General features: G+C 43.3%; 5 protein-coding genes across 10 annotated transcripts; 3 read left to right on the top strand and 2 right to left on the bottom strand.

Moving 5' to 3' along the window:
- Positions 1–10,212: 10,212 nt before the first annotated feature.
- On the bottom strand, positions 10,213–26,844 carry BAG3 (BAG cochaperone 3). The gene is made up of 4 exons (XM_014250293.2): positions 26,637–26,844; positions 15,172–15,528; positions 13,111–13,491; positions 10,213–11,516 (listed from the first exon to the last, which is right to left on the bottom strand). Exons 1-4 carry the CDS (start codon positions 26,805–26,807, stop codon positions 10,743–10,745), a joined length of 1,683 nt encoding a protein of 560 aa, XP_014105768.1. The 5' UTR covers positions 26,808–26,844; the 3' UTR covers positions 10,213–10,742.
- An 11,078-nt stretch (positions 26,845–37,922) lies between these two features.
- Positions 37,923–65,999, top strand: TIAL1 (TIA1 cytotoxic granule associated RNA binding protein like 1). Of its 4 annotated transcripts, XR_015773220.1 has the most exons (13): positions 37,923–38,162; positions 44,655–44,751; positions 47,976–48,125; positions 48,423–48,477; positions 48,788–48,875; positions 50,761–50,836; positions 52,771–52,879; positions 53,162–53,257; positions 53,342–53,426; positions 53,718–53,841; positions 54,313–54,452; positions 55,322–62,129; positions 64,739–65,999. XR_015773220.1 is itself a non-coding variant. In XM_005520794.3 (12 exons), exons 1-12 carry the CDS (start codon positions 38,134–38,136, stop codon positions 55,437–55,439), a joined length of 1,116 nt encoding a protein of 371 aa, XP_005520851.1. In that variant the 5' UTR covers positions 37,923–38,133; the 3' UTR covers positions 55,440–65,999. The 4 variants fall into 4 exon arrangements, 3 of the variants coding, with proteins under 3 accessions (XP_005520851.1, XP_005520849.1, XP_087915923.1); XM_005520794.3 differs by having other exon boundaries at positions 48,027–48,125; positions 55,322–65,999; XM_005520792.2 differs by having other exon boundaries at positions 55,322–65,999.
- Positions 66,000–66,728: 729 nt separating this feature from the next.
- On the top strand, positions 66,729–87,993 carry RGS10 (regulator of G protein signaling 10). Of its 2 annotated transcripts, XM_088059798.1 has the most exons (6): positions 66,766–66,825; positions 70,709–70,916; positions 72,547–72,665; positions 74,103–74,189; positions 81,127–81,270; positions 84,665–87,993. In XM_088059798.1, exons 2-6 carry the CDS (start codon positions 70,847–70,849, stop codon positions 84,809–84,811), a joined length of 567 nt encoding a protein of 188 aa, XP_087915924.1. In that variant the 5' UTR covers positions 66,766–66,825; positions 70,709–70,846; the 3' UTR covers positions 84,812–87,993. The 2 variants fall into 2 exon arrangements, with proteins under 2 accessions (XP_087915925.1, XP_087915924.1); XM_088059799.1 differs by lacking the exon at positions 70,709–70,916 and having other exon boundaries at positions 66,729–66,825.
- Positions 87,994–98,773: 10,780 nt separating this feature from the next.
- Positions 98,774–102,355, top strand: LOC148183806 (uncharacterized). Its single transcript, XM_088059868.1, has 2 exons — positions 98,774–99,183; positions 100,876–102,355. The coding sequence occupies exons 1-2, from the start codon at positions 98,968–98,970 to the stop codon at positions 101,389–101,391; spliced, it is 732 nt and encodes a 243-aa protein (XP_087915994.1). The 5' UTR covers positions 98,774–98,967; the 3' UTR covers positions 101,392–102,355.
- Positions 102,356–105,080: 2,725 nt separating this feature from the next.
- GRK5 (G protein-coupled receptor kinase 5) lies at positions 105,081–259,651 on the bottom strand. 2 transcript variants are annotated; one of them, XM_014250362.2, is made up of 16 exons: positions 259,476–259,651; positions 197,467–197,562; positions 164,199–164,311; positions 156,223–156,300; positions 138,120–138,220; positions 135,172–135,264; positions 132,940–133,003; positions 132,291–132,431; positions 131,048–131,238; positions 126,494–126,531; positions 125,594–125,683; positions 124,086–124,294; positions 116,058–116,195; positions 113,616–113,753; positions 112,695–112,826; positions 105,081–111,902 (listed from the first exon to the last, which is right to left on the bottom strand). In XM_014250362.2, exons 1-16 carry the CDS (start codon positions 259,525–259,527, stop codon positions 111,804–111,806), a joined length of 1,773 nt encoding a protein of 590 aa, XP_014105837.1. In that variant the 5' UTR covers positions 259,528–259,651; the 3' UTR covers positions 105,081–111,803. The 2 variants fall into 2 exon arrangements, with proteins under 2 accessions (XP_014105837.1, XP_014105838.1); XM_014250363.2 differs by lacking the exons at positions 197,467–197,562; positions 259,476–259,651 and having other exon boundaries at positions 135,172–135,268; positions 164,199–164,258.
- Between the last annotated feature and the right edge of the window lie 2,192 nt (positions 259,652–261,843).

Genomic DNA, 261,843 nt, shown 5'->3' with positions numbered 1-261,843 from the left:
AAATTGCAACATTCATCCTACTCAACCCTCTTTGCTTTCTGTGCCTTTTCCGGCTGGGTCTGAGCCTTCTGAGCAGTGCTCTGAATGTCATGTCCTGTGTGCAGCTCTTGTGAGGTCACTGCCTTGTTTTAAATATTGTGCAAATTTAACTTAGGCATCCAGTGCCACCTGAGAAGTGGCAGGATTGTCACATTTCAGGCCAGTGGATTCCAGCACTTCTCTAAGGCTGTAGATACTTCACCAGAAGGTTTGGGTCATGGCTTCTCAATTTATTGTTTTAATTAAGAAAAGAAAGCCTACTTCATAAGTGTTTTGTTTCTTTCTGTGACGTTTAGCAATGTTTGTTTTTTTTTTTCCTAAGTAGCTGTTGTAAGCTGTGGAAGGAAAAACAGGGGAAAAAAAGAGAAAAAGGCTGATATTCCATTTTCCCCCCCCTCAGACATATTTACCTCTTTACAGAAAAAGCAGCCCTGAATGTGCCAAAAAACCCACTCCAAAAAATGAGAAAGCAAACATGAGCAAGTCCCCAAATAACTTTCCTGCTCAACTAAACTAGCTTGAAATGAGGTTTCTGAGACCAGCTGGAGCATCACACAAGCAATTTTTCTGTTTGGCTGATTTGATTTGCCTCGAGCTGCAATGTTAATTACAATGAAAAAAATAAACACAAACTCTAGTTAAATTTGCTAACAATCTTAAAAATAGGAGCTCCTGCCCTACTGTTAATTCAACATAGCATCCAAAAGCAAACACAATTTAATACTAACCAAACTAACCGTGGTCATAAGTTTGATTCTCAGAGTATGCAATTTTAAGTATCAGTTATGTTTAATATATTTGATTCAGTTTAAGAGATAAAATGAAAAATTTATGTCCTGCCACAGTTTTATAATGCCTATGGGGAGAGGATTTGGGGAGCACTGGGAATCAACCCCACTGGGTGATATAACTGACACTGCAGATAATTCACTGTGCTACTTGTAAACTGGAATAATGGGCACATGACCTATGCCCATGGAGTGTTTCATGACTGGAAAGCACTTTGGAATCAGGTAATTAAAAGACTATATAAGTACACACAAGAGCATGCAAAGTTCCCTGAGATGGAAATTAGATGCAAAACAATCCCCAACACTTGTGATAAGAGGATTAATTGATGTGGACACTACTGCATCAAAGATCAATTTTTGCTCTGTGCTTTCCATATCCTCTTCTTACAGTCCAATTTGTTCAAGGGAAAGCTCTCTCAGCTATCAAATCATAAAGATTGGAGCAATCCTTAGACATTTGTGGCTCCTTTGTAGCTTTCATTGGTGACATAAGGCACTCTGAAGGGATATGCAATCACTTCCTCTCAGGGGAAAAGTGGCTTATATGAATTCTGACCCGGCCTGGCTTTGACCAAGAGCACCCTCAACAAAAGAAATATTTACTGAATACATTGATTGTTATTTTAATATCTCACCCTTTCAAAATGGGTTTTTCAGAAGCCAAACCAATGCTGGTCAGAAGGGACCTCTGGAGATTGTCAGTCTAACCTTTCACCTGAGGCAGCACTTTGATTAAAAGCAGAGCTAAAATTTCATATTTTGCTGCTCCTCACACATGTCTTCCCAGAAGTACATCTTCCCAGTCTGTATAAGGAAAAATAATTGACACGAAGCACTGGAACTACTTAAATCTCACTCTTATTTTGTAGTTTTGAGGTTTTGCAGGGTTCAGGCACCTCTAAGAGCAACACCTGAGGCAAAAAATGATGCGCACGTGCCATAAGGGTGATACAGGCCAGACGTGCGGAGCTCAGTGGCAGTCCCCGCCGCTTGTGCCGGTCTCAGGTGCGGTTCTCACGTCACGTCGCTGTTTTGCTGTAAAATTCTGTAAAAAGTCGATGTTTTGGCTGCCATCCGCGGGGCGCTGCTGCCCCCTGCCGGCCGCGCTGCCTCACGGGGCTGTGACGTCATCCCCGCGGTGCCGGGCCGCCATGGCGGGACTGGGCTGTGGGACAGCGCGGCCGCCTCAGGCCGCCCTCGGGAGGCTGAGCTGGTGCCGCTCTGCTGGGTGAAATGCTGAGGCTCTGATGCAGCGTTTTCATGGTGCATCTGTGTGGAGCCACAGAACCACGGAATTGTCAAGGTTGGAAGAGAACTTCAAGATCATCCTGTTGTCAATGCCTAAACCACAAACCACGTCACCCAGCCTCCAGGGATGGTGACTGCAACATCCCCATGGATAACCAATTCCTGATGCCTGAGAACCCAGAGAGTGAAAAAAATTTTCTTCTAATATCTAATGAGAATCTCCCCATCTCAAGATCTGTATGACAAATGCCAAGTTGCCCCTCACTGGCACTGTTAAGTTCTTCCACTGAGTGGATTTTGCCGTTATCAGAGCATCATGTAACAAAACATGTTTTTTAGAAACAAGTTCCTCAGCTCAAGCCCAAGGAACTTCAGGAGTTAAGATTTTAAATTTGGGGTTTTGTTTTGCCAAGATGCGGCTTCTGCACATGACCTGCTTGAATCACATTGGAAATGTCCATTTGAGCTAATACAAAAATGGAGTCTTTTCTTGCTTTGTCATTTCCATAAATATACACAGGCTCTGTTCCAACTTCTGGAAGCAAAGGAAGCTTTGGCTGTCCAGTCTTTGAGACAGAAAATCCACCAGGGAGGACAGGGGAAATTGTGAGCACAAAAAGCTCTTAAATCTTCTGCCTATGAGAGGAGAGTTACAGGAAAAGAAGCACCAGGAAGGGATTATTCTAATGGATCAGGCTTCATCAACAACTACTGGAGACTTATGCAGAGCACCCAATGGAAAACTGAGGGACAAAAAGTAAAAATATCACCATGTGACACAGACAGAATTTCACCCTTTTGGTGATGTAGCTTGGATGGTACAAAATGTGAATCAATTATGAAGATAAATGCTTTAAGCCTCTCTGTAAAAATCTGAGAACACATGTTTAATTTGAATGTAATTGAACAAGAAAGTATCACTTATGGTAAAGAAATAACTTTTATCATATTTATCAGAGGAAAGTAAAATACACACTCACAAATAATAAAGATATATCTCAATTCTACATTCCTCATTCAAATTCAAGTGAGTGACTAATATTTGCCAACTTTTTCTGGGTGAACATTGATACAGGGCCTGGTTTTGTAGCCAGTTGATTCATTGTCTCCTACAGAAAAACCAGGCCCATCACATCAACACTGATCTGCTCATTAATCACGAAAGTAGGTGACACTGAGAGCAATTTGAAACCACACCTTCCCCCAGTGTTTTTTCCACTTCAATTTACCATCCTTTCCCTCAGTTAGGTTGTGCTCAGTTTCAAGCCAGCAGGAACTTAAGAGCTGCTGCTTGTGCTCACTCCAGAAGAGCTGCTGGGAAAATTCTGGGTTTGTTCTTTCTGAATCTGAAGGCTTGTGTTTCTTTTGAGACTGATGGATTAGGATTGTTGGTAATTCTGAGATTTGGAATGAGGATTAGAGTTGTGGTTATGGAATAAAGAGGTGCAGAAATGAACCAATGGCTTTCTTTTGAGTTTATAAACTGTAATAAACTCTAATGCCTGTGTTGGGGATAATTATCTTCGTGTAGAGCCCAGACTGGAAATGTTTATTGGTTTTATGTGAAGATCCAGATCACGTGCAAGCAGAGTTCTACAAAACCCAGGTTGGAAGCCAAATCTGAAAGTATTCCTTGTTAAAATGCTGGATATGTCAATGTTATAACTGGAACTGCAGGAACGCAAGGCCTCCAATGCAAACCTGGCACCTTTTATAAGCTTTGAAAATAAATCATAGGAATGCGGGCATCCCCCAGAGCCTGCCCACACCGCTGGGGAGCATCTGCCAACACAGTGGGCACATGCAAGATGAGAAAGTTCTCCTCACTATTGCAGGAAACTGTTTCCCATCGCGGTCCTTCTGCTTCAGCAGCACGGCAGGAGGAACTTGTGGTGCTCGGAAGGCGCTGCGGAGAGACGGCGGTGCCGCGCCGTGAGCCCTTGTCGGGACACTCCAGTACAAGAGGTGAAAGAACCTCACAGACAGGTGACCGGCCCGCTTCTCTCGCCAAATGACATCCTGTAAGGTGCCTCAGGTTCCCTTGCTGCTGTGTGCCCGCTGTCCCAAAACAGGGATGTGCGCACAGAGAGGCCGCTGGGGTCACACCGTAAATCCGAGGCACTGGACGAGCCAGAACTCAGCCGTGAAGTTTCTCAGCTCTATCAAACCCACGTCCTCTAGTTTCACAACCATGTCTGTTTCTTAGTGTAGTCAAGCACAAACTATTTAAGGCAGGGATTCCCTACGCAGGTAATTGTATGTTATATAGTAAGAGTTATGTGTCTAATTGTTACTGAGGGGGGAAAAGGTGTAACAATAATAATTGCTATGATTCCTGCCTTCTCCAGTAGTGCCTATTTTCCTTGAAGTAATCAGGGACTTGTTGCTAGGTAGTTAATATTAAAAGTACCTTAAATATTTTAATGTGTCTATGCCTGCTGTTTCTAGGCAGCAATATTTGTTTATGATATTGTTATCCAACCCTACCTTATAGCCTTTATTCAGTGTAATCTAATATATCCATACAGCTAAACTTCAGTCCTGATACTTCTATTTGTCCCAGAGTAGCAAATTGAAGTAACTACTCTTTAGAATTAAAAGATACCTCTGATGTACAAGATTTAACCTTTGTCAGGGTGCTAGTTAACAATCGTAGGAACTAAATGAAACAAATAAGGCCATTTAAATTTGGTAGTTCTTCCGTGCACTTTCAGCACCAGCAGATGCTTACACCTGCCATATTGCAGATTTCCAAAGTTTTAAAGTAAATCACATGATCTCACTCTTTTGGGTGGAGAGAAGCCCAATTTGCATTGATTTAGCTACCTTGATCCTTGCATGTTCCATCTTAAGAGCTGGCTTTATACTGGGTATGCAGTCACGCAGAAACTTTGATAAACATTTGAGTTTATTGGCTCAGGGTCAAGATCACCTTTAATTGATGAGAAAGGCTTGAGTTGAACTCACAGCAATTTTTTTGACCAAACTCTAAAATTTTAAGAGAAATATTCAATGCAAATCTGCTCTATCTTGCTTTTTTTTCTAAGTGGTAATAGGCCAAGGGAAAGAAACATTTCATGGTTGTTGGAAAGGCAGCTGGGGAGAGCAGGAATGGAGATGAGGCAGGAGCTCATCATCAATTGTGACACCAGGGAAGGTCCTGGGGACCAAGTACTCACCAACACCTACTGAAATGCCCAGCTAGGGATGTGTGTTATCATTTCATCAGTCCTTTGGAAGTAAAAATTGCTGTATGTGTGGCTGCTGGGCAAAACTGCTTTAGGTTTTCCTGGCTTTCATCTCGATTTAAATAAAATAGGAAAACTTGCACTGGGTTAAACATTATGGCTCTTACTAACAGATTTTACAATCTGAGCTGTGCACTTGGAGTGGCAAGACAGAGTGCTGACAACTCCTATTTGCCACAGATCAGTATGGGCTGCAGAAAAAAAACACATTATCTGACTGCCAGCCCTGTGGGAAACGCGCAAGGCAATTATTCCAGACGCTGCTCATTTCTGCAAATGGAAGGAGCAGACCTTTCCTGACAAGACAGAAATGGATGAGAACTCAAAGTTCACAAAATGATGAAAAGCAATAAATCAGGGTTTCAAGTAACCCATGTGGATGATTTTGCCAGTCTCATCTGTTCACTGTCAGGGGCTGCAGAAACTGTAAAAAATAGGCTAAGTTCCATAACTCCTTTGTTGCTAAATTCAGTGTATTTCTTTTACTGTTTTAAAACTCATATAACCCTCCATTTTTAAAAATTATTTTATATTTGTGAAGTCAGGTGAACAGCAGACAGATCATCTATGCACTGCATAGATATAAGTAGTAATATTTCAAAGTTTGTTACATTTTCTTGCCTGCTCACCTCATTCCTAACATAGGCACCATATTTCATTAGGAGTTTATTATTTTCATCTCTGTTCCATCTCCAGCCTTTTTACCAAGACTTCCAACAACATTATCCTTTACTGCAAACCCTATCAGGGTTTGTTGTGGAACACATCAGAGAACATTGCACAATCCCTGAAGAGATGTCAACTATAAAGATCCAGGGATGAACAACTCCGGGTTGCATTTTTAATCCTGAAACATGAAGTTTCAGAAGAAATATGAAGTTACAGATCAATGTCCTTTGGAATTATTTTCTGAAATATGTGTGGCAAATGTGCTTTTCTTCCTACAATCTGAAATTTAACATAAGATCCCCCACTCCCGCTTGCCCAGCAATTTGCTGGTGCAGGGACATATGGAAGCTAAAGGCTGGCTGGACCTGTTCCTTTCATGCAGATTTCCAGCTTCTGGAGTGGAAATTCCAGCAGGAACAACTGAATTAGCCTCCTTATTCTTTTTAGGTTGCTTATTTATAGATCCTGGAAGGGTGTTTGACTGAGAATTGGTGTGTTCCCCTCCTTTGTAACCAGCCTCTTGCCCATCTTAAAATAACTCTTGCCCTGGATTACAGGGGCTGGCATTCAGTTACATTGGTCTCTAGTGTTACAGACCATCCACGGTCCCTCCATGGCTCCCGGGCACAGGGACTGATCCCATGCACAATCCCATGGATGGGTTCTTTGGGCAGAGCTCAGGAGCCCAGATTATCCAGTCTTAAAGGCTGTTTCTTTGTGCAGCCAGGCCAGTGTATCTCAGTGTCACCCATTTATCTTTAAGCAAATGGTTTATCTTAAGAAAAAAATAGTTTAAATACACTTGTTCATCTGGCTCTCCTGTACCATTGCACATAAATAGGTGAAAAGTGACAATAAAACAACTGTTTTCTAAATGCTAAAATTATTGTGTCCATATTTCATTAATGGCAGTACTGTATACCCAAAGAGGTTTGGCTCTGGAGTTTTAATATTTACACTAAGGCTCCAGGAAATGGCATTTTGTATGGTTAATTTCTGGCTTCAATCTGTATTCCACAGCAAGTGCTGAGTTCAGATTAGTTTTTCCTGAAAGCCTCCTTTACCCAAGTGGCCCAGAAGGGCTGGATTTGTTTCCGTCAGAAAAACTGTTTTATTGCTGCCTTTTGTAATAAACCCAAAATGTTACGATATTCAACTTTTACAGCACTAAGCTTTGTTTCTACAACATCTGCATTTTATTTCTTGGACACAACAGGACCGAAAGCAGAAAAAGAAATTATTGCCCATTACTATACCTTTAGTCTAAGCCAATTTTTCCCCATGTTTGTGTACATCTTTTAAGTCCATGATATAATGCCTTCTATTTGGTCACCTGAGTAATTAAAAAGATAAATACATGCACATTTAAAGGGGGAGACTGAAACGTAGCAAACTAAAACCTTCTCATAAGCATACCTTGACTGAGATCTGTCCTCTTCAGCAGCTGTGTGCCAGCCACCAGAAGCTATTTTTTTATTAACATTACTTTTAAAAGAGATACCTTCACTGAGGACACTGGATCAGGGATGCCCTTGGACTTGATTTCCTTGACGTACCTTGACCTGAGGTGCAGGGGCACAGCCTGCCTCTACAAACTGCTGTGCTGCTTTCCTGCCTCCTGGGTGGAGTGTGATTTGTACCCCTTTCCATTCCCACCTTGCCTGAAAACACAGCTGAGCCAACATAAAAGCTGAAAGTAAAACATATCCCAGATAAAGGCTTTGTCCCTCCCTCTGGAGAGGAATTGGACACCAGGCCTGTCCCACCTTGCTCCTGGGGTCAGTGTTACTGCTGCCCCTTCCTCGGGGTATAGCATGGTTTGGCAGCCTGCAAATAAATAGTCAAAATGCTATATTTACTGGAAACACAATGCCTTGCTGCTGTGAGGGTTTAAATATAGAGAACAGGCCACTACTGGCATTTAAAATAGCACTAGCTGGACAAGATAGTGCAATCAGAAAACAGCCTAAGCTTTTGCTGTGGTTCCGTGCACAGGCTTTTCCTATCCCTCCTGCTGCATTCAAAGGAGCTGAAGCAGTGCCTTTCACTGACAGGGGATCGTTTGCTCTTGAATAAACTGCGTTGCTTGACATTTATTCAGTTTTTTGAAATGGCTGCTGCAAATGCACTGTGTACTAGAAAACCTTGCATTCAACAGCACACCTGCTGTTTGTTGTACACAGCTGTATTTGAAAAGTAAGGTAACATAATTCTTATGGTTTTAAACCCCCAATTACTTTCTACCTGACTTTCAAAGCCAAATTTCCAGCTGCCACCCAGGGTCAAAGCACAGAGCAGGTACCACCATCCTGCAGAAAGGCAAGTGAAGGAGGAATTCCCTTCCTCTCCTCTGCCAGCTCCACATCACTGGTACCAACTCAAGGCAGCAAACAGCCTCTGCACAGAGGAAGTCAGGAGCTCTCAGGGAATGGGTGGGAATCTTCAGCTGCTTCCTCCTTGGCCACTCCCTCCTCCCAGCCCCTATGTAGGATTTGTAGCTATGCTGATGTGTTAAGACACATAAGCTGGACTGGGCACAGTTTAGACTTGAGCAAGAGAGGAAACAAAGAGAGATTATGACTCAGAGCACCAGTCTCCAGCTAGGCAGCTCCAGGGCAGCCAAAGGTACATTCCCTTATTAGGCCACATCATGAAACCTCACTTTGTTTTGAGTTGTACCTAATTCTGCAGTAGTAGCACCGACTTTAAGAATCAACTTCTAAAGCAGCACTTGGCATAGTGCAGCTCTACCTCCAGTTTTGCTTCTTAAAAGAACCTCATCAGTTGTAATTGAATTTGACTCCACCTACTCTGACAAACACTGAATAGTGTAACATGAATCAGGCCCCATTAGCAGCAGATGACAAGTATTAAAAATCTAGCACCTGTTTAACTTCCTGTAAACACTACATTTTTAAGACTATAATCCTAATTTCCACTGTGCCACCTCAGTTAATGAGGTGGTTTTGAGCTGGAATACTTTAGTGGTATACTAAGAGAAACCATTAGATAGGGCCTTATACCATCCACAGACTTTGCTTAGAGAGCTCAGTTCTAAAAATCCACAGCTGATTTTCCTCAATTTAAGTATTTTTGTTACATGATGTCAGATACGTGTCCTCAGCTGAAATGTAACCCTGCATGAGCAATGTGCCACTGAAGTGAGTTCATGCAGGAATTATGCAGGCAGCTGCACTTTCACACCTCTTCTAGAATGCCTCAAATGCTGCTCCCAAAGCTGGAGTAGCCAAAAGGTTACAAGGCATTGTGTATTCTCAGACAGTGCTGTTGACTATGAAAATGAAACTAAAAGAAGCATCAACCTTCCACCTACAAGTAAGCAGACAGTTCAAAGCCCAAATGCTACACATATTGCAATATAATTGCATGCTATATTGTTATTTTAAAATAAAAAGTGACAGTTCTCAATGACCACTCTTAACCTGCCTCTTAAAAAGAAGAAATTTTCAAATTTTGAATCCACTCTCAGGATTCTAAGTGTAGTTCAGTAAATGATCAATTGCCTCGAGCAATCATCTGTTGTGGTATTCATAAATTTGGGGTTCTATGCTGCAAACATGCTATCAGGTAAAAGAAAATTTGTGTTCATAAAATTAACAAGTCAAGTGTAACTTCTGGATTTTAGTTAGGACCCTTTCCTCCCCTGCACTCCTGCACTGACTCTGCTGCTTTCATTTCACATGGATGTAGCTGAAAGATGGTTCATCTCCCTTGCTCAAGTGCAAACTGCTTCAAACAAAGCATTGCTTAAAACTGTTCACAAAGTGAGAGGAATCCTACTGACTCTATGACTATAAAATGTGTTTCTAAATACAAAAAAAAAAGTGTACTTATGCATACAAAAATCCCTAATTGTGAATAAAAGAATAATGACTTTGCAGAAGAAGTTAAGATCTGGAAATTTCTGTAAGACAACCACAGATCTCAATGTTATACACATTTCTGTTAAATGGTGACTTCCAAGGTGAGGGGGCAAAAATGCTCATCCAAATTCCTTTTTCAATTCATAGATGTGACACAGCAACAACATCAGAAGGGAGGACATCAGTAGAGAAAGGCATGTTTTGGCCTTGATGAGAAAACAGCTGTCAGGCTTCAACTATAATGCTGCACTAATAAATATCAGTGTTCAGAAGAGCGTATTTAAAACCATTTACTGCCTCTACAGTTCCAGTTTATAAAATCACAAGACTAAATTAGGCTTCCATATTATTTTATTTCCCTCTTAAAATATAGCATTGAAGTCCTGCACACATATAAATATCCCTACAGTTTCTTACACACCTTCTATCCATCATTAAAGTGCCCAACTGTGAACATTAAAAGTAAAAACATTACTGTTAAGAGTGGCTATACTTGTAGGAGGACTGGTATTCTGACAATGCAGGCCACTGATTTTACAAAAATCACCTGCAAAAGAATACACCTTAAACAACACGCATCAATATTAACCCTGAAGTCATTTCTCTTTTCCATTCAGCTGATCTAAAAGCAATTAATGTACAGGGTTTATTTCTGAAACATGTCTTTTACATAGTGTAAGAATAAAGGATAAATGCATCACTTTCTTTCTAGCTCCCTCCTTTCCCTACAAAGTGTTTACGGTGTCCCAAGCTGCTATGTTAATTAAAACCAGTTGAAAAGAGCTCTGGAAATGCATGCAACTTAAAATTCACTTAAACACACTAAGTTATAAAGTCTGAGAGATCCTAATTTCAGCACGTGGCTATGGTTCAGTTGGGTTATTGGATGTGTTTGTTGTGGTGGCGAGATTGGTAAACACTTCTTCCTTAGTTTCAGGCTGATGTCTTTCTGTTTTGGTTTCCTCTTTAGAATTTTTATTACTGCTATCTCCCTTGCTCTTGACTACCACAGGTTCAATCTCCATGATCTCCTGCGGGGGCTTAGGCTCTGGCAAATTTGGCTGAAGTCCATCAACTTGAACAGGTTCTGGGACATCTTCTGCTTTCTGTTCAAGTTTTTCCAAAATGGTCTGGACCTTCCTTACACCATCTCTCCTGGCCTGGCGCACATCCGCACGACCCTCAGGGTCCACTGAGTCTAGGGCTAGCAACTCTTTGGTCAAATACTCTTCAATCATCAAGTACTTTTTGTCAGTTTTCTTGCCTTCAAAGGAGTTGACTGCCTGCTCAAGTGTTTGTACTCTCTCCAGAATTGCTTCCACTTTCAAAACACCAGGATGCTTTTGAGGTTCTTCTGTTTCCATCGTCTTTGGTGGCGCCACTTCTTCAGGAGGAGGCCTTTCCTGGGGGGGAGCAGCCTTAGCTGGGGAAGGAGCTTTTTTATCAGCTTTCTCTGCCATGGCTGGAGGCTTCTGGGGTGGTAGTTTAGGATCTGGTTCTTGGTGGGTGACCTGAATTGGGATATATGTGGAGGGCACCTCTGTTTCAGGCGGCGGGGCTGCTTTGTTGTCAGGTTTGATTTCAGGAGGAGGGGCTGGTCTTGGTGGCTCCTGAGCTGGGACTTGTTGCTGAGAAACCTGGTGAGCAAGGCAAGTTTTGTGTTCAGACACAATGCTCCTTATTTCCCTCTAAAGAACAAGTACACTAACATCTAATTTTCTGTACTCTTAGCAGGGCAATTTCACACACACAAGGTGATTAATCTTCCCTGAGCGTGGCTGAATTTTACTGTTTTAAACTGAAAAATGGCACTGTGATGAACAGCTATTATTGTTACAAATCAACTCTCTCAAACATTAAATTTCAACCCACCAAATCCTGCCTATGCTCAATAAAATCAGCCCCATAAGCAGGTTTAAAAGACGGGACCTTTGAGCAAAGCCTTCACCTAACTTCAGTCAATGAGATTTCTTGCAGCTGGACTGTAACACAGTCAAGACTCCATCCCCTTTTTCACTAATTAAGGGCTCATCTTTCTTGAAAAGCCTACAACTTCACTGACTTTTAATCACCTTTTGGGCTATTCTTATCCTATTCCAGTTTTCAGGATGTTCCTTTTTTTGTTAGAGTTTATTTTTAATCTTTAACCTATTTACATGCAAGAGGTTACTGTGTCAATCTTATTACACTAGCAATTATAGACTATCCTTGGGATTACTCCAGTTTTAAATCATCAAAACCTCTTGAAATTGAGATTAGTTTTGAAATCTTAGCAGAAAACTGAAATTTATGAGATCTGCATTTTCCTCTCCCTGATACCCCCTTTACTTACTTGGGCACATAAACAGTGATTTTGAAAGATATTAAATCCAGCTCTCATGGATTTAAATGGCTGGAGTAAAATACCTGTATTTTATTTAAAACAAGTATATAAATGGCCTGCACTGAAAATCTGTCACTGCTTTACCTGTTAAATATAAAATTTGACTAGGGAGTGCAAACTCTCACCCACAAAAATAAATTAGCACTGACCTAGAATATGCCATTAAATCTTGAGTCTTCCTTGTTTTGTCCTAGCCTGGGTTTTCAAAACTATTAACCTAATCCTGCTCCTGTCATTTTTAATGTGAAAACTCTCCAGAGAGGAAATCAAGGCTTGTTTCTGTACATAGCCCCTTCCACATGCTCACAGTTGCCTAATTCCCAGTAGCCTTTTAATTGTAGTTTTAGTAAGAATTCTAACATGGAAAAAATGTTCAATGAGCAGCAGGTTCTATGACCAAGAACATGCTTCAAGACAGAAGAAAAAAAAGCTCTAGATTTTGCTTATCCTCTTCATTCATAGCAAAAGTTACTTTGTGCAGCTGATGCTATCCCCTAAATGGTTCTGAGACACCAGTGAAGTATATTTACATAGATGTCACAAATCCCACGGACCTGGTTTTCTTCTCATAAACATAATGCAACATCAGTGACCTCAGTGTAATTACACCAAATTACACTCTGACAAGAGAAGATTAAATCGTGCATTAAATCATATTTCAGTGATACACCACAGTCCTGACAGGTGGAAAGGCAGCTTGCTGCTTATCTCAGGATCTCCCAGTCTGTTTAAATCCAGCAGTGGAGATTGCTTTATGTGCTTTCATGTATGTGTTGGTACAAGCTCACTTTTCAGCTCTAGCCACGCTCAGGTCCCTGGCAAGTGAATCACTTCCCCATTCTACATACCTGGGGTCTGTCTATTCCTGTCTGCACTCGGATGGGAGCTGGGGGCTGCATCTGGGCACTCACTCTGGCCGGGGAACTCTCCCGACTGGAGGAGCCTCTCTGAGCCACTCTGAATGGAGACTGCGCTCGCGCCGCCTTGGGCTCCCTCTCCTCTGGCTGGATTTTGTGGAACACCGGCTGGTGGGCTTGGAACTCGCTCTGCTGGGCAGGGTAGTGGGTCTTCTGTGCCTGGTGGTAGGCTTGTGCTGGCTGACGTGGCATGTTTTCGTGGATCACAGGGATTGGAATATAACCGCGAGGAAGCGGATGGCTCCCTGCGTTGGGTCTGCCAGAGGTCTGAGGGGAAACTGTTGGAGGGTCAGAGGCTCCAGGAGGCTGAGGCTGCCATGAAAACAAAAATGCATTATTAAGTGTTATAATCATCGTGTGCTCACAATACTTTTCACTTCCAAAAAGAAAAGGAGGCAGTCATCAGAGAAACTGAACTCGTGTTTCCGGCATGCAAGGACTCCATTTCCCTGGATTTTTGGCCAAGAGCCTCACTAGACAAACCACAAGTTGTGAGAGCATCATTATAACAAGCAGGAACCTGAGCTACAGCATTCCCAGCCCTGAAATGAGCAGGGAGTGGATGCTCAGTCAGAATGTTTTCTGCTTTTGCATGGCTGTTCCTGTCTAAACCTGTCAAATTTGAGGAAAACTAAAGCTAAGCAAACAAATTACATGCTGGAGACAAACCCAAACCCCTAAGAGCACACAATGCTGACTTCTGATCCTGGCCACACAAACAGATTTTGTATGTCTTGTTGGGATTTTTAGAGCATGTCATTAATTTGGTAATGCTGATATGGCTAATTCCCTTTTGCCCCTCTCCTGTGAAAGGCCAGACTATAGCTGCGAGAGGAGAGAGCAGGCAAGGCAGGAGAGAAGGGGAACAAGACCCCTCTTTTGGTGCTGATCAACTGCTTAGCTGCCCATGGAACAGCAGGAACCCTGAATAAATAAATGATGATTTGCATTATAGCACCCATCAGTGGCACTAGTGGTGGCACTGCTGATGTGCAGTGCAGGGTCCCCAATACAGGCTCTGGTCACTTGGTACCCACACTGCACTGCTGAGCACGCAACAGCAAGTTCTGAGGTCCTCCCTGCTTGTCTCCACGTAAGTGGCACAGAAGACATGTTCCTAAAGCCACTCTGCAGACAAGGCAAAGCTGTACAGAGTTGGGAAGAGGAAAAGCTGAGCTTCTTGTCTATGGACAGGCATGGCTAGTCAAGACAGCTGAGAAACCTGCCAAAAGGATTTTAATTACATTCTTCAGGCTCCAAATGGGTTTCAGAGAAGATGCCACCACTGCTGAATTACAGACCTGATATGTTTTCAGCCTGGTGAAGGCTGAATTTCCTGCTCATCTTACTTTGAATAAAAATGAGGTTTGTATTTCCATATATTACAAGAATACCAATTTGCTAATTCTCTACAGAGAGCAGGCCAAAAACCCCACCTTCTGAAAAACAAAACAAGCAGGGTGACTTTTTTTCAAAGAAGTTCATGGTCTGAAAATATTTTCACATGCCACCAAAGGACAAAAATACTTTACAATTCCCTTCTAAATCCGTGTATATGTAAATCCATTTCATACAAGTGAAATTTGCAATTAGGAAGCAAAGATCTTCTGAAGTGGCCTGGGTTGTTAGTTGACTGGACACTCCTCTCTCCCACTTTGTTCACCCAGTTTGACTCATGGTGCAGAACACAAGAGGCTTGTCTGCATCCTCCTCTTGTGGGGGAACCCGTACAAACGCTAAAACAACCCTCCCCTGCCACAGGGCCTGCTCAGCTCTGCATTTCTCTCTGCAGAATCATTCCAGAACACAAGTGGGTGATGCTAGAAAAAACCCATACATATTTATGCTGCCGTGACTGTGCACTTTCAGTACTCTGGAAGCATTGGGAAAACACAATCCTGTGGTGAGTTGGGCTAAGCTCCCCGTGTGACATTCAGGCCATAAATGCTGCAGAGCCCACTGCAAGCAGAGCCCAGCAATGCTGACGCTCACCTCAGGTCCGTGCGTGGCCGGCGCCGGGGCCGCCGCAGCTGCCGGTGTCTGTCCACATTGTTTATCGGCCGCCGCGGCCTCGGACGGGCCCCTCGCCGGCGACTCAGGGCCACCGGAGGCCCCCCTGAGGGGTGGCTGAGCCTGCCCCGGGCCAGGCACGGCCTCTGTCTTGTACCTCTGCAGCCCTGGCTGCGGGGAGGAGAAGCAGGGGTGCTGCTGCCGGCCGTCCAGGCCCTCGTGGATAACGGGAATGGGGATGTAGCCTGCCCGGAGCTTGGGGTAGCCCATGTGTCCTTCTCGGGCCGCTGGCTGCTTGGGGCTGTCTCGAGATGGGCCATTAGCTGAGGACTGGCCTTCCTGCAAGAGAAAAACAGTGCAGAGTACTTGTTGGTAGCTCAATAAACACAGTGAGAGAAAGTTGCCCTAAAGGTCTGTCCTAAAAGCAGCATCAGCTGTGTATGAGGAGCTCAGAGCCTCTCAGGCCTGTGCAGGGCAGCCAAGAGCAGGTGCCAACACTGCAGGCAAGGGGAGGAAGCTAAAAAATCTGCTTATGTGTGGAGCTTTCACCCTCACTTCTCATAAGCATTCACTTGTGTTCTGAAATACCTGTCTAATTCCACCTGGATTTCTTATTTATCATTCATCACCAGCACTTAGCCACCTGCCCACCCTCTTCAGAGGGAGCTCACCCAATTCAAACAAGTACCGATGGGACCAAAGACATTTCCTCAGCACCTCTCAGAACACATCTGTGCTACATCTGAAAAGACACTTGCAAGGAAGACAATCCCAACAGAAACACGAATTTTGTTGGTATCATTCTTCCCACTGGCTATTTAGAGAGATACTGACACTGTACACTGAAAATGTATTCACTTCCAGCTAAGGAGGATCTGGTTCAGTAAATAATGAGAGGGAAGGGGAAGACATGACAGCTTAACAAAGAGGAAAACGCTGAAAAGCAAGATTTAAAAATCCCTGTGTTGTCTGAATACACTCACTGGACAATGTCAAAGCTCTGGCAAGGGTGGAAGTGGTTTGTACTAAGAGCCCTCACAAGCCCTCTAGTAAGTTCTTCCTGCATCGGTCATTCTATTTTGAGACCCCCGCGAGGGCCAAGTTCCAGATGTATCTGTAAGTCAGATCATATAACAAGCACCTCTGTCATTCAGAGGGTAATGTCATTATTCAGTAAGAGGAGAATTTAATAAGGGGACATATGGTGCAAGTGTTGGAAACCCTATTTTTAAAGGGGTGTTTAAGCTGCAAAAATATTTCATGTTTTCCTCCTGTACACACTAACATACTAATTCATCAGGAATTCACTGTTTTGTCAACCAGATTATCAGTGTTCTTCCTACACAATAGTATCACCTGAAAAAGTGATTTCTGAGAATTACTCCTAGCAATAAAACTGCAGAGAACAGAGGCTGTTCTTTATGTAAACTAATGAGAACAAAAAACACAGAAAGGAACAAGTTCAAAGTCTGAATACCACTGTTCCATTTCCTTTTACCCATTATTAAAAAAAAAAAAAAATCCTTCACAAAGGAAGAATTCTAGAAGAGACATAGAGGAGAGCCAGGCCTAGAAAGTTCGCAGAGAGAAGAAATCTGAAGTTGGCTTTCCCAGCTGCAGAACAAGGATGATCTCATGCCAACGTCTGCACCAGGATCCACAGATGAGTCATTTTAAATTCACCCTACCAGGAAACCACATTCCTCTTCTCCATGCAGACTGTCCAGGGGCTTTCAGAACCCCACACACCAACAAACACTCACCCTTTCACCTCCCACCAGCACAACCCTGGCCCCACAGCTCTGCCGGGATCTGGAGGGATGCACCATCATGTCAGCAAATGGCATTTGCTGGAAAATAAATCTGAGGCGTGCTCAGCTGACAACAACGTGGCTGGGCCGGAGCAGAGCGTGTGTCGGAGCTTGTGCCGGGAGGGGAGCGCACGATTCCCAGCAGGAAGCAGCACCTTGGTGCTGCACTGAGTCCGGGCATGCTGCGAGCGCCAGCTGCTCGGCTGTGTCCCCACCGCAGAAACCCGAGCAGCCACGGCTCCCACCGCTATAAAAAGGAGATTCCCTCACTTCCAGCGGCTCTGAGGGAAGGGTCAGTGCTGGGAAGGGTTTAGGAGCTGGGTGGGCCAGCAGCTCCTACAGGTGCTCGGGCATGAGGAGGTTGTCACCCAAAGCTGCTCCGCTCCACCTGGGTACAGAACTGCCCAAAAGGAGAAAAGTTGTTTTGGGATCTGCATTGTCTTTAATGGCTCCATTTGGGAATAAGACCTCCAAGTTTTCTGGTCTAACATACAATGATAAATCATTCAACATGGTCAGTGTCCCACTCTCCCCACACTCCATGAACCCCCCACAAAGAACCCAACCATGCGTTTCCCTTTCCTTGTCTTCATGTTCAGACCTGTAAGGCTGCCCTTGTTTTGAACCTTCTCAGCCATCTGAGAAATCTGCCACTGCAACTTAAGCTCTGCTAGGAAATACAAAAGAGGCAGCCTAAACCCAAAGCAAAAAATCAGGCTGAACTGCTTTTTCAAAGCATCCAGTTTATAAATGAAGTAAAGCTTCTGTCAATACTTTGGGGGGTTTTGTTTTGTTGTTCTCTTTTTTTTTTAATAGACTACACTCTCATGATTTCTCACGTATTCTTACAGCTCCAGACAACTTGTGCTGCTCCTGTGGAAAGTTAATACTTCAAACTGGTTGTTTGTTACAGGCTTTTTTCCCTATAGTCAGATCTAACCACAGAGGCCTCAACTGTGCAGTCATACTGGAACAGCCCTTGGTAAAAGAACAAATGCAGTGTCCTTGTTTTTCCCACCATCAGTGGCTCCGAGGCACAGATCAGGTTTAGGAAAGGTGCTCTCATCACAATTGCACTTCCTCATATACATTGTCCCCTTCAACCCTTAATTAATCCTAGACTCTACAAACAGTTGCCACATTAGCCTGTTTGTATCACCATATCTTTAACATTCTTTCTTCCCTGTTTCTTTTCTTCCCACTGTGGTACAATCACAAACATGGACAATCCGGGTATTCTGAAATTCCCATCACTGGGGAATGACACCAGGAAGGAGGCCCCAGGTTCAGGGAGATGCTGCCAGTGGTTTGTGTCTGTATCTGGTGTGTGTGTGCAGATCCCAATGTCCCTGTCTCCAAACTTCTGGCCAAAGCAGCTCTGTTTTGCACAGGAAAGCCTGTGTTTCCAGCCTGGGCAAACAGGTTCTGGAAGACTTCAGAAGAAGCTCAGGTGTGCCTGGGAACACGGTGGCAATGGGGAAGAGTGGAATCAAGCTCTGAAAAACTCATCTTAACACTATGTTAAAGAAATTCACAGATTCCCTCCCAATGCTTTAATTCCACAGCACAGCCAGCACAACAAAAAGTAGCCATTTTTTACTTGTCTTCTATCACATACAGTTCTTGCTTGTTACATTAACAAACCTGTTACCTGGAAAAAGTCCAGAGTTCAAATTTAACTCCAACCTGCACAAAGAAAAATGACCAAGAAATGAATGGCAAGTCCTAGTCCATTATCCTTCCTGGTTTAAGTACAAAAAAATAGGAACCCAACTCAGGTTTCTGCATTATAACAAACAGAAGCGAATTTATCCTGCCCTCTTCTAAGGAAACAATTAGTGCCTTAAAATTCAGAGCAGCTACAAGCAGCAGAGTATCAACTAATTTTCAATAAGTATAGGATCAACTATCAGCAATCCCAGCTGTGATCACACAATTTACCTTGAAGAGAGAGTATCCCTCGAAAGGAGGGAGCACAAAAATGCAAAAACTGTCTTGAAAAGCTCAGAAATTTTCACAACAGTTCTAGTCGACATTTTGGGTAGCCTGAAATACCTGCAGGACCACAACACCCAAATCCAGGAGGTGCTGAGGTAAGTCATCACATCCAGGCAAGTGAGAGGCTTGGCCCAGCTGCAGGAGGGACAGTTCTTCAGGAAGCTGTGCCTGAAGATCTGCTCAGGAGCAGTGACAGCACTCACACCTCTCCGGACCAGGACGAGCGTTTCTGTTGTGAGGCCATCACCAGGATAAATAAAGGTGCAGCCAGCATGAGTTGTGCAACTGGAAAAAACACTTCATATCCCCACATCCTACTGCTGGCTTCCCATGGGAAGGGCACTGTCGGGACCGACACTAAAATCCTCCAGCTTGTTCCCATTTTAAGCGAGTTCTGAAGCCACGAGTCACTGGAATGAAAAAAGCAACAGCAAAAGCACAACCTTGCACCAGGATTCCCTGTACAGCTGCACTGTCTGGAGTGGATAATGGATAACTCCTAGTGTGCCCCAAGTCTGCTCAAGTGTTATTCCAGACTCAAACACAGAAACCTGCAAATTCAGTCACTGCTGATGCCAGCACACTGCCACTGCAGTTTTTCAGACATCTCTGCCGTTCAAATTAAATTTGTCAAAATATTCTGTATTCATGTTAAGTGACTTGAATAGTTTTATCAAGTTCAGAATCTCCCTTTTGAGACTCCTTACATAATACCTTTGTCATTCCTCAAATATTAAAATGGTCTACAGAATAAAGTCTAAAAGCCTCCTTTGCTGCCATTGCACTCTTGCATTTTTCTTAACCTGCACTGATGTTATTTGCAGTACAGTCAATCCAGTCTCTAAAGCACATGTTACTCAGAGAGGCAGCACCCCTATAGCTCTTGCAGAGCAGCAGTGCAAGTATTTAAATTGTACCTGCTTTGTAAATATTATCTAGCAAGGGGAAAACAAAATTTACCAACACTGCCAAGAGATTAAACAACTTTTCTGTATGCAAATAGATGGTCCACTAACTCCTGTCATTCTGAACTTGTAAACTGCTGCTATAGACTACCATGCAAACAATTATTCTGGTTGCTCTAATGACTGAGAAAATATCAGTACCTGACAAAATCTTACTTGAGAGCACACCTTTCACAACTTTAAGCCCAAATACTATATGTTTAGGAAGAAGGGAATAGCATGATTCTGTTCTTCCACAATCAAATACAGCAATATAACCTGAATGAGTGACATAACAACCAAGTTTTGTTCACACACTTGCTCAAACCTGTATTTTATCAGAAACTGCCATTAATAATCAAAAAAGCCAGTGGTACCCAGTATTCAAATTAAGAATGAAGTAACTATTCTATTTATTAAAGAAAATACCAATTTCTTTTTTTTTTGTCACAGAAAGGCAAATTTTAACCACTGGAATTAGATTCCACATCTACTTTACTATTGGCCAGATCTCCTTTTCTTCTCTGCTGCATAAACTACAAGTGCTACACTACCTTTGCTACCAATAGAAATCAACATATCCCAAGTATTTCTCCGAAGTTCCTCACCTGTGCTGTGTGTTTGAACACAGTAACAGCACAACATCAGCACGAGCTGGGTTTTACTAACACTTCCCAGAGAACTACACAAGTTGGAAAGTACGCAGTGATTTACTCTCAGTGCTGACTCTAAATTTCTTACAGCCCTGCCTCAGCTGCTGCAGACATTTGCATTCTCACCCTTCTGCTCACAATTTGTGCTTAAATATATAGACTGAGCACATAGACATTTGAGCAAGATATCATTAGCTAATGACTGAAGGAAAGCATGAATAAGCTTAGTTGCATGAGCTGTCTCAGTAGAACTTCGTGTCAGTCGCATCATGTAACCCAATTACAGGGCAAGCTGCTTTTGATGTTCTATTTGCTGAATGCTGAGTTTTATTTCCCAACATACACATACACAAGGCAAACAGGCCTTTTGTTCTCTCTTGTAATTATCAAATTGTATTATACAAGTATTTACATTAACATTCACTCTAACCAATGCCATTAGAAATAAATAAACACGATTAAAAACTGAAGGAGAAAACTAATCCTAAGCTTTTCAGAAAGGAAAAAAAAGGAGGAGCCTTATTGGAGCAAATATGTTTGCTATCTTGCAGATCAATCTTGTTCCAGGAACAAAACCTGTCCTCCTTTAATCATTAGGAGGATTCTTTCTTCAGCTAAAATGCCTTGGTACAGACATGACAACACCTGCCCTGTGTGGCCGTGAGTGGAAGTCGGCACGAAAAGCACCTGATGGGCCAAATTGAACATGTCTGAGAAAGAAACAATGACTGCTCCGAGGAGCAGAGTGCTCTTAGGAGAGCTGGGATCACCACCCACCCCACCAGCTTTAGTGGATGGAGTTAGAGAAAAGCCCTTTAGAGCACTAACAGAAATATCCTTGTCAAGGGTACTGAGAATGACACTTTATTCAGTTATTTCTGTTTGCTGCATCATTACCCAAGAAGCAGGTGGTCAAACTGTTGCTTTCCTATTAGTTATGACCCAGGAATCTGAAATACATCAGAAAGCACAAACCTCAAAAATTAGAAAAACAATTAAAATATTGATTTTATTGCCCCATTAAAATAAGGAGAACAAGCAGATAATGGTTGAAGAGTGGGCTGTGAATTTCAGTTTATAGTCAGGCTTCCTATTCTCATCTAAAATTTCATTTTATACACAGAAGTTTTTTGACTTCACTTCCTTAAAGAACATTTTTCCAACACTGTAAAAGCACTTGCTACCTAGCACCCCATTTATTAATTATAAGGCTTTGCCATCAGCCATAAAAAACACACTTTCGTGCTACCTGACCTACTGGGTGATGTCACACAAGTCTCTTCCTCACCCCATGCCTGACTTTCCTGTCTGTAAAATCAAGAAGGAAAAATAAAAATAATCAAACCAGCAGCTTCTACGACATATTTAAGATTTTCTCCTTTTGCCTGTAACTAAGTAATGTGATCTGTGTGAACGAGCCATTTCTTCTCATTTACATTTACCTTGACATGAAGGGAGACCACAGTTCACCTACAGAGTGACACTGTCTGCACACCCCAAAGCATATCGGATTGTTACCTGCCTTATCATGGCTCAAGTGGGAACAATTCTATTTTTGCCACATAGTCATGGAAAAGTTCTGCCTGTGCATACAAGTGTTAAAAATACAGTTCCTAGGTAAGAATGCTGCCACCTGGCACAGGTATTCTTCCTTTGTCCTTTAGATAAGAGGCACACCGTGCCAGGAGTTACACAGAGCCCTGCAACACCTTCTCAGCTTTTCCTCTTGCATTAACTCCTATCATTTCTTTGTGTTCCTGTCTCTTATTTCTGATTAGATTCACCCCTTATTTTCAGGTTAATTGATATGTCCATTAGTTAACTCCCTGCTCACCATGCTCTGTTGAGGGGGCTTTAAATAACTGCACGAAGCAGCTGCAGGGAGTCTGGGCAAGGCCAGGACACAACCCTCCAAAAAATCCCCTACTGACAATTTTACCACTCCTACCTATTAAGCCTTTTCTGTGCAGTGCTTTTTTAATCCAGTAACTAACTTATTAGCCTGACAGAATGCACATCAGCATTAGGAATGTAAAAACACTGCAGGTAGAAGAGACTTTAATTGTTACTAAGCTGACCTCACATTCCCTTCCCCTGAAGGGAACCACTTGGAGAGGTACAGCTTCAGAGAGGCTGTTCTGACCTCTCAGTGCAATTTCTAATTTGGTCTACACCAAGGATTTTTCAGTCAACTTGACCATGAGAAGTCAGTGCTCAAAAATAAGCCCACTGCTAAAGAGATGTGAATTGAGTGACTTCAGACTTATTTGGGGAAGCAGAGAGAAAAGAGATGCAACAGCCATGAAGGGAGAGGATGGAAAATTAGGTGGTCAGTTGTTCCTCAATGAAGCATCAGCAGCAGGCTGAGATGGCTTCTTCTTCCTTTGTTTAGGCCTGTGCAGTCATTGCTGCAGCCAATACTTATCATAGATCACTTTTATGGCTGCTCCCTGACTCGTGCCTGGCTGCTGCAGCTTTTATCTCAAACCCAAGGCACCAGTGAGCTATTGATCCCTTCAATATCTGTAGTGAAGCTCAGCAGAGTCAATTCCTTTGGTTTATTTTTAGCTGCATTATTTCCCAGGGGATTTACTGCATGTGGAAACAACACATAGAAGGGGCATCGATAAATACCTATACAAACCTTCTTTGTTTTCTTCTTTAAATGCAATCTATTTTTATTGACACTTTGGGGAACACCAAGTTAATAATTTAATGTTGTAAGACAATCCTGCAGGAAGTTTGCAGATCTGTGATACCCTAAGTTAGCACAGAAAGTAACTACAACAAACAAGCATAGGAAATGAGTAATTCTATTAAAAAAAAAGGAAGAGTGGCATTGCTAGTAAACACATTTTTACTAGATGTATATACATCTTCACAGTATTGATTATATCTTACTCCTTAAATGTCTTTACTGTTAACTAATCAGATCCTTGAAAGAAAATTATTAGGCTACTAAGAAGCTTCATTAATATATATTTTCTTGTAATTTGCAAAGTCATCCCTTACTTCTCACTGAAACAAAATGAGATTTTTTTTTCCTCTTTTTCAAGAAGGGCTCCCCAATCCATCCTTATGCTGCAGTGATTTCTTACACACAACAGAAGCAAACATGCAGTAGAAGAACACCCATTCTTCATGTGGGTAAAAATCAAAAAAGGCCAGATTGAATGAAGAAATAACAGAAAGCCATCAGAATTCATGAATGCACCTAAAATACAGAGTTAAATGCAAAATCAAGGTCTGGTTTCGTTGCTTTAAAATGGCTTTGTCATGGGTTAAAATTTCTGAAGAGCCACTTCAACTTTTACCTGATTATGCGTCTGGCACAGATTACTGCAGTCAGCATGGCTACTGATGTTAAGCCTAGAGTAAGTGAGAAGACCAAGATCAAGCACTTGGGAACAACAGGACTTTATTATGACACTGTCTCTACTATATTCTCACCTAGCTGGAAAAGCTCACTTAGCCCTAGATCTGTGCTCCAGTCATTGTCCACTTCCAGTGTAATTCCTCATTTCATTGCCTAATCTCTTCAGAAAAGGGAACACTCACAGACAGAATATTGGTGGATAGAGCGCAAGACCAACTCAAAGGCGGTAAAAAACCTGCTAATTTCATCATCAGATTTCAGTGAAAGTAATGCAGTAATGGAGTCATCTCAAATTTGATCTTTGTACAATCATCCTTGAAAAGGTGCATGAAGTCTGGCACATGCAGTCAGCTTTTGTGATTCTCAGATCACCTTTAAAAGCCCCAAGCTCTCATTTGAGTGAGACTGAGAATGAAGAAAATCAGAAAGCTCGCCCCATCCAATCTCTTCTTTTGCTTTTATCTGTGGTTATGCCCTTCCTACCCATTTAAGTATTAACAGAAGTCTGGTGTCTTCAAAAATCCTTGCTGAATTTGAAATTCAGTGTCCGTGGGTAATTTGCCTTCCTTGGCATTGCCTAGCTAAGGGAATTTAGGAAAAGACATATTTTCCTTGGGACTGATTCTTCTGCTAAATAATACCTGTCCTTGTGAAATACAGTGGTACTCAACAAGCTAATGATTTCAGCAGCTGTCCACAAATTCCAGCAGACACATTTAACTCGAGGCTCTGATAAATGGCTCTGTGAGAGCAGTTACACACAACTTCTACCACCATCATTTGGAGGACTTTTTTAGCTAAAACTCCCAAAAATCAACAGTTCATCTCTAGAGGCATTTCTTTGTCTCCCAGTGAACAAACCCAAAGCACAAATTCCTACTTACAGCCAGGAATAACAAATTTTCCTGTTTGTATCCCACAAAAGCTGTACAAAAGCAGATGCAGCTTTTCGTACCTGTGACAGCCCTTGCAATTGGCAGAAGAGGCACAGAGGCACTTTCCATCAGCACAGATTTCACACGAGATTGGGGTGAAAATTTGTTTTGTTTCAGGCACACACTCAAGCAGAGGGCTGATCCATCAGACAGCTTCCAACTCTCTTCACACAATTATTGAAAGCAGCTTGAATCTGACTGTTCTGTTAAATGGGTTAATCTCAAGTGGTATTCCTGGAACAAAAGCCTTCGAGTAAACAGCACACTTTTCTTCTCAAGTACATTCCATGGTTATAAAAACCACACTATTTTTATTTTTACTACCGTAACAGCCAGGGTTAGCAGGTGCCTCCAAAAAGGAGAGAAAACACTTTTTCCTCTGTAAGTCTCAATATTCTTATTATCAAACTACATTTTTCTAAGACTTCTGTGTGTTATTGCTAGAATTTATTTATAGCTCAAATGATCTAGCACTTAAAGAGCTGCAAACGGGGTTAATTTATGACGGAGAAGTACGTCCCTTCCTTTTCAAGGCCAGTTGCTCTCACACCGAGCTTTCAGTCGCGGTCTGCGCTCGCAAACCGGGCAATTACTATTTTAAGAAACGGTAAGTTCATAAAATAATTAAAGCTTCTTGAGCGCTTCGCTCCTCACGTTGTACGTAAGGCAAGGGGAGAAACACTTCCAACAGAGACCCGGTGCGGCCGCATCCCGCAACCAGCAGCTCCTTCCCCGCTGCTGCGAGACCTCGCAGCCCCGACCCTGCTGTCCCCCGGCTGGGCAGGGCTCCCCGGCTCCGTGTCCCGGCTCACCAGGGCTCCGTGCCTGCTGTCCCCCGGCTCGCCAGGGCTCCCCGGATCCGTGTCCCGGCTCACCAGGGCTCCGTGCCTGCTGTCCCCCGGCTCGCCAGGGCTCCCCCGGCTCCGCGCCCGCCGCTCCCCGGCGCGGCCCCTCCCCGGCGCCCGCCAGCCCCGGGCTCCAGTCCAGCCCCGCGGAGCCCCGTGCCCGGGCCCCCGGCCGGGAGGGCCACCCGGGGAGCGCGGGGCAGCCCGGCGTGCCTGGGGTTACGCGATGCTCCGCGCAGAGAAGCGCGCCGAGACCCCGGGGAATTGCTTTCCCACCGGGCAAATCCTACTTGGCTCAAGTTTCCAGCACTTTCTGCCCACAGCCGCCTCGCTGCGGGGTCAGAGGGCTGCACAGCCCCGAGGAACGGGCTGTATTCCCCAAAAGCCAGAGAGGCTGACCCGAAAGGGTCATTCCCCAGGGCCCCGGCAGAGCCCCGGCCGCTCTCCCCTCCTCGCCTCTCCTTCCATGGACATATTTGGACTGAGATGCGCCTTTTCCCCGAGCGCGCTTCCCAACAAAACCGGAGCGGCAGCTGCCGCCAGAGTTTGGGACCGTGAAAAAGAAAACGGGGAAAGAAAAAAGAAGTCGGAGTCCGGGCCGGATCTCTTCTTTTTTTAAAGTCATCCAACGTCCGGGCAGCTCTCGGCTGAAAAATAAATCAGCTTCGCCTCTCCCCTGGCAGGCCGGGCGGACTTAACCAACTTTAAATAAACATTACAGGGCCGAGGTATCAAATGATTGAATGCACAAAAAAGGGACTGCAGTGCGTCAGAGACAAAAGGCAGCTCCTGCCCTCACCGCATCGCCACGCGCGGGGGGAGCGCGGCCCCCAACCCCCCTCGCCCCGCCGGGACAGCCGGCCCGGGCACCCCCGCCCGCCCTACCTGCGGCGCTGCCCGCAGGCGCGGGTCGCTCCAGGTCGTGGTGCGGCTGTTGTGATCCACGAAGAAGGGCCAGCCGGTCTGTGGGTCGATCTTGATCTCCCAGCCGGGGGGCAGCGGCTCGGCGCTGCCGTCCATCTGCGGCGGCGGCGGGCTCTGCGCGGCGGCGCTCATGACGGGGCAGGGCCGGGGGGGCCGCGCCGGCCGCTTTATCCGCCGCGGGCCGGGGGGCGGGGGCGCGGGGCTGGAACTGTCTGGAAACGGCGGCGAGGGGGGCGGTGGCGGGGGAGGGACGAGGGGCGGGACGCCGAGGCGGAGGAGGGCGGGGGACGGCGAAGGAGCCGCGGGCTGGAAACTTCTGGCTGTGTCCAGCGCGGCTCGGCAGACCCCCGGGGTACCGGGAAGGGCTCGCTGGGAACGCCCCGGGAGCCGCGGGCGTCCCCGGGACGGCGTGCAGGGAGGGCGGGGCTGCTCGCCACGGGCACCGAGGCTGAATGTAGCAGCCCGAGCTGCCCTCCTGCCCCGGCCGGTCCCTGCCGCACCCCGAGCCCGTCCTTGCGGAGCCCGCAGCTCTCCGGCGTTCTCGCAAGGCGACTCCGACCCGCTGCCCCGTGCAGAGAACGATCAGAGCTCCTCCCCAAAAATCCCTGCTCTGTGACTGATAATTCGAGGTTAGGGTTGATAAACAGCAAAAATAATGCTTCTCAAGTGAGGGTGTGGACAGGCGTTGTTCTTCGGATTCAGCTGGCTTGAACTTTCTCGGCACTTTGCAAATGCGTGTCTCAGTCCTCAGTTTCACTTAGAAGTCCACCTGAAGGCAAAGAGGGTGTCTGTGAGGTTTACAACAGTGGCTTTCTCATGGATGCACTATCAGCACGTCCTGCACTCAGTGGGTTTGGTTTGAGGTAGCTGTGCTTCACAATTACACCACTTGTAGTCATCTGACAGTCACAGGAGCAGCCACAGATGCCTGTTGATAGTTACTCTGAGTGGAAGAGTGAATGCACAGTGTCCCTCAAACGCAGAAGTTACCTTCTGCAAAGCTATTTGCTTAGAGGAATTCAAAGCATGAATCCCTCAGAGGAAGATGCTTATTTACTGAAGTATCTCTTCTTTCAAAAAGACCTCTGCCTCTTCACACTCCTGAGCACAGCTAAGATCTCCTCCTAGCTCAAGGCAGGATCAAAGATCTCCTGATACTGCTTGACACTGATGGTCATTCATCTTTTGACAGGGGGTTTTGTTTGTCACACTGACAAACCAAATAATTGCTGACACTTGCTCCTTCATTCCTGCAGCTCTTCCATCCTGTGTGTCCCTTGCTGTCAGAACCACACTGCTCCATCACAGCCATTTTTCTGTCCCCTCTGTTGTGTGCTTTTGACTCCTAAATATTATAAATTAATCATTTTCCCACCCAGAGCATTTACTTGCAGATGTCTCTATTGCCATCACCATTTCTGACTCACTTGTTTTCTAAGCAACAAATCCCAAACTTTGCTCATCTCACATCAGTCCTGAACTGCGGTGCCCGTCCCTGGCCATGTTTCCTACCTCTGCTGCCTCTCATGATCTCTGGTATAAAACCTCTGCTCAGCCCCACCAATGTCAGCAGTAGCCTCAAAAGGCATAATATCAGCCATTTATTCTGCTTCCAGTCTGCAGAGGAATTTCACTCTCAGTTTTGCAACAGAAAGGCACACTTAGACCATATGTTCCCTGTAGCATATGCCAGAGTCTCTTCCAAATCAACAAAAGCAGCTGATTCAGACACAGGGGACACAGATGTTAATAAGGTCCTGCAGGAAAATTACTCTTGTAAGTTGAGGAAGTGATACAGATGGGGTTTGTAGCTGAGAGAATGTAAACAAAGGCACGAAGAATGGGGGGGGGGGGTGTTTCTTTAATTTTGCTGGAGCTGGCAGCCAACCATGTACTCAGCAGAGCTAACGAAAAAGGTCAGCAAGTAGATGAAAAAATTAATGAAAGGAAATTTCGAAGGCATATCTAACTTAAGTTAGACATTTTTGTGGGGGCGTACCCTGCTAAGAAACAGAGGGGGCTGCATTTCACAGAAATTATCATGGGCTAGTGATTCAAGATTCACTTGAGCTGCTGCAGGGTCGACAAGCATCCAGCTGGAAAGAGAACAGTCTGGACTGACAAGGAAAAGCCTTTTAGTGATTGAATTTAGTTGGCAAGACATCATGTTTTTTCTGTTAATTAAATTGCCTTTCCTGACAGGTAGGATTTAGCCTGGTTTCCTGTGCAGGTGAAAGCACTGCCAGTGAGGCAGGTTACACAGGATATCTGTACAGGGATTCACTGCTTGCTTTCTGGTGCTGAGGTGTCACTGGGCCATAGCTAAGACCCTGAGGCAAAGTAGCTTCTAGTTCATATTGTCATTAGCCATCCTTCAGATCAGAATGATTTATGAAAATGTTTGTGTAGGCAATACTGCCAAGCAAAACTCTTGGCTTCAGGAAAATCTGTTATTAAGGTAAGTGAGTCTTTGTAGTGTCTGGCTAATCTCAGATGAGACTCCAGGCTCAAGGTCTATATGCTCTATTTCAGAAGGCAAAACACTCAAGCATTTTCTACTTTTTGTGTTCTTCATGAAAGTGCAAACACAGCACTCCTGACTTGTCCATATTCCTATCTGCACAGTGCTTCACACACACAGGAGTACCAGGCTAAACATTTGCTCCAGGGTGTTCCAGTACAATTAAAAACGGTGTAATTGTAGATACCCAGAGCTGACACACTCTGCAGGGTCTTCCATGCTTCTTTGACTTGAACATGGGCTGCAGAGAGCTCCCTCCCAGCCTGCACAGCTGCTCTAGCTCAGCTCGTAGAGCGCAGCACTGTTGTAATAGAATTGTTATTCACTGTAGTAATCAAGCGAATATCTCTGGTGTGTCAGGAAACAACAAGAATCTTGCAGTGAGATCTAAATTGGTTTTCCACCTCCTGAGTACAGTTTCACAGGTCACCTGAACAGAAAAGGCTCTGTTAACCAGGACCAGGAGTTCAAATGTTTGTTCTGGATCAGGTATTGCAGAGAGCTGTCATTGATGAACCTGGCTGAGTGACGTGCCTGGCACGTGCCGAGTGCTGTGTTCCGAAGCAGGCTCCAGTCCAAGTTCTCTGCTGGATACATCTGAGTCATATGAACACTCTTAATAAATGCAACAAACACAGAGTTTCTCAATCGTCACATTTGAGAGACGTGATGAATTTGACCTGCATGATTTCCGTCACTTGATGTTTCATCCAGAGTATCACTGAATAGCCCAGGTCTCTGCTGATTGTATTTTGAATATCCTGCTCCAAGTGTATGAACCATTTCAGCTAAAACCTATGAATTGCAATAACTAGAGGTGTATAGATGTTTGGCTTCATGGTTTGTTCAGAATAATGGAGCTGTTTGTTGGGCCACTGATACAATTGGGACCTGCTTTTAAGAAATTTAAATTTAAAGAATGCAAAGTGATTGATAACCTTGTATTAATCTGCTACTTATGCTACAGACCACTTCAGACTTGATTTCCAGTGTTTGGTGCACAATTCAGTAACTGACGGTGGAGAGAAGTAGGTGGATGAAGCCATGCACAAATGGTCTGATCTCACTCTGTCTGCTGCATGGTGCAGACATTGCTTGGCTCTTAGAGCTTGATCATGCCATCTGCTTATTGGAGTCACAGTAACTGGCAAGTCATTTGATAGATAAATATATTTCCAATAAACTTTACTAGAAAATTAAATAGAAAATTCAAAATATTAATAAGAAATTAGAGGGCTAATTGTACTGTTTAAATGGAGAAAAGCTTTTTAAATGTGCATATTGCAATCACACTGCAACTACACTAAAGCTGGGCATTCACGAAGCACGTACTCAGATTTCAAAATTACAGATCTTTTGAAAGAGATTGCAAGAGCTGATTCCAGCACAATTTTTACTTTCTTTTCGTTTTTTATTTCCACCTGATATGCAATTTGTCATAAATCAGGGAGCAAATCTGGCTGTAAACACAGCAAAACCAGCTTTAATTTCTGTGACTGTATGCAGCAAAAGCAAAATTCAATTCCAAACATAGGCAGCAGAAGGCAAATTGAATGTTTAGAGCTACTCACTCTCTTAATATGTCATGAGTGGCATATGTAAGGTAAATTAATGTTTCCAAAATAGGCATTACTGGCTGCTGTTCTCCCAGTGTCGGTCAGACAGAAGGCTAAGGAGGCAGATCTTTGGTTTAGGAGTGTCTGGGCCTACCCAGAGAGCAGAACTTTGTCTTCCTTAGAAATCAGGAGGGTGAAGGAGAGTCAATCTGAGCCGGTGCTTTAATTGCCACAGTGGCCAGAACCCATTAGAATTGAGAGGCTCCCACCTAGTGGATAATCTGCCCTGCTGTACTCCGGGCTGCCACAGTCCAAGTGTGCTTTGGAACGTCAGGGTTATTTTTCCAAAATTTACTGGCAAATCTTGGTCCAAAACAGAATAATTTCCAGACCTGAGGGTGCCCAATAGCAGACACAGTACAGAGTTTGGAAAAAACAACTGAAAAGGGAGTTAAAAACTCTTTCATGAGTAAATCGATCCTTTTATGAGCAGAATGTGGTACATGTGGAGGCAGAAGTATTTCTCCAGTTTCTGTGGGTACTGCAGCTGATTTAATTATATCAGTGCTCTATCCCTAATCATCCCTTCCAAATATTTCTATTCCCTTGAATCGAAGAAGCAGATGCAGAGCTGATAGCATCTCTGGCTCTCTCCCTGGCACAGTGGAGTCACAAAGGAGGCAAGAGACTGAAAAGAAAGAAATAAAAGCATGTCCTTTAGTCTCTGCTCCTTCTGGCTCTCCTTGGAGCAGCGTCTGCCTGGGAATTTAGCTTTGGAAGTGCTAGCATTTCCTAGCCATACAAAGAGCTCTTTGGGTCCGTGCCAGGAATGCAACCCCTCCACTTCTTAGGAGTGAAATTGGCTGCTCAAGGCTGGCTCGCTGATAAGAGCAGTTGACAAGGGTTGGAAGAAGCATTAGTGCCTCCTCTCCTTTCTCCTGGAGCTGTTTCCTGCTGAGCTCTCACCCCAGGTCCCCTCCAAAGATATCCCACAGCTGCAGTGCCGTAATTACTGTTTGCCTTCCTAGGAAATCCATCATAGAGGACAGCTGGATCAGCAGGATGGGCAGATGTGAGAGGAGGCTTTCTGGACAGTGTTACTCCTCAGTGGATCAGTTATCTGATCCATAGAGGCATTTACGCATCCACTCAATGCTGCAAACAAGTCAGAAAAACTAAAAACTAAAACTAAAACCTGAAAACTCTTTGGTAGCACAGAACCCACACATTCCTTTAATGGGGAGTATCAATGTGTCTCTGCTGAAATTTGAACCAGCTAAGAAGTCAGCACAAATCTTCACTTGCACAATAACCTTCAGGAGATGGAGTTATAAACAAAACCACGCTTGCAGGTATCCTCATGCAAAAGTGAGTTTTGCCATGGTGAATCTTAATAGTCTTCAGCAGTAAAGAAATCCAAATGGAAAATCTTAGTCTTCATACTCCTGATAGAAACAAAATAACAGCCAGAGGAGGCATTTATAAAAGACTACTTATTATAATAATTTTCCTCTAATTTCCTTGCTAACAAAGTTGAGTAAAAATTCTGTCTCTAGCAGTGGCTCTGACTGGTGTTCAGGGGGTGGTTTTTGTTGGGTTGAATGGCTCTGAACTGAAAACTGCAATCTGCAGCTCCTGATCACATTTTATCTTCTGCCATCCTTGCTCCAGGGTCACCTGATAGGGCAGAGGGGCAGGAAACTGGGGACTCCACTTCTGCTCCAGGGGCTGAGTCACGACTGCATCTCCAGAGATTCAGAGGAAGACAAACCTGGATAATGCATAAAACCTGGAGTTCAGAGCAGCTGTAGGGAAATACTTTCCAAATTTAATCAATTTTCTGAAACAGAAGATTAGGTGATGCTTATCTGCCTTCACAGAACTGCAATTTTGGTCTATAGTAGCTAAAAGGATTTTTTTTCAATCTTTGGCTGATTTTACCCAGACCAAAGCTGTTTTCCTTTCCCACTGTTTATATTTCTAAATAATCCAGGGCACTGGAAAGCTAGATTTTTGTTTCTAAGTGCATATTGCAAATTTTCTCCTATCTTTTTGAAGTCTCATATTTTGTTTTATTTTCTTTTTTGGCTGAACATCATCTATTCTGTGGTTTAAATATCAACTCTATTAGGGAAAAAAAAAAATACAGATGGTGCAAAACACAAAAACAGTGGATCTGATTTCCAGAGGGTTATACTGGCATGGAAAGATCCTTGCTAAACTTTGGGACAGCGCAACCCTCCTTGTGTTCCCTGGTGCTGGGAATGTGGCCTGGCAGTTAACTGGAGAAGATCACTTCCACTCTTCAGCACATCCCGAGTTGCCAAAATAGTCTGCCTTGGCAAGGTGAGAGAGCCAGAGCAGTTTGGGAAGCAGCAGAGTGCTGCCCTGGTTTCTTCTTCTATCCCACAAAAAACCTTTGGAGATTTCATAATTATTGCTGATCTTCACTGAGAAGCAAAAATCTTTCTTTTTTTTTTTTTTTTTTTGCCTTTGTGTAGGGAAATTACAATATCACCCCAGAATAATCCCATGCTTAGGGCAGGCACTGGATTGTGGTTCAAGTCTTGTGGCTCTTATCCACATCATTAACTTTTCTTTCTTGCAGCCCAGTTCAACTCTATACCACAAGATCACTGCATGTGGGCTTTTTGTCTTTTGTCTGAGAATTTTACTGGCTCCATATCTGTGTTTCCTGAATTACATCCTGCATTAGGTGCAAATTTTTGCTTTGCAAATTCTGTTTTAAGCCTTTACCCTCCGCTGATTTAATCAACAGGAGCAGAACAGTTCTGGGACTGAAGTTCTCTCCTTTTCACCACGGGTTTTTAGCTCCACATCTTCACTGGGAGCAATGCCAAGTGTGAACATCCAGGAAGAACTTGCAGGAGAGCAAACTGAGCAGTCTGCAGCAATATCAAGCAGGCAGCAAGACTCAGCAGAGCAAAAAACAGATTAAAAGAAAGGATCTTGCATGACTGAGCCCTTGTACTGAACACACAGTGTGGGATGCTGTGATCTAATAGTGTCTAGACAACTATATCCTACATCACTTTCTTTCCTCTCTAACACAAATACAGATAGAAGTTTCCCAAAAGAAAATACACAAAGAGAATTTCAGGTTGCAGCCTTACAGCCTCACTAGTGACTTTTGCACAGAATCCCCACTCTGTTTTTTACAATACATATTTATCTGTGCACATGGTTCCCCTTTTTGCTTGTTCCAGGGCTAAAGTCTTAGAAACAAAATCTTTGTAAGAGGTTGTGCAAGGCTGTGCATTCGTAATTTGGTGCGGTTTTGTGTCAGTAAACAATGTTTTAACATATAATCAATGAGAATGTTCTTATTCATCATTATTTAGCATAATTAAACAAAGGTGTTGAGTGATTATGAAGTATTCATAGTGGACAGAAATGCATTTTAAAACAAATAGGTTTGGAATAACATCTCTTTTGGCTCTGAACAGTCAAATAAAGATATGTCTTATACAGTTTTGCTTCATGGTTTTGGTATAACAAGCTCCTGGGCTGCAAGAATCAAAGTTTGGGGTAATTGTGATAAGCAGATGTCTCCTGTTAAGATATCCAGGGAGTCATGTTCTCTTGGAATATTTTTCTTCAGTTTCACAGCAGAAATAAAGATGCTGTGAAGTTTCTGGCTTTTTGAAGCAGCTCCAGTGCAGACAGAGGTGGTACAGCCTTCAAAGTTCCTTTTTGTGAACCTTGGGAAAGCAACACTGCAGCAGTTTGTTTGTGCATTTAACTCCCTGATTTTGCCAGACACATTTTGCTGCTGTTGGCTCTCTGGGATCCTGTCCAGTGCTTTTTCAGAGTTCAGACTATGATTAAATAGGAGCAGTGTGACATGACAGAAAGTTTTCTTGTATTTCAGAATACACGTGTCTTTTCTTGCTGCAAACAAGGAAGCTGACAGATGACAAATTCTGGATGGCATTTGAACTAAACTTCCAGTAGACTGGCAGCGTCTTTATGTTTATTTTTGGTGGAATGACCTTTCCATGTGTAAAGGCTCTAGATACTTCCTGATTAAGTTATACTTCCACATGAGAAACTTTCAGCTCAGAGGAATTAGGTGAAATTTTAAGAAAAAGGGTGTTCCCCTGAAACATAAAGCTGTAATAAAATTTGCTTTTTCTTGTCTTTTTGGGTTTTTTTTTTGGTTGCTGTCAGTTATTACAACCAGATTTTTGGAAGAGTTGATGGGCTTGATGAACTATGAAAAAAGAGAAATTATTCTTCTGGTTTTGACTTACAGGTAAGATTTCTTCCTCTTAATAAAAGATAATTGATATCAAAATAAAAGAGTATTTTGATGCAGAAAACTGATCCTTCTTCATGTTTTCTCATTTTTAGAAGTTTTAGTTATTTGACAATTCTTTTTCTGTTTACTTATGCATTATTATTTAATTAGTTTACTTTGCTCAGCTCCCATCCTGACCTAGGTCTGGTTTCCTACCTGTTTTTGCTGTGAGAGAAGAGCTTTGGCTGTGTCTGTATTGCAAAATTCAGATAGCTCAGACTATTAGCCATGTCTCTTTGTAAATGTCAACCTTCCAGCTAAGTCAGGTAAAACTAAATACATTCCATTTAGATGAAGCATTAGGTTTTTTGGGGAGAATAAATATATAAAGTAAATAACAAAGGAAATCAAGGTCAGGAGTGGAAAGCATGTTTTCAGGGCATGGTTTAAGTTTAGGCTGGTTGTATTTCATAATTCCTGATTCCACATTGCCCTCCTAGGGCAGCTTGTGCTACCTCTCAGGTTGACCTACAGTATCCTGAAGAAATGATTTAAGAACTCAAACCTTTCTTGTGTCTTGATTTTCTTCATAAATCTGTAAAATGTGAGTTCTCGAGGGAAAAAAAAAAAAATTAAAAGTGCTTTGATTTTAGAGCTGAGGTGAAAGCCAGTCAGCAAACCGTCTCTGCAAGATTTTACTGCCACAGCACAGCTGCCAGACTTGGAATTAACAATAAGGTATGCAAGCTAACAATTTCTAATAGATAAACTGCTCTGACAAAGAGATAAATCAAGAAGGAAGTCCAAAACAGCTCCTTTGCTAGAGTCAACACTCAGTGAAAATTGCTATGTTGCTGTAGCCTCTGGGCAGCTCTCTGGGCTCAGCTGTCCAGCCAGATTTTTACCCACCAAATAGAGCCCCTGTCCAAGCCATGGACAGCCAGATTCTCCAGGAGGATGCTGTGGGAAATGGTGTTAAACTCTTTACTGAAGTCCAGATGAACACATCTGCAGCCTTTCCTCATCCACCAGGTGGGTGTCCCTCTCACGGAAGGAGATCAGGTTGGTCAAGCAGGTTTTGCCTTTTCCTAAACTCATGTTGGCTGGGTCTGATCCTCCCATTAACAAATCTCAGAAGAGGTACTTGTTAATGGGAAAACACAGTTGCACAGTAGAGGGTTTTTTTTCCAGAGAATTTCTCCTGGGATCAGTGCTACCCAACACTCTGAATTCTGCAAATCTTAAACCCAGTAGAAAAACTTCACTCTCAGTACACACTTGGAGAAGACTCCAAGTGTATGGTTGCTTTATAAAGGGCTTCACTCCTTGGATGTTGCTGTAATTAAATTTAAAATATATACCCACTTTTTACAGAGACCTTGAGTATTTCTGAAACTGAAACAAACCTTAGTTTATTTTTTTTTTTGTTATTGCTGCATTAGACAAAAACACATTGCCAGGGACATCAGGCAGTGCTGCACACACTGATGCTGCTCAGTACTGGTGCCACGACACCATTCTGTCTCACAGCACCTCCCCAGTCCTGCTGCATCATCTCCTGGAGCTGCAGGAACTGGAAAATATCACAATCAGAGAATTCCTGGGATTTACTGCCTGTAGACCAAACAAGTGAAATAAAAAAGTCTTTGATCTGTGCTGGACACAGAGATTCCTTACCTGCAGATCTCTGGCTATTCAAAATCCATGCTTAGAGTACCCCACTAACTCCTTATATATTCAAACTGCTGTGGTTTTAATACAACTTAAGGAGTTACTTAAGTCACCTCTCTCTTTATCCATGTGCTAGAACAACTTCTACTAGAAATGTGTGCCTGGCAACAGTCTTGCATGTTTAAATTAAAGAGAGGAAAACACTACTGTGAGAGCAGCAGGCACGAAAATATCAAGTTTGATAACTATATAAGCAGCTTTCTCTGTGATATTACTATTTTGGAAGAGGGGGGGAGGGGGTATTTAAGAGTACTTGAATGTTCAAGATGTGTACAAACTGATGTTTTTCCAGAGTGAGAGTGCTATGATTATTCTGCAGGAGCTGCATGTGGAGATGCTTATCCTCTGCCTGTGCAGTTATCCTGATCCATTTCCCCACTGACAATTCCTAATTTGCCTTCTCTCGGTGGATCCCCTAAGCATCACACACCTCTTAATCTCCCCAATGAACTGATACATACGGTGCTTGTGCACAGCCAGGCTGTGCTGCTACACACACAGGTATGCGGCAACGAAATCTGAATTCTTGGGAATCAAGGGATCAGAGTGGTTTGGGCTGGAGGGAACCTCAAAAAAAACATCTGGTCCCAACTCCCTGCCACACACAGGGGCAGATCGCACTAGGCCAGCTTGCTCCAAGCCCCATCCAGCCTGGCCATCCTCCTCCTGACGCTGCCGGCAGTGCCACACGCCAGTGTAACCAAGCCGCTCCCGCCCGGCGCAGGCCCTGGGAACGGCCGGGACGAGCCCCGGGCACAGCGGGTCGCGGCCTTTGTCCTCCGCACACGGTGACGAGGCTCCAGCGCAGCCTTGGCACCTTCGTCCCGCTCCGTGGGGCCGGGGCTGGGCCCGGGGCTGGGGCTGGGATTAGGGCAGGGATCGGGACGGGGATCGGATCGGGACGAAGCGAATCTTCCCGGGCTGCCGACGACCAATCGCGGCCGCCCGGGCGCGCCCCCGCTGCTCCGCTGCCGCCGGATGTGCCGGGAGCTGTAGTTCTCTTCCGGCGGTGCCGCCGTTCTGTGCTCGGCCATGTGAACTACAACTCCCAGTAGGCTGCGGGGTCTCGCCGCGCGGCTCCCGGCAGTGCCTACCATCCCCATCGCGCCCCGCGGGGCCGGGAAGGAGAAGCGGGTCCGGGAGCGCGCGGGGCGGCGCCTGCGCAGAGCGTGGCTTCCTGAGCGTCTGGTGGCGGCCGCCATTTTGTGGTGCCGCTTCCCTCTCCCGCTCGGGATCTGCGGCCGCGGGACCTGGCGCGGGGGCGACGCGGAGCGAGGGGAGCCGGGGCCGCCCGCACCCTCCTCACCTTCCCTTCGCCTCCGTGCGCCGCCGAGCCCCTCCGGCGCTGCCCCCGGGCGCGGCTGCGGAGAGCGGCGCTCGCCCACCATCATGGAAGACGACGGGCAGCCCCGGACCCTGTGAGTGGGGAGGGGGCGGCGGGGTGGGCAGCGGGCCCGGGGCGGAGCGGGGCGGGGGCAGGGATGCGCTCCCAGAGAGCGGGGCCGGGGCCTAGAGGGGTGCCGGGGGAGCGGAGGGGGCTGAGCGGGACAGAGCGTGTGCGGCAGGGCCGGCAGCGGGGTCCGGGCAAGGGGAGCGGGAGGGGGGCGCGGCGGCCCGCACGGAGATTGCGCTGCACCGATCCAAGGAAAACACGGGCGAACAGCAGCTGGACACGGGGTGTAACGGGGTCCATCCTCGGAGCCTCCGGGGTCCGTCCCCGGAGGTTTGGGGGTGCAGGCGGGGGTCCCAAACCTTTCCCGGAGGGCACAGGCCGCCCCCGGGCCCCCCCTGCACGGCTGTCCCGGCGCTGGGAAAGTTCTTTGTGCTCTCCCGGCGGTGGGTGGGATGGGGAGCGCCGGGAAACCGGGAGGGATCGCTTTTCCCTCCAGCGTGTCACGGTGTGGTTCAATAACAGGGTATCGGGCCCAGCAGAAAGAAATAACTGTGTGTTGGCCGTGTCTCTCCGGGCTCTTTAGTCACTTGGTGGCTGTCATCCGTTTTCTGTTTAAAAATACAAATTTGAACATTTTGGGGGTTGCTGTTGAGTTCTTTTCAGCTTTGCAGATATGTTTTTGATGAATTTTCTTTGTCCTGTTGGCTTAAACGAGGGAGGCTCGCACTTGTGGTTGGGCGCTTGAGAGCAGGGATTTTGTGCTGCTGCTGATTTTAACCAGTTCCCAGATTTCCAGTGCAGCTGCCAGAGGGTGTTTCGGGCTCTGTGAGCAGTGCCGCGTTCGGGCTGTCCCTGGGAGAAAGGCAGGCTCATGCTCGTGCTGCCCAGATGACAAACACAGCTCAGGACAGTGCAAATGAAATCTTTGTCTATTTAGCTTTCGGGACAGTAGCCTTTAGAAAAGCTCTCCAAGATAGTCTGGACTGAAAGCCACTCTGAAACAGAGTAAAATGTCTCATAATTCTCACTACCAAAATGATGACTTGGCATTTAAGGCTTCTCAAGGCAATTCGTGTTTTTTCCCCTCTCTAGGTCTGCAAAGTTCTTTTAACTGGTTTATAGTGTAGTATAAGTACTTAGTCCTTGCTTCCTGAGATGCATAGTTTAAATAAGCATATCTGGAATGCTTTTCGTGTTGATTACCCAAATGATCTGAGTTTGCTTGGCTCTCAGAGCAGACCTAAGTTCGAGTGTTGTTTTAGAATAGGAGGAGGGAAACAGCAGAGTCACACAGTATTCTATTAAGTTTTATTTTCAAGGCTCCTTTCTTCATTATTGGCTCTTTTTATTTCTTTTTAAGAACTGCTATATTCCCACTAAGTATTAAGGTGTTCTTTTAGTGCCAACAAGTTTGGGTACCACATTGGCCATGGGTCCTTCCCAGTAACACATCCATCAAGGACCTTACATAGCCCACTTGGTTACAAACAAGAAAAAAGTAAATTTCTACTAAGATGTCCGAAATAGCATCTCTACAGCTGCCACAAATGGTTTATTGCACACATGTGACTGTTTCATTTGTTAAACTAATAAACAGCATGCACATTAATTTCCTAGTAGTTCTGTAGTAACCACAATAATAAAGGGTTACTTTCCTGTAATTATTTGTAGGCTTTTTTCATATAAGACAAAAATTTCACTATAGTATTTTTTACATTTTACCTTCTTGTCCCTACTTTTTATCTGAAATGTCTTTAAATTTAGAATAGCAAGTTGTGTTTTAAAGATTATTATACTGAGCACTGCTTTTCATATAGAACAGTTGTGATCTCATAAATAAAACTCACTGTCCCCCAAGAACAACAAATAAAAATATTCTTAGTTGGACTTCTAAGTTTCCATTGTTTGGTTTATTTGAGGAGGGGGTGGGGGGAGAAAGTGAAGAACAAATTGTTTCAGTAGCTATTTGACCATGTGCAAAAGCGCTTGATTGATAGTGTAAGCAGTACTTGAAGAATGCCTTAATTTTTCACTCCTGAAGGAATAAATGAATCCAAAATATGTAAAATAGGAAGGATTTTTCTTTTCATCTTCTTATTTCTTTTAAATTTTCTTTTTTAACAGTTGCAAGTTTTTTTTGTTTGTTTTTTGGTGTTTTTTTACTTACAAAAAGCAAAACCTACTTAACCACTGTTTACTCAACATTTATGCCCATCTTAAACAGCTCAGGAATAAGGGCTGTTTCAATTTGCTGTACTTACAGGACTGTTGTGTGGTTTCCAGTCATGATAGGTCACGAACCTTTAAAAGTTCAGAATATTTTCTGAGGCTTGATATAGAAAATGGACACCATTTGCATTTTTATTTCTTATCTTTATAGAGATGTGAATAACCTTAGATACTTTTTCTGCCAAAAAACTTTCCAAGAATGGGGGCCTTTCTGTGTGATTTGTCACATGTAATTTTTTAGCTGGCCCTAAAATGGGCTGTGAGGTTCTGATTTTTTTTCTTTTAATAGAACACTTGAAAGCTTTTTTTCTGTGACTACTGTTAGATCTCACAGGCTGTATCAAAGTCCTGCTTCTACTTTAAAGTTAAACTAAACTATCAGAAACCTGATGTGCTGCTAATGTTACCAGCTCTCACAGACAACCAGAAAAGTTCCAAAGTTGCATATTCTTGTTAATGCTTTTGGAAGTGTTTTGTGTTGTTTGTAGGTATTCAGTGACTGCTCTGAAGTCGCTGCATACCTACAGCTGTTATCTCATCAGCCTTGCCATGCTGTATTCCAAGTCTGGAATGTGGATAAGGTACAGGAGTAAAGCTTCACCTGGATTCACTTCTCTTGAACATTCCTTTCAGTTCAGCTCTTGTCCAGGAATGTTGCCTCTTGGAGGAGGCTACAGAGTGGATTATTCTTGGTATCATTTTATTTCCAGTAGCTTGTAAACACTAGACAGAGTTGCTAGAATTTCCATGGGCTCCTGAGCACATCAGTTACCTTATTGTTTAACATAATTTCCTCTTCTAAATATGGAAACTGCCATTTCTTGCATGTTGCCTATGTGAGAGATAAAACAGATTTACTATCTATCCTCAAAAAAGTATGTAAGGGAGTTTTGTGGACCTAAAAGTAGTGACTGTAAATGTCCCTTTCTTACCTCCCTGTCTAGGATGCAATACAAACCTGTTTACCTTCAAAAAGAGAGTTTTTTCTGCTCAAGCCAAAGAGTTGAGTTCCAAAACTCATTATGGACTGATACGTGCCTCTTGTGTTCTTTAAATAGTTCTACAACATCTCTGAGTATCAAGCAGTTTGTTATTTTTTTGTGTTGTCAGCAGCATTCAGAAGTGTAATAGATAAAAATTTATGTCAGGACATCTATCTGTCTATGGGTTGTTGGGGTTTTTTTTAGCTGCTTATTAATTGGTATTTAAGTGCTCCAGGCTTGCAGAAGGGAGCAAACACTATTGCCTGTGTGCAAAAAAACACAACTTTTGCTGCCCTGTCACATCATCCGAGACCACTTATAAAAGTTTAGTAAGTGCTTCTGCTCTGCTGGGTTTTATAATTTTAAAAAAGTTTTCATAATAGATCCTCTAGAATGTAGCAGTCCAAAAAGATCAAAATAGCATGTTAGGAGTCTTCTGGTTTTTTTGAGGTGTGGTTCTGATAATTTTGATTTCATGAAATAGAAGATGCTGTTCTATTACATCATGTATAAATGCAGCTAGAAAGAGGAAAGCTAGCCGTAGTCTGGCCATGTGTAGTGGGTGATTAGCATCAGCTGAGCAAAGTTTTGTGTTTCCAGAAAGGTAAGGTGTCTGTTCCTAATGTGGTGAATATATTTATTTCTTTAGTTCTGTGGTATTCAGACATTTACACTGAAGATGTTTGCTTGTATGTTTTTATTAAAGTCGTCTCTAACTGTACTGAAGGAGGTGATGTTACTGCAGTCTGCTTAAAGACATGAAAATAACCATCAAGTCAAACTTTTTAGCATATTGTTTCAAATTTGTAGAGGTTTGTATTCCCATATTTTACATTTAGTTGGAGAGATTTGGGTCTCTCTGGGTGTTGTCGTTGCTACATGAAACTTTACTGTTTGTGCAGAATTCCCAGTGTGTGCGTTACTGAAGTTTGAATTTTAGCAGCTTGGGAAGGGTGAGAATGCATCTGACTAATGGTAATATTGTGCACCAAGGCAGTATTTATCATCTACATTTAGGGAATTAATGGACCAGTAGGATTTCACATCCCATCTGAATCTAGCAGTCAAGGTGGTCCTGATTTTTATGAAAAGGCAGCTTGTTTCATAGCTAAGGTTCGTGATGCAACATTCTCACAACTATCTTGCTGAAGACATGGTGGTATCAAAAAACCACTTAGTATATCTTATATCTTCTAGCAGTTAGTATAGCTTTTCTTACCTTCGTTGAATATATTGCTGAGGAATGGCTTTCCCTGGCCTTTCTTATTTTTTAAATTTTTGTCAGACCAACAGGAATTCTCCAGCTTGATTTTCAGACTTTTTGTGTTTCCCAAATACATGTTAATATTATGCAGAAGAGGAATATGTTTGGTTTTTTTGTTAGTGTTAATTGTACTCTTTACTGTATCTGATTTGCAGTAGAAATAATGTTAATATGACTTCACTGTATTTAATTTCATATCAGTGTTACTGTATCAGTGTGCTGTGAAGGCTCAGTATTAATGAATCCTGTTCTGCAGTATACAGAAGAAACCAGTACTAGCAATAAGCTGATCCTTTATGTTGGAATTCCTACTGGGATACACATTTTCCATCTGATTTTAGTAGTATCTGCAAAGGTTAATATTTCCACTAAAAGCTATTAGTGATTTACAATTTATTCTTGGTGAATGATTAACAAAAATTTAGTTAATATTGCAAAAAAGAAAGTATGGATGAATGTTTAACTACTAAGTTTTCAGGATAGCTGAAAAGTCAGTGAGATGGACAGTTTGTCCTGTAAGGGTTCTTAGAGTTCTGCAGTTTTTAACTTCTCTACTGAAAAGCTTCATAACAATACAGGCTTCTGTTAATGACTTGTGTTAATTCATAAGTATTTAATAAGAAACTAACGAGTACATGAAGGATTTTAGTGGAGGTTCTGTATTCAGGTGATACTTCAGAAAATCACTCTGGATCTTGTAGCTTTGGAGTCCTGCTGAGAAAGTGCAGAATTGCCCCACAGTTGCTGAAAGAAGAACAACATAAACAAACATCTGTTGATAACATTGTGTGATGTTCTGATGAAAACAAACAGTGTCCTTTTTAATTTTGCTCATCCAGATGAAAGTCCAGCTGTCAAACACAAAATTTGCTTTTCAGAAATTTCAAGGGTTGCCTCTCAGAGCAATTTCAGAGCACACCTTTAGTTAACTCAAAATAAATTTGTGAGCAATAAGAAACGCTTGTTCACATTTATGTTCACTGTATTAACAGGCCAGGCTGACTTTAGTTTGCAGTTTTATGACGTTCTGTAACTGACCAGAGTAAAATGAATAAAATCTATATTATTTCAACTTTTAAATCACAGAAGGTTCTGCTTATCTTACTGGTTGCACTTGAATTCTTTATGTCTTGACAGGCTTATTTGTAAAGATGATGAATGTCCCTCTGCTCATGGCTTTTGACATATATTACTGTGACAAGCCTTTCTCATAACTGATTACTTCGTTTACACTTTGATTACAAATTAGTCACATTGTTAAAAATAATTTAGTTTTGCCTTCACGACTTTCTCAGCGATTATTGTGACCTGGTAAATCTAGGACTCTTATCTAAACTTAATAAATACTTCAAAACTTGGAATTACTTCTCAAGATTTACAAACTAACAAAAATCAAGAAGTCAGGGTGGTACTAAAATAATGCTGCCAGAATTTGGGGGGGATATTAACAAAGGTGGGCTGTTGAGATAGATGCTGTACAGTGCATTCCTATGGTAGAATTCTGCATAAATTGCCTTGTCTGTTGGTGAGTGGGCTGGCTTTCCAAATGTTCAGGAAAACAGAAAAGTTGAGTTGGTTGCTTGCAAGGCAGCACAATTTGTCCGAGAGCTGCTCCTGAGCTCATGGGAGTTAGATGTGTGTTTGTACCCAAATTCAGAAGTATTCTTGATGAGATACTCAGTGGGAAGTGAAACTTAAAATATCATTGCCCAATTGGTTTCTTGTTCTGCACAACATTCTTGAGCAATGTTCTTCGTGCTTTTGACATCTCTGTGCCAAGGAAATGATTGGCACTAGGTCATGGTGTCCAGTGTTGTCTGAATTGAGCTTCATTCTCAGTTATGTGGCCAATGTTATAATTTAGAAACAACATGAGTACCGCATTAAAACTATGAAATAATTTGTAAATATTGTCTTTAAGATACCCGAGATGCTTTAAAAGGAGATTCTTTATAATTGATTAAGTTTTTAAAACCATAATTACATTTTAAAAGATGACAATTTCTGGTTTAAAATCTTGGTTTTTTGTTTCCTTGTGTAGCTATGTAGGAAACCTCTCCAGAGATGTGACTGAGGTTCTCATACTTCAGTTATTCAGCCAGATTGGACCATGCAAAAGCTGTAAAATGATAACAGAGGTAAGGCCTTCCACATCTGGGGGGGTAGCAAATAAAATGTAACTTTATCCCAAGTTGTCCAAAACAAACGAAGTTGAGGGTTTCTTTTGACATTACTGGCAGTGGGTTTCTTTGTGTTGATTGTGTTTGGCTTTGGGGATAACTTTTTGCCTGAGAGACCTGGTGGGTACAATCCTGTGCTTTTTGCCTGTAGCCCTGACATACCTTTTATCAGCTGGTGATGAGATCCCACTTTATTTAAAAGATTACCCCCTCTTCGCAGAACCACATTGTTCTGATGATCAGACAACTTATTATTTCAAGTGTTATTCATGGCTGTTCTGTACATTTTTCACTTTATTTGAACATGAGCCTCAGTAACTCTTGTCCCTTTTGAATAAATGGTTCTTTGCTATGGATAAAAAGTAAGAAATTCTTCAAAATAAGTTTGACTCTTCCTCGGCATTTTCTGCACTAGTTCAAATACCTCTTGTCTGCACCAGTACAAATAGCTCTTGTCTGCACCTGTCTGTTCTTAAATTAATTTTTCCTTGAAACAAAGTGACAAAATTTCCATAGTATTCCAGATAAATTCTTTTTGCACAGAGTGTTGGTAAGTATTAATGCTTTCTTATCTCCATTGTAAATACTCTGATACCTTTACAGTTGGCAGCCATTTCTGCAAGCTTTTTGACACATCCTATAAAACTTCTCTCCCTCTGGTATTTTTCCTTCCTTCTACGTTTATAACTAGTAAGCTTTGAGCAGGCAGACTCTAATCTGAACTTCTGCCAGGTTTAAGCTTTGGTTCTTCATCTCTGGTTTCTGTGTACTCTTCATACATTTTTACTACGTCTTATGCTTGAAACTAACTTGTAATTACAGATTTCTTGAAGACAGTTACATTTTTGTCAAGGTTGTTAATGAAAGTATCAGAAGGCAAGTCTTGTGACCAGGCTTCTTCAGGAATGCTACCAGAAACTCCCCTGTGGGCTGCTTCTTTCAATATGTCATGCAGCTTGTTTATTTCTTTATTTTTAGTTTATCATCAACTTGCTGCTTCTTTAATCACTCTCATCTTTGTCTGGACTAATAATTTCCTGTGTGACACTTTTCTCTGCTGCATTTGCTTTAAGTTTATTGGAGAAAAATGACAGAAGGCTGACAGATGACAGTCGTTAGATTTTCTCTGAAGAAACAGTTTTGATTGTCATGTGCTCTACAGACATAAGGTGCTGCTGCTCCCACCTTTGGCTGGGTGAGAGCTGTTAGCATCAGTTTGGTTTCTTGAGGAGCAGGTGAGAAATTCCAGCATTTTTACCTTGGTTGAGGCTTTGTGGTTTTAAGATCTTTCCATAAATGAGACGTCTTCATGAAACAAGTAGATAAACAAAAATTGCTGGCAGCTGTATTCAGTCACACAGAGGTGACTGCACTGGGCTGACCTCAGCACCTGCAAACAAGCCGTCACAGAAGTGCAGGTTGGATTCTAGACTGGCACTGGCCTGCAGCTGTCACAGGATCTGTCCATGGTGTCCATCCTTCTACAGAGCGTGGTAAACCTGCCCTAGGAACTGAGTCATTGTTAGGTGGTTCTTACCATTGTTGGTAACACCATCACCTTTTAAAAACCTGTGATTTTTCCATTTTAGCCAAGCGTACCAAGTCATTATTTTTCTTTTGTAGGGTATGTGACATGAACGCATCAAGTGTTGAAAAATTTCAATTTCTTTTGGGGGTATATAATACTCAGGCTGGTGGCACGCTATTTGTAGATAGTGTGAACACCTAAAGATCTGAGTGTCTGCAAAAGAGATTCTTCTCTTGTTCAGACAAGTTCTCAGAGCTAAAGAAGACCTCCCTACAATCTACAAGTAATGCTGCACTTCAGCTGAAGCATAAACTACACTAAATTTTCTAAAGGAGCCTTAAATGAGTTTCCCAAAGTAGTGCGAGAGGAGGGGTGAATTAAGGCTTTCTTTTTGGGGCATCTGAGGTGAGTGTAGAGAACTTGTGAGAACTTTGTGATTGAAACTTCATAGTCTCAGGTACATTTTCTCCCATTTGTTCATTGTGCATCATTTAGAGGCCCCAAGTACTGACAGTGTTCAGAAGGATGACTTTAGACTCCATGACCATTTTGGGTGTATAAAGGCCTTGTGATCTGTCCAACTGTTGCATCTTGACAGCTTCAGAAGTAGACAGGACTATGTTTGAATCTGTACAATCCAGTTTTAGGGGGAAGGATTAGAATTGTTCATCAATGTAAGGGTGTCTGAGTTATCAGAAATTAAATAGGAATGCTGGAAAAAGCTTCTCTTAGCTTGTGTTACAGGAGTGTTCTACCTGGCACTGGGGGAGGTTGATAGGTGAGAATATTGATGCCAGAACAGTTCTTCTGTGCTAGACCCTTCCCTATCCATGTGAGAAATAACTTGTTTAGGGTAATATTAGTGTTTGTCATCTTTTGGTCTGTGCACGTGATGAATAGTTAATGGAAATGTTTCGGTTAGAGTTCTTTACTCATTACATCTTGGAGGTAGATCAAATCCAGTGTTCAGGTTGGCATTCTCGGCATCCTTTCCACTTGATCAGCTTTTCAGAAAACTCTTCTTTGCACTTTATACTCTGGTATATTTATTACTTCAGTGACCTCTGTCAGTGAGTATTTTTAAAGGTGATTTGATATGCCATCCCACAAAAACAGGTTGTACTCAAGGTTTAACAGAGTTAAGAGTCAATTAATTAATATCCTTTTCCTTCAAACTATTTTGAGTTCTTTTCAAAGGTTATTTCCCAGTTGTTTGCTATGGCATTTTTAACTTGAGACTGACACTGTGCAGCTTCCAGGTTGCTGCCTGCTGGTGGTTTTCAGTCAAATAAAAGGAAAGACTTCCTAAGTAGGACAAGAGAAAATTGGTGAAAATGTGTCTGGGGAATAAACCTTTCTAGCTTTGAGTATATGCATGAGGCAGTTTTGTTCTTCTCTCCATTCTTCCCCTTTTCCCTCCCCTTTCCATCCAGTTTGCAGATCACTTTTCTGATCAGTTATTTTTAGTTCAGTAAACTTCAGTCCTCATTCAAAGCAAGCTATCCTTCAGAAACTGCTAGACCTTTAATAAAAAACCCATCTTAATAATTCTTGCATTTAAGTGTAATGTCAAAGGCTATTTCATAAATCTGATGCAAATCATTCTGAAAGTTTCTAGCTATAAGTAATATATTTTCCTGGATTTTCTTCTCAGCAACCCGATAGCAGAAGGGTCAACTCTTCTGTTGGATTTTCTGTTTTGCAGCATACAAGCAATGACCCTTATTGCTTTGTGGAATTTTATGAACACAGAGATGCAGCTGCTGCATTAGCTGCTATGAATGGGAGAAAAATTTTGGGAAAGGTAAGTTGCTCACATGGTAATCTTAGATTTAAAGAATGTAGATTTGCGTGAAAATATTAATAAAACCACTGAAGATGTTTTACCAAGATTAAATATTGATAGAATAATCTTTTAAAAGTATTGATATGAAAAAGTAAGTCTTGTTTAGGAAATGTATTATTTGTGATGTTCTGTTTATGATGGTGTTTTATATTAAATGATGATTTGTAAACGTTGGAAGTTGTAACCCACCCTTGAATGAACTTATAAAATGTAAGAATTCTGTGAATTTATACTAAATCTTATACTTGTTTTCAGGAGGTCAAAGTAAACTGGGCAACAACACCAAGTAGCCAGAAAAAAGATACATCCAGTAAGTAATGTAATGCCACAGTATCACTTCTACACAAATACTTCACAAAGTGGTAATAATTTATCATAAATGCATTTAAACATATTTTTTCTCCCTCCCATCTAGTGTTTAATAGAATTTTGTGAACTAATTCTTCTGTTTCTGCTTTACACCTGGGGAAACCGGAGTGGACAGATTAAATTGCTGCTGCTCTTCACATGGAATCCTGAGCGTTCCTGTTTCCCAGTGCTGTGTGCAGAGCATCACTTTCTCAGGAGTTGAAACTTCAGATAGCAGTTAAATATTTGATTAGTAAATTATTTATTTTCAGATCACTTCCATGTGTTCGTTGGGGATTTAAGTCCAGAAATAACAACAGAAGACATCAAGTCAGCATTTGCTCCTTTTGGTAAAATATCGTAAGTATCATCATAAACATTTCCATTATCAGTTAGAAAATGTTATAGTGAAAATGTGTTTCTAAGTTGAAATGTTATTTCTTATCTGTTGAGATATTTTTTCTGCTGTTCATATCCTTGTGCTGGGCGGGGGGGTTGCATCTCAGTGTGTTTCACAATGTAAATACAGTAATGTAATTGTGCTCTGGTTTGCTGAAAGCAATGTGCTTTTAATCTAATTTATATGCTAATGTCCTTCAACTTTTTATTAAAATTTAATTACTGCTCAAAGTGTGATTTTTTGATGTTGAGAATGTGTAAAGAGTAGTGACCTGACAACTGGTATATATTGTATCCTGGGTGTGTTTTATGTGCATTTTTGCTGCATTTCATTGGCAGTGTGGAAAACTGGGCAATTGGAATATAATTCTATAAAGCAGCTAGTTAATAACTTGGGAATGTTTTAAAAAAGCTAATACTTAGGAGAATGAAATCTGGTTTTTTGGATGATAATGGGATGAATTACAATTATTATATCTTAAATGAAAGAATGGTGACTTTACAATATGTGCACATTTCTGCCAGTTAAGAGAATGTTTCTTTAAACTTCTCATGGACAATTCAGGTGATACTAAATCACCTGATGTTCTAATTGAACATATTTAACATTACAAAATCCTTGAGAGTGCTAAAGTATATGTGTCCTAAATAGTACTGCTACAAAAAAATCTGTTAATCTTCTATCAGTTTATCTTTATAAAAATCAAAGTTGCACATGAACGTTTTTGTACTACTTTACAGGAATATATTTCTTAGAACAAAATTCTTATTTTTCTCTTGTTCTGTACGCATATTTTTAAATGAATCATAAATCTTATTTCTTACCTCTGCTGTTTTGTTTACTTTGCTTTTTGTCTCTTAATGTGGTAAGTAGTACTGTTTTAAAAATCAATTTAAAAAGAATAATTCAGGTTTCTGTTTCTCAATCTATATTTATACCTGAGACCTGCAGTTTTTCTAAAGTCCAAGTCACAATTAAAAGTAATAGCATTCTGGTTATTTTGCAGAATTGCTCATAAGAATGGACAGGATCTTGAAGGCTAACTGCAAGGAACTGTGCACACTGGAACTCAGTTGTAGATTTTTTCTCATTTCTATTTATTCTTATTATACATTATTTATATATACATATTTTAGTATTTACATTTTAACATTCTATATTCAGTGCAGTTCTATATTTCCAATCATTTTAACTTACTCACTAAAATTTCTGTGTAAATTTGTTGTTTTCGTACTGGTGTGCTTAGCATTGTTGTTAGTTTTATTCTCCTTTCTTAAATTTCTGAAAATGTCAATTTTTCAAAATTTACAGCTACCCAAACTCCAAAATGATGGTAGAGAATTGACCAAGAAAAATAAAGAAATCTGTTAACAGGCCATGTATGCCTTTTAATTCCTATTTTTTCCTCTTTTTCGATTTTTTTAATATTTCATATATTTTGTATCACTAGGCAGAAGACATTTAACTATTTAGAAAATGCATGGTAAATTAGATAGAATTGTTACAGTAATTTATAGAACAGTAAACCTTAGAGGACCCTAGCCAATAGAATATTAGAAAAGGAAACTTTGTTTCTCTTATACTTCAAATTTGAACATTCTAGTTATAGCCAGTATAGGTTATGTGCATAGGTTGCATGTTTATTACATGTTATTTTTTTTGTCCTACTGCTTTTTTCTAACAGGTAAAGAAGCAATAGGGAGAGTTCAGGAATGACTGTAGTTTTAGGGCTAACTGAATTTATAAGAAAAAATTATGCTCACAATACAGTGTGTGTGGTTCCTTTTAGTTTTTATTTTGCAGGTTATCAATACTACCCTCATATAGCTGTGCTTCTTTTCACAGGGATGCACGGGTAGTTAAAGATATGGCAACTGGAAAGTCAAAAGGCTATGGTTTTGTATCTTTTTATAACAAACTGGTGAGTAATCACAATGCAGGTTTAAAATAGTTCCTATTTTCCATTTTTAGTTTTGCCTGTTTATGTATTCACTGTTTATTAGACTTCACCCTAAACAAATTTACATGTACAGGAGCTGTATGTATGTTTAGGACAGCATGAGGAAACTGTGAATCATTTTCCTTAAATATTTTGCATAGGAAAAACACACAGTTTCAGGATTTTAGGCACATAAAGCCTGTTTGTGTGGTCAGAAGTCCTACATGTCAGATCTCTTTTGATGTTCTATAACAGTTACCTGGAGCTGTCATAATCAGAGAAAAAAATTTTAATTTCTTCAGATTTGCCAATGCCATAAGATACTGCAATCGAATGCCTTGATTAATGTATTTTTCCAGTTACACTTTCTTTGTTCTGTGGTGCGGCTGAAAAAGCAAGGAGTAGCTGTTATTTCCTTGTACCACTCTTCCCTCGTCATACAGTTGTGTTTGGTTCCTGTGACCTGAGGGGAACTGCAACAGTCATGGAATAAAAGTTATTGGATTCTTTTCAGACCGCACCCTTAAAAACTCCAATTTGAAATTTGTATTCATTCTACGAAATTACTGGATGAATTCTAAACATAATACTAAAAAGTACTCTAAATTTAATGTCCTGATTGCTGCTCATTCCCATAGCAGCTGCACCTGTAGGGTTATGGTGTGACTGTTCTGAGCTGGTACTTCAAGGCCTGTTTGTCAGAGTGTATCATTCTGTTAGATTTGGTGAAGTGAGATATGCTCCCAGACTTCAGGTACTCCAGCCTGAGTTCTTAATGCATAACACAGTTAAGAGAAAAATAAACTCCTGCATTGGACTGCATCAGTTATGGCTTGGGCTCTGCTCCATTTTTGTCTCAGCTGTGATCCTCAAGCAGGATAGCAGAAAGATTCATCAGAGAGTGTTTCCTAGTCAATTCATTATGTATTCACCATGTTTTAGGAGCCATGGGTGTTCTAATCAATTGGGGTCGTTTGGTTTTGTCTTCTAGATTGGGTCTTCCTTTTCTTATTGATCATCTTTTGAAATTTCATTTTTGTATTTCTGTGTTTTCAAAATGGGTTCTCAATATAATTAAAACTAGAAAGATCAAGGTCCTGAGTTTGAGAAGAGAATTCTAGCTAGGAGCAGCTCACCTTTAACTTGTCTACATTTTCTTTGTCCCTTGTGCTTGGCAGTTTTTTCTTTAAGCTTCATGCCCTTGGAAAAGCATTTCAAATATGCATTATTTGCTGTGCCTGCCTTCTTCCAAAACAATTGAGAGGCAAATTGCTTCTTGAAGCTGTTAGCAAACTTATCCTTGCTTACCAGATGTTTCTGTTTACACTGTGAACTCAAAGATTGTCTTCAGTTTCATATTCAGGATTAAAAGTGGGCCATGGATTCTCATGTGTAAGAATTTAACATGTAGAGAACTTAAAAAGCATCCATTGCACACCTCCAGGAAGCAAAAGAAACATTTAATGATTTAATTTAATTTAATGATAGTTGTTTTATTTCAGTGATTGGTCCTGACATCTTTGTGACCTTTCCACTTTCTTGGGCAGCTTTTGAACATTCTATTTCAGATGCTTGTATAGTATATGTATGTATGGTATAAATGTGTGTATGTGTACATGTATATATGTGGCATATATGCAGGTAGTGTATATATATATTATTGCAGTTGGCTTCTAACCTGTGTAGAAAATGGGTGGGAGGAAGTTTTTGCCAAATTGCCTCTGAGGGCCTTCCCTGTAACCATGTTAATATTCATGTTAATTAATGTTTGCTTGCTACGATTGTTCAGAATTTCATACTCTTCTGGTACTGTTACTGGTTTTGTCAGTGCAATTAACTGATAATCAAGTATTGGGAGTAGATTTGTACGTGGTTTTTGTTTGGAAGCGCTACAATCTCTGTTTTAATCTCTTCAGGATGCAGAAAATGCTATTGTACACATGGGAGGCCAGTGGTTGGGAGGCCGCCAGATCAGAACTAACTGGGCAACAAGGAAACCACCAGCCCCCAAAAGTACACAAGAAAGTAAGAGCTTCATGTCATGCTGTGTTGTGTTTGCTGTCTTTTCACTGTTCAGTGGGGGAATAAAACACAAGCCGAAATCATGTCACCTAAATCACATACTAGCTTGCCTTCCAGATCTTGATTAGAATTTTTTGGTATGTTGTATCAGCATAGCGGTGGCACTCCTGGTGTGTCATAAAATATTGAATGTGTTTGTTAAATGTGAAATTCATGCTTGTGTATGAGGTAAGTGTCTGGGTTACAGTCAGCCCACTGCTGAAAACCAGCCTTCTCTCTTTATAGATAATACAAAACAGTTGAGATTTGAAGACGTAGTAAATCAGTCAAGTCCAAAAAACTGTACTGTGTACTGTGGAGGAATTGCCTCGGGGCTAACAGGTATGAAGTGTTCTCTTATTTCTTATTATTGAAACTTTTTGGACACCAGGATGATTACTAATTAAAAAACATCTTACTTTGTAGATCAGCTTATGAGACAGACTTTTTCACCGTTTGGACAGATTATGGAAATAAGGGTGTTTCCAGAAAAAGGTTACTCATTTGTCAGGTATGGACAGAGGAAGCAAAATCCCTGGGTCTGTGCATGTAGTAATGCTTCATCTCTCTATAATTTCACTTGATTGAACTTGTCCTGATACAATAAAGGTTGTCACCATATATTCATAGAATAATTTGGAACTTGTAAAAAGGGCCACCAACATTTTTATCTGAGAAGATGAATGTTTGTGAAAGCAGATGTGTTTCTCTGGATTTCCTGTATGTATAGAGTCATGGTTTTTTAAGTAATCAGGTGGAAGTACTGTAAAACATAACATTAGTTTGTTTTTACATTTTGTAGGTTTTCAACCCATGAAAGTGCAGCACATGCTATTGTTTCAGTTAATGGAACCACAATTGAAGGACATGTTGTTAAATGTTATTGGGGTAAAGAATCCCCTGATATGACTAAAAACTTCCAACAGGTAACTGTACTTAACCTTTTCTTTGTATTACAAAAGCAATTGTGTTTACACCTGTAATGACTTCCCAGTTATAATGGCTAAATTTTGTCGTGGAGTTCTTATGAAGTTCCATGTTCTGTCTCAGTTATGTTCCAGTTCATCAAATTGGGCTAGTGATTTTGATGGAATATCTGTTACTGTCTTCTGGATATGATCCAAGATAGGGAGAAACTTTGAGGTAATTCTAATTCTTGCTGTTTTGCTAACTGCAGATTAGGTGGCTGTCCAACCAAAAATAGTCTTTGGGGTTTCAAGCACACACAAATACATTTTTCAGTGCAAGGATCTAATTAAGTCATAGTGACATCTTATTTTTCAGACCTCATTATTGCTTGTTTTAGCTCTCTGATTGATATAGTCAAAACTTTGCCTTCAGCAGCACAAATAAATCATCTCTAGAACCTGAAGTACAATGGATTATTCTTTCTGCAGGTGGATTACAGTCAGTGGGGACAATGGAGCCAAGTATATGGAAATCCACAACAGTATGGGCAATATATGGCTAATGGGTGGCAAGTACCATCGTATGGAATGTATGGCCAAGCATGGAATCAACAGGGTTTTGGAGTAGAGTGAGTAATTATATTTAATTTTTTTAGAATATTCCAAGAATGCTGTATCTTAAGTTTCAGGTTCATTTAGGTCAAGGATTGCACAAAGTTTCAAACTTTAAGGGGGGCTCCTTTGTGCTTGAAGTTTATTTTCAGTGCTTGCCATGAGCAGATACTGGGGTGAGTCACTCTGACTTGTACCTGATGGCACATTTCATGTGTGATGGAGGCACAAAGATCACCCAGTGTGGTAAAGTTTTGGGTGGTGGTCTGGTATCTAAATATATTCTGGATTCTGACTTGAGGTGGTGAGTCTGAGCCAGGAGCCCTGATATTTGCCTCCAGGGAGAGAAGGAACTAGACACAGACACTTTTAACTTGTGCAGTTACAGAATTTGGGTGGGCTTTAAATAATGGATCTCTTGAAGACTGGAGTCCTCACACAAACTTTGTTTTAACATAATTTTAAAATAACTTTTTTGCCTAGTTCTTCATTATCTGGTGCCAGTTAAACATATTAAGCCCTGATAAACCTATCACTGGTGTTCATGCCCATGAGGTATTGGGTATTTCTTGCATTTCTGCATCACTGATGTTGAGTTCCAGCCACACCTGTGTGTGTTCATGCCTTTGGAGGCAGGTGCCATATCCAACTGGTACCCAAGGTTTGTGGGGTTTTTTCTCCTTTGTTCTTAAAAAGCTCGTGATATTTTCAGGAATCACATGTTGTAGAGCTTAACCTGAATTACTCATTAAAAAGAAGAAAATGTTCTATTTTGATACAAGTAGTTGTGTAGGAAGTATGTTTTTATGTTCTTTTATTTATTTTTTTATTATTTTTTTTCGTTTGCTTTTCACCACTTTTTTTAACCATCCTGTTTCTTTTTAAGCCAATCTCCATCTGCTGCCTGGATGGGTGGATTTGGTGCTCAACCTGCCCAGGGACAAGGTGCTCCTGTAATACCTAACCAAGCTGGATATGGTATGGCAAGCTACCAAACGCAGTGAGCTGGGACTCTGTTTAAAAGTGTGTATTTCATGATAGGCTGCAGTTTCCAGTGACATTCTGAAGACTGGAATGTAGACAATGAAAAAAAAAAAAAAGAAAATATTTATTTTAAAAATGGAAATGTTTGGAACCTTTAGCACAGCTTTGCTTTGGTGAAGGACACAAATGTCTTCTAGTTCTGCCTTTTTAAGTTTTTGTTCATGATGGATATGAACATGTTTTTCTTTGTGTACAAAAATTAAAAATAAAGTCAATAAAGACAATTCTGACTACAAATTTTGATATAGTAGGAGACATGGCTAATGAATTTGATCTTTAGGTTACCATTCCTTTTTTTTTTTTGTTTTGTTTTGTCTTCAGTGTTTTATATCATTGTGCTTTTAAGAGAAATGAAATGAAAAACAGCGAGTTGCTTTTAGTTGAACACACATCCTGAAATAAACTGTGGACCAATCACTACAACCTGCGAGACAGTATTGAGTTTTCAAGAAACCTATGGACATAGCTCAAAGTATATGTAGGTCTTGGAATAATTTTTTTTAAAAAATATTTAATTTTTCTACATGCTTACAGAAAACAACTGATACAATGAATAGTTCAGTCTGAAATGGAAAACAGTACTGTCTGAGAAATTTCACATAACTTTTACTGTCCACATTCAGGCACACGCTGAATCTTTTCAGAGCTGGTTTGCTTGTTAAAACTGTAGTAGTTTACATTTCATTTTGAGAAGTAAAAGCGTTTTTACAAGTATATTGTTTGAATTCAAACCAGACAGTCATACTTGGGCTTTTACATGAAGTTTGAAGGCTACACATTGTAAATATTTCATAATTACAGTGTTTCAAAAGCATGCTCAAACATAGAAGTAGCAATGTAATTATTCAAATACTTAATATACCCTACTGCTTTAAATGCAGTAGATTGACAAGAATGTGCAAGACTGACATTTCCAAAGTTGGCTATTATGTAAAGTTACATAAAGAACTATAACAAAGAGCCTTAATTTTAATTTCATAAATCTTTAATGCATCACCTTTTTGTCATTAGAAATACAAATTTTTTGCTTTACATTATTTGGTATGTAAATACCTTGGTTAACAACCTTGTAAACCTATTTCAAGGTTATTATAAGTTGTATAGTATCTTGAGTGTTTTGAAAAATCTTGATGTTTTTTAAGTCTAGAAATATTTTGCCCAAGAATTTTTTAACAAGATTGTTAAAAACATCTTATTTTAGAGAATATTCAATGTGCCATTTGGTAAATGGAGATGCAGTTGAAACAGTACACTGAGTTGTGACTTATTTTTAATTAAAGTTTTTTGTCTTTATGGGTGGTTTGCATGTGATGAACCTGTACAGAGGCTGGGTTGTTTGTGTACTGAGTGTGTAAATGGATAAATCATGAAGATGTTTAAATGGTATACTTGGGTTATTTCTGAATTATTTTATGGATACATTGATATAAACTGCCTCAATAAATTTGAAGTTGAAAATGAATGTAAGTTAGATATAAGTAATGTGTCCTCCCTGTGACAGCTAGAGGGTGCAAATGCCTCAGCTGTAATCTGGAATGCTGAGGCAGGCACGGTTGGAAGGGAAAGAGTAGGATTTGCAGTGGCAGTTCAGTGAAGCAAACTTGCATTTTAAAAGAAGCAAAGTTTGGTTTTTAGAGATGGTAGTTCTAAGTGAGTGTCTGAGAAGCTGTATATTTTCTCTTTCCTGCTTCTGACCATGCAGGTGTTGCGAGGTAGAATAGTCTGTTTTGAAATGGAGATTTGCAGTTGTGTTAAACCCAGCCAGGTTGTGCAAATAACTACACTTATTGCTGTAGCAAATCACATGAGGGTTTTCTTTCCTCCTCTTTTATTGACGTGTGAAGTAGTACCTTGACTTTTAGATCAGGTTGAAAGTGAGATGTACTGGAAGAGCAGTTTAGTCAGTTGGCTCAGCTGCACCAGAGGTACTTGTGACTCTGGGCATCTAATGCATGCAATAATGACTGAAGTTAGTGTGGAACCGGGTGCTCGTGCTGGCAGAATTGGCCCTTTATCTCCTTTTCTCCTGTATGGTATCTGTAGTGTCTTTCTGCTCAAGATAGGACTCTTGTTTTTCTATACATTTTGTACATATGTGTATATCTACGCGAGGATCGGCCTATACATTGTAGTTTGGAAAAACCTCACAAGTAAGTCTGTGTTTTTGTTACACTCAGCCGGTTTAAAAAGTCACGAGACAGTAGAGATACAAATTGTGAGTTCCTTTAGGATTTCTTAGACTTCACTTGAAATCTGGGGTTTCTACATCCTTCTAGGTGTTTGCCATATGGCTGTTCTGGGTGCATGCTGGTGTGGAGGCAGTTTGTTCTTTAGGCGCTACTGAAGATTTAGATGATGCAAGTACATTGCCACATAAATGCCCATATAAATGGGTGTGAGATTAAGGCAGTGATCTTTCAGGTCTCAATGTGTAGATCACTTTAAATCTGATTATTTAATATGCCTGCTGTAGAGCTGGGCCGTACCTGACCTGTATTTCAGGATGAAAGATAAGATATTACCTTCTGATTTAAGTCTTTTGTCATTGATTTTTATACAGCTTTTCTGTAATGGTGATATTTCTTCGCAGACTGCTCAAGGTGTGAGGGTCTCCAGTGTCCTTTAATGTTTCTCTAGCACTGCGAGGAAGAGTTGTAAATTAGATTGCTTTTTACTCAGTAGCATTCATAAATGCATCACTGACAATTTTTTGGCACCAAAGAGCCTCTTGCACCATACTGCTTTTATGAGTGACACTTACACTGTTGTAATTTCTCTAACTACAGAAATTGACCACTACCTAACCCTTACCACTAGGATTTGGATTTCAGAAACTGATTTATTATGGCTTAAGTTGATGCGTGCAACCTAAACCAAGGTTGTAATCTGCATTTGCAGAAAATGTTCAATAAAAGTGGAACATGATAAAGGGCTTATCCTGTATTTGTCATCTGTCAAAGCATTGTCCCTCTTTGCTGTAAAACTGACAACAGGCAGACAAGGCTGAACTTGTAAACTATGCACTTGCAATCATGTAAAAGATGTTTTATTTAAAAAATTTTCATGCAAAATCATTTTGTATTTTGCAGAGTTGCAGTAGTCAGGCTGTAAATCTAAGGTTACGTGTAGCTTCTCATCAGTCCTGCCTCCTTGTGTATATTTGCTAACAATTTTTAGACATACTCTTCCTGCAGAACCTTCTTCTTACTAAGATAACTTCATGAGAAGCAATTCACTGTACCAGAACCATTCCTTTCATTTCACTCAAAAAAGTCTCACAGTGAATAAGGCTTAGTTTTGCAGAAAAATAGTGATTTGTTTTTCTTGTGTTTGTACACAAGGAAGCAGACTTAAACTGTATGGACATGATTAGTGTCTGATACTTCTTAATTATCTGACTGTTTTTGAACAAGGGCACAAGTGTTTGTTTTAATCACGTGAAACTGTTTCCTGGTCAGCAATAAAAGATTTTGTTGCACTGTTCTTACATTGCAAGATACAGGCAATCTTTTGTTCAGTAAACTTACAAAAAATGGATGGGGTTTGTGAAGAACTGCCTTGTTCCAGCTTGAATTTCATATATAGATATAATCCGGGATCTGGATTGTGAGTGTAAGAGCAAAAGAAGGTTCTCTTGAAAGTGAGTGAAAATTTATTTGTTCTGATCACATGTGGTGCCTGTCCCACATTGATAAATTTAAGGGTTTCACTATGTAATGAAGTTTCTGTTCGTAAAAAGGCAACTGCAAGGCAGTAGCTTCTGGGAAGGTCTTTGTCGTGTTTCATTTCAGCTGACTTCTATGAATCCAGTTGATTGTGTAAAAAAAACCCCTTAAAAGTTGTTGTGCTTTTCAGTATCACATGGATAAAATCCCATCCTGCTGTACTATAATTTCAAATCAAAGAAAATGCTGAAGTGTTTATTGAATGTTTTACTTGAAAAAGAAACAGGACTTCATGTTGACAAGTGAGCACTGATTGTGTTGTCCTTGTGAGGCTGTGTGCTGATGTAGATCATGGATATGTGAATGACATGCTCTGCTCACTGACATTTAAAGGGTAATGACTCAAAACGTTAATTTGACATCAGTAATGATTATTTGAATACAAGTTATTCTTGCTTAAATACACAGCTCCTTATGCTTTGATTAAAGCTGATCTGAATCTTACTGGTTATTAAAGTATTCTTGATACGCTGTGGGAAGAAACATGGCTTTGCCTTCTATCTTAGTGTTGAAACTGTCAATAAGGCATCAGAGTTGCACAGACTGTTTTTTGTTTAGAAGAAAAACACTTAATGGAGTTGTCAGGGAATTCAGTGTAAACTGCCTTTTCTGTACTGATGGATGATGGTATTTGAATGTTTCCCTTGTTAAACAGTGGCTCAGTTACCATTCCTTGCATGAACCTGGTTCTCACAGATCCCAGATTCTCAGCAGCTGTCTTTCCCAGCTGCTGGCATGGAAGGGAGGAGGAGGAAGGGGAAGGATGGTGAGAAGAGGTGGTAGAGCCCAGTGTGCCTGGTGCAGCAGCAGCAGCAGTGCCAAGGCAGATTGTCAAACACATTTAAGATCACAACAGGTTTACACAGACACTGCAGCAGTACCCCGAGGGTTGTAACCATTCAGACACAAACTTGTTTCTTCTGCTTGCTTAAAATAATACAGCTTTAAAATTACAAAAGTAGAAACCACATAACCTCTTTGGTTCCTCAGACAATAGGTGCATATTAATCAACCAGCCTAGAACACTGAAGGTGACTAAACAAATAAAGGAGAAAATTGCATTAAGCATCTGAATTTGTAGACTTTTGCTTAATGTAAATGTCATAGTTTGGCATTCTGTTGCATGTCTATATTGACCTTTTTGTTTGTATAATTGAAGTAGTTTCAGATATGCACAGCTGGTTGTTGAACATCTTCCTGTCCTTGACAACTTCTGGAACAGGGATGGATAAGAACTAAGAATTGTAGGTCTACCACATGAAACACTGGATAGTGCTCACATTTCCTGGATGGAAATTGACTTACTAGAGCCAACTGTGTAGAAGTATAAATATCATAGGGGATGATGAAAAGCTGCTGTCCTCCATTTGAGTAGCTAGTTCTTTGACCTTAATAAATGAATAGTTATTACTGGGCTGCTGTTCCATGAAAAATGCCCTTCATGGGTTTTTTCCATTCAATGGGGCAGATCTTTTTCACTCCACAAACAATTTGTCTCCTTTAATACTGGGTTGTCAAGTGTGATGGGAAAGACCAATTGATACAATTTATTGCTTATTCTAAATCTTCCAACTCAGGTACTGACTTGGGGGAAAATTATCCTCTTAAAGTTATTAAAAGGACTATTTAATTTTGCAGTATACCTTTGTAGAACCATTTCTACTTGAGTTTTACATGCACCAGAAAGCACAAGAAGTCTACACAAATAGACCTTGGACTCAACTGCTTTGAGCTGCTGTTCCATCCTACAGCTCCTGCACCAGACCTTGTTGTACAGTCAAAGGCTGGAAATATTTATGCCTTACTCCTTGCTTTGGTAAATTGCAAAGCTTGTGTTCTGTACAGAATAAATCTGTTCTCTGTATTTGCAAGTACTCAGAGAAAGCGGAGGTGCAATGTTTTCTGAACTCCAGCTATCTTGGTGTGAACTGGGGCTTCTTTCATTTGCAGGTACATGCTGTGGTTTTGTAGGAGGAATTTGTGTTTGTGACATTATCTAGAAACATGGCTGATTTTAGACTAAGAAAAATAAAATTTGAATGTTTCTAGGACAATATTCCTAGGTGAATCTTGCCTCCTACTCGGATTTATGTATTCTATGAAACAAGGATATGAAGGTCCAAAAACATCTCTCAAATTATATGGATATAATGGATATTTTCATAAGGGAACAAATCTATATAAACTCGCAGTATGCATATAACAAGATCTTGTTCCAGAAGCGTAACGACTGTTCCCATGTATTGCTGATACATTTTGAAACAGTTGATACCTGAGGTCAGAGGATCAACAGATATTGCTGAAGTATACTGCATTTTGAAGACTTAAGGTGAATACACAAGGTGATGCTGTGTTCACAATGACTTCTGAAAGAGTTTCTTCCAGCACCTCTTTGTTCTGTGGGTTTTTATGGAAGAACACAGAAACTGTCCTACAAGATGTATGCATAGAAATTTGCCAAGGTATGTGACATTTTACTTTGAATTCGTGTTCCAAGGTCACAGTGTCTAGTGCCAAGTGTCTGACAAGCTGCATGACTTAGGAGTTGATTTTTCCTTGAAATGCTTCTACAGCAAAACCTTACTGAAAGGTATTTCTGGAGTTTCTCCTGTCTGTGACTTCTGAGTAAAAGATGAAAGATACTTGTTTGAGGGATCTAGGTATGGCTGAGTTTACTGAGGCTGTAGAAACAGACATTCCTTTGTAATTATTTTCACTGTAGAAAATGCCTATGGATACTTGAATTGTGAGTTCTGATTCAGTTATTGTCAGGGCCATGCATGGCTCATTTCCCACACCCCATTTTGCTGTGTTTCTCACTTTAATTGTGTTTCTAGTCAACAGGGCTGTACTTGCTTTTCATGCACCAGGAGACAAGCCTGTTGTATTTGCATCTGGTTCTTAGCAGAAACACACTGACCTCAGGTATAATTTTTAATATTCCCCTGTAATCCAAAAATCTTTGATTTCTGTTCTCTATACCTGTTCTAATATTTATAGATGGGTGTTGAAAGCATGTGTTAAGTATATTTTTTTTTTTTTTATCTTCAGGTTCATACCAGACTGAACAATTCACAAAAGCTGGGTTTCCTTTACTCCAACCCCCATTCAGTCCTACCTATGTGTAGTCCAGAAGGACTTAGAATGCTTTTAAGATTTTGATGATGATTTCTTATTTCATTTCTGGTTGAATATATGAATATTTTACCAAGTCAAGATTTTTATTGCTGTGTAATTGCTTATTGAAAACCATTTCTTCATCTCAACACTTAATTCATGGTGCTGCTTTATTTTCTGAAAGCTGGTTTTAAGTCCTGTAGGTAAAAAAAAGGCATTTGCCTTTGACATTTAAAGGCAGTATAAAAGGAAAATTCAATTCTTTCTTCTTCATAGAACAAAGTTGAAGAAAAAAAAAGTGGTTTAACAATTAGGTTGTTACGCATTTAATATTAATCTAATGAAACATTTTCTTCCCTGTCAGTTGCAAAGAGCATAAAAGTGTGAAAAAATCACAATCACACTTAGATTTCAAGTTTTGAAACACTTGGTCTTGTTTTTTGCTGAGTGCAATTTATGAAGATACATAGGTGTAAGTAATGTAAGGTAGGAGCACTACTGGAGTTACTCAGCCTGTAATTCAATTTCTACATGTTTTAATTCACTGCCAGAGTTTTGCAGTCTGTGTTTTGGCTCACATAAGGCTGTTGGAGTTGGAGGTACTGAGGAATGTTCCACAAGATTAGGGATAAAAGTTGACCCTGTGAACCTCCTTATACTAGAAAGTATTACAAAGGAGTGAGTCAGAGCTTTCTGTGAGTTCAAAGTGAGGAGTGCTGGACAAATTCCCCTGATTTATTTAGGCAAGCCTGAAATAGAATATGATTTTCTACAAAAATTCTCTTCAAGGCTGTTTTGTGCTGTGTACCTTGCAGGAAGGTTATGTTTAGATTTATTCTGTGTCTATTTTATTGAAAGATTAAAACCTTTTATTAATCTGCTGTTTTACTCTGGTATCGGTGAACCTTCAGTCAGTAACTGCATTTAGCTAAGACTTACAAACCGTGGTTTGAAACTAAAAATGGTTTGTTGGTTTAAGGTTAATCAAACTCAAAAGTGACTCTTGGCTTTGAACTGTGAAAAACCACCCCAGATCTCAGCACTGCTCCTCTGGAAGGACCATGGTTAACTGCGCTGTGCTGTGTTCTACCAGCCGGTCACTCAGTGCTTTGTGGTGAAACTGAAAATGTCTGTGCCAAAGCATTTAGGTAAAAACCCCATAAATCTGAGTCCCTGCAGGCTCATGATACTCTCTGCATTTCAGCATTGGCTGATGTGGAAGGAAAAGCTTTCAGGCCGTGTTTGCCAGCCCATCACGAACATCAAGATGTTAAGATGAACACGGATGAAGTTTGAAACCTGCTTTTGTTGAACCTGTGGTACTCTGAACAGTCTATGATTTTTGTGCATGAATTCTTGATGAAAATGCCTCATTTTCTGGCCAGTGTTTAGTTTGCAGCGCAGTATCTAGTCTTATTTTCTGCCCTTAACCTTTTAAAGTCTAAAATCCAATTTTAAAGGGCTGGGGTTTTTTGTAGAGAAAAGAGTTTCCTACTTTGAAGGCCTCCTCTCCTCATTGTTAACATTTCTAATTTTAAATTCTTATAATCACATAAGTAAGTTCCACCTCTACTGAGATCACTTGCATTATGTTGATGTAAATGAAATCAGGTTTAAATCATGAGTTGGGGTTCTCATAATCTGTTGATTAATTTTGAGTCTTTCATCTGCAGTTTAGCGTTGAAATGAGCTGTGCATTTTATGAATTTTCTGTGGTGTTATTCATAGCTCAGCATGTTCCAGAATAGATTTTTGCAATGGCAACAGCTAAGCACAACTCCTTTAATTTCTTTTCAAATCCAGCTATTTAAATTTAAGTAAAATTACTCTTCAGAATACAAGTCAAATTTTAAAATAGAATCTTTGTCTGAAATCACATTATCAATCGTGTGTCTGCCTTTTTGAGTGTCTTGCACATTCTCTTTCCCCCTACACATACGCACACCTGTTCCTGCTGGTGTCAGTGGGAAATTTGCTGTATTTTATCCAAATTCAAGGCTGCCCTGGTTTGGGATGATAAGCAGCCCAAGGCTTGCTCTCACACCCTGTGCTAACAAGTCATGCATATGCAGAATGAAGCAGGACTATACTCAAAAGCTTTCAGGGTCACTTTTAAGCACACTTGACTATTTTAACAGATTTCCACTTTAATGGTACCCAGTTCCTTAGGTGTGAGTGCAATGACGGTAAGTACTGAGAGCACGCCATCCTCTCTGTATTGCCTGGCCCGCAGCCAGAGGTTATGGAACATGTGTGGGGGTTGATTTTTAAGGGAAATGTTGCCTTGTGAAATTAAGGAAAATCTGGTAAAAAAGTGATGCAAGGTCTAAAAATCAATGTAAAAACATAGAGATGTGGCATGTGGACACTGACACAATTTGAATTAAGTCTTAATTTGCTGTATATGGGTGTTGCAGCTTATCTGTGGAAAAAGATGAAAAAAAACACCAGCAAATGAGCCATGCCTGAAAATCTCCACTGAATTCACCTGGAAGGAAAATTTCCTGAAGTTGTTTTGTCTGATGAAGCGCTGGGTCTTGAACATGAGAGCAGAACACACAGAGCAGCATCAGGAATACAGAGCGCAGGCACTGGTGTGCCCACCTGGGATTCTGCCTCTACAGGAAACGGGGCAGAAACAGATCTTGGAAACATTTGTATCAAGGAGGGGAAAGGAACCCAAAATCTTGGATTCTAGAGGTCAGTTTGTGGCAGATCTGTAGGTCAGATTTCCTGTTACATGAATGGACAAGGAGCTGGGCTCTCTTGGGTCTGCTGGAGACACCAGCACAGGCACTGTGAGCACAATCTGATCTCCAAACATTCTCCCCGTTCTTGTGTACTCCCTCAGCCCCAAATCCTTGACATTAAGTCTTAAAGCTTCTTGTCAGTACACTGGCTCAAAGATGATGTATTTGTCCTAGGAATATGAGATCCTAAGACTTAAAATAGAAACTTTGGGCTTTGTGACCTGATTCTGAAAGAAAAATAAGATCTGGTGATGTCTGTACTGCTTCAGTGTAAATGTTCTGCCTGGAATACCTGTCACTAGTGGATATGTCTTAAAAATACTTAGGGAAGTGCATGTCCAAGCTGTCTTCTCCCACCCTGCTCCTTTCCCATGTGCCTCTCCACGTGCTTTACCTCTCCCAGCTTTGCCCCTCTGGGGCCTGCTGCTGCTGGGTGTTACACCCTGCTCTTCTGGTGCTTGCACAGAATTTCCAGTTGTGTCCCAAATGTTGTGCCTGTCTCACACATCTGCCTGGAAACACCACGTGCAGCTGCTGAGCAGTTCCCCCAGCAGAGCAGCAAACTTTCATATTTTTTAATCCTCTCAAAAAGCCAAGAAATCTTTACCAGCTAACAGCTTTTGGCCTTGGTGCAAAGGCAGAGGTCCAGGGGTGCAGGCCAAATCCCTTCAGCTGGAAGGTATTGTGCTGTTGTTTATTTTGGAAGCACAAATGCAATTGATTCTTGCATTCAGTCTTCTGGTGTCACCAATTCCCAGGAATGAGATCTTGGCCTTGTGCATGTAAGTGGAAAATATCCATAATTTTCAGTGAGATGGGGAGCCCATCCAAGTTCCCTCTGTGAACAGGGCTTAGCAATGTGTTACTGTGCGTTCAGGATGGGATTTGGCTGAGGTGGAAATAAAACAACTGTTGAATTGTCTGCTAGCAGTGGTTTCTGTGATTTTTTTTTGTGTATTGGTGATATTTCCAGTGGGATTTAAGTGCTCCCATTGCCTCCCACTACTGTTTTGCTGAGGTAATTGTCTGTTTGATGGCTTGCAGCTTTGTCAGAATTACACAAACTTCTCACATGCTGGATTTTTGAACAAATATATTGGTAAAAACGTTATTTCTGAAAGTGAAAGTACCTTTGTTAAAATTGTAATTACGCTTTTCTGTTCAGAAATAATTGTCGTTCCAAATGTTGGAAGAGCAAAGGAGTCACTCCAACACGAGCAGCTCGGCGTGTCTGTTTTGGTAAGACGGGACAATTTCATGGAGGTGCCCGTTTTGGGAAAGTGTTTTTGCTTCTTGCACCTGCTCCAAGGTGGCTAGAGCAAAGACAGGAGGGTGGCTGGTGGCTAATGCCGGGGGGGGATAGGGGACACTGCTATCTATCCCGTGTCCACGAGCACGATGTCAGCAGCAGACGAGGAGCAGGGGCTTGAGCCGGGAAGAGTTAGAGGAGGAATGGACGAGCAGGGAGGCGCACGGAGATAGCAGGGCTGTGAGAGAGGGGCGCCATGGCTCAGGCTGGGGAGGGGGAGGCTGCGAGGGGGTGAAGCCCCGGCAGTGCCACGTCGCACGGGAGGTCCCTGTGCCGCGGGGCCCGTGGCATCTCCGCTCCGGGCAGGTGCGGGGCCGGCGCTGCTCCCCGGGGCGGGGCGGGGCGGGGCAGCGCGGCCGCCCTCGGGCTCGGCAGCGGGGCCGAGCGGCGCCCGGGATGTTCAACCGGGCCGTGAGCCGGCTCAGCAGGAAGCGGCCGCCCTCAGGTAACGGGGACGGGGCCGGGGAACCACGGGCGAGCCCGCGGCCGCCCCCGCCGAGGAAGCGCCAGGCCGGGCTGTGCTCTGCTCCGGGCCGGGCTGTGCTCTGCTCCGGGCCGGGCTGTGCTCTGCTCCGGGCCGGGCTGTGCTCTGCTCCGGGCCGGGCTGTGCTCTGCTCCGGGCCGGGCTGTGCTCTGCTCCGGGCCGGGCTGTGCTCTGCTCCGGGCCGGGCTGTGCTCTGCTCCGGGCCGGTCTGTGCTCGCCCGCGGGCCGCGCTGTGCTCTGCTCCGGGCCGGGCTGTGCTCTGCTCCGGGCCGGGCTGTGCTCTTCTCCGGGCCGGGCTGCGCTGCCCGCGGCCCCGCCGGGGGAAGCGCGGGGCTCACGGAGCTCTCTGGGCCCCGGCGGCGCTCGGGGCCGGGCCCGGGGCTCTCGGCGGCCCCTCCGCCCTCAGCGAGCCCTCAGCGATGCGCGCTCCGGGAGCAGCGCGGCGCTTCCCGCCGGGCGCGGAACGGGGAACTGGGTTCTGCTCGGGCTTGTGCCTCGGCAGCCAAGTTTCGGTCGGAACTGCTGCTGTTCCCGGGGGCGAGGAGGTAGCCCAGGACATCAGAGCGTGGTTGTTCGAACTCCAAACTGACTTTGAGGAGTTCGCCTTTGGAGGGAGCGTTTAAAGCTGGAATGGAGATTTCCGAGGAATAATAATGTAGGACATCGCGGACCCCTCTGGAGACAGGCGCTGTAACGCGGCTGTGTGTTTTACACTCCCGATGCTTCGAGTCTGTCGGTTCCAAGGGCTGATGTCTGATATCTGTCACTGCTGAGACATTTGGGGCAACAATTGCAATCTCCAAATCCTAGAGAATAACACTGTTTTATGATGTGCAGGAAGAAGTTGCAATCTTTCTAAGAAAAGCCAAATGAGATCTTTGTCTAGAGCTGTTTGGGTTTTCTGGGGTTTTTTTTTGGGCTGGGTTTTTTTCAGGGGGGGTGGAGGAGGCGGGTAAGAGGGTGTTTTAAAGGCGATGTCTGGTGAATACTTCCAGAGATGCTACAAAAGAGGAACGTCCCTTTAGTTTCCTTCCTTATAGTTAAAAGTGGAATCCAGTAGCCATCTGTTGCTAGAGACAGTCAAAAGAGGATGTTGAGGCTCATGCTCTGAGCACCCCACGGGTGAGAAGGACAGCTCTGCTGTAGCAAAAAGGTCCAAAATTCAGCTGCTACTAGGAAAGAATTGTTGTGCGAGGATTCATCAGCTGATGCTTGGATACATGGAAAGTAAGGGAATTTTCCCTTTTCAGCTTATGGAATTTCCCACTGCTTCATACCTTGGATTTATTAATTCCAGACTTGTGATTGTTGCTGGGTAGGCATTCTTGTGACTGTGGGACAAGACAGTGTATTCAGAGTGCTTTTAAAGTAATAAAAAAGGCTCATGGCTTGCAGATTTATGATCCAGGTGGATGAGGGGAGGAGTGGTCAGAAGTTCTTCAAAAAGGAATGGAAGCAGCTTTTCTTGTTGTACATCGGTGCTTAACCACAGAGTAAGGAATGTGCTGTTTGCACGGTGCTTTTGCCATTGTGCTTGTGTGGCAGTTGTTTGTTGGGGAGTGTGCAGAAGATGTGTGTGGGAATGAGATGGGCAGAGCAGGCCACGGGGAAGGGATGTGTTCAGCAGGATTCTGTGAAGGGTGTGAGTCTGTGCTGCTTGATATAGTGCCACAAAAGCCACGGTTTCAACAGCTGGAGTGTGGCAGCAGCTTGGGAAGCGCTGCATTGTGCAGTGCTTCTGGAAGGCAGAATGAGCAGCATGTCTAACTCAATTAGCTGTGTCTGAATCACTCAGTTTGATGGGTTCCCACAGGATTTTTCTCTAAGTGCATGTCAAAAACAAGGGCCAGGATTGTGATTTCTGACCTGCAAAGCTCTATGTGTTAATGGTATTGATACTGCCTGGGATTTCAGTCCAAGTTCCTGTTTGGAGGATGCAAATATTTGGCATTTTTGATAGCACTCTCCAGCTGATAATTACGGCGTTATTAGTGCTGCGCTTACCGTTCTGCCGCGCACAAAGAGCCTTTATCCACAGCCTGCTGCTGCAGTGCCATTGTGTGATGGGAAGGCAGCTTCTGCGACGTTTCCCTCTAAAATAATGCTCCAGATAATGCAACTGCCACTTTGCTGGCTTAGCATGGAGTGCTCTGAAGAATGGTGCTGTTAAAAGAAGCACTTAATCATCTGCTGCGTTGGTAGGAGCAGCTGGCTGCTCCCTGCACATCGTGAGAGCGGTTGTGTCTCTGAAGCAGATTTCCAACTCAGTGGAAAGTTTGCTTCAGCAGAAACTCTTACAACTGTGCTCTGCCGTGCGTGCCTTGCTGCCTTTTCTCTGCCTCTTGCTTTCTAACCCATGTCCAAGACAGTGAGCTCTGAGCTGAAATTTAATTAGCATGTTATAATGGAATAAATGTACTGTAATGTAAGAAAGGTAGTTAACCTATTTATCATCTGATGCATATTCTGGGTGTTACTTTTACAGAAATATTGGTGGGAGAACTGCCATTTTGTAATGCCCTTTGTGATGCACAAAATTATCTCCCAGTTTTTAGTAACAGCAAATGTCTGCCTTCCTCATTTAATGATCACACAAATGTATGCACATTGTGGTAGTTGTTAAACAGTGGTATCAAGCTTGTTGTTTCTATATTGCTTAACTTTGTCAGGAGATGATTTGAACAGGAGAAAGTAATCTTTTTATAAATATCAGAGGCAAATAGGTGTCAGGAGGATCATTCATGTAACTACACTGCTGTATTGCCTTCTCAAATGAATTGTTTCAGACTCATTAATTTGCACTTCAGTGAAAGTTTCTTTTTTAAGTTAATTTAGTAATATAGATAGATTTGAGGATCAGCTTTTGGAGTCATTTGTGGGGAAAACCTCTTTCCTATATTTTGAACTCTCAAAAAAAATTCTGAAAATTGTATATTAAATCTGCTCCATGGAACCAGCACATGGAAACAGAAGTTATGAACCAGAAGTTATGAACCTGACTTGAGGGATGTTGAGTCACTTTTGTATTAGAGTAAGTGTTGGTGATGGCATATTTAATGGGATATAATAAAAACACCTAGAAGTTTTAATAGCCTCATAAAATTTCAGGGTGTTTCCTACTGTCATGTGCAGCCTATTTGCATATGAGCTGAAGGTGAATGTTGATGTTTTATGGTGGTTACAGAGGAGCACTGGACATGGGGATCAGTGGAGCTCAGCCTGGTGTTCCCAGCCTTGGGAGCTGTAGCTTGGGCTGGGATTGCACTTCTGGAGGCACCCAAAGCTGCCCAGCACCTGAGACATCCCAGAGCCTCTCCTCTGGGGACATAACTGGGGCAAGGGATACATGGAATCAATTGAATAAATGAGGAAAGGAGTAAATGGGCTGCAATGGGCAGACAACCCTTGTCTCTGCACCACAGTATTTTTTGGGTTGTGGGGAGCTGTGTAAGTGAGGAAATAAACCGAGTGACAATGTCCTGCACATGGCTCAGCAGGATGGACACTAGGAAGATGTCATGTAGAACCTCCCTTCAAAACCAAATTTTGTTTTATTAAGGTTGTAGGAGGAGAATGCAGGGAAAGGAGGAGTAGAGGGAGCAGGGTTTGGAGGCTGACAGGGAGGAGAGGGGGCAGAACATAAATGGAGGGGTAGAATTGGGTTGTGCTGGGTAGGCTGGAAGTGAGAGGAAGATGGGGAAAATGATGACCAGGGAGGATAGAGAATGGCCAGCAGTAAAATGGGAGATCAGTCAAAGCAGCAGAAGAGAAGCAGATTTATGTATTCTGGGTTTGTGGAAGGACTTATTCTGGCATTTCCTTACCAGAATTTTTTTTTTTTTAGGTTTACAAGGGCCTGGGTCTGCACTGGCTCATTGAAACACATGCTTTTCAAAGTAATCATTAGTGTCCACTTCAGATTTGACTGGAAAAGAAACACTGGAAATCAGATGTTCCCCCCTTCTGTTGTGTGCTAAATCACATGCTCAGTGAGGGAATGGCCTGGTTCTGCAGGAGCAGCTGCACACACAGAGCTGCCATCCCGCTCCAAGGTGAGCGTGAATGTAACAGCACATCCCAGCTCCTCAGAGGGTCTTGTGTTCTGCTGCAATACACTTGGCCATTCCCACTCAAATCTCACAGATTTTACTGAGATTAGATACCCAAATACTTTTAGTCAGGTTTCTAAAATAAATTCTTCAAGTGCTAATCAAGAAGAACATCCTTTTGCACGAAGGGGGGCAAGCTGCAGCTGTGTTAACTCGCTGTGCTCTTGTCACATGCACGGGCTGCAGCTGTGGTTTGGACACAATCCTCAGGTTCTGGCTCCTGACCTTTAAACTAGCAGAGTTTCTAAAACAAAATCCCCTCTCCTATCAAGGCAAAAGAGATGTTCATTCATTTAGAACAGCTGGTAAAACAAACAGACTCCACAGGTCCCTACCAACCGAAGCTCAGGAGCCTCTGCTGTCATGCCAATATTCTGTAGGGCTTTAACCTCAGCATTATTTCCAGTCACCAACTGTAAAGGGCATCTGCTACTGTGTATTTACTTTTTATATATATATATGTATGTATGTATATGTATGTGTGTATGTACGTATTTCTGCATAGAGACTTTTTTGAGATACTCAGTGAGTATCAGTATCTCATGTTTCATGGTGAAAGAAGAGTTTTTAAAAGCAGAGCTTAAGCAGAAGTTAAATGAGAAGAAGAGAAATGAAGGATTTATAAATAGAAGCTCGACTGGTTACAGTAAGGTTTTTGTGCATCTCTCCAGTGCGTAGTGACCTGAAGTGCAGCTCTTATCCTCCTGTGTTCCCAGGGCATTGTGTGTTAGAGGAGAGGAGGCTGAGCACTTTATGTCTGTGTTGGAATTTCTCAGATGAGCAATAGCATTCCTGGAGTTTTTCCAAGTAATAGGTTTTCTGAAGGGTAGCCAGCAAACGGGGTTTTTTTGCCATCACCAGCCTCAAATGAAATGTACTTGTTCCTGGGATTTAGAAAATAGAAATTGTATTCCATCTTCCCTGTCTGTGAGAAGGCTGGCTGGCAGATCAGATATGGGCAAAGTCCAGAACATCTTATAAAAGGAGAATTTCAGCACTTGGAAACAAACAGTAAAATCACCTTCTTGCCCAAAATCAGCTGGAGTGAGGCTCTTCTGCTGGGTGTCTTTCCTCCCATTGGACTGGGTTAATGTCTTGTACTGGTTCTCCTGCTAAACAAGCTATTATTTTTCTTTCTCTCTCTGCTTTTACCGAGCAACCAGCTTTCAGTGACGATTCTCTTCTTAAAAATAAATTTTACGTGTGTGACTGGCCAGAAGTTCCTTTTGAGCAGCCAACATTGTTGCCAGTGCCAGAGCAAAATATGGACTGTGGTCATTGTGTTCCCCAGGCAGAAGGTGCATAAAAGTGACAGTGCCTCCTTACATGCATGTGAATTATGTGGCTGTAAGGAATTTTTGCCTCCTTACAGGCAAAGCAGAATTAAAGTGTCTGTATGTGTGTGTGTTATTTTCAGTTTTATGGTGTTTCCTTTAAAGAGATCAGCTGAAATCAAGAGTGCAGGGGGAACTGGGGAGACATCCATGTGACTGATACTTGTCTTTTCTAAAGAAGATGCTGGTTTTTTCTTTCTTTTCTTTCTTTTTTTTTTTACTTTTCTTTTTTCCCCCAGAGATAAATGACGGTGAGGGCCACCCAAGCAGCAGCCACCAAACCTTGAAAGGAACCTCGAAATGGGCCACATCCCTGGAGAACCTCCTCGAAGACCCGGAAGGAGTGAAACGGTTTAGGGTCGATATATGAAATATGGATATTTACATAAAGCAAAATTCAGGTTTTAAAGCAGAATGAGCCTCAGGGTGCAGCTGTGAACACTGTGACCAGAGGCACACATCCCTCTAGACAGGTGCCCTGAGCAGAGCTGGAGCTGTGCCACTGGCAGAGCTTCTGAGGTGGCACCTTTTGCCCCCTGCCACTGCATCCTGCGCCTGAAAGGCTCAGGCAAGACTTTTAGCTGCACCTTCCTAGTGGGATCTGTCCTTCCTTGCAAGGATTAACAAGTTCCTGTTGGATAAACTGCAGTCCCTGAGCCACTGATCCCTCCTGCCAGGTGTTACTTACCACTGAGACCCTGGGCTCTCAGTTCTCACACGTTGTCCTTAAGCAATGAGTTACCAGGAGCAATCTGATGACTCTGTGGCTCTTGCTCTGTGTTTAGCAGCTCTACTGAAAATATTCCCTTTCAGTTTACTACAAAGTGTGGGCTGGTGCAGCTCAAAATGGCTTGAAGTTTAATTAGGTGAGGGTGGTGAGTTGGTGTTTCAAGGCCTTCTTGCCACATTAGATGTAAGAATAGGAACTGCCTACTTGAAAGTGCTTTTGCCATACCATAAAATGCACTGGGATAAAATGGTTTCCTGCCAGACTGCTTTGAAAAGTGAGGCAAACAAGAATTACAAAATGCTGATTTTAAATTCTTTAAAAAAAAGGAAAAAAAAAAAAAAAGAAAAAAAGTAAATCTTGGTGTTGTTTAATTCCTGGCATTACTTAGTCTCTATTTTCTAACACTTGAAAGAGAAAAACTGATGATCTCATAGCTACAAAAGTTTCAGGCATAATATTTCATAAATACATTTAATGTGCATTTTTCCCCTTTTAAAGCCTCACTTTTGGCTTTGAATGTGCTGTGTTTAAACGGCATAGAGAACACAGCTACATCTTCTGCTTCTGTTTGTTTAAGTGAATTTATTGCCACAGATGATCACATTAACAACACATTTATTTGTAGAGATTTTACTCATTACAAAAGGCAGAAGGACACTACATGAGAATCCCAAGTGCTTTGTGACTCTCATTAAAATTATTCATTCTAGTCACCTGGTAATGAATTCATATATTTTTGGATTTCCCTTTGAGCAGTGGCTGTAAAAGTGCTCAAGTTATTTAAGGGAGACTGAAGAAACCATTCCTGTTAGTTACTGCTATGGTCTGAGATTAGACGTAGCCCATCCTCCTCCTGGAATGTGCTTTCAAAGTGCAGAACATCAGAGTGTTCTGTAGCAGTTCTGCAGATGCACAAATGCAGTGGTTCTGTGACACTGGCTTGGGTAAATTCATTGTAAAATTAATTGTAAGTGGCTTCTAGTTCTAACAGTTGTAGTAGGAAGAGGGAAAAACAATTGAGAAATTGTATCCTAACCTTTGTGTATTTGTTTTTCTCTTTCCTAGGAATTCTTAAAGAAAGAATTTAGTGAAGAAAACGTTTTGTTCTGGTTAGCATGTGAAGAATTTAAGAAAACACAGGGAAAAAAGCAGGTATGTTTCCTAAATAAATTCTGTCAACAAAGTTTACTTAGTAGAGCTGGAGCTAAAACATCTCTGTTGCATAATGTGCTTTGCGTGAATGCAAATAAATACATTTGAAAAAATTGCACTAAAATCATCCTGGTGGAATTGTTTGGAAACAAAGCTGGTTCTATTTCAAATCAAAACAAAGTGCTGAAATTGTCAGGTTTCCCATGTTTTGAGAACTGAATTTTTGTAGTTTCTAGGGAGTAGCAAAAGTTTTATTAATTCAGTGATGTTGCATCATATTGTTTGCAAATATAAAGATGTTTCATTCAGAACTTTTTTAGAGCATAGCAGCTATTACATGGAAATTTACACCACTCTGATATATATATGATTATATGTGGAACATAAAAATCACAAATGGCCCAAACAAAAATATTTTACAGGACCAAAATGAAACATTTTGCCTTATCAAATTACAAGTTGGAAAACAAAAGGGGTCTGTTTAAACTTCTTACTTAAATATTTATCCAAATTGATGTATACCTGCAGAGCCTTTTCTTTTTGATGACAGCTCTATCCTTCTAGTAGGGATATTCTGTTGGAAAATTTCTCAACCAGGCACCTCCAATATGAATTTTTTTCCCACTACTTGGATCTTGGCTTACATTTAGATCCACCAGGAACACTGGATCCATTTTCACATTTAGACTTTGAAGCCCATAGAGTCAGGCCTAAAATATATACCATGTTTTGTTTGCTTGTTTCTCAAGAAGATTTTGAATGGGTTTTTTGGTGGTTTTTTTTTGTTTTTTTTGTTGTTGTTTTCTTGAGAAATTTCAAATTTATCTGCTTTTTAAGAGCTCATCTTTAAGAGCTGTGAGTAGGGTTTCAAAACTCCAAATGAGTATCCCTGTCTTTGAGAGTCAGACTCCTAAAGCTCTTTCTTTCTGAAATCCCACTTTTATGCTTTTTACCTGAGTGCAGCCCTTGTTGCCAAAGGGCACCACAAAGAGGTGAGAGTGGGAAAATGTCCCTTCAGCCCCTTCTGAGTGCATCACAGAATTACAGAGTCACTGGGTTGGAAGAGACCTTCAAGATCATCGAGTCCAACCCAGCCCTAACACCTCAACCAGACCATGGCACTGAGTGCCACATCCAGTCTTTTTTTAAACACATCCAGGGATGGTGGCTCCACCACCTCCCTGGGCAGACCATTCCAGTACTTTATCCCTTTCTGTAAAAAACTTTCTCCTAATATCCAACCTATATTTCCCATGGTGCAGCTTGAGGCTGTGTCCTCTCATTCTGTCAGCTGCTGCCTGGAGAAAGAGACCAACCCCACCTGCCCACAGCCACCTTTCAGGGAGCTGTGGAGAGTGATGAGGTCACCTCTGTGTCTCCTTTTCTCCAGGCTAAACAACCCCAGCTCCCTCAGCCATTCCTCACAGGGTTTGTGTTCCCAGCCCCTCACCAGCCTCGTTGCCTCCTCTGGATGTGCTCAAGTGTCTCAACGTCCTTCCCAAACTGAGGGGCCAGGACTGGACACAGCACTCGAGGTGTGGCCTCAGCAGCACTGAGTACAGGGGGAGAATGACCTCCCTGCTCCTGCTGGCCACACTATTCCTGATCCAGGCCAGGGGCCATTTGCCTTCTTGACCCCCAGGGCACTCTGCTGGCTCGTGTTCAGCTGCTGTCACCAGCACCCCCAGGTCCCTTTCTGCCTGGGCACTGTCCAGCCACACCATCCCCAGCCTGTGGTGCTGCAGGGGGTTATTGTGGCCAAAATGCAGAACTTGGCACTTGAATTTATTAAACTTCATCCCATTGGATTCTGCCCATCCATCCAACCATTCCAGGTCTCTCTGCAGAGCCCTCCTCCCTTCCAACAGATCAACACACGCTCCCAGCTTAGTGTCATCTGCATATTTACTAATGAAAGAGTCAATTCCCTCATCCATGTCATCAGTAAAACTATTGAACAGGACAGGCCCCAGCACAGACCCCTGAGGGGACACCACTTGTCACTGGCCACCAGCTGGATGCCACCACTCTCTGGGCCCGGCCATCCAGCCAGTTCCTAACCCAGCACAGAGTGCTCCTGTCCAAGCCTGGGCTGCAGCTTTTCCAGGAGTGGGCTGTGGGATTATACGTGCTTGGAGGAACATCAGAATATGCCAAGGAATAGGAATCAGATGGGAGAGCTGGGCTAGGAGTGGTGCTATGAAGCACAGGTGTAAGAGGGCTGTGTCCAGGATTCCTTTCTTAAGGTCAGTCAAATATTGTCAGCTAAAACCATTTCCCAGTAGATTTTCAACAACAACAACAACAACAAAAACTTCCCTGTCTTTCCAAGCAATGTATTTTGAGTAGGAGAGTCTCCTTTCTGTAAATATCTCGTGTCTTGCACTGAAAAAAAAATTCCCCTCAAAACAATTTGCTGAGAGTATTTTTTGGGTATTGATAAATCCATAAAAATACAACAATACTATTTTTTTGCAGGAAGAGGGAAATGTTCGATTTGACTGTGAACTTTGTAACATTTAGTAATTCCAGTTTTGTGTATTCAGCTGCTTCCCTCCCTCATCAAGGTCCATGAATACAAAAAAGTCTTGAGGAAAGAACAACCAGTCAGTCGACTTTTCTGTAAAGTCCCACGCTTTCAGTGGGATAATAATCATTTTTTCCCTTGCTAAATAATTTCCATATATTTAGCTGTTTTAGGATTGTTAACTTAGGATGCCAGTACAGAAAATGTTAAAGTGATGTACAGGGATAGGAGCTTGGTGAATCCTTCAATGAATTGCCAGATGAATGGACAGAGATTTAACTAAGTTCTATTTAGGTTAATTATTCAGAACCAGTCATCCCACAGTATGGTCAGCCTGGAGTTGCCCAAATTATTATAGCTGGCTGAATAAATGTGCTTTAGAATGACACAGACTTACAGTAAATTTTTGTAGCTACTGCTTATGGGTGGCTTTGTTTAGATAATTTACAAAGCTAGGAAAAGCACTAAAAATAGAAATCTTTCCAGTGTTTATGGTATCATGAAGTGTGGGTTTTTCTTCTGAAAGTGACTCTTGCAGAAATCCCTTTGCATCTCTCTATTGTGTGCACAGTATTCTAAAAACAGTTTTTTACTTGTTTTGTAATTTGCTTCTCCTTAAAACTAGTTTCCCACACAGATTAGCTCATAGACACTGAGACTCTTGGTCAGATGAAGCTGATATCAATTTAACCCAGATTGGAGTGAGTCCAGAGGAGGCCACAGAGATGCTCCAAGGGCTGAAGTAGCTCTGCTCTGCAGCCAGGCTGGGAGAGCTGGGGGTGTTCAGCCTGGGGAAAAGAAGGCTCCAGGGAGACTTTCCAGTGCCTAAAGGGGCTCAAAGAGAGCTGGAGAGGGACTTTGGAGAAGGGAATGGAGTGACAGGACAAGGAAAATGGCTTCAAACTGTCATAGGGCAGGTTTAGATTAAGTATAAGGAAGAAATTCTTTATTTTTTTTGTGAGGATGGTGACACACTGGAACCAGTTTCCCAGAGAGGTGATCAATGCCCCATCCTTTGAAATCTTCAGTGCTAGGCCAGATGGGGCTGTGAGCAACCTGATCTAGCTGAAGATGTCCCCTGTCCCTGCAGGGGGTTTGAAGTAGCTGACCTTTAAAGTAATTTCAAATTTCCATGATTCTATGAATGGGATTTTCCCCCCTATTTTTAAAGGATGAGACAAACTTTTCATTACTTGACGTGAGAGTACTGACATGGGGTTCTACTTGGTCAGTTTAAACTTGCCCAAAGGTCCCCACATGAGCAGTGGACTAAGCATCCGTTGTGCCAGAGATATTTATTGTTATCCTTTCTCTGCCAGCCTGATGATTCAGGGAGCAGGGGAGATTTTTGGCAGAGTGAGGCAGCAGGCACACTGCATTGCTGGTCTAGGCAGCTTTTAGATGGACTGGGTTCAGCCCATCTTCTAGCAGGAAGGTACAAACTTCCCCCTCAGCTCAAGACACATCTCTGTAGCTCAAAAAAAAGAAAAACAACAACAAAAGAAAAAGGATATTCCTTTAAAACTGAAGTTAAAATACAAATTTAATGTTTAGTGAAGATGGAGAAATCAATTGGGTCAAGTCCACTCATAGCAGCGAGCTCTGCTGCCACCCATGTGGCCCTCGTGTTAGGGCACACATTTAATTTCTGAAATGGAAGTGGTGGGGATAAGGAATAAAATTTAACTGTAAATATTTTGTTGGAGTTAGTCATACATTGTTCCATTTGTGACTGTTAATGAAATAAACAACATGTCAGTCGTGCTGCTTCCCAGGGTTTAAATGTTTCTTCTCCTCTTGTAGCTGAGCTTCAGAAATAACTTACAGATTGTAATAAATGCTTCCAACATCAGGGAGTATTTTCAGCTATTGCTAAAACCCACCAAAATATCCATGTTGAAGTTTTGTAATGAATGATTCCAGAACAAAGTCCTGCACATTCAGGAGTTTCTTCTGTTGCTTCCCAAGTGGAATGTAGCAGGGGTTTAGCAGGGCTGGGTAATGCTGCACAGCTGCTGAGTGCTGGGAGCCTGCTCTGATGAGCATCTGGGGCTCCCATCCACCTCATTTGGGAGCCACACATGCTTGGGAGCTGAGCTTGACCTTAGGAGAGGAAGTGGGAAAGAATATTGTATCCACTTGAAATAGAGAGGGGGGTGCTGTAGACAGAACTTTGTACTCCAAGTGGGAATCTGGCATAGACACTGGGGAGAGCACACAGATGGAACTGAGGACTGCCAGGAATCCTTTAATAACCACCTGTGAACAAGATCCCAGTTTAAGAGCTGTTTCAGTTCCAGAGGCCCCTGGGCTGAGGCTTTAGTTTCAGGCTGATGCAGAGCAGAGAATGCCACCGAGTGAACAGGGATGATCTCTGCCTCCTCCACCTGAACCTGGCTCTGCCTGAGTGACATTTGGGGGGTGTATGAACACACTGGCAGCTTTAATTGTTCTTTCTTTTTAAAGCAAATTATAGGCTGTAGTTAATCAGCTGCTGTACCACTGAAGCATAGATGTAGCAGAACAGTTCTATTTGCAGCAGAACCTGTAACGTGTAGCTGTGCATTTTCATATCTCCCCACTGCTATAAAGCCAGGTCCTCTGTGTCTCTGCAATGGCCTCCTCTCCCTGCCACAGCTCTTTCACTTCCTTTCTTTGTTATTCTTCCTCACAAAATCCAAAGAGCCTCCCTGTTTCACCAGCCTCCCACACAGTCCTGTTGTTCCTCTCCATGCTCTTTAAACTTCCTCACACTTGCTTCTAGTTTGGTGTTTCCTCTCCAGCCTCCCTCTGCCCTTTCTCTGTAGTGCCCAGCTTGCTCCTGTGTCCTTGGGCAAGCAGCACCTTGTGCTGGGGCTGGTGAGGAGCTACATCTGCCTTGGTTAGCCAGCAGCAAGCAACACCCTGCAGTTCAAGTAGAGCAGATAACTTCTGAGCACGTACTGTAGTTTTTCCCTTGGTGCATGCGCTGCTTTTCCTCTCCCTTTCTTTTCTCCTGATTTTCCTTTGACTCAGCAGGAGAGTAATTTTTTTTTTTTTTTCAATCTTTTGCCCCTCTCTCAAATGTGGTTGAAATTGGACAGCAGGTTCAAAAGTCATTTAGGTGGGACTGGCAGTACAATGGTTCATGCAATAATAGCTGAAGGCCCCTTTACTGTACCTGCATTAGGACATTAACTTTGCCACTTATAGCAGTCACACCTTTGATCCCTTGGATTAATTGCTCATTTAGAACCGAAGTGGCTGACCCAGTCCTCCCTGAACTGTGAAACAAGTTGGAAATTGTTAAAAAGAGTTCATTGTGACCTAATGCACTTGACACGTAATGTTCTACCCACCAGATGAATAATGAGTTTTAGAAAGGAATACTAGAGAATGGGTGTCCCCTTCAGCAGTGAGAGAGCCCCAACTCTTTAGGCCTCTCGAATGTTCAAACACATGCAGCTTTTCTTCTAATTACCCCCAAGTGTAAATGTACCTCAGCTGTAAAACATGGAAGTAATTCTGAGACTCCTTCATGGACACGGTTTAAATGTTTCCTTCTTCAGGCCCTATTCCCACCAAAGGCACAGCCCTTCAGCTGGTGCTGGTCTGGAGCTGTGGTTGCTCATTAGAGGTACCCTGGGGACACTGGTGAGTGCCCAGGACTCGAGATAGCCCAGAGCAGCTGCTCCTGCATGCAAAATTCAGATTGCAGCAGGGGGCTTGGCTCTTGCCTGGCTTAGTTCTCTTCTCCAACCATCTGGATAAGGGGCCTTTCATTGAACTGTAGGGGATTGTGGCCACTCACTGCTTTGAAGCTTAAAGATGCTGGTGGGGTCAAGATGTTATTGCTGTTACTGGTTTGACAAGGGAAGAGCTCTGAAATCAGGGCAAATGCTAATAGCTTTCTGCAGGTCACGCCCCTCTTTACCAACTCTCAGGCTATTGAGAGTCTTATCTTTGCCAATTAGCCAAGTTGTTGGTGTTTTCTTTAATGGTGGAGTCGGTGCTGTAGGTGATCTACTTTGAGGTAATGGTTAAGACAAAGTATGTGACAATGTAATCTGGCAGCAGCATGGGTTACACATTAATTTAATTTAATTTTCCCAGTTTTTTCACTTCAAGTTTCCAGTTTTTCCTCCTCTGGGTTTCTTGCCCACACTGATGACCTGTTAGGAAAAACATTTGTCTCAAAAGCCAAGACAAGGTGTAGTTGATGATGCTGAGCAGTTTTACCCTGGCTGCTGAGATTCAACCATCCCAACCTGCTGTAACCTAGAGCTGAATTCTGGCAGCTTTCACTGATATTACTGTAGCTATTGGCCTGCAGGGGTGTTCCTCTTCCAGTAAAAATGAACATACATAAGGAACATGACAGAGAAAACATTCCCACAGCAAATAATTCTCTAAATAAATGTCCTTTTGCAGATGCAGGAAAAAGCTAAAGAGATTTACATGACTTTCCTGTCCAGCAAAGCTTCCTCCCAAGTTAATGTTGAAGGGCAGTCCCGTTTGAGTGAGACCATCCTGGAGACACCTCACCCTCTCATGTTTCAGAAGCTCCAGGACCAGGTAAAATTATTTATTTCAATAACACAGTTTCATTCATTTTTGTCTGGTTTTAGTGAACTCTGCTTTCCAGCCATGGCATGGATTGAACAGGTAAGCACAGAGCTGGGTTGCTTCCATGTTGGGGATATTAATGCAGCTGCTCTGAGATATTCCAGGTTCTTGGCCCCATCTCACTACAACCAATTAATTAAGAGATTCAATACAATCATTCTAATTCCAACTCAGGACTTTCCTGGAAAACTGGATGGCGTTTTCTCCTGGCTCCCTGTGTGGGTAGCTTGAGAATGGCCCTGACTAACCCAGTGTCTTCGTTTTCCTGTGTATTCACTTGTTCTGAGTCATTGCTGATGTTTGTTTTTGTAGTTGCCACTGGTTTCCTTGAGAGCTCAAATTTCTTCAGTTTACTTTGGTATTTATATTGATATGAATATAACACGATTTTCTGAAAACCCTCCTCTTCTGCAACGTGTGAGACTTAGAGGAGTTGGTCTCTGCTTTGCCTTTCCCTAAAGAACTTGGGAGGTCTGGTAGGAATTAGAAATTTTGCAGGCATGTCTTTAGGTGGTAAATTTTCCTGTTATTTAGCTGATTTCAAAGCATAAGTTATGAAGTGAGTCATTCTTATCTGCAGCTTTCCAGCACTTGCAGTACTATTTTTAATTCCTGTACCATCCTCAGGACTACCTGTATTTTCCATTTGGCTGTTTCCTTTTGTGGAGAAACAGCACAGTGATTTAAACAGTGTTTTCAGCCCATTTCAATCAGGTATTGAGTGCATTGGCTGGACACTGTCTGGGTCACTTGGAGGGGTCTGAGGGGCAAAGGCTGTGCTGTCTTTCAGGCAGATTCCAAGACATTAGCAGTGGAAATACCTGAAACCTAATTTCCATGTGAAGAAACAGAGTTTTTAATGGAAAAAGTTCTGACTTGAGGGAAGGGAAGGAAATGTTCTGGTAGGTCTAAGCACTGCAGTTCAGGCTGAGTGACTATAAGAGTGAAGCTGGAGAGAATACTGGAATGAAAATATTTGCTATTTTATAAATGACGTGCACGTGGAGAGCCAAGGATTAGCAATACCTGAACTGGAAACATACTGGGCTAGTGGTAGAGGAATCCCCCTAGTGTGGGAAGAAATTCTGTGAGCTTTTAAAAACAAATGCAGAGCATTTATGGGTCACTGGAAGTTTCCAGTGCTTGAAGCTACTGTTTATTGCTGTTAGATAATGGCTCAGAAGAGTTATGGTCTTCTCCAGTTTTCAATCCTTATAAAGTTATGAGGAGTGGTGTAATTTGCTCTCTGAAGAGCAGTGTTAACCACTGCTGGCACTGTGGGTCTGGAGCAGACAAAGGCAGAGCTGGGAGGCCGCAGTCTGGAGTAGAGCAGTGCTGTAACAAGAGCTTCAGCTGTCCAGAGAGCTCCTGGTGTTACTGGGGATGCTGGGCGGTGTGGGCTGCTGCCCATGGGTGCCCTTAACTGCCCCCAGGCCATCTGTGTGTGCTGGATGAAGTGTGGATCATAGAAATCCACGTGCTTCAGAATACCTGTGGGGTAAATATTGCTGCTCCACAAAGGCAGAGGGGGAAAAAAAGGGTTCTGCTTTGGCACGTGATTATGAGCTCTGCTCTGTATGTGGCTGAGCAGACTGCAGGAGATCTTGATCTTCAACGCTCTTTCTCTCTGGGAGATGCTTTAAGTGATACCAGGAACAAGAAGGGTCTAAGTTCTTAACACAGGCATGATGTTTTAACAGGAAATGTCTTCCTTACAATTTTTTCCCCTTGATCTGGTTGGATAAACTTAATTGTATGGTATTTAGCCAGTGCCAGGAGTTAAGCAAATTTGACTTTGCTTAACTCAGGAGGAGTTCAGACCCTGAAGATCAGGCTCTACATAGAGTGGGTGCTTTGAGATTTTTTTTCATATTCCAATATGTATCTTAAAGAATGATATTTTCATGGTTTTAGACATGAACTTAAATATTTAAATATGTAAACAAATAGTGGTTAGTAAAAGCAACCATGTAATTTACTTGTAAGGGAGCTATTTCAGCAAATGCACAGACAAGAATAGTCAAGTTTTAGGTGTTTGCCTGTATCTGTCCAGGTTCCTCGAGGATGTGGAATGAAAAAGCAGTCTGAGATTGTTTTTTTCCTCCTAGCAAAGAGTTGTGTTACCTGATTGTACTATCGGTTAGAAGTGAGGCCTGTAAAGGTAAAGATGAGTTACCCACACATGGATTAGCCACATCTGCAGGTCAGAATCCACAAATTTATCTTGGAAATTGTTATTCTGAGTATCATAATAAAGAATCAGTCCTGAAACATGACTCAGAGAGGCTCCACCAGTGAAATAATAGACTGGGGGTGAGGCTGGCTTTGGTTTTGCCTCAATTATAGTTTAGAAGTTTACTTTTTTTCCCTTCCCCTCTGTTTCAAGACCAAGCAAAATATAGTCCTGACCTTGACACCTGAACAGATTCCAGGCTCTTCTCCCAACCCTTTTGTTTTCAGAAAACTCCAAAAGAGTTGTAGTTTTTTTTTGTTGTTGTTTGGTTTTTTGTTGTTGTTTTTTTTGTCTGCAGTGGGTATAAATAGAAGAGCAGCATTTATGCTGAGAGATGAGCCTGAGCTCAAGCCCTGGGAGAAAAAAGCTGTACTTGGGGTTGACTTCATGTTTCCATGGTGGCTGTGAGAAGCTCTTAGCCTAGTGAAAAGTGTAATTAAACAAATTTAATCCACCAGCAATTTAAACCCACATTTTAACTGGAAAAATACATCTGTACCAGGTCAACTCTTTGTGGCAGGTTCCTGCAACGTTTCTTGTCTGGCCTGAGACCAGTCTTGGCATTTGGTCTAAAAGAGATGGGAAGGTTGGCATAGCTTTAAGAACATTGGCTAAACCAGTTGTTTCAGTATTTGTGTAAATTATTCAGAGGTTTTCCTTAGTTATCGAGTGCTCTGCAGGAGTTACTCTGCAGCATTCAGGAGTCAATGCAGGCAGAAAGGTGCACAAAAGGTACCTCTCTTTCTTCAAAACTCTGCTTTGTCCCTCTGAATGTCTTCCAGACGCCCTGCCAGGAGGATCTGATCATCCTCCTCACTGACCAAGGCACAGCACCTCTCACCCTCAGTATTAGATGTGCAGAGTTGGCTATTGTGAAAGCTATCATTTGATTTTTAAACTAATGTGGACATTATTGCCAAGCAGTGACCCTGGAGCCCACAACATGCTGCCCCTGGGAGAGTTGGAAGTGTATTTTTTTAAATGTCCCACTCTGTACTAATGCTCTAGAACAAACAGAATGAAAGTACATTGGAATTAATGCATCCTTCCCATTTAAAATCTCATTTTACTGAGGTCATTTGCTTTGTATTCTTTTCCCCCTCTTCCCAGATATTCAATCTCATGAAATATGACAGCTACAGCCGCTTCCTGAAGTCAGACATATTCCTAAACCATAAGAAGAGCGAGGAGCAAGAGGAGAACTCAGCAGAGGCTCAGACTGCAGCCAAAAGAGCATCAAGAATTTACAACACATGAGACACAATGGATCTCTTCAGGAGAGGCAATACAATAAGGAAATTACACTCAGGAACAGTCTATATATATACAGGTTTATAGCAGTTGCATTTAGGGCTTGGAAAGCTCAAAACCTTTTTAGGAGATACTTACCTTCTTAATTGCTTGAATGACTAATTGTTTTTGCATGATAGCTATTAACCAAGCACCCATGGAAGGACTGCTTCCCAGCTAAAAGGCTGAGGTATTCCTCCATAGCATGAATTGCCTTTCATATTTCACAGATTAAAATGCTTTTAATTCTTGTGTTTTCTTTTGTGAAGCATTTTGGTGATGAGAAATGGGAGATAGCGTGGCTGGGTTTTCAGTATCGCCTTGTAATTTTTATTTGGGACTAGCTTTTACATCCTGAACTTCTGGGAGGAGCAGTTGAAGAGTACATTTCAGAGTAGTTTGTGGGTGAGTCATTCATAGCAAATTTAATCATAAAGGGACAGCGTCTTTCAGGGTTAAGCTCAGCAGAATCCAATCCCTTCCTGTGTGACTTTGTTCTTTCAGGGTGATGTCTGTTTTGCTTTGCCTTTATTGCTGAATCAAAACACTTCCCCAGTCATGATTTTCATTTTTGTATCTCCTGAATTTCCCCCTTTATTTTATTTTAATATTTTTGCAGTAGACAATCACCTTCTTCAGAGGCTGGGATAACCTCTATTCCCTTAGGAACAGAGGCTCTAAAAGAGACAATCTCTGAAGAACTCCTAACTGCCATTAGGAAATGTGACAGTGAATAAGTAAATATCCCTCTCAGGGCACACTGATCTCAGCAAAGCTTGGCTTTGTCCCTCATGCCAGTGTGACATCAGATGCTGCTATCAGGAAGCATCTGGTCTCTCCCAGATCTCCTGAACAATCCTGCTCTGTGCAGCCACAGTGCTTTGGCAAAGGACCAACAAACCAAATCTGGTTTTGTTTTACTCAATTTTTTTCTGCTAAAATCGCCCTGCCGGGTTTTGTTTGCCCCACTCAAATATTTCAGGGTTTCCTAATTGTGATTTTGGAGAGCTGCAGTGGAACATGGAGTTGGTTTTGGGGTTCAGCCACTCTCACATCAAGCTTGAGAGCAAGGGGAATTTATTTCTGCCCTGTGCAACCAAAGGTTGGTAAAGAAAGGCATTCCCAATGAGCATTCCGTGTTGTCCTGGGAATGTGTCAGCACTGCAAAGCACATTTTGGCATTGAGTTTTTCACGTGTTCATATATTTTTTGATTAATTCACTGCAGTGTTACTAAATTGCATTTTAAGCTGGGAAAGTGTATTAGCTACTTGCTCTGTTTAGAAGCTTCACAGCTGTAGTCTGGCTGTTTCCCACTCATTATTTACTCTTCCATTTTTTGCACTGCTTGTCTTGAACTTTTGTTTATGTGCTGGCTAATCTAAATGCACAGTTAGCTTTTGAACATTTTGTACTTACTTTTTTTTTTTGTCAGAAATGCCAGATATGTTTCATACATTGCTGTCACTATCAATGTTTAAAATCTAAGTCTAGTTTGTCATTTTTAGAATGCAAACTCACTTGGTAGACTTGATTATTTCTTTTAACTCTGAGCTGCTCTTGCAGGTGTTGTGTAAAGGAAAATTGTTTCCATGGGCTTTTCCCTAGTTGAAAGTGGGGATGGAAGTTCTGATTGTTCCCCTAGAGCTCCATGCCCTGTTCATTTTTAGGAAATCAAAGGAGAGGTCAGTGCCTCCATATGCATGTTGTAAGGTGTAATTCTTATGCACTGAGTTAATGTTCTTTTTATGCTCTCGAAAGATTTAATGGTGAAGTCATGTTACTTCAGGCACTTTCAGTGGTATTTGACCTCATGCTTAAGCTGTATTTCAATGTTTTACTGAATAAGAATGAACTAAACATGTGCATGAATCTTATTTTTTTTTCTTTCCTCTGATGGGGCCTAGGAAATGGGACCATTCAGTTCTGGACTTGCTTACTATTTGTAATCTCAGGATTGCCTCTTTTGAAAATCCACTGTAATAACAAACTCTTAATGCCTGCCGCAGCAGAGGACAGAACTTCTGATAGCATTGAAGCCCTTGGGAGTGGGCAGCTTAACCAGTTTAGGACTTGGGATTTGTATTTTCCCGGTGTTTGCTTCATCAGTCTTAGTGATATTGAAAAATTCAGCATGGGGACATTAATGAGAAAAATGCAGAACAAGCTCTTACCACATTCATCACATGGATGCACAGTAGATTCATTTTTAATCATATTGATTTTAAAAATGCATGAGCAAAGGAGAAGAGTCTTTGTCTATCATGTTTTAAAATGGTAATAATAGACAATAAAACCAGGAGCCGTATGAACAAAGGTCGGCTGTTAAAGAGAGAAAATAAGTTTGTAGCTGCTTATGAACAACACTTTCCTTGGCAATATGTTCCCTATCAGGTACTGCCTTTGCTTGCTCAGAGCAAATGCCCCACATGAGGAGACACAAAGGTGCTTACACTACCACGAGACAAAAGTTACTGAAATGAAAATGTATGTTTTAGCAGCATCTCTAATCCTATGATGTTTACTTCAATACCTATTATGTTTCTAACCTAATGTACCTTAACCCACAAAATTCTTAATATTTGAGTTGCTCTTTTACCTCAGAGGCAAAAAGTTGATTGCACCATTCTCTTTGTGGTGCCTGGGTTTGTTTGATTTCTCTACAACACCAACAAGTAGACTTGCAATGTGCAGAAAGCAAAGATGTTTTTTCCTATTCATTGGATTATCTGTATTTTTCAGTAAAAGGGCAATCAAATTAAAACCATGCAAGCAGATGTCTATAACTGCAATTTGTGTATATGTGGGGAGAGTTGGTATTATTACAAACTTGCTTCTGAAAATAGGTGTCACTTGTTCCACGTGGCACAGAGCAAATCACACAGAAAAAGAACTGTTTCCCTAGGAGTAAATCCTTCATTCCAGGAACAGCTGTAAACATTGCATCCAGCCTCAGGCTGTAAGTGGGTGCTCAGAGTTGCTTTATGTAGAGATTAAAGATAGGATCTACTCCTCTTCATAGAACTTACACTGAAGGTATGAGCACACAAAACAAGCAAGAGAAGTTTCGTGCCTGATTGCATGCCTTAAGCTCTGTCCTATTTTGTGTTTCTCAGCTAAAAAATAAAAATACTCTACAAATACACCAAATCTGTGTGCTGACAGCTCTTTTATGTTCCAAACAGAGTTTGGGTAGGGATGACTTCATGTCCCACCATTATCCTGCCCTCAGTCCTTGCTAACACAGTTTACAGCCTGTCCTAGTGTAGAGTTTTTTTCCTTGGAAGAAGGAATGGCACAGTGGGGCTCACTTCTGTCACTTGAGCAGGGGAAGATGCTTCTTGTACCTGCCCCATCTCCCATTTCTTTTGTTCCTGCTGCAGTTCTTTCATTGCACTTGCCAGCCCACTGGTGTGGAGAAGGAGGGTTTGAGAAATCAGAGGGAGGGAGAGAAAAATACTTTAATCTTCCTGTTTGGATAAGTTTGGAATGCACTTGGATTTCTACTGAAGATTCAGACATTTTAAGTGGGTTGCATCTGGGCTAAAAACTAATTAGGTCTGTGATGCAGAGAGGTCCTATATCATTCTGTGACTTGCCCAAAGCAGAAAAGTGATATATACTCCTTTTTATAAATTGTTTATAACTATTTTCATCCTAAAACAGGGCAGCAAGTCCTGGAGTCGCGCATTTTTGCCGAATGTCTGCCCCTGACAGACCAGAAGCACTGTTTACACGGCAGCGATGGTTTCCCCGTGCCAGAGGCAGTTCCTCTTGGTTTGGATCCAGCACAGCTCATGTCCCAGGGCTTTTGGCAAAGCCACAGTTCAAAGCGAGCTGTGGGGCATCCTTTATCCCGAGCACTGGTGTGACTTTGCTGTGCTGCCATACAAGTGCTCGGCAGCTGCGGCCGCAGTTCTGATCGCTCCTCTTTGGCTGTAATTAAGCGAAAGATGCTTCTCATCAGGGCCATTATATCCCTTTATTTATATATGGAAATCCATTGCGTTTAAAAGCGCCCCGTTCCAAGGGGCTTGGGGTGGAAGCAGGGGAAGAAAGAGGGAAAAGCGGCATTTTGTGGTACCATTGCCAAATTTAGCAGCACCCTCTCCTGGCTCTCGGCTGAACAACTCGTGGGGATTTTGGGGCTCGGAGTAAGAGCCGGAATAGGGAAAGGTCGCAGCTGCTCGTTCCTCAAATGCAGCGAGCTTGGCGACCTTTCTCTGTCGGCAAGAAATGCAGCTCCAAAAGCCCTCTGCTTTCTGTCGGCAAGAAATGCAGCTCCAAAAGCCCTCTGCAGAGATGCTGGAGTGGCTCTGTTTGTCAGAAAAGGCAGCTGCTGTCTCTCTGATCGAAACTTGGGGGGATCCCCGTGCAAAAGACAAGAATTGCTTTGGAAGGCGGCATTACAGAGCAGAGAACTCCCTGCGATATGAAACTGCAGAAGGGCCAGCAGCTGTCGCTTCCATGGGTGCTCTGACCCGTGTTCCTGCCGCTCTCCAGCTTTCCCAGAGCTCGTGTGCCCAAAATCCAGCCTGGAGCCTGCCTGCACCCCTGTGCTGCCCTCGGGCTCTTGTTTCGCTTTCCCAAAACCCTGCGAGCCAGCAGGAAGGGCTGGCTGAGAGGAGCTGTGGGGTCAGGGCTGGGAGTGGGGATTAGCTCTGGGTGAGCACCAAACCTGCTCTCAGGGGGGTGTCCCGACACGGGGAATTCTGCTTTCTTTGCCAGACAAACTTCAAGCAGAATCTGTCGGTCTGACCCCTTGCTGGAGGGTGGCAGCCCCTCAGTGCATGTTTTCCCCAAGGAGCCCCAGGTGCTGCCTGGCCAGACCCCTCAGCCCACGGGGGATCGTGGTGCTCAGTGGGTCGTGCCAGGCTGTGCTTCAGCTGGCAGCAGCTGAGCTCAAGCTGTATCAGCATTAACAAATGTGGTTTTCATCAGGCCTATCTCACTGGGTTAGATAGATTTCAAGTGTTTTTCCATGTCATGACTAAGATGGGGTAGGAACTTAAAATACTTCACTAAGTTAGGCTAGCAATTGCAGCACTGAGGGTCTCCCAGAGTTACCAAAAAATACACTGACTTGGCGATAAATTGAAACTTTTTAGGTTCTTTCTCAAGCTGCAGTCCAGAGGAACAGCTGAACATAAATTTTTCTTAGTTCCTGTTCTGTATTTACTGATTTCATAATTTTTCCATGGTTTGAGTACTAGGTTAGGCATTTTTACACCCCTGCACTACACACATCTAAAACATATCTTTTTAGCGTCCCTAAAGTGCCACAGAGATGGATCTGGCTGCAAAGAGCACATGGGAGAAGCTCATGCCCCTCTTAGTCTGTGAAGAGATACCAAACAATATGAGACCCCAAAACATGAAGGACAACACTGCTAAGATATGACTGAGACTGAGAACCTCGGTACATGGTGAGACCTCAGGGGCAGAGTTTTGGTGCAAGTCATTCCCTGAATGGATGGGAAACCCATCTCTGATGCTTTTCTTGCAGGGCTCAAGAAGCCACTCTTAAAAGCTGTTCTCAACCTCCTGACCAGGTACCTGTGGGATTAAAATTGCAGTGTAACCCCATAATGAAGCTAATTGGGCTCACAGAACTCTGCTTCTGATTGCTGCTCACTCCACATCTTGGACACCATTTCTCGTTAAGGAAGTATGAAATTACCAGGGTTTTTTTAAAGCAAATCTTTTATCCTGAAGCCAGGAGGGTACGAGCTGTGTGTTTCATCCTTTCATTCATTTTCCCCACCCACTTCCTTTTCTACTGTAGAGAAATAAGTGAACTCTTTGTGATCTCTGCTTTCAGGAGGATTCATCGCCCAAGCTGCTCCGTGGATTATCAGTGACTTCCCAGCTAACAGATGGCTGGAAGTGACAGCAGTGCTGCAAGGAATTAAGGAAATTATTTCCATCTTGGGACTGGTCTCATTCACTACATTATGCAGCTTTTAAGCATTTTCCATCCACTCAGATGAATATTTGTGTATCATTTACGGAACGCGAACAAAATCTCTCTGAAGCAAAATTTCCAGTCTCAAGGCGAGTTGTTGTTTTTGGAGTCATCACTGGGGCTTGGGCAGAGGCTTGAGGGAAATCCTATCCTTTGTAGCTGGGCCAATAGTGCTGTAAACTTAAAGATGATCTGTCTTTTTCTGAGCTCAAGATTAGGCAATGAACCAGCCTCTCACTGAGCCAGTAGCAGCAGTCAGAAAACTACTGAGTGTGGCAATTTTTTTTTTTTTTTTGGTAATAGTTTGTGTTTGTTATTTTGAATCTTTGCTCTGGTTGGCTAAAAATTCCCTTTCATGTGCAAACGTGGAATATTCTTCTTTGAGAGGAGAGCTGCCGAAACCTGAATCAGTCTTTTTTTCTTCTTCTTTCATTTTTGAAAAAGAGAGGCTACAATTTAGGAAAACAGAACTGGGAAGTGCTGAGCCTTTTCAGGGCTCAGCATTTTCAAAGAGGGATGTCCAAGGATGCAACTGACCCCCAGAGAGGTGGGAGTGGATGGAAAGGGAAAGCTGCAGGGCTGGGAACTGCCAAAGGTCGATTCTGTTCAAGGTTACAGTGCTGAGGGTCAGCTGTCCTTGTGTACACAACTGATGTCCCAACAGAGCTCTCAAACTGCACAGAAAAAGAAGGGGGAAAATCAGTTCACTTTTTTTTATTTATCAGTTTTAAAAGGTCTTCATGATGTGCTAAATAAAATTGAGAAAGGCATAGTAGTGACCAAAGTGACATAGACAAAGAAAAAGTCTAAAAAAAAGTCTGCATTCAGCCAAGTTCCAGTTTTGATCTTATGTGAAATGACTGATGGGACCAAGGGAGAGCAGGGGAGCTGTAGCTATACCCTGAAAACCATTATTTACTTCACTGTTGTTTCCTAATTTGCCTCTGGGTGGGTGCAGCTGGGAACTAAAATCTCCAAAATCATGATATGGGTATGTCCTGACAACTTTAATTTTATTTATGTGGCAGCAATTTTCTATTAAGCGGCATTTTGCTTCAAGGCACGTCTTGCCTCACCAAGATGGGAGATTTATGAGCATCTGGACCAGAGCAGAATGAAGCACCCACTTCCCAGAGGATGTGCAGACATCACACCCACCCTCTCTTTGGTCTTTGTGGTCTCCACCCCTCTCCTCCACCCTTCCATTTTGCACAGGCATAACCTAAACCAGGATTATTACTTTCTTTATTACCCCCTCTTCATATTCTCCTTTAAAGCTTATAAACACAGTGGGCAGGAGTGGTTGTACCTCTGGACCACAAACCCTCCTAAATACATTATAAAAACCACCAAATTTCAACATGGGGAAAAAGACAGCAATAGAAAAGAGAAGTAATTGTTACTGAGCTGAAAAAAGGAAAATCACAGCTCACAGTGTGGTGAGCATCACTGTTTTCCACATCACCTGTTCCATGATTGTTTTCCCCCCCTAACACTGGGCTGTCCTACACAGCTCTGGTGCACCTCTGCTTTAAAAACAACGAGAAACATTTTGCTTGGGGGTATTTTTTTGGTTTTATTTTTTTGCCAATGAGACTAGAGGCTAAGGTTTCAGTTTGCTGCTGCAGCTGTGCTGATGTGGATGGAGCTGTGGCAGAAGCTCCAATGGCTGCAGCCTGCAGTGAAACCTTTCTGGGAGCCTGGAGATGCCACAGGTTGGCACTGCCCTGCCTCATTCGGCTCGGGAGGGTTTGCAAACACGTGTTCCACCGAGGCTGCAACCCCACTTTTTATTTCTACAGATAACAGCACTAGTTTAAATGTGATTTAATCAGGTGACAGCTTTTGCATCTGCTGCAGGTTCATTGAATTAACACCATTTAATAGATTTGCTTTTTGGGGACCTGTCTCAGATTCCTGTTTGAACTGACAGAAGCCAGAGATACAACCTCCACCATGACATTAATGCTGGGATTTTCAGAGGCTTAAACAGCACCTAAAATTGCAGCTGGAGCCAGAGGTAACATTTTGCTAAATGTTCTCCTTGCCCTGCTGCAGGATGGAGCTCTGGTGGACAGGGACCTTTGGAGTGGGGCCAGAGGAGGCTGCAGAGATGGTCAGGGGCTGGATCAGCTCTGCTGTGAGGAAAGGCTGGGGGGATTGGGGGTGCGAGTCGAGAAGAGGAGACTCCAGGGAGACCTTAGAGACTCTTTCGGCACCTAAAGGGGCTCCAGGAGAGCTGGAGAGGGACTTTGGACAAGGGGGGATGGCTTCCACTGCCGGAGGGCAGGGATAGATGGGATATTGGGAAGGAATTCTTCCCTGGGAGGGTGGGGAGGCTCTGCTGCCGATGAGTTCCGTGTGAGTGGGACACGGCAGAGCCGAGACCCCAAATCCCCACGGCAGCCCCGGGACCCCAAATCCCCACGGCAGCCCCGGGACCCCAAATCCCCATGGCAGCCCCAAATCCCCATGGCAGCCCCGGGACCCCAAATCCCCATGGCAGCCCCAAATCCCCACGGCAGCCCCGGGACCCCAAATCCCCATGGCAGCCCCAAATCCCCACGGCAGCCCCGGGACCCCAAATCCCCACGGCAGCCCCGGGACCCCAAATCCCCACGGCAGCCCCGGGACCCCAAATCCCCACGGCAGCCCCGGGACCCCCGGCCCGTGCAGGGCCCCGAAGCACCGGCAGAGGGCGCGCTGAGGCCGCGCGGGGTTAAAGCGGATTTTGGGGACGGATTTTGGGGTTTAGGGGTCCCTGTGCTTTATTTGGGGTTTAGGGGTCCCTGTGCTTTATTTGGGGTTTAGGGGTCCCTGTGCTTTATTTGGGGCTTAGGGAATCTCAGTGTTTTATTTGGGGTTTAGAAGTCTCTTAGTTTTATTCGGGGATTAGGGATCTCTGTGTTTTATTTGGGGTTTAGGGACACCTCCCATTATCCCAGGTTGCTCCAAACCCCATCCAGCCTGGCCTTGGCCACTTCCAGGGATCCAGGGGCAGCCACAGCTTCTCTGGGCACCCTGTGCCAGAGCCATAACTCCCAGAGAAAGCAAACAAAACCCATTCCTTCCTTCCCCAGGAGGAGAGAGCTGTGGTGACAGAGACCCAGATATGACATTTTTTGTGGTCACCAAGGCAGCAGTCCCAGTGAAAATTACCTGGACTTTCTAATCGTGCTCATCACCCCGATTCTCTGCCTGTGGCATTCTTGGCAGCACTGAGAAGAGCTGATATCATGGGTGTGCTTTCCATTGACTTGCAAACAGTGTCCTGGGTACTGGAGATTGCCCTGTATTATCTCAGCTCAGCTGGTCCCCAGCGAGCAGCACCTGCTGAGGGCAGAGGGACAGAAATGTGGTGCTCCTGAGCCTGCTGAGCCACCAGAACGAGCATGGGAAGCTCCCTTGCAGACACTGAGCCTCAGTGAGGCTCACCTGCACAGTTTGCAGCTCAGCACAGGTACTGAACACAGACAAAATGAATGTGGAGTGAACCAGATAATTTCTGTACCTGACAAGCAGCCACCCTGTTTATGGCATTCAATTTGACTTTTGCCATATTTCTCCTGCGCCCTGGATGCTGGGCTGTGGATTTGCTAATGCCTCCCTGTGCTTTTGAAGCTACCATGGGATGAAGGTGGGGCACTTTGGGCTTCTGGAATGACCACACTGGCACTTTTCCTGGAGATGTGCAATGTGGTTGAAGTGCCACAGAACTGCCCCAGGGCTCAGCAGGTGCAGGTGGGCTCATTCCTGACACGGACCAGCTGCAAGCAGAGACAAGGACACCCCACCACAGCTCTCCCAGAGGGAACAACACGTTCCTGAGCTTTCAGCCACCAGGAAGCTCAGAACCCTGGACTGAAAAACAGGAAAAGAAACAAAAGCCCTGAGAGCCGTGTTCAGGGGGATGCAGTGGCAAACTTCACAGCTGCTTTGTTCTGTGACAAGAGGGGTCACACCTGCCTGCTCCGCTGCTCACCTGGGAAGGTTTGCATGGGAGGATAGCTGAGTGTAAATCAGAGTATTCATCACAAACACCCGTGGCATTGCTCCCAACACAGCTTCACATGCACTGAGAAATGTGGGTCCTGTCCTCCTGTAGCTCTGCCCTTTCCCTCCCACAAGTGCAGCAGTTACATTTTTTAATTCTTTTTCCATCTCTTCTTTAGCACCCACTTCCAATATTCTTCGTCCTGCACTCCAGGCATTTAATCCTTTAATTTTTCTGTACTCCAATCTACAAATGATTTTAAAAAGAGTCAGAAGCAGTGAGAGATGTAACTGTGGCCAGACCTAGTCAGTGAGTGTTTGCTTCACGTTTCAAGCTGGTGATTATGACCAAAATCTCTCTATCTGGGCCATGAGCCTCTGGTGAAAATCCAATAGTAAACGTGCCACGTGAGGTAAGCGTTTGACATCTGCAAACGGGTGCCATCTGTTTCTCCTTTTAAGAGTATTAACTCTCTAAGAAAGGAAGATAGACACATGAAACTTGGTCTGAGGTCAAAAGAATGTGAGTGAGATCAGGGATTTCTGATTGCAAAGTAAAATGGGGGAGAGATTCACCCCCTCCCCACACACACAGCTCTTCTTGGCAAGAGGAGGGGAGGTAATTGCAAGTGACATGAAGTCACATCTCCAGATTAGGGGGAACTTGGGATGCACAGGCAATCATACAGCCCAGACTTCTTTTTAGGGCCAGACCAAGCCCTTTTTTAAAATGAGGAACTGAGTAACATCAGAAGACAAAATTTTGACTCAGCTTTTTGGAATTGTACTTCTTCTCACACCCCCAACCCCTGGAACAGGGACCAGGGCCCTGTTCCGTGCCAGAAACAGCTCATTGCTTCTCCTTTCACAACACACTGTGCTCCCGTGGTCAGCAGCAATGGGGTTGGTGTGCTCACTCTCATCTTTCCCACACTTCTGGGCTGTCAGAGGAACTTCAGGCTCCCCTGCAACCCTGCCTGGCTCTGGCTTATCAGGGATTTGGGACTGACTTCTCTGTCTCTATTCTTAGGTGTTAGAAGCCAGCACTTACCCCAGTTTCACAAAAACTCCTCACAGTTTAAAAGCTTTACATCACAATTGGTCCAGGGTGGCTGGCTGGAGGGAAGCCCGCTCTGTATTTAGCTCAGAGAGGATTTGCTGAGCTCTGGGTGTTGTAGCAGGACTGCTGCTGGCAGGCTCTGGACTGCTCCTAGCACAGGACAGCGTTCTGGAGCGGTGGCATCCCTTGAACAGCACTGAGGAAGAGATTTGCTATGCAATTCACTTTGTTCTTGCTGTGAATGTTTGCCCTTGTTTCCTTATGCACTCAGTCTTACAGGAGAGCGTCCTTCTGGATTTTGACACAGGCTGTGCACATCCTGAGTGCCTTGAGGCATGAGGGGTCTGACTGTCTCCTAAAATATCCCAAAATCCTTTTTAAAAGAATCTGAAGGTTGGTAGATAAGGTGGGTAACTAGTGAAGCCTACACATTACTGAAAACCGTGTTTCCTTTCACTGGAGGATCACAGGATAGTGCAAAGTTGTGGATTAAACAGGACAGAGAGTTTTGCTGAAGAGAGAACTGCCCTGGCCCCACTGTATGCAGTAATGACATGGCACAAGAAATAACACGAAAAAGAACAAAACTCCACCAGCTCCCGTTTCAGATGGAGTAGAACCAGAACCTCCCATTAAAGCAGGAACACGGGGCTGTTTTTAACCAGCTTCACACACCATTGTGTGCAGCCCTCGCACATCCATTGAGCACAGTGCGCAATTACAAGCCAAAAGCTGCTGGTGTCTCACTTGAACCAGGGAAAAGCTTCCAGGGGACAACAGGGTTCTGATAATGAGAGGTTTTGGGATGAGGGTTTAAATGGAAAGAGGGAACTCTTTACGTGTGGCCAGCCGTGTCAGCGGCAGCTCTTTCACACAGCTCTCGTTTGCCAGGTGACAAATGTGGGCAGCAGGACGAGAACCTCGAGCTGTGACACAAAAGAATTCTCTGTCGCCAGTGAAAGCAGCTGGGCTCCTGCTGTTGCTGTGTTTTCTCTCGCCCTCGGCAGGGTAAGGCACGTTCTGCAGTGCAGATTGCTTTGGCTGAAGGCATTTATACCTGGAGGCAGTGACCTGGGCTGAAGACTGACAGACAAAACTCACCTCCTGCTTGTCTGCAGGGAGTCACTGATCCAGCTTTGCCTGGAACATACCCCCAAAGCAGCTGTGGCTCAGGGAGTGCCTGAAAAATTTTAGCAGGATGGATGATAATTTATTTTTTTTTTCCCCTGCCAAACAGGACAAGGAAAGCCTTTTAGAGGAAAAATTCCTTGCCAGGAAGTCTTTTTGATGCTTTAAAATTCTTTTCTCGGGTACTCCTAGCAAGGCCACATTGTATTTCTATAGGAAGGTACCATTATGTATACAACAGCCCTGCAAACAATCGGGGCTGCAGCAGGGCTGACTCACTGTTCCATCACTGTGTGAGCATCGTGACATCTCTACATGCAAATTGTTACTGTCAGGCTCATATTTGAATTTGTGTGAGGCTCATACAGAGCTGTGGACACAGACCCTGACCCGTGAGGGCTGCTGGGGGTGCAGCTGCAATGGCCACTCGCACAGGAGAGTTTTGTTCTCTGCCTGAGAATTGTTTCACCCCCAAATGAAAAATTAGCAGAGCAGATAACTAAAGGAGTGTTGCACCTTTGCAGCTGGACAGTGAAGGGCTGGGTGGAAGTGTTTCTGTGGGCTCTTGCCCCACTCCTGACCTGCAGCCAGGGGGGTGTTGCTGTTGAGGGTCCTGCTGCCATCTGCCAGAGAGCCTAAAACACTAACCTGAATCCAGCTGATGGCCTCATGGATCACATCCAAAGCTCTTTAGCTCACAGTCAGGGCTCTGAATAGGTGCATGCAAATGTTTATGGATACCCTGGATTGATGAGGATCTCTAGCTCATCCAGAGCACCCGCAAATACTTCCATGAAGGTATTCAGGGTGGGAAAACACTTTTGAATACTTCAAATAAGCGAGAAGCCTTGGAGGGCCTGGGGATTGCAAACCCCCTCTGTGTTCCTTCCACAAACACCAGTGAGCACAGTAATTACTCCGTGGTGTGTGATGGAGAGGAGGCAGCTCATCCCTCAGTGCCAAAGCTCTGCGTGCAGCCTGGCCCCGCTGGGGCAGTGAATGGAGGTGCTGCCCTCGCAGTGACAGGAGCTGTCCCCTGCCCCTGAGGACAGCAAGGAGCCCTTGTGATGTGCCAACTACAAACATTGCAATACACACATTTATCTGTCGCCAGCAGATGATACCACCAACATATCTCCAAATCAAAACCGTGGAGCTGCTTTCCTGGCTGCCCTTCCTCTGTGGTGCGTGGGTTGTAAGCTGTTCAGGCTTTGGCTTTTTGCTGGGAACATTTGCTCAGCTTTGGCTGAAAGGAATCCTGCTGCTTCCACCATCTCTTGCCAAACTTGCACTGGTGCTGGGCTGTTTGAAGGCAGAGCATCCCTCTCCTGACACAAACAGTGGGGCAGTTTGGATCTCCCCAGCTCTCCAGGGCTATAGCCCATCTCCAACCACACTGAGGAAGCCGAGAAGCATAAGATTTCTTCAGAGGAATTTTTTATTGCAGCTTCCTACACTGTCCTTCCTCAACTCTTTGTTCATTGTGTTGACTTAATTCACCTTTGGCCTTGCAGAGCTAAAGCCCTGAATGTTTTGGTGTCAGGGATCCCTGGTCAGTCACAGGGGCAGTGATCTGCCTGCTCCAAATAGGCTGAGTGACGACTCCTGCGTGTGGCTGTTGATCTTCTCTAATTGCTGAGCGTCAGCAGCCACATCAGGCTGTCTGAGATGACGGGGGGAGACTCTGTAATCCCTGCAAATTCTCCTCTCACCTGAACCTTTTGCGTTCTTGGTTCAGATTTGCTGACCTTCTGTGAAGAGCTTTCAGAGGATAAAAGCAGCATTAATGGTTTGAGGGTCTCAGACCTCAGCAAAGGCATCTGCTGTCTGTGATACTGCTGGGAGCAGCTTGTGCTGTGTCTCAGTGCTCAGCACTGCAGGGTGTACCCTGGGACCAGATTATGCATTAGAGGAGAACTGGGAGACAGAGTTATTCTGGAATACACACTGCTTCCAAACTCCTCTGGATCCTGCTGCAATGGAAGGGCCTGCCTCCACGCTGTGCCTGAGGACTTGCTACATAAAACACTGCAAAGGGCTCAGTATCGCTGAAAATCCACCTGAGCTGGGAAAAGCCCCCCTCTCCAGGAGCTGCAGTTGCTCTCGTAGGATTGTGAAACAAGAGTGGTCAAACAGTGTCAGCAAGTGTGGCCTGCCCATCATCCCAGAATACCCAGGCTTCCAGGACGTCAAGGTTTGTATGCCAAAACTCTCCTTGCAATATATGGTGTCTGCTACCTATTCTTCTGCAGGATAAATAGTTCCCTTATGTTCTGAAAAGCTGATGTTAGATATGATAATAAAGTCTGAGCTGTGGTTGGGTGTAGAAAAACTTAACTTGAAAGGCTTTTATTCTGCTGCATTTTAAAAGCTGATTATTATTTTTAGGTTGATTTTGTTTTTAAACCATTTTAAAAAGTTTGAGTTAGGAAGGCTGCTTTGGTCAGATTTAAGTGTTCAATTACCTAACTTATTCCAAAAGTACAACCACTCTAGGCAGGGACATCAGGTTTGCTGGGTCCCCTCCAGAATGAAGTGTGATGGAATAGTGGGAGATCAAAACCTTGATTGCTTTTCAGTTTACATGGCATGTCCAACCCACTATTCCTCATTTGAGCTCAATGTTGTTCATTCATTACGAGCAGGCAGTGTGCCAGGGGCTGATGATGGAGTGCCCTACTGAGACATTGCTGGGCTCTCAAACCAGATTTGTGGCTGGACCCTTAGTGAGGATCTAGACTTAATTACAGATTGTCAAAAACTGCATGAGTGATGGGGTTTGGGTTTTTTTTTTAATACCAAAGGCATTGTCAGGCGTAATAAATGATTGCAAAATGTTCCACGACCCCGCTGTGGCTGTCATCTACATACAGTATAGTCTTTCTTTTTATTGATTAGAAACAGTAATATAATATAAAACAGCTCTTCTCTCAAGGTTTTCAGAGAAAAAGCCATGGTCTGGCCAAACTTGCTGTACAGAAACCAGCTGTTGCTCCTGGTAGCTTGAGACAGGCCAGGGTGTCTTGGAGTGACAAGGAGGTGAGAAAGGTGGGAATGGCAGAGCAGGGACTTTGAAAACCCTGAGGACATTAAACTGTGCAAAGGCAACTTTTTACATGGTGAGTTTCTGCCAAAATTGTATCTCCCAGTCAACAAAAGGACTCATCACATGGATGTTCCCCTGAAATCAACTTGAAGGTGCCCAAGTGTATTAGTGGGGGCTGGACCAGATCTTTCTTTACTATTTAAATAATTTGAGGATTAATTTGGCAGGTTAGAAAGGAGAGAGGCATTCTGCAATGGGAAAGGAGGAGAAAAAATTATGCATATCAATGATGATGATGATAATAATAAACTGCATAGTTTTAAGATGTAAAAATATATTGAATGTGAAAATTGCTATTCTTGGAAAAATACACTGAATTCAGCAATTACCTGGGATTAAAGAAAGGGGTGGGGGGGGAATGAATCTCTTAGAAGTAGGATCAAGTTTTGCCTTGGGAAACTGCAGCTACAAGCTAATGGAATTTGAAAAAGATAAACCTAAAGTTCTGTTAATACAGACAAGTGAGAAATTGTTTTAAAAAGTTAGATTTTCACAGAGGCAACACAAAATTGTGGCAGTACATCACAGTCTGGAGGTAAGAATTCTCAGCATTAACCTCTCAACCCACTGGATTTCTGTTCCAGAGAGGGATTGGTACCAAACTGCTTGGTCTTCAGGCAATTTGGATTAAGAATCTCAAACACTGTCTAACAGCTGTTTATTGTATGGAACCTTATGCCTTAGATTCTATTTCTGTTGAGGCCAACAGATTTTAATTCAGATTTCCTTCTTCCTTTCTGCCCCCAACCCTGCCTCTCCCTTCCCCTCTATTTAAAACAGTTATCAAAAACTTACTTGGGAAATCCTGCCTTCAACCAAATTTTCCAGGATCTGGAAAGAGGGAAGAACTCCTCACCACAAGTCAGTAATTTCCCGAGGAGAGGCTCCTTAGCCCATTGCCTGGGGGGCTCCTCGGGGGGCTGCTTGAAAGGCCACCAGCCCACCAGCCCTGGCTTCCAGGACAAACCTTTGCAGGAGTATTTCAACGAGAGGCTGATGGAGCTGGGGAACCACCAGAGGTCCACCAGGAAGACAAAGGGGTTTGCAGAGAAGAGCCAGAGCCCGTTCCTCAGGGGTTCCCAGCGCAGGAGCAGCTGCAGCGCCGTGCTGCTGGTGAGCCACGGCCAGGAGCACCAGGAGCCCTGCAGCTCAGCAAACCAGCACAGCAAGGCAGGCAGCGAGTGCCAGGCTCAAAAGGAAATCCAGAGTGTCCTAAAGCTCTACACTGGTGACTTCTTGGACCTTCTGACAATGCACATCGCTGCTCCTCTGGAAGCATTTGTGCAAAAGAAGTGATTCTGGAGCTGGTGGGAGATTTTCGTGTCGTGCTAGAACCCAGAAAGGGTTGTTCCTGTTCAGCACCATTCGGATTTTAGCTCATATATATCAGTCCCCTCTGATGCAGAAAGGTGCTTATGTTGGGATTGTTCTTGATTAACATTGCATATATTTGTTTTCAAGTATTTCCTGGAAAGAATCAGCATGATTGAGCCATAGGTGCAGCTTATAGCAGTGCTCTAAATACATGTGTGTATTACTAGAATACTTAAATTGCCTTTAAAACAGGTGATTAGTGTCAGAGCAGTAGCTTGTCTCCTGCTGTGAAGTTTGTGTTAATTAATCTGAAGAAAGACTGTTGTATTCTGCCTCGTTATTTGGCTTGTTTTTAGCCTCTTGCTTTTATCGTGTCACTGTGGCCCAAATCATTTATGTTCTTACTGTGACTTATTTCTGACACAGATGCAAAGAGTTGATGAGAAATTACTGATTTTTCACTCATTGGCACGTGTAATCATGAGGTGGATCACTGCAAGAGTCTGATGCATGAAGAAACAAACACATAAGATCTACTTTTAAATTTGATCAGCCATTATGGTTTTATTTGCAGACTCAAAACCCCTTGTTTCAAAAACCACCACAAGGGCAAAGAGGAAAAAAATGCTAGATCTAAGTTAGAATGATGGAATTAAGCATGAAAGAAGGCTCCTTCCCTCTTTCTTACTGTAAATACAAGAACCACATAGTGAATTCCTAATGTAATCTGAACTTCAAACTGTTTATTGTATTTTAATGTTTATCATGGTCATGTAAGTATGAAATGTCAGCTGCAGCTGAATGTTTTTACTATGGGAAATGTCAATGTTTAATTCCACAGTGAATAGCAGACCCAAAATGAGGCAATGAATTTAAGCTTCCAGAAAGATCTATTACTGCCTGTGGTATCATCAGCAATAAATTCCTCATTATAGTTGTGGTTTGAGTTGATGTTTATCTCTTTGCTTTCAGGCTGGTTTTAATGTGAGTTAACAAGCAAACCATGCCCCTGGCTACACCTAATCCCTTCCACTGCTGGCTCCTCCCCAATGTGTTTCCCTCCTTGTTCCTCTCATTTCTTCAGCCCTGCTGAAACTCACCCCAAGGTGTGTCTTGTCCCTTCTGCAGGTCACATTTTCCTTCTTCCCAACACCTATTTGCAGAAATATTTCTTCTGCATTGCCTCCTCAGCTCTTGGGCCTCATATTTGTGTTTTTCACACTGTGAAGGTATGAGGAAAGGGGAGGGCAGATTGAGGAACTTCTCACATCCCTCTGCCACTACCCTCAGGAAACAACCAAGAGTTTTCTCCCCAGAAAAGGGAAGGGAAACATAAAAGACTCGTTCCACATCCTTTTCCCCATTCTGGGATCAAGATAATCTAAGGGAACTGAGATGGGATACTGAGAGCTCTCAGTCTTTTTTGTGTGGGAGAAATAAATATTTAGGCTAAATGAATTTTTCTAAATTCCCAATTGCCTTCCTGCTGCAAATGGAGGGAGCAGCCAATTAGGTGAGATTTCCCCTGCAGGAAAATATTTTTATTTTTATTTTTTTTTTTAGGATTTAAATGGAAGTCTGAAACTCATAATGTATTAGCAGATGCCATTGAAGAGATGCATCTGGTTTTTGTTGTGAGTTTGCCAGAGGTTAGTTTCTCCTCTAGGAGTGGATGCATAATAATAACATGGTATTATGTGAGGGCATAATAATAACAGTGCATGAGGGGAAAGGAACAGTATTAATGGGATACAGGCAACCTTAATTCTTTCATTTCTTAAACATGTGGCTTTGCACACTTGAATGTGTCCTTTTGAAGTCTGGTTTTGCAAGTCATTTCCGATCTACAAGCTTTTCAGAAAAGGGAAACTGCCTGCCTTTTTGCTCCTGATATTTTAATGACTGTCACACTGCAGTAACTCCAGATTAGCAGGTCTGGAGCATCCTGAGCCTCTCTGCAGACCTCTGCCATTTAAATTAACAGAGGTGTGTGGAGACTTGCACTGTTAGGGTGTGACTGACATTTGCTGACAGCAAAGGAAAACAAAGATTCCTTAAGAAAAAAAAATAGCATCAATAAACTGTAATTAAAAAGAAAACAGAAAACCAGGTATTTTCTTCACTAAAAGAGTGGTGAGACATTGGAATAGGCTGCCCAGGGAGGGTGGTGGAATCCCTGGAAGTGTTCCAGAAATGACTTAAAGCTATTGTTTAGTGGACAAGGTTGTGTTTGGTCAAACGTTTGACCTGATGGACCTGATGATCTTGGAAGTCTTTTCCAACCTTAATGATTCTGTGGTTCTGTGATTTACCCAAGCATCTGTAAATGGGCTATTTAAGCTGCTCAGCCTCCTGGCAGTTCCTCTTCTCCACTCAAGACAATTCAGATCACCAGTTTTTAACAGGCCATATTTAAATTTTATTTTTCACTTTTACTGAATAACAAATGTGAAGCAGAATTTCAAATCCCCAGAAAACAGGCTCTGTCTTGGCAGAAACTTGTAGTGTTCCCTCTCCCAGAAGAACCCCATAGACCTGAAATTTCACAGTCAGGCCCATTTATGGTATTTTTCATCTGTAAAGCACCCCAAGGAATTAAAAAAAAAGTTGACATGCCTTTTAAATTGGATTTTCTTCAAAATAGTGTCATGACTTTCCTCTGAGAAGCTGTGCATCCCATGTCAGAGATAGTGGAAAAGTCTAAGAAGACTGGATCCCCCAGGAGGGAACATATCTAGATGTTGCCGCACAGAAAGGACATGAAGTTACAGAGAGAAAAAATCCCAACAAAACACCAAGAGCTGCTAAGGGGAGAAATAAAATTTCATCTCACAGCCCCTCAGAGTGCTAAAACCTTGTGAAAAAAATGGCTTGGGTTTGTTTGGAAAGTGATAATATGCATGACCTGAATTTATATAGTTTATTACCTTGGGTTTTACTGAGTTTAGCTGTTGGATGTAGCTGCTTCTTTCATGCAGATAATCTGTTTTCTCAATGTTCTTCCGTGAAACTTGATGCAGACACTGCTTGCCATTAGTAGTCTCATAAAAATATTCTTTATGCCTCTTTGAAAAATACTTCTTTCTCCTCTTAAAGAAAAAGCAGTGCATCACTACTTTCCTGCTGGTGCTTTTGCAGCCACTCTTTATCTCTGTTTTAGATCTACCTGTGTGGAACAGTGTACAGCACCCCTGGCTGGTTGTTGTTTTCCTTCTGTAAATAAATTCTCTCTGTCTGACTGGAGCTTAGGCAAAGTAGGGCCTCATAAATCAGGCAAAAGCTGAATTTTAAAAGCAGAGCTCATGCTTTTTGAAGCCCCTGCCGTGATTTTGTCACCCTCTCCCTGAATTTACCCCCGAGGCTGCAAAACTTGCCCTGGCTGATGGTGCAGATGGGGAGGAGAGGGTGGGAGGCAGGGGAGGGAAGGAGGTCTCAGGGAAAACACAACCTGAGGAGAACCAGAAGCTGCATAAAGTGAGGTACGACCTCAGGTTGGTTTGTGGTTCCCTCAACCCCTGTGAAGATGTGGTGGGACAGAAAACACAAACCAGGTGAAGCCACAAAGGCACCCAGGAAGAGATGGGCTGCACCCCACTCTCACTGCAACCATCTTCAGGATCCAAAGGACCTGAGGAATCTGATTAGGTGCCTCATTAAAGCAAAACATATAATTTTCATGTATTTAAATTAAGGAATTTATTAAAAAAAAAAGCCAAAAAACCCAATCAAAACAGTGGTTTGATCTAAATACAGCAGCACTGTGACATTACTAGGACATTATGTACGAAGAATCCAAGCAGCCATAGAACACAGAAGCCTTTATCTTCAGTAACAATCTCAAAATGAAACTAGCTTCATCAAACAATGTTTAAGATCTCCCTGGAAAGAGAAACAAAACCAAACAGACCCTCCCCACCCCTAACCCTTTGGAAATTAGAATGACTTTTTTTTTATACAATATCAACAGCCACTAGCTCTTCTAATTGAGAACACTTGCTTTAATTTATTACAAAAATGATCTGTTGACTCAGTTATGAAAGACAACTTTTAACATTGCTTTAGAAGTGTCTGCTCCTCTTATAGACTACAGTATTAGAAGTGCTTTAAAACATTTACTCCTGGATATGCTCTTGAAATTCAATCAGAAGGATATTCTGTGTGTGTTTATATACCAAATATGATTTAATTTTTAAAGCAGGTGAAAAGACTAACCCTAATATGAAACTGCAATTTTACAATTTAATTATTAGTCAGATATGGGCAACCACATGATAGTTCATGAAATCTTTAGGTCTATCTACATTGCTCAGAAACACAAAATAAAGTTTTTACAGCTTTCAGCTTCAAAAGGCTAAAATGTTCAGTCTTTTAGAAGAGTGTCCAGTGTTTAAAAGAAATGGAATTAAGGGAGACCGCATTCAATACACATGAAACAACTCGTTTGAGCTCACTAATTAACATATCCAACAGCTGCATGTGGGGTGATGAGAAAGGAAAACACATTTGCCATCCCGCCACCACCTGAGATGTTTCTTCTCTGGGAGTGAATCTTCTCCATGGGACTGCTCCAGAAAACCTGGAGTTCCCCTGTGGAGCCCACTGACCCCAGGCATGTTGTCTCTTTTGCTCCCAGACCCAGTCTGTCTCAGATCCATCCTTGGGGCTTCACACAGCCCCTCACTCAATGGGTACCTCGGGAATCCTCTGCAGGCTTGGCTAAAAAAGTTGAACCCATGAATGTTATTTTGTTCCCTTCTTCATAACTGTTTATCTCCCTTCTAAAAACAGAGGAAATGTTTTCATGTGAATGCCACAATTACTGGCCAGCTCTTCAGCAAGAAATGAGTACTTAAACATTTGCACTGTCACCTCTTTGTCTGCTGGAGATGTCTTACAGAAGTGCAGTTTGTTCTGTTTCAGTATCTCTAAGGAACTAAGACAAACCAATAATAAAAAGAGTCCTAGTTTAGGAGAGTCGTCTCACTAGTCATGTAAATAAAGAGCAGCTACACTAAGCCTATTTCATTTAAATATTAATACAAAGAATTGATACTGATCTGGTTTATGCCCAGACTCCAAAGTGCTTTCCATTGACAGACAGAGAGCATCCCTCCATGTTTGGGAATGGGAAAACAAAATTTCACAGAGGTTTGCCCAGGGCAGTGAAGAAAAACACAGTCAGAATAGGAATACAAACCATCACTCCTGGCTCCAGTATATAAAGCAAGGAGAATACATATGTGCCAGCAGTAATATTCATGTTAATGAATAGGCAGCAATCTGTTTAAAATTGTTTCTTTCATAAAGCCCATTTGTCAGTGCAGCAGCTTAGCTGATCCAACTGCAGCAGATTGTATTTGTATTATCACAGAGACATTTGGGGGAGGTCAGCCCATATTACTGTAGCATATTGTTGGCTTTCAGCTTCTTTGATGAAATTCTGAACCAATTTCTTTATCTTTTTGGGTTTTGCATTTAGGCAAAGACAATTATTACCAGCCAGCACTCCAATATTATTTAGTATAAAAGGAAGTGTGTCCTGCGCAGCACACAAAAGAGGAGTTGTTTTAAATTGATGCAGAATTTCTCTAAACTTTAGCATGAGGGTGTTTGTAATTATTCTCCTCAGTCTAAATCTTTAGTAGTATTTTAAGTTAAAGGTCATATTTGTGAAAGGCTTGACAACTCTGGAATCTCCTGATTTCCATGGATTTCCATGGAGCCGCTGAACAGACTGATTCTTCCAGAATTCACTGCCAAATGAACCTCCCTGCAGCCTGAGACAGACTGGGACCATCCTTGGGCAGGACAGCCTTTAAATATGGACTTCATGAGCTCCTGCAGGCGTCCACATGATGGAAGGTGGTCCACATGCCAAGAGACAGATGGGATGTTCTTCCAAAGAAAAATCCACTCTTTCCAAAGATTGTATGGGAAATGCCTGACCAATGATCCTCTCTGCACTGAATAACTTAAGTGAATATGACAAATATTAACTGAACAAAATGATGATCACAACTGACTGGAGCAGGGGTAAAAACATTCACATCTTGCTCATGGTGGAGCCAGTTCCTGCAGCCACCTGTTCCACGGACGTTGGTGAGAAGCAGCAGCTGTGCTGCAGGGTTGTGCATTTATTGCTTTTCCAGAAAAGCCTGTGCAGGGAGCTCCTGACTGAGGCTGGGATACACAGACCTGGGTGATGCTGTCCATGCAGGCTGGGGGGGGATTCCTACTTGCCTCATCCAGCTGTCCCCTCTGACCCCCAGAGGGACAACGTTGTCTTTGTGCCATGGGCCAGACCCTTGTGCGTGCAGTTCCCCGGCCACTGAAGGAACTCTGACCAACACATGATGACCCCAAGGAAAATTGTGCAGTACCAGCTGCCACTGCACCCAGAATATTCACACACTGTGAACTTTACACACTGTCCTCCAGAGCTCACAGCTTCTGCATCTTCCTCATCTTGACTGTGATTTTACCACTAATGCAGGTTGGTTTCCTGTTGGTTTTTTCATTTGAGGCATGGCCACTGAAAAAGATCAACTGGATTTGAAATGTGAATAAAGAATTCAAGCTGGATCCTGAGGTTTGGGTGAATGACCTTAAGAATCAATGTCTTCACATTAGGTGCTTTACTGGGTCAGCCAAGTTTGATTCCTAGCGCTGATGGCACTCTCAGCCACGGTTTCTGGGGTGACTGCAAATTGAGGTGGTATCAAGCTGTGTTTATGGAGAGCTGTTATGTCTCTGAACTGGCAGGAACCAGGAGTCCCTAATGAGCAGGGCCAGGTGAACGCTGCGATATTGAATTCTGCAGCTCCCTAACACTCAGTTTGAACAGCTCTACCTGTTTGGTTTGATTATCTTCACACCTCTCTGAGCTTCACAAGCAGGTTTTTGTTCAGAAACAACATCTGAGTCATGGCCATTCTTGTGAAAAACCTCTTTTTAGATAATCCAGGTCAAGAGTGCACATCTAAGAGTTTGTTATTTTTTTCCTTCATTATTCTGTTGTTTAAAAAAAGCCTCTCATCCAACAGTGGGAAAATGCTACAAGACTCAAGTGAACCTTGAGACACTGCAGAAAATGAATAGCAAACACCTGACTCATGAAAGTCTGTCAACTAATTAGTGTTCATCAGACTACTCAACAAAGATTTAAAAATAAAAGGCATGCTTGCATAATTCAGGATCAGATTGCAAAAGATTACTGATTCTTAAAAAAGAGCTAATTTTGCTCATCTATCTATTTAAAACAAACAACCAGATCTGAGCATATGCTTTTTTTTTTTTTGAAAGAGTTTGGATGGTAAGTGAAGCGGAGATGGAGAAAATAAATCAGTCTGGAAAGCTATTACAGAACTACTCCTTTCTACTACTTTGTTACGTGCAAACCCATCTCAAAATTCACCTGGAATCAAAATGCTCAAAATCTCATTGCAAATGCTCTCCAAGGTTGTATGATGAAAATATAAGGTTTTTTTTCAAAGTTCCCAGGTATTTTTTTAATTTGACTCCACGGATCCAATGGCCAAATGCCTGTGGAAGCCTGGCTGTGCAGGGCACTACCTTGACAGGGCTTCAGCCCTGAGTTCTGGGCACAAATTGTACCTGGTTACACAATGAACATGCAAGGACTGTGCTCCTACTCCAGCTTTGAGTGTAAGGTAAGCGGAAAAAATTAAAAAAAACAAAAATAATCCCAACAAAAACAAGCAATAAAAAAAAATCGTGCAGGTTTTGTTGTTGTAGGCAAACTGTGACAAGAAGATCCCTAGGACTGGTCATTAGCACTTCTGATGGATTTTAAGTCTTCCAGGGCTCAGTGCTGGAAAGTTCTGCTGCCCCATCATGGTAATACTGTTTGTAGTTTGTCAGACAGGACAGAAACACTCAAGGGATGTGGCAGGAAACCTCCCTCTACTGGTGGTGTTTTCTGTCTCTCCCCTTCCTCTCTCACTGCTCCAAGGAGGTGGGATTCAGAGGGGCTCCATCCCAGGCTCGATGCCTTCAGGTGCACATAAAGCACCCTTCTTCCGTGCCACCTTGAGAATTCAGGATATCCAACCCTAGCATAATGTCCTCCAGGTATCCAAGGAGAAAGAGTGCTCTCATCCTTCCAGGACTTTGCACTGTCCCTAAATCCCCACTGCCAGGCTCCTAGAGCTGCTGAGTGAGGACTTTCCTCACTGAAAGGCGAGCAGGACAAGGCACAAGTGCTGTCATTCACTGCTGTCCCTAAAACGTCATCCACCACTAGTTAAGCCTAGTAGCATCTAAAAAGTGTAAGACCAGCTATAATCAACATTTTCAATTTGTTCACCAGCTTTCAGTAAGGGATTTACTGGTATTTCTCAATACTGGGAGATGGTAAAGAATGAAAATTTTAGTCTTCACATGCCAAATTATGGCATCTCTCTAGGAATCTCTAAAATCCTGCATCTTCTATAAGATCTGCAATGCCAGAATCTGACATGGGAGAATGGCTGAAGCCTCATCTCCCTGTCTTGACTTTTCTCTGTCAGCTGCTCTATGCAAGTCCCTGTTCTGTCTCTCTGTCTCACAACTCCAAGCTGCTTTACTTTGCCATTTCTGTGTGTTTTGCACTCAGGAATTTGCCACTACTAACCTTCATCCTCTTCCCCCTCAGCACTGGCCACACAGAACACACACATGGCAGTTTAATGTATTTTGGCTATAGACTCCCACTGGAACATTGCTTCCTTGGACCCCGCGGTAGCTCCACTACTGGCTAAAAGAATTTTAGATACAGCAGGGTGGCTTTCAGATGTTCCTGATGACCTAAAGGTTTAAAAAAATCAGTATAGTCTAGCCAACATTGCAAAGAGTATGGGGAACCGATACACTCTACAGAACACTTTGGGCTGTAGAGATCCTGCCTGCAGATGGGGGCACAAAGGTTTTCCAATTCCTGTGGAAGGGAAGGAACCATATTTTTGATCAGGTATTCTTAACAATAATAATGAAATACTTGAGAAAAACATGACTCTGATGCCTGAGGTACTGCTAGTGATCCTGCCTGATCCTGCTCATCCTGGTGGGGACAGAGTTTTTGTCAGTGGTTAAAGAATCCTGGACAAAGAATGTTGGAGCTGGAAGTGGGAGTTATTATTTCATACTGGCATTTTATTCAGTTGGGGATCTAACTGGGTGGATGTGTCAGGGGACGCTTGCATGACACATGGAAGTATTTTAAGTGCAGGGACAGCCTGTAAATTCTGCTACTGCCCAAAAGCAGCTCAGATCCCACTCTGAATCTCCACAGCTCAGCTCTACAAAGCTGTCACAAATCTCTATGGCTGGCATAAACCAGACTGCTGAACTTCTCTCCTGCTGCCTCTTTGATATGGGCAGCTGTGGCAAGACCTTGGGTTTTTGACTGCAGCATGGAGAATACTTTGAGTTTTGCTCTCATTTCAGCAGGTGCAGGTTTGAAGTCCTAGAAAAATAAATGGACATTTGCTTTCCTGGTCACCTCTCCCTCAGCTTTGTTCCATCTGTTGTTAGAAACAGCACAACCCTAGTGAAGGAAAAGAGATTAAAACAGGGCTCCCTTTCTAACTAAAAGGCCTTTGATGGAATAACAACGTAAGTGCAAATCTCAGCTGTGCTGGTCCCAAGACATCACAAACCTTCAGCGTAGCAAGTAGCATTCTTGAATGCATCCAAATCTTGTCTTTTAGCATTTAATGCGAGACATTACAAACTAATGAATAGGAGAAATGTATGCAGTGTTGCTGTAAACCAAATATACAGATGTAAAATAATTAAGAATAAACTGTTCCATAAAAATGCATGTCAATAAACCCCCGTCTGATAAAGTGATTTATGAAGAATTTTCTAGAGTTGCTAAAAAGAATGATTTCTCATTTGAGGCTCTGGAAGTCTTGAGTCACATTTTGTTTCTTTTAAAAAAATGTCTTAAAACACATGGCTTTACAACTGCTGCTTGGAAAATATACACCTCCAAAGTCTGACTTTCATTTAAATACAAATGTACAAAATGTAAACTGAGACAATAGAGAAATTTACAAAACTTTTCTTTAAAAATAATAAAGACAAAATTCAGTTCTAGTATGATGCTATTTAAATACGTGCAAGTAGTCATGTTCATTGAATTTCTATTGCAATGTTCTAAAGAGACAAATTTGATTCACACAGTCTTGAGTGCCACCTCCAAAAACAGACCTGAGTGGAAATTTCTTCTTAAAATGTGAGGCTCCACTGGAAGGAATGGATAGAAAATCTCCATTTTGGGAGATCCAGATTTTCTTTTTTTCACTTGATGGTGGAGGCTCTCTCAATCCACAGAAGCTCCAGAGATTATAGTGGAAGGATGCAACATGTTGTTTCATAGGACTGAGCTGGAACTAGCTGCTTCCAGTGGAGTTTGAACTTACGTGATTTGAATTTATGTGATGATTTAAACTGGCCTTTGAATTTGGAGAACTCTTTGAATTGTTCTGATGCTGTAGGAAGAGGAAGAAAATGAGAATTAGATTCCCATAATATGCCATGGTTTTATTTTTAATCCAACATTGCTCATTTTATGGTACTGACTGGACTGCAAGATTGTTGTTTAAAGATCTTCAGATGCAAAATATTCTTCACTTTCTTACCTGTAGTGTCTCTAGGTCAGCAGAACCATGGCAGTTCTCGAGGAATGCAGCAAAGAAGACTCACTTGAGCTCCAGGAGCCAAATCAATTCACTGCAAAATGTCAGTATCTGCTAAATCTGACTAATACAGAGGATACCTGCCAATGCTCAGGCATTTAACTCTACAGAAACAGACCAATCTAAGAATGTTATTAACATTTGCAAGTGGTGCCATGGTGCCTCATGAAAGCTGCACATCACATTTTTATCTGGGTTTCTCTCTTCTTTATTGTCTTGCTTTCCTGCCACAACTACCTCCCTCAAAATGTGCATTTGCCCTTTTTTCTTTAAACACATAAATCAAGGATTTTCACAAGGAGCTTCTCAAAACCATTGAACAGTTTCAAAAGGCATTTCAGTATAGCACTGAAAAATAGGTTGGGTAAGAAGTTTTCAACTGCTGGAAACAAAACTCACAAGCAACACTGGAACTGCTGGTGGCAAAAAATATCAAACAAGGTAGATGAAAAACTTGAGATATGGAGGTAAATGTGAAATCCAGCCCTTTCTAAGATGCACTGCCTTTCTCCTAGCAGAAATATCACCAGAACAGGGCTGTGAAAGTAGGCAGAGTTTCCTGGTCTTAGTCATAAAAGGTCTCACCTGTCGCTTAAATATTCTCTGTAGCAATCCTTTCTTGGGCGGCTCTGGGGGGTAGCTTTTGTTTAGGTCTGGTGAAATAGTACCATTTGGTCCAAATACATTCAGCTCCTTGAAGCACTCTGTTTCTATCATCTAGTGGAATACAGTGAGAGAGAGAGAAAAATAGAATTATTCATCTGCACTAAATAAATTCTAGTAGTGCTAGGTTCTTCAAAGTCAGCAGTGTGTGAGGAGAGTTAACAGTTGGATTCCTGCTGTTGTCTGTAGAGGGCAAATAGAGTGCATGAAAAGCAGAGGCTGAGTCTGCTCTGCGTGATTGCACATCAGACTTGTCAGAAGCTGCCCCACAAGACTTTCTGTTCTTTCCTTTAGCACTGTAGAGAATACCAGCCAAAGACAGGCACTCTCACAAAATCCCAGTTATTAGCACCCCTCTGCCCAAGTGGATCTGCTGTTTGATGCAGAGCTAGATTCTGAAATCCACTGTTGGCTGTGTTTTGATGTCAAACAGAAACAAAGACCCAGATATGGAAATGCTGCAGTTAACTGCTGCAGCTGGGACTGACTGCAGACAATGGGTGACAGCAGGGTCACCAGTGGAGGATCCTTCTATTAAGGATTTCCAACTGTACCACAGAAGGAGCTGAGAGCTGTGGAAACACCTCTGTAGAAATCCAGGAGGAGGAAGTACAGTAGGACCCTTGCCAATTTACACAAATACACAGAGCCAACAGATACAGTCACCTGAAGCTGACATCTGTGGTACATTACAGAGCTTGAAAGAGGCCATTCGTAACTCATGAAAGCATTAGAGTCTGGCAAGTTATCCAGTAGCTATATATTACTGGAAACATAGAGTTCCTCTTAAACCATCTGTGTTACAGGGTTTATTGCAGTAATTTTGCTATGATACATCCTTACCTCATTTTGCCATGGAATAGACACTGATCCTGTGGAAAACTTGGAATAGAAATCATCATCTGTTTGGTCCAGGTTAACTCCTTTCACTGTGGAGAATTGCTCAATGTCTAACACATCCTTGCAGTACACTGCTCTGGGCTATGTCAGCAGAAAAAAAAAGGAGAAATGACAAGAGGAAAAATATTTTTGAGTCGGACCATGTGCTTTCATTCACAGATTCAGTCAAGTGAGAATGTCTAACAAGTGTGTGTCTGCATCCTCCTTCTCCAGACACACATGCCCGCATGTTTATCATCAAAGGCTGACTTCACTTTGAGCACATTAAGCTTCCTATTCTGAAGTCCTCAAAGCATCAGTCAAAGTGGGTTTTAGTCATCCATGTACCATGTGGTTAAGAGGTGAGAGAAAAAGGACAGAAAGAGCCAGAAAAGAAAAATGGAACCCTTCAGTAGTCTTTTCATTTAGAGAGGGAACAACAGAAAACCAGAATGTTTAGAGTGGCACACTGAAGAGAGTTCTGAAAAGAGGCCTCAGATGGAAGTGCCCTCCTGTCCAGATAGCTATGGAGTTTGCAGCTTAAAAATTTAAAGGAATGCATCCTAATTGCTAAAGAAAACAGAGGAGGTTTGGCATTTCTCCATTGTTTTTATTAATAGCTCAGCTGCTGGAAGCTGTCCAGAATTACCTCTATTAACTCTTTTAACTTGGCTGCACTTCTTCAAAAAAAAACAGTCAAATGGCTTTGCCTTTTTGAACTACTTAATTTTCTAGGATGACAGAGACAAAACTCTTTGCAGTGATGCAACTTTCAGCTCATATTCCAGCAGCCATCCCCAGGGAGCAGAAAGAGTCATCTGTGGCTACCTATCACAGGCAGTGTGTGTGCCCAGAGATTTCCCACCAATGGCACAGCCACCCTTTGATGTGCAGGGATAATTGAGGGGTGCCTTGTGGGACCAGCCAGAGCTGCTGAACCCCAGAACATGTGGGATCCTGCTGTCTATCCGTGGTACCAGGACTGAGCTGCCCAGGGTCCAACAGTGCAGTACTTTATTTATCTAGTTCTGAGCGCTGTGACCAGACAAATTGACTTAATTCCTGACAGAAGTCATATTTGCTGAAGGCTGTATCCCTCTGCATTCCTGACAGCTGCAATCCACAACATTTTTGTGGAGATGGAGTAATGTAGAAGAGGATGGAGAGACATGGTCTTGATAACAACCTCTGCCACTGGCTATATAGCTTTGGGTGATTCAGCTGACTTCAGTAAAGACTGGGAGATCTGTGGATGAAGTGCCAAATAAATTGAATTAGGGGCAGCTCTTGAGCTCACAATAAATAGCCATAAAAATTTATGTGCATTTGCTTTTGTAAATATGTCCCCAAGAGGTGCCTTCTAGGCCTTACGTTCCACAGTTTTTATGCACTCTGGCAGATCCCAAATTTGAGCCCAGAATTTTATAATTTTCTACATCAGAAAGAAATAGTAGCTTGTCTCTTATTTCTTCCCACTAAAACAGGTCATACAGACTAATTGGCAGGAATAACTAGGCCACATAGTAAAATGTAAAGCAAAACCAGGCAACTAAAGTAAACTTTTGTAGTGTTCAAACCACTTTGGTTTGGTTGAGCTTGCAGCAAGGGGAATGGGAGCTGCCAAGATGTTACTTTCCTTAATATGTTAAAATGGCAGTGTTTACTTAGAACCATATGGGGACTTTAAGGATAGAAGCTCCAGCCAGAAAGAGAGCCCTGCAGGAGGGAAATAATCAGATAACTCTGTGCACTGGGCTAGAAACCGATACCACAAAAGGGTGGAAAAAGTTTTGTTGTTGCCAATGCAACAAAGACTTTCAGTATGTGTGAGCCTGGTGTGTAAATCTGGGTAAGGACTCAGTGTTGGGTTCCATGCCCCATGAACACCAAAAAGCTCCAAATGCTCTCTCAGGTCCGAGTCACCTTCTCTGCTTGAGGTGACACTTGATAGCTGAGCCTGTAGCAAACCACTGTTCTCATGATGAGCCAGTTCCACAGAGCTCTGGACTTTGTATTTCTGGTTTTGCCTCTATAAAGCTGTATGCACACATGTGGCTTTCACTGCTGATTGTCCCAAGCACCACCTGGTTCTGAGCACACTTACTTTCACAGTTAATACCGTGGACAAAGGAATACAAAGGTTCCCAGTGCCTCCAGTGTTGTACAGGAAGGCTATGGCAAAAGGAGAGGGAATGGATCAAGCCCCAGGTTACCAGCCTGCACCCACATGCCCACAGAGCCCTCTCTCCTCTTCCTCCCAGCCTCCCCACTCCAGCCCTGCGACTTTCCACACCTTCCTGGGGTAACTACCCATGCAGACAGCGATGACAGCCCTGAGAGAGAGAAGCTATTTTAGAAACAAACCTCTTAAAAGCGGCCACTGGGGGTTCTTGCTATTGTACTTACATCAGGCACAAAGGGAGGATCCAGCATTCCTGCTTCTAACCGCTTGAAATTCATGCTCTTGAAAAAGGGGTGTCTCTTCACTTCTGCTGCACCTTCCCCTTGACATCCCAGCCGCTGCTTCACATCTTTGGTGAGGAGCTGAAACGTGCCAACAAGAATGGTGAGGGTGTCAGAAGAGCAAGAGCTCCACAAAGATATTTTTATCTCCACACTTGTTTTTAAGTGTGCCCATAGGGAAGTACAGAGGGGAGTTGCAACTGCTGTTACTTAAAAGCTGAAGTTAAATGGATTAGGACTGCATTGTTCTACATTCTGGTGAAATCCTCAGAAAATCACCTGCTGTAAAGTGTTTGCAGTCGTAACAGAGACCATTTATTTTGCTTGCTTTCAGTGAACACTTTCAAGAGGAGGTCTGACATACCCTAGCAACATATAAATTGCACATTCATAAGTTCTGTGTGTTTTGCCTCAGTTCTTTTGTTTTTGCTTTTTATGTTTGCAAGAATAATTTTCCCTCAGAAGAACAGGTGCTTGGGAAAAATCAGAAATACCAAACTGTATTTCCCTCACCCACTGCACTACATTCCATGACACGGAGTCATGCCTCACATGACACATTGAACCAAGCCTTTACAGTCATGGGCTTATCTCTGCTGAGCTCAAGGGAAGTTCCATCCACGGAGCCTGTGCCCAGTGGTTATCCTCAGCTCTGCCTCGTTTGTTTTCAGAGAGGGGCAGTGCACAACCTCTACCTGCTACAGCAAGTCCTGCCTGTTCCTGGGTACCCATAATGGTGCAATGCCCACCAACTGAACTCAGCATCTTTGGTCTATCAGATAAGCAAGAGAACAGAAACACCGTGATATTTACAGGGGAAACTCTACAGCACCTCCCAGTGCAAGAGAGCTGGAGAGGGACCTCGGATAAAGACATGTCACTAATAGACAAAGGGGAATGGCTTTTAACTGAAGTAGAGCAGGTTTAGATGGGATATGAGGAAGAAATTCTTCCCTGAGGGTGGGGAGGCCCTGGCACAGGCTGCCCAGAGAAGCTGTGGCTGCCCCTGGATGTGCCGAGCTCCAGGCCGAAAAGGGCTTGGAGCAACCTGTTCCAGTGGAAGGTGTCCCTGCCCACGGCAGAGGGTTAGCCCGGACGGTGTTTAGCATCCCTTCCCCACAAGCCTTCCTGCGAGCCCATCGGGGATCCTGAGCCGCTCGGGCGGTGCCGCCGGGAGGCAGCAGAGGAAAGGGCAGCGCGGCGGGCCCGGGCGGCGATCGCTGCCAGGGGAAGGGGCCGGGAGCGGGGCTGGGGGCTTTTCCCGGGGCCCGGGGGATGGGAAGTCTCCGCAGCTGGCCACTGTTTGCTGGCCCCGGTTTGCTGGCCCGCAGTGGGGCCGAGAGCAGCGCCCGGCCCTGCCCGAGCGGGCTGTGCACCGTGAGGGCACCGAGGGCATCAGCAAAGGCCAGCGGGGCTCGGCACCAGGCGGGGCACGGGCCAGGCTGGGCTCTCTGAGCCCTGACAGGCACCGGTCCCGCGGGAGCACCCCCGGGAGAGACCCCGGGACCGTCCCAGCTGTGGGTGGTGGGATGCAAAAACCTTTGGGAAGGCTGGGGAGGAGTCCTGTGTTTCTCGGGTGCCAGGCAGGCTCTCCGCTGGGGCAAGGCTGCCAGGAGATGCTGCTTGTGTGCCCATCTCGGGGTGTGTGTGCCCAGCTCAGGGTCTGTGTGCCCCTCTCGGGGTCTGTGTGCCCAGCTCAGGGTCTGTGTGCCCAGCTCAGGGTCTGTGTGCCCCTCTCGGGGTCTGTGTGCCCAGCTCAGGGTCTGTGTGCCCCTCTCGGGGTCTGTGTGCCCAGCTCAGGGTCTGTGTGCCCCTCTCGGGGTCTGTGTGCCCAACTCGGGGTCTGTGTGCCCAGCTCAGGGTCTGTGTGCCCATCTCGGGGTCTGTGTGCCCAGCTCAGGGCTGGTGTGCCCCAGCACCTACTGCCTGGGCCGCTGCCTCAGCCACCGAGGCAGCAGCCCAGCTCAGCTACCTCATCTCACTGAGGGGGAACTTAAATTGTTTGTTGCTAATGTCATGTTGTGCTCCTTCCTCTGGTGCCTGGCTAGAGCTGGGGTTTCTTGTCCTTATCAGGGATTTACAGTGTCACAGCTCTAGGCTTCTCTGAACGCTCTGCTACCACTGGGCACTTCTACCATCTGGGCACTGGTGGTTTTCAGATCTGACTTCCAACAGCCACCTCAGTTCTGCTTCTGTGTTGCCAGGGCTGTCATTTCCAGCCTGAGATGGCAAATGGCTTTGGCAATCCGTGTGCCCCATGGGCACTGAGGCCACCCTCCAGCTGGGTCTGAGCAAGCTGCATTGGCAGCAGACAAGCCACAAATGGTGGTGAAGGGGTTTGTAGACATAAGAGTTTTCTGCTCAGGTCTTTCTGCCTCAGCAGCAGCAGCAGCAACAGCAGGAGACTGAATGGTCAGAGGAACAGGTTTAAACACTGCTGTTGGCCACAGTAGCAACTTTCAGCTTCGAAATATCCCTTTCTTCCCCATTCTTTCCTCGTGCTGTCTAGGTGGTGACATCTGGGCTGACAGATCACAAGTGGCAGATCCATAAATGTAAAAGGACTTGAGGAAACATCTGTATGCCTCGCCATACTCTGAGCAGAGAGATTCACATGATACTGTACCACATCCATCTGGCTCACTGCAAAAGACCTGTCGCAGAGCACTTCTCTGCACTTTGCTTTCCCTACTAGAAGGAAAGAGGGATGCTTTGCTTTCAAATAATTACATTAGACTTTGAGTTCTCATAGTCCTGAGACTAGCACTTTTTGTTGTGAGAGATTTGGGGTTTTTTTGTTTTTTTTAAATCCAGTTTTATGCCCTAGTCTATTTGAAGATGGTCTCTTTGGAATTTCCAGTCAGAATCAGGCTTGCTCTATTCTGGCTGGGCAAAGAAAAGCTCTTTTAATCTTTTATTCTCATGTCAGTAGGACTTTCCTGACAGCTGGAAAGAAGAATCTGAAAGCAGAAAGATCATTTTTAGTGGCTCTGATATACTTTTGGAAATGACACCTTGGACCTTTCAGGAACAGCTGAGGAGCAAGTGGCAGTAGGAAGGGATAGATTTGGACATGCTTGGAGATGACACAGGAGACCTCTGCAGTCTCTGCTCTCAAAGTCAGCTCTGAAGGGATGAAAAGGGGGTTATTTCCCATCTCTGCAGTCTGGATTCTGGACTAAGTGGGGAGACCAAGCTGATCTGTGAATTTGCCCTTGTCAGGCTGTAAGATGTTTGGAGTATGCGGTCAGAGAAAAGGGTAGCTGAGGACAGAATAAGGCTGCCTGGGGATTCCTGGGTTCCTCCATGACAAACAAGGGAGTATTCAGTAACTTCAGATGCAAGAAGGAAGTTTCTGGAGCATGAATGCCATTGGTTGTGGGTGGCTGGCCAGTGCTGGCTGAAAGACACAAAAGGGAGCAGGCCACTGGGAATAGGCTGGGACTGAAAGAACACAGAAAGGAGAGGATTCTCCTGCAAAACCCTGCTGCAGGGGAGCAGCTGCCAGTCTCTTGAGAGTCCCAGGAGAGTCACAATGGAGAAAAATGTAAGAAATAAATGGAATTTGAAAAGCTGTAGATGCGGCCAAATCTAGAGATAGCAACAGGTGAAACCAGACATTCTTCCTGGCTTCTGTTGTGGATATCAAGATATAGCATGGACTAGAATATTTTCCAGAAGGGAGAATCCTTCCTTTCACCAAGGAACAGTAAGTATTTTACCATTTCCTGCAGTCCCAGAAGGTTTCTGCAATAGTAAACCCATGCAAGAGCCTGAAATATGTATCCCATTTGGGAATCTGACATGGAAAAGAAAATGGAGATAACAACAGTATGTCATAAGTCATCTCTACACTTTTGTTTAATTCAGCTTCAAAGGGTTCATTTAATATGAATAGAGAAAACAAAAGCAACTCCATCAGGCTGATGACAAGCCCTCCTGGGACAGCAGTGCAAGGGACCCCATTGAACATAATTTAAATGTAATTCTACAGTAGAGCCTGCAGATAATTCACAGTTTTAAATCTGGAGATGGCCTGGGCCACCCAACCATGCATGAAGTTAATGCCAAACAGCAGAGCCGTGTGTTCTGGTAAAAAAGGCTCCAGTTGACACTTGACTTGTAGGGTTTAGTCTACAGGGTTCATGGGCAGAGCATGACTAGAACAGCACTTTCAAAGAGAGTCTTGAGTAGCAGCAGTGAAGTTCCATCAAGATCTTATATAAAGAGCTCTCTGATACTTTCATGTCACTCATTTGCTCCCCACTGGGGATTCAAACTCTGCAATGTCTGAGATTTTTTTACGTGACTTTGTTTTGCTTCCTTTACAAAAAGAAAAAAACTGTTGTGAGGATTGCTAAAAAAAGCCAAAAGTCCCCAAAGTGCTGTTTTATCTTCATGTGATCAGTCAGTTCATATCCAGATCATACCATGTAATAAATAATTCCAAGTTCAAAGACATTAGTCCTAAAATTACAGGAGTAAGGAAAACAAAATTGCTACTCATGAAAAGAGACAAGGGGAATGGTAAAACCATTTCCATTGACCCAGCTGATCAAGCAGTTTAAGAAATCACCTAGCTAAAGTTCAGTCCTGACACTGAAGTAAACATATTATTTTAAGCAATTTTTAGAGAATAGAAAAGCAATACTGTGGTCAATTACTAAATGAGAGAAGAGAGATGAAAGAGCAGTTATCCTTGGGCACTGATAAACTTTAAGGTGTCATAATGTTGATTTCCATGGGATGAAAGCAGAAAGGAGGGATGGCAGCAGGCAGGAGTGGCTGTATGATGACAGAGCTCCTGATGGTAAGTAAGGAACAGGAGAAATTGCTTTTAAGGAAAACAGAACCCATTGTCTTTTAATTGGTGGGGGGTACTTTGAAAAGGGAATGGAGATCAGAAACATGGAACAGCTGAGGCTGGAAGCCACATATGGACATGGTCTAGTCCAATCCCTCTGCTCAAAGCAGAGTTTCCTAGGGCAGGCTGTTCCAAACCTTGTCCAGCTGGGCTTTGGGTATCTCCAAGTGTGGAGACTACACAGCCTCTCTGGGCAACCTGTCCCAATGTTTGGCTATCCTCACCATGGAAAAATATTTCCTAATGTTCAGAGGGAACTGAACTGCTCCTGTGCCTCAATTTGTTTCCCTTGTTTCCTGTCCTGCTACGGGACACCAAACCAAGCGTTTGGCTCTGCCTTCTTTACACCCTCCCATCAGAGGTCCCTTCTGTAGGGTAAAACAGGAGCTGCAGGGATAAAAGGCATCAGGGAAGAGAAGTATGTGGGAAATGCAGACAAGCAGGGCACTGACAGAGTGACAGAAGACCACAGGAATGTGGGCCCATCCAACACTGCTGACTTGAAGGCACTTCAAGTCACATCTTTTGATGCATGACTGCACTTGTCAGGGAAAACACGCGTGTACATCAGTGAAGCACGAGGCATAACAACAACAAACATGGAGCATTTCCTAGAAAGACTGGAGTTTTTTCACAGAAAAAACACACCAGGAGCAGCTATGTTATATGGGAACTATGGGTTGGGGAGCTTCCCAGAAAGCCAGCTGCCCCTGTTCCTAATTATTTGTTATTCATCTCTGTTTCAGTCCAAAATGAGGTCTCATTTATGGGAAATTGCTTACAAAATGAAACATGGAAATATGGGATGGATAATGATTAATAGGAGCTATGATACATGCCTGCAAAAATGCCAAAGGGCACAAACATCCAGGAGGGGAAGGCTGATGTGGGGTGACACTAGAAGAGTTTCCTATGAGTAAATTAATAAAGACAATATATTTCCTGGTGGTGATGCTGTCAGCTCATGAAGTAAGCTCTGAAGAGAATGTTGGGCAACATGGTGGGAAACATTTTCTCACTCCTGCCCTGAAGAGTCCACTATGGGAAAGCTTTTTGTGTTGGGTCTTTGAGAAGGCTCAAGTTTCATTTATGTACTGCAACTTTTTGCTTCATTTTGCAGATATGATGGTACTTTATTACTCTTTTGTTTCCTTGTTAAGATGCTGATGCAAAGCAACAAAGGTCTGGCTTTCAATATAAAAAGCAAAAAGAATTTGAGAAAATATGTTTGAATAATTTTTTTTTTAAAAACATCACTTGGTAAAATAAATTACTTTTGGATGGGAAACCACAAATGCCATCTAACTCAGTATCAGGACTCAGACTCTTCCTGCCACAAGATATTAATGCTCAGAAAGGGAAAGATTACTTTGGATCCATTAATAGTTTGCACAAACCACCTCAGTAAACATGCCACGTGATTGGACAAGGAAGCAGTAGTGATCAAGTCTTCAGGAATAATTATATTTAGTCCAAGCTTCCCTGAGGCAAGAGAAAGAACTAGACGATCTCCTGAGGTCCCGACTCCCTGAAACCAGAGTCTCCATGGCTGGAAGTTGAAAAAGACCTCTATAGTGTGATGACTGTCTGCTCCCCTGGGAGTGTGGTAGGTCATCTACACCAGTTTCCATCAATGCTACATTTAATTCTTCTAAGCTTTATGTTCTCATGGTTATTTTCAAAGTATATGTTCATTCTCTTATGCAAGGGATATAAAGAGAAACAAGAAGGGCTTCTACAGGTACATCAGCCAGAAAAGGGGGGTTGGACTATGTTCCTTTCAACCCAGACTATTCCAGTTCTATGCCTCAAGCAGCAAGGTAAAATTTTTGCCTCACATCTCCATTTCAGATTAACAGCAGGACACACACAAATTCTCTGCCACTCCAGCAGGCGCTGCTCCTCACCTGGTGAGAGCTGAGATGCTACCTGAGGAGAGAAGGCAGTGGTGCCTGCTGGGGCACATGGGATGGTCTGTGAGAACCCATGGCTGCCCCAGATCCTCCCGTGTCAGCTTCACTGGGGGCTCTGCATCACCAATTAAGGGCAGAGAATGTCCCGGAGCATCTATCAAGAGTGATGTCAGCTAATTACCACCCCGAGGATTCAGGAATGACTTGGTGCACTGTGAGTTAATGACTTCCAGGCATGGTACTTGGCAGTGTTACCATTATTATTTTGTGAGGAGACTTCACTGTCTCTTCATGCAGCCAACCAACCAGAGCGTTGTGGATGGGCTCTTTGCTTGCCTGCTGCACAAGACATTGGTGAAACTCTCCCTACCTATTTGTTGACCTTTCCTCTCCTTCGTTCTCCCTCTACCAGCAAACAGATAGGTCATTGTCTCCAAAGGAGACTTCACTCATTAGCAAACAACACCCAGAAAAAGTCCACATCTTTTTCCAAATTACAATTCAGCCTTCTAAAGATGGATGTCAACAAGACATTGATGAATTCAGACGCTGCTTTGAGATTTCTCAGGGGGATTGAGGATTTCCATTGTCAGACATGGCTATTGTGCTACGAAAATGACTCCCAGCTGAAGGAGTGAGAAAACATTTTGAAGAACAGCTCAACAGTATTAAGAAAAGCTGGATACTCTGGCACCCCGGGGGAAAAACTGCTAACAAAGTTAGTGAGATGGGCTGGGACAACATTTGAGTGTCACAACAATTTCATTGCATAATCTTTGTCCTGCTTACCCCCAGCTCTCACCAAAGACAATGGAAGCGTGGGGTTTGCTGTTCCTTGCAGGAGACAATCAGATTCTTGCATCATCAAGTCCTTTTAATTTTTTTCTACAAGGTTATAAAAGACAGAAATGCATTCTTGACTGCAAACTAACATTCAAAGTCTCATGAGAATAGATACCGCTCCCTTGGCCATAAAACTTTGGAGAGGGCTCAGGATGACCATGATGAATCTCATGGAGAAACAAGCCCAAATAAACAGAGTTTGAATGAATAGAGAATGCAGTCATCCCATCCACAGATGAGCTTGGTTGCCCCTTGTTTCTGCAGCCCCTCTGTGGCACCCTGTTACTGCTCAGACCGTGTCAGACACAGCTCGTTAATGAAGCTGCCCCAGTGGGCCTTGCAGCCCCTTACCATTTTACAGATGGACTTGGCCTCCTCAGAGAACTTATGGGAGTACACCTCCTCTGTTTCCAGCACTCTTCTGTCCACTTCTTCCCTCTTCACCTTCTCTTTCCTTCCACGGAATGGTGATTGCCCAGCAATCATTTCATAAATGAGACAGCCTAACCCCCAGTAGTCAGGGCTGAGTGTGTATCTCTGGTTGTTCAACACCTCTGGAGCTGTGGAGGAGAGTGAGATGCCTTGTGGAAATGCTTGGTATTTACACAGGCAAAGCACTTAAATGCTTAGAAGTTTCATTTTGGTGGCTGAATACACATGCACAGAGAATGGTGGGTAAAATACAAAAATACCTCCTGATTGCAGTTGAGGGCATTACAGGAAATGCAGCATGCTACATGCCATGGTGTTCTCTCTACATGCTACATGCCTTGTGCATGCTGTCTTCTGACTTCTCTATCAACTCAGTCCAATTGAAAAAATAAATCATGAAAGAAGTTGGATATAAATATTAAGCAGAGACCTAATTTTAAGAGTTCCCTCAGATTTATCCATTTAGGGAAGAAATTAAATGCAAACACATATCCTATAAACAGTCGTGACATTTCTTCAAAAGCAAATTCTGTCTCTTCGGTCAATTTATAGCTTTTCTTTTTCCCCATTGAAGAATCCCCCAATCCATTAATTTTGTGTTGCAACCACACACAATGCTTTTGGGCAGATAGTCACTGTCTAGCAGGCACCCTCACCTCCATGCATGGGTACAAACACACGTGCTCACAAGCACAGAGCCTTAGTGTGCACGCAAACTTACACTGAGATAACAAAATTTAGACATGACAACTGATTTGCTTGCTTTCATTAAAGTCTCCATATGGTGTAACAGTGGCTCACATCAGCTAGTTTCTATTCAGTCAAATAAGCATAAGCAATTTTTACTCCAAGAAATATGCCCACCCAGAGAATGCATGAAAATAATTACATTGAGTTTAGAAAACAGATTTAGTTAAATAAGGGAGTGTAGTTTGGTTGGTTTTTTTTTTTTTTTTACCAATGTACAAATCTCTACTTGTCTTTTGTGCAGCCTCTCCTGCACATAGAGGAAAGCTCAAGATGACCCTGGTCAAGATGACCAGAGGTGTGGACTCACCCATTTTATCATAACCATACAAATACATTGTAACTCCTATACAAAAAAGCAACCAGAAAGAAACCTTTATTTTGGCACATAACCCTCCTAAGATAAATCTACACTAAAGTCACTAGAATCCCAGTTGCTGTCTCCTCTCTCAATTTTCTTTGCTGATTTATAGACCAGCCTCACTGAGAGCTGTAGAGGTCCATCCCTTCATCCTCTTCTGGATTTCACTATCAGGATTTCTGTGGAAGTTGCTGCATGGAACTGGACCCAGCTGAATGTGAATATTTTTTATTCTTTCTCTTAAGCTTACTCTTTTCTTATTGGGAGAAATATCTCTAAAACTCCAGATTTTTAAAAAGATGAGGTGTGGAAGACTTACCCATATACCCTACTGTTCCTACTCTTCCACGGATTGATTCACCTTCGGGGATTTTAACAGCTAGACCCAAATCAGATATTCTAATATGGCCTGGAAGGAAAAAAGAAACAAAACAACACAAAGCAGATATAAGAACCTGACCCAAATTGGTCCAAAACCCACAACTGTCATCATTGCTAAAATACTCCTGAAATTTACTGCTCAGCCATTTTAAGAAAAGCATGTTGTGAATCACTGAATTGGAACAGTTTCATTGATATGGAAAAGAGGAATTATTAAGGGCACTGCAACACAGTGAAGTAAACTTTAACAGAAAGGCTGTGGACTGCAGTGGATTGTATTAGGTATTTTAAAACTAATGAAAAAAGGCAGAGAGAAGCATGCTGTGGGGAAGTATCTTGAACTGATCACAGAGGATGGATGGGCTGACACAGTTCTGTAAGTCTGTGATGGCTGAAGAGGCTACATCTGCTCTGCAAGTCAGCAGGAGATTTGATTATCACTGCCTTCAGCAACGAATGGGTACCTGGGTCTGCATAAAACCAGACTTGGCTCAGCAGAGGATGAAAGTACTTTCAAAAATGGAGAGGGAAGCACAGATTTAGAAATTAGAACTCCCTTTGTGTTGCATCAGCCTTGCAACAAGGATGGAAAAACAGCGAAAGGCAGCGAGCCCCAGCAACGCCGAGCTCTCGAGAACAGCCCCTGCTGAGGACACGGCTGCTTCCTTCCATCTGTGCACCGAGCTCCAGCAGCTCACCCACCCCGAGACAGGAATATTAGTCTATGCTGAGCCTCTTAATCACTTCAGAGCATTATTTGTCTTTGTAAAATATATATCCTAAAACTAACTTAATCTACTTTACTGTGAAAGCATCTCTGTAAACCTCCAAGACTTACCATAATCATCCAGCAGGATATTTTCTGGCTTCAGATCTCTGGAAATGAAAGATAGAAGTTATGGGTATGAAGCTGGTTTTGATAACATAACCATACAACTGCGTGAATGCATTTGTTACTTGTAATAAACCAGTTGAGTGTCAACTCAAACAGCAAGGAACTCCTGAAACCAATACAACCTTTTATAACTCACTTCACAGATAGACTGAAACCATATGTCTTTTCCTAAACTGGAGTTAGAATTTTTCACTAAGCCAAGCTTTCAGTTCCTAATCTACCCTATAATGGACTCATCCATCTAGTCCTGTGAACCCTGTAAATGAACCCCTATAGTCCTGTGTGTTGTTAAATCTCTGTAACATTTTCTGTTATAAAATCTAACATTAAAAAAAAAAAAGAGAAAGATTTTAGGTTTTAAAATACTTTATTTACATGTGAAAATGGAAATAGCAATTTTTTGGGCTCAAATTTTCTATGTCTGGGATATGACTCAGGCCAAATATGTGAATGTGTGTCCATGCACTTGCACACATGTGCAATAATTTTGTTGAGTTTGGAAAATGCAGGGCAGAGGGGAGAATGCTGTGCCCAGATTAAGATTCTTCTTACAAACATCTGTGAAACTCTAGTGCCTGTGTGGTTTGGAGCAATGCCATGAAAATTGGCAACAAGGTGGTCGGTCTGATGTCAAAGATATGCGTTTTACTGTTCCTGAAGAAAAAAAAAAAACAAACAACAAAAAAACCCTCCAAAAAAACCCCCAAAAATGGGCAAGGTATAAACTTCTGAAGTAAACAATCTCAGTTTTCATATATTTAGCAGAGCCTTGGCAGATCATTCTTCTGAAAGTTTTGTCTGCACAAAACCTGCTCCACCAGTGGCTGCTTTGAGATGCTTCCCAGCCCAGCCACGCTGTCCCCTCCTTGACCAAGGCTGTTTTCCAAACCCTTCCAAGCCCAGTACAACTCTGCAGCTGCTGCCATTCTTGGGCTGCTGTTGAGGTGGGAGCCAGGCAGGCTCCTTCCCATCCTGCTCATGCAGAGTGGGAATGAAGGCAGCCTGGGAGATGGAACCAGAGGGGAGAGATGGGCATGCTGGGCAGGGAGTGTCCCAGAAGTGCCCCAGGACTGGACTGTGCTGGCTCAGGAGCCTGAATGAGGCACCAGCAGCTGGGTGAGGCAGGGAAAACAGCATTGCTTCAATTCACCACATCATGCCCTGGCTTTTAGCTAAAGACAGTGCTTAGCCTGGTGCAAATCCAAGCACTGCTTGGCCTTTTCTTTTTGCAAGGCCCCTTTGCATCTGTGAACCAGCTTGGTTCTGTTAACTTCCCAGCAAGAGGCATTTCTGTGCACAGAGCAAAGAGAGGGTGTGTACAAGAGAAACTCTTGCACCAGGGAACAGGGCAAAGCACAGAGCCTGTGCAGGAGCCCACCCCACCCCTCAAGCTGTGCCACTCCAGTATCATGAATTTTCCTGTGTATGGAGAGGGGTATTTTATGGTTTTGACAATGCCAAGATTGGAATTTTAAAACTTGCCTTGTTTTTATTTATGATTTCAAGCAAGAACAGAGCCCTGTGAGTAATCTCCTCTTCTTGCTTGCTTCAGATCTTCCTGACCTCCAAGATAAACCTCACTCAGTGCCCAATGGTACCAAGCCTACTTTTCAAATAAACAGTGTGGAAATATGTGAAGGGCAGCTGAATACTGAGGAGAAGCTGTGATTTTGTTTAACATACCACTGCCCACTGTGGTATTTCCCTGCCTATCAGCAGAAGGTTTCCAGTGCAGGAGCAGCACGGTCAAGGGCATTGTCTATTTATTTTTGAAAATGTGTTCTAAATCCTGTAAGGATCATTTCTTGAAGAACTCAGCCTTCATCAGTTTCTCCATCTTCTGCTCAGCAGTTATTAGTCCCACTTAAAACTATAACTGAGGCCCAATGATAAGAATCTTATGTGCAATTTGGGAAATGTTGTCTTTGAAAGAGAAAATGAGAGACTCCACAAGGACTCTGAGAGCACCAGTTCAATTCTTATGGTCCTCTGTGATTCAGGGCAATTAGAGGAAGCTTTCCTCCCCTCCCAGACATCAGCTGTCATTTCTGTTTTCAGATTTCTGGGTCTTCAGGATCAAGGCTGGCTTCCTTCGCATGGCCAGCACTTCCAAGGGTTCATGACTGAAATGTCCAGGAGGAATAAAACTCCCTGGTGGACACACTGGCATGTAAAGCTACATCCCAAAGGCTCAGCTTCCCGTTTGTCATGTAGCCTTGCCCAAACATACTGAAACATAAGCTGCTGGCACTGTGCCTGTGCTCAAAAGGCAATTGTTTGGCTGTGCAGGACAGCCTAAATAACTCAATTAATCACTGTGGACAAGGCTTTCCCATGCATGTATTTGTGCAATGCCTGGGACAATGTGAACAGGATGCTGACTGGAGCTTCCAGGCATGGCTATACTATAAATTAAAAAAAAAATACATACATAAAATATATTTATATAAAACAATAAATGTTATATACACACATAAATAAACACATAAAAATATAAAACAAACATATAAATATGCAATATAAATAATGTAATATAAAAATTATATATATATAATTTGTGGAGAACCAGAAGCTTTTTACATTTGCTTTCCATGAACAACCAACCCGTTGACCTTTACTAAAATGATGCAGTTGAGAAATGTAACACAAGTGCCATGTTTGACAAGGGAATTCTGAATGAGATAAATCTGACTCTGAGCCTGGTTGTTCTCCCGGGTCACGTCTGCAGCATGCGTCAGCAGCAGCCCAGGAGATGGGGATGCATTTTCCAACGCTGTGATTTACTCAGGAGCATTTTGTTTATAGAAAATGAAATTAAGTCTAAAGAATAAGTGTTTTGTGATGAATTATTTGCCTTGAGAAGGCAGCAGCATTTAGCTGCTATATTTTATTGACCTATATAGCACTTCTCACGGGTCCCACAACACGCTGCGCTATTACAAATGAGGGGTCTCTGCAGATGCTCCTGAAATACTGCTAGAAAATATCACCTACAAGGATGTAGTATCATTCATCACCAAAATGAATATGCCATCTGAGGTGTAAAGTAGCAGCTCTTGGAAGAGTAGCATGAAAACTCCTGCTTAAGGAAGTAGGTGCCATTTCTCTCAGAGCCACGCACTATTTTAGGTGGCCAGATCTGATTTGTTCTATTAGAAAATGGCATTAGTATGGAATTTTACCAGCCATGTTATGAATGCACCAGTCATTTTTTTTTCAATAAAACATGATTGTGAAACACTATACCAGCTCCTAAAATATTTGAAAATGTGGTAGGAGGTTTTCTAAGGGAAAAGGAAGCCAGACACTTCACTGATGATTTGATTTTTCAATTGACATTGAACACTTAGTACCATTTTGTTCCTTGGGGAAAGAAAAACCTTCTTGGGTGAGCACCAACTAAATCAGCATGTTATCTGTCTGCCCTCTGTGTGCCAGCTAGAAAGATGCAAGTCAACCAAGTGTCAGTTTGTTAGAGATCTCCAAGGAACAACAATATTGCAATTTCTATGCATACAAGCACATACATCATATGTATTACACACAGGCATATCAAATGATTTAAAGCGTGGCTTGGCTTTTAAAAATAGCATCTTATTGTCTATTAATCATTGTCCTTGGAAGTTCTTTCATCAATTTACAGGCCCTCTTCTGCTGTGAATGCCAGCAACGATGATTTCACAAGCGGGGATGATGAAGACAAACATTAACCGTTGTTTACAACTACAGTGGCTGTTGATTAAAAAAAATAAATCCTTGTGGAGTCACAAGAACTCTGTCTGCAATCTGCTTGCTAATCCAGCCTGCCCTGGAAAAGTGCTTGTGTAGAGCTGCAAGCCAAACTGGAAGCTGAGAACTCGGGATCTGCCGTCCTGGAAGCGGCAGCGGCGGTGCCGGGCAGTGCTGTGCCCGCTGGCTGCACCCACGGATGGTGGGATGCTGCCAGCAGGATGCCTCTGTTGTGTGGCTGGGAATGGGCCCCCTTCCATGGCTGGCACGCCAGGATCACCGTGATCCTATCTAGCTAATCACACACCACTGGAAATCCATGCCCTCTCTCTCAGATTCCCTCTTGGGATTGCACGCCCTCTACAATAGAAGTTTTGCCACATGTGACGTGCTGGAGCCCCTCGTGCAACACAACCTAACAAATTAAAACAGAGGCTTGGATGGATGATCACCATTTTATCCCAACTAGCAACTCGGTTCCTTAATAAAATCCATTTAAAGGAACTTCCATCATTTTCTTATTTCGCACGCTGAGGTTGGGTTTGGGGAGCTTTGTGCTAGTTCTGGATAATTTAGACAGGATGTATTTAGGGAAGCAACTGTTTCCTTCCATGATTACTGTATCATGCTGTATTTATACAGGGCTCTGCGAAATTTCAGCCAAAGCACTCAGGCCTCTCAGCTGTACAGCACCACAATAAGAAGGGAAGAAGCAGACAATCCTTTCCTACCCAGAAAAGACATCCTAAGACTCTAGAAAGTGCTTACCTGTACACAGTATTTTCTCTGTGTAGGTCTTCCAAGCCACAAAGAATCTCTGCTGCATAAAACAAAGCTCTTTCCTCCTCGAAGCCTGGGTTTCCCATGTTGTAGATATGAAACTTCAGGTCACCTCCGTTCATGATGGTCAGAACTAAACACAGTGCGTCCTTTGTTTCATAGGCATAGGCTAAATTGACCTAGAAAAACATTTGCAGCACAGTTATGACAGTTCAGATGGCTGCTAAGAAGGATGTTCTAGCTTTTCATTAAAGATTTTCTCCAGAAATTGAAAAAAAAACATTGACTGAATTTGGTATGGGCTTTCTTACAATGGCAAGCATATGTCTTAAAAGTACAGAAAAATCAGATGTTAGGATTCTAGAGATTACTTTGGAATCCAGCCTATTTATCACCAGAAACTCTCAAGGCTCAGATGGATTCAGAGGCTGGACAAACATACTAATTCCAGGCTTATTTTCCCATGTACGAGAAATCTTAGTAAGCAAGGGAATCTACATCTCCTGCTGCACCTTTTTGCATCTCAATGAGTTCCCTGGAAGGCCCAGATATCCCAGTCCTGGGGTGATCAAATGGACCATCATGGAGACATGAAGGTCAGCATCATCCCTGAGAAGCTGTGGTGGGTGCCCGTGGAAAAATCAGACCAGCTAAAATCTACCCATCACTTTAAAATATCTGCCATCCTCTGGCAGAAGCAAGTAAACATGTAAACAAACACCTTGCATCTGTTGTATACACAGTGTTTCCTTAAAAGTACAAAGAACATGACAGATGCTGAGATAACACCTTTTTTTTTTTTTTTTAATTTTTTTTAATCTAAGGCAAGTTTTAAAGGAGGCACAGGAGCTGGTGTGACTCAGGAGAGCCCTGTATCAGACCAACCAGCTCCACCTCGCTGCTTAGATGTTTCTGCAAGCCAGGTTCATCTGATCTGTTTGGGTTGAATCTCCTTCAGTCTCCTCCAAGCACGTCTCTCCCAGACCCTGGGAATTCAGGTAATCAACGCTGGGTAAGAACAGCTCATCCTGATGCAGCTGTAAAACACATCGTGTTCATGGACCAGAGATTAAAGTGAGACTTGGCAAAGGCACATGGAGCAGGGCTAAGGTGCAAAGCAAAGAGATTCAGCTTCTGGCACCTTTCCAGGAGCAGGAGATAGAGGAGACACTGGATTCAACCAGAACACTGCCCAGCAGGTGGGCAGGGAACCACGGAGCTCAATACTCACTACAAACTGACTATTGACTTTTTCTAAAATCTGCTTCTCGTTGAGTGCCATGGATTCGCCTTTCCTCTTCTTTATCCTCTTCTTCTCTAATCTCTTGCAGGCGTACATCTTCCCCGTGGCTCGCACTTGGCAGGCGCAGACCTGCGAATGGAGCAGAACAATTGCCGGGTAATCCGAAGCTGTGTCTGGGCTGCGCTTTACTCCTCACCATCTCCTCTGATTTAGTCCTTTTAAGGCCAGAGACAGCGAGCCAGGCCTAGGCGGGGGCAGCTGGGGGACTGACTACTGTTTCCAAACCTGCTGTGGAATATCGGTTTAATTATTTCACTTTCCTCTGCCTGCTTCCTCTCCCACCTCCTTTTGTCTGTGCAGATTGTAATCTCTCAGTCTGCACCTCCCCTGCCTCTGCTGCCACCTCCAGACACCAGGAAAATACAAATAAGGGTGTGACCCCAATTCCACTGTCAACGCAACAGCCGAACACAAAATAACTCTCAAAAGTGTCCTTTTGAGATTATGGTGTCATGAGGGGTTAAGTAGAACTGTCAGCAATTAATGAGAATCAGCCTCTGTCACATCAGGCTCCTGTACCTGCAGTGTCTAAAAAGTAAAAAACACTCTTATAACAGAAAGTTTCAGAATTGCTCACCTCCCCAAAGCCGCCTTTCCCCAGTACCCTGTACTGCCGAAACGTGTTTTTTGTTACTGGTTGCCTGGAAGAAAAGGAAATAAATAAATAAAACCCACACCACACTATGTTTAATGCACTCTCTGTGATTTATTTATTTCAGAGCACACTTCTGAAAAGCAAAATAGATAAATATTATATAATCCCATTATTTCAAGGTAATCGTATTATATAATATAATTATGTAATTACATTACTTCAATACTATGTATGGCTTGAACTTTTCAATTCCAACATATTAAGCTGTAATAAAATACAACACATTAGTGAGTCATCAGTATGATTTCTGTTAGCATCTTAGGACCAAGGAGGGTTCTGAATCTCCATTATACAGCTTTGGCCTTTGTTAAGCAAAGAGGAAGCCTGAAATCTTCCAGTAAGATATTAATTCCCACGACATATAGGATGGGCTAACACACTGCTTTGCTTGGCCAGCAAGATGAGAAAAAAGAGATCCAAAATTCAAACCAGCAGCAAATATTTCTGGTGTGTTAAACAAAACATGAAACTTCTATGAATCAAAGGCAGAAACAATCCTGGGAGCAGGAGAGGTGGATTTATGTGACATTTGCAGGCTGGGAGAGCAGGAAGACAAGATCCAGGCCAGTCCACTCCCTCTGGGCTATCTGATTCCTAGGGGAGCATCGCAGGCAAGAAGGGAGCAAGAGCTAAATTAAGGTTAAATAAGTCTGTCCCTGGGGGCAGAGTGCTCCCTATCACTTGACGCGATCCCTACACAATCTCCCAGGCTTCCCACAAAATCTGCTCCACCAGAATGGCTCCAACTCTACATCCAACTTTTACTTTGCTACTGAAAAAGTTTTGTAACATGACAGAAGAATTAGTCTAGGTTCAGCGAGTTCCCATTTTGTATCCACCACCAAGGCTTTACAAGGATCCCAGTAGTGGATATGGATATTCCTGCTATCCTTGTTCCCCTCTGGCAGGCAGCCAGCCGACAGAGGGAGCACAGCAACGTGGCTGTTCCCACCACAGGGATGATGAGATTGATGACAATGAAGAATAAATGCTGAAGTGAATCCTTTCATTAATGCCCATTATTGTTTTTCAAAGTAGGGGAAGAATAGTATGCAGACAGTCAAAACTGGAAGAGGAAAAGCTGTTATTTTCATTATTCCATGAGGCTGCTGCAAATGCTTTTGGGGTTAAAAGCAACAATTAGTAGTGATAACTACATGTTCAGCAACGTCCCTGGAATAAATGGACTTTGTGACTGCTCCTTTGGAGCCAGCAGGCTGTCAGAAGGAGCTGTTGATCACTCCATGCTACTAACATCTCTTTGCTAATCCTAAAAGCAATTCTCCCAGCTTCTTTTAAATCAGGCATATCCAATAGCTTGTCACACTTATTGGGGAGTGGGAAAAAAAAAAAATCCTCAAAGCATTGCAGAAAATTCCTTATTCCTAATGTGAAAATAGATAGGAAATAGCCTGGCTAGAGATGAATCACCCAATGCTATTTTAATTGAAATGGAAGAGTAAATGCTGGGGTCAGTAAAGATGGCATGTGGAGCATGTCTTGGCATGAAATGGCTCTTCCCTCTGCCCACCCCTCTTGAGCAGCAGCTTTGTAGCTTTCCAGGGAGAGGAACTGGCACAGCCCCTTTGAGGCGTCCTGCTGACACACAGCGCTCATGGATCCGGCCCTAACCCATCCGCCCTAATTAATTCCATTTGTGGAAAATGGGGCTTCTCCCAGCTCAAGGTCACTGTCACCCAGCAGTGACAGTCTGCTCCAGCACCCCCTAACAAGGGAAAGGCACAAGCCCCTTTCCTTGCAAATTAATACCCACTAAGGCTGCCTGGTTATTAAATGTGCTCAGGAATGTCCAGCCAATAAATAAAGTGAGAGAACCCATACTCCACATTTTTATTCTGTTTAGAGTGATTTAATAACAGTGACAACTGGTCCAGACAAAAAGTCACCACATTCAGAGGGTAGCTAAGCAGAAAGGCAGCTGAAGATGCTGAATGTACATTAATCATATCTAATATGTTTAATGTACCTAAGTCCATTTAATGGTTGAACACTTGAGCTGTAGAAGCAAACATTATCTCAACTGTCAGATTTTGAGCATATTCTGCAGACTTTGCACGGAAAGCAAAAATAAACCTTCTTTAAAATTTATTTATTTATTTATATTTTTAAAAGAAATAATCCTGTGACACTTACCTTTCCAACCACTTCCACTGGAGAAACCTGTCGAAGTACATGCTGTTTAGGTACTCTTGGAATGGTTCCCCACTGAGGTGGTCAAGGACAGATCTATCTCAGATGAAAAGGATATATAAGCATTTTATAATCCTGAACTTTGAGCAAAAGACAAACAGAACAAGAGGAGAAAAATCCAGACTTCCTTTACGGTAGGATTATGTTATTTCAACTTTATTTTGTACTTTATTTTGCTTGCTGTTTCAATATAGAAACAAAGTGATGTGCTTGATGCATTCCATAACAGGAGGCCTCATACAAGCTGAATACTGGTGGTGCTTGCTGAAAATTACCAGGGCAACTCCCACTGACTTTAATGGACTTTTAGAGAGGTTGTTAGCCACTAGACAGTGAATGTCTTTGCTTCTGTTAGTAAACTGAAACAACATCCTCAGGAACTGAGCTCCCAAACTTTGAGGGATGTTTACATCTGGGTAGAAAATTTCTGGCTGAAGCCCATTTCTATCAAAGAGAGATCATCAGAGACATCATTTTGAGCAAAAAAGATGAGTTTCAATTCCTGCTATATGGAAGAATTAGTATGTGTGACTAAAGTCAAAGGGGATTTCCTAACAGCTATGTGCTTTGTAGAGTAAAACAGAGGGAAGGAAAGTGTGAACAGGGATGTGGATTTGCTTCTGGATCAAGAAAAAAATTTTGGGGCTCATGCAGTGGATGCAGTCTTTTGCATAATGGAAGGAATAAAGGAATAAAAAGGTCAGCCCGCAAGTGTGAGGAGAAAGTTTGTCGCTTGTGACAGGCAGCAAACAGCCAGAGAGCATCAGGCATCCTGTCAGAAAGGCCAAAGGTTTGGAACTAAGAAAACATGAACTGAGCTGGGAGTTGTCTAAAATGAAGGTGGTCATGTTTTTTAGCATCTGCTGGTGCTAGTTCTTGCTTTGCTTACTGGGGCTCCTGCATCCACCTCTGCTGGCATCATTGGCAGGAGAGAAGTTGGGTTTGGGTGAAAAGGGCCCAAGGAAATGAGCATTTCTGTCTGGTTTGTATACAGACACGTTTGTGTCCCTCTCTAAGGGAATACAGACACATTTCCAGATCTTGCTGGAAGGAAGAAATCCTCTCTGAATGACTGCTCTAGTCTGGGGATGGATAGTCTATGTCTTAGCCTGGGGCAGTTCTCTGAGCAAACAAGTCACCGTGAGTAATGTGTCTCCTCAGTTTAGTTCCTCCCTGATCATGAGCTAGTATTTTTGGTATTTCTCAGCTGTTACATTATTATTTTTCTTTGTGATTCTTGCACCATCAGTTTGGAGAAGGCAGTAACTACACATGTACAGTATGCACAAGTCAAATTGTTGCTGTCTTCATTAGCTTTGACTGGACACAGATAATAACAGTTTCTCCTGATGGATTAAAGATTATAAAATAAAATTTAAAAAGTAAGTCTTCATTTGCTTTAACAAATATCCAAACTCAGTATCAGAATTCTATGTGAATCTGGAGGAAGGCAGGAGCAGACAGTCAAAATATTAAAGGTAAAGGCAGAAATTAAGTTACAGACACGTTTTTCTTGCAGACTGATTTTTATCTATGAAGATGTGAATGAAACTCATCTCATCCCTGCTCCTACAGGACAGCAGGCTTCATATTTGTATGTATGCCTCCCTTTTCTGGTCTGAGTGTGAACCCTTCCAAAATTAACATTATTCAGTACCAGTAAATACCAACAGCAAGTCCTTAAAACTTCCTTTTGACCTCATTTTAGTCCGTGTGAAATGATCAGCATATTTATTAACAAGCTCCCAAACCTGGCTCATTCCTGAGTTTCAGCTGGGATGAAGGAAGGAGCCTGCATTAAGTGGTGTCCAATGCTCGCCCTTTCCATTCAGTTAATTAAAAGCTGCACGTATTTTGAAAGAACAATAGCTGCCTTTCAGCAGTTGTTTGCTTTTTAGTTCCCCTCTTTGGCAACAACAAAGTGCATTTTAGAGCTTTCAAACCGATTTGAGAACTGGAAACAGGCACCAGGGGGGTTTGTGTGGAGCACAGCTCTGCCTTTGTCACTGGGACTGGCACCCACAAGCGGTGCGAGTTACAGAGCATCTCTACAGGACACCAGGCCAGTGCAAGGAAACTGCCTGTGCTATAAGAGAAGGCCAGAAATAACCCACAGCTCCTACCAACGCAAAGAATAACTGGAACCAGAAAAGGTCAATGAAATGAGTCAAAACAATGAATGACAGCAGAGCAAATTTTACAAATCCCCATTACATCACCCGGGGAAAACAAACGGCGCTCAGCCAGAAACCACACGGGCCCGCGTGCGACGATCCCTCCTTTTCATATTTTTATTGCTTTATGATCTACCGGCGTGGATGGGGCAGGGTTTGCAAATGCAGATTGCATACCTGGAGCTTTAGCACATAATGGCACAAATCGCTGCAGAAACTGATAAGCCTTTTCCCAGGCAAAGGGTGAAATAGTGCACGTTCGTTTGAACGCCACAGACAGACAGAAAGCATTAAAAAAGCCCCGTTCTCCTGGTGAAGACTTTCTGGAAAAGCCATGCGGAGCAAGTTTGCACATTCCTCTGTCTAAATGGACTGTATAGCCACTTAATTTTTATTCACTTTGAAACAGAGATGTTTTCTTTGGATACATTATCATTGTAGCTCTTTTCACACAGCATGAAATCCACGGCTGGTTTCCTTGGCTAGAACACTCTGTCAAATACCTGAAACAGTAACTGCCTGTGTGTAGCGCATATAATGGCATGGAAATATTTATTATATTTTGTTCAGATGAAATGACTTCACCCCTTGTCAGCTCTGCCTTTAGGACTGTGAGCAAAGATACCTGCCACGGGTTCAGCCTGAAATGTCTCTACCTGACACATTCCTCACAAGCTGCTGCAGCCCTGTGATCTTCGGGTGTCGTGTTATACTTACTTTGTACAGGGAGAGAACAGCTCTTTGCAGGGGCTGTTCTGGAGTTTCTCCTCTGTCTGTTGGATAAGCTCTTGACTGACTTCGGGAACATAGGCTGGAGACTGGGGAGAGAAGAGAGTGGCACATTAACTCTCTGACGAGGTGCAGTCTCCTCTCTTAACGTGTGAGAGGCACATTCATTATTTATGCCCCTGAGCTGCTTCCATTCAATTCCAGCGGTTGTGTAAAAGCAAAGGAGCTTTACGTCAAAGAGCAGTAAAATAGGATACCGTGGCAACTCGCTCCACATTCCACTCTATCCTCACATTGCTTTTCTGCCTTCTCCTGTACCTTCACCTCCTTGCCCAGCCTCATGAATATGCAAGACCCACTTCTTGCCAATTCTTTGAACTGCTCCCTTGCATCCCATGAAAAATGTGCTGGCCTGAACTGTGTACAGGCCATTCTATTAAACAAAAGAGAATTTGCCCAGTGTTTTCACTTCATGGGTGATTCATTGGGCTGTCTGAAAAATCCATCTTTTTTTTTTTTTTTTTTTTCTTTTAACCAGCAAAGCAAAACAAGAGCAGAGCATCAGTACTTATTGATATAGATCTACATCCATCTATATATAAAAAGATGTTCACAATGGTATCTGGACACCTTAGTTCATCCTTAGAAAGACAAAAATAACTCAGCGGCTTTCACATAATAATTTCAAAAAGGAACTTTGCCAACCAACCACATAAACTCTTTTCATCCTCTCCTCCCTTTGGAGAGAGTGTATATTCAACCCTGCAAGAAGCCCTTACCAAAGAGAGGTCTCTTGCAATTTGCCTTGATGGTTAACCAGTTTAGGACTTTTGGGACTAATTATCTAAAAGCACAGTTTTTTAGGCAGTCCACATTCTTACACATTGACTGTGTACTGTAATTATATTACAAAGTGTATATTTGTGTGTGTGTGTGTGTGCACTTATTTATAGGCATTTCTCCCATGTACATGAAAGCCCCTTTATATAACCTATTGGATTTGGGTATTTTTAATAAACCATAGATGACAAAATAACATATATGTATGATATATAATTTTATTTTTATTTTATGAAAAATATTTTTATTTTAATATATATAGATATAAATATATAAATATAAATGTATATATATATATCATATCATAGATGATAAAATCCTCTTTCCTTGCAGAAGCCTTAATGATCAGTAAAGTTCCCCTGTCCATGCCCACAACCACCAGATGTTCTGAGTGGGTGGGTCACAGAGCATCATCCCTCATTCCTGGCCAGATGTTCTCATTAACTCACCCCTAGTTAGAGATATCTTGGCAAGCACTGAAATGCATTGCAGGCAGAGTTCAAAAACACTGGGAATGAGGACAGAGGAAGGGGCAGAGGTGGAGCCACAGAAAATCTCCAGCATGTTGAAAGCTGAATTCTGTCTTTTATCTTTTCCTTCCCACTGCTGAAATGTGAGTATGATCCTGGTTGTGACTTGAAAAAGTAAGTTTGTTCCACTTGGATGATTTTAAATAGGAAAACGGTTTACAGAACTGTCTGTGCATGCTGTGCAATGCACTCTCACTGCTCAGCCTGGACAGACAATCTGCACAACGTGCTGGGGACACCTCTGACCTTGCTGAAATGGTTCCTCCTTTCCTCAGTATATTCTTCCATTTCCTCTTCAAAAGATACCTAGGGAACACCCACTTTTAATCACAGAGTAGATCACTGATAATTAAGAAATCTCACAGTTTCTTGAGAGGTAGATAAGCCCCTCCTGTTATCATCTAAAAGACAGAGACTGAGATAAAGCCAGATTTTCTCAGCTTGATTGACCACTGAGGTAAATATACATGCCCACAACGAAATCTAAGTCCCAGTTTTAGTTCAAGAGAGTAAATAGAGGTAAGAGGGAAGCAACAGAAGAACTGTGAAAAAAACCTCAGAACTCCTGTTTTCCAGTCACTGAAACTACTGGGGGAAAAGACAGGAAGCAGATTAAACCAAAGGCTTTTAAAGCAATATTCAGATAGGAACAAAAACCTAATGATTAGCAGCATTTCAGCTAATTTTGGCTAGAAACCAGATGAATGAATACCTTTAATTTATAATTTATGTACTCAGTGGATACACATTTGCACACAAATGCTCACTGGTAGCCCAAAGCTGGTAGGTGGCTGTGTGAATCCAGTGGTCCAAGCCCTGGTTCAAGACAACCATCTCTCTGATTTACAGGGAACAGAAACATCTCTGAACTCCACTTTTGGGACTGCTGTGGACCAGGAGTGTCTTTAGATGTGAATGGAGCAGCACTTCAGTAAAATCCATATCAGGGCCTCTAACTGAAGTCACTACTGACTACATCTGGAACTTGTTCTGCATTTAGAGGTCAAAACTGGAATCCAAAAGCTAAGTACTAAACTGCATAATTAGTCATTTAGACCAAGTGACCTTATTCTTACTCATGCCAAGCAACTTCATCTCCCATTGGGAATTCATTTCCCAGTGGAAGGTAAACTGCCTTGGGGTTAGTGTTGAAGATCATGCCCATGACACATTACTAGAGTACTAATTCCATCAAACTTTGTCTGAGATCAAAGTACATTTAAAAAAATAAATTATAAGCATCAGCTAACTCTTATTCATAAAGAGAAAATTAAATTCTTGTAGTGAAAGGGGGGAAGAATGAGCTAAAGAAATAGTAAGACAATGTGGGAAGTATTTAAAAATGACACAAACTGTGATTCCTCTCTCCAAGTTGTGGGAGATGCAGTCACTGCTTGGTTTTTCAAAAACACTCATTGCTGACCTCTGAGTCTTTACTTCCTCTGCACAAACTGGGAGCAAGGTAGCAGTACCAAGGCAGGCAAAGACATGGACACACTGAAATCCTGTGCATGGACTACAGCCTTAGACTGCAGTGCAAACACTTCCCCAGACCACTCCATTTTCTATAACAAGGAGTAAGTTGTTTTTGTTTTTGTTTTTTTTTCCAAAGCCAATCATTTCCAAAGCTTCTGTAGACCCAGCAAAACATTTTGTGTCATTCTACAGCCCTTCACAGAGTTCAGGGCGCCACATGCCTGGAAGGAGCATACCCAACCCTTTCCAACCCTGCCTACAGCTCCAGGGAGCCTTTGTATGATCCTTCCTGAGAATTTCCTTGAGACTTCACAGTTCCCACTGCTCCCATTAAACAGCCATGGCTGCCATTTTCCCTGTGTGAATACCGTGCATACCCACAGCCTTCAGACGTTCAAACAAAGCCAGAATCAATTACAAACCAAAACCCAACCCCCCAACCTACTTTTGCTCCCCTGGAGAACAATTAGGCAGCACAGGTTATGCATGCAAGGAAGCATTTGGATCCCAGGAGCGAAAGCTTCCAAAGGTAACACGTTGGCCATTTACAGATGAAAATGTTGCTTCTTCCCTGGAGGGGTGCAGAAGATTCCTGCAGCCACAATGAAATGGTTATTAACACCATTCTCCTGCTGCATTATGGGCAATGGCTGTAAAAGCAAATTTGGCTTTTACAAGGGAACAGAGACACCTTTTCCAACATATTAAATGTCCTGTGGCAGCTAGGAGAGCCATACACTGTGATTAAGACCATTACATCTGAGCTTGTGACAAAGAATATTCTGCTAACTCTTCAGAAACACCTGCAGAAACCAGTCACACTTACTTGCACTCAAAACAAAACACTGGGGAGTTACAACAAGTATAGTCCCATATTTCCCCTAATGGCTATTCTGTTTCCTGGAGGCAAAGAAAGAGATTCTTGATCTCACTTACAATAATGTAATCTGAAATTATGCCAGTCAAATCAACTGGTTAGCACTAGGGTAAAGTTGATGGAACTGAAAACAGATTCTGAACAGAACGAGATGTGCTTAAGTTGATCCTACAACAAAAAGTTCTCTCATCATGTTATCCTTATTGATCAGACATCTTAATAATAGTCCAAAAGTCCACACTACTTTTACCAGGTTTTAACCAAAATTTCCTACCTCCTGTACCTTCTCTTTTATGGCCAGAAACTGAAAACCTCTGTGCAAATACTTTTCTGGCATACCAATAGCTCAGTTTTATGATACTCTCCCATTTAATTTTTAAGGAAAGAATGCAACTAGGAATTGTGTTAGTGGTTATTTGAGAAACAAGAAATGGGTATTGAGTTACTTCTGAGTGCCATTAGCCCATCCTGAGAAAAGTCTCCACTTCAAAATTGTATTTTTTTTTCTGTCTTTATAAGACAAAAGAGTTCCTCTCAGATGCTCTTCCCTTTCTGTAAGTGGTATGAGAACAGCTGATATGTCTCACACTTGCTCAGGTTATTTGTGTTCATGTCCAAAAAAAGTCATGCCAGCAGAGTCCTGTCCAGCAGCAGTGTCTGGTGCTGCCCATGGCCTGGCACCCCACTGAAGTACTGAAGGGTAGCAAAGTCTGATTTAGATCAGATGAAAGCTTCCAGCCTATGTGACTCCCCATTATCTGTTATTTTGAATGTCATGTTGCATCGCTACACTTTAAAATGTGGCCTCTCCTTTTCTGACAGCTCTGTAAGTTTTGCTACAGGCTATTTCACTCAGACCTCCAAGACCCAGTCTTTGCTGAGTTCACTGAACAGGACAGCCATCAAAAAATCCTTCTCCTAAAGTCATCTCTATATGTTTGCCATGGGACTCAACATAGCTCAGTGTTTCCCCTGCAACCGTGTGGGAAACATCCAATCTTTTATCGATCTGTCAGCAAATCAAATTCTTTATCAAACAAGCTGAAGTGTGGGCAGTACCAAGGGAAGCATTCAGGAGACTTTGTCTTTTACTTTTCCACAAAGATGTGTTATTTGTTCTTCCTTTTCTTATGAGATAACTTCCAAACGTTTACTGTGCATGACCTCGGTCAAGATGTGGTGTGCTGCAGGTGCTGCCTCCAAACCTGTGGGAGTGAGAGCAGGCAGCCAGCAAGCAGAGATGGGCACTTTGAAGGAACAGAAGCATTTTCCTGGCAGCCCAGCAGCTGGGGTTCACACTTCAGGGACTGGGGTGAGGTGAGAAGCAGGTGTCCCCAGCTATGCCCAGAGCAGATGTACACACAACACAAACCTGCATGGACAGAGCTGGTTCATTGTGTGCAACGCTGCTGCTTCCCTGGGAAAAGTGCCCAAATGACAACATGGAGTGAGAGGCTCCAGCTAAAGACACATCCAGCTGGGTTCACCATCCTCTGAAAAACTTACAGAGAGCTGACAAGAGCACCAAGTGCCTGGAGTGTTGGGAAACATGCTTGGGAAAAAAAGCCAGAGGAAAGCATTGAGGAACTAGATCTGTTTAGTCTGGAAAAGCAAGGGTGAAACTTGATAAAGGTCTTTTAATATAGAAATGTTTTTAATAAAAAGGGCAGGGATCAATTATTCTGCATATTCTGCTCTGCTCTGGGGGAATGATGTGAAGAAATCCACTTAATTGGATATGAAAGCTTTTTATTCTAATTTTTCACACAGGGAAGCAGAAGAACAGGCCTATGAATATTGTGGAATCTGTTCTCAGAGGTCTGAAAGACCTCCAAGGGCACTCAGACATCTGTTGATCATCTAAGTGTATTTGATCTGTGTTCAATGCAAGAGGCTCTTGAGCCTTTTCCCAGTCCTTTGCACCAATGATTTTGCAAAACACTGGGCTTCATAAAGCACAGGCACATGGCATGGCCATGAGAACAGATGAGGAAGGGAGTTTGTTTGCTGAGTGCTCACCAAAGGAAACCTGTAGCTCTGAGTAAAGGAATAAGAATCTCCTTTGCAAATTAATAATCCTGCTTCAAGGACTTGTCTCAATCATCACTGTCTCCTAAAAAAATAAATGACATGGCTTGTAGATCCCTGAACTTCAGACCAGAAAAAGGGAAAGCATTGAGTTTGGCCAGACTGACTTTGTAAGAAACAGAGCAGGTCCATAGTTCAGAGGTGATTCTTCATCCTTACACAATGACTTTCATCTAAGAACCTCAGAATGTTAAAGCCTCATTGCAGGATTAAGCTAGAGGTGGCAATCTCACCATATTTTACAGAACAGTGAACAGGAGGTTAAGAGGTATGTTTTGCACAAGATTTGATCATCACCTGTGACTGAAATCAAAGAAGTCACACTGAGATAAATGAAAGCTAGGGATGCTCAGATTCCTCAAATCAACCCAATTGTCGCTAGCAATTAGTGAATAAGGAATAGAAACCTAGAAGTACAGGCTTTCATTTCACACCAGCTCCTGCCAGTGCATGTGAGTCATCAGGGTGTCTTACAGAACAACTGTTCATCACTACACAAACTGTATGAACCAGAAAGATTCCACACTCTTTAGATTGAATAGACCTCATGCAAACTTCTGTCACAAACACAACTGCTTTCCTGGCAAGTTTCAGGCATGCAGCTGATACTGAAACATGATGAGTTATTTTAAAAGTCACTTGCGTAAAATAAATAACGTGCAGCATATGTTATGTTTCAGGTTATGAAAACATTCCACAACAAACTGGCTTAAAACAATTAAAAATGTTTCAGTCAATGGACAAAAGTTCAAGCTGTAACTTTTCTTGAGCTGCCTCTGCTTCCAAGCATTTGTCTTCATGATATGTGTATTTTCAGATGTTGACAGGAATGTTCCACATATAATCTGTTTGAAAATCTCCACACTAGATTTGCTACTAGTAGAGACCTCAAAACTATGACAGAGACAGGCTAAAACGAACTTTTTGTGTGGGATGATGCGTGATCAGACAAGAAGAGTTCATACACAAAAACCTGGAAATTCTGGCTTTATCCAGCAGTCGAAGCTACAGCCAGGGACGTTCCAACCACACAGCCAGGGACTGACTGAGGGAAAGTGTGAAGGGGCTGACAGGGGGAATCCAAAATCCTTGAGGTTGGGAAAGGCCTTTGAGATCACTGAGTCCCATCAAGAAATTTAGAGAGCAGCGGATAAGGAGTGGAATGTCTTGGTTGTGTTTCGATTTTGGGAAATCAAGGCTGGGCATTCCCGGTGAGGGAAAGGATCCCAGCACTGTCACAGCGCACGCAGTCTCCTGATGCCTTTTGGTGTTGCGCACAGAAATGCTGGAACATTCTTTTGCCTTTCCCTGTGTCTGATCTTATCTGCTCAGTTTCAGCTGTATGTGTAGTAAACAGCCAATTCTACATCAGGGCAGCTGCAGTGCTTTAACTAATCAACTTCTGCATTTGCTTTTTACTTCCCCCCCCCCCCCCCCCCCGCCACAGTAATTTGGGAGTGTATGAGGCGAACCAGTAAAGCAAAAGGCTTCATAATTCCAGGATATTTGCTTTGAGACGACAGATGTAGGAACTGGCAGTGAAGCAGATGGGGAGCATGGAAGGCAGCTGTGTTATTAGCAGCAATTTATCTATTACAACAGTGTGTGGACATGACACCTAAGAACGGGGGCCAGTAGTGCCAGGCACTACAGACACGTCATGGGAGCCAGAGCTTCCAAAGTTCGATCTCACCAGCCCTGGGAGTGGGAGCAGGGACCACAGATATGAAATAACTCACCCAGAATTACAGAGAGGGTCAATGGCAGAGAAAATATTGAGCCTAATCCCAATACGAAGGGCAGGATCACTTGCTGCATCTGAGTGAAGCAAATCAGCAATGCCTGTCAGCTGTGGGGTTTGTTTTGTAGCTGCAAGGTGATCTGGAGTCATGACAAATCTGTTTTCCCTCATATGCTACTAAACTATCAAAACACATGTTGACACACAGGAAAATACAATGACTGGAGACAACAGAGCTCTTGGCAAGCAGCTGAGCATGTTCTAGACTGGTGGGGCTGTACTGAAACCACACAAAGGACCACACTACCACCTCAGTTCTTGTGGTGGACCTGAAATACCTTCAGGTACTCACCCTGGACTCCTCAGGGTACCTCTTGTGCCTCAGCAAGCCCAGCAGCAGAAAAAGGACATTTCCTGCCTGTGTTCCCAGCATCCTTCCCCTTTGGTGCTGGGATCCAAGCTGCAGTCTAGAACCTTGCCCTTCCTTGGAGAAACAGCAGCCTCTGAGGTTTCCTTCCTGACAAGTGCATAGGAAGTATATGAATTATTTTTTGGCTCTCCTGTTAGCCAGCAACAGGGCCTGCTATCTGACTATACCTTGTTTTTCCTCTTCTCAGTAGACAATTTTGTAGCTGCTCCTTTCCAGAAACCGCATTTCTGCTCCCGATAGAGGCAAACAAGCAATGCCATGCAAATGGTGTGAGTCAACAGGCTTCCTACATAAAGCTTTCCAGTCCAAAGTGTGGTTTCCTTGGAATGCTGACTTACTTGATTCAGAGAAATCTGGGGGCATAACCACAACAGGAGTTTCGGAGCAACAAAGGAAAAGACTGGCTAAGCTCAAGAAAGGGAAAATTCTTCTTGGCTCCTATCGATGACCAGAGCTTAAACACCCAAAGCCCCATAGAAAGTAATTTTGAAATAACAAATTGTCCCATGAGACAAAATTTAGTTGCTTCATCATCTCCTTTTGCAAGTCCAGTGAATCAGCTGCAGACTTTATACTCTTCAATTAAACAGAAACACTCACCACAATCCCAACCAGCTACAGGGTTTTTGGAACAGCTTATTTTAAGAATCTAAACTGGTCAGCACAGAAGATATGCTTTTGACTTCAATTAGTGAGAAATTTGGCCTCACAAGAAGTGCTTGGCAGGATATTTTTCTGCATCTTCAAACCCTAGTCCTTCCCTACCCATACTTCTAAAGTGATTTTTTTAGAAACATGCTCATAGAGGTTTCTTCACCAAAGAAATACATTTTTCCTCCTTTCTGTAGACAATGGATTTATTGGTGGAGGGGTGCTCATAAACCAGGCAGCTGAAATTGTTTTAAATAAACTTGAATTTAAAGCAGGGGAAGGGAAAGTTTTGTTTTACTTGTTGTTGCGCTTTTTCTGCCTTAAAAAAGAAGGCAGAAAGTTTAAATAAACTTGAATTTAAAGCAGGGGAAGGGAAAGTTTTGTTTTACTTGTTGTTTCTGCTTTTTCTGCACTTTGCACCCAGATTAAAAGATGGGAACAGATGAAACAACCTGAAGCTGTAAGCAGGATGAGGAGGGCAGCTTAAGGAACAGAGAAGAGAAGGTTTTTATCAACCAGGATTTTCTGTCCACCCCACAGTGAGGCTGCTCACAATCCTTTGGAGTGTCACAGAACCACTTTTGTTAGCAACCCAACAGAGCCCTGGCTATAGAGCATTGCCACAAGCAGGCAGATATTTGATAAAGCTTTTTAGGAGAACAGTGTATTTCCACTATTACTAGCAGCAAAGATGACAGGACAATTCTGGAAGCTTCTCTTCTCAGGAAGTTTTTTTCTCTTGTCATATGTGCTTATTAAGTTCGGAAAAGATCCAGTGTTCAGCCTTTTATCAGGACCCTCCTACCTTTTAACATCTTCCTGCACTGATGGATGGCCTAAAGATTACCAAGCAACCTTATGTTGCAATAGTCATAGCTTGGCTTCCTCTGGTAAATCAAATGTCATTTGTTCCATTAAAAATAAAACACAAAACAACAACCCCTAAACATATAAACACTCATTTACAACCTCAACATTACTGAATGGCTTTCTTGCAGGAAAACAAGCAGATCCCTGCTTGAATTCACTCCTGAGACACAAGGCTGTAAACAGCAGTAACCCTTCCCTTGCGGGGTGAAGCCTGGTCCACACTGAGCTCCACTCCAGGGCTGTTTTGCCATCACTTGCAGGGGGGATTCTGTAGAACCTGCCTTCATCTTTTTCCATTAGCAGGTCAAAATCCTGAGGAAACATTTGAATGAAAAATGAAAATCCAAAACAGAGTCCGGGAAGGTCTTGAAAAGAATTGGGAAAGAAATTAAACAATAATCAGGCAGGAACCAGTGGCCCACTCACAGAAAGACTGGAAACACCCAGGAAGGCAAACAAAATCACTGCTGGAAACAGGGCATTCCCCTATCACCTGGATCACACAATCCATTAGCTATCATATGGTAGCAGCCATCTGCAAAGAGCTAAGAGGGAAGACATTTATTGTAGGGAATGACACGCTGTTTGCAGTGGCATATTCCACTCTTCCTCACTTCTGCTTGGTGGGCAAACAACATCAGTGCAAGGATAATAAACTTGCTATATGCTTGATTTTTGACTCAGGTCAGAGTCTGACTTGGTTAAAAAATAATAAATTAGCATACAAGCTAAAGCTTGGCAAGCGGGCTAAATGATTTTTTTCATTGTTGTTGGATTACTGGGTAAAAAATATTAAACATGAATAGCTTGAAGTGTCACATATCCACAACTTAAATATGCTGATTATTTCTAAATCAATTTGTAGAAAAAATACTTTTTCAAAAATCTCACTTTTTACACTTACCTAGTAATATTTCAAAGATTTTTTTTTCCCTGTGAAATTTAAAACCCTGTGATTCCCAGTTCCAAGTTAAAATAGCACACTCTACCAGCTTACTGATTCTTCTGGTTGCATCATCCCAGCCAAAGGTGTTAGCCTCAGGCATCTCATCTGAATTTTCCTGACCTATTCTCTTGAGGCTACTCTGATGCTGAAGTCTCCAGATGTTTTTCCAGAATCCTAATTTCCTATTGCAAGGGAATCAGGTGAGAAATAAGGTATGATTAACTTCCATTCTCACCACGTGCCTCTTCATTGTCTTCTTTGCTGGGATCAAGCATAGGGTTGCCTGTTACTGCTGCTGAGTTTAGCACGAGGAATCCTGAGGCCAGGGAGACATTAATTGATCCATTATGCTTTTGGTTTCAGAAATCTGAAACTGAACCAACCAGCAAAGTTGCAGCAAGTCAGGGAAATGGAAGGGCTGTGGAGGTCAGATCTTCAAAGGACTCCAGAACTATTGGGAAACTGTGCACAGAATCCTGTGTGGATATGCCATGCATGGTAATTTAATGTATTCTGCATTACACCTAGCATGGAATTCACCTCATCACACTTTAATAATCTAAAAGCTGAGACACTCAGAGTCTCCCCAGGCTCCCCGTAGCCAGTGGGCAGAAAGAGTCATCTCATCTCTCCAAGCCAGATGCCTCCAAGGCTGAGTGCTGGGAATGCAGGAGGCTGGACTCACCAGAGGTCTATTTTAATGTCATTCTGTGCAAACACACAAAAGCCATCTCCTGCAGATTTCTGGATGTTTTGCAAGTCAGTGTTCCAGACAGCTGGAAAAGGCTGATTCCTTTTTTCCCATGTGAGCAAAATTTTCAGGCAGAAGAGGCTGTTTCTGGGAAAGCTGAATGGACCTGAAAGTCTTTTAGAATTAACTTCCCTGGCCACTGGATAATCCATACAAACCCAATGTAAGTCATGAGGGACATGCAGAGGGGATAGGGAAAAGATGACCCCTGAAACAGGGAGGAGGAAATGATAATTAGCATATTCATTAGGCGAGGGCAGGCAAATACAGCTTTCCTGCTGCCAGACAATCCTGAGCAGCTCTGCTCTTTGTTTGCAGAGTCCTTTTGGATGGGCTGGCTGTTCTGCAAGAGGAGCTGGAGCAGGCTGGGGGCCTGCCCTGCCTCACAGACAGATGTGAGCCAGGTTTACATGTGAGGGTGACATCCATTAGTGGAAATGAATTTCCATTTTCCAAAGGGTCAAGTCGGAGTAATTCCAGCAAACACAGGGAAGCCAGAAGGCTTTTTCCCAATGACCAAGGCATCCCAATGCTCCTCCTGACTGAAAATGACAAACAGTTATGAGGCATTGCACTCTCCAGAAAAACAGGAAGGAGAAGCAGAACTTCAATAGCCCTGATGAGCACAAAACCAGTGGAGTTAAAGACTCCAGCCCAGACCTTCTAGCAGTCTGAGCAAAGGCATTGCAAATGCAGCCCTTCCTGAGTCTAAAGGACAGGACACAGGACCACCCAAGGACCTATTCTGGGGCAGCATCATCAGGGCAGGGCACACTCCATGTTATTTCCAAGGCTCTCCTGCAAGTTTGGCACCACTGCAAGAGACAGAAGCCCTCAGTAAGTGTTTAGTTAACTAACATTTGTATTATAAACAGTGGGTAAAGGATGAGGAAACAGGACTTGAGCAAACCGTGAGAAAAAAGCCTTTTTGCCTGAGACCACAGCAAAGGGACTCCTCATCAAGGCAACACTGTGATTTTTCAGATTCCCTACCACACTACATTACAGCCCAGCTTCAGTGGCAGACAAATGTTCATTAAAATAAGTTCTGACTAGAAAGCATTAATTTGAGTAACACACTTGCCGTTCTGCCGCTCAGATATTTTCCCAGAACTGAACTTTGGAAAGATGAGCTTTTTAGAAAGCCCACTGAGAAGGTACTTTCCCGGACTCAGACACAGTGATCAGCAGAGATATTGATCGTGCTGTCTCTGCAACAACAACAGGAATTATACATTGATTTCTCTGGAGACTGGATTATGTATTGATTATGAGAGCTGCAAAGCAGAGGCCTAAGTAATGCTATCATGTCTAGCTAAAATGGTGCTCGTAGAGTAGTGAAGTCAATAGAAAGGGGAGATGAGAAATCCATTGAGGCAAAGGGCAAAGTCCCAGGGTAATTAATTAAATGGCAAAATTCTCCTGGCTCAAGCGATGCCAGGATTTCTACTTAAGCATTTAGCATCCTGAAACGTCTCCTAATAGGAGCCTGAAGGATGCAGTGAATAATGCTTTGAGCAAGTAAATAATTCTAGCCCATCCTGAGTCCATGTAACACACTGTGGACAGACAGGAACTTCATTCATTGCTTACTTACAATTGGGTCATTAATGAAATGTACAGGGTTTAGAAAAATTTGAAAACTAGCTGTGGAGAAAACTCTTGGACCAAGCCTTAAGGGGCCATCCACTGCAGCCAGTGAAAGGAGATACGTTGTTGGCCTTTTATCAGTAGGATAATAAGCTTACAGGGGGACAGAGATGACTTGCTGGATATAAGTGACATAAGCTGAATTTGTAGGAGAAAGATAACAATGTAGAAAACAGCCCCTGAAGGCTCACCTTTCAAAACACAGAGCCTCTGTCTCGCATTATACTCTGCAGATTGTTTTACAGAAGCTTTAGGTTTCTACCTTCCACTGCTTCCCTTGCAGTGGCATTCAGCTTTTGTTCTGGCCATCCCAAAAACTAATTGTAACACGCTCCTTAGGAGGCACTTAGCAAAAATAAACAGGCAGAGGAAGAGGTCTCAAGACTTGAATCCAATTCTTGGTATGGTGTGACCTGCAGGATTCAGGCAGAATCATTAAGAAGTGATAGATGAAACTTCCCTTCTGGGAGATGGAAGGGCTTCGCTGATCAGTGAAGGTGACTCACCCAGAAGCACAAGTGCTGAAGTTTGCATTTATTTTGGGGGTGAAAATAGGAAGGAGGGGAAGAAATCTCAAGGAGAAAGGCAAAGGTCCTAGCTGTCAGGATCAAAGCAATGGCCAAAAGGAAACTACTCTGATGGTGCACAGAGATGGGAGAGGGGTCTGTGAGCAGGAGCCCGACTCAGCTGCATGGCCTGGCCCACCAGAAGGCCTCATGTGTAATTTTAATTTCATCTCGTCTATCTTATGGAGATGTTTTCTTCTCCATAAACAACTAATTTGAGAGAAGGGCACATTTTAGCCAGTAGACAAGTGGAAGGCCAGCAGGCACTGCTGATCAGCTGGAGTCCCTTTCAAGGGACTTTTCCCTCCCTTCCTTCCTTATCCTATAATTGTTTAAAAACAAAGGCATCATTTTGTTTACCAGAATCCCCACTGATAGCCTGAGACTGGAGTAAGGAGGTTATTGCTGTGCCCAGCTAACCTCTTGCAGCAAAGAAAGTGCAAACATGGCCTTTATTCTGTGCATTTCCTGGAGGAAAGGGTACTGGACAGGAATTCAGATAAGAAAATTAATGCTGTTGCTGTTCTTCATATTCTGTGAAGTATTTTAATGAGGATAACAATACACATTAGACATCCTGTTCAGTAACATTTTTAGTACCCAGCTGAGTCCAAATATAAACTATAATGGCATATGGAGACTGTCTTAAGAGCCATTTCAAATCAATTTAGTTTTATATAGCGTCTCTCCAAGTCTCTCAAGGTGATTTACAGTGAAAAAGCAAATAGTGGGATAGTGATTTAGTAGAGTAAGGCATGGCAGCTGTCAGGCAGGAAGGCAAAAATACTGCATGGAGACATAAAACTCTAATTTAAAAGCAGTACAAAGGTAAATATATCTCTTTGCTCTTCCAGTACAAGAAGCAGTCAGGTAACGAAGCCAGGTTGGGTTCAGTTTAACTCAACACTTCAATGGAACCATTTACAGATGGAACTGGACCTAAAATTGAACCTTTTCCACTCAACTGCTGAGATTAGGAAAAAAACAGGGAAGAAATATTTGTGACCAATTCATTTTAGCAGTTTTACCATCATATTTCACAACCTCAGAAATTTCGGACTTCCTGTGGGTTGGACCTCTGCCCTAGGGGCTTATGAAGTCAAGAAGGCAGCTTGGAGTGACTTTTTCATGGAAATTGTTAAAGCCTTTTTTTAAAGAAGCAAATTCTAGTCAAGAAACCTTGACCTGGCTGGTGTGACAAGCATTGTGCTCCTCCTGTGCACAAAGGAATAATTCTTCAGAGAATTGTGAGAGTCAGCTCATTCAGGGAATGTTTCCCTCAGGTACAGGACACCTTCCCTGTGTGTTTTTGCCCTCTTGCTTACCCCTCAAGTGAAGCTGCCACAGAAGCCTTGAAAACACTCATATTTTGGCACTTTTAGTGTGAAGATCACATCTGCTCCTTACATTTCCCTCCCACCAGAGAGTACAGAATGGGCCAGTTGAATGAGTTCAGTTGGATGCGGCTGTTTCAGTGAACTTTAGGCAAGAGAGATGGAATATCACTGTCTTCCTAGGACCTGAGTGCACAGAATCCTGGGACAGCTCAGCATGGAAGGGACCTTTGAAGATCATCTGGTCCAAGCTTTTGTGGGAAAGGGAGCCTAGATGAGATGATCTAGTGCCCAACAGCATCTTGAAAACCTCCAGTGGTGAGGACTCCACCACATCCTTAGGGAGGTTGTTCCTATGTACCTCTTCTTTGAGGCCTAAACCAGCCACGTTTCCTTCCACTTAAACCACCCATGCTCCCTTCCAGGGGCCAGGATTTGTCAGGATTCATCACTGCTGTTGCCTGTAGCTCAGGAACAAGCTGACCTCCTTGTCCACCAGGACAAAGATTTCAATTCCCCAAGAAGCAGGCAGGGGCTGCTCAGGATGCCAAAGCTGTGCACAGCCTGAACTGTGATCACTTCAGAGGTACCTCCTTGCTCTGCCATCCTGGTGGATGTCTCACAGGCAGTGACTTTGTGAGTCACACGGGGCTGGGAGTCCTGCTGGCATGCTTGCTCATCTGGGAAAGTGCCTTCTCCTCCTTTCTGCTGCGCAAGAAGTGTATGTTTTATCAAATAAAGTGCACGTTCCCTATGCAAATGAACGCCCTTTGGAATGGTGATATACTGACATGTTGTATGTTAAATATGTATGCCCTTTAAAAACTGAAGCAAGAGCTAAAAATCATTTATAAATATTAAAGAGCAAGAAGTCTACTTTTTGTTTTCACTGTGCTTCTGATCCTGCACTCTGGGAAAAACACTCCTCACATTATAAGACTGAATTATCTGTCCAAGAACTAAACCTATAATTTTATTCTATCAGTCAAGCTGTATGTCACGCTATTTTTGTATCAAGACAATCAGGTTCTTTGAAGCACAGACACACACCTACTTAAAAGAAGTTTTCAACTGAAAGCAGAAGACTCCAGAAACAGCAGCAATTTGTACCTTTCAAGGGACTGATAATTAAATAGAGAAATGCTGATTCCAATGAAAAGAAGGTTTCTTTGCTGGCCAGGATGTTCCATTAGGACATTTGGGTCCAGATTCATCTGTTTGGACTGCAGACATCAGTCCTGTGAATCATTGACTCCTAATGGCTTCAAACATGTCCTTTGGAGATACTTCTTTTTCCTGACAAGAAAGGAAAGCAGGCCATCTGCACTCCTATCCCAACTATCTTAGTTAGATATCTAAAATGAAATTAAATCAATTCAGGCCTTGCTCTAGTTTATTAAGTATTTGTTGTATGGGACACCTATTAGAAAGTCTAGTATTGAACCCATTGTTACAGCACAGTCAACCTTGCCTCTAGGAAGTATTTTCTGCTATGCAGGGTTTCCACATCTCTCTGGGAAGAAGCAGAAGTTTCTCATTAAGGAAAAAAAGTGCAGCAAGACCAATGCAGACATTAAAGCACCACCAGCAGGGGGGCAGTTTTAGATTACAAGTGAAGGAGAGCAGCCCTGGGTTTCACAGGATCACAAAATGGGTGATGTTGGAAGGGACCGCTGGAGGTCATCCAGTTTCCTTCTGCTCAGAGTTGTTAAGGTAACTTGCAAATACCAGAAAAGTCTCAGGACAGACTGTAAATATGCTGTGCCAATTTTACATACTGAGAAACCAGGTACACAGGTCAAATAAGAAGTACAGGGCATGGCAGAGAATGGAAACTCCAGCTCTGGAGTCCCAGTATTTTTCCTTCCTGTAACACCACCGCTCTTTGTTGATGAAGAAGCAGCAATTTTCAGCTTGGTCTTCACTTCACATCCACTAAATTATTCCATGTGCTTCTGGCTGCACCGTGGATGGCAGGAGAGCCAATGGACAGCAGTGAAGGGCTTCAGGAAACCTGCAGCAAGACTGGCTGAAGTCAAGAAATGCTATCCTCCCCTCACTTTACTAGCTCTGCTATCAGCAAAATGCCTATCTCCCTTTCCAGATGGGAGCTGGAGCAGTGGGAAATATTTTCCCTCAGAGTTTGTTGCTCGTTCCTCTGTTGACAGGAATTTTAAGACAAAAGGTCATTTTGGTGGATTTAAAAAGCAGTGGAACTTCATGCCCCTAATGAATGGGCAGCAGGAACTCATACTGGCAGTACTCAATGGCTGCACATAAAACTAGCCAGGCTCAGTAAATGAAACCAGATCCCAAAATGCAGCCTGAGATAACTGAAAGTATGCATCAAAGTTTATTGTAGGAAAATGACTGAGTGGAAAAAGAGTGGTCTGCTCTGCCCCTGCACCTCCAAAACATATTGTACCATTTAAACCCTCTAGAAAGACATCTGCCAAAAATGTGATTAACTCTCCTGAAGGTCAAATGTATTCCTTTTGTAAAAAGGTTGAAGCAGCAATTGTACGTCTTTGATTACTCTTACGAAAGCAACTTAGGAAAAATCTTAGGATTGCTCTTGTGTTTGAAGCTAGATGTTTACTGCTTACTGGCAGTGACTTGTATAGCAAAGGTGAAATGTGGCCAGGAAATGATTGTAACCCCTCCAAAAGGGTTAGTCCCAGAGCAGCCTGTCCCAAATTCCAGCAGCACATCCGTGCCTCTGTTTGGAGTGCCACCCTGTGGACACGGCTGCTCCCAGGAGCTCCTCTCCTTCACTCAGAACCTGCCGTGGTGGACACAAGGATGGGGGACAGCACCCCTGAGCCCCCAGCCCCACTGTCCCCTGCCAGTCCTGAGTGTCCCTGCCCACCCTGGGGAAAATGGTGCTGGGGGAAGAGTGGGAATTTCTGTACCAAAATACAGTGTCTGTAAGGAAAGACCATTTTTGCCTGTGCTTTCTACACAACAGAGTATGAAATGTCACCACCACTTCTGAGCTGGATAGGAAATAATTGGGGCATCTGTTAGTAACAGCTGAGGTCTCTTGTATTACACCCCCAATGCAGAGCTTTGTACACTGAGAAGAGACCAGAGAAGCCCTTTGCTCATCCATGGATGAATTAAGCCCCTGGTAAGTCAAGTTCATCCTTAGAAGTCAATTTCTGGGTTGCATTATGATTTTTTTTTCTCTCTGACTGTTTGTATAAGACTTGCAGGTTTATTCACTGGAGATTGCCACCATAAATTTTAGGAGTCTGGCTTACAGAGCCTGTAACAACCTTGTTTAGTAAAGGTGTGCCTTGCAGCATTCCTTCAGTAATGCCACTTTGGCTGCCCCTTACCTCTGGGGTGAGGTATTTCATCATGATTTCCTTTCCTTTCTCTCCCAGCTTTTCATCTGGAGCAATTTCATATTCTGCCTGGAACAGACATATAAAAAATAAAAGTCAATATTTGCACTCATATTTCACCATTATAACTTCATTTTGGATGTGGCCTTAACAGAACACTCTGTATGAAAAATCTGAAGGACAAATATCATTTTCAGGTGGAACTGAAACCTGTACACACAATCTTATTAAAAACCTTCCACTATATTTTGACCAGACTCTAGTGGTGCATCTTCTGGGGCTTTGTCTCTTAATTACCACCAATACAATTTAATTAATTTCTATTTTATAACCTTGCAAAGCTGGCTTTCAGAAAGCATTCAGTGACAAGAGACATCAACTTCATTTGGTTTTGCTCAAAATGACAGTGGACACAGGAGGTAAAATTATTTCTCTGAGTAGAGAAAGTGAATGTTTATTTACCCTTGCCACAGTTGTATTTCAAGTGCCTGGTGAATATATATATATATATATATATATATATATATATATATATATATATATATATATATATTCTTCAGTATATTGTAATTTAGTTTAATGTGTCTTTTCTATGTATTTATGCCTTGACCTTGGTCTAACAATAGCTGTGCAAAGCAGAGGGACATCACTGTTAGTGATCCTTGGCTCAGCCCCTTCAGAAGGCTGATTTCTTAGGACCACGGGGAAACAAGAGAGATCATTTAGAGGAACATACACCATAAGCAAAATTCTCTTTGGCTTCCCTACTGCATTAAAAAAGAGAGAACCCCATCCTCACACACAAAGTCTACCTACATTTCAAAATTCTGGCTGCTCTAGGTATGACACATTAGTGACTTTTGATGAGCTTTGTTTACATTAGAAACAAAGGAAGCACTACATGTGTGCCATGAAGATATTAATCACTTCAGCTAAAGTTCCACATCCGTGGCAGGCATTCGAAGGAAACACATGCTGCAGGGGACCCCAGTGGCTAAATGAGGTTGTTAGAAGTTCTTAGAGACATTCCTGCTTGGCACTGCCTGGAATATGAAGCTTTAGCCTTCGGATCAAAATATTTTCCAGAAGTATAAAAAAAAAAAAATAAAAAAAGAAGACGGCAGCCTAACAGCTTTCATGACTGTATTAAAAAAAGGATCCCAGAAAATCCTGCCAAACCAATTAAATAACCTGGTCCAATACAAGCTGTCTGCAATGATAAATGAGGAGGAAGCTCAAAAAAAAAAAAAAAATAAGGTAAATCAGACTGAACTGGCAAACACTTGGAAGAACAAATTTCAGAACTATTGCCCACTGGAAGATGTATGTACTGCTCTGGGCTGGATGCAATAAATCTGCAGGCTGGCTGTAATGGATACCCCAGCTAAGCAAACCTAGGAATGACATGGAAACCACAATGTAGTAATAATGCTATTCCCCTTCTATCTGGCCAGTGCTCATTTAGCTATTGCAGCTCAAGTCTGGAGCTGAATATTTACACACAGGCATAGCAGGTTGATTGAACAATCTGGAATTATGATCTGATTTGGTCTGGGAAATGATTATGGCCACAAATAAAAATGATGAAAAAACAACCAAAAACTGAAATCAACCAGTACAGTACTTTTTGAGTGACAGTTTTGGGGATTAAACTGATTATGTTCTCATAAAACTTAATACAATGGTTTAAAAAAATCTTTTATCTAATTTTCTATGCTTTTAGATGGTATCTGAGTATGGGTCATTTCAGCTCTTAAAGTACAGAACTCTGAAATGCTTAGAGCATCTTAGCAACATTTTTCTCCATGATTTCTCTCTCCTTCATTTGCTTTCCAACTCTGATAGTATATTGTCTCCCTAGCAAATAAAACCTGATTATAAGTCATAATCTCCCATTTGAAGTGTACCAGGGAGCTGTCGAAAAATTGGATGTCCCTTTGGCCACATATAAGCTGTAACAGTTACATCCCATCTGAACTGTACAACAGGAAACAAATCAGGAAAGACCAGAAGACAGAAACTCAGCAAGAACTGGATGTCTTGAAATGTGATTCCTGATGGGATCCAACGTCTGCAGAGCTAAATGCACACCTATACATACACAGAGTATCTCGTTCTGCCTCAAGATAGATAGCAAAGAATAAAAGGAAAGTTGAATTATACTTGCATTTGACATTCCCAGGAAATGTGACACGGTGGTGGCAAAGGTGGGAAGTGACAGACAAGTGAGGATGTGAGAAGGAACCATAAGCTCCAACTGTGCACAGAGTTAATTTCACTGTAGGTCTGCACTAGAAGCCTGTTCCATTTTGTTCCTAAGTTCATCATTATTTCTCCCTTCAGTGCCATTTCTGAGCTATTCAGCAACAGACCCTGGTACATTTTCAGCCATCACCTGTTACTACAGGGATGTCCCCATGTTCTCTCTGCCACCTGCCTGGGAAGCCACCAAGGTCCTCAATCCTGGTCTTGTGCTTGAATCACAAGATACCTCCCCTTCTTTCCCAATACTCAAAAGCATGGCTACACTTTGCAAATCCCTGATTGCTAGAAATTACATCATTACTTAAAATCCGCGTGGAAAAAAATATTTTCCATTATTCCTTTGATGAATCCAGGCATGTGTTTCAAGGCTCCTGCTCTGAAGTCTAATAGCTTCTCCATGCCCTAGTTAGGTCAGACAGGGCCCTATTCACAGCCCATAAATGAGGGGAGGATTTATGATCACCCTGATTCCATGGGACAAGCTGCAGGGAAGGCTCTTTCTGTGGGCAGGCACAGATCCTTCAGCCCAAATGGCGAGAGGATGTGGGCTGGCCACTGTCTGCTGCTAACTTTTCTTCTGGCTGCTGATTTGGAGCTGTAATTACACTGGTGGCTCCTTCTTTAATAGAAGCAGCCCTGGCTGGATGGAGGAATGGGAGTGCAAAGTGCCTTCCCTTTGGAGGAGCTGCCCTCAGGATGGGCTGAGAGAGATCAGATGGAAAAATGCTCTTCAGCTGGGAAAGGGAGCAACATCTAGCCTGTGACTGGCTGTGGGATGGGGCCAGGGGCTCAAGAACAGCTCAGGTTTCAAGGCTGGAGGCTGCCTGTGATGGATGGAGAGCTACTAGGGCAATGACACAGGGACCCCACAGGGGCTCACACTGATTCTGACACATCAATTTATGTAGTAATTGATTTTCACCTTAATATTATTTGAGCTCCTGAAACTGCATGGCTAAAAATATGTGAAAATGGAAAAACATATCCCAAGAGATCTCTCTGCAGGTCTGGGAGACTGCTCTCCCACAGCAGGGCCTGTGGCAGCAAGGCATGGCCAAGGGAATCATCACCCCTTGTACCCAAGAGATGGAGATGGGAACAGACACTCCCACCAGAGTAGTTCTGGCTTCTTGGTGAAAATCAGGAACAGTGGAATCACCTTTTGAGCTTCTGCCAGAGATTACTGACATTTCAGTGACAATTTTTCACCTCTACTTTCTCAGCTCCCTCCTCTGTCATCTGAGAATATCTCCCTGCTTAGTCCTTTTCTCAGACTCCAGGCTCTGCCCTGTCATTGCTCTGTCCTCATTGCCTGTCCTTGCTTAGTCCTTTTCTCAGACTCCAGGCTCTGCCCTGTCATTGCTCTGTCCTCATTGCCTGTCCTAGCTCTTGCCTCCACTGGAGATTTAAAATCTGTGACTGAAAATTGGAAGGCAAACCCCAAACAGCTGGGATTTATAATAACTCACATTTCTAAATGAAAAGTGAACTTGAAACCATATTTTTCATATTTAAAGGCAGGGCAAAAAGAGCCCTTTCAACGGTTTGAAAACACAGTTTTGAGTTAATGAGTTTGTTGATACCAACAAACTGGCATTTCTGATGGGAAAAGCCTTGAACAGCTTTAAGACAGACATACACAGATGGTTTATATACCACAAAAGGGACTTAACCAAACGAAATCTCCCTAACAGCAAGACAGGGTTTTTACAAATGGCATTAAATGGATGCTCACTCATCCTTTCACCCCAGATAAGTGCAATGTCTAGTGAAGCATTCAGCTGAAAAGTCCACCTGAGGAGGTTGTGCCTCTCACCCTGCTCCTTGAGCCCAGATAGCACAAGCAAAAACAACCTGGAGAGGCAGCAGGGCTATTTTCCTCCAGAGGATGTATTTTTGTGTGGCTTCAGTGCAAAAAAAGTAACCTTGTTCACATTAGAGAAAAAATAATGACCAAAATTGTCCCCATTCTCCTCCAGTCAACCTAAATCTAGTCCACATTAAATTGTTAAAAGCCCTCCCTTGGAAAAAAATCATTATGAATGTGAGTAGATGAAGCAGGAAAGGGAATCCAGGAGCTAAAGCCTTCACTTTAGTGACACATAAAAATCCTAAGAGAGGAGAAGGAAATGTCAGGAGCTGGCAGCCTGGGAATGTGCTGATGAGGAGGGGACAGGAGCAAGAGGTCCCTGCTGAACTGAACTGCCACCTTCTTGTGCTGGAGGCACTGGCTGTGGAGAAGGAAACACATCTTGCTAGCGCCTTGCCTGCTCACTGATCTGCCTTTTAGCACAGGAAACATTTCCCCCCACACTTTATTTTAATTGCTCTCTTTCAACAGCTCCAAAGTTGAATCACGTTGCTAAAACATTTGTAAGCAGAGCAAAGCATGCTTCGGGGCTGTGCGTGATTCCTTGGGCAAGGGCTTCTAGAGGGGCCAATTTAATCATAAACCATCTCCATCTAATGCTAATAGTTTATGTTCACACAGTTGCAGCATCTGAATGGCTAGCTCAGGGTTTGGTGAGCCATTCAGGGCAGGTCTCTGTGGTTCCATGCACCCAGATAAGCACGCGATGCCTTCAGAGCCACGTGGGCTCGCGGTGGATGTTTTATCTCAGCCCCTCTGCCATGAGCTTGTTTGCACAATATCTGCAATAAGAGATGTCTGTCTGTCCTTGCAGCCCTTCGTGCCAGCTGGGAGAAGGGGCTGCTGTTGCTCCATTTCCCAGACAGACAGACAGACAGACACTGACAGGCACTCACTGTTCCCACAGCAGCAGTGGGAACCAAACACCCACAGCTCCACCAGGGCTGTGCTGCAGAGCTCTGCATCTCTTTGTTCTTCTCACTGTTACCACCTAATGCTGGGGCTACTGCTCACAAACCACATCTCGTGTTAGTCTGGGCTACAATCCACTGTGACTAATTACCCAAACACTGCTCTCAGAAAACACGTAGAGACTTTATGCCTCTGAGCACTTTCATCTCAATTACTGGTTGAAATTGGCCAAGGTATGCAGAGGTTTCAGAGGGAACTGACAGCTACACACCTACATGCATGCAGAATTTTGTGATACAAATCCTTTTCCTTCAGAAAGCAGCTTAACAACTGTTTAACAGACAAAAATCCCCAAATGCTGCCATAATTACATTTGTAGGAGACTACATCAGATATTAGATATTTCACATAACAGCTGACAGAAATGTCCAGTCAAGAGAGGATTTTTTTTTTTGTGTCTTTACATATTCTGGTCTGCAAGGTCTGGATGATTCTACCAGCCTTTGGAAGCAAAGGTGTGAGAGAGAGCTTAGTCTCTCATAAGGATGTTGGTAGGTTTTTGAATGTCTGACTCAGCTTCTGGTTTCTCCCAGAAGCCCCAGACACTTCTTTCCTTGCAGACAGTTGAGTGCATGAGTTGAAAAATTATAAAATATTGGGAGGCATCAAGTACTGGCTTCTGCCAGGGACTTACTGTGTCACCAGGTAAAGTCACTTAGATGGGCTCTGAAAAAGAGAGGTGGTCCTCCCTTTCAATGTGCAAAAAGCTCAGTGAGCCCCTCATGAACAGTTAAGTACTATCCCCTTTTATCTTTTCCCTTTATTTAACATTACACAAAAGCTAATTTTTGCATTTAGTGTTAGAAAAATATCCAAGACAAAAGAAAATGAAAACTCCTGGCTTTTCCTGCTTCTTACAGCAGGTGGTCTTGAAAAGGTTTCAGATTCTTGGTGGTCTCAGATTAGGGCTGTAAAGTCAGACTCCTGGTTGCATTATAGGGCTTTTCTTTAGCCTAACATAGGGCTTGGCTTGAATCCCACTACTCACTAAACACAGTGTGACCCCGCTGGGCAAATTTCAGTAGCAATCATCCAATTTAATGGCAAAGGACTCTGTTGCTTGACCTTAATATTGCCTAATACAGGGATTTTCATGGGCTGGGAGCAAGCTTACGCAGAATTTGAAATCAATAAACAAAGGAGACTGCTAGTTAGTGTTAAAAAGGAGAAAAATAAGGATTCAGACCTCCACCCAGACAGGCATTTTGCTATCAAATCCTCATAGTGCCAGTCTGAGCCTGACTGGGAACAGAGCACTGGCCCAGTCAGGGTCCACAGGGCAGCTCCAGTCTGCAAAAGCAGCTTGGGGTGGGTGCAAAGCACACCTTTGCAAAAGGATTTGGGAACATCCCTTCGGGATTGCTCAGAGACAGAGCTTTAAAACAAAGCCAGTGCCACCACGAGCTTTTGCAGGAGCAGTGTGGTGTGTGCTGCAGGGCTGAGGGGAGGACACGGAGCCTCAGTGCCTGTCACGGCTGCACAGGGCTTGGGAGGATGAAATGACACAGTGCCCTCAATTCCCAGAGCCGGGGGCAGGCTGGGCAGCGCTGCAGCAGGGCTGTCACACGGTGCCCTGGGGGGGACAGATGTTTCCCCGTGCCCAGATGTTGTTCCTGCTGTCAGTGGCATGCCCTGAGTGGCATTTCTGCAGGGGTGCCTCCCTCCCAGACGGGTGTGTGGGGTTTCATCAGGGGCAGACACCTCACTGGACAATGCTGGCAAAACACATCCAGGGTACCCAAATGTCCTGCTGCCTGCTGGCCTCGAGCACAGCTGCACAGAGTGCTTGTCAGATGTCTCATGCACCATGATGGCTACACCTTTGACCACAGAAAATCCCAAGCAGTGCTAGGAATAACAGGTGGAAGTCATGACCAGCTAAAAATGGATACAGATATGACTTTATCCAACACTTTTTGTGATGCTGTAGATTTGCTGTTGTTACTGCAACCTTAAGATACATGTCCTCTCCAGACTGTTACTTTCACAGCTTCAGTGTAATCCTCACATTTCCCTATACTTCAGAGTAGCCTCACCATGGTGCAAACAAAACAATTTTATTCCTGTTGGTATGAATTGTTTTGCTTCTGGCTGCCAGTGTTAGCCAGGGAGCGAGACCTTGTGGGCACTCACAATTGACAAGTTCACATCTTTCTCTTTGGTACCATTTCACCTTTTGGCTGATCAACACCCTCCCCTTCCACAGATTCCCAGCAAAAGAAGTCACTGAGAGACTTTTTCACTGTGAGCAGCTGGCAGGACACATGGCCAAGTGATGCCAGACTGGGAAAGAGCGTCAGGTCCCCCAGGGCTTGGGGGGATGCTCAGTGGCTGGGTTAACTGATGGTTCACTGGGGTGGAAAATGGAGCAGATTTGTGTCTCAGTGACCTCAATCATGTTATTCCTGTACCTTGTACCTCTGTTCTCCTATTTGAAAAAACAGGCTGATTATCAGGATGTCCTTTGTAAATCACCCTGAACTCTATGGATGAAAAGGCTTGGTAAAAGACATTAGGATTATTAGACTGCCCATCCTCTCTTGTCAGTCCATTCTCAACTTCTCTCTCCTCCCAGTGCCTCCCAGCACTGCAGGCTTCACCCCCATCAGCAGACATTACCCAGAGCACCCCATCTGCTCAGGTGTTGACATGAAGGGATCACACAGCAGCACTCTGGGGGCGACTGTCCTTACCCTCCTCTGGTGGCTCATGTCCCCCAAGGCTGGCACCAGCCCCTGTCCACTTCAGACACACTTCAGACACAAAATCCCACAAAACAGCAATTTCCTGGGGTCACAGGAGTCTCCTCTGTCAGGGAAACATTGCAAAGCACCCCAAAATACCACAAGAATTGACTTACCACCGAGTCAAGGAACCTAATGCAGCACTCGAGCTCGGGCTGAGTTTCACAGAACTGCCGAAAGAGAAGCCTTCCGATGGGCTGCTTTTCACATATGCTGCAATAATCTCTCTCTAGAGGCAATAAAGAGAAGAACAGAAGCATGAAAATGAGAAGAGCTCTGCCTTTCAGGTTGCTCATGAGTTAAAGCATCGCAAGTGAGTGCAGAACTACAACCCCAAACCTAAACAACCTCCTTCTCCCTGCCACCACGTTTCCGGTATCCAAATACAAATATAATTAATGGCTTTAAGTCTCAATTAAGAGAGGCTGGATTTTATAGGGTTGATGTTGGTAAAGGTCAAGCATAAGCCATTCACCTATTATGAAAAATAATTTCATATTTTTCTGTGGTGGAAATGTATGCAAAGCTCAGACTGGTGGTATTGGTGGGAATGTGGGGAGCAAATTACAAGTCTTTGAAATATGAGTCATACATTAAAGGGTGGAAAAAGCTGGAATTTGTGGAGTCCTTCCTGGATGCTTCCTAGATACGCACTAAAGTGCCCCGTATCTCTGGAAATGCTTAGCCTACCTTCTATTAAACAATTATAGTAAACTATGCATTTTCAAAGGTTTCAAAAATTCTGCTATTTAATTGCTGAGCATTAAGGAATGGATAGAGCATATGGCATCTGGCTCATTTCAGTTTCACACAGCACTCCTTACAAAACTGTATTTCCCCTTAGAAGCCATGTTTAAATGCCATTTCCCTGTGCTGGTGCATCCACAACCATCACTCACAGTGAAGCAAAAGGTCCTTTGCCCATCACAAGGACTATCAGCAGGAGAATACAGATGAAGGGCAGGCATCATTAACTGGCATGGCACCAGCACAAATGCCAAGGGCTTTGGATATTTTTCTGGTGAGAGCAGCAAATCCCTCAGCCTGCTTGGAGCAGCAATACTTGCTTGAGACACGTTATTCCTCTACAAGTACACACATGTCAAACAACATACTGTGTTTCCTTAGGCATTCTTCTCACCACCCTCCTCGCTGCCATATGGCACTTGCTGTTATTATGGAAACAACCAGCTTCTAAACACATAACACAGCACTGCAAACAGACATACGAAACCCACACAAGTTGTCAGTGCCTCGGTTACTTCTCTCTTGGGCCTGCAGTTACTCCTGCAATGTCTTTGATTCCCCCTCTGCTTTGGCCCCCCACGTCCTGCAGCTCCTCCCACTCCATGGATGCAGACATGTCTGTGATGGAGATCCCCTTTGCCACTGAGGCACCCAGCTGAAGGCCCTGCTCATCTCAGCTTGTGTCCTGGGGACCATGTTCTGCAAAACCAGGGTTTCACAGAATCGTCAGATGATCATGGAATGGTTTGGGTTGGAAGGGATCCTAAGGATCACCTAATTACATATCCCCTGCCATGGGCAGAGACACCTTCCACTATCCCAGGTTGCTCCAATCCTAATCCATCCTGCCTTGGAGGCATCCACAGCTTCTCTGGGCAACCAATTCCAGGGCCTCAGCACCCTCTGGGTACATTTGTTCTGAACAGAAATGCTGTATGAGGTGTTGGACTACTGTCCTGTAGCTGGGTGACAGCGGGCAGGAGCAGCCAAGGCTGCCTCTTGTAAGAGGAAGGAGGGACAGTGCCCAGTGCTGCACCTGGCTGTACTTCAGGAACTGATTCCTGAGGCACTTCCAGGGTGGTCACTGGAGGCATGGGTTGGGGATAGCTGAAATTTTATGCATTAAAATGCTTTTAATTCAGTGTGGTCCTGCCCTGGTCTGGTCTTCTGAAGCAGATGGGCTTTTTTTTGATGGCATTGCCATTCCATTTTGGATCAGGATATCACTCAATCTATCGAGAAGACTGCAATGTTTTGATGCTCTCTTGCAAGTGAAACTGGATCAAAATCGCTGTGTAAATCCAAGCCTGACCTCCAGTCAATCTAATTATCAGCAGCCACCCCCTGGCACTGGTTTGTTTGCCTGAGCTGGAGCCTTCAGCATGGAACATCATGGCACTGTTATGAGTGGTGGGAAAACCAGTGGGATCTCTGGGACAGGAGCAGCCTTTGGGTGTCCTTGTGGGTGGTACCAGCTTGTGCTGCTTGACCAAGTGGTGTTTTTAGTGAGTAACTGCTGAAGGGATGTGCAGACACCTACAGCACTAAGGGAAGTGAAGGAGTCAGGAGAGAGGATCAAAACAGATACTCACAACATCCCAGAGGCCAGCATGAAGCCAGAGGCTCAGGTGAGCTCTCCTGGGAGGTGTGAATGTTTAACTACATCTGCCTGATGCTGTTTTCTGCTAGCTTGACTAACTGACTCTTGTGAGGGAATGAATAAAACGCACCCTGAATACCAGTAGCACACGGCCTGCCTGGTGGCAGAACTCAATCCTCCGGAAGCCCAGACCCACAGCAAATTTCCCCATGCCATTTCCAAGAATGAGACTGTCTGGATTCATAACAGAGTAAACCAGAAAGGAACAAACACAATAATCAGCTGGTTTGCCCCATATTTTCTCTTGTAGAACATCATTTGATGGACAGTAATAATGTTTGTTATTAAAAATGCAGTAAGTTTATCAATGTTGTTATGACACGGTGACACCCAATGTAACAGATACCAAAAGGGCCGGTAAGACCAGCTAAATTTGTGTGCAAATTGCACATCCATAAGTGTACTTCATGGCACAGCAGGGAAAGAAAACACTCAGCTGAGCACTGTGACATAAACACAGCATAAAGAAGACATGAGCATGGATTTCCTCCTGCTCTACAGAACTTGGCCAACACGTGAGAAGGGTGACCCACTCATAACGAGGAAAAAGGAAATGCCAAAAATAATCTCAGAAAACACAACACCCAGAGCAGTTCCCTGGAGCCATCCACTCCTCTGTCATGCTCATTTAACTGCTGGATATACCAACATAGACAGTAAATACCCGATGAAAATGTTCTCATTCCTCATAGGTGACACAAACTATTTTCTTAGGCCCTGATCTTGCTGTTGGCCTCACTAAGTCAGCTAAAGGAATCTGCACTCAACTAATTCTTGGGATGCATGGGCCCAGAGCAGACTAAGAAAGAAAAACACTAAAAAACTAAAAACAGCTAAAGCTGAAAAAGGGGTGGATGGTTTTATTATGGCAAGAAGTGTTTTAAAAGGGTGCTGGAGCACCCCGAGCTGCTCAGGACCTGCTGCGGGAGGGAAGGGATGGGGAGGCGGGCGGGCACCGCAGCCAAGGGCTCTCCTGGGCTGGGGCTGAGCCTTGTGTCGCTCTCGCTCCGCCTGCCAGTAAAAATATCCATCCAGCTTCAAAAGTTTAAAAAAGAGAAGGAATGATTTCCTGAGGAAATGGAAATGTTAAACACTTGGAAGTGAAACCATATGCTTATGATGATGAAGTGTAACTAAAACAGCTCTGAGAGTGATATCTTTGGTAGTCAGACCCTCCTGCCTCAGCGCCATCCTGTTTAACACCTGCAAAGTCACCCAAAACAGGGGTGAAAAGCTGGGTGGGTCAAAGTCTTGGGAAAGCAGACACTTCTCACTGACGCCAAACTCTGTATTTAGAAAATATCACTGCCAAACAACGCACACATGCAAGTGAATTCTTCATCTTCCTAACAGAGCAACAACACAGATGAATATAGAAAAGGTATTATATAAAATGCCATAATTAACATTCATAAGATAAATAAAGATAAATTATGTTTATTCATAATTCTACTGACTCATTTTCCCCCCCTTACTTCATAGCTTATGTATTGAAATACTAATTTCAAGAGCACCCAGCACAAAGAACATACCAAAATAGTTGCACCTGCACACGTCACACTATCACCATTCAAAGCCTATGTCCAAATTTGTTCCCAAACAGATATTCTGGTAAGATTCTGAAAAATATCTGAGCTCATGCCTAAGAAAAATAGTCCTATTAACAAAATTTCATACTAGTCAAAACATACCACTGATGACATGAAAAAACTCAAGGTAAAAGAGTTGGTGATGTCAAAATCCCCAACTTTCAATTAAAAGGGGGGAAAAATCTAATATTTTAAATAGATAAAAACCTCCTTATGCATTGTGAAGATTTTTTGTCCTAATTTCTCATTTAAATACCTTTCATTTTTTTTTTGGCTGGCTCAAAATCACACCTTTTGGAGAGAAACAGTGGTCTGCAGAGAGACCAGATCCCCCTTCTCTTTCACATTTGCAATATACCTGTGGGTTTTGATGAATTAAAAAACTGTGTGATAACTCTTGGCTGAAAATCAGTCTTTTATGGTATTCAGTGTAAACTGCAGGTGTTTAAGTAAGACTGCTATAAAAGTTGTACTTCTGCAACTTGTTCTGAAGAGCTGCAAATCCAACCCCCTGCAATCAGCTGGTGAGGGTTCCTCCTGTAGATGTCTGTGGGGAGGGATGAGCTCAGTTTAAACCTCACTTTTAAAGTCTACAAAAGCCAGGAATATCTTTTCAGCTTTTTGGTCATTTATTGGTGTGGCCAAGGATTGTATTTATGTACTATCTATTAAGCAACATTTTATTTTCCAACAGACTGGGATCCCAAGAGCAGATTTTCCAAAGAAATGCATGGAGAATTGCCAAGAAGACATGCACCATGCTGCTGCATGGGAACATTTGGACTTGACCTCTGGATCCCTGCTATCCTTGGCATTAAATCAGATGAAAATTGAGTAAGATCCAAAAGGAAAATAATTATGTTGCCTAAAACAGCCCCCACAAAACAACAATAACAACAGAACCTCACAAACAAACAAACCAACAAACAAAGACCTGGAATCCCAAAAAAGGATGTAGGAAGACGTAATGTTTATTTCCTGCTGTTTATTTCCTGTTTATTTCTCAGTGATCCAAGATGAGAATTCATCTTCCTTTTTTTTTTCCTTCTTAAGGTGAACCAAAACCATTTAGATGTTGTTCCAAGTCTATTATTTGTCTGCTGCTCTCGTCCTCTCACCTGCTGTGCTCCAGAACAAGAAAAAGCACCCCAAATTAATGGAAGAAAGCATTTAAATGCCTCAGTGGGCAATAGGAGCAGCATCGGAGCCCAAGGCAGTAGCAGTCAGCTCCTAAGACTGCTGGCACACCAGAAATAAAACTTCCTTCTTCCAAGGGGCTGGGGCCTGCCAAAGTGATCCCAAACATCCCAGAGAGGGATGGAGATTTCAACTAAAGATGTCCCAAAATTGCACGCCTCCCTCCTCAAGCAAACTCAGGGAGATGCTGCTAGAAGAGATCCTACTCTGCCCAGCCCAAATATAAAACCACTTCTGGGGTTTTTATCTCCCATCTTTGCTTTCTTCATGTAAGTTTCCTTACAGGGACACACAATGAAAAGGAGGACAAAGGCAGGAAGATTAAAGAATACGCAGCACAGCTGAACTAAACAGACTTTCACAGCCCATCATACACTGTGCACTTGTAGCAATTCCCTTCTTTTTGTCAAAAAAAAAAAAAAAAGGAAAAAAAAAAGACTAAATCCTTTAAGGTTCACAGAATTATTTTGTGTCCATTCAGAGTACTAATGGAAAACAAATTGCATCTTTACACATTGAATAACCCCATTTAGAGCTCTATTAATATAAATACATTTTTAATTTAAAACCAGCAAGTCTAACACTGGTGCTTATAAAGATGTCTTATAATTTACTGCTGCTCTTCTCCAGCCAAAAGTGGAATTACCACTGTCTATGTACAAACTTAATAAACAGCACACACTAAACTGCCTCGTCTTTCAGGCTGATGAAAGTTGCTTCTTATCAAAGGATCCTTTGTGAATGCTTTAAAAGGATTTAAATTGCTTTGATTGCATTTTTAACAGTGTCTGTGTTGCTCTTGTATTTCAGAATAATCTCGAAAGCTGGAACATTAGCTCTTGCATTCTACAAAAGATGGTTTTCCATCTCTAATAAAAATGCTTCAATACAAAAGATAATCCTTTTGTTTAAGATCAAAACCCCAAGATGGGCCATGCTAACACATCTGAAGACCTTATTATCTTTATACTCTTACTCTTAATTTTCTATGGTTTTCAACCCTGGAGATGTCATGGCCAGTCAGGACTTCATGAACTTTGCTGGGAACCCAGGTACTTGCAGTGGAAAACAGGTCAGATTTTTCTCCTTGAGAAACTGAAAATAGGGGACCATTTCTGATGAAGAAACAGGGATATTGTTGTTAAAACTGCAAAGCCTGATCAAAAACCTCTGCAGTAATGTAGAGAGGGATCTCTTTTTCATGGTGCCTATTTGGAAATGTTGCAGGAATGGGAAGCAGCAACAGGAGGGAAGTTCCTTGTCCTTCTTGTCTGTTATTTTCTGGGGTTTGTTGAGTTTGGGGCTCTTTTTGTTGTTTGGGGTGTGAGGGGGGCTATTTTACAATGGAAACCTGTGGTTAAGATGCTGAGGACTCTCAGTTCACCCTGTCTCCAGCAATGCATTTAAAAAGTGAGGCAAGCCAGATGGTTAGAGAGCACAAGACAAGAATAAAAATGTCACATTTCAGTTCATTCAAAAATTCCTATAAACTGGGGCAGTAAGTCATGTTATAAAAGCCTAACACACAAGCATCCAGGCTCCCGTGGGAATTCAGTTACCAGCACAACTAATATTCTGTGCCCTGCAGACCTCAGTGGCATGCTGTATTTATAAAATGGGGCTAATGGCACTGCCTGCCTCCGAGCAGCATGGCCAGAAAAAGTCCATTAAAGTGGGAGCCCCGAGTGCTGCTGGCTGGCCCCGTGGCTCCTGGCTATTTACTCGCAGCGCAAACTCCTGGAGCGGAAATTTAGTCCAGGAGAGCACAGCAGAGTCTTTTTATACATGAACCGCTCTACTGCTCCAGAACTTCACCTGGCACTTCAGAGAGATTAAAAAGGACGACGCAGCCTCTGTCTTGCAGAGTGTTTATCTTGGCAGGTCCTGAGCTGTGCAGGTGCCGGACAGGAACTCCAAAGCCAAGGGCTGTGATGAAGTTCTCTTGCTGGTGGCAAAAGCACACTCTCTCTAACCATAAATATTTCATCTGCTTGCTTTATTTTTTAGTAAAATACGGAAATTATTACGACCTATGACAAGATAATGGCTTGATAGATTCCTTATTCTAAACAGCAGCTCGTCCCAGTCTGCAGCTCAAAGCAGCCCTTCATTGCTGAGCAAAGTCCAGACCTAACATATGAAATACCGGGGGACAACATATTTTTTGGCCTTTGTTTATTTTTTTCCATTTGAATTTAGGATTTTCTACAAAAGACTTGGAGACCCCTCATCTATGCTGTTACAGCAAGAGTTCTCCTGGCACTGACTAAGTTTAATTAATTAAAAATAAGAATGCAATCAAGCTTACTTGAGACAATGGAATTACCCCAAACTGGTTTTAAGTCCTGCCAACTTAATTTTCTCTGCTTGTCAGCTGTCTTTTTTAAAACAAACAAAATTTAATCTCCTGATCATCGAACATCTAATGTAATTATTCAGATGCAGACAGTGTTTGCTTTGTATAACTTCCCTCATTTCCACTCTTTTCATGGCATTAGGCTACAGGGATAAACTCCACACATCACAGCAGCATTACACTGGAGATGGAAACAGTCCAGTTGGACTGATATGGAAAATATGCTTGGAGAATATTGGAACAAACTCGCAGTTAAATACACTTCGTGATACATATGGATCCTCTCATTTGTTTTTGAAAGCAGCTGTATCGAAGCTTTACTCATGGAATTCTATTTGAAATTCAAATCCTACAAGCAGTTGCATAAATATGTTTGCACGAGTACTTGAACCAGAACGCGTTTGTGGCTTTGTTGATTTTGGACAAAGATTTTGACAGGAGGGATAACAACCCACCCACCCTTTTTGTAGCAGCAGCAGGAAGAGAATCAAACAAGATCCTGTGAGCTCAATATAATCGCTGCACAGGAAAACATGAGTGGGGTCCTGGGGAGGGACCCTCGGCTCTCACAGGGGAGACATTTGGTCATCCAGCCTCGTGCCAGGAGCACAGTCAGATGGTAAAGAGAAAATGCTCTGGCCTGAGACCGGGCTGTTTGCCAGGGGAGGACAGATTCTCACCCTAACAAAATCTGAGCTACTCCGCTGAGTTATTCCAGCCCTTCCACAACACTTCTGGTATCTTCTAAAAGTTACTTGCTCAGACAACTGCATCCTTTCCATGTGGGTCACTGACCAAGCCCCATGTTCAAAAGCAGAAACTGCAAGGGTGAAGGTTCAGCTGCAGAAGATGGAGCTTGCCATTAATGCTTGAGCCTCTCAATCAGAGAAGCAAAAGTATCACTGTGTGACTTATGGGGTGCAGGGGAAAGACAACAAATACCTGCTGCCAATAATGAAGACATTCGTTAAACCTGCTGAAACCACAGAACATTCTGAGTTGGAAGGGACCCAACTACTGAGACCAGCTTTTAAGTGAATGGCCCAACCTCGGCGTTATCAGCACCATGGCTGAGATGGAAAGAATGATTCCCATCAATTCCAGTAGCTCCTTGATCAAGCCCACCTTAGTTTTCCCACCTCTCCTCTGCCAAGGACAAATTACATAAATTAACCACTCTTAGTTCCACCCTCAACACCAGCAGGACAGTGGAAGTGCGTGCACCAGGATTAATCGCCAGGAAATCTGGATTGTGAATGTGCAATGGGAATATTTTAAAGTACTTTTTTTTTTTTTTAACTTAAATTATTAGGTACCGTGTTCTTAAACACATCCTTTCTTTTACATTTGGCTGCCAGTTAAAATAACAGTGCATAGAAAGGGAACAAAAAGCAAAAAAGGGCAGGGAGACTGACTGGCTGACAGACAGATGGGCAGGTGTGTTATAATTCTAGTCAAAAAATTACCATTACTAGTAGTAAGATGCTTTCCATTCCCAAAAAAAAAAAAAAAGCACATGGCCCTGGATCAATGCCAAGGTGAGGCTTCTCAAGCAGTGTTTGAACAGTTGTCTCTGTGGCCAGTCACAAAGGTATTCAGGGCAGGGTGGGCTTCCAAACCACTTCACACTGATCACCAAAGACACCCCACCAACATTTCCCAGCGCTTTCATGTGGTACTCGTGCAGCCCCAGGGGAAGAGCTGCCTGCACCAAAACCCTGACCAGCACCCTGGCTAGAAAAGGAGTTTGCCTTTATCTTCTTAAATGACTTTCAACAATGTCTCTGTGGCAAGGCCAGAGGACTGGAAAAAAAATCCCTCAAAGAAATATGAAAGCTCACCTCAGAAATGCCCTGTGAAATTCGGGGAACAAACACTTAGTTGTTCTCATTTTGTTCTGCCTTGGATGGGAATGACAGAACTGGATGATTTGTTCTCAAAGACTGTAGCTACTGAGATTTTTTTTTTCATTTAAGACTTTTATGTCCAGTCTGAAAGTTTTTAACTGAAATACCAAACTTATTTTCTGTCTAGCACTGTTATTTAGACTCCTGCCTGGTGACATTCTGGGTAACACATGCTGAAAGAAAATTTCAGTAGAAGTTGCAATTTGAATGTTTAATGTTATGAAATCTACAGAACTGTTGCTGTTGTACATAGCACAAAATAAACATCTCGATTCCAGGAAACTAATGGAGACATCTTGTGAATCACTTTCTTAAGACGAAAAGACTTCTGCAAAACTGCTCTTTGACTTCTAAACCAGCCTAGGTAGAAAGGAAAGCAGCTTTCCTTCTTCAAGACTAAACTTTTACCAGGTCAGTAAGTGGCAGAGTGCACAGAGCCACCAGCACAGTCACTCTGTGAGTGCATATTTAAGCAGCACATGTTACTGACAGACACAAAATAAAACTATTCACAGAGATTACTTATTCTGCATACTGTTCACTGCAAGTCCTAAGCATCCCAACCATTTTATTAGTGAATCCTTTAACAGAATATTAGATGCTATTAGTTGTTACTTGATTGCTAAATTTTCTTGGGTATTTTTCCTTCAGCTTTTTTCTCCTGATGTTTTGAAACTTCAAGCTTCAAGTACAAAAAAACTCCATACTGGTAAAACTACACTTATTTTATAAGTGTTTGTCAATCCCAACCTTTACAAAAATTGCACAATAAGCTCAACCACCAACCTAAGTAATCAGAGACAATAATGTACTGAAAAACATAATCAATCCTCAATGATTTTTAAGGGGTACCACTGACCTGTGAGAACACTGTTAAATTACCACTTAACTTGATCTTTTGCTCAACTACAAGTGGCTTATTTGTAATAATACAGACACTGACTTTGCCTTGGTTTATACTGACAGGCTGATTTGACTGCCTGCTGAGAGACAGCCCCCTCTGAGTGGGCGTGAAGGAGCTGAGCTGCTGAGTAAAATTGATAGGAGGAGTGGAAAGGAGGTTTTAAAGTCATTTAGAAACTCCAAATGCACTGAAAGTAACTTGTGCAAGAGGGGGATTGCCAGTGCTAAGTATTTTTTCCTCCTTTTTGACAGAAGTCTGCAGTACCAGGGATCCCTTCATACCAAATTACTGGGATGGATGCAGAGGGTGTGGCAGCTTATGTCCAGACACAAAAACCATGAACAGTCTTACTTAGCTCTACCAAAAAAAAAAGTAATTTTAGAGAGAACTTTCACTTCATTCTTATGAAAACTGGATTGTCATAGGGAAAATATGTGAAACTTTTGGAGATTTGAATTATTCTAGTATTTGAATTTTTTAATTTTATCTCTTTTTTTTCTGGTAATTTCTTGATTTTTCACACTGTCATAAGAAAAACATCTTACCCTTATGAAGTGTTTTTTCCCTATTTTGTTTCCTAAATTTCAACATACAGCCACAAATATCCAGCAACACAAAATAATGGTGTTCAGATCTGCAAAACAAGAAACCCACGCTATCACCTCCAAACTTACTGAAAAGATTTCAGTGAAGGCAAAATTAATAGGAACTCCAAGCAGGGTTGCCTACCTCATAAGCAGTGATAGGATATTTGGATGTTGAAAACATATTTAGACATTTTACTTCTCATTAGAAGACGATAATTCAACATGTTGGATCTGAAGAAATAAATGAATAACTGAGATACTAATGCTTGCCTAAAGCCTTCTTCAGCACTCTTCCAGCCAGGTGCTGACCACCAAGACATTGCTTTGCTCAGATATAACTGGATAAACTGAAATCTAATCTGGTTATCTCATAAACTTTTATACCAGAGTGACACACGACAAGGAGTCACTCTGGCATGGTAAAGCAGCCTCACAACTGCATGAGAAAGCCATTCCCAAGTCATTCTGGTCAAGAACATAGGAGGAAGTGAGGTGGATGAAGCCAGAAATAAGAACTGTGCAACTGCTCACGCTGCCTTTTCTCAGCTGGGTGACACCACCTTCCCTCTGTGTGAAGCATCATCTCTGAGCCCATAAAGGTGAAGGGATGCTCAGACACGGAAAAAAAGATCTCTTTTATGGGGCAGCCACTTAGATTTGGGTTGCCCTTTCAATTCTACCAAGCAGAGTTGCCTTTTGTGCTTTTACTCCCATGCTGACCTCCAGAATGGGTAGGGAAGATGCTGTATCTGGCTTTTTGGTGCACAAATGTTTAGAGCAAGAGGTGGCTTCACCAGCAATATTCTGTGTCCCATGTGCACGGATAGACTGCTCCTGTCACCTCATCAGTCAGTGCAGGAGCTGCTGGGAGTTCTCAAAAAGCGTAATTCAGGATTGCTGTGTGTAATGATCACTTTAGAGATAGGTAGGTTCTCCTGTCAGAGTGGGATATAGGAACACTCAGCACAGTGCACGAGGCTGGAAGAGAACCATCAGCTAAGGGTTAACAGCTCCGTTCCCAGGACTGAGGTGCACTGTCTTCTGGGTCCTCAGCCCAGGAACTCTACAGAAGACAGGGATTTCCTCTTCAGCAGACACATAAAATGTACTTCTCTGAAAGGAAAAGGGGGAATGGGATGGAAAAGAAGAGCCACATGGCTGATCTGAAAGGCAAGCATGCTTGCATCAACACTGAAACATTAGAGACATTGTTTGAGTGCAGTTCATCCCTGCAAAAATATTATCCTCGTCTCGATGCCAAAGCTGGTGAAAGTATGGGCTACTTGCCATGGAAGTGCTGGGTATTTAGGCTAGACCTGTCATGGGGCTTATTTACTCTCTGCACCCAACGTTTCAGACACACTCAAGTGTAGTGTTCGTGTCTTGGCAGGAACTTCTCATTCATGCATTTTCTCCCAGTCCCCTTTGAGGAGTCTTCCTCCTCCGACGTTGCAGTGGTTGAAGTTTCATTGCTTGCTGAGAAAACCAACACTGATTAATTTCATCCTACTTGCATGGAAGAGGTAAAGTATGCAGGTCTCCAGCCAGGGACAAGGAAATCCCTGCTGCTTACATGCCACATTGAATAAGCAGCCCATGGTTGAGGCCATTGGACTTCAACAGTCTTCATTCCACCCGCAGGAAAGAAGCAATTATCCGTAGCAGCACGGGGAGAAAACAGGAAGTAATGCAGCACATTCACTTTTGATTACAGAATATCTTTTTTTATAAGACAAAATATTCCACAAGGAAGAATTCAGCTGCAACGTTACGTCGACGCACCCCAAATTATTAAAGGAACGTGATTGAGGTCGCAAAGCTAAGCCTCAAAACCTAGGAAAAACCTAAATTAAAGTTTCTGGTGCAGCCTGAATCCCACTGCTCACTGTGTGTGCGTTCTGGTACAGTCTTTAATTACATCACTGCAAACTGCTTTTCCCACAGGGCCTCCGCCTCGTTCAGTGCATAGGACAGACAGTGCTTAATAATGAGCAGCTATTTGGTGTTTGGTGCTCTCCTCTGGTTCAGTGTGTGGCCCTGGACTGTATTTACTGCACACCAGGCCTGCTCTGGAGACACAGTGATTCATTTCTCTGTGACATTCTCCAATGCATCCTTTGAATACCTCAGGTGTGTTCATGGATCTATTTGCACCACACCTCTGGGAGACAGAGACTCAAATTTTGCAGATGGGGAACTGAAACGTATGAAGATTAAGGTAAAAAGTGTCAGCTGATTGGTGCTACTTGATTTTCTGTGTATTTAACTTTAAATGCTGTTCTCTCTGTCCAAAACCAACCTCCCATTTGCTTCAGCTGGACACGTTGGTAACTGAGACACGCAAATCTCAAGGCAACTACTCAGAAAATGGAAAAAGCACAATTAGAAGCCAACTGTGAAAAACTAATTTTAAGTGACTTGCCTGTCATCACATAAGATCTATCCCTGTCCAGTTCCTTAGTATGCTATTCAATTGCTTTGGCTATGAGACCATTTCCTTTGATGCTGCAAATCCCCATATAAATTTATCACACACCTTTTACCTCATGCAGTAAATGAGTCAGCCATTCTGTGCTCCTTTATTAGACAACCCTGTTCCAGCCTCAGACTAACTCAGGCTTTTGAACTGACTGCATTACGGCTCCTGGGAAAGAAAATTAATTATTTGATATATATACTGAAAGATGAATTTAAGCTGCATAGGCAGCCTTAATTCAAAATTCATTTTAGGTGGACATTGTTTTAACACATAATTTTGCATGCTTAATTTCCTAAGCTTTTAAGGAACTGAAGAAAAATTGAAGAAAAAAACCTGCTGTGGACCAGGGGAGAAAATCTTGCTCATTTGGAAGAGTTTACACAAAAGGCTGGGAACTTTTGACTCGGCAACTTGAAGAATGTTCTTTTAACAGAGCTTTTCTTGAGCTCTTTCCTAGTTTTTCTTTGAAACAGAAACTTCATCATGTTGACACTCACAGTGATATCCATACCAGCAGAGCTGACACAGGGGTGTCAGTGTATCAGCTTGTGCTGCTGGGAGCTGGGCAAGAAGCTGTAAATTGTGTTGGCTGATCATCCTGGGTTCTACAGGCTCTGTGGACCATGACTCCCCTATTTTTTCTTTCACCTTCCCTTCCTAGCTTTTGCCACCTTCTCCAGCAGTCCTGCTCCTCCATTCTACCTCCTCTAAGATGAGCAAGTTTCCTCCACTTCCACTTCTACAGTCAGTCTCAATCTCTCTAGGCAGTGGGTCCCAGTTTCTCCACCCACCTGATCCCAGCACTTGTCCTACACTGACAGAGTGCAGCAGTAGAGGTGGGATATGGATTCACTGGAAGCTCTCCAACTGGATCCCTTTTGGGAGACATCTGCCAGACTTTGAGTCTCAGTCTGAAGTGGCTGCTTTCTTTCACTGGAGGGAAAAGCATGCAGAGATACTCAAGATGGGATCCTCCCCTAAAATGCACCCTAAATTGCCTCTTCCATTTTTGACTGAGAGGATGAAGAGGTAGATGAGTTGCAGCAAAACACTGTTAAACTTTGCCAGCTCCCTCAACAATGTTCAATGCAATATCCTCTGAAACTGCAATAGATCTCATACTTAGCCTGGATATTTAAGGAATAGCTATAACAGTGTTAATTCACCAGCACTCATTCCCTCACCAGACTGATGATATTTCTTTCTGATCAATCTCGGCTTGCACCTTCAGACTTAGTTTTACTAAAACAAAATTAAAAAGAAGAAAAAAAAAAAATAAAAAATGTAGCACGGAAAATATCCAGCATGGAAAATTTCAGTCTCCATAACTCTGGCAACATCTTGCTCTTATAATGTCCAATATTAGACAAATTCAGTAATGGATGGTGCTACCCAGCCCACTGGTAACCCTTACTCAGAAGGTTTGGCTTTGGGAGAAGTGTTGTTATTATTTATCATGTGTTACAGAGCCAGTGCTGTCCTGCCTGTGGTGTTTGGGGACCTTGACTTGGGAGCCTCACTGGATGCTGACTGCAAAACCCTCAGAGGATGCTATCTTTGAGGGTCACATGGGAACCAAAACACAAGCAGCTTTTTTTTCCCAGAGTTTTAGCCCAAATAGATAAACATAAAACAGCAGAAGATGAGGAAAAATAAGAGCGATGGCCTAAGACTCATGCAACGTTTTGTATAATTTTATGATTTATAATAATTGAGCATCTCTCTCAGCTTATCAGGGATTAATATCACCTTACTTTCCTTGAATTCCATTCAGTTCTTACATTATACATATTCCACATGAGCGCTCTCTCCTCCCAATACTTCTGGCACAAATCTGAGCCTCTTTGGTAAGGACTCATAAGGTTATGAATGTCTGGACAGCCTGAGTAATGAAAGGCCATTTGGGGCCGAACCATTGACCACAGCTTTAACTTGCCAGGAAGCATAAAACATAAAATGTAAAATGTAAATTAGGTACTAATAACCCATTTTTCTTCTAAATCCTTGGTACAGATGCGCAGCATGAAGTACTGATTATGTTTTGAGAGAGATTTTGGAATAATTTGCAGTTAAAAATATTGCATGGGACCTTGTGTTGTGGCCTCAGAAGAGACTGAATTGTGAGTTGTTACTGCTGCCCTTGAACCCACTTCAGTCGATGGAAAGTTTCATTGGCACCTGGATTTGTTGCTCTGGGTAGCTGCCTAGCTACCAGCAAAACCCAGCACATAACACTGTCATCAGGGAAAGAGGAATGTGCAGTCCAGCAAGCAAGACATGCATGGAAAAGTACATTTCTCCCAGCATGTTTTGCAATCTCCATGCTATTCCCTCCCCAACTTCCTTTCCACTGATCTCATCTGTGGAGATGAAGTCAAGAAGAAAACTTAGGAAGCAGCACTTGCAGGGCAAGATCTTTTTACTGCCTGTGCATGACCAGCATCATCCTTAACACAGCTTTGACCCTCTGGATGGAACCAACCCCGTGTGAAAAAACAGATGTACAGCTCCAGTGTTCCTCAGCCAAGAGATCCAAAGGCAGCTTGAGGTTGGCTGGGCACGTTTGGTTCCCATGTGAATTTGCCATTGGAGTCGTGGTCTTGGATTCTGCCAGCAACAGTGCACATAGAACTGTTGGGAAGTGGAGCTACACGTTACAAGTCACAGCACAACATTTCTGTCATGCTGCTTTCAGAACACATAAAAAGACATGTCCTTCATGTGTGAATTCCAGCCTCCAACTGCTTTATAGAAGAAGTCTGGAGCCATCAGTCCCCCCTCTGAAACCATTGTTCTTGTTCTGTTCATTGCAGCCCAGCTATGAGGAAATGACCAGCTTTTCTCTTCTTCATCTTGGCCCAGGAGTATCTAAAAATATAACCTGTGGAACTCACTTCTTGAATTAATTATGCTTCAGGTAAAAATAAAATAAATGTATTTGGCCTTAATGAGATCTGCAACTGATTCTCCATCTCATGGCATGCATCCTTTTTAGGCAATACCTGGACTCTTGTTATGTTTCAATAGGTCAATTCACCTGACATGGCTGAGTCAAACCACTGCTCTACAGATCAACAATTTCTACCATTCCTTGCAGCTAGAAAATGAGATAATTCAATCAATAATTTTAAAAATTAAATAAATACCTGGTTTTTAGCAGGAGAAGAGGGGAAACCTGTGGCTATGTCTCTGATGCAAGACTTAAAGAGAAGACAGGAAATCTCTACTGTATCTCTGTAGAATTGCCTTGCTGGAATAGATACCTTCTTCCAAAGAAGCAATGCAGGGGAAAGCAAACTTGTATCTCTATATTCACTCTTCCTGCTAATAATTTCTAGCATTATTATTAATAAAGGTTATTTTACTGTGCTAATGGCTAATCATGGCACTGGACCAAGAACATATGGAGGGGAGTATGGTGCTAGGCACTGAACAAACACAGAAAATCAGGGCAGTCCTACCCCAATGAGTGGAAAGGTTTAGAGAACACAAATAAATATTCATTGCTTTTGGAAGCCCATCAGATACACATTCCAAGTCATCTCAGGTTCGACTGCTACTACTGATGTAGCAAAAGAGAATCATGACTTAAACAGGGAAAGGAGGAGACTCCTAAAAACACACGTCCTGGCAAAACAGAAACAGACTAAACAAGCCTCTTGAAGAAATATGCATTTGAGAAACTGCCCTGATTTAAAAGATCTGGCTTTTTATCCTTCCCCCACTGCCTGGACCTGTGGTACAGCAGCATGCTGGAGATACATCATGTGATAACTCAGGGACACTAACACTGTAGGAAAAGCAACAGTACTGCAAGAGCAAGAAAATAAACCTTGAGATTACAAAGAAAAAAACAAGAAAAAGAATCCACAAGGTCTGGCCTAGTGCACACTATCATTATTGATGTGAATCATGACTTTGTGATCCTCAGAGGAGGGTAGATGTGCCACTCCATAAATCAGGTCTTAAGGGTATATACATTACTAGCAAAGGACAAGCACCAGAGTTTGCTTTCACATAATGATCCAGCAATGGCATTTAATTGAGCAGAGTATAAACACCCAGGCTGGAATTTAGCCAGGACACTACATTTAACATCCTACTCTAAATAAGAAATTCCATATAAGCTGCAGTGTCCAAGCAGAGCAGAGACAAGCTAAAGTAACAGATCTCCTCTGATAATCCCTCTCACAACAAACTACACAGACCAGAATTTATAGCCCTGGGCAACATCAAGAGTTGAGTCGACCCTGGCTGGAACTGCCAAATGTGGTGGAGCACTTGGAGAACATTTGCTGTGGATGACAGCAAATGTCTTTTGTCTTGGAGTGTCCCAGCTAAGTCCCCTGGGGAAAAAACCAACCAACCATCTGCAAGAGGTCTCTCTTCCACCCTGTCCTGTTGGCCAGCTTCCCTTGACTGGTCACCATGCTCTCAAATGAACTCACTTATAAATGTGACGACAGCCTCCCCATTTTTTGGATGTCAGACTTCAAGCGAAAGGAAATCAGGGTGTTTGGAAAGTTGTCACCTTATCCTCTGCCAAGGACCAGGAGAATTTTCTTTCTTCATTTTTTTAGGAGTGGCCAAACCACTTTTGAATCACACAGTCAACACAGTGAGCATGGCTGACTTGCCTTACTTTCCCCAGAACCAATCTACACTGTTCAACGACAATGGCTTGTGCAAATACTGGCAGGAAGTCAGCAAAAATATGACAGAAGGAAGATGTAAAATTTCCAGCACAATTAAGAAAACTGGTTTTGGAGACAAATTAGATCAGTAAGAGTGTCCGGACCTGGCTCTAGTGTGGAATAATCTGCTTGCGTCCCTCACAAATAATATTTCCACTGAACAGACCCAACACAACGCTCTCTTTGCCTTAGGTGTCTGTGTTGACCAGTCTGATTTCATCCATCCTGTCACCTGGTGCTGCCCTTGGCACAGCCTCACTGAAAGTACTGTAGCACATTATTCAGATAATTCCCCTCTTCATCCATCATTGTGAAAAGTCTTAAAAATGTTGCAAGATAGTCCAGGAATTCATACAAAGTCCCTTGATTTCAATGGGAGCTGTTGTACTGTGGAGTTCTCCAAATCAGATAGTTCATATAATTGAAATGGTCTGCTTTTCTTTTTTTTTCCCAATTCAGCATTCTTGTGAGACAACATTTTAATTTGTGATCTTCCTAAGTTTTTTATCAGATTTTCCTGTATTCTTCACTCCAGCCTTCACATAATTTTCTGATTAAATAACTAAAAACACCTGGAACAGACCATGTCTTTCAGCATGTACTTAGAGAAGCCCAATGACTTTGAAAAGCTCAGTAAGCTAGGCCAGAGCTTTAAAATTTCCATGTGGGTATTCACATTTCAGTTGGAATATATTTGGAGTCCACCAAAAAAATAAACAGGGAAGGTAAGAAATCACTGATTAACAAACTCTGTTACTGCCCACCACCTTTTCCTTGTGTCTGTCTGGGATCATATCATATCTCCCAGCTCTACATCAGTCCAGCCATATGGCATTGACTTCATTTCTGGATCCCACAAGTTTCACTGTCCATGAGTAGTTGGCTGATGAGTCCTGGGTAAGAGCAGAGGTTTCAAAGAGCTACAGTAGGTCATTAATAAGAATACATGCCTGAGACAATGCCTTAAAACAACCTTTCTCTAAAATTAATAGGGGCATAAATTTCAGTTGCTGCAGGTTGGAGACCAGGAGGTCCAGGCACGATCCATTTCCTAAGCATTCTATTTTAAAGTAGCATAGATCAACACCATGAAATGACAGTGCATATTCACTTTGAAATAAGAAATGCCTGCTAGGCTATGCCAGCTGCAATGGGCAACAGCATGAAACACCCTGGCATGTTCATTTTCAGGTTGGGGGAAGCCTCTCAGAAACATTTAGTTGCTACTTCTTCACAAGCCTGTGCTGCCACTCTTTTCAGGCTGCTCCCATGCCCACTGCATTAACCATGTGCAATCACACCTGTAAATCATAGGCTGCTTGGCAAGGGCCCTGGGCAAAGAGCTTCTGTTAACTCAGCCAAAAGATCATGAGAACTTCCAGCAGCCCAAAACCAGAATGCATGTTGTGGTGTTGGTTTTGCTCTTCTCCATTTGATCTTGCCTTTTCATGATGGGTTTTTATGGTGACAGTAATGTTTTCCTACTCATCTCATGCTGCCTGGGACATCAGTTTTTGTATTCACTTTTCCCTGCCTTGAAATAAAGCACGATCTTTTACAATGGCCATAGCTCTGTCATTTCTCAGATGCTTTAACCCTGATCTGTTTGGTTCCAGTGCTGAATACCACCCAGAGTCCGCATTCCTTGTGCAGACTGATAGCCTCAGCATGCTCTTTGCATGCTCTGCATGCAGACTGATAGCCTCAGACAGCTCTTTGCCCACAGCAGTTCCCTCAGGTCAGCTATATTTATTACAGCACACCAACCACACGGCCTTCCCCTTCTCCAGCAACAGAAGCTGCAGTGCAATGCCAAGACCCGGTTCTCTGACCCCAAGGACTTCCATGGGAGATCCACACCATCCCTAACTTTATTTCATATGCAGAGCTCTGACAGGACATCCCATCTGCATATCACTGGATACACTCTTGGGCAGCTGAGTGACAGGCCAATCCAATAGGATTCAGAGACTTGAACTGCAGCTTTCAAGCCTGAGGTGAGGAATAAAACTGATTTACTAAAACATAATGAAAAAGTCAGCACTTCTGAGAAGCCAGATTGAAGGAGGCTGTTCTATCACTCAGGTTCAGGGCTGGGTTGAATTTGCCAAGTGTTTTTCTCCTTATGGCTGATGAGGGAACTGTGTGCTTGACATTTGGCTATGGAGCTCTCTGCAGTGACTCTGCTGGCTTCCCCTTTCAGATGGCTGAGAGCAACAGGATGCTTTGCCATAGATTTTTCCTGCCAGGTGCCCTGCTCGGCCCTGCACTGCACAGGGTTCCCATGGCTCTCATTAGCTGGGAGCTGAGCTCCAGCTCAAGTGGAAAACACCACACCACACCAGCCTAAAGACCAGACATCTGCTGTCCCTGTGCCACTCCAGTCCCTTGGAGAGCTCAAGATCAGCGATGTGGGCTGGAGCTCTGCAAACACTCCTGGTGCAAGGCTTGTCTCCTCTGGAATGTGCTTTCCCCCTTCAGATCTAACAGCCTGGATTTCTTGACTCCCCCCCCAGGTCATCCCATAGGGTCCATCTGCTTTCCCAGGCTCTGAAGGGTAGGAGAAATTTGGGGAATAGCAAGGCTGCTGTAGAAAAGGCTTAGTTGTAATGCTGCAGGAAGAGTTTGTGCCTAGAGACATTGGCTCAGTGGGTAGAAATTGCAGTGATATTGAGTAAATCTGCCCAGAAAGCAGAATGGGGGAACTGAGCTGAAGAAGCAAACACTTATTGACTTTCTGGGACAGGAAATAAAGGATTTTTACAACCTGATAAGTAAAACTGTTCTGATTAAGGCTTAAAGTCTATAAATAAAAAAAGAGAACTAGCAGGAAGCATAGAACTTATGGTCCTAAGAGGAGGGAGGGATGGAGAAGTCCATTACAGGACTGTTCTAAGACCCTACTTAAAATATTCAACGCTGATCCCTCTGTCTTCTAGCTCCTTAAAAGAAATCACCTCTTACATAATGCCATTCAAAATTAATTATGCTTTCAATTTTCCTTGTTTCCTGCTATATTCATATTAAACTATTACACTGTATGCAGGAAAGAATCCAGCAAAAGTAACTTGTTACATGCTAGGAATGGTTTTCTTCAGATGGCTTAAATGCTGAAGACAAAGGTCAGCAATTTACCCCAAACAAAGCACCGGAATTCAATCTTTGCTCTGCTTGGGAGCAGCATGATTCCACAGCCTTCACTGTGTTCTTCAAATACATTCCTATTGGAAAACTGGGCTTTAAAAAACCTTTTATAAAGCCTTTCCCCCCCCCCCACCCCGAGAGACTTGAAGCCATGAATACTGTATTAGGGAGCTGCCAAGTTATCTGCAGAGGACCTCTACCACTTTACCTCTTCTAGAGATTCTTGTTTAATTAACGCATTCCACAAGCTGTGGGACTCCTCACAGCTGAGGATTTCTTCTGATCCGTGCTGGATGATGAGGGCATGGACAGTTCACATCAAATCCTGCAGCCCCCTGATCAGCTTTGCCTTGCATGCCAACTGCACAGCCTGGAAATGCATCCCAGAGCAACGCATGGAACCAGCAAACTGCACTCTAGAATTGGGAAGGAAGGGCAAGACAGCTGGAAACGTGCATTATTTAAAATGCTGTAGGATGAGAAACAGATGCTGGCATGGCATTTGTGGAGTTGAAAGTCACCCAGCTCATGCTGCCAGCTGGCAAGCTAGCCTGGTATCAAACCCACAGCTATGCAAAACCCACCACCACAACTGGCACCCAGGCTGGCAGAGCCGGCCAAGGGCCAGCGATCATGGTCACTGGAATGTTCCCTCTCTTGCCATTGTATCTCCAACCTGCACCAGAGACAGGGGAGTCAGACTGCACCTGCCCAGCAGATACACACATCTCCCTTTCAAGGGATGCTGTCTATGCATCACCAGGACCTAAATTTGCTTAAATGAAGGGTAAAAAGGGCAGGAAGAAAAGCAAAGGGGTGCGTTTGCTCTCTGATTTGTCTTGATGACCCACATCTCACAGGCAGAGCCTCCAGCTGAACTCCCAGTGCTTTCTCTCTCTGAGGCAGTCAAAGGAAAGGCTTTCTGATCCCTTCCCAATGCATACTGTAAGTGGGTGAGTTGGCAGCAAGATGAGATTCCCTTCCTTATTGCTGCCTACCAAAAAGGGAAACCCTGGAAAACTGCCAGATCTGAGGACTTGTTAGGGAAATACGAGTTTGTTGATGGGAGGCAAAAAACAGATGAGGCAGAATTCCACATAATTCTGCCAGCTAAAGCATTGTTTTGACTTGCATCAGTAGAAGGAAGCTATCAGCTAATTTACACAAAGAATAAAGGCTTTTGGGGAGATGTGATTTAGCATCATCAGCCTCCAGCAATGAGTGAGACAGAAGGCTAGAATCACAGAATCTGTTTACGGAATAGTTTGGGTTGGAAGGGATCTTTAAAGGTCATCTACTCCAACCCCCTGCACTGAACACGGGGGGTTAGGAAAGAATTATAATCTGTCCTTGGGGATGGAGAAGGACAAGTTTTCTCATGTGATATGAACAAGGAGAAAATAATGTCCTACCTATGCTAGGAGTTACAGTGAGCACTAATGGAGCACTCTGTAGATTTCAGAGTCTGTAGGTGCTTTACTAGGAATTGGTTGTGGGTGATGGTTACTTTCCACTTAGTTCAACGCTGCTACTGGGAACAAAATCCTATCCTTTCTTTTTTTTTTGAAGGGGGATGGCAGGTCTCCATCAGAGCTCCTTTAGGATTTGGAACAGAGGCCAGTGAGTGCCAGAAAACTTGTGAAAACCGCATGGCTACAGGGTGGATCCGTGTCTTCCCTGTCTCTGTGCTGGCCCTGTTGTAATCCCAGTCTGTGCTGGTGCACAGAGCCCTTTGCAGAGCACAGTGGGAGTAACCACAACCTTGTGTGACCTTTGTGTTGGCAGCTCCTCTGCCCAGTTTGAAACTTCGCATCGCCTCCTTTTGCTCCTTAAGATCTCACCTAAAGAATCTGATTTTTAACTCATAAGAACAGCCCCTGCCCCCTGAAGAGACTTTGATGTAGATTCTAAAAAAGACATTAGTCCCAGTCATAGGACTTGGGGTTGTCCATGGCAAAGAACAGGGAGAAAAGGCTGTAATTCTCCCTCGCAGCTCTGACCACTGATTCATAGTCACACTGGCATAGACAATACTGACATAGACAATATTTTTAGAAGTTGGTTGGGTTTTTTTTCCATAGAAGATAATGAGGTTATGGCGCCCCATGGACACCCACAGTCTCCTGGGCAGGGATGAAAGCAGTTTTAGAAGGAAAGAGTTTCTACCTTGGAGGAAGAAAGCCTCCATGGAGTTAAGGATAGTCAAGAGGTCCACTCCCAGCACTGGGGCTGCTTAACAGCTGCTCTTTTTGTGCTGGCTCTTCTTCTCCCACAACAAGCAGAACAAGCCTTGGGAATCCTCCCACTGATGGCACAAAGGGGATGTGTATTTATTTACCTACAGCTTTTCCCCCCAGCTCACCCACTCTCCTTTCCTTTGTTCTCCATCCTCCTTGGGCACAGATCTGGGCACACAGGGGCCTCCAGGAGCAAACAGTGCTGTTGTTCCCTCCCAAGGACAGGTTTGCTCCCTCCCATGTGGGGCCCACCCTACCACCAGCACAGAGCTTTCCCAAAGATTTCCCACCGAGTTGCACATGGTCAGGCTTAGCAGGTTCAGCTGAAGAGATCCAAAAACGAAATCTGAAAAGGATCTTGCTTGAAGTGGCAGGGCTGCCAGTTGGCTTTGGCTGCTGGAGAGCTGATCAGCATAAACACGTCATACTTTGCTACTTTAAATCAAATATTCCCTGTTATTCAGTCAGTTCCCCACCACATGTTTCTCTCTTTCACATTATAGAGTCAGTATTGTACTTTTGAGGGTGTCCCCCCTTCCTTTTTAGACCTCTCTTGAAGCTCAGTGTGCTGAAGTCACTGCTCATGAAACAAAACTATACCCACACCAAAAGGTCAAATGCAACAAACCTGTGCTCAAGTGCTGAATGTTGTTTGTTTGGACTGATCAGAATAGTTCTGAAGTGACTTACACCAAATTCTTCCTGCGCTCAAAACCATGTTTCTCCATAAGCCATGTTTACAAATGCCAAAAATATTTTGAACCAGGAGTTATGAAAGCCTGAAAGCACTTACTTTATAGAGAGCTGTTTCAACACTGCAAATACTTGTATGTAGTTGAGCCAGGTCCTGTTGCTCATGAGAACAGCCTTTACCAATCTGTCAACACTGACCTAACTTGTCCAAGAGAGAGCTCAGAAAATCAATGTGACGTGGAGAGACCTTCAAAGTGCCACTGTACAAATATAAAGCTGGTGCAGGGCTGGAGGATGGTGAAATCTGGCAGGTACAAAGAAATTTGTAAGCATCTCCAAAGATTATATTTTTGTGTGTCATTTAATACTATAGAGACTCCCCATCTTTTGAAATTAGTAATTCTTCTGAAAAGGTAAAACCCTTCATGTTTTTCTTAATACATTAAATTGAATTGTAACTTAAATATGTCTTGCTCCATAAAATATTTTTAAAGGAATACAAGAGTTCAGACATTTTGTTGAACCATTTTTCACTGGCTTTACCAATGCCAGAACAACAGGGGGGTCTTCAGCAAAATCAAGTATCAATCTACCATCCTGCCCAAACTTGGGAGACTTTTTCATAGTTTGCATTATATTATTGTTTCTTTTCCCTAAATTGGACTTTCACTCATCCTTTCCATTAGTTCAGCTAAGGGACTGCAGTTTAGGGCAGAGAGTATTTTATTTTACTTGTCTTCGAATTCCCTGGCATCAGTGTAGCATGGTAAAAGTATGATTAATAAGTAAATAACAGTATTGGCACAACCAAGGGCTCTGTTCAGAAATGGCCTCATAGCTCCTGCTTTGATTCTGCTGAGGGGGGTTTCTATTTTAATATCAATATTTAGCAGATTTCATGGCTATGCCCTGATTTCTGACCTACAGAGCACAGAGAAATATTTCAAATTATCACCTCCAAGTGTTTTCAAAGCAGCACAGAGCGATTACCTGAAAAATAAATGGAATCTCTCAACGACTTCAGGGACTCAGCCAAACCACTGAAAAATCAGGCTTGTAACATTCCACATGCAAATTCCTTCATGCTGTCTTGAAACCAGAATTAAAAGATAGGTGTGGGATTATCTTAAAAGCATTCAACCTCTCTTTTCCTTGAAAGCTGGAAGCCATGAGCACAAGGACAACAAACAATGGGCCATATTTCCACTAAGGACTTTCCCTGGTGCATGACTGTTCCCAGAAAACCCTAAAACAAAGTCCAGCAACAATCCTAGAGGCCTCTGCAGTAACCAGCAGAAGCCAAGTCAAAGTAACACTTCCTCTACCAGCTACTCCAAATGAGTTCTTTTCCTCAAAAGGCATTAACCTGGGCTAATCCCATCCCTCCCCAAAAGCCTGAGTGTATCCCCAAAGGTGAGGATTTCAGGCTGTTCACTTTCACAGCATCCCTATAAAGTAGGGTCTGGTAGATCTTTCCTCTCCCTTTTCCCTCCCTGCAGCTCCCTCCTTCCATTGTAAGAGAGCTCCTGCACAGTTTAATTTAAGGGAAACTCTCTGACTCCAGCAGAGCTGAGCAGAGCCAGCCAAGCTCTGTCCTGCCACCACCTTCCCATCACTACCAGGAGCAAAGCTACAGGAGAGTCCTGCAGGGATAAGAGCAAGGTTTTACCATAAATGCAGCCCTACCTCTCATTCCCCACACCCAGCAAATGCTGAATTGGTTTTAAAATAAATTTCCTTAACAACCAAGTACTACTATTTAACAGGACCCGTGAGCACTTCTATAGCTTTTTACAAATCACTGCACAAGTATTAATTAGACTTAATGACTCATATTACCTAATGAGATAATGAAAAACCCTGCAGCTCACAATATCTACTTCTATTTTCAGCAAGAGATGAAATGGATCTTGTAAAAGGATATATTCTCTTCTAATTCCCTTCCTGCATATCCCTGTAATAGCGTTGGAAAGTAATTCAAGTGTGCAAGTCGTGGCATTTTTTTCCTTCTCAGTTTGCAAAGGCTAATACAGTCTTTGCCACAAAACAAAAATACAGAAGTTTAGTGATATTATTTGTTCCTTATGAGGCTTTCTATTGAAGGATGACTGGTGGGGGCTCACTTTTTGCTAAGGAGATGAGGATTTGCTGCCCGTTCTTTATGGAGAATAGCAATGTCTTTCTTGCTTTATTTCTGGGTTGCCCCTGCCAAGGTAATACTTAATGGATTAAGTCTTGTGAAATAAATTCTGTAAATAGAACGTGGACTGAGATCATTTCAACTCATTTCCCCTGCGTCCCCTTCCCGTCCTGGAAGCTGTCAAGCACAAGCAGCCTGCAAGCAGCCTGTTCTCACAGTGTTAGTCTTGAGTCTCACTAGATGCATAAAACAGCTTGTTTTTCACATACTTTCTGTGATGGCATTAAAAAAAAATTATAAGGGGGGAAAAAAAAACCCCAAGCCCTTCTCAATTCCACCCGTAGCTATAAACTGGATACAGCTAATCTTGCAAGGGCACCAAACATTGCTCTGCTTGTCCACATTTGAGCACTAGAAACCTATGTTTATGATGGAATTACAGTTGAATCTGAAGGATTTTAAAGAAAGGAACTGAACCAACTGAGGGTTTGTAAACAAACAATATGGTTTTGACGTCAGCCATATCATTTCATGAGCTGGAACTGTTTCTATCATGTGGCCAGTTCCTGCCCCTGAAGAGTATCTAATTTAATTTAGATGTATTCACGATATGGGACAGCATGTCAAGTCCAAGAAACTACAGGGTAACTCTGCAGGAAGGTCGGTGCTGGAAAGATTGCATAAGCTGTACTTTGAAGGATCAACAGAGACCTTTTGGCTCAAGGAAGAGAGGGGAAAGGAAAGTGTTGTCTACTGCAGAAAAAGGAAAAAAGAAAGTGAGGGAAAAGGAAGCATATGGAGTGGGCACTGTCAAGGGGAAGGACTTTCTCCTTTAGAAATGAATCAGTTTGAGGTATTTTTCTGTATTAATGTAATCCAAAAAACTCTGCATAACTTTTTCCAGAGGAATAAATCCTATCCACAGCTTTCAGGAGTCCTTCCAGCTTTGTTTTTGATCTTCCTTGGGTTCTTCTCTCTGCTCTTTCTGTACTGGCCCTGCAGACAGCCACCACAGAGGATAACTCATCCCACGACATCCTCTGTTAGGCACCACTCCAGCATCCATGGGATCAGCCAGAACAGGCCCTCAGGTCCTGGTGACCCCAGGGGTGATGCAGAGCCCCACTCCCTCCCCTGAGCACCTGGGCTGCAAACAAACAGCCAGGGGAGGGCTGATGGGAGAACAGCAAGATATCCCTTTGCTGCTGCTGATAGTGACTGAAATATGTCATGTATTGCAGGTAACCAAGGGCACCAGTGTGGGAAAACTGCTTGTCACACAGGGCATGATTCTGATTGCTAAACCCTCCCCAACCTGGCATCAACTGAATTTAAAGGGATGCCCTGTGTGGTTCAAAAATTATTTTTGAGCCTACATGTTTTCCAGCTTGGGCCATAAGTGATACGAATTTCTCCAGCTATATATTTCAGTTAACATCATAACAACAATAAGATGTTGTCCTATTTTTTTATTTAAATATTTTCACTAGACAGCATTTTCTACTGCAGTAGTTCTAGTTCCCCAGGTTCCCAGAAAACCCAGTTCCTCCCCAAAGTAGTGTAGAGCTCTGTGCTGGGTACTCAGCTCTGGCTGTACACACACTCCCCACCAGCACCTTCCCAACACAGCTACCCTGATTCCTACACATTTGGGAAGAAAGGAGGAGATGGTTCCCCTTGCGGTTATTTCATGCCATGGAATCCTGACTGCTTGTTGAAAACCTATTTCCAATAAAAATGTAGAAGTTTTTTCCAAGGAAAGCTAATGCTTTCTACCAGAAGAACATTTCTCAAAAACTAGACTCTAGTTTTAGCCAAAAACACCATGCCAGCCTTAGGTGTAGGATTGAGACCAATACTACAAGACAATCACAGAAGTTATAACCAGCTGAGCTTGGTTATTTACAGTGGAAGGCAAGCTGCAATTCCTTCCTTTGATCTATTTGTTGGCTTCAGGATTACATTTCCCAACCATGCTTTTTAATCACTGTAAACATCAGAGGTGAAGAATTTGGTGGAGAGAAAATTGGCTGCTTCTTTTTGTTTTTGATCAGACGGGGCTTTGATGCCTTCTCTTTGCCAGCTCCAGTGCCTGGGCTTTATATGTGACACCACCACGTGGCCTCAGGCTCTGGGATGTGCACATGGAGTGTATTTCCTTGCCCACATCTCCATCCCCTGAGGGGATACAGCCCCAGGGGTGATGCCAGAGAAGAGAGGCAGGGTGCCACACACTTACCCCACAGCGAACACTGACCATGGCCATGTTGTCACTCAGACTCTCAGGGTGAAAACTCACCCTTTGCTTTTGCAAGACCCCTCACCCATGAATTTCTCTCTGCAGTGCTGGAAAACCTCTGGAGTCAAGGAACCCGAGAATGGCTGGTGGGAATCCATGAAAGATGTGCCAGCACTGTGCAGCAGAGCAGGGAGGTCCAAGCTACCTTTGAATGAACAATGGGGGTACAGCAGGAGGCTTTCTGCCACAGGATGGAGCTCAGTGCAGGCTGCAAAGCATTTCTAGGAAGCTCCACAAATACTCAAAGCATCTGAATCCCGCTGCCAGTTGTGCCTCCAGGCAGATAAACTGCAAAGTGACTGAAAATAAAATCGTGTAGGTGAAGGTCTTGATCATGTCTGAAAAAGTACAATACCCAAGAGAGTGGGGGGGAGGGAGAAAAGAGCCAGCTTTTGTAAAAAGTGAGCATGTGAACTCAGTGGCTTCGATTTTGTCCCACTTACTCTGTTCACCAGCTCTACAAAGTGTTTCTCACACAGAAGTGTATTTTTAACAACACTGAAAAGAATGTGACAGAAGCTCAGGCTACTTTTACCCTGGGTAAATGTAAGAGGTTAAATGGCAAAAGAAGAATTTTTATTTTTTTTAACCAAGAATGGTCAAATTAGTATTAATGGGGCTGATCTTTCTGACTGTGTGTCATGGTTTTAAAGCACTAGCTAAAAAATCACTCGAAAAATTTACTCAATTCATTGAGTAAAATTTACTCAAAATCTCACTGAATAAAAATATTTAACAAGAGAAATCCTCAGTGTTCTCCTCTACCTGAGCATCATGCACAACCAGAAACTGCTTTACCAAAGGAGTTAAAAATTTTCTGCAATAATGCAGCAGATCACTCTATGCAACAAACACAGCCATATTCTGTGGCAGTTTCCCCACAAGGTTCAATCTATGGGGTAAAAAAAGTCTTGATTTATTATATACCATTTGGACAGTTGCAAATGAAAATTTGCCAAAGATCAGAATAATCAACTCTTTCACTCAGGCAGTTTTTTTTTATGCAAGAAAAAAGCACAGAATGGGTCTGAGCAAAAGAAATAAAAATTCCACACTTTTAACCAACAGAACCTTTTGCGTCATTCAGAAATATTTACAGACATCCAGAATCTTTTATCATCAAAAAGATGCTCTGGCCTTTCAAATCACAACTTTTTCTTATATTTTTGGTTACTGATGGCCTTTAAACTGCTGGATATCTCTAACTTGTGGCATCTCTTCATGTCGAGTCAAATGCAGGAACTTTTAAAGCTATTCCTTGCTACTTTTTTCTCTTCCCTTGAAACATCTCTCTTTTGCTAAGCTGTCATCTGTGAGTTTTTAAAGACAGCAGAACCCCATCTACAGCAGCATCCATCACATGAGTCATGGTAACTATGCCTCAAACATCAGTTTTTATCGATTGACTGGGCCTCTGGTGCCAATATGGAAATCTTCCAACATGGGAAGGGCTGGTTGTTTTAATAGAATTAAATACAGCCAGGAAGAGGGCTGCAAATGGAAACATGCATTAGCCATTCATAGTATACAAACCTCTCTCAGAGCCCAGTAAAGTGCAGCATCCCTGCTTCCCTTGCTTATTTAATTAGCACACAATGAAGGCCACTGAATTTCCCTGCAAAAGGTGTTGCATACTTTGGACAAAAAAGAAAGCAGAAAAGAAGTTGCTTTTAAGTCCAGTCCAAAAAAATAGCTCCTTGGCTAAATGGCACTTCTAATAAAGATGTTTCCAGTGTTTGTTTATTTATCAAAATGCAGTGTTTCTCTCGGGTGTTTTGATTTTTATTTCTGTGCACAAGGAGGGGGAAAAAAGGGCTTTACTAAGCAAGTCTTTCAGTGAGACACCAGATGATGGATAGTCAAACACAGAGTCTCCTGTAAACACAGAGGTAACCAAAAGGTATGAACTGACTCATAATTGTGTCAACACAGGTCGCAGACCCTTGGTTTATTTCAGCCTTCCTGTTTTTCACCGATTTCTTTTCACACTACGCTATTTTTTTTAAGACACAGACTCTTTTCAGTACATCTTAGCGGGGTGCAAAAGCACACACGTTTTTACACCAAAATGTGGGCATCTACACACGCATGTAGGCTGTGCTGCTACAATCACAACAGCAGCATTTTCCATCTGTTGCTTATGGCTGCATTAAACTAAGCTCTGCAGTCCATGACTGCTCTAAATCAAAAAGTCCATCCCATTCCTGCCTCCAGCCTTTCCCCAGAGGCTCTTGGGAAGCATCCAGAAGAGAGGAATACAACAAAACCTCAACAGCCCAGTGCTCCAGTTCATCCAACCCTCTAAAGCTTGCTGTGATTTTTTTTTTTAAGCTAAGTGGCAAGACTCTGTTTGATGGAAAATGCTGGGAGGAGGACAGGCAGCAACGAGGTTTGTGACGAGCAGAAGCTGCCTGTGTTTGTAATGATCTCTAAAGAAATGGAATTAGCAGCCTTTGCCTTGTATAAAGTTTAGAACCGTGGTTTGGGTTGGAAGGTTGGAAAGATCATTCAGTTCCAATCTCCCCAAAAGACCTTCCAACCTAGCCTTGGAGGAAAAAGCCTTTCTGGGTCTCTATTTCATTATTAGGACTGACTAGAAGGGTAAGAAATTGTTAGGGTAGGGGCTGATGTGCAGACACCCCAAGACATTGAAACCCTTGCAAGTCCCAGAGCAGCTGAAGGGCCAGGAAAGATTTCAGTACATTCCCTTGTAATGTACCTGTGCAGACACTGCTCTGAAATCCTGAGATCCTTTTAAAGATCTTGAAGAAAATAAAAAATGAAGAAGGGTTAAGGCCAGGGAAATAGTTCTTCCTCAGCAGAGGCAGGAAAAGAAGCCATTTAAGGCCAGACTGCAGTGACCAGTACTTGTTCCTGGTGTCCAGGGAACACAGAGCCCAGTGCAAGGGATCTGCAATGGATCCATCCTGAGCACACACACAGAAAGGACTTAACACTATAGACCCACCCACCCAAGGTGTGTCCTCTGTCAGCAACAAGTTTGGACAACTGTCTGTCTGGGATGTTCCTACTTCACAGATTTACTGAAAATGATAGAGCCAACAAGGACAGATAACATTATTCAGGCTAAGCAGCGCCTCATTCCTTGTATAATCACATCCAGCTCAGTGGGAAAGCAACTCAACAAAAATCAGAGTCACAGAACCAGGATTTGGACCTTATTTCCCACTGTGGAAAAGGCAGTTGCTGAAATTCCCAGTTAACAGGTAATCACTGAAGTGACTGAAACCAAATCCACCCTGAGATCCCACAACAGCCTGGTTACATCACCAAATCATTCCCCAAAAAAATTGCAAAACAAATTACATTAGGGTGAAGCTGACACACACAAAAAAAGCCAGAAATAGCATTTCAGAAACAGAAATAATTAGCAGACTGAATTTTTTAAAGACTACTCATTTTAGGATAGTACACTTTTTGTAAAGAGAGAGCATTTTATCTGGAGCCATTTTCCCCTTTGGAAACCAAGGCTGACAGAACAATGGGGAGAATTCCCTTTGCAAATTACAATATATTAAGTCAGATTTGCTTCCAGTAGGTCCTGTACCTTCAGCAATTGGTCAGGCTTTGTATGTTTGTCAGCTGGGGAAAACCTGCACTCTATTCTCCTGCCTCCCCTCTTTCCTTTACCTTCTTTTAGCTCTACAACAGAAGGTGAAGGAAGAAAATTTATACTGGAGACCATGAAAAGAATTTTCAAAACATTCCACATATTTTCTCTGCATAAATATACTGTGGATTGCTAATGTAAATATTGCCAGGGCACTGTCACTCAGACCCCAGGAGTTCACCCAAGTTAGACAAATTATGCTGCCCGTTATCTCAGTTGTTACAGATTCTTGCCTTTCATTCATTCCTTGCCAGTGGCTGGATTTTATGTGTAGGGGAGAAAAGGAGCCTCAAATGCTGAAGTTAACCTCTTGTGGTGAGACCAGTAATCCTGGGCTTTCCAGGGGAGAATGCAGAAGGAGATAGCTACTAGCCTTGTCTGCCAAGGCAGCAGTCAAAAGAATGCTGAAATTTGGCAGGTATGAGCAGGAGAAATGCAGTGCTATGAAAATGGACACTGCAAGCTCCCTGCCAAATCTGCAGCATTTGGCCCACATGAATAAAACAAATTAAGAGAAGTTTTTTACATGTCCTGTAAAAAACCTCCACCAAGCTGTGCTGTGGCTGAATTGGGGAAAGTGATGCTGAGCAAACCTGCCTGGCAGGAGCAGTGGCTGCTGCTTCAAACATCACATCCACACTACAACTAACACTAACCTTCAACTACAGTCAGCAAGTCTCATTTCCTCCCAGATAAGGAGATACTTACTAGAAGGGAATGCAGGATGTGATGAGGGGATTCCTTTCTGAATGTGTTTTTACAGCCACACTGGTAGGGACAGAGTGAAAGCCCCTGTCCCACATGCCAGGTATGGTCCAGCTGTGAAACCCTTTTGGGTCCTGGAACCTGTGCATGGAAAACAAAGGGCCTGGATGCTGCCAGCCCCAAGCCCTGTCATGCAAGTGCATCATTCCAGTCTCTCCTGCCTGGTCCACAACCTCTTTTAGGAACAGAAAACGCCGAGTTTGCATGGCAGCACCATGGGGAGGAATGTGCATGGCATGCCCACCTGTAAACTGATTCCCTGTAGTGATGAGTACCTTTAATGCCATTCTAACCAGCCAGTTCTGATAGAATGTTTTATTTATGCATTACTTCCAAAGAAGGGAAAAGCTCTTACCTATTGTTCTTCGCAGATCTTCACACTGGCTAATGTGAGGGAATTTCAGGATTTCCTTCCACTTTTTGCTTTTGCCTTTGCGTTTCCCTCCACCCCCTGCAGAGAGAGAAATATCAGGATTAGATTGCTTTGAGGGCATAGTTCCACCTAGAGTTTACCTGCCCAGTCACAGTTCTGATGGATACCATTAATAATTAAAGCTGGGATGTTGTGGGTGCAAGCAGATCGCTGGAAGTGTTCAAGGAAAGGTTGAATGGGGCTCTGAGCAATGTGGCCTAGCAAAAGATATCCCTGCCCATGGCAGGGGCTGCAACTAGGTGACCCTTAAGGTCCCTTCTAAGCCAAACCATTCTATGATTTTATGATACAGATCAAATCACAACTCTTTTGAACTTAAAACAGACCAAGGAGGTGGCATCTGGCAGAAGATCAGCTCACCAAAAGTTGGAGTCCAGGCTTGTTGCCCACCAGGTCCAGTTGAGATGACAGTGCTGCCTCCAGCATCACCTCTTCCCCAACCAAAAGCCACTTCACACAAGTCAAACAATCTTGTAAAATTACAGTTCACACCCTTTCAGCACACATATCCTCCTTCTTCTTTTGGGACCTAATCCTATCCCAAAAAAAGAGCTGAAAACTGGAGATCAAAATTCCATTCCCAACATCCCCTCCCACCCTCACGCTGCACATCCCGCCAACACAGCACTACTGCTGCTGTTACACACTCTGGTCACTGCTACTTCCTCAGGAGAACTGTAGGAGAAAATTAATAGCTTCATGAGTCAAAAATCACTGATTGGTTCCTCTTTCTGTTCTGCTTGGAAAGGCTGTGCTCCAGTGGAGGAGGAGTATCCCTCTGGACATGGAAGCCCACTTGTAGACAGGGATTCTCCGAGTCACTCTGTTTACTGCAATTCAGTCCCTGCACACAAAATCTGATTCACTTGAGTCTATTTTACATGCACTGGCATGCTGAATGACTAATTCAGAGCTCAGTTAATTCTGTAGAGGGGTTGGTAGAGTCACAATTGCAGATTGAGTGTGTGTTGGGTCCTGCATGACATTGCAGGCTAAATTAGGAGAGCACTGACTCAAAAGGTAGCAGACTACAGAGAGAAAATAGGAGCCTCAGGAAAAAATTACAAGTGTTGCTCTCTGTGAGGCATTTCTGATCACACAATGTCACCTTTGGGACAGGAGAGCTTCTTTTGCCTCTTACCTTTTATTCCTTTCCTTTGATGGTCAGTGGTTTTGCCAACATAGAGTCTGCTTTGAATTATTTTCAACTTCTTATTGACAGGAACCTTGTATATGAACCATGTATAGACAGGTATTTCTACAATATGCAACGCAGAGCTGAGATATCTGCATTGGCCAAACAGGATCCAGCTTGTCTGGACTTCCAGGAGCACAGCCCTGCTATCCTTTCCAGGAACTGGACTGCAGCAAAGCACAGAGAGCTGTGACTGCCTCCCCACCACACAGTGTTATGCAATACAGACATACCCCTTGGGTCTGTAATGAAATCTGCTTCCACTCCCCCTCCTCAGAGCATCCAAACCACTGCTGCTGAAGTAATTTCCTTTCCCATCCCTCTGCCCACAGCATCAGAGAGCTTGTCTTGCTCTCTTGGTCTTGCATGCTGAAGGCCTTAGGTGAACTACAAAGTGCTGTAAAGCATTCTGTGGGCTGGGGTGAGCACTGTGATCATCTGTTCACCAACTTCTGGAGCACATCTGCTCACAGATCACTCTCCTCTGCTGCCAGTGGCCATAGGTGTTGGATTCAGCAACCTTAAGGGTCTTCATTGGTTTCCATGTCCCAAAAGCCCCCTCCTGCAATCCTGCACAGCAGTTCCTGCATGCCAGGCTGCCACCTCCACTTGCTCCTATTTTCCTTCTCTTCCAGTCATCTTCCTTTGTGCTTCCGCTCTTATGCCTCATCACACTGTACTTACACTTCTCTCCCTGCATCCTCCCTTCACATACTGCTCTGGGAAAATGATCCTTCCACCAGGAGTTCCCTCTTCCAATCGTTCTCTATGGCTGCATTTTCTTCTCTGAACCATTCTTCCATGAACTTTTCTTCTCTTTGTGTTTTTCCTCACACTCATTCATCTCAGAATCACAGAATCCTACAACATACTGAGTTGGAAAGGACCCATCAAGATCATCGAGTCCAACAACTGGCCCTGCCAGAGACCAGAACACCCCAAGAAACACACCTGTGCCTGGGAGTGCTGTCCAAATGTTTTCTGCACTCAGACAGGTTTGGTGCTGTAACCCCTTCCCTGGGGAGCCTGTTCCAGTGCTCAGCCACCCTCTGGGTGAAAAACCCTTTCCTGATATCCAACCTAAACCTCCATGTGCCCCTCATTTCTGGCTGCTGCCACTGCAGGACCTCTGCCCTTCCCGAGGGTCAGACAGAGAGGCTGCTTGGGGCAAGCAGGAGCTCTCTGATCAAGGGATGTGCAGCTGCCTGAGCAGCAGTGCCTGTTCCCACAGTATTTCCAAACACTTCTGGACACAGGAGGCAGTGGGGGTCAGCCAGATGAAGCCATCCTTTAGGCTGAATCTGCTCAACACTGGTGCATCTTCACCCACTGTAGGTCTACTCTGTAGGCACAAGCTCTAGAGATTCCAGAGCACACCTGCATCTCCAGACACCTTTACAGAAGTCCTCCCCAAAAGGCTCCATCTTTAGCAGCGTCAAACACAGAATATTGCAAAATAACCCTCTGCTTTAAATGACTGCTCTGAGATTTGTGAAGAGGTGATATGATTCTGCTAAGCTAGGCCAGAACATCTTTAAAATCCATTCAATGTAAAATATGTATTGATGTATTTACACTGGATGATGTATTTCTGACATTAAATTTCCATCAAAACTAGAGAAGGGCTCTGCGGTCCCCCGTTAAAACCGTGATCGATACAGCCAGCATGTTCTCTTCTCTTTTGTGGCTATCCTCCAAAAATAAGCAGCCTTGCCTGATGAATCATTTGCTCTTAGCTGAGCGTGAAGTAGCGTTACTGCTTTGCTTGTGACGTCTTTATGTTAAAGATTCTGATCAAGTGCTTTAATCGACCTGACCTTTCCGCTCTCAGCTTTTCTTGTGGAGCCAGCAGTGTTTGCTGGCTCCAAACGTTAATTCTGGGGGGGTTTGAAGGACATAATGCAGTGAGACAGCTGAGACACAGTAAATTGTCTAGCAGAGCTAAAAGCTAAAAGGGGAGGTTTCTCTCAATAGGTCACGGTGCAGGTTGCAGAGGGAAGCTTTTCACACGTTGCCTTGATTGTTGCCTTTGCACCGGCTATTCTGCACAGGAGGATGTGCGTTCTTCAAGGCAGCTGCTCAGGGCAGGGATTACAGACGTGCCATGTTTTAAATGTGAGTTCCATCCTGTGGTGTTGGAGGGTCTGACTGATTTAAAATTTTGCTTTGCTGCTGACAACAAAAGGTGAGCTGCCAGCAGCAGCACAAAAGCTCAGCCCCGCTTCCTTGCCTGCACTCAACACTCAGCATTTGCAAACTCAGGGTTGAAGCTAATTCTCTAACATGTCAACCAGTTCTGCAGGTGACAAAAGCATTTGTTCTACATCTCACCTACTGAAAAATACATGGTGTTTTTCACATCATCTTGTGATGCTGCATGGCAAATCTAGCTCTGATCTCTGCCTGTGAGGACAGAGACATAACCAGAGGCACACTTGTAAAACATTTGCCAGCAGGAGCTGCCCTTAGCCTAAAGTGCCTTTTTTTTCCCCCCCTCTGCTATTCAGTAAATACTTACTCTCCTAACACCAAAAGGAGACAGGAAAACACCTGCATATTATTAAGCCAGTGAGATATTAAGTGGCTTGTCCAAAATTAAATGAGAAATCAGAGACAGAGGACAGAGCTGAAGATGAAGCTGAAGAGGCCCAGACTTTCAGGCTGTTAATTCTGCTAAAGACAGCATCAAACCATGCTCCTGCTCAGATGATTGAAGATTATTCATGACACAAAGTAAAGCATTGTTGGATGAATTTATTCCAGCGCCACGCCTGTAGCATATTCCATCTGTGCCTCATGCCACCATGCAAGGTGGATTTTAAGGATGGATAATCTGGCTTCCTACCTTTGCTCTGTTCTTGCTCAAGCTGATAAGACAGCAGCACATCCCATGCTGCCAGGCCTGGCTAATCCAAGACAGCCAAATATTTCATCCAGCTGTATTAACTGTAATCTAGTTAATCCACAGATCACTGGGGAATGACTACAGCTTCCACCTTCCACTTCACAACAGTACCTGGGCTGTCACCCAAGGCCTTCCCAACAACAGCAGAGAGCTCTGCAGCCTCCAAATGCAAGGCTTTGATTACATAGTGAAAGCAGTGAAACAAACTCCAAAAATGTTAAAAGTCAAAAAAGTCATGGTGAGTGTCCTGTTCCCACTCACAAGATGTTTATGCTGCTTCTCTTCTTCCTCTTGACACCCTTTCTCTACTCTGTCCCACGGAGGTGTCTGAAGCTATCTGTTATTCATGGAATTGCCACATTACAGTAAAGTCTGGCCAGTACGGGATGTACTGCAGGCAGCTTCAGAGGAAGATCTTGGAAAGCTGTTTCTGAAGTATTTGAAAAGCATTAACTTTGTTCCATTAACTTTGTTAATTAGAGATGGCTAACAAAACATTAAGGTGTATGGCTTTCAAACAATTTCTTCTCCTTTTTTAGCATCTGTGCTACTTAGAATCGGGCTGTTCTTATGATCCTGGTAAACGCCCTGCACTGCTGAATGCCCTCATGTCTCATGTGGGTGTGAATACCAAAGATTAACTGTGTATTTGTGAAGGAAAAGAATACTAATTTTAATCTTGTTTTCCTAGAGCGCCTTGTCCTAATGAGAGAGCATGAATAAAACTTACCAGCCCATCACTTTCCCCTAGGAATTTTTCATGTCTAATACATCCAGCCTCTAAGGCAAACAGTTTCACCCTTATTAGACCTGTTTCATGTGCAAGTTCTCCCAGGTTCCCTATTCTTCTTTCCTATTAGTTCCACCTACACTCAGCTGTACTAGCAAATAAAACCAGCCTGTTTTTAAGGAATGAAAGATTGCTTGCTCTCTGCCCTTCGTCCTGCCTCTCTCCTCTGGGAAAGCAGAAAAATCCCCAGGAACCCTGTTTTATTCCATAAAGAGCTGATACTGCTGATTAACCTGTGCTTAAAACAAGCACTTACAAGAATGTTAGGAACCCCTTTATGAATCCTCCTGTCAGCCCAAGGAAAATGTGAAGAGTATGAGGGCTGGATTTCCAAAAGCAGGCAGGTGTCCACCCAGCCCTGGGGTGCAGTGCCTCTGGAAACCAATCTCTAGAGGGTCTCTTCTCTCAGATATAACAGAAAGTCTACTACAAGTCCTCAGAAGAGAATCATGTTACGCAGCTCCTCTTATCGACACTAATCTGTCCTTATCTCCCGCGGCCTTTTGGGATGAGCGCGGTTCTGAAGAATCACAGACCACGATAAGGGTTTTGTGCACATCTCCCAGGCTGCCACAGCACATCTGCTCATAAGGATGCTACAAATACCTAAGCCTGACAACCACTGTGTAAAACACCTCACTGCTTTTTTGGGGGATTGAAGAGCAGACATGTGTTTCATGTTCTCCAGAACCACACTGATGGGAATTTCACAAGCAAAAGCACAAGCAGAGTCAGGCTGGCTTTGCAATCTGGTTACCAGAGGACCAGAGGGCAAAATATTTTGTATACAACTGCCATCCAAAGTACTATTAACCTTGGCTTACAGAATTCAGTGTTGATAAACACTTACTGCAGGAGTATCTACCTATGATTCCAAGAAGAGGTCAGGTAATACTGCAAATACTGATAAGTGGCTGAAACATGACTTTAACAACATGTTTTTCATGTGAATAATAATGTTAATATATGCTTTAGTAACATCCACTGCCCTGAAGGGACAGAGAAAGCTAAGGGATTCATCTTTGAAGACTGATCCTCAGGGCTTAACCATCATATGTCAAGGCCATTAGGAATATAAAGGAGTCTTTACACAAGATACCTTCGTGCCTGGTCAGAGCACATTGAAAGGACTTAACTAAACTTAAAAATCAGGCCTTTAATTTCTTCTGTAAGTCTTAAGTAGGCATCCCAGTTTGTGGCATTCTCCACACAACTCTGCCTATGTCTTCCACTGGATATTTTTGATGCATCTTTGAGATTCTTTGAAAAAGTTTTCTTTGGGTTTTGTGGGTCAGTTCACATACACTGGGTTTACATTTCACTGCTATGCTAACAGTAAATTTGTTTGGTCACAAATTTCCCTGGATGCAGTTTAATTTCCCCCAACATAAACACCTATAGTTTGTCTATCATGATGTCTCTCTCTTTTATACATTGTATTTAACTGCATTGTGTTTATCTGCAGCTGATCAATAAGCAAAAACAGATTGTTGACTTTTATTCCACAAACAAAAATAATCCAAAAGATACAAAGTCTATGGAAGGTTTGCAATCTGCTAAAAAACAAACAGTAAATCTTACAAAAATAAAGCCAGCTATAATCTAAAACAGTAAAATTAAGAAGAGCCCAAAATTTCAATTTCCTATTCTTGACCTCAAAATAAACAAGGCTACTGGCACAAACTCAGGCATTTTTGTTGGGTTTAGAATACACTACCATGTACTGGCTGATTTAACATATTGGGGAACTGTCTGGGGACTAGTGAGAGATCTTCTTCATCAACAGTGTGGATAACAGAAAAAAATGTAGCACATCTGTATCAACGATTACTGTGGGAGACCAAGCTTCTGAACAGAGTTGTTGAGATTTTAGGTTATCATCTGCTAAAAATATTAAATCTCACAGTGGAACTTTTCTTCAAACTGGACCTGAGACTGTATTTCAAAGTTCTACAAAATTCTGATGCAAAGACATTAAACCATTTCACTGTGGTAACATTTGAGTCATCTCAGTTCTCTAACGTCAAAACATTATCATAGAACATATCAAACAGAGTACTAAGATATCACTGGAACAAAATGGGTATGGTAAATTGACATTCTTTACTTTGCTAAAATGATGTTTCTATATTGTCAACAAGAAGGTAGAAAAAGCAAATCATCTTTTCTTTCAAGCAGACACTTTCCTGCAAACCCTTTAATTTTTGACAAAACTTCATTCTTCGAAAGGAAGATTCTTTTGTCAGAACTGTTCTCAACTGTCACATGCTTTGAAGTACACAAGAATTAAACAAGGAACATGGCCTCCCCATAGTTGAATGTTTGAGTGACTCTAAATTCCCACATTTCTTACCAATTCCCTTGAGCTAATTTGCACAGCTGTGAGTTACACTGACTGTATGAGACCTGCTTCCCATTCTTCCAAAGGAAGAATGCAAATCCCTGCTCCAGAAATCCTGCTTGAATAGGGCTTGATAACATCTTTCCAGGAAGGAACTCCTCTTTAAGCAATGGCTTTTAAACTTATGACCTGCTCTATATATTTAGTACCCTGTTTAGCATGCATGCATGCAAGGTACCAACTGATGCCTCCAAACCCAACCCTGCAAATGCAACTTGGGGTGGCCCTGTGCATGGTTAGGGTGATGATCTTTGTGGGTTCCTTGTAATTCAGGATATTCTATGAGTCTATGAGCTCATCACCCACACACAGTCCATGGAGTGCCCACACAGACTGCCCAGGAGGATGTGTAGTGCTCCTGGATACAGCTGTGCTCCTCCAACAGCCCAAATGTTCCCAGGGCTGGCCCCTAAACCCAAAATACCTTACAGGGACTCCTGGATCCTAGTTAAACACTGAGATAAGTGACTAGGAACCTAAAAAGCTCTGCTGCTTTGCTGATCCATACTGTACAGTTCTGATGTTTAGCAACACAATAGCACAATGTGCAGCACAAGACAGGCAGGAGGATTGCAAGGAAACCTGGCCCTGGTAAAAGCAAATACATGGGGCTCAGCTCTCCTGAAAAATATAATGCCAGTTCCAGAGGGAGAACATGCAAAAACCCAGCCCTGAGCAGGAAATGATGTGGGTTCTGTCTGTCCCTGTCAAAGAGCTGTGTGGGCTTTTTCTCCTGCAAATAGTTCTGCAGTATCTAAAAAAATAACTTAGCCTCTGTGTTCCTGACATTTGAGTCTTATAAGGAGTATTTCTGAACTGTGGGGAGGAGATCCAGCTGGAGGGGAGGTGAGAATTCAAGTGTTCCTATCAGCAGTCTGTAGCCAAGCTCTGAAAATTATGTTCTATTCTGGCTCTTTATCCTCACCTAAATAAACTCACCAACAAGACTAAAGCAAAGAATTTTTGTAAACATCATGAAAAATTAATGGCTTGAGACAGGCTGTTTTATTAGGCCTGGTTGATTTATTAGTTCCACCAAACTGGTAGAACTGGTAAAGCTTTGAGATGTTCTGACAAGAACTCAGAAATCCATATGTTAAATATGGTGAAAATTAGGTTGGGAACCTCCTTAGTATATGTGTATGGGCTATACTGCCAGAATTGTTTTAGGGGAATTTCCCTTCTGTGACACCTTTTGCTTCCAGAGTCAGCCAGGAAGAAAAGTACAGCATCATAGCATGTCTCAGACTGGGTCATTTTCTGTTTGGGATCAGGATCAGATACATCCTTCTTCACCACAAAAGCAGATAACTGCCATCTTCCTTGCTCTCCGTGGTCAAATAACACACCAATTTCTCACAGATATGCATAAAACATAAATTAAACCCTAGAGATATGAGGAGCCTTCAAACATGTCACAGGGGCAACGTGGAGAGGGGATGAAACCCCCCCTGAAATGCCTGGTCACAACAAGTATTTGCCAGTTGCAGTGACTGACTGGCACAGGGGAAAAGGTGTGGGCACCAACATTGGTTTGGAGGAAGGAGATTCTGTGTGGATACCAGGGAAAAGCTGTGAGAGGGTGCACAGGACTGATGCAAAAGGACATGGCCAGCTTTAAGGGAGACTTCCCCCTTACTTAGCCACAAAGCCTGGCTTTGGCCCCATCATCTCATCCAGCAACAAGGTACCAACAGCTGCTTCCTGTGGATCCTGCTGGCACAACCTGCTAGATCACCCCTGAAAGCACAGAAAACATCCTCTTTAAAAATCATTGACAGCCCAAGACGCGATGGTAACAGTATTGTATGCGTCAGCTTTTGGGATCGTTGTTGTAAAAGGTTACAGAAGGGATTTGGGTTAATGGAGGTAATCTGTGATTATCTGATGCAACAGATTGCTCTGCCAGTGACTCATTCCTTCTGCCACAATGTACTGTGGGCTGCAGCTGCAAATAGCGAGCAGGATGGAGCTGGCTCCCAAGCTGAGACTGTCCCTGCTGTTTGGAGAAACCCCTGAAAGAGGGGGTGCCAAGGCATTGCAGGTGTGTGACAGCCTGGCACAGCTTTCCTGAGGGGAGTGGGCTGTACAAGTGTACTACAGTCACTCATTCACAGGGGTTACTATAGCTACCAGTTGAAGGACAAAAAGCAGAACTAAAAAAAAAAAATAAAATTTAGGAGGTAGAAGACAAAGAACAAGGAAACTTGCAGAGCAAAGGCAGAGGGTTCCTCTGATTAGCTAATGAAGTGCTTCAAAAGCAGTGACTGAAAAATGAGGCTTGAAGGTTGCATGGTGTGAGCGTCAGATGATGCAAGCAGCTGGCCCAGCTCGGCTGCCTCTCCCACCCACCCGGCCGTCTTAATAAACACAAAACAGAGCTCAGTGCCAGGATGGATTAACTATTTCCTCATGGCTCACACAGTCCTGCACTTCCACTGCCTCTCACTGCAGCCCTGGGTCCAGAACTGAAACAAGGTATTGATTTGGGCCATTAGCCCCCTGAGAGCAGTGTGGCAGCAAAGATGCTACCACCAGGGACTCGAGGAGAGAGCAAAAACCAAGTACTGTCACAGCCTGGAAGATGAAGCAAGAAGAACAAACAGCACCATGCAACAATCCCACACCACCCACACCTCCCAGTGGAAAGCCCCTGCCTCTGGTCTGGATGCCCAAGGTAGCCCAAAGCACCAAAAGCAGCTGCAGCCAGGGATAGACACTTCTAATATGTACCTAAATCTAAATAAATGCATGATTCCCACTCACATGCCTTCCTGATAGCCAGCTGTTCCCTTTGCTTGCTGCTATCGTCACTCAGAGATAAATGTCACTGCCTGGGACAGCTTCTTAGCAATTTTTATTACAAAGCATATACATTTGGCTGGTGGTGGGCAAGAGCTAAGCCTTTGAGTAAATAAAATACTAGGAGAGCTCTCAGGGAATGACAGAGAACAGATATCTGTGGGGTCTTTACCCTGGCTCTGAAAGCCAATAATGGCAGGAGGTCAGAGATCAGCGGCTTAATTGTCCAGTGAATTAATGGTGACGAACGTCTGCTTCCCCTCTTGTTAAAACTGACACCAGATATTTCAGAGAAAGCAGAAGGACACTTGGCTACAAAGGAATGTTTTGATGGCTGAGGCTGAGATTGTTGCCAGCCCCAGCCCGTCAGAGCAGTGCAGGTCAAACGAAATCACTGTAGGAAACTGCTGCTGACTCCAGCACAAACCAGAACCTTCTGGGCCCAGTCAAGCAGACACAGATTACCCTGCTCACATTGGAAAGAAAGATTGTTTGCTTGTATTTAATAAAAAAGTCAGATCTAGAGCTTTGAATATGCAAGCATAAAAAATAATAATAATAAAAAAAAAATTTGGAGGAGTGGGAATTGCACCATAAAAATCAGCCTGTGCTTGTTTCCTCTCATTTTGAAAAAAAATAGAGAGCAACAGGAATAAATAAAATTACCAGAATATATTACAAAATGCAAAACAAATTCTGTACATCTTCACTCTCCAGAAAATTTCCCTCTTTCAGTGTCCTGCACAACCCTGGTTCAACAATGCATCTCTTAGTGGAAATTGTCATCATGGGAGGAGTAAGGAAACTGGGAAATACATGGGGACCACTTTCACCCAGTTAGTGACATTTTCTGAAGCTGGCTAATACTTTTTTATTGAAACAACTTCCACAGGGAAGAATGAGATCTACTTGTTTATTTTCTTCCTGTTGCTTAATCTTATTTCTATTCAGATCTTCATGTGTAGCTGTAAGAACAAGGATGAAAGCTTCCCTTTGTTTTAAGGTGGTTATGCTAGTTTTGAGCTGTTGTGAAAGAGACTTTAGGGCACATCTTTCCCCTTCATCTGAATATATGTGAACCCCTCTGGTGTTTAATTTAAGCTTCACAAACAAGGAACAAGCACTTTTTGAGTATTAAAAAACACAGTTTCAACTTATCAGTCAGTTTTTGAAAACCATAACATGACTTCTTACGTGGCAAGTAATCCCCCTCATTATGGGACATGCTGATACCTTTAATTAACAGTGGTAATATCTAACACCGTTAGCAAGGATGTGTAACACTGAATGAGGTGACTAAAGTCTAAGTATTCTTTCAGCAGTGTTTTCTACAGGGGTCATGACAACCACGGAACAGCCACACTGGGTTTCAAGTCAATCCATGTGTTCAGTCTCTGCCTGAGCTAATTATAACGGTGCCTTTAGCATCACTGTCTTTAAGTGTCTGCCAGCATGTCCCTAACAAACCACCAGGTCCATGTTTTCCTAGCCCTGACAGAAGAGTCTGATTATCAGGTCAGAGTTAATTCATCTCCAGTGCCAGGCTTCCATCCCACATGAATCCAACTTGCTGAACTTCAATTACCAACGGAGAAGTTCATGACAAGACATCACTGAACAGTAGATTTGTTTGCTCCTTGCTTCTGTCCCTAACCATTACCCACAGGAGGAAGGCTGCTGGGTCCTCGAAGGCTAAAAAGACTTAACATGGTCCTCAAGGGCTAAGGGAGGCATCTGGCTCAGCATTTCCAGCATGAGGACAGTCTGACCTTCGCATGGGCACCAGACAGACAGCTGTCCCCATGGCCCACGTCCTCCCAGCTCAGCAAAATCAACAGAGGGGCTTTTGAATCAAAAGTCTGTGAGCTGCAGCTTTGGGAAGGGCAGTGCTCAGGGTGCAGCCCACACAACCTGTAACATGCTGGTGGCACAGAGCAGAGCACTGCAATGCCAGAGGAGTGACTGGGCATAAAGCCAATTGCATGGAGTGTGATTCTGGAAAATGAGGTCTGTGTACTGCCTGTGTGGCACTTGGAGTCACTCTAGAGCTGCACAGATCTACAAGGAAGTCACACTCTCTGCAGCAAGAAACACTTGCTGTTCAGGTGTTTTATGAAATCCATTTTTCAGGCTTGCTATTACCGTTCCTTGTCAGGTGTGAGGGCAGAGAAAAGAAATTCAGCTATTGCTTGAGATAATATTCTGATTTTCAAACTCATAAGAGAAAAACCCCAAGCAGCTAGCCAGAAAATCCCAGCCTCCTTATCTCATCCAACTGCCCCAGTGATGCAACACGCTGTGCTGAGCAACACGGCAGCAAACACTGATCTTCGTGTCTAAGCATCTAAGCCCAAGTGGCACATGTGCTATTTTAGCACCTCTTGGGACCATTCTGGGAGATAATGTAATTAATATTATCCTGGTGATGGCTATTTACCACATCCCACTGGGAAACTGCAATCTGTGCTTGTGGAACTTGAACCCAATTAATACCCACTTCCTACCAGTTTCAGGTGTCTCCTAATTTGAAGATACATTTACAGACAAAACAGGTCAGTAACTCTTCCCACTGAGCCAAACAGCATCTTAATCACTCGTGTTTAATAGGAAACAAATGACTGAGCACTGATAAAGTTCACCATTATGCTTTTGAGGAAAAGAAAAGTGACTACAGAACAATCTGATAACAGGAGAATTTGCTTCCTGTGTAACTTGATATTTATAAAACCTCTCAGTAAGGGGGCAAAAAGGAAATAATTTCAGCTGGCTGAAGTTAACATTCCAAACTACTTTCTTTAAAATGACAACACAATCAGGACCCCAGCTGAAAACAGTGCTTATGGGAAGAAGATGCAGAAGCAAGAGGAGGCAGGGAGGCTCCGTGGCGCGGGCTCTGCGGGTGCCTGTGCACATCTCACGCACAGCACAGAGCCACCCTCAGCCTCCCCAGCAGCAGCAGGACACATGGGGTGTCAGGGCAGCAGGTGGAAGCAGGATTGTCCTGCCTCAGCTTTCCACCTTCGATGGAATGACTGGATTTAACAACCCCCATCTGTCTCCAGCAAACATAAAGTGCCTCCACAGGTATGAAGACCTGGGATTTTTTCTCAAGGTAAAGGCTAGACTTTCAGTCTTACTTGGATCTTCAGTTATTTTCTATGCTTTTCTATAGTTAATCCTCTGGAAATGCAGGCTGTGATTTCCCTAAAGCCTGACTACTGTCTCAAGAGCAGAACTAGCTCTCAACCCCAACAGCCTCAAGTCCAGCACCTACAACTCTGACTGACTTTATCAGGAGCCACAAATTCCAACAAGCCCCTTGTGAGAGGGAGGGATAAGGGCCTGAACTGAGGAGTCCCCTCTGCACAAAACTGTAAGTGCAGAGTGTTTCTGGAGTAAGTGCTGTTTTCCAAGCCTTCCTGGTATGGAAGTTTTTAATGGGAGTATAATGTGGGAGATGTAGAAGAGTGCTTACAGTGACAGTAAAAATAAATTATTTGTATTTTATGCCTAAAAAGGCAATGTTCTAAATTATTTTAAAAAAATCTTTATCTCCCAGAAGCAGAAAAACAAAGATGGGGGAAAAAAAGCCTGGTAGAAGGTGCATCTATTTTGTTTCACGTTTTCCACGTTAGTAGATGATAAAGCCATTTGCACTTTGCTGCCTTGGCTTCAGATATCAACTGAAATATTTCTGAGTTGCTTTTAAAGTACATAAATAAAAATAATAAAGCCAACACAACCCTTGGCTTTTCAGCAGTGCCCTCTACTTAAAGACATAAAAGCATTTTGCAAATAAAAAATAGCAAAAGCTTTTCCAGCTTAAATATTAATTTTGCCCTCACATAAATTAGCATGACTTTTACAGTCCTGTTGAGACACTCCACATGTGCAACTGGGAAAAGAAATTATCACAGGCAGTTTAAATGCCCAGCTTTTTATTAGGAAAAAGAAAACCAAAATAAAAGCAGACCCATTCTTCTTGAAAAGTTTTCCATTTGATATTGTCAGAGGACATAAGAGAACTAAGGCTGCTTGATGCTAGCAGGAAAAGCATTCTTAAGTTTGTTTTAAGCTGCCCAGCTCTGGAGAGAGAACAGACACAGGTGAGGATCCTCTCCACCAACTCCACATGGCTGGTCACTTGTCCAGGGGGTTGCACAGCACCTTCCTACTGCTGAGAGAACAAGCAGCTGGAGAAAGCAGAAAGATCTGCTGAGAAAATCCTGACACTTGCCCTTTACCAGACATCCAATGGCACCAATGTTTAATCACTTGCACTGCTCACAGGACAGCTTAGCATTTGCTTTTCTGCAATGCCTGGAGGCTGACAAATTCAGGACCTCGTTGTACGAGGCAACACATGAACACAGATCCCATCCCCAAAGAGTTTCCAGCCCAGCACAGCAGCCAAAAGCACTCCCCATGACATCCTGAACCCGTTGCTGTCACTGGGGATGCTGACTTCGCCTTCAGCAAGGGTTAGGATTTCATCCCCTGTGGCTTCAGGGGGTCACAGTTTTCCCACTCACCAACACAATTGCTTTCTGAGGAAGGCCCATTTTTCAAAATGGGGTGGTATTACTGAGAAAACATTAAAAGTTGCCAGGAACAATCAAGGGCTGTAAATGCACTGTTGTCCAGAGCTGACTGCATTTCAAACAGATTCAATAAAAACATGACGATGGAAAGAACATTGAAAAATTAAGAGCAAGTCAGACCAGGTGTTTCCCCTCACTTTCACCCTGACATTTCTTGTCTTTCTGTCTTCTGCCCATCTCTAATGCCCATCTCTGCCCATTAACTACTTATTTTATTTTCCAGTTTTGTCCTCTTCTCACCTCTTGTTGACTGTCAGCCTCTGATGACACCTTCTATCTCTGACCTGTTCCAAACTGGACTGCTACCCCTCCACATCCTTCCTACTCTTGAAAGCAACCCTAGGAACAGGGGCTTGGAGCCTCTTGCTCTTCTCTTCCCTCGTTTCAGGGAAATGCCTCAAGGAATGGACTAAAACAGGCATGCAGCCATCTCTGAAGAATAAAACACCAAGGATTTTCCATTTGAAATCACAGTCCTGTTCATCCTCTTCAGGAGCTGACACATTAAGACAACTGAATAGGAGAAATTTATGGCAATTCGCTCACACGCACTCAAAAAAAAAAGAAAAAAATAAAAAAAAAAAAAAAGGCTAAGATTAGGACTTTGGTCTTGTCCTGAAATCCAAGAGAGATATAACAGCAGATGTCTTTCATCTATATGACCTTTTCCACTAAGACAAAAGAAAGACAGGATATTAAATCACAGTTTAAGATTTTTATGACTGTTGGCAAGCATTTATTTATTATGGGTTTGTTTGTTTTGGGACCTTGTTTTTAGGCAAAGTGTTATTTTTTGTACTTTTCATGGAACTCCAACTGAAATACCGTAAAAACATCTGAGACAAATTTCTTTTGGGTTTGCACATTTTCAAAGTCACAGGCTGACTCCCCTTCCAACTCATGTTGCTCAGACCAGTGTGTTTGAACCAGAACAACCACATGACACGAAGACTGCAATCATTTTTTCACAAAGTCATGGGAAACCTTGATGGTGTGTGCCATCATCATGTGAGGGGGACAGCAAATCCTTTAACCAGCAGATCTAGCTCAGGAAACATGCTCAAAAGCTGTACCATGTCCAGTGAAAATCCCTCAGTGACTACAGTGGGGAGCACGTGGTGACAGCAGGACACAGCACAAGGAATGTGGGAGAAAACACAGATTAATTGCATTCGTCTTCTTAATTTGCTTACACCCTTGGCTGGAGAGGAGCTTTCCCCTACCATGCTCAGTTTACCTTACAGATAACTAAGCAGACAGGAGGATAGGGATGGTACCAGGAAAGACAATCCAGGTGAAAGGACATTAACCTCAGACTCAGGGAGGATTAGTTTTAAGTCCTTTTCTAGCAGAGATTTCTCACATTACTTTAGGCAAAGTTAGGCTGTGTAAACACCTTGTGAAAGTAAGGGCTCTGTGATCACAGATGGAGATGGCTGAAGCAGACACAGGTCTGTCACCCAGCCAGGGACTGTTACCCTTGGAGAACAGCAGGTTTAATGGGCTGTGCTCCTGATTCACAGCTGCTGAAACTCCCATTGTCCCAACAGGCTCTGATCCCTGCCTGCAGGTTCATCCCACCTAAAGCTCCACAGCATCTCAACTCTGAGCCCTTCATCTTGACCTCAATCAGTTCCCAGCACATAACATACACCCAGAGCATTTCCTAAGCCTCCCTTTGATATTGATGGCTGTAAATACATTAAAGACTTAAAAACTCTAAAGCTTGATAGAAATTTTCAGTGAAACATTTTTCCCTCAGAAAATACCAATCAGCCAAAAGTAAATGTTTCACAGATGTGTCACTTCTGATAACATTTTATTTTTAAATGTAGGAAACTTAAAAGGTCCTCAGTAAGATTAAAACAGTATTTCAGCTTCTTATTCCAAACTATTTTACCCCTTCAAAATACTAAATTATGTCATAAGGAATAAAATAAAGTTGTTGTTACCATTTATTCCCAAATAAAACATATAGGCTGAGTTCAAACATTTTTCTCCCTCAGATTTATTTCAGAGCACATTAGAAATGTTTGTATTCCTTTTGTCTTAGAATAGAAACATTTTCTTGAAATTTGGGAAGGAAAACAAACAAACAAGCAAAACCCCAAAATGGGACAACAGCAAAACCTTTGGCCCTCAAAACCTCCCCAAGGCCCTCAGCTCTTGCAGTCGTGAGGGCAGGTAAGGACAGGCTGGAACTCTGCGTGTTCTTTCTGAGTGACTAAAACACAACATGGGCCAAATGCAACCACATGATACTTCCAAAACGAGAACACATATGGCTGAGCATTTCTGAAAAGTCAAAATCTGCTCGCACCGAAATCAATGGGCGTTTTACTCTTGACTTCTTGGAAGCAGGGTTAAGTCAACACCGGGTGAGACGGGAAAATCCCAATCAGAGATCAAGCACAGCGTTCCCCCTGAAGATTATTCATAAAGTGTGTGTAGACGTCACAAGAAAACAGAAGGTGCTACAGTGCTGTTATTTTTAAGCTGAGGGTGAGAAAATAGGCAGTGAAGCGTAGAGCAGAACTTCATACGTTGCTTTGTCACTAGTCTTGTTAAGGAGCTCGGGGAATTTATTTTAGGGAGAAAAAAATCGTAGTTATTTCTGCTTCTTCCATTCAGAACAGACTTAATTTTACATGAACTTTTACAGGGTCTTCGAATACTTCTGTATTTTCTGAAGGTACTTCTTTTTGAATGCGGTTTTTCTATGAGCCACCCCATTTTCAGAATCACTAAAAATGCCCAAGAATACTTCTTTAAACTACCTAGAAGAAATCAGAATTTATATTCAGAATTTAAATCAGGTCCTAGCTGCCTGCAAAGCTTTTGCAGAATTATGTCTTCCTTCTTTTGCAAAGAGCAATCAATTTGGAGAAGCTGGGGCAGTCACTGAAGTGGATCACAGGGAGCATCTGTGCACAAAAAAAGGAAGACCAGTTCTAATCAGCAGCATTGCAGGACTGTAATTCTTGAGCCCAGGCATGAGCAATTATCAGTGTGAGAGCATAATTTATTCCTTGTAGTCAGACACGAGATGGACATCCCATTGGGCACCAGTTAGATTGTTACAGTCATTTTAGAAAGCTTAGCAATACCACTTACCATGTATGAAGCAGCACTAATGGCAGGCAGCCTGAGCCATCAGATGAGTTTAATGAAGGGATTCACTAAGTTAGCACTGCTGTCATCATGCAGGAGGGCAAAAATCCTGGCATGTAAAAGGAAGTACAGCAGCTTCTTCGACTTCCATACTTGAAATCTTCCTCTGCTTGAAATCTCTCAACTGACATACACACCCTCATCCATGCAAACTTTTAGAGTATGATGCTTGATTCACCACAAGAAAGGATATATAAGAAAACTACAGGATTTCAACAGCAGGACCTTAGATCTATACCTAATCTAGCTGATGGCACACAGGAGCAATCCTGTCTCCATTATAATTAAAAACACTCACACGCCACCTGTCTGACAATTAACAAAGCAAAAACCCAGAAACTTCTCTCTGTATCTCACAGTCAGGATTACAGCCTCCATCTCAATAAATGCACTGGCAGTTCACAGTTTGTAAGCGACAGAGCCTGACCCAGCAGCTGGGACCTTCCCTGGCCATCCGCTCGGGATGACGTTCCCCAAGAGCCATCCCTTCCTTCCCTGTAGCTGCTTTTCCCATCCCAGCCCTGACCAGCCTCAGCCACCCGGCTTATGAAGCTGGACAAAAGCAGCCACTCAGTGTGGCTTGGCCGAGGTGTAAAATGTATCAGACAGGAATTTGGGTTTGCTCAGCCCAGCAGTCCCAGGTGCAGCTGCGACACCCGCAATTAGGGCTTGCGGAGAACACACATCGTTACGGCTTCACCCTTGGGCATTCACCAAAAGAGAGATTTGCTTTTCTAATTGGCTCAATATTTTGAGAAGGTAAATGGTGAATAATAACAGCCTCGGCAGGAACATGAGATGGGATGAAAGCAACACACACTCTCCGTTTACGCTCCCGGCTTCGTGGCGTGAGCCACATGTCGATTGACTTCCAGCCCTGGGAGGAAAATGTCCTGCAGAAGACATCTCTCCTCCCTCACAGGACCCTGGGGAGCACCCAGGGATGCCTCTCCTGGCTTTGGTCACCTCAGCTGGCTTTTGGCGTCAGCGAACTATGCTGAATTTCTGTGCCGCTACAAACCTCATTTACAGAGTGATAAGTTCCCTGCAGAGTTAGGAACTCACTTCCCTTATTGCAGAGAAGAAATAAACAGTTCTTTGAGGGGAATGGCAGTGTTTAATTTGCATGGGTTGGATACTGTTCCAAAGTTTAAGATAGGTAAAATGTTAATTTCTGCAAAGCACTTCCTCAGCAAAAGCAGCTTTATAAATGCAATTCGATAAAAGCAGTAAATCTAATATTTTCTTCTGAGATTCCTAAACCCATATGCTCAGTCCCCTCAAATACAAGGAGAAAAATCAAAATAGCAACATCCATCATGACATGAAATAACTGGTCACACTTAACCTCTGATAATTCAGCCATGAGGAGTACCTTTTGCTCATACTGCTCATGCAATCTATAAATATCACTGAGGCCACCGGTGGCTGAGCTGCGGAGTTTAACCTCTGGGTTGCTGTTTTAAATGTGCTGGGCTATGAGCACAGCATGCTGCAGACACTGACTGCTGCCTGGGTTCAGGGCTGACAGATGTCCCTTCCCAGAGCTGGAGAGGGGGATGAATGAATGAAATCCTCCACACCATTCATGGCTGCCAAACAGCTCATTTTTAAATGCAACCGAGAGTCGCATCCTTCCACCGCCTGCTGATACAGCTCCAAATGCTTCTCCTGCAGTCGGTCTACCTTTTTATTTTTCTGTGCATGCCTTTGTTTCAAGTCTTTTTTGCTTTTGTGCAAAAGCCTGGAGCCTTCTCGCCTCAATGCCAGGGACATAATTCTCCTGTTTGCAGGGAGGAGCATGACCTCAGTCTTCTGCTCTCCCCGAAAGAGCGAATCTTCCATTGACGTCAAGGGCTCTGCACACAGAGGGAGGGAGATAAGCATATTGGAGGCAGGATCTGCTTCGTGAATGAGAATTTTGCTGTAGGAATTTACAAGCCTCTTGCAGTCTCCTCTCTTGATTAAAGCCGGCGGGATTATTTCACAAATTCAGCTGCTGAGCTCCGGCTATTGGAAATCTGTCTCACACAGGGATCTCTGCTGTTAACCCATCCCAGCTGCTCAGACAAGCCAAAAACCACCATTATCTGAAAAAAGCATGTCAGATGTAGAGGGGGTTGTGTCAGAGGGGAGCTGCTGACACTTCTCTGTATGGCATCTCACACCTGTGAGCCCTGAGGAGCTCTTAGAAAACCTGCATCCTGCTTGTATTGCAGATTTTAAGCAACATGGACCTGTGGGTTAAATTAGGAGGGGTTATACCCAGCCTTATGCATCCCTCTCTGAGGGAGAAGATGGGGCTGTCCATGGGGCTCAGCACAGATGAGCTCTGTGTGAGTCAGCAGCCAGGGCAGAGCAGGCACACTGGGAAGGATCCCTGGGAGCAGGGCTAGCTGAGAGCCCCTGCCCATCAGCCTGGGCACAAAGCCACCCCAGCGTGGCACTGCTGCTCACATGTCTGCAGCAAACCTGGACTGTGGGGTCAGGGACCTTTGGATCGTGTTCTGCTCCATGTGCAGATGGGCCCAGGGTCAGCAAAGGGCTGACAGCCTCCTCTGCCAGCAGCTCCTCCTCTGCACTGGAGCTTCCCAGTCTCACCTGGCTCCTCTGGGACACCAGAACTGCGAAGCAGCCTTGAGCTGCCCTGTTTGCACACACCACAGCACCCTCAGAAACACCCCCAGAGAGGACAGCACTCTGCACGAACGCCAGGCTTTTGAGCAAAGCTGCTTATTACAAATACCATTACAACAACACAAACCAACAGCACAATCTGATTACACCGTGGTGTACATTTAACCAGGATTATCTGATCCTACGTTTGTGTGCAAGCTTTCCCCTACTCTCACGCACAAGGCTGTTTCACATTTATTTTTATCCTGTTTTGCAGGGCTTTGGTTGCATACCTTTGGAAGGTATGCTTTACCTTCCTTTACCATGTGCCACCTCTGCAGGTGTTGCAGCTGTAAAGTGATAATGGCTGCACATCAACAGCAAGTTTTGGTCACAGACAAGAGAAAGCAGAGGTTTGAAAAGATGCATGCATAATAGTTAAAAATGCCAACTTTCTGCAGCAGAATTTGAAGGGAAAGGACTGCTGTCAGTATGTCAGCAATACGTACAGTGATCTTCATGGCTGCACTGCTATACCTGGTGGAACACTGTGGTAGGAATTTATGTAGGTAGGAATGAGGTCTAGGTAGGACACCTGAAGATGCCCCTCTGTACAGATGGTGCATCACTTTATAGAATTTAAGAAATATTAGTGACTGTACACTTAAAGGCCGAATGAATGCTTTGTGTGACCTCTCAGGCTTTCTGCTGTTACACCCCAGCACAGCTCACCCTGCCCATGCTGTCAAAGGCTGGAAGGGCTGGGGAGAGGGGCCGATTTATGGGTGAATCATGCTCCACAAAGCAAAAAAAAACAACAAAACCAACCCAACAAAGTCCCCTTGTTTAAACAAAAGGTAAACAACGTGAATGAAATGTGAATGGACAGAAAATTATGAATTTCCTTACCAGCTCAGCCTACTTCAGGGTCAAAGCTCATTCACAAATGTTTTTGGCATCACAAAGGAAGAACAAGATACCCACTTGCAGCCAAGACCCTCCTCCTTTCCTGTTTTCCTGCAGCCTCAACAGAGCAGGGCAGGTATGTTAGAACAATATAGGAAATTACCAGCTTTGATATACATAAGACAATGATGATGTGGTTTGCAGATAACTCACACAGGCAGCTGCAAGTTACTGGTTAAGGTTTCCCAGCCTCGATCACAACATTCGGTCATTGTTTCTGCTTGATACTTCACACAGCAACCTTTGAAAATGCCTACTGAAGTGTTTAATATGAAGCTGGGGAAGAGACAAAGGATAGATCATATCCTGACGTACAAGATCTCATTTTCTTTTTCTTACTCTTCCTACGCAAAACCACAAACTTTATAATCATGATAGTACCAGGGTTTTTCAAAGCCTTCATACAAGAAATGGGACTCCCTGCCAAAAAGGCTGCAGCAGTGAGTTTGCCAGGTTGACTGCCCTTACACTCATTTTTTATTATTTTCAGCCATTAGGTATTGCTTTATACCTTCCCAGCATATTAGAACATAATTAGAAGTCCCAAAAAAACAAGGAAAAAATATGTTGAAGTTTCAGTATGATTTTCTGCAGTATTTTTTCTCTAGTTATCTCCTTTTTTAAAAAAAATAGGGCACATGTGAACTTCCAAAATATTCTGATCAAGAAAATTAAGGCATTTCCTCCAGTTCTCCTTCTTTTTCCTCTCCCCTTAGGATTTCAAATAAATTGCTGGTTGTCTAAATGCCAGGGGAAATCAAGAATTAAAATACAGAGCCATTCAAAACATCCTCAAGACCGTAGTCTGACACTGTGGTTTCTGTCAGTGACCACACTTTCATCTTATTGGGATGCCCTTGAAAAAACCTCCTGCTGTCGGAAGCAAAACCTGTGCCCAATTCATGGAATACATGAATGCAGTATAAACCCTCACAGGCCAAGAAATTCCAGAGACACCGCAAGGATTAGCTGTGATAACATCTTTTCCCATAATATTGAATGGCAGCAGAAATAAAAGACGAATGTTTTTAACATTTAAAAACCTGGGGCCAGCCCCTGAAGGAGGGCAGTGTGTGTGCCACTGCACGGGAAGAAGCTGCCCAAAAGCTGGCTTGTCTCAGAGTGGAAAAGTCTGCCTCAGGTATGGAGACCTCAGGAGGGCACAGAGCCTTCACAGCAGCACAGCTTCATTGCTTTGACACTTCTTGCACCCCAGCCATCAGACCTGTGCTTCAGCACACCATGGCACAGCAGCCCTTGGGATGCTCAGTTCCTTAGGAAGGGATCAGCACAATGAAGATCCAGGGAGGGGAAGCTTCAAAACCATGCTGTAACCACCTTCACATTTTCTTTCTGCTTTAAAAACCCCTCAATCACAGGTGACATCCTGTTTCCCAAGAACACAGCAGATGCAGATAGTGACAGCTGGAGGGACAGGGTGTCAAATGGGGTCTTCGTTGAATTAAAGAAATCCCGTAAGTAGCTTGATTGGTTACACTTTTTGTATTTCAACCAGAACTCTTGGCAGGGTTTCCCCCAGCTTCTCTGCTCACACGTTGGCCAGTGCCATGAGATGTGCCTGCTGAGGAGTGAAGGCCACATCTGAACAGTCACTACACAGAATAAAAAGCTTCAGAGGGCACAGCTGTTCCCCTGGCCCTGCTCAGGGACTGGTAGGTATTGATCACATAAATCCTCTCTGTGTATCACAGGAGTTTCTCAGGCCTCCAAAAGCCAGATGTTGAAAGTCAGACTCCTCTCCTGTTGCCATCAACAACTGTTTCCTGTGCAACCAAGAAATAAGTGCCTCAGGAAATAGGAGTTACAGCACTTCAGGATGGACCTGTGTACAGAATCAAACCTGATTATATTGGGTACTTCCAAAGATTCTTTTGACTAGGACACCCTGAGAAGGATGACCCTTCAAACACTACAGAGAAGCTGGGACACATCCATTGGGATGGCCTGCAAAGCAGCAGGGACTGACAGTCAAAAGGAGAAAATAATATATTTGAGGTGATGACTTTTCTGGCAAGCACAACTCAAAGCAACCCATGGTCAATCACTTTCCCCTTGCTCAAAGGACTGGTGTTCCAGATGGCAGTGCCCCTTCCACATCCTTCCTGGGCTTGCTCCAGGTGCCATGCCTGAGTGCAGAGGTGAACATCCAAAATCCCTCAGCTGAGATACCTTTCCCTAATCACACCAGCATCCTTCTAAGAGCATCTTTATGTGAAACCCAGCAGGCCAACATAACTGTACTCCTGTTACCTTCCTGTTCATCCTTTGCTAGCCATCATCTTGTGTCCTGTAGGGAGCTCTTCATATCCTGTAGGCAGGATGTTGGTCAGCAAAGTGAGGAAGATTCCAGGCTGCCATAATCTGTCCCTGGCTGCCATTCTCTTGGATGCCCTGATGCAAACCCAAGGAGGGCTATTTTGAGAACTTTTGTGGTCTTATTTGTTATTTCAATGTGGAGATGACACTATGCATCATTTCCATCTCTGGTGCTGCTCCTACCTCAGCCAACCATGGTGAGAGTGGATTTGTCCCCAGCCTGTCCTCTGAGACGTGGGCACCACACACAGACAAGAGAGAAGCTGAAAGCTCTGTGGGGCTCTAGTCACAAATTATGTTAAGCAGTGGTGTACCATCCCCTCCCAGAAGCTCTCAGTAGTTTTCCACACTCTGTTGATCTCCACACCACACTCACTGCAGCCAGATACAGGGGAGACTTCCCACAGCAAGCTCAAAGAGCCCAGTGAAGAATTTAAGACAGTTTTGCCCTGCAGCCCAGATAAAACAGGAGGAGGAATCGACTGGCACAGGAACTGCTGGACAGCAGCGACTTCAGACAGACATGTGACGGGCCCTGGCCACAAAAGACTGGGAAGGAGAGCTGTGTTTCTAGCTCCAGGTGTGAGCTCCTTCCCCAGAAAACTGATTTCACACTCCTCAGTGGGTTTTTGGCAGGCTGTGCTGAGGCCTGCTGTCAGGAACAGTGATGTGCCTGGTCAGAAGCTGGCTCCAGGCCTTTCCCTGGCCAGGCATGCCAAGACTGCTCCTCTCAGAGAGCTCCTCACCCACAGCACAGCACAGCCATGGCTCTTCCTCCACATGTCACCCCATGAAGAGATGTGTCTGCGGACCTCCCAGGTGATTTTCAAATATGGAACCTAAAAACATAACTCTCAACAGCCATCTTGGGCAAGAAACATCACTTCTGCCACTTCGGGAGGCCTAAAGAACAAAGCAGTGCTACCATATGAAAAGTTCAAGTGTGACAAGCTGCTCCTGGTTCCCCAGCTCCCTCCAGCTCTGTTTCCATCCCTGGGACTGAGGGGAAAATGGAATCTTTGTGCTCTGTGGAGACAGCTCAACCTCTGCTGATAGATCCAGCACTCCAAGGAGATCATTTGGCTCCTCATTTTACTGTGTGGCAGCAGGAACAGGACCCAGACAAGGGCTGGATGCCTCCAACACCTGCTGAGATTCCAGCATTGCATTCCTGCACAACAGGCACACGTTTTAGGAGAGCCCTCACACCACACCAAAGACGAAGCCATGGGAAGGGCCACAAGCACTGCACACACCTCACGTGTGGGATAGGCACTGTTTGTGGTGACTCTGGCACCCTGAAGTTCAAACCTTGATGACAAAGAGGGGATCCCTGCCTACAGAGGCACTTTGAAAATATTGCCCAAAGCATCAGTTTATTCTCAAGAGGACTGGATGAGTCAGGGCCATCCGTGCTGACACAACATCTCCACCAGTATAAAACCAGCTGGCAAAGCACCATTTTATCACTGAGCCTCCTCTACTGCCTCAGTCTAATTTAGAAAACATTGGTGCCAACTTCAGTACTCATAGCAGTCTCTTTCAATGGCCAAAGATGTCATTTTGAAATAAACAGGAGACATCCTGAAGATTCTACATAAAAAGCACCACAAACAGGTTTTAAGAATAGGATCACCTATTGAAAGGGGTTAGATGGTACTTGTGGTGCTCCTGCTCTGTCACTCTTGGCCCTGGCCTGGTCCCACCACGAAGCAGAATAGTGCAGGTGAGATTTTACCATTAAGCACCTAGTGAAGACTTACAAAGAATGCCTGAAATAAAGAGAAAGTTCACACTCACCAACTGATCAAACACTAAAAAGCAATAAACTGTGATGTGGCAGTGGTGGGAATTAAGGGTGGCTGAAGAAAAAGAAAACACCTAAAAGGCAGGGAACAGTGCTAGGCGAAGGAAACAGATCCTCTACAAAGACAGTGGCAGGCAAATTAGAGAAAGAACACAGAGGCGGATGTTAGAAAAATATAATGTTCCTGTGGGTGTATCACTTATCAGCCATTCTTGCACATAAAACACATTTTTTCAACATTTAGAAAAGAAAAAGAATGACTGATCTGTAATTAGCAGAAATAAAGGCCTGGCCCAGATCCTAGGATAGAATAACATTCTTGCAAAAGTGAATTTTGCTGAAATATTGGTATTAGACAGGGCAGGGCTGCTGCAGGAAAAGGGCAAATCCAGAATAATTGGAACAGTCTGCCCACTAAGAGCCACCCAGCTGGGGACCCTATTTAATAAGCTATTTAAATCCTATTTAACAATCCATTTAACAACAATATGATCCCACTGAAGGGAAATCCAGGGGGAACAATTTTGCATATTTGATCCAGGCACCTTTTGCACATCCTGCTGCCAAAGTTTCCCTCCATCTCCTCCTTTCTGGGGCTTGCTAAGGAAAGAAATCCCATGGCACATCTGCATGGTTTGGAGTTTAAGTGCAAACTGCCTTGACAATCTCTCCTGTCCTCCTCTCTCACCGGCACAAACCCACATTCCATAGGCAGAAGAAGTCTAATTTTATAGCTCCTCTGCCTCTCTCAACAGCCTGCAGCCTCACAGGCCTACTTGTTTTAATGGTCATCAGCTTATGTCAGGCCATGAAAGTATCTTTCCTACCACCAATCCTGCCAAAATCCACGCTAACACTGACAGCTCTGGACAGCACCATCACTGGAGCAGCACCCTGTCCACAGCATGTCTTTAATCACTCTTCCAACTTCACCTCTGCTACATGGTCTGCAACCTCCTCCTCCTCCTCCTGTCTCAGTCTCCTATTTTCCTCCCCAACCTGTGCCAGCTGATGGGAAGCCAGAAATGAGGGCAAAGCTACCACCCCCTTGAGTGGGTTGATACTTCAAAGCAGCTAGAACAACAAAGGGCAGCAATTTATCAGGAAAATATCAGCTGTCAAGAAAAGCAAATGCAAATAATTTCTCTGCTGACTGTTCTTTTCACGACTGCCACACAATTGTCTTGTTGATTCCCACAGCTGGATGCTGTAGCTTTCTCCTTGGCATATGTAATTGAAAGTGATGCTAGAGCAACTTGAGTAAATTGAAACTGATTTCATCAACTCTGTATGTGTGTGTCAGTGACATGTGTCTTTTTTTTCCTCCCCTCCCATTGTCCACTAGCATGTTCTCCAGCCCAGCAGCTGTTGACATTTTGTTTAATGGCACATTTTCCCACTGGGAAATGATGCTTCCATTAAACTCAAGTGTTCCATGAGAAGATGCACAATTTGTCAACATTTTCACTAAAAATGGTAATTCAGACTTGCCTGGAATACTACTATGTGATAAGGTCAAAATGCATCATCTTAGCTTCATAATTTAGATTTCTACATTATTATAGAATCATATAACTCGACACCAGCTGATACAAGTGGAAAGCTAAATATTTCAGTGTCAGTGAAATATTTCACTGAAATACTAATATGTGAAAGAGGAGAAACCCTTTCTAAAAGGAAATTTCTCATGAGAAATTTCACAGCTTTCTATACTTGTTCCAATTGGAATCTCACTTGCTTCAATACTACCCATGGAATAAGATTTCCATGTTCCAGCCAGATGACAGCAGCCTGTAGTCCTGAGTGTGGGATTACCAGCCAGGGATGTTTGCAGAATGGATTGATGAAGAAACTTCTCTCCTGTTGCCCTCACAAACAAACATAAATCTTCATTGCCTCAAGGCTAAAAAAGAATTGACGCACCTATCAGTGGCTCTGGGCTTTTCTGCAGCCAACTTTCCTGGTGCACGCTCTCATCCTTCTTCTGCCTCCTAATCTATCTCTTCCTCCATCCTTCCTTCCTTCCTTTTCCTGTCCTGGAAGCATCTCTGTAGCTGTGGGGTTCTCAAATGGCAGTGTCCAGAGTCCAATTACCTGGGAGGCCCTCCCAGAAATTTATCAGGTATGAAAATTTTCCTTGCAAACGATGTTTTACAGGTAATAGCTGTTTTTAAAACAGCAAGTAAACAAAACGCCAATTGCTTTGGTGCATCTGAGCAAACAATTGAAGTGTAACCTAGATCGAAATTTTTTAATTACAGTATTACAAAAAAGGCATTATCAACTAAATACAGCAACTGGAGAAATTACTCATGAATATGCAAATTACCTGACAAAACCTTTCTGTAAATGCTTCAGTAATTTTTAGAGATAAACCTTGAACCAGCTGCCTCTTTTATTTGCCATTTTATTTGTTGATAAATATCCAATGCTCTCTACCTTATTTTGAGGAAATATTTTTAATGCAGTCATCCTTTAAAAGAACTTCTTGTAGATGAAATGCATTAAATGTACCTGAGGTTCTCTTCCTGCATTAAAGAACATTTTAAAGCCTGAAGCATAACAATTTTTATTCCCTTTTAACATTCAACACAGTAAGTGAACAAAAGTCACCATGAACCTCAATATCTGGCAGCGCATAATGTAGTAAAAGTCAAAAAACCAAACACAAAATCAAACATTAAAACTTTATGGCCATCTAGGACAAGACATGAGCCAAATGAAGACCTCAGGGAATTTTAAGAAGCTGCATTGATGTTGCTCCATGGACTACAGCAGGAGTTACACTCTTTTGCTCAGCTGGAAGTGTGAAAGAAGTGGAAGACAGGGAATATCCACTGTTAAAATTTGGCTTCAGTGCTTTGCAAAGGCACTTCAGACTGTCCTAGAGGGGAGCACCAGGCTGCCCTCAGTGAGGAGGCTGCTCTGACGTGTGTGTGCAGAAGCCCAGGAGAAACCTTCGCTTGCTTTGGAAGGAGACTGGCTCCTGCCTGCCTGACCTGTGTTCCCAGAGCAGCCCAGCACCGTGGCCAGTGCCATCTGTCCTATCCTAAGGGGATGCAGATAGTCTCCCCAGGCTCAGATGTGTGAGATGCCACCTCCACCTCTCACCCATGGCGGTAATCATCTCCACTAGCAACACAAGATTCCTTGGAGAAGGAATTACAGAGTGTGATCAGCGCTCCAAAGCGAGCTGGCTCTGCAGTCACACTCTGTGCTTGAAGAAGGTCCTGGGCAGATCCCCACCTGCCAGCAGCATGGAAACCCAGTGCTGCTGGAGGAGAACCACTTCTTGCCACTCAGCCTGTGCCCCTTTCTGCTCAGCTGTGGGAGGCTTGGTGGGAAAATGAGAACAGCCACAGCCTGACGCATGGCAGCAGCCACAGACAGCAAGTGTGGATGGATCCCCATTCCCACATTTTCCATGGCTCTGCGTGTTCCCCCAGCACTGGCCAAGCTCCCTCTCCTCCTGTGCTGCCTGCCCTTGTGAAAACCATCCCGTAGGGTGGGGAATATTTAACCCATCTGGTATGAAAGCACAAGCAGATTGCCTAGCTCACACCCACCAGCAGAACACACTGGGGTTTATTCTGATCGCTCTAAGCAGGAAAACTAGCACATCATCCAGATCTCACTTGGGGAAAAGGACCCTTAGGAGAGTTAGTCTGCCTTAGCACAGAGACTTCCCTAGCATGGTCCCAGGGACTCTTTGGAAGCCACTCAAGGCTCTTTTGTTTTCACACTGCCCCCCTGCACCCCAGCAGCCCTCATAATTATCCCAGCCTGAGACCCAACATGTGCATTTGCGTCCAGGGCTCCTGAGGGCAGCCAAGGCCAGCCTGAAGGGCGTGTGAATAATTTAGGTGGGATGTGTGTGACACTAAACTGTGGACATTTATCATCTCTAGGCTGCAATGCTACAGCCCAAACCTTCCTTTGAAAGGTGATGTCACATGATTAATTATTTTGTTACATTGAAAATCTCATTTTATCAGTAAAAAGGAAGCATACCATATATAAATGTATGTGTATATATTCATATTTATACCAAAAAACAAGCATTTATTGCTAGACTAACTGAAGTCTTAAGGCTCTAATCACTATTAGTCAAGACTTATTTTTTTAGGGTTTTTTTTTAATTACAGAAAAAAACCCCAACATATTAGCTTAGTGAGAACTGATATACACAAACTTAGTTTCTGTTTCCTGGTGCTATCCTCTCCCTTTCCCAGTCTCTCTGGGACCCAAGGCCACAGGTTTCATTCTGGCATTTTGAGGTGTTTCAGTGAACCCCCACCATGCACATCCCTCTCCCAGCAGGAATATACCGTTCTTGTTCATGTTTTTTTTCTTCCTCACGCTCAGATCCCCTTGGGGTCATTTTTATATGTTTGCTGACATGCTTTTACACCTTTGCTCTTTACTGGCCTTCAGCTCCATCTGCTTTTGCTATATATTATGGGTTTTATGTGTGCTAGATACCATTTCTTTGTTTCCCATCAAAGCAGTTCTGAATGTCCCCAGCTCTGCCTTTCTTTAACTTACCACAGGGGACTTGTTTTCATGGAGTTAGTCTGCTGTGGACTTGAGCTACATAGGGGAGGATCCCAGGTAAATCACCCTGAATTTTGGAAACCCGTGTCTTCTTTAGGTGTGTTTCTAAAGGCAACTATGATGGTGCACATCAAAAACTTCAAACATGTTTTTGCAAGCTGCACTTTTACAGCTTGACCACAGCCTCACTCTTTACAAGAGGAAGTGAAGCTTTAGGAGGTGGCAATTAGTTCTGTAGCCCTCAGACACAGTGGGTTTGTTAATTCTGTGGGAGCAATCCAGGATCTGAAGTGCCTGTAGCCTGAACTGGGGGGATGCAATTCAATCCCTTGTTTGGAGGGTAGGGAGTAAGAAACTCTGGTCTAAAACAAGAATGGTGAGGAATGCTTTGGGATTCAAAGAGAGAATGGTGTCATACCTTGCTCTGCCATGGTTTCAAGCCACTGGATGATGAGAACATTAAAAAATAAATAACAAACAGGAAAAGATGATAGTCACAATGCCTCTGTTCCTCATCTGTGCATGTCCATATACTCATAAAGCACACACATATGGATGCTTGAACAGATCCCATCCCTCTCCTCTACCTGTTATTTTTTTATTGTCTCAGACTTCAAACTATTTGGTCATAAACAGTTTATTCCTGTGTTGCCACAGCAGCAGGATGGCAAGGCTCCAGTTTTGTTTAGGTCTTGGAGTGACAGCTACGATGAACACAGTACACAGAAAAAAACCCCAAACCTCCATAATTCACTACCACAGCACTCATGTAAACATACAGCTGAGATCTGGAGGAGACTTGAGCAGAGCCTGTGATACTCCTGTCACTGGAACCCAGGAATTCCCTGACTATGAGCTGTTTCTCCAGAAAAGAATGTGTGTGTGTCACAGAGAAGGAAAAAAAGCTCAGTGACTTTCTTTTCCTGCTCTGACTGCCAGGCAACTGTCAAATCGAGGGATTAAGATACATTTTCCTCAAAATCCAGCCAATCTCATCTGGCTTTGCACACAGTTATTTGCAATTATTTTTCTTTTCCCTTAAAGCAAATATAATTTTCCTCTGGACTTAAAGCCAGTTGTACTTTTTAATGTAGAAAGTAAATTCTTTTCAACATGCAGTTCATTCTGCTCTTAAAAGTAATTAATTTTTAGCACTGAAGAGAGAAAATTATTTCAAATCAGAGCAGTATCATAACAAAAATGACTACATCACTGAGGAAAAGACCCTGAGCAACAAATAAAACAGGAGTTGATTTTTTTCATTCAGTTTTAGTATTTAGCATCTTGAGGCGGCACTTGGTATACACATTTTAAGAGGTATGTTAAACTGAATGGGATTTAAACATCTGGCTGTAAGTGGCACTGGCATAAAGCAGAATATCCTGAGCACCCCCTGTCTCCCAGGGAAGAGAAATTACTTTTTAGCCATCTTTCCTGTAAAGCCATCCCAGCCTGGGCCACACACGTGACTTTCCATCAGTGCAGTGAGTATGTGACAGCTGAAATGCAGAGATATTGATGGGTAATTTCGTGAGTGCTTCTGCCAACAGATGCCTCTGTGATGTGCTTGAGGGAGTGCTGAGCAATGCTGACCGTCTGTGACACCCCCTCCACTTAGTGGGATGAAAAAGCACTCAGGACCTCTCAGGACGTGTGCTGGCTGACAAAGAGTGAAAAGTCCTTTCCAGTGGTCTGGGAAGAAGAATAATAAAAGGCCAAAGCCACACCTGAAACAGAGTGAGGCTCAGAGAACAGCTGTAAGACTGTGCAGTTAAAAGTCATCATTAGCAGACAAGTCCTTGGCATCCACAAGCTCTGAGTCCCTCTGATTGAAGACAGTGCTGTCACTTGCTCGTGACTCATTTCCTAATAGGGAAAAATAAATAACATTGGAATCCCCAAACACCTCTTTTCAGCCCTCTGATTAAACTGAGCATGTGGAAGAAGAAATATCTCCTCTCTCGAACCATAACAACAAAGGAATAAAATGCTCACATACCTAATACAGATAAGTTCTCAAAAAAAAAATTTAAAAAAGGGAAAGCTGAACGCTAAAGAGGTCCAGTTGGCCCTGTCCCAAGCATAGGGAATATCTCCAGACTAGCATGAAGATCTATATCTGCAAGCAGAGGATTATTAGTTTTACAGTTTTCCTAAAAAAAAAAAAAGAAAAACTCATGGATGGAGAGGAGACTTTCAGTGCTATTGATGTTATTGTGCTTGTGGGGATGGAGGGGGAAAGTATCAACAGAGAGTGAAGCTGGGGGTCTGAACACACCAGTTTGTAGAAGGGGTGTCTGCTCCAGTGACCACAGCATGGCTCCTCCACAAACGAACAGAGAACACCTCATGAGCCAGCTAATGCTGATGTGGGAAATGGCAGATCTCTCCCTATACAAATATCCCAGCTTTGAGGGACACAAGGAGGAGAGGTGTTGGGAACAGATAGGGTAAGATTCTTTATAGACTTGGCTAGCTGAGATTATTCAAGCACCATTTGGATTCTGATTCTGAGCACAGCATTTCAGCACTAACCTAAATGAAAGTCACCCAAGCCTTTCAATTCACCTATTGCTGGATACAGCATTGCCTCCAGGTCTTTTAAGAAAAGTACTACCACAAAGCAGGGGAATGGAAAATACTGAGAAAAAAGTAATAATAAAAAGTCTGCAGATGTTCTAAATTACTCATTACCAACACCCACAACCCTCCCCACTCAATCTGTGGGCACAATAATTTTCATCCTACTTCTCCCCTCGGGTTATGTAACGTTTCGCGTATTTACTTTCGCTGAAGTCTGGTGGCAGTAGAACTAACCCTGGCCCAGACGACCTTTACATAACGTGGGGCTGGTGGTGGCCAAGCCACTCACAGCCAGCAGCTAAACCACAGCAGAGCCACCACAGGAGAGCCACCACAGCAGAGCCACCACAGCAGAGCCACCACAGCAGAGCCACGCCGTGCCCATCCCTGAGCTGCTGCTGCACAGAGGCGGTGCCGCCAAACAACGCTGTGCTCTCCTCCACCCTCACATTCTCATTTTCCAGTGCTAACGCACAAGAAAGCACAAATAAGCATTTAAAACTGTCAGTGCGGCCTCGCTGCAGAACTTGAGTGTTTTACTCCCACTCTTTATTTTTTTTTTAATTTTTTTTAAAGTAATACTGAAATGTCCCTACCAGCCACAGCTGGAAGGGCAAGTTCACAAAATGCTACCAAACCCTCACCCAGTGCAACAACAGAAACCAGGCAAGTGGCTCAAAAAGCAGGAATTTTGCTTCCAGTCTGGAGAAGGAATATGAGCCTGTATTGCCAGGCAGCTTTGTGTAAGGGAGCTCTGGCTAGTGAGACCTGGGCAGAGATGTAGGGACATGGAAAAACAGCAATGAACCTCGGTTCTTAAAATGTACAAATGCATAAAGCACTTCTTTCTGTAGGTACAGCCTGGATCCCACTGGCAATGCTGGCCACAGAATAAACATGACAACTAGGACGTGACATTACACACAAGCAGACATTTCTACTGTCATAAAGCAGTATCAGAGAGCAGCGTGCCGGGCTCAATCAGCACATACCACAAAGTACATACACACACCATGCACTCACTGGGTACAGCACAGCCTGCACCTCAAACAGGCACCATTCAGCTGAAAGGAGGGTTTTGAGGGGCTGCAGGTAAGGAGAGAGGAGGTTAAGGGGACTGATGCTAATTTGGGTCCCTGAATAGCCGTAAGTCACTAGATAACCCCTTGGATGCAAGTGGGGATCAGCTGGAGAACACAGGATGGGAACACAGCCTCATGTGAAGGATTAGGAAGGGTACATGGAAAAGCACCTCAGGACCATGGATGGAGAGAGTGGAGCAGCAGAGGAGCTGGTGGCTGGGAAGGTGAGCTGGCAAGAAGGGGACTCCTGCAAGCAAGGTGAATCAACAGCTTTAAAATGCCAAGCTCTCCATTGCAGGAGTGGCGAGGGGGAAGGATTTATTGCAGCTGGCATTTTCTAGAGGGAAATAATTTACCTTAGCCTTTTAATGTATGATAAATGCATACAGATCTTGCTAGGAAAAAAAAAAACCACCCCAAAATGGCGTGAAATATCACGGTATTATCTTTAGGAGAAGATTAGTTGAGTAAGCCTTCACTGTTTTGCTCAGGCTGCAAGGTCTGGATGATGCATTAGGAAGCACACTTTTACAATAATTTTCTCCTCAGGCATGACATATAAAAGTATGTCTAGAATGTATGCCTATGGATGTCTACCACGCTCACATTATCAACACAATGTACCAAACTCCGGGCTCAGCTTATTTTTCCTTATTTTTCTTTTTTATTTCAGTGCTGATAATGTCAAGAAGTTGGAGCACTTGGATTCAGCATTACAAGAAGCACTAACCACACTCTTTTTGAGCTGATCCAGCTTCCTCCTGACAGCCCTCTGAAGTTAATACAAATACAAACCTCACAAACACTGAAATAAAGAATACGGAGAGGCTTCTAAGCCCCAGATTGAGCTATGGAACCACTCCAGGCTCAGGAATGTTTTGTGTTCCTTCCAGTTATCCAGGCCAGGTCTTCAGCTGCCGCAAACAAGCAGCAGTGGGGCTGCTGTGCCCGAGCTGCTGTTCCCCATCCTCTCCAAGGAGCAGGCTCAGAGCCAGGTCCTGCCATGGGTCAGCTCCAACCCACAGGCCACCAGCTGCAGCCCCACGGTCCCTGCCGGCCGTGGAGCACCCACGAGACTCTCTGCTCAGCAGAGGGAAGGGGAACCACGAGCAGACCCAGCAGGAGAAAGGAGAATCAACTCCCCATTCATTTCTTTGTTGTGCCAGCCTTGCCTGACCCTGAGGTGTGCGAGCACACACCACCGCCCCATAGAGCAGATCCAGTCACAGAGCTCCTTACAGGATTGAAACATCAGCTTCCCACGGAGGTCCCCTTAATCTTTGTTTATAAAGGGAGTAAACAGAAAGGTTAAAAGAATCCTGCCATCTGACTTTTTGGGAAGGCAGAAGTGAGCTGCTGAGAGGAGCACTGAAAATGCTCATGTTCTTCCTGAAAATAAACAGTCAGGAAAATCAGGCTGTCATCTGTCAAGTAACAAACCAGTGTCAAAACAAAAAAAGTTCAGCCCAGGGTCCTCAAGTCCTTCTCTAGAGATCTGGTAGCATTCAAAGCTTTCACTAAGCATTGCACATAATCCAAGGATTTCTCTGTAACATTCAGAGTTTGGCACTCAGTGGACTTTGTGTATCAAACATTCAATAGCACACAAGTCTCCAAAGGGAAAGCATTAGATGGACAATTAAGATGTTTAGCTTTAGATGTCAGACCAATTTCAAATTAAAACCGTATCACCAGTACATTTTCTAAGTATGGCATATAAAAGTGCACATCTATCTACACAGCATAAAAAAAATACTTGAAGCCTATAAACATCAAAGCTACAACTGTTAATTCTTCCTCTCACTACAGAGATGAAAACATAGGCAAAAATCAAGGAGAAAATAATATTAGAAGTCTATGAAAATAATCCATAAATATGAAAGGATTTGGGGGTAAAAGAAAACACTGTAGAGAAACCTGACTTGCATTTGAAAAGTCTTAAGAAGCACTTCAAACAAGAGAGATCGAACTCTTTTGAAAGAAAGTAAGTCTTCTGACTCTAAAGGAGTTTTAAGACTTGGCATGTTTGGTTTCATTTCATTCAGAGTTTGTGCCAAGCCACAAAATTTGGGTCTGACCATTTCCCGAAGTTTAGAGCATTTAGAATCCAAAGATTTTGGTTTGAGCCCACCACTAATGCTGTTATTGTGTGGGTCAAATATCTTATTATAATGATAGTAAACAGCAAGGGAAAGCTCTCAGGCCAGCCAGGGCTCCCTCTGCCAGCTAATCACCGAAAATGTTCGCAACACTGGAATGAGTGATGATGCTGTGGATACCAGAGCTGCCCACAGACACTGCAGCACTCACACAGCAGATCAGGCAAGTAGTCTCTGCACCCCAGCTTATGCAAATTCAAAGGCTGGAGCAAAAATGCCTATTAACTACTGTTACTGAGGTGTCACAAAGAACCTTCAAGCTATCGCTGTATTCAAACCTGCTCCTGACCCTGTCACTTTTGGCCACCTGCTTTCAGAAGTTTCCATTCATATTCCATCTGCATAGATGAAAACACCTCCCATTCACCTCCCACTGCCTTACCAATACTGAGTGGAAGGGAGCAAAGATCATGCACAACTGAACTGGATTTGAATTAAACTGCATGTGAAGGGAATGAGTGTCAAATGTGGAATGGCCCTGTTTCCTGCAAGGACATGAGCAGGAGAAACAGCTATGAGCAGGGACTGCTTGAAAAAGCACAAGAGAGATAGACAAAGCTGCAGAATGTATCACAGCAACAACCACATGCAGAAATAAATACATTTTATTCCTCTTTAGAACAAATCTTGCCTATGAAGATCTTAAAACGTTTCTTAAATGCCTGATGATGCATTCATCCTGGTGAGAATCTCGGTTCATTGTCATTTATCAACAGAAACAGAGGCCCAGGTGACAAGAGGCTTTGCTACAGGCTCAGCAGGACACTGATGGGGTTTGGGAATGAAATAGAACCGGGTCTCTCCCCAGCCTCTTCCCTACACACCAATATTACTGCCCTAGATGAGACCTCACCACAACAAAAGTAAACCACAAAACTGCCACTTGCCTGAAAACTTCTCATCAATAAGCACAAACTGTGACTTGTTCAGCCTAATCACTTAGCATTAAATTCCATTTTGGTGCATTAGCAGGAGTGCAGTTTTTAAACCTTGCTTTAACTTGGGAAGCTCCCACTGCAAGAAGCTGATTCGGAGGAGGGTCTCTGCCCTTGTGCAAGCAAAGAGCTTGACCTGGCAAGTACAAATGAGTACCAGGCTTTGTGTGCAGGAACAAGTTGTTATGGTTCATTTTAAAACCCTGAAGGAGGCACAGGATGTCTAAGGAAAACATACTGTAGGGCTGAATGAATGGGACATCAATTTCCTTGACAGAGATGTCCTGCCTGGCTGCTTTGCTCTTCTTGTATTTTTGATACACAGTTTGGTGCCTTCATTCTGTAATAGTGGGACCTCTGCCAGGTGTTGCTACAGGCATTCATAGTGAATGGCTTCAAGTGTGAAATCAACCCAGTTTTCTCTCTTTACAGAGTAGGGAACTCTCTTTGTGATCCAAATAAACCTTGAAGAAGGCTCCAAGCCAACTTCGTCACTGTTTGCCCTTACGTAACTGGACTAGGAACACTCAGTACCCAGAGGTAACAACAATTCTCCTATATACCTAAAAACTACATTTACTTTGAACTTATCAGCAGCAAAGGCCTGTCATCTTTGGACATCATCCACTAGAACTGCCCAAGACAACTTAACTGTTATTTTTGGGTGCCACCAACAATGGACTTGATATTGTCTGCATTTATCAGAACGGATTTGTTAACCAAGATGCAGATAATAAAAAAACAATTCCTTGCCTCATGGGCAATATTTTTTTGCTGAACTGAAGTGACTTTTTATATTATATTCACACACAAAACTCATGGCTGTAGGAATTCAAAGCAATTTATTCTTCAGGGCACAGATGAGCACAGCTGAAACCTGTCCACAGGGATCAGCTTCCACCTCTGCTTGTGGTTAGAGCAAACAATGCAGAGGCCACAGTCCCTCTTGTCTCCACAGAGACCTCTCAGAGGGCACCACAGCTTAAATAGCTGTGTCACCCTTGGAATCCCAACCAGTTTGCAGCAGGAGCACCTGAAGATTTCCAGCTCGGGCACTGAGGGACTGGGGTCCTGCAGGAGCTCCTGCCAGGGTCAGCCCCAGCCCAGACAGTGCTGAGGGACTCCCCAGAGCCAAATCCTCTTCAGTGCCCACCGAAGCCATCCTGACCAGTACAGCCTTAGCCTAAATCCTGCCTGGCATTCACTGCTAAAAAATATAGGAGAAAGGGGATTCCCAGCCATGTTGTGGAGCTATCTCTGGAGAGCTCTCTCCCCAGAGAAGCAGGAGAGCAGAGGAGACTCTGACACCCAGACAGAGGGAGGTGGGCAGAAATGGGCTCAGGCACCTCAGGGGAGGCTTCCTGATTTAAGCACCTGACTTTGGGGTCATTGGATGCACACAAAGCAAAGATTTCCCATCAGGGAGTCCTGGTCCAGGGCCCAGCAGAGTGGGGTGGGTGCCTGCACATGGTGCTTCAAAGCACCTCACAGGATGCCTGGCAGAGCCTGTGGCAGTCTGAATGCCCTGCAGAGAAGCAGCCCTCACTGCACACAACAGAGAGCAGCTGTTTGCCAGGTATTGCTCTTAAACTGCTGCTTTGTTTTTTATCCTTGGTGGCTTACAGCGATCTGATGGGCATCTGTGAGCAGCTGCCAGCCTGAGCCAGCACAGGCACTGCAGGGAGCCCCCCAAGGCCAGGCTGCTGCCTCTGGGCAAGCTGTGCAGCCAGGCTCTGCTGCTGGAGCTGCGAACAAACGTGGAGCTGCTCCAGAGCAGGCACAGAGGGAGGACTGTACCACGTACTCACCGCCGGGTTACGCACACACAGCCCCAACTGCTGGGTGACACTCAAGCACAAGTCCCAGAATGTTTAACCTGCATAAAGGGCTTTAAGTTTAAAATGAAATGAAATAAAAACAGCATTTAACTGCGCGTACAGCTTGCTGCCACCTCTGGTGGCCAAGCCAAAAGTATTAGGTAGAGTTAACTTTGGCTGACACCGCAGCATTTACTGTTTAATTTCCTGATACTTAAAAAATAATTTTTTAAAAATATCTGTATCTTGAATATATCTGTGTTGGTGGGAACAGCTTCTCATTTTCCTTAACAACAGCTGTTTTTGAGTTCACATTTCACAGATTTTTCTCCTCCTAAACTCAACTCCATTCAGCAGCACCCACAGCATCTTGGCACAGGCCTCCCTCCCTTGGACAAATATGTCACCAGATATTTCTGGCAGGCTGTCCTCTTACAGATAACCAGCGTGCCGAGCTAAGAATAGGATTAGCTGCTTCTCTAGCTACTTTGTCCAGGTGCCTGCAGAAGATCACTTGGTGTGGCTGTTCAGCTTCTCAGAGGGATAACGCAGGCTGGGCTGTAACTCCAGCAAGTTATTAGGAAGCCTGTGGAAGCATGTGTGGGTGCTTGGATTGAAATACATCAAAAGTCAGTGCTAAGCATCAGATTTCAGCTGTCCAGTGATCCCTGGCTAGCAACAACAACAACAACAACAAAAAAACCTTTCCCAAATGTTTTATTATGGGACACAGCATTATGCTTTCCTCAGTCATCTGGCTCTAGTTACTGTCACAGAAAAAAATCAAGATTACAGAGGCCGGCAGTACAGTCCAAGATGTGACTCTGGTTTAGGCAGAACTACCTGCAATTCTTAAGTGCCTAATACAATATACAAACAGTCCAAATTATGTATGTAATTAAAAAGTAAAATAACTCAGGCAAACAAGTTTAGCCTTCACTGGAGAGCCAGATGTAGTGCAGGTGTGCTCAAAGGATTGCTGAACAGTATCATAACACAGTTACAAGAGGTCCTAAAGCTTTCCGGCCTTTTGTAGCTGCAGAATTCTGCAAGATATCACTTCTTTTTATTTTTTTATTTATTTAACTGTGAATATATCAAATGGCAGAAGATAAAAAAATATGAAGAGAAGAATATGAAAATACTCCTGTGGGGAAATAAGGGAAGAGGGTTTTTGTATGGGAATTGTGTGTTACAAATGGCACAAAACAAAGAAGGTGGTCATGTACATGTCAGAGTGTACCATGAGGCAAACGCGGGGTGATGGCATTGGCAGGAGAGCTTGTGGACCTTGAGATAAAAATGTAAGAACCAGAGTTTATCACAGCAAAGCCAGCTGAGAGCCCTGGGAAAGGCTGCAGCAGAGGGAGAGGAATCACAGCCAGGAAGAAAGCGTTGTCATCCCCTGCACAAATTCTGAGTGGTTTCAGCCATCAGTGCTAAAGGACAAACTCTCTGGGACTGTCACTCAGCTGACTGCATATTCCTGTGCTGTATGTAAGAACAACATGTGTCATACAAAGACAGGATGGAAATGCAGCTATTCAGTGATTACCCATTTTGATCCTTTTCTGTAACTTCACTTCCTCTGACTGCTTTGAGAGAGATCTGCAGCCTCTTTGCCAATGCGCAGAAGCGAAACTGGAGAAAATAACTCCAGTTAAAATATCCACTTTGTCAAGTGGAGGCTTCCTCCCTCTGTGTGCGTGCGAGGACATAGTTCCCCTCCCATTGTGTGCCGGGGACACCGATTGTCCCCCCGAACAGGGCCTGGCCAGTCTCTGATTAGGCTCAGCCACCTCATCGGCCTGCCAAGCACGCACAACTCAGATCTCATCACCAGCCTACGTCCTCTTCTTATCCCCGCTCCAGCATTTCCCTGATGTTTCTTCTTACGTGACTGCCCGCTGCACCGAGGGCCGCAGCTCTGGTGGGGACAGGAGCCCTGTGAGGAGAGAAAACACAGCCAGAGCTCGGTGTGGCCTGGCCCAGGTCCTGGCCAGATAAGGCTCCGTGAGCCGTGCAGGGCCCGACGCACCCACGATTGTCCCTGAGGTGCCACAATCTGCTGGGGCTCCCCTGGCTGTGCTGGGCTGCTCCACCATGAGGATGTGGCAACAGCTGTTTCCAGCAAAGGAGCCGTGATAAGAGACTGAAACACTCCCCACCAAAAGGGAGGCACAGGCAGGAAAGTTTGAGGGGGCTCCACTTCAGATGGCCAAACACACACAGTTAAATAACTCCTTTCAGCAGGTAGGAGGAAGGGATAGAGAAGTGACCTTTCCCATTAAGAATTGCATATTTGTTTTGTTTCCCTACAAGCCCATTTTTCTGGCATCGTGACATGTAAAACATTTTGAACTTTCTAAGGAAACTGTTATTAAAGCACTGAACATTACTGCGAGGGTGCGCTTGAAAAACAGAACAATTAGGCATTTCAAAGTTTATCTAACTTAGTCACTGGGGCCTTTCAAATTTGTCACCATGAAACACAAACAGTTGGGGGGGGGAGTTAAAATATTCCTGTTTACAACACCTCTCCCTATAGGAAGAACAAACCCCTTTAAAATTTATCTTTGTCTATGAGCCACCCTCCACCTTCCTGCTGCAGTCTACTCGTGCACATACTGGAAAAGGAAGGTTTTCTGAGACAAAGGTGGGGGTTTTTTAAGCCTCAAGAGCCCTTAGGGAGTCACTGAGAGCAGCTCTGTGGAGCTGAGGGTCCAGCAGTCCCAGGTTTGCACACGGAGCCACAAGGCTGGCAAAGTGAGAGCAGAACCTGAGTCTCCTGGGGAATTATGTGATGTTATGCTCTTTACTCTCGTTATAATTCACCGTTCCAGCTCAGCTTCTACCGAGCTCCCCAGAAAAATTTTGCAGAGCCACTGCCAGTGTTTAAGGCTCTCCAAAAATTCAGGCAGACAGAAGAGGAAATTCCATGCAACATGCAGAAAGTCTCAGTGAAGGGTTTCTGCTAGATAACAGGAAAGATGGGGCTGAGCTTGGGCTAGCACTTCCCTAACCAATTGCCTGAACTTCTCAGAGGCGTTCAAAGAGGAGGTTTAAGGTGTTCAGAGGAGGTTTTCTATTGATGTCAGAGGACTGCCTGAACAGAAAAGTAATTGTTAAAAAAAGCACAGAATTCAAAAGGAAATGTGTTTCACTAAAGGAGAAAACTACCTACTTCTGAGCTGCCCTATGAGAACAGTAATGGGGAATTCATTAGCTTGTTCCTGCTGGGAGGGTTTTGAAGGGTAGGATCCTGCCACGTTTCATGAAGTCTATATAAGTGAATCCAAGCCGTCTTATTTGAAGCCAGATCACCTCTCCCTCTTTTAAAATAAAACACAGAAGGTCTCCTTGAATTTTATTCAAAGTCCTGAAGAGCACAGAGTACCATGGTGCAGACCCTACCATTCCTGGAACATGAGGCGTCTCTGACCAGAAATGTTAGGGGGCCTAGAAATAAATGCCATGACTTCATTACATTGCTGCTGAGCTTCTCAGAACAATAATCTTGAGAGGGACTGTAGGTGAAGAAAGGACAGAGGACGTGATGGCATTTTGCTCAGAGAAGCAGGAGAGGACAGAGCAGACGTGACAGCCAGTGGCTGAGAGCTGGTGTACAGCCAGGTCTGCAAGGGGGGCTGTTTTAGCTCGGGAAGGAGGGAGGTGCAGGGGCAACAGCTTGGTGTGAACAGCACTGCTCGGAGCTGCCAAGCCTCTTGCACGGCACTGCTTTTAGGAACTGAGGCAAGAAGGAAAAATGGGGGCAGGTAACAGTAAAAGAAGCTGTGACCTGGCTGTTGTTTTAGGGGTGAATGCCATTAAACACAGCTGGAGGCTCCAGGGCTGTTGCAAAGAAGAGGAGCTTTGATTCTGGAAGAGGGGGTCGTTGCTGGAAGCAGTCAATAATGTGGTTACAGAAATCCAGAAAAAGGATCCCATCTCCCAACAAGTTTAAACAAACACATAGAGCAAAAAAAAGAAACCCCAAGAAACCCAGGAAGACTTCATACCATGTATGGAACCACAGAGGGCTTTAGAGCCTAACACCCAAACTGGGAACCCAAATAACTAGGTTTTCCAAAGAATCCCATTGCTTTCATTCCCTTTCAATGCTAAAAGTCTTTTCCATGCAGGAAAAGGATCTATTTATGTTTCATTAGTGCCAGTTTTGTGTATACCAATAGACTGTGTGTATATAGGAGAGAGGGGAGTGTGCTATGCAGCTGTGAGCTTTCTTGGCTAATTACTTGTTTTCTCTTTCCGAGCAAAATAAATACAACAACAAAATTCAACAGGGCATACCAGCACATCTATTAAGGCTGTGCATTTTCCATCAGATTCCACTGGTATTTGTCTTAGGCTGAGGAACCCAGTCTGTGGTATCACTCATAAACAGGAGCTGCACAAACACTTTTCCTAAACCAAATTAAATCATACCCCAACGTGACATGAAGCAATGTAAGGCAGTGATGCCAAAATGCCAGTTACACTGATGCTAAAGTATTTAAGAAAGAATTGCCTCTGCAGCATCAGCAGCAGCAAAACATTTTGTCCTAAGCCTGGGAGCGTGTTCCTTACATATACACTCCATTCCCCAATTTGAAAGGTTTTATAGGACACCACAGACTGAGCTGGGTTTCTCACTTAAAAAAAAAATAATTAAAAAATAGTTTATATCAGCATCAGTTTTGGTAATGAGAAATGTTCCATGTTCTGAGAATGCTTTTGGAGTTAGAAACTCCTAAAATGCATTAAAACTGTGATTTTAAAACAGAAACATTGCAACACTTAATACCCTCAAGCTTAACAACACCCTGGGCAGCAGCTGAATTACAAAGTTTTACAAGATGAAACATAAGAAAGTTTTCATAAATGATTTGCAAACACCAGCCCTCTAAATCACAGTCTGTAGCATGGTGTACTTGCACTAAGTAATAACAGATATTTCATGTCCCATGCTGCCAACTGGCAAAACCTACTGGTGTTCATATACTTTGGAAACAGGTCCCAGACTAGACCTTAAAGCAGACTGATTTGGGGATGAGTGCCTAATGATACAAAGATTTAAGAAGAATTTTTGAAATTCTTACAGGTTTTGCTTCTAAGTTACCTTTCAGAGTTGGACTCTGAAGCCAGATGTGCTCTACTTTGAAGCAAGATGAACTACTCACTTGTATACATTTCCCCACACATAAGGGTTTGGGGAATAAAGTCATATTCAAAGGCAAAAATCAAATATCTTTAATACCCTGTCCATACACCAGTCATTTTCAATTGCAGGAAAGAACATTGTCCCTAAGTGTTTAAAGTAAGTTATAAATCAGAAAACAGAAATGGAAATATTTTCCATATGCTTAATTTTACACTGTAATTATTCATTAACAAAGTCTACAGCTACATGTTGTTACACTTATGGGAGTTCAAACACCATTCTTACTATTCAAAATATGTTATTCAGTTTGCTGCTAACTGCAGACATTTATTAGCTCCATATTTCACTGGCAGCAATTATTGCTTGGAGCCATTCACTCACAGCCTCTGCAGATCACAGGGAGGCACCTGTGTGGATGCTTAGCTTAGCCAAGCCCTAACTCTCCCAAACCGCCTGAAAACCTTCACTCCCTTTAAAAGAGCAGGCTGCCAATAAAACTTGCTACCACCACTATTTTTTCTGATGCATGCTGGTATTTGACACAGCCTCAGGGCAGTGTGGCAGACACACAAGTGGCACCAAGCTGGTTTAGTCAGAGGGAGCCCCACTCGCTGCTCCAAGCACGGGCACAATCCACCTGACACTGCTGAGCCTCCCCGGCAGGCAACACGTGGAGTCTTGAGTTTTATCATCTGGGAACAAAGGCCCCAGGATTTTCTCTTCCTTCTACTCCTTCCCCTGAGAAGCTATGGGTTCCCACTACAGTTATTTCTTCAATGCTTTCCAGAGAAGCTCTTTTGTTTTTATTGTAAATGACTTTGTTGATGCAAACCAAGATTTGAATCCCGCTGCTGTCAGATGGGGTGGGCAGCATGTTCTGTCTCAATTCCCTTGCGAGTTCATTAGGTAGCCACAGTATAGCAGGAGCTCTTGTTTTCTACTCTGTTTTATTGCACTTGTACTTTGGAAAATCTCAGATCTTAATCTGCTTGGGTAAATTGCTTGGAGGAAACCAGCAGCCCTACAACCGACAGACTTTTCCCTCACCGCAGCTATGGCGAATACTTTCCCAGCTGCAGAATTATTTGCAACTTCTAATTCTTAGTTGCAAGAATTTGAAGCTGCATGAGAGGACGACTTTCTCAACTGGTTATAGCCAAGAGGTGAGGTGAAATAACATGAATTAACCTCATGGCCTGCAAAAGGCTGCTACAGTGGGGAGCTGAGATTTGTGAGTGCTGTGATCAAGAGTCTCCAGGGACCATTTCTGCTGCTTTCTCTTGCTCAGAAGCCCCACGAGCAAGGGGCTGCTCCTCACCTGGGCCCATGGATTAGTTCAGCTTTGTGCTGCTCAGGGAGGAGGCTGCATTGCCAATCCTGAGCAGCACGAAAGGATTCTGCATCTGGAGTGCAGAATACTGTCATCAGAGGTAAACACTGAATATTTTCAAAGTTCATAAGGAGGACAGGAAACACTAATGGTCACTTCTGTAAAATTACTGAGCTGTCGACACAGCCTCTAGCAGCCAGCTCTGTGAGGAAAGGTTAAGTGCCTGCATAAGGCTTTCCATACCTATATGCTTTTAACTGTTGCTGAATTCAATATACGTGAGCTTACTGTAAGCTTATAAACTTTGCAGGAGTAATGCTATCACCCTTAAGGTATGTGCATATTCCCTTTCACATGTCAGCACAGAGCTGCCCAAAACTGAGAAAGCAAACCAGGATTTTCAAAAGCTTTCAGAAAACTTCCAAGAATTTCATTAAGCCATTCCTATAAAGAAAAATTACAAATTTTGGCGATACTTAAGAAAATGTGAGGTATGCTTGGTTTCAGTGTCTCAGGAAGAACATGATATGCAGTCATCTCAAAAAAATGTCATGAAGAAGCATAAAGAATTCACCTGGTTTAACTAAGTTTCAGAGGAAAGACCAACCTGGGCATAGTGCTGAGGTTTTCAACCAGCCAAAGCCTACAGTGACTTCAAAGGGGAAGTTCCCATGGTGTCAGCTACAGGAATGTTCCTTGATCTGCTTAGACATCAGAGCAGCATTAATCACGACTCCTCTATGAGATAATTAATGATGACATGCATTTTTAAAAATTTGCTTACATGGCACAGCTAATGGAAGAACCAGGATGAAAAATTAGTCCTAACAATTAAATAGGGGATCATTCCTGAATAATTAGTGTAAGTTCCTGTAGAATACACTGATCCATGTATTACAAATTACTACAAAACAAATAAAATACGTTGATTTATACACAGAAAATAAAAACCACATGCTGCTCCACAGCAGAAGGGAATGTCATTGCATACTCTGTTTTCCATGTAACGGAGACACCTGCATTAATATTCCTTTATTAGATCCTTAAGTTCAGCTGCTTTACAGAACACAGGTCGGTTGCAGAAGAGATTTTGACCATGAAAGATTAAACAGTTGACTCAGATTCACCAAGTTATCTGGTGGTAGAGACCATTCTCCTGTTCTCCAGCCTCATCTATCACAACTTAAAAGACAGGAAGAAAAATCTTCTATGCCAGTGCTGGGATACACAATTGTGCATGGTGCTTGGTGGCCTGCTCCAGTTTCAGTCTCCTGAGTCCTTTCCTCTTTCCAGGTGCAGGATTTACTCACAGTTAGAAAAATTGCTCGCTTTCTAACTGATCCCAGACCCCTCTTAAACAGCTGTGAGTCCCCAATACGTCTCCTAGGTCTGGGATTTTCTTGCTCCTGGGGGCTGGATGAAGGGGCCATACCCTGAGCCCTCTCCCCCTGCCCCTTGCCAGGCAGACAGGGAAGGGGGCTGAGCCCCATGACACTGCCCAGTTGGGATGCAGCAGAGGGAAAGTAATTCCCACCACTCAAAAGGCCAGATAAGGCCTCCTCTAAGGGATCTGTACTTTACCCAAAAAGTACTATTATGTCTTCCTGAAAAGCATGTACAGTAAGAGAATGGGCAGATGTGAACAGCCACAGACAGGAACATTCACAAATGACAGAGTCCTCACCACCACAGGTCACATCCCGTCACTTCTCACCGCATTGTAGTGGTTGGTATGTGGGTTACCCTGGCCAGAAAAGGAGCTGCTTGTCAAATAACACTCCTTCATTGCTAAAAACAAGGTAGAGCCGGAGCACAAATGACACTTAGGTCTGTGCCAGTTGTTACAGATTGACATGAAAGCCTAAGCATTTGGTTATGTTTTAAATATCCAGATATCAGTCTGGTCAACTGGACTGATTCCTCCGATAGGCAGGTTACTGTGTGGAGATGAATTACTTGCTTTCAGTCTGAAAATACAGGTTCAGGACCCTGCAAAAATTATAAAAACAGTAAATTGCAATGGTGAGGAGAAAATTTTAAAAACCCTACAGAATTCACAGAGTTCAGTTAAGTTTATTTGTGATCTGTGTGCTTACCCCATTGTTATAAAGTGATTACTAATATTCCTGCATAAGCAGTAAGCTGAGCCTTTGGCTTAGTTCTCAAAAGTTAAAGGAAATGGCACCAAATATGCTTTCTTGTGCTTTTTAGCTTAGAAGAAAAAGACGAAAAAGACACTCATGGCTAGTGGGTTCAGTGGAAAATGATGATGACTTTGCCATGTTCCATTAAAAAAAAAGTAATATCACTGAGCTTGAATTGAGCCTTTGCCTTCTGCCCAAATTTTGAGGCTTCCTTCTTTTGAAAGAAAACAAATATATACTTCATGCAGAAGATCAAGGCAGTGGCATAAGACAGGAGCTGCTGGAAAGATCAACACAAAGCCGTGTCAAGCTAAAGAAAGCTTCTCTCTCATACTGAAAAGAATGGATAAAAACTACAACACCTGAGGTTGTGGAAGAGAAGGGGGAACAGATTCCCCTTCCCTCAAATCAAACCACAGCACCAAAGTAAGCATTAAGTACAATCAAAAATGGGGGGGACTTTGTGCTTCAACCAAGAAGTACTTCCTAGACTGCCAAACCCTGAAATAAGTAGGTAGAAAAGTAGGAGCCTGTCAGTTGTGGCTCCTTTTGTATTGTTATTACTGTCTGCAGCAAGTGTATCAAGCAGGATTTGTGGTGTGGGTGATGGCTTAAGAGGGAAGAGATTAATATTTTATACAGCAGAAGTATCATGAAGCTGTTCCAAAGTATGGACAAAGCACGCAAACAAAAATGCAACTGTGGCCACTGTCAGAATCTATTTAAAAATCTATTTAAGAGCTGAATTTGTACCCACTGAATAGTGTCAGAGAATTCAGTGGCATTATTCTCAGACTAAGACAAAGAGTATATGATTCTAGTTGTAAAATTAATAGCTGTGTTTACAAGGTCTTTAAGATGCTGCCTATTTTTACTCAGTGAATCATTGCCCTTCTTTACAAAGTCTATTTCATTAATCTTAGCAATGCACTCAAATCTCAGTGGAGTTGCTCTGCTTACATACCAAATCTGACATTCTAAGTCTAAACTATTTGTCACAGTATTCAACTTTAATAAAATCTGTATTTATTGGAAGATACCGTTTCCTCACATTCTCTTAAATCAAAACAACTGATTCCTGTCAAGCTATTCCTCTCCCTCTTCCCCCTCCCTAGAGGAAAACAGTAAGATTTATAAAAAGCAAAATTCACTCCTGTGCAAAAATTTTGCAATCCTAAAACAGCTTTATTCTCCAGCTGAACATCATCTACTAAGATCAAATGAAACTTCATCTGCAATGAGATATTAGAGGAGTTAATACATCACTTGTTTGTGTTTTTTTAAACACAGTCATTGTGATTTTCAATCAGCCCAGATGAAAAGATAACAGTAATAGTGCACATCTATGTTAGCAAAGCATCTGTAAATCTCATCACTTTTTTAATGAAATAAGCAAAACCTCCTTAAATAACAGTTTTCCCACAATTATCTGCTGGAATTAGGCATCAGGCCCTCTAACTACTTACACAAAAAGGCAAGAGCCAGGAATGTGAAGCATTTACTTTCACTGATGAGCAACTGCTCAGATTGCCTCCGTCAGCAAATTGTTCGCCTTGTGGGACTATTCACGTCTGAAACGTATTACCTGCTTCAGTGTTTATAAAATGGCATCTTCAGCTGGCACCTGCACTGGCAGGTTCCCACAGGCAGCATTTCTACATTCCCCCTTTCAAGATGTGGTGCTGCATCCCAAGATCTGAGCGATTACAGCGAGCACAGAGATGAACAGAGGGCAGAGGTCAAAGCCTTGCTGCCTGCCCTCCTTGGTATCTGGCCTTAGAGACATGTCAGACCTCTCACATTTACCTCTTCCCTGCACAGAATGCACATTTTAACAGAGTTTAATATCCAGTAGTTAACTCCCTATTTTAATTCCTTCTCAGCTCATTGTATCTAAAAGCTGAAAAATATTTTTTTTAAAAAAATCACTAAGTATTTTTTTAAATTTAGGCCAGGGACTCTGAACAAAAGCATGCTCTGTCCTCACCTTGTAAAATATTTCTGGGCTTCTAAACAAGCTTCATGCTTTCACACAGCTGGGAAACGTTTGCTTAAAAATATATTCCAACAATCCCTTTGAAAAAGATTTGTAACATATAGACTTGAGCTTCATCTTGGAAGCATCATTTACACAGCACACCCCTAAGTTTTAAAAAGCTTCCTTCTGCTTATTTCACTCTTTGTAATTACCAGTTTGTTTATATCAACCACCACACAAAGGTCTTGGAGAGGTCACTCAATAAATAATAAATTTCCCTATCTGCTTTCCCAACTATGCTGACGGAGCCAGAGTTTACTTCCTTCACTTGCCTCCATGAAAAATCCCAGTGTGGTGGTATTATCCAAGCCATAAGCTGCTAATAAGCAAGGATAAATTATTAGCAACCTGAAATGCTGGCAAGGTTAAACATTAACTTGTTGTGCATTACTTTTAGGCAAGCTCTCTGCAGTGCAGGCTCCTACCTGTGCCACCGCCACAGCCCTTCGTGGCCTCTGGTATTTATGATACACAGAAAAGAGAGATGTGTTCCCCATGAGAGCTGGAGGCAAACAGCATCCCAAAAAAGGAAGAGAAAACAATATGCTGAATCCATCAAAGATTGTTACTTCATAGACTTTTCACAGCCAAATAAACATTCTGCAGCTGGAAGTCTGCATGAGCCAGAATAACAAATGTCCCGAAACCTGCAAGAGATTTTGGATTAGGCTGTCTGATGAAAGAGGTTGATCCTGTGCATGCATGCATGGACAGAGGCAAATATTTAGTGTACAGGTCTTGAAGAATAATTACCTGAAAACACCTTTTTTATTTTTTTTTTTGTTCCCATGACGGGCAGGATTTGGGGATGGAGGCAGATTTGGGTTCATTTTTCAGTGTGTTGTGGCCAATGCACCACTGGCAGGTATCACACTCCTCTAGGGCATTAGGAGTGATCACTGAGCTTACAGCAGCCTCAGAGATTTGATGGGTACATTTTACAGGGCCCATTTTGAGAGTGTTCACCTGGGACCTTGTCCCTCAACCCTTGGTGTAACCCTCACTTCTTTGCCAACCTTCAGTTGTCTCAGGAACGGCTCCTTCAAACACTGCCATCAGCTGGCAAATTCCTACATTTCTCATTCCCTTTTCCTCCCCACCTCTGGAAGAAGTTGGCTGTACTCACAGCTGCCTGGGCAGGTGGATTTTGACACTTTTGAACATTGATTTTCTTGGCAGTGACCTTCCCCAACAATTGTTAAGAAACTGAACTGTTTCTGGAGAGGGGACCCTGCTGTGAGTCAGTAGCAGTTGACAAGATGGAAAATCAGGGATAAGAATTTGACAGTGGAGCACAGGGTGCCACAGAGATCTACAAAAGGACTTGGACTATTCAGTGTATTTATAAATGGTCTAGGAAAGAGATAAATAAACAAGATGGCATCTGCTGCCAAGAGAAATTTCTTCAGGACAGTTGTAACAAAAACAGGCTGCGAAGAGTTGCAGGAGTATTTTGCAGTACTAAATCACTTAAAAATTAGGAGAATAAAACAAAGCTATATTCTGTGTCAGCACAGTATTGCTCATGAAGGAAAACAACTCTTGCTATATCCACCAAACAATGGGCTCCAAATTAAACATTGCAGCTCGGGAGATAAATTTCTGAGGTCACCATCAAATAGGCCTAGTAATGAATACTTGTGGCAGTGGGGAAAAAAATGCAAACAAACATCAAGTTAAAATGGTGACAAGAAGAAAGTACAAAGTGGTCAGCAGCACTGCACCACTGCCCATAGTGCACACCAGTGCCAGGTGGTTCTGGTCACCCCATTTGAAAAAGGACACAGAATTAAAAAATGCAAAGGGACAGAGATGACAGATTGGACCTTTCAGCCTGGAGATGCACTGTTTATTAGAGGACATAAAAGGTTATAAAATCATGGATGTTCCAATATAAATCGCAGAAGCAAGGAGATCCACATGTTAAAACAAAAGTAAAAACCAAACCAACACAGCAAAAACCCAGAAATATTTGATTGATTTGTGGATAATTCTCTTTCTTCCCCCTCCAAGACACTTCCACATCTTCACAGTGACTGCTGCCAAAACGTAAGTCATACAGTAACCAAGTCCCTCATGAAGGACACGTGTGGGGAAGCTTGCATGTTTTTGTTACACGATGGAACTCATCACCACAGAAAGCTGCTCAGGCCAAAAGCAGAAATGTGATCCAAAAAATATATTAAATAAATTCACAAAGGATAGATCCCTCTGTTAAGTCCCACAGGGTAAAGCCACCTTCTGTTCAGTAAGACCCTTGAATGGGAGGTTGAAAAATCCAGCCTGAGGAAGGACTGGGATATCCACGCCTTTCCACAGGCACCTGCTGCACCTGGTGACAAGAATTTCAAACTTCAAATGCTTTTCTGTTCTATCACCAGCTCTCCAAACCAGAGTGCTAAATTTCTGTGGGTTTTTTTTTCATTCCTGAACCATTCCTGTCTCTCATCCAGCAAAGAGTGAAAGGAGATGCACACTAAACACACCAGGCTTCCAGGACAGGTGTATGGTAACCCTGAGAAAACCTTACATCATATGTAAATCATCTGGATAGTTCTTCCCAAAACTCTGCTGCTGAAATAAACAAAGCACAAACTTTCCCAGATGTGTGCTTCATGCGGAATTCTCACTCAACTCATGATTTAAAATTTGGCATCCTCAGAAAACACAAAACCAGGATTCAAAGATGGAATGTAGATGTGGAATTGCTGAGGAGGGAGACAGAAAGGGTTTATTCATAGATTAGCCCAAATTCCTGTATTTTTAAGTTTTTTCACAGCTTCCAAATGTTGCACTGGGCAACTATCCTTCCTCTCATAGTAAGATTAAGGATGAGTGTCCAGATTCCCTTAATTTTCCATAACTGATAGCCAACTAAAATTTCCTCTGCTAAACTTGCAGGGTGAGCAGTTGCATTTTTGTGCAACAAAAGAGGAGAAGTAGGTTGTTCCACTGATTTCTGCAGGAGAAAGGTTTGCTGTGCAAGTAGCAAGATCACCAGCACAAAAAGCAACCCTATTGATTTCCAGAGTGCTTTTCACTAAAACCTCTCCTCCTTCATAGAGACCCAGAGCACTGGAAAATAAAGAAACTACATCTATAACAGCCAAAACTGAAGAAGATGGAAGACAGAACATTGGCTAAAAGTGATTACTTCATCCCCAGGAAGAAACAAAATCTAACTTAAGAGAGAAGAGGAAGATGAAATCAGCAGAAAGCTAAGGACAAGCATTAAACACCACCAGTATGAATGAATGTATTTCTACATATATCTATGTCTTCCACAGATATTTTGGCAACCTTGGCTAAATGATGATTTAGCCTGGCATCCATTCTTTCTAACTCATCTGCTTGTTAAAGGTGTCAGTTCCCTTGCACTGCCTACAGGAATATTTTGACGGAAGTGTCACAGAGGACTCACTGGTGCTGTTTTCACTTGGCATCGACATCTTCCCTTTGCTTCTGAATCTCCTCTTCTTCCAGCTGCATTTCTCTCCTTTTTTAACCTTTTTTTTTTTTTTTTTCCCCACAAGATGAGGTCCTCCATTAGTGGCTTCTGCAGATGCTGCCAAGTGAACACCACTGTAATGTTACAGAATTTCTCCATTCTCCTGGCAGGTAGGCCCTTTCCTGGGACACACAAGATAAAACTGAGGGAGAGCTCTGAGGCAGGCAGAGTCTAAAGCTTTCATTGTAAAATAAAGACTTCCCATAGAGCCATGAAGATCTCTCATAATGCATGCATGAAGAGGAAAAAAAGAACAGTTTCAGTAATTTTAGACAGGAGACTTGTCACGCAGACTAAACACTGACCAAAGAGCAACCAAGGATAATAGGAGTGTGTAAATACATAGAGCCTTACATGTGGCTAGGAAACTGACATTTAATCCAAACTAATTAAATGTGTTTTAAACAGTACATCAAAGACTTCTCAGATTCAAAGGTGGTGTTGGAAACAGAGGACAGGGAAAATAAACTAGACAGAGAAATGGGAAGAACAAAATATGGGAATTTTGGTCTAGAAAAGTTTTGACTACTCCAACAGGGAGAGGAAATAAAATCATCCACATTTATTCAGTGGGAGAATGATGTTAGGAAAAAGGGATTGGTTCAGGAGCATTGGGAACCAACAAACAGCATTCAAAAAGTCGTCATTCTCCACACCCATACAAGGTAAAGATTGGCTCTTTGAGTAGTGAAGCAAAGAAGGAATTGTATGAAAAATATGGTAACTTCCAGAACTTGCAACATAACCTCAGCCTACCAGGAAGAGCCAGGCTCATAGTGAAATCATGCATTCAATGGGACCCAAGAGGATACTCAACCAAGGCAAAAAATAGCTGCTCTAGCTTATTAACCGCCTCCCCGGCATCCTGGGGATAACAGGGAGCTCCACCAGCAACCTCAGCAGGAGAAACCACTGAGAAATACCCTGGTGAAATACCCCGTGTGTCCTGCCCCTTCCCCAGGGTCCCTCCCCACCACAGAGGCTGTTTGGGCTGGTTTTGAGGTGGGGCAGGGTGAGGAGCAAGGGTGAGGAGCAGGTTTCTCCCTGCGTGGCCAATCTGTCCCTCGGCAGAGGAACCCACCACCGGGACGGAGCTCCAGCTCAACTCATAAAATCTCAGCTGGGCCTTCCAAGCTGACAGGCTGGAAGAAGAACAAATCCTGTAAAATTTGGCAAGACCGTAACTGGCGAGGAACAGAAAGTACCTGGAAAAATGAAAACTGTACAAAAGGGGTTGCATGAGTAAAGGAGATGGGAGTAAGGGAAATTTAACCAGAAAAAAAAGAAGTCAAAATTTCTTGGGCTCATTTAAAAAAATCTGGAGAGACAGACCCATAAATGGAGTCATTTTTATACCAATGTGTTTCATACCTTAAAAAGTACATGGCAGACCAGGGACAAGATGACGTAGTAGGTCTTTCCCAATGGCTTCCAGTAGTTTCCCTTCAGCTCTATCCCTATGGCCTTACTGCCTGGAACAGCTCGGCTGCAGTGAGAACTGGCTGATCCCTGAGCACAAACAAGCTGCATTTCCAACCAGCAAGCAGAGCCCATGAAGTCCACAGGACTACTCATGCATAGAAAACACATCCCTAGGTGCTGGAAATGATGGACATAGACATTTTTTAGCCTTGGCTGTACCACCAAAAACTTATCTGTGAATAACAAATCTCATCCTGGAACACAGACAACCACCCTTCCTTCACTATTTGCATTATTTGCTCCCAGGTCTGAATTGAGGCTCAAGTACCTGTGTGTAATTCTCCTCCTTTCAGCCTGCCCTTCCTCCCTGAATAACTGCTTCTGACAGTTTCTTAACCATATCTGAAAGGACATTATATGAGCTAGAAGCAGCTGAGCCAGTTGAACAGCCTCATCCATCTTCCTCCTCACCTGTGTTTTCTTCCATACTTTAATTTTTTACAGGCAACTTGGTGCATCTTTTTTTAATTAAGTAAAATACCCATCATCTTTGCAATATTTTCTTTAGATTGTTTACTTTAATTTTGGTTTCCCTACTTAATCTTTTTCACAAAGCCGTATGCATTTTTAAATCTTCCAAAGAAAATAATTAGAAAGATAATCCAGCTGAGTGTAATCAAACTGCAGGGTTCTTTATTTTCCTGGCCTTCTAATTTAATTTCACATCCTGTGGTCTTAAAGAAATATTAGGATTATATCATCTTGTTATTGTTTAGATTACATGCCAGTAAAAATAGGGGGTAACCAATTTTTTTCTTCCCCACTGCCACACAAAAAACTCATACAGCACACAGAATATTTTCAAAGTGAAGATGCAGGGGAAGATCTCAGATGAGCAGGAGTTAGATCCCTAACTCCCAATTTTCTGTCCAGAACCTGTGTTTCTTTGGTTGGATTTTTACTTAGGCACAGTACCTGCTTTGATAAAACAATCTGCTTTTAAAGTTTTTCAGTGCAACAGTATGGATCCTGATGTGATATTGTAGCTTTCCCTGGATCAATACAAACCAGAAGTCATTCACAGAGTAACACTGGCAGAAAAGCAGCGTGGGAGAAGAACCAGTCAGCCGAACAACAAAACCACAACTTGTGTCTCTACCCATGCAGGAGGACCCTGCCCCCATGCTAGCAGCCAGTTCTAAGGTTTGTGGGGATCAGAAGACATCTGCAGTAGGTCTGACTACACTACTGGGGCTTCAGACCCTTCCCTGCAAACATCAAAGTGCTCAGCACACAGGTCTTCATCCTCTGAGCTGGGAAGAGATCATTAGCAGCTCTCAGCTAGCACAGCAGGAAAGGACCTGGAAAGGGAGCTCATTTTCCAAGAAGTCAGCCAGGATGCAATTGTGGGGTCTTTGTTGTCTGTTTTTTTCCAGGAGTGACACATTGTGCTGTCCACAGGTATAAAGGAAAAAGGAAGCAGTATCAGCCACCAAACAGGTGTAACATACCCCTGGGGCCTAAAGCAGCAAAGTCAGAGCTGCTGAATTCCTCTTAAGCTGTTTCTCCTTCAAAATGGGGCAGCACAAGCCAACCCAAACTCAGTGGGGATGAAGGCATGGGCAGGCAGGGCTCATCTTGGGGCACGACTGTGTTTCAGACTTTCATTCTGGAGCTGTTTATCACAAAGACACATGGGCTGGTTTGGTCCACGTGCTGCTGCTGTGGTAACACTCAGCAGAACATCACTAAAACCACCTCTTTTGGGTGTTTTTTTACTAAGTTCTCAGAGTATTCTTAACTAATACAAAAAAAGAGTCATACAGTTATGTCAATGTCTTGTGTAAGGACTGAAAATTCTTTTCTGAGTGGATAATTTCAGCAACACTAAGTTAAAACCTTTTCAGAAAAAGAACATACTGATAACAGAGACAGGCAGACTCTCTTAGATTTATTATTTTGCACTTGAGGAAAGCAATCCCATGAGATTAATGGAGCAGATGTAAGTAGTTCTACTCAAACCTCCACAGTTAACATTTGTACTAAAAGTTTTACTACATAATAGGTTCTCTGTGTTAATAACCTGGCTCACTACTAAGTATTTTTTAAATGCCTACAAACCCAACAAGACAGCAATCAGACCATAACAGTTCCACACAACAACACAGGAAGGAGCATGGTTCTTCTCCAGTGAAGAAGTTTGGATGGAAGAGTTCTTGATTTCTCCAGCATTGCCACATCCCCAGCCCTGCTGCCCCTGTCTGCACACTGGAGAACCCCAGAGTGTCCACCAAGGGCACAGCTACAGCTCTACCTTGCTCTGCATCAGCCCTGCTATCAAAAAGTACAAAAAAACAACATAGGAAATATATTTCAAGCCAGTTCTACACATACACATTTGCCCTAAGCAAGGTGTGGCTACAGAACCAATTCCCTTCTCTAAAAAGAAATTTTGAAGTGGTTCAGACCTACACATTCTTTTCAGAGAGGCCTGAAAAATCCTCTTTCCTGAATTTCCTTGATTAAAATATAATCAGATAGTCTTGACTCTTCTGGGTAATTTTTTTTCCCCCTGAAAGAAATGGTTCCAGGTAACTATTTTTTTTTAAACTACTGCTTAAAATCACCCTGTTGCATCTGGAGCAATGGCTGACTCCATTCTTGAAATACTTTTTTTGAAAGCCATTACAGTGGTGAGCTTCTCTTGAACTCCAAAAAAGAAAACTAAACTGAGACACCACATGGAAGCTTCCTCTGCTTCCAATGTTTTCCATACAAAACATTTTGGGTTTACGTCAAGGGATGGGGGACAGGACCTTGGATTCTGCATTCAGTGCACTGCTTAATGAAGTTGCAATAACCATATTCTCCATAGTGTTTTGGCTGTCACTATAGCCACCTCCTTTCCTTCAAAATATGCTTTTCATTGTTCTCCTGCCCTTTTTCCAAGTGCTCTGCAGCCAAGTTCTTGGAAAGCAATCACGCTTCATGTTTAGGATTTATTGCTAGTCTTTTGCCAGTACGGACACACACAAATCTCTCCTGTGATCATCCTGCAAAAGAAAGCTAAAAATACAGCAATTTATGAACAGGCACATTTTGCATGTTATATGGCATCAGTGTGCACTCATCAAAAAATTCTGAGAGTATAAAAGGTCACTCCTTTTGTCTAGGCCAATAGAAGGCTCTGCTTGGGTGCCATAAATAAGCTTATTTTAGAATTTCAGCCTACCTAAAAAGGGAAAAAAGCCTTCCCATTGTGTTTCAGTGGTTGAAGATTTTCTTTTTTTCCTTTTACATGGTAAACTTTGCGCTTTAGAAACTCTAGGTTTGACAAAAAAACACAGTTCATCTTCCAAAGTGGCTACTTTAAAACTAATGACTAAATTAGACATCACAGCTATCATTAAAACTCCAAAGCAGTGAGAATTGTCTGTTTGTTTGTACAAAATTTTAAAGAATTTTGCAATCTCAGAGTCAAGTTGTATTTCTGTTTTGAAATGTGTTTCAGGTTGTCTGAGGAAGCTCATGCCCACAGAAGCAGCAGGAAACATCAGGGAAGGCTGACCTTATGGCTAGGAAAGAACAGCTCATGAGGAAGGGTGTTCAGGTAATCACCATGCTTTGATCATGCTCTTCACACCATTGTTTATTTTGCATATAAACACTCTACTTTAATTATCAGTCTCTCAAAAAACTTATCTTTTATCAATTATCTCTCAAAAAACTTGTCTTTTATCAGCTTACTGCTTTTGGCAGGCAAGGGTAGATTCAAGACTCTGGATACAAGCTAAATCTTCTCTGGATTAGGACTGTTGAAGTTCCTCTGAGACCTCAGGAGATTCAGTTCTTGGTCTCTCCTGGCTCTGTTTCTGATGATGCCCTCTGCCAAACAAACTGGGAAGGTGAACTGGGACTCACTGCCCAGCCTGGGCTCATTGCTGGCAGCGTGGTGGATCTGCAGTGCTCGTGGCTGGGTGGTTCTGTGCCTCAGACACCGCTGCTGAGACTCAGGAACAAGAAGGCTGATGAAAAGAAAAGTCAATGAAATGGCTTCCCGCTGCCAGAGGGCAGGGATAGATGGGATACTGGGGAGGAATTGTGCCCTGGGAGGGTGGGAAGGCCCTGGCACAGAGCGCCCAGAGCAGCTGTGGCTGCTCCTGGAAGTGTCCAAGGCCAGGATGGGGCTTGGAGCAGCCTGGGATGGTGGAAGACATCCCTGACCATGGCAGGGGTGGCACTGGGTGATCCCAACCCAACCATTCAATGATGCCATGAAGATCCAGATAAATGTTTTGCCACCTCACAATCTGGGGTTCTTACTCAACTCAAAATGACTGCAATTGTTATTGTTTTGATTTTCTTTTTATGACTCTGATCTTTCTTGTCTTCCCTTCTCAGCTTATTCTTCTGCCCAGGCAATACTAGATAGTTCCAAAATACCTATTTGGTTCCTATAATTAAACCAGATGCATTTTCTATTCAGTCTGAAAAGGGATTAGCGATTTGTGAAATGGAACTTTGCATTCAAGAAATGAGAAATTATAGTTGAGGAAACAGCATAAATTTACTCCTAATAAATAATGAATGGACTTTCAAATGCAGTAAATCTCCATTCTAACATGTTCAAACTGACAGACTTCTGAGTATAACAAGTAACTTACATGTAATTTTGTGTCAAAACCTTCATATTCTGCAAAAATATTAAAATTTCCTGAAATTTATTCTTTGCTTGAAATTATTCACTGAAATGCATTTTTGTATGTGAACCACATTTACTCTTTTTGTTGCTCTAATAAGATTACTCATGTTTCACATGGCATCAGTTAATTCTGGGTGTGCTTCTCATTGTGATCATTAGGATTTAAGTGCAAGTATTTGTGTAGCAGTTATAAAACTTGCCCCCTGGTATTTCAGCTAAAAAGCTCACTTTACACCAGGGGTGAAGGAACTTAGACAAAGGACCACAGGGAAAAAAAAAAAGGGGGAGGAAAAAAAATCCCCGAAAAACTACCAAGGCCAGAGCAAAGGAGTTGCAAAATTTTAACCAATATTTGCTATAAAACATTTGCTATAAAACAATGGTGGCCACTCAGCCTGACTTCTGACTACTTCAAATGTCCTCACTGCTGGATTTCACACTGCAGCTCTACCTAAACCTCTCTGACATTCCCTTTGCTACTGAGAGTAGGTTTGTGTTCCCCTTGCAATTCTGACAAAATTTCTGCCTTAACTAACATTTGCAGAGTGGATCCCATCACTTTTCTCCTCCTAACATTAAGGACCACATTGCAGGCACCAACCAGCGTGTGATTGAGCTAATTCAGCTTTTGACTTCACAAGTGGAAACACACAGGCACTTACTTGGCTTAGGCTACACATTCACCCATCTAAATCTATTGAGGGAGTCTGCAGGACCTGGAACAAACTTATTTTTAGGTGCCATAATCTTCAATATATTAACTTGCTTTTTACTCTTGGTCTTACATATGTTGTCTGCCTTTTTTATCTGCAACAAAAGCCACCTAACTAACTCAATGCAAATCTTAAAAACTACTTTACTCAGTGCAGCTTACAACAATAACTAAAGTGTGGCAACCTATCTCATACAGCAATAATACTTGTGGCTCTGATGTCAGGCATGTAATTTGCCCTTTGTTCTTCACTTAAAAAATTTCATATCTCCTCCAAAAAACAAAAACCAAACTTTAAAAATAAATCAGCACCAGGCCTCCAAAAAATGTTGCCGGAGGTTCATACATGGTTTAAAGAACAGTTGGAGTGTAGTTTTGTGGAAATCTTGATCAATTTCTGCCATTTGGATTGCAGCTAACAGCTTCTTTAATACAAGTCTAACACAATAAAGCAACATGACGTGACTGTAACCATCTTCCTGAGAATGGTAGAATAGGACCATAAAACTGAGCGGCACATTTAAAATTACTTGCAAAATATTGGCTCTCTGTAAACAACTCACAATAACTGTAATTAATACCAGTCCTTTAAAGTATTCCTAAAGTCTACTGAAATCTAAACCGGTATTGTATGACTGGTAGCAACAACCACATCCTAAACAACATTAAAAATGACAACAGAAAATAAAAGATCTCCATCAGAAGGCAAAAAGTTATAATTTACTGATCTGCTGAATGGGATAACACCTTTGCCCTTATTATTTGTAGAGCTTTTTTGGGAGGATCTCAGGACTTTACTCTTTAGCTAAGCCTCAAAAGTTCAACAGCCTGTGAGTTATATAAACACTATTTTACAATTTGAGTTATTTTCCCAGCAAAAGGATCGCTCCAGGGGCGGACTGTTTGAATATCTCTCACAAAATGAGCGCTGCTTTACTCGTAGTTCCACAGGTTCAGAGCAGCCGGAGCTGAAGCCCACCCAAGGGGCGCCCAGCGTCACTCGCAGGCAGCTCCGGCGGACAGCGGAGAACAGGCTGCAGGTTGTACCGCACCTAAAAACGCCTGGTCCAGCAAGTGCTTTCAGGGAAGAAACTCTGAGCAAGGGCTTGGAAAAACGCCGTATTTTAAGCAGCAAGCAAGTAAATAAACACAAACATAAAAATGGGTTGGAGCAGACAGAAGGCGAGCGCGTCTTGGCAGCGATGCCGCAGCCGTAAGACGTGTTGCTTGTGCGTGGCGCTCCCGCTCCAGCCGGAGGGATGCTCCCGGGCGGACGGGGGCTCCGCGGGGAGCCCCGAGCCCCGCCGTGCCCAGCGCCCGGCTCCGCGCCCCGCGGCCGCGGGAGGATGTCCGCCCGCGCGGGGAGAGGAAACCGCGTCCGCTCCCGACGGGGGGAAAGCAAGCCCCGGGAGCCCGATCCATCGGTGGCTGTCTCTGCGAGTCCTCGGGGTCGGGACGGGGATGCTGCTGAGAGCCCCCCGCCGCAGCCGAGCGTCTTTTCAGGGCGCCCCGCGCCGAGCAGCGGCGGCTCCGGCATCGCCCGGAGCATCCCCGCTGGCCGAGCGCGGCGGCGGCCGCGGGGGACAGCCCCCGCTCCGAGACCCCCACACCACCCGCGGGCCGGGGCTCAGCCCCCAGCCCCTCTGTCCGGCTCCGGCTGGGGACAAACACGCTCTCAACAATAGGCATGTTTGCGGCAACATGATCTCACCTAATAACGCCGAATAAGGCAATGACTGTACGGGGAAGCGATACGATCCTGCCGGTCTCACCACACGGCGCGGAAAGCTATTTGCAGATTTGCTAAGCCCTTTTGAATGAATGCATCTGCAGCTGACCTTTAACAATAGACGCTGAAATAGCACAATCTGTGGGACCAGATTTGAGGGGGGGAGGCGGGAAGGGGGAAGGAAGAGATGGGTGAATATTGTAATCTCTGCAATCTCATTCACTTCCTTTCCCAAAGCCCCGCGCACAGGGAAAAACAGCGGTATTTTCCTTTTCACCGGGGCTCTGTCTCAAACAAGCCGTTTCCAAAGCCGGCACAGCCACATGGCACCCCGACAGCCGCCGCCGGCGGGACCGGCACGCATCCCCACCGGTGCCCGCCCGCATCCCGCGGGCATCGCTCCGCGGAGGGGCGACTGCGACAAGGATGCTCCGGCCCCCTCTCCCCTCCCGCCGCTCTCTCACCTTCCCTGGCTTTCAGCAAAACGGTGTTGGCAACGATGTTTTCCAGCTCCATTGACGAGCTCGGGCAGCGCAGGCAGCGGCACTGCAGCAGGACGTCACTCCGAGGTGCGGAGTCTCCGGGCGACCACCCGCCTCCTGCCCCTAGCGCGCTGTCCCCCCGCGCATCATCCCCGCCTGCCCGCCCGCTCCCCCGCGCTCCCCGGGCGGAGGCGGCGCTCCCCGCGCTGTCTGCTCCGCCGCGCCCCGCTACTCCATCCTCCGCCCCGCCGGCTCCCCCGGTGGTTTGAGGGCTCGGGCGCTCCTGCCTCCCTCCCCCGGGGGTGTGGCACCGCGGAGCGGCCCCGCAGCCCCGCGCAGGCGCCGGCCCCGCCGGGCTGGGCACGCCGGGACGTGTAGTCCTGGGGCACCTGGCGCCGGCTCCGCAGCGGCGGAGGGTCCCCAGGGAGGGACGGCTACTGTCCGCCTCGGGGAGGGGGAGAGCACGGGCAGGGGCAGGGGCAGGGGCCGGCCAGAACGTTCTGGGCGGCGGGGGTGGGTGTTCGCCGCCGGGATGCGCGGGGCGATACGCGGGGCTCCCGCGGTCGCGGCCCCGGCGCAGCTCTGGTGCCGGGCTCCATCCCGGGGCTCCTCTTGTCTTGCCCGCGGTTCCCAGGGCTCCCCGGCCCGGCTTTTCGTGCTCGTCACCCCCCGGCAGGTGCCCACACTCGTGGGAAGGGGTTGCCGACAGCCGGCAGACGGCTTCCCCCTCCGCCCTTCTCCTCGGGCCGTGGCTTCTCGCCTTTCTCGGGATCGCAAAAGCCCCCTACGGAAGAACCCGAAGGAACCCCATCTCTTCTGCCACACCGTTGTTTTCACCCTTGTAAGGAGCTGTGCGAGGCATCAGCCACTTGTGGAAAGTTTGTGAATTTTAAGCGCTAGATTACAACATAAACTCTCTCCTGTCTACATAGGACAGATGCTCATGTCAGCATGATTCTGATTTTCCTAGCAACGGGGTAGATCGATTCATCAGGTCAAGCAATGAAAGAGGAATAAAAACGACCCATTACTCCCACTGACACTCTTCCCCCATCTGTATTTGCATTGATTAAATCCACATGAAGCAAATCAAATTTACATGCACCTTTTTGTAAGTGGAGCATAGACACTACTTTTTTCTTCTTTTTTTTTTATTGTACCAATTTGTTTCTTTCCACAGCCACACAGAAATGAGCTGCGATAGCAAAGCTTGCAGACTGCCTAGAACACATTTTCTGAACATAGGAAATAGATGAGAAATGCATTTAATGAATAATACCTTGGGGGTAAAATTGCTACAATAAATGCCTTTTGTACCTGATTAAGTGTCAAAGGTTTGACCTTTGAAAGTTATTTTGCATAGCAGGTGGCACTGCTATGTACAATCTTCCATAGCCTCTCTCCTGTAGCTTCAGAAAAACATTCAGCCTTCAGAGCAGTTCCATGTTGTGGTACTTTCTTTGTAATACAAGTTCTATACAGCAGCAGTTGTGTCTGTAAGTACCGGAAGATTTTTCTCTGATTAAATAATTCTTGAGGGAGAAATTGCTTCCTGGAAACCAGAGCCTTAGCACAGAGATGAGGCTCCTAAGAAGCATCTGCCCTGCTTGTTGTTTGAACTCTTCTGTGGAAGCACTGATGTAAACAGAGCAGATTATGCGCAGTTCTAAGTGCATTTCACATCCCTGCCCAGCCTCCCACTAATGATCATCATAAGGACAATGCAAACATCACAACGTGGCTGATGGTAGAAGACAGAACTTTTATTACACAGAATGTTTTTAATGCTACAAGCAACACCTCTCTGGAGGACAAATGAAGGCATGTGTCTAAGTGCCCATTTTGTGAAGCAGCACTCACTGCAGCAGCAGTGGGATATCGCTGTGTCTGCTGCACCTCAGGATGAGACTGAGCCGTGGGGAGGGATTCACCTCCATGGGAGACTCCACAGGGAGCACTGACTGTGTTTGCTGCGGTATTTTTATAGAGGTGCCTGAATGAAGAGGGCAGATCTTGAAGAGCTTAAGTGTGAGTTGCACTGGAAATCATCATGTGCACCCAACAGCTCTGATGCTCCTCTTTTATCTAATATCTGTATGTACCTCTAGTTATGTGGAGTCACCCACAGTGTTACCCTGTGGGACAAAAGCATGACTCCAGCACACTGATGTTTTCCTGTATAGTTTCAAATATTTAATTCTTGAAAGGGCAAACCTATTTATCAGAAGAGTTACAACAGATCTGTCTGGAGTTTGGAAATCCCACGGAGCTACCTAGTGTTCATGAGCGGCGCAGCTGCTGCGCGCTCCACGATCCTGGCAGCCAAAGGCACGCTCACCAGCTCCCGCAG

The sequence above is a fragment of the Pseudopodoces humilis genome, chromosome 9 (genome assembly GCF_049639895.1).
Source record: "Pseudopodoces humilis isolate 2021_Gansu_Grassland_sample_001 chromosome 9, ASM4963989v1, whole genome shotgun sequence".
In the NCBI taxonomy this organism is placed as follows: Eukaryota; Metazoa; Chordata; class Aves; order Passeriformes; family Paridae; genus Pseudopodoces; species Pseudopodoces humilis.
Note: the sequence above shows the minus strand (reverse complement) of the source record. Positions and strands in the feature narration are given on the sequence as shown.

Bases quoted from the DNA above. Each gene is read 5' to 3' on its own strand.
- BAG3 (XM_014250293.2), bottom strand. From the start codon at position 26,807: ATGAGCGCCGCCGCGCAGAGCCCGCCGCCGCCGCAGATGGACGGCAGC. The intron at 15,529-26,636 runs GTAGGGCGGGCG...TTTCTCTTGCAG, and splicing joins GCCTGCGGGCAGCGCCGCAG to GAAGGCCAGTCCTCAGCTAA. The intron at 11,517-13,110 runs GTATGTAGAATG...CTTGCTCACCAG, and splicing joins CAGGAATAGACAGACCCCAG to GTTTCTCAGCAACAAGTCCC.
- GRK5 (XM_014250362.2), bottom strand. From the start codon at position 259,527: ATGGAGCTGGAAAACATCGTTGCCAACACCGTTTTGCTGAAAGCCAGG. The intron at 124,295-125,593 runs GTAAGTCTTCCA...TCTCCTCCACAG, and splicing joins AGGAACAGTAGGGTATATGG to CTCCAGAGGTGTTGAACAAC. The intron at 111,903-112,694 runs GTGAGACCTTTT...CTCTTCCTACAG, and splicing joins AGAGAATATTTAAGCGACAG to CATCAGAACAATTCAAAGAG.
- LOC148183806 (XM_088059868.1), top strand. From the start codon at position 98,968: ATGGAAGGGCCTGCCTCCACGCTGTGCCTGAGGACTTGCTACATAAAA. The intron at 99,184-100,875 runs GTTTGTATGCCA...TATTTAAAACAG, and splicing joins CAGGCTTCCAGGACGTCAAG to TTATCAAAAACTTACTTGGG.
- TIAL1 (XM_005520792.2), top strand. From the start codon at position 38,134: ATGGAAGACGACGGGCAGCCCCGGACCCT. The intron at 38,163-44,654 runs GTGAGTGGGGAG...TTCCTTGTGTAG, and splicing joins GACGGGCAGCCCCGGACCCT to CTATGTAGGAAACCTCTCCA. The intron at 52,880-53,161 runs GTAAGAGCTTCA...CTCTCTTTATAG, and splicing joins CCCCAAAAGTACACAAGAAA to ATAATACAAAACAGTTGAGA.
- RGS10 (XM_088059798.1), top strand. From the start codon at position 70,847: ATGCTCAGTGAGGGAATGGCCTGGTTCTGCAGGAGCAGCTGCACACAC. The intron at 72,666-74,102 runs GTCGATATATGA...TCTCTTTCCTAG, and splicing joins AAGGAGTGAAACGGTTTAGG to GAATTCTTAAAGAAAGAATT. The intron at 74,190-81,126 runs GTATGTTTCCTA...GTCCTTTTGCAG, and splicing joins AAACACAGGGAAAAAAGCAG to ATGCAGGAAAAAGCTAAAGA.